The 288,358-nt window shown below is 37.8% G+C and overlaps 1 pseudogene across 1 annotated transcript; it reads right to left on the reverse strand.

The window, feature by feature from the left end:
- Positions 1-82,996: 82,996 nt before the first annotated feature.
- LOC308515386 (leucine zipper transcription factor-like protein 1) lies at positions 82,997-243,134 on the reverse strand (annotated as a pseudogene). Its single transcript has 3 exons — positions 242,814-243,134; positions 242,092-242,582; positions 82,997-83,131 (listed from the first exon to the last, which is right to left on the reverse strand). The product of its transcript is annotated as a leucine zipper transcription factor-like protein 1 (transcript).
- Between the last annotated feature and the right edge of the window lie 45,224 nt (positions 243,135-288,358).

Below are 288,358 nucleotides of genomic sequence, written 5' to 3' on the forward strand. Positions count from 1 at the left end.
TGCTCTTTAAAAATAAGTCTCTATTCCTAAGTTTAAGTTTTATTTTTTAATAAAGAGACGAGAGAGAGAGAGAGAGAGAGAGAGAGATCTATTTGTTATTCCACTTATTTATGCATTGATTGGTTGCTTCTTCTATGTGCTCTGACCAAGGATTGAACCCACAACATTAGTGTAGCTTGCAAATGCTCTAACCAACTGAACTACCTAATTAGGGCCTAACTTTAATGCTTTAAATTAGTCATATATTGATTAACTAGAAGATGCCTTGAACTAAGCACACTAACAAATCAGTTTCCTAAACTCATTCTTTGATTACGTGCTTTATGTATTAATTATGACTTTATTTCTTTCTAGTCAAGAATTCCTCTGCATATTGTGTGGATGACACAGTTTATCTTTTGTGTTCTTAAAAACAAAGAAGTTGCTTACTTTGGAGATTTACCTTGCCACATTCTTATCCTAATATCATTCATGTTGTCACTTTTAACCTCATAGACTTGAAAGTAGATTAATTTGTGACTCTTAGTTACTTTTAACTGTATTGTAATATTATAGAGCTTTCAGTATAATGGGATACGGTCTTGAGTTAAAACAAAATTATATTTAATTTTTTAAAAAATCAGTATTCTTTTCACTAATATGGGAATCACCACATGGTGCTAAAAGGAAATCACATTCAATTCCCAAATGAACACTTTCTCCCCTTTAAAAAAAAAAATCACTTACACAGCACTCAGTTAAGTGCTTCATTACTCTCATTTATTATTTATAATGTTCCCAGTTGTTAAGGGATTTGATATGCTTGGGTTTCACCTTAGGGAAATGGTCCCATAGAAAAATGAAACCAAAGGCCCAGAATAAATGCACTTAATAGACAAATTGGAATTACAATGTAGACCTTTTATCAGATTTTGGGTGCCTCCAACCTTTCTACCTCCTCTATTCTTGCAGATATTATTATATTAATTTAAAGATTATCTGAAATTTGATTTTATTAAAAAGTAGTAAATAACTACTTCTCACCCAACAAAAGGAAAACTAACTTTTATACCTAAGTTTGTGCAATGATAATTCTATTACATTTACTGGGAATTCAGGAATGGTTATTCAGGGTATATTCACAGACATGAAATAATTTTCAGTTTGGGGCTGAATTTAAAAGTCAGTTCAAATAATTTCTTAATAACCATATCCAACCAATTGGTGGTATCATCTTGTACAACCAATCATTGTACAAGATGATCATTCTGGTGCTATGCCTATAACTTATTTAAGATAAAACCAAAATTTCAAACACAATGTAATTTTTTTTCCCTAAGGTCTTAGCAACAAGTCATTTGAAATGAAAACTCCTGGTTTGAAATCATGAATGGAACCACATTATGGTCATAGAACCTCAGGTAAATGACATTATCTCACCATTTCTTTATCCACAAGAAGAATACCCTGCCCTGTATGAAAATCAAAAGAAAAAAACAAATGATAAAATTGTTTGGTAAAATGAGGTACTTTACAAATCTTAGTCATTATTACTTATCTCTCAAGTTATGTTTTAAATAGGTGTTGATAGATCTTAACTGATTGCTTTCAGCAGATGTTTCCCTCACTTCCCAGAGTTTTAGCCATGATGACACTAAGAAGCTGGATGGGACATAGTATTTGTGTATTTCCCATTTTATGAAATTTCTATTTGCACTTGTTTTCTAGTAGTGCAACTATAGGTTTGTGCTAGTTTTATGCTACATTATTTTGTCTTTCTATTTCAGCATCAATATTTCTTTCCTCTAATTTCATAGGAAAAAATAATTTACTAGCAAAAGTTTATACTGGCAATAATGATAACAAACAGAAAAATGTCCTTTCATTTTCCCGGCACGGGTTTGTTCAGTCTGAAAACTTTGATTTAAATTACTGTACACACGCATATATGTATGTGCATGTGTATAATATGAATATTTGTATATTTTTAAATTTGAGACTAGTACAAATGGAAAAAAAATTCTTTCTTATAGATGTTTTGTCAGTGGCTGTAATTTAGCCAGAGTGGAAGTCCTGCTTCAACAGCGGAACAGCTGGAAGGACAAAATCCTTCAGACTTTTTTTAGAATAGAAAATCCATCTCACAGTCAAGGTGGCTGGAAAGCAGAGCCTGTAGATTGCATTTTTCTTCTTCTCTCTCTGGATCTGGCTCCAAGGCCAAGATTATTCTTGGGATCTGTTTCATATTATAAATGTACAAAGTCCAGGATTAAAGACACCATTCCTTTGTGAAAAAGCTTCATGAGTCACATGTTGTTTTTTCAGGATTTATTCCTCTATTTTTTTTCATTGTTTCCTCATGAATAGGGATATCAACTACTATATTCAATCTCATTTTCTTAATTATACGTAGTGGATTTTTCTATGAGAAGATGAAGTGCGTAAATGAAGATTACTCTCCTGGCTTTTACATGGACTTTGTGTCCACTTTTCAAATTTGAAACATTGCAATTTTGGTAGAAATCAAAGCTTAAATATGAAAGTGAATTTTTGAATTCAGCAAATTGCATGCAAGTATAGTTTTTAATTTTCTAAAAAGTAAAAGTTATTGATTCAACCCATTGAAATGTAGATAAAAGTTAAAATTTTATTTTTCATATGAATTCGAAGGCATTACATGTGAATTATATTGATTTACTTGTAGTGAGATAAACTTTGAATTGAATAATCTGGAATATTGGGCATGTTCTACATATTTTCCTCCTGGAGAATAGAGCCAACTAACAGCTATATATGTATTATGTGTATGTATATGCATACATAGACATATCCTATATAATTAAAGCATAGTCTGCAAGATGTCCGGGAGTTCAACCAACGGGTGGGGCTGGCTGGGGGAAGGGTGGGAGGCCGGGAAGGGAGGGAGTGCCTGGCCAGCAGCTGGCAGCTGCTATGGACCCTACCAGTGCAGGAATTTTGTGCAATGGGCCTCTAGTCTATATATATATACTGAGTGGCCAGATTATTATGACCACCTGACGTTTGTAGGCAAATTAGCTATAATTTCGTGAAGTTGCTAGAGGGCCACACCATTATAAATAGGGAAGCAGGTTGTTTACCACGACAGTAGAAGTGATTTTTTCCTGAAGATATGGGTAAACAATGCGATTTAACAGCTTTTGAATGTGATATATATATATATATATATATATATATATATATATATATATATATAGTGGCCAGATTATTATGACCACACCATCAGTACTTTGTTGGACCACCTTTTGCCTTCAATACTGTGGTGATTCTTCTTGGCATTGACTCCACGAGATGTTGAAAGGTGATGCGAGGAATCTGACACCATGACTGATGAATAGCACTGTCCAGTTCTGTGAGATTTGATGGTTGTGGAACCAGCTGCCTGATGGCTCTTTTAACTTCATCCCACAAATGCTCAATTGGATTGAGATCTGGTGATTGTGGGGGCCACCTAAGCAAGGTAAAGTCTCCCTCATTTTCTTGAAAGCACTCCTGCACAATACGAGCACTGTGGCATGGTGCATTGTCTTGTTGGAAGAAGCCATCTCCATTGGGATATACCACCAACATGATAGGATGAACCTGATCAGCAACGATACTTAGGTATGTTGTGCTATTCAGATGTTGTTCCACATGAATTAAAGGGCCCAAATCATGCCAGGAAAACATGCCCCAAACCATAACACTGCCCCCACCAGCTTGAAGGGTTGTACTCATGCATGTGGGGTGCATGCTTTCATGCTGTTTCCACCAAATTCTCACTCTGCCATCTGCATGATGCAACTGGAAACGTGATTCATCGGACCACATGCCTTTTTTCTAATGCTCGACTGCCCAATCCTTGTGTTCCTGTGTGAATTGGAGATGTTTTATCTTGGTAACTGCAGACAGCAAAGGAGGTTGAACAGGCCTTCGGCTTCCGTATCCCATACGATGCAGTGTACGGCTAATTTGCCTACACACGTCAGGTGGTCATAACAATCTGGCCACTCAGTATATATATCCTATTTATAAGTTCGGTGTTCTAAAGAACAGATAATAGGGAGGAAGAAAATGGCGGAGGTTTAGACAGACGTGTCGGTGCCTTGTCCCGGAGCAGATAAGGGCGGGCAGCTGAAACGGGTAGCATACAGCCCGAATAAGCAGAGGAGATTCAGCTGAGACAGTCTGCAGCCAGGAAAGACAGAGAAATCCTAGATAAAGGGAACGGTTAGAGGCTGAGGCTGAAACCTCTCCGGGTGCGCCGGCACAGCCGCGGAGACCGTGCCATCTTGGGTGACTGTCACCGGCATCCAGAGACCAGCTACTAAACCGGCAACGACGGCTCTCAAGCAGCGCGACTACGTGAACTCAGAGGAACTCTGCTTCTCCCCACAGAAAGCAGATCAAAGCAACAGCGGCCTCCTGATCTCCACATGCTCTGTCTGAGGAACAGCTGCTGTGGGTGAAGCCTCCCTCCACCAGCCAGAAGAGCCACAACAGCTGTGAACAGCACCCATCAGAAGACCCGCTAACAACAGAGGAGCAGCTGCTACCACAACCGCCCAAGGAGCAACCACAGCCAGAGGAGCCACTGGCACCTAGGGAGCAGCCACTGAACGACTCAATATCTATATACGTCAGTGAGATCAAACATGGGTAGACAAAGAAATCCCCAAAGGAAAGAAAAGGAGGACTCACCAGAAAAGCAGCTAAGTGATACAGAGGCATGCAACATGACAGAAAAAGAATTCAGGATAAGGGTCCTAGAGTGCATACACCGGATGGAGGAAAAAATCGACAACTTATCCAAGAAGCAAGAAGAAACAGATGAAAAAATCGACAACTTAAGTAAGACCCAAGAAGAAATGAAGTGCGATATAGCTGCAATAAAGAACACCATTGAAAGTATCAACAGTAGACTAGGAGAAGCGGAAGACCGAATTAGTGAATTAGAAGACAGGGAAGCAAAACACACCCAAACTGTACTTCAGTTGGAGAAAAAAATTAAAAGACAGGAGGAGAGCCTAAGGGAGCTTTGGGACAACATGAAACGAAACAACATACGAATAATAGGGGTGCCAGAACAACAGAAAGAGGAACAAGGATTAGAAAACCTATTGGAAGAAATAATATCAGAAAACTTCCCTGAGGTGGGGAAGAAAAAAGTCACACAAGCCCAGAGAGTCCCAAGCAAGGTGAACCCGAAAAGACCCACACCAAGACACATCATAATTACCATGGCAAATATTCAGGACAAAGAGAGAATCTTACAGGCTGTAAGAGAGAGACGGAAAGTTACATACAAGGGATCTCCCATTAGATTATCAAATGATTTCTCAACAGAAACACATCAGGCCAGAAAAGAATGGATGGAAATTTACAAAGTGATGCAAAGCAAAGGACTGAATCCAAGAATACTCTATCCAGCAAGGCTATCATTCAAAATTGAAGGGGAAATAAGAAGCTTCACAGACAAAAAAAGGCTAAGGGAGTTTATCACCACCAAGCCAGCAATGCAAGAAATGTTAAAGGGACTGGTGTAAAAAGAAGAAATAAAAATCCCAGAAAGAAAACAGCCACACAAAAAAAAGAAATGGCTACAAACAAGTACCTTTCAATAATAACTTTGAATGTAAATGGGCTAAATGCTCCAACCAAAAGATATCGAGTGGCTGAATGGATAAAAAATCATGACCCATACATTTGCTGTCTACAAGAGACTCACCTCATTAGATAGGACTCACACAGACTGAAAGTGAAGGGATGGAAAAATATCTTTCAGGCTAATGGAAAAGAAAAGAAAGCTGGGGTAGCAATACTTATATTGGACAAAATAGACCTCAAAGTGAAGGCCATAACAAGAGATACGGAAGGCCACTTCATAATACTAAAAGGATCAATACAACAAGAAGATATAACCCTGATAAACATATATGCACCCAATGCAGGAGCACCCAAATACATAAAAAATCTTCTGGAAGATATCAAAGGAGAGATCGACAACAATACAATCATAGTAGGGGACTTTAATACACCACTGTCATCACTGGACAAGTCCTCTAGACAAACAATCAGCAAAGATACAGCAATACTAAATGACTCACTAGATCAGATGGACTTAATAGACATCTTCAGAACACTTCACCCCAGTGCCACGGAATATACATTCTACTCAAGTGCTCATGACACATATTCAAAAATAGACCATATATTGGGTCACAAGCAAAGTATCCCCAAATTCAAGAAGATTGAAATCATAAAAAGTGTCTTCGCAGACCACGATGGCATAATATTAGAAATAAACTACAATAAAAACAACCCAAAATACTCAAACACCTGGAAGCTGAATAGCATGCTATTAAATATTGATTGGGTTACCAATGAAATCAAAGAAGAAATTCAAAACATCCTGGAAACTAATGACAATGAAAACACAACAATCCAAAACCTATGGGACACAATGAAAGCAGTCCTGAGAGGGAAGTTTATACCTCTACAAGCCTATCTCAAAAAACAAGAAAAAATGGTAGTAAATCAGCTAACTCTACAACTCAAAGAATTAGAAAGAGAGCAACAAGAAAACCCCAGAGTGAGCAGAAGGAAGGAGATAATAAAGATTAGAGCAGAAATAAATAACATAGAGACCAAAAAAATAATGCAGAAAATCAATGAAACCAAGAGCTGGTTCTTCGAAAGGATAAACAAGATTGACAAACCTCTAGCCAGACTCACCAAGAAGCAAAGAGAGAGGACCCAAATAAACAAAATCAGAAATGATAGAGGCGAAATAACAACAGACCCCACAGAAATACAAATGATTGTTAAAAAATACTATGGACAGCTCTACTCCAGCAAACTAGACAACCTGGAGGAAATGGACAAATTCCTAGAAAAATACAACATTCCAAAACTCAATCAGGAAGAATCTAAAAATCTCAACAGGCCAATAACTATGGAAGAAATTGAAGCAGTCATCAAAAAGCTTCCAGCAAACAAAAGCCCAGGACCAGACGGCTTCACAGGGGAGTTTTACCAAACATTCAAGGAAGAACTAAAACCTATCCTCCTCAGACTACTACAAAAAATTCAAGAGGAAGGAACACTTCCAAGCTCATTCTATGAAGCCAGCATCACCCTAATACCAAAACCAGGTAAAGACAACACAAGGAAAGAGAATTACAGGCCAATATCCCTAATGAACATAGATGCCAAAATCCTCAACAAAATCTTAGCAAATCGGATTCAGCAGTACATCAGAAAGATCATACACCATGACCAAGTAGGATTTATCCCAGGGATACAAGGATGGTACAATATCCGCAAATCAATAAACATGATACATCACATAAACAAATTGAAAGAAAAAAACCACATGGTCATATCAATTGATGCAGAAAAAGCATTTGACAAAATTCAACACCCATTTTTGATAAAAACTCTCAGCAAGGTGGGAGTAGAAGGATCATACCTCAACATAATAAAAGCCATATATGACAGGCCCACAGCCAACATCATACTCAATGGACAAAAACTTACACCATTTCCCCTAAGAACAGGAACAAGACAGGGATGCCCCCTCTCACCACTCCTGTTCAACATAGTACTGGAAGTGTTAGACATTGCAATTCGGCAAGAAGAAGAAATAAAAGGCATCCAAATTGGAAAAGAGGAAGTAAAACTGTCCTTATTTGCAGACGACATGATATTATACATACAAAACCCAAGAGACTCCATCAAAAAGCTACTAGACTTAATACATGAATTTGGCAATGTAGCAGGATACAAAATTAACCCCAGGAAATCTGAGGCATTTCTATACACCAATAGTGAACTTTCAGAAAGAGAGATTATAAAAACAATCCCGTTTACCATCGCACCAAAAAAACTAAGCTACCTAGGAATAATCTTAACTAAAGAGGTAAAAGACCTCTACTCAGAAAACTACAGGACGTTGAAAAAAGATATAGAGGAAGACATAAACAGATGGAAGAACATACCGTGTTCATGGATTGGTAGAGTCAACATCATTAAAATGTCCATACTACCCAAAGCAATCTATAAATTCAACGCACTTCCCATTAAAATACCAACGGCATACTTCAGCGATCTAGAACGAACTCTCCAAAAATTCATCTGGAATAAAAAAAGACCCCGAATAGCTGCAGCAATCCTGAAAAAGAACAAAGTAGGTGGGATCTCAATACCAGATATCAAGTTGTATTACAAAGCCACTGTTCTCAAAACTGCCTGGTACTGGCACAAGAATAGGCATATAGATCAATGGAATAGAATAGAGAGCCCAGAAATCGGCCCGAACCAATATGCTCAATTAATATTTGACAAAGGAGGCAAGAACATACAATGGAGCCAAGATAGTCTCTTCAATAAATGGTGTTGGGAAAATTGGACAGATATATGCAAGAAAATGAAACTACACCACCAACTTACACCATACACAAAAATAAACTCAAAATGGATAAAGGACTTAAATGTACGACAGGAAACCATAAAAATTCTAGAAGAATCCAAAGGCAACAAAATCTCAGACATAAGCCAAAGCAATTTCTTCACTGATACAGCTCCTAGGGCACTTGAAACTAAAGAGAAAATGAACAAATGGGACTACATCAAAATAAAAAGCTTCTGCACAGCAAAAGAAACCATCAACAAAACAATGAGAAAACCCACTGTGTGGGAAAACATATTTGCCAATGTCATATCTGATAAGGGCCTAATCTCCAAAATCTATAGGGAACTCATACAACTTAACAAAAGGAAGATAAACAATCCAATCAAAAAATGGGCAAAGGACCTAAATAGACACCTTTCAAAAGAGGACATTCAGAAAGCCAAGAGACATATGAAAACATGCTCAAAGTCACTAATCATCCGAGAGATGCAAATCAAAACAACAATGAGGTACCATCTCACACCTGTCAGACTGGCTATCATCAACAAATCAACAAACGACAAGTGCTGGAGAGGATGTGGAGAAAAAGGAACACTTGTGCACTGCTGGTGGGAATGCAGACTGGTGCAGCCACTATGGAAGACAGTATGGAGTTTCCTTAAAAAACTGAAAATGGAACTCCCATTTGACCCTGTGATCCCACTTCTAGGAATATATCCCAAGAAACCAGAAACACCAATCAGAAAAGATATATGCACCCCTATGTTCATAGCAGCACAATTCACCATAGCTAAGATCTGCAAACAGCCTAAGTGTCCATCAGTAGATGAATGGATTAGAAAACTGTGGTACATCTACACGATGGAATACTATGCTGCTCTAAAAAGGAAGGAACTCTTACCATTTGCGACATCATGGATGGAACTGAAGAGCATTATGCTAAGTGAAATAAGCCAGTCAATGAAGGAAACATACCACATGATCTCACTCATTCATGGATAATAGAGACCATTATAAACTTTTGAACAATAATAGATACAGAGGCAGAGCTGCCTCAAACAGATTGTCAAACTGCAGCGGGAAGGCCGGGGAGGGTTGGGGGGCAGGAGGTAGGGGGTAAGAGATCAACTAAAGGACTTGTATGCATGCATATAAGCATAACCAATGGACATAAGACACTGGGGGATAGGGGAGGCTGGGGGACTGTCTAGGGCGGGGGGATAAAATGGACACATATGTAATACCCTTTGTAATAATTTAAGCAATAAAAAAATATATATATATTTGTCTTGCCCTAGCTGGTTTGGCTCAGTGGATAGAGCAGACATCTGTGGCTGAAAGGTTCTGGGTTCGATTCCAGTCAAGGGCACATGCCCCAGTTGCTGGCGCAATCCCCAGGAGGGGCATGCAGCAGGCAGCCGATCAATGATTCTCTCTCATCATTGGTATTTCTCTCTCTCTCCCTCTCCCTTTTTTCTCTGAAATCAATAAAAATATTTGTCTTGCCTTAAAAAAAAAATAAAGAACAGATAATAGATTTTATAGTTAATCCAATTAAAATATAATAAAATAAAGGCTTTTAAACTTGATCCCATGAACAGGGATTTAAAAAAAAACACACACCTAAAATTATATATGTATATGTAGTCTTCATAATACCAAGCATTTCAATGTATCTAAAAAATAAATAAATAAAATGTAGCTGTGGCAGGTGTTTTTCAGTGGTTTGAGTATTGGCCCACACACCAAAGGATCATGGCTTCAATTCCCAGTCAAAGGCACACATCTGGGTTGCAGGTTCAATCCCAGGCCAATTGCTATGTCTCTCTCACATACATGTTTCTCTCTATTTCCCCCCCGTCTACCCCTCCCTTCACTCTCTCTTCTTCTCTCTCTGCCTTCTATTTTCTTTAAAAATCACTGAAGAAAACATCCTCAGGTGAGGATTAAAAAATAATAAAATAAATAAAATTGCAATAACACCCAACTTGCCTTTTAAGGCCATTGGCATTGTTTTCTTTTATGTTTGCTTGAATTTTAAATTTCCATAAATAATGTGCTAGATTTTTTTCTATAATTCAAATAAATTTTTTTTTGGTCTGGAAAATGCAAGACTGTTTAAGTGAAAGGCAAGAACCCATTGCTGCATATACCATTCTGTATCCAAAAAGAGTAATTCTTTTAGAAATAAGTACTTAGTTTGATAAGGACAAGCACCATGATCCAAAACATATATGTGGAATAGTAAATGAATTGATTTTTATTTTCTATCCGATATTCAGCATACCAAAGCCTCATCATTAGCCAAGATCGAATCATGAAAGAGAATCCTTCTTTTATCTCCAAATGATAAATGTGGTTACACAAGAATGTTAATGTGGACTTTTTCTTCTCAGGTGATGATAATTGGGGAAGAAAAAAGAAATATAAGTCTATTTAGTCAGGAACTACATTCCAAGGCAAAGTAATTGCACATAATTATCCCTTTCTTTGCAGTTTCCAATTTTGATTTTATGTAAATCAGATGATTGTCAAACAGACTCTCATGATAAAAATTAAAGTTTCTTTAATGTTCCTTCTTGGATAACATACTAGAGATATATAGGCTTTAACTTTGAAGTCTAAACTCCTCTTTGTGGTTTACTACTGTGAGTTGAGCAACTTTTATTTTAATAGTTTTATCTTAATTGACCCTTGTAAGAGAAAGAGATAATTAGAATTTTCAGATAGACATTTAATAAGAGGCAATTTAGTATTGGTTTGAAGTGTTATTTCCTATTACAAGCTTCCAGCATAAGACTAGCTTTCAGAAATCTCTCAGTGTCTACGTCAAACCTTGACTTCTCAGCTTCTCAGAAGAAAGCTGCTCTCAAGCAATCTGATTGTAAGTCTGATTATAAGTAAGGGTGTATCAGTTGCATCAGATATTAGGTCAGAAAATATGGTTACCCCATACACATCAGGTATTGGGTCAGAAAATATAATCACTACCTCCACATGGGTAGAGATGGGGATTATGGAATGCAGGCTGACCTGTTCTGTAACTAAGGCCAACATCACTTTTCTCTCTGGATCAGTCTCTTGGCCCTACTAGGTAGCGATTTCAAAGCTTATTCTTCTTCACATTTTATGCAAAATATTGCCTTATTTATGTTGAAATTATATATATCTTTATTAAAGTATATTTCATATGCCATCTTGTTCTTTTTTTTAGTTACCAAAACATATCTTTATTTAAACAATAATATGTTACTCAAATGTCTGCTTAACTGTAAAATTCTATCTAATCAGAAAATGAGCTATACAAAAAATCGGGGTCATTTATTTATTTTTCACTTTTCCAACAAGTATTTAGTATTAGGTAAGCCATGATTCATGCAATCTTATTCTTTTAAAGCAGAGGTCCTCAAACTTTTTAAACAGGGGGCCAGTTCACTGTCCCTCAGACAGTTGGAGGGCCGGACTATAGTTTAAAAAAAAAAACACAAAAAAAACTATGAACCAATTCCTATGCACACTGCACATATCTTATTTTGAAGTAAAAAAAAAACAAAATGGGAACAAATACAATATTTGTATTTGCATGTGGCCCATGGGCCATAGTTTGAGGACACCTGTTAAAGTGTACAGTGAAGTGATATGTAGATTTGCAAGGTTGTGAAAATCATCACTATCTAATTTTAGAACATTTGATTACCCCATAAGAAGCCCTATACTCATTAGCAGTCACTCTCCATTCTTACTTCCATCTAGGCCTGGCAACCACTAATCTACTTTCTCTCTAAGTATATACCTATTCTAAACATTTCATATAATTGACACATACAATATGTGGTCTTCTGTATCTGCCTTCTCTCACTTAGCATAATGTATTTAACATCCATCTATATTGTAGCATATATCAGCATTTTTTTCCTTTAAATGGATGAATAATATTCTATTTATGGATAGACTGAATTTTGTTTATCAATTCATTAGTCTCTGGACATTTGGGTTGTTTTCACTTTTTAGCTATTAAGAATAATGCTTCTATGAACATTCATGTACATGCTTTTGCATGAACATGTTTTCAGTTCTGCTGGGTATTTACCTAAGAGTGGAATCACTAGGTCATATGCTAATTTTATTTTTAAAATTTTGAAGAATTTTCTAATTGTTTTCCATAGCTGCTGCAACATTTTATATTCTCACTAGGAATATAGGAGGAGTTGATATATTTAATAATATACTTAAACATTCTGTTAAAATATTAAGAGGAAAACACCCATGTCAATAAACATTTTGATATTTTTATCTGAATTATATTTATAATTATTAGTTTATATTAGGTTTCTTAAGAAGCATTGCAAAATTGTTTTTTCAATAACCAAACTTATACCCCACATGCTCAGATTATAACAAGGACTTGAGCATATACATTTACATTTAATGAGGTGAAATTTCCAGAGTATAAATCTCTGCAGAACCAAATTGATGGAAATAATCTTATTCAATAGGTATTTATTGACAAGAGACCTTTTGGGAACTTTTCTCAGAATAAATGATTCCAGGAAAAAGTCTATAGAAAATATTCTTTTGAAATCATTAGATAATAAGTTTATATATGAATATACTTGCAAAAGTTCACTGTAATTTATGTTTAAGGATATTCATTGTTGCTTTGTGTGCAATATCACCACCACCAACAACAATAAAAACAAATTTTCTTCCAATAGGATACAGATTGAAGAAGTTGTATACCCCCACAATTTCACACAAAACAGTCCTTGAAAAAAATGAGTTACATCATTATATAAGTACTAATAGGTGGAACACTCTAAAACAGATTTTAGTAAAAGTAGATAAGACAATGTTTAATATAAGATCTTTATATGAAAATTGTAACTGAATGTGTACATGTATTTAGCTATAGTGATTCTCTGTAGCCAGAATCATAATTGCCCTTGAGGAGAGTGTGAGAAGAGATTTTCATTTTGTATTCTTTGGTACTTTCTTACCTTTATATATGTTATTAAATTTATTTGTTTCCCTTAAAAAGTATCAAGAGAAGTATCTGGTTAGTTAGATTTATTTTCTCCATACTCACAAGTGTACTGAAAGGACAGAACTGTGAGAAAAAAGGAGAAGAAAGCATGGGATAAAGGATAAAGGCTAATGTGAAGCTGACATTAGCAAGGCGAGTTACCCATGAAAAGACCACATAACAATGCCCTGCTGGAGATGCCTCCCATCGTGCTATCCTATTAAAACAACACAACTGAAGGATCTGGCTGTGCTCAAGTTCAAGGGTTGCTGGGAGTTGAAGTTCCTTTTTTTGAAATTAACTTGAATACTCAGAACCTAGCCTGCATCCTGCCTGACTCGTGTTTCAATAGCCTGTGGCTGATATCCAGGTTGGGGGTGATTTAGAAATTGTGCATCCTAATTGCAGTCAGACAAAGCCGGGCGCCTGCTAAAACAAGGTTTTTAATGTTCTCTGAGGGTTTTCAAATAGAAGACGTGAGAGAAGAAAATGGCACTCTAATGGAAAATTCTGTGCCAGAAAGTCCTGCTACCCTGTTGCCCATAGTTAATCAGACTCTAAAACATTTGTCATTCAGTATTCATGTTGGCCTATTTAATTCTATGGCCAACACTCAATCCTGAGCTGAGCCAACCCAAGGTCTTGACTAAGTCTGATTTCTCCAGGGGCTCTGACTAAAACTCCAGCTAGATCCAAAGTCCTAGGATATCCTAGAGGAGGTACACAGAACTTAGCTAAGATGGTTTTATGAGGATAAATGAAGAGGAATTAGGACCAAACTTCTGTGCAGCATTGCACCTTCTCCAGGAAACACTTAGTTCCTACTCTTGGCTATTTTCTAATCTCACTAATGTTATTGCATTAGAACAATGGTGCTCAATGGGGGAGATTTCACCCTTCCCCCCATTTCCCCTCATGATTGGCAATGTCTGGAGACAGTTTGATTGTAACTACCAGGGGGTGCCACTGGCATCTAGTAGGTGGAGGGCCTGGATTCTTCTAAAATCCTACAGCAGAGAGCTTCACCACAACAAAGAACTCTCCTGTATGAAATGTCAATACCGCCCAGCTGAGAAGCTCTAAATTAGAAGAGCATATTCAAAGACTCTTCTGAAGATCTTGCTTTAATTAGAGGTAGGAAATCTCAGCTGAATTTATATCCACCTTTTTGCTGTTGGCTTTTTTATTTTGTTTTGTTTTTGATGGAGGGTACTCTGAAAAGTGTGTTCTCACCAGCCATACCATTGGTAGCTCAGAGAAAGCCTTTGTTTCACTCTAGCTAGAGTGACTATAAGCTTAGAAGGGATATTCTGGGCTCTGAGTAGTTAAGACTTAAGAAGGAACTGACTATGGATTCTAATTCATCATGCAGTGTAGAACGTGAGCGGTCAGTTCTTCCTTACAGTTCAGAATCGGCTCTGCCTGCAGATGTTCTTCTCTCTGTATATTCCAATCTCCCTTTACATCTCCTCTTTTTTACGGGTATTTAAAACTGTTTTTATTTATGGAGGACTCTTTTCCTCTATCTTTGTCTTTCCCATCATTCTGATTTTTCCTTCTTTTTTTGCCTCTTTTGTCTTTTCCATCCTCATAACCTATGTCTCTCTGATTTCCTCATATATTATTTCTCCCTTTTTAAAGATGTTCCTTTGTCTTCAGTGTTTCTGTTTCCATGTGTACCTTTACTCAGCTTTTATTCTTTCTGCTTCCCTTTCTCATTCTCTCTCTCTCTCTCTCTCTCTCTCTCTCTCTCTCTCTCTCTCTGTCCGTCCCTTTTATTTACTTTTTCTTTTATATATTAGTAGAGCTGAGGCATAAACCAAGAAGTTGTTGTGCTTATTGAATACAGATTTAAGCTTTTATTTTTTTACTAAAAGAAAAACACATTACCTTGCAGTCTTTTAAGTTGAAAGATCCTTAAAATCTATCATAAGTGTCACTAATACCTCGTTGCCTCCAACATGAAACATGGTACCTTGTATGGAATGCACATGTAGTCATCATCACATATAAGAGCTATTGAATTTAATTACATGTAGTTCTTGGTGTACTGATTTCTAGTCCATTTCTAATTTAGACACATACACACACTCCACATGCACACACCCTGAGATGCTAAAGGGGTATAATAATTATGGAGTTGTTAGGTCCTATTCAGGGGACCCTTTTACTGTCTCAATTTGTAACAGAAAGGATTGCTGACCATTTCTCTTATGTGTTGGCCACCATTGGCTGCAGATTTCTTAAGCTTGCTTCAGCTCAGATCTGAAATCCTAAGTGAACTTAGATAGAAACTTAAGCCTCCCAACCCTTATTGTCTGAAACAGATTCTGAGTGGTTACAAGTCCCCAAATCCACCGAATTTATTTGAAGCTTTGAAGTATATTTCACCTTCTCCGTAAGACGACAGGCAAGCAATGACTCGAAGGGTGACTTTCTGGCAGTATGCATGTCCCTGGCTGCGGTGACTCTGTAATGGGCAAATTGTCTTAGCTTGTACCGTGCAGTGCTCCGGGGCTATACATACTCCGGGGCTATATACGCTCAGGTCTCGGGAGCTATTGTTGACTCCTTATTGGTTGAATGCATTATGCCTTACTAGGTTATGCCTTGGCCATCAGTTAAAATCCAAATCACGCGGTGCTCTAATTTTCATAATGCCATGCAAACCTCAGTGCCTGGAAAGCAGGAGCTTTTTGAAATAGCTGCTGAAGCTGTAGAGGTGTCATGGGGAAAATACCCATGCAGGTATGTGCTTAGTCCAGCCTGGTTTCAGCAGCAGTAAAGAATGTTGCTGCTCTCAGACTGTGAGGTGGTTAAATGTACTGGGGTTAGAACATCTAGAAATAAATGGGGGGAAATGCCACGTAGGGATGGCCTTTGGAAAGAAACATTCTATGTCTGAGACCTAAAGTAACTGACAGAGCACATGAGCCATAGGGGTCTGACAAGAGAGCATTAAAAGGCAACCCCTGCTGGATGAGGAGTGGATTTCATTTTTTCCCCATTGCTAATTGATGACTTTCACTATTGTTTTAAAAGAAGTCTTCCTATGGCCAGAGAATTTGAGGGGCTGCTATTCATGTACAGACAGAATCCGACAGCGGATGTATTCAGAACGCAGGCCACATCGGGAATGTGACAAGAACAGCTTTCCTTGAACTCTATAGCTCACCCAGGAAATTTATGTTATGAAAATATGCAATCTACTTTTGACTGCAATTCTCTTCAAACTTTACTTCAGACATTTTCCAGCCTGAACTACATGCTCCACATAATAAAGCCTGTCTTCTCTCTCGCCTCCCACCCTAGTCCCCCTTTGGAACGCTAATGGCAGTTTTTGTTCCACTTTAGATAATGAGCAGGTTGAGCTGCAGGCTTCCAGAGGATCTGTGCTATCAGCTAACAAAAACATTGAAAGGGAGCCTGGACTCAGCCACGTTTCCTATGAACCGTTTCCTGGGAAAGGAGCCTTGCATCCATTACCGTGCCTGCTCAGTATATTTTGGGCATATCAAATAATAACATTTTCAAAGGAAGTGATTTGTTTCTCTTTACAGGGATTTACAGAAAGCAGACTGAGTATTAGTTTGCTTTACCCGTTCAGAATATTGGAAGCTATTAGCAACAGGCACTAATACTGCTCCTCTTGGAGCAGGCCAGACAGAAAGGCCCAGCCGTCCTTGTTCCCGGTGCGAGTTTTCTGTCCATCACCATTGAGAAATGAGCAAAGGTGTCACTCAAAGCTGTCTAACTGCAACCTCACTCGGGGTTGAATAAGAATGGAGCAAATGCACTTACCGGGCCCTTCATTGGACGCAGGCCGGTATCCCACAGTCCTCCTCAGGCCTTATTTTCCTACCAGCCTGCCAGTTAGCCTTTTTCTTTATCACATTTAACATTACTCAGCATTTTGCACCGTTAATTGTTTCATTTTAATCATTTAAAAATAAGTAAACAAACAGAAAAATACAAAGAATAAAATAACCATCATTCACAGTCCCACCACCTAGTAACGATTTGCCATTTTGAAAGTAATATTGGGATATTGCTTTTTGTAAAAATTACTTATGTTCAACTTAGAGAATTTAAGCAGTACCAAAAATACGAAATAACATTCAGCGGGGAAAATTTTCCCTCTATTTACAAATAATCTCATTACTCTAGGTGAACATTATTCCAGACTTAATCTAAATAAATAACAGGAAAATAATTTTAAAATGTTGAATTATGCTAAGGATGTCTCCAAAAATAAAAGAACACTAATTTTACTTTTACTTGAAATCAAAGGAGAAAACGAGATTGTAATTAAAGAAAATACTGAACCGCAAATAAATATCTTTAACAACAATTTTTCTTAAAAATGTTTTTTAAGAAAAAATATCATAAAAATAAGACTTTGAAGTCATTTAAAAAAATGTTTACAATCTTAAACAGTTGAATCCTAGCTGTGAAGAGAAGAATTTAGCCGTTTGAACACATCCTTTCAGCTTTTCTACCCTTATATTCTGGTTCTTGTTGATTATGAAATTGATTTTGAATTTTCTCAAATTGTAAAACTCATGTTTAGCTTTATAACCATACTAGAGGCCTGATGCACGAAATTCATGCAAGAGTAGGCCTTCACAGCCACGGCTGCCTCCACCCTTGTTGCCCCAGCTGCCTTGGGCCTCACAGCCCCGGCTTTATCCGGAAGATTGTCCGGAAGGTTGTCCAGATGGTCATTCTGCTGTTCGGCCTTTCAGTCGATTTGCATATCACACTTTTATTATTATAGGTTTCTCTTTAAAAAAATCATTTCATGTATAAATGGCTCAGCTTCATGCACTCAAAGATATTATTTGGTCTTTCCCACCATTCTCTCTCCATCACAGTGAGTAGTGCCTAGAAGATGTTAGGCACTTAATAGTTATCCAATTGAATTTTATTTATCTCTATAGTAATTACTGAGTTGAATGGATATATGGCTATATTTTTAGAGAATGATTTCAGTGTTCATATCTATGTCTTTTAATATTGGGTCTCTATTTCTTAGGTGTGTATGTTAATTCAAATCTAAATTGTCTGAATTTTGTTATTTTTCCCATCAATAACAACTATGGCTAACATATTCCTGAAAAAAATTTCAGGTTTAATAATAACTTTGGAATTTAAAATGAAATGGTATCTTGTGTGGTAGAATGTGGGTATGATGGGTCACATTTGATTTGACAGACATCAGTCTATTTTGCTCTGGTTTTGAATGTTGATATAAAACTTGAGGCCAACCTGATTTCTTTTCACTTTTGTAGGCAATCTTTTGATTTTCTGCCTTGACATGTATTTAAAAACTCTTCATCTTGCATGTTGTCTATTTTTGTCTATTAGGACCTTTAACATGTGAATCATAGGTATTTAAAATTATCTGATAGTTTCACTATTGGTGTCATATCTGAACCTGGATATATTCATTCTTTTGACTCTTTGGAATGTGTTGTCCAGCCTTTTCCTGTGCCTAGTAATCATTGTTGATGGTAGCCATCTTGTGGGGGACATCAGGGGCTTCACTAAATAGTTTTTATCCTGCGAAATTGATACAGCTTTTTGTTTCTCAAGGGCTTAAGAGTGGCATTTGACTTAACCTGGACTGGAGTTGGGATGGACTGGAGGTTTGTTTTTGCCTTGGTTATTTTCAATGTACGATAGGCATCAGGTGCCTCTCGCGAAGCCCTGTGGTTAGGAAGAGGGCTGATGTGCTAGGCAGTTTCTCAGTGCGTGCTCCACTCTCAGCTTCGGGTGGTTCATTTGTGCTGTACCCCAGGACTGCTAGTAATGGTGGTGGAACATTGTCTTCTTTATTATTCTGATTAAGTCTCCATTGTAAACAGCACCATGTCCCTGGGAATCAGCGTCCTGGCCATGTTAACCCTCATACTCCCACCCCACCTGTAGTTCTTGTTATAGCATGCATTTCTGCTCTCTCCCTGAGGTAAAGACTTTTTTATTTCTCTTCCCTCCCCTTAGCCACAATGAATTTCTACCAGTGCACAAAAAGTGACTGGTTTTGTTGCCCTTCCCCTACCAATTAAATCACTTGTTCCATCAGGATCATGGGTAGAAGGATCCCAGTGGAGAGTTGTACCCCACCATTGTGGCTTCTGTTATTCTCTCTGACCACACCCACCCACACACTTCATGAAGGACATCTTCGCAGGTTTCTCAAGAAGTGGTGCCCATGGAGTGGATGTCAGCCAGAGAATCCAAACTCTCTTTATATCTGTATCCTTATGAGCTCCTATACTCTCTTAGCAGCCCACATCTCCTTCCACAATTTGTTAACTATTCTAGCTGAATTTTTACTGGTGTGGACCAGTGTCTCAGACAAGAAATGTTCATATAGATCTATTCCTGCAAGCCCCTGTCTCTTTGCAAGTGTGCACCATTTTTTTTTACCCTTCCCAGTGGAAACCAAAGCCTGTCTTTTTTTTTTTCTGTTTTGTAAACTCTCACCCAAGGATATTTCTCCATTGATTTTCAGAGAGCATGGAAGGGAGGGGGAGAGACAGAGAGAGAGAAACATCAGTGTGAGAGAGGCACATTGATTGGTTGCTTTCATCACCAGGGTCACGATCCAGCCTGAGGTATGTACCCTTGACGGAAATCGAACCTGGGACCCTTCAGTTCATGGGCTGATGCTCCATCCACTAAGCCAAACTGGCTAGGGCAAAGCCTATCTTGATATCTAAAAACAAACATGGTATTTTTTAGTTTTTGAAGTTCGACTGCTTAATTCAAGATGTTGATATGACCATTTTATGTCAAATTTTCCTATATGCTCTTTAAATCTTGTCTTTCCTTTTTTTTTTCCTCAAGGAAATTTTCTTGAACTACATCATTGAATAAAGGCTTTTATTAGTTATCAATTTTTATGAATGAGTTTCTTACTACAAAGACAACAATTATCATCATAAAGAACATCTGTGTCTTTTTAAAAATCATTCACTTCTCTCTAGTTTCTTGAAACTCATTTTATTTTAGTTTAATGATAATGGTATTTCCTGAGTTCTTCAAATTCTAAGATTCTATTTTTCTACTTTCTTTGTTGTAGTCTCACTTTTTTATCAGTTGTATAAAGACCAGAGGCTCAGTGCATGGATTTGTGCACTGGTGGGGTCCCTAGACTTGGCCAGCGATCAGGGCCAATCAGGGCTGGGTCGATCAGGGCCTGCCAGCTTGGGGGAGGGACAGGGCGTGGGAGGTTGGCCACCGGTCCTGAGAAGGGAGCCAGCCCTCGCCTCCCCCCCACCCCGCCCCCAAGAAAGGGACCACGTCCGCCACCATCGAGCCCTGGTTCCCCATCCAGCCAGGGGCCAAAGGCCCCGGGCGGGGTTGGGAGAGAAGGCAATGGTTTCCAGGCTAGGCACGATGGAATGGACACCAGACACTGGCGCCACAGGCTGGCCGTGGGAGGTTGGCTGTGGGAGTGCATTGACCACCAGGGGGCAGCTCCTGCATTGAGTGGGTGTGATCCTGATGGTCAGCGGGTGTCATAGTGACTGGTTGACTGGTCATTCCGGTCATTCAGTCTTAATGGTCACTTAGGCTTTTATATATATATATATATATGGTTTTAGTCTTCAATTTTTTTCTTGCATCTTAAGTCACTGCTTTCTATCTTATTTTATTATTCATCTTTGAGTTTTTGTTGTACTGATTCAATGGGTTTATTAAAATTTTTATATAAATGAGAGCAATTATGAAGAATTCCCCAGTTTTCCCTAAGGTTTATTTTGTTCTAGTTTATGTTTTTCATCTTTCGTTTGGTATATTTCTCTCTCTCTCTATCTTAATGTAATGTACTTTTTCAATATGTTGTCATGCTCTGTTCAGAATCCAGAAACCACATATACCTGCCTTGTATATTCTATTGGGCATAAAAACTTTTTCTGGCCCTAACCGGTTTGGCTCAGTGGATAGAGTGTTGGCCTGTGGACTGAAAGGTCCCAGGTTCGATTCCGTTCAAGGGCATGTACCTGGGTTGCAGGCATATCCCCAGTGGAAGATGTGCAGGAGGCAGCTTATTGATGTTTCTCTCTCATAGATGTTTCTAACTCTCTATCCCTCTCCCTTCCTCTCTGTAAAAAATCAATAAAATATATATTAAAATAAACTTTTTCTGAATTAAACTTATTAATTAAACTTATTATCTCCACCCATTCCAAATGATCAATATTATATTCTTTCTGTATAGCATATATTGATTAAGAGCACTATCATTTCTCTACTTTCTCAAAGCAGAAACCTCAGAATCATTCATGATTGTTCCCTTTTCTTCATCTCCAAGAGGCTTTTGCTGTTATTTAGGGAAGAGATGGTGGGGTCTGATCTTAGGCAGTGACAGTCTGGATGTACAAAAATCAGAGTTCCAACATTAAACTTTTCTTTCGTACAATGCCAACAGTTAGACTGAGGGAGCAGTAGGCTAGAGGGCAGATGAGCGCCAATTCAGCATTAGGTCAATATGCCTGTAAATTGGATAAACAGGGCTTTTTTCTTTGTCACAAAGCAAGGGTGGATTCTATCACCTGTACTTTTAAACTTTTTCTTGTTGAAATATATGACTTTTAATTTTCATTTCAACTTCTGCTTCTCTGCTATCCAATGAAGAATGTTTGCTCAAAACTCATCCTTTTCACCTTCATCTATATTGATAAAAAAGACAAGGCTTGTGGTCATCGATTTTATTTGCCCCACCTGGATTAGTGGCCAGAACATCAGCTGCACAGTGATTTCATGCCCAGGAAGCCTCAAGAATCATAGATCCAATTGCAGACAGACTGTGAAACATGCAATGTTTATGATGAACTGTGTTGTACAATCATATGAGATAGATTGCATATATAACGCTCATCAATGTGGAGTCATCTGGGGAAGCATCTGCTAAATTTTGTTTGCCAGCTTGAGGAAAAGATATTGCCAAAAGGTTGGCAAAGTCATTCATGTTCTTATTGTATGAAGCAAATTTATACTCTTTTGCTGTGACTCCTGGAGTGAGAGGGAAGCAGAACCTCCCTATAGAAGTAGCCACAGGCCACACCCACCAGTCTACACTAAACTGCAGATGTGCCATATGCCACAAAATCCTCAAGGGGTTTGAAGCAGAGAGCTTCATACTAATGGAGTCATTTTCTTTAATGCAAAAACACAGCAGGAAAATATTCTTCTTAAGCAATAAGAGCATCAAAGTGTGCATATTGCATACACACCTAAGGACATGAGTCTACAGATGTGGTACTTGAAGTGACTTTTAGGGGACCACACAAATCTATCAATAAAAGGAGAAAGAGCTTATGAGATAAAGACTACACTAGTTTTTTTCCTACTCATCTTTCACATAAATTACATATATACAAAATAAATTATTCATTATAAAAGTGTATCTCTGAAATGTATATTTAAAGAGCCTTGTACAAGCATAAACTCTCAAGATCAGATGGCAACATAGCTCATTATAAATTGCTAAATTACGGTTTCTATTTTATCCATATGATCTGAAGAAAATTTCACAACTCCTTATGGTTTCAGCACCACATAGAAAATAAACATTTTTTTTTTCTGTCAGCTGTCTTTACCTTGAAAGTCTCTCACACAGTTTGCTCAACTTGGAACAAGGCGGCTTTTAAGATTAGGAATCTCATTTTTTGCTTGTGTGGCAACACTTTTCGTATTGGGAAGCACCATGTAGTGGCAAAATACTCTTTAAACCAAGTTCTAACTCAGAATGAATAGTGACCAAGGTATTTTCCATGGGGACAATTACTTTTGTTCATTTATTTCCAAAAGTGAATTCCAATAATATATTAAAAGCCATTGACCTATTTCTAGCCTCACAATAATTGTTCTCATCAGATCAATTCCAATTGATCTTCTATATGCATATTTAATAACTATTTCTGGGTTCTTTCCCAGGCTAGGGAATATAATTCTAATTTTCTCAAGGCTTTCAATAATACCTCATTCTTCTTCTTCTTTTTAAAATAGACTTTATTTTTTACAGCACTTGTATGTTCACAATAATATTGAGCAGAAAGTACAAAGATTTCCCATAACCTCCCTTCTCCTACATAGGAATAGATTCCACCATCCCTTAACATCCTCTACTGGAAAGGTACATTTGTTACAATTGGTGAACCTACATTGACACATTATGATCACTCAAAGTTCATCCTATATAATAAAAGCCCAGTGACCGATATGGCAGAATGACCAGAATGACCAGAGACCAGAATAACCATGGCCTCTTGTACTGGCTGGCCCTACACCCCTGTGAGTGGTTAGGGGTTATTGGGCAGGCAGAGGGGTTAGGGACGATCAGGTAGGCATGCAGAGTGGTTACTGGCATTCAAGCAGGCAGGCAAGTGGTTAGGGGAGATCAGGCAGGCAGGTGAGTATTTAGGGGTGATCAGGTAGGCAGGCAGAGGCAGTTAGGGGTGATCAGGCAGGCACCAGAGTAGTTAGAGGTGATCAGGCAGACAGGCAGAGTGGTTAGGAGCAATCAGGCAGGCAGGTGAACAATTAGGAACCAGTGGTCCTGGATTTCAAGAGAGATGTCCGACTGCCAGTTTAGGTACAATCCACTTGGGATGGGGCCTAAACCAGCAGTCAGACATCCCCTGAAAAGTTCCGGGTTGTGAGAGAGTGCAGGTCACGCCCTCCCCCCCCATGCATAAATTTCGTGCACCAGGGCTCTAGTAGTTTATGTTAGGGTTCATACATACCATGGGTAATAATGTATAATAACATGTATTCATCATTGTAGTAACATACAGAATATTGTCACTGTCTTAAAAATCCTCTGTACTCCATCTATTCATTCCTCCCTTCTCCAAACCTGTGGCAACCACAAATATTTTTATTGTCTCATAGTTTTGACTTTTCCAGTCTGTCACAAAGTTGGAATTATATAGCCTTTTCAATTGGTCTCCATTAACTTAACAATATGCATTTAAGGTTTCTCCATGTCTTTTCATAGTTTCATAGTTCATTTCTATTTAGTGCTGAATAATATTCCATTGTCTGGATATACCACAGTTTATTAACCCATTCACCTACTAAAGAACATCTTGGTTGCTTACAAATTTTGACAATTATGAATAAGGCTGCTATAAACATCTTTGTGCAGGTTTTTATGTGGACATAAGTTTTCCACTTTTTTAGGTAAATACCATGTTGTCTGAGTCCTGGATCATATGGTAAGAGTATATTTAGTTTTGTGAGAAATCACCAAACTATCTTCCAAAGTGGCTGTAACATTTTACATTCTTACCAACAATGAGTGAATGTTCCTGTTGCTCCATATCCTCTACAGCATTTGCTATTGTCAGCATTCTGGATTTTGGCCATTCTAATCTGTGTGTAGTGGTATCTCATTTAACCAAAGTACTTGCCTATATGCATAATCTATGGACACATAATATAGTGAAAGCCTGGGGTGCGGGTCGGGGGGCAGGAGTGGGCTAGAAGGGGTCAATGGGGGAATAAAAGGAGACATACATAATACTTTCAACAATAAAGATTTTAAAAATAAAGAGTTCTTAGAACTCAACAATAAGAAAATAACCCAATTAACAAATGGGTCAAAGACCTTAACAGACACCTCACCAGAGAAAATAAACAGATGGCAAATTAGTGTATAAAATCATGATCCACATCATAAGTCATCAGCAAAATGTGCATTAAAACAATAGATATTCTTTTTTATATCAAAATTTAGAGAAAACTTGTTTTTCATTTGGCCCTTCTTTTTTTTAAGAACACCTTTATTTTAATTTTTTAAATATGTTTTAGAGTGAGAGGAAAGAAGAGGGAGCAAGAGAGATGGAAACATGGATCTGAGAGACACATTGATCGGCTACATCCTGCACACTCCCTACTGGGGACTGAGCCCAGGTTATGGCATATGCCCTGATTGGGAATCAAACTGGAGAACGTTGGGTGCATGGGATGATGCTCAACCCACTGAGTGACACTGGCTGGGCTGGTTCAGTCCTTACTTCTTAACAGAGAAAATACAGTTTCCCATTCTTTTTCCTGTAGCCTGTGATGCCTTAATGACATTTTTTATCATCCAATCCACAATCAAATTTTTTTAAAAATATATTTTATTGATTTTTTACAGAGAGGAAGGGAGAGAGATAGAGAGTTAGAAACATCAATGAGAGAGAAACATCGATCAGCCGCCTCCTGCACATCTCCTACTGGGGATGTGCCCGCAACCAAGGTACATGCCCTTGACCAGAATCGAAACTGGGACCTTTCAGTCCACAGGCCGATGCTCTATCCACTGAGCAAAACAGGTTTTGGCCACAATCAAAATTTTTATTTTTCCTAATAGTATTACTCAATTTGGAGACTTATTGATCATAGGTGAATTAGGGAAATGTTTCTTCCTGGCTTATCATTGTGTTATAAATTTCTTTTCTTGAGTCAATTGCTCATGGCATAGTCTTAATCTGAATTGCTCTACCAGAGGTGTGATTGTATTCATCTTTCTTATTACTGTATCAAAACACAATGCAAGGTCATGTCTTATCATAATTAGTTTCATCTGTCTTGTAAAAGTTTAGACTTTATAGAACTGGACTTCATTTCTGAGAGTTTTATAGAAAGATATATTTGTCATAATACCACATTATGAAGTTCTCTTCTTATATCCATACTAGAGGCACTAATTTGTGCACAGGTGAGGTCCCTTGGCCTAGTTGGCAATCGGGACTGATCGGGGCCGGCTGGGAGGAAAGACTGCAGGAAGTTGGCTGGCCAGGGTGAGGGTCTATGGGAGGTTGGCCAGCCACCTTGATCATTGCCATTGGGGCTGGCCTGCTGGTGGGAGGGAATGTGGGAGCTTAACTGGATGCGGAAGGTTGGCTGTGGGAGCATGCTGACCACCAGGGGACAGCTCCTGTGTTGAGTATCTGGCCTCTGGTGGTCAGTGCACATCATACGACCGGTTGACCAGTCGTTCGGTGGTTCGATCACTTAGGCTTTCATATATATAGATATAATTGCATTTTAATAAATTAATATTTATTATATTGAGCAGTTAGGAATATTAAAGTTGGTTCATACATATATAAAAGATTAGCATGGCCATGGTGCCACAGTGGTTTAGCGTAGACTTGTGAACTAGGAAGTCATGGTTCGATTCCCAGTTGGGGCACATGCCAAGGATGCGGGCTTGATCCTCAGTGTGGGTCATGTAGGAGGCAGCCAATAAATGATTTTTTTTCCCATCATTGATTTTTTTTCTCTCTCTCCCTTCCTCTAGAAATCAATAAAAATATATTTTAAAAAAGATTAGCATGTGGATTATATTGAGTGAAAGATTTAGAGACACATTTTGAGTAAGAGGCTAATCAAAATACTAGAAGTTACCAAATATTCACCTCTATCAAAACATAAATGCTTTTTGGCAACTTAGAAAACCAAAGAATTTATTGTCAGTGTGACAAGATCAGCAAATGCCCAACAAATAATTTAATATTTTAAAGAGTTGCAACTTTCTGGTCAATTTTTAGAGCAATGTTAAATTTTAGGTCATTTGGTAGCAAGTAGTAAATTATATCTTAAAGCTTATTTAATGATAACTGAGTAATTAGTGTAAAAGCAGAAAATTGCCACTAATATAAAGGTTTTACCTTTTTTCTCCCTGTTCCTAGATCATTATTTGATCTAGTATACAAATGTACTTATTTGCTTATATACTTGGAAGTGCTATGAATTAGGTGCTTAAAAAATAGTCCCTGAATTTCTATCTATATATGTGCCAGAAACTTTTAGTTTTAGTTGGTTTTCTTTTAGACATCCAAAATTAATACCCACTGGGAAACAAAGCTATCTAGTTTATAGCGTGTTCATTCAGATTGGTTTGCTCTAGGAAGTCATTAAAAAAAATGAAGCTTTCTTTTCATTTCCACTACATTAAATTCTAGTTCAGATGGATTACAATTTTTCCTCCTTGTTGTTTTATGTAGCTATGATTTCACCCAGAATGATTTATCAGCAATTGTAGAAGAACTTGAGACTTTGAAGATTATAGGATTTAACCTTTAATAGGTATAGAAAGTCATGATGACCTTCCATTATAAAGAATACCATTTAAAATGTATGCCTTATGGTTATATTGAGAATGAATATACCAATTAAATATAAAAAGAAATCAGATGACGTCATCAGGCAGAATCTGTAATTAGGGTTGGGGATGAATCTGAAATCTGTGAAGAAGTGATGTATCTGATATTCCCAATATGTTCTTTATTAATTGACTTTTTCTTCTCTAAACACTCTTCATATCACTCTTCCCTTCAAGCCAAAATCAGTGTTTAAAAGATTATTGTTTTCCTCATTCTCTAAACAAAACTGAACAGTTAAGATATTATTTTCATAGACGTTCCAGGTCTAAAATTGAATTTTTTCATAGTGCCCACTTACATAACACTGAACCATCTGAAGAAAAGTCAAGGAATCAATATAGTAACACATACTCTGGAAAATTCTTATTAAGTATCCATTCTTTCTGTGTAAGTCATTGTATAATGAACTGTGATATGCAAAACTAGCTAAATAAATGACTTCCTTCTTTTAAGCAGCTTATAATCTATTAATTTTGCACAGTAAGCCTATTTGTATGAGCAACTTTCATTTGTATAGTAATCGATAGGTATCAAATCACAATATGGTAAGGTCTACAGGACTAATTCTATAAAAATATTCTACAGGAATTTTTAAGAGCAATGGGTTCAAGCGATGACAGGAGACAGCATGGAGGTGTAATTGGTGATTGGACCAATAAAATGCCATTTGCTGGTTTTCTTAGGACAAACTAGTCCATCTGATACATTTGTTCCACTTCCCAATTTTGTGGTTTATTTGAACAAAATCATACTCATTCATTTATGTTTTTCTATGGTTGCTTTCATACTACAATGGCGGAGTTGAATATGTACTTGGATCAGAACCCCTCTAGCCTGCAAAGCCTATAATATTTACTATCTTTCCCTTTTCAAAAATAATTATCCCTTTCCTAGGGGACTAAAGTATTAAAATAGACAGTCTGATTAGTCAGGGGGAGTAAGTTTAGGTTCAAGATAGGTTCATTTCTAGACATCATGACTTCAAATTATGGGATGTCCAAGTGGAAGCATAAAAAGTAATTGATGGAGCTCTAGAATTTATAAGAATGTTCCAGGGTAAGCCTACTGTTTTGATCACATTTTTGTAGTGGTTCTATAGTTGACATTTTGTGATATAAGGTAGATATTCTGATGGATATTTTTAATGATACAAAAAAAATCCAAGGACTTTTGTAGTGTTCTTTAAAGTATTTTAGAACACTGAAAATAGCTTAGATTATAGGAGGTTAGGGAATGAGAGTTGAGAAAATAAAAGCATGTTCAGGAAGTTAGTTTGTAAATGGATAGAAAGAAATACGAGTGTAACTTGAAAGGCAGGAGAGTCACATGAAGATTTATTTCAAGATAAGAAGAAATCCAGACATGAAAGTATTTCAAAGCAGATTGAAGAAGTCACTATAGGAAAAGTGCTGAAATATTTTGTTGAGGGGAAAGAATCACTGAATGTGTGTATATGTGTATATGGGAGATCCCAGAGGAATTTGTAGTGGATAGCATTGAATAACACAGATGGAGAGGTGTATTAGAACTCTTTTGGTTATAAGCTACTGAAACCCAATTTGAACTAGCCAGGACCAAAAAAAGAGGAACTTTGACTCGTGTAACTCAACTGTTCTCTCTCTTTCTCTCAACTTATATATTTACTTCCATCTATGTGTCAGTTTTAGTCTTTGAAACTAATTCTATAAATAATGTGACAAACCAGGAGCTGCCAGATGCTGATGGGCCCAGATCCTTGCAAAGTCACATCCTAGGAGGAAAGACTCTGTTTGGGAAAATTATAACAAAATTCAGTATGACTCAACTAGATTCACATGTGCGTATGAAAAATAAATACATAGACCTTATCTCCTAACTAGTGGGGTGATGGTACCTTTTTTGTCCCAGCTTCAATCATGTGTTCACCCGTCCAACTGATCACTGTTGGTAGAATAATAAATGATTGGCTCAACTTGGATCAGGGCTCCTCCTTTAGAGCAATCATTGTGTTCAAGAAAATGGCCACTCTCCAATTCAAAATCCTTTTTAAAACAAGGGAGAAGACGAGGTGTAGATAATATAGTCTGGTCTGTTGAGGGAACTATTATGAACTGGCAGCCACTATGATTTGTGACTCTTATATTCTAGACTGCTAGTCACTAGTATGTACCTGTCTGATTAGACTAATTCATGTGGTGATGTTCAAACTAATTAGTTATGGCAGCTGTCATAATTGGTTGAAACTGTGTGTTAAATGCTTTACATATTAGCTCTCTTTGTGAGAGGAAAGTCTTAGAAATAAATTATGTCATCTTACACCCTAAGATAAGACGGGAAGAGAAAAGAATAACAATTGAGACAGAGCTTTAAAGTCATAGAGAAAATAGAATAAGAAGCCTCACTAAATTGGAAAAAAGAGTAAATGTACTGGCAAGTCAATTTTATTTTAAAGATTAATTGTGACCCTGTAAATGAATATAAGACTAATAGTTGGCAGTCACTGCTTTAAGCACTTTGCATGTTGTATTTCACTTAAAACCCACCAGAACCTTTGTGGTAGGTATTAGTATTATTCTATAGACAGAGGGACTGAGGTTTGGAATACTCTTGGGTTAGGTCATTGTGACATGGTGGTGCCAGTATAAACCTGAGCATCTACTGCTGTGTTCTCCTAAGAATAAAAGAAAATGAGCTGATTATACTTTATTTCCTCTCTTCCTCTAAGTCTTTCCTTTTCACTTTAAAAATAAGCTTTTTATTTGACAATACCTTCAGATAAGCTTTTTATTTGACAATACCTTTAGATTTACAAAAATAGCACAAAGTTCTTATGTTCTTTTTGTTCGGTTTTCCCTAAGTTAATAACTTCCCGAATTATGGATTTGGTTTTGTGAAAACCAAAAAATTAGCATTGTTGCATTATTATTAATTTAAAAATTACAGAATTTACTTGTACTTTACCATTTTCCTACTAATATCCTTTTTCTCTTCCCAAATCCAACACAGTGTACCACATTGCACTTTGTGCCTCTTCGTTTTTGATCTCTCTCTATCTCTCCATCTCTATATCACTTCTTTATTTTCCTCCAACTTTCCTATGTCTAATCACCATATCTTCTTTTTCCTTTTCCAGTTTTTCTTTCCTTTCCCCTCTCCATTGTTGTATTTTATCTGATTATTTCTTGCCAAATTGATACCATTAAAAAAGGAAATATTTTGAAGAGTATGGAACTAGCTTGGGAAGTTTTGTAGTGGCCTGACAAAGAATTGTTTAACGTGGAGTTGTTATTATTGCTGACGTTTTTTTATTGTGGAAAATTTGTTATCAGATCTGTGTCAGTTCAAACCCCTTTAGAATCATGACCTGAAATATTTATTGAAATTCAGTTCACCATAACATAAAATGTTTTAAAAAAGTGAATTCAGAGACCAACTTTTTAATTTTACAGGATTTTAAATTGGATATTGTCATTGTACTCCACACCCTTGAAGATATCAGTGCCTCTGGTTACATAGATTGGTTGTTGGACTAGAGTATGTATCTTTTGGTAGTTTGTTCTAAGGATGAATTGCAATACTGCAGTGTCTCAGTGTCCAATTATGTCTCAGTCAGACACAAAAGACATTGCATGTACTCAGCCTGAAGACAAAAGACAATTTTACTGGCAAGTTTTTGAATTTTTAAAAGTAGAGAAAGGTGTCTTAAAGTGAAAGTGATTGTGGAGAAATAGTGTGGAGTAGAAAAAATTCTGAGGATGATAACTACTAGAACGAAATCTCAGTTAAAGATAAAAAAAAAAAAATGAAGCCCTAGCCAGTTTGGCTCAGTGGACAGAGCGTTGGCCTGCTGACTGAAGGGTCCTGGGTTCCATTTGGGTAAAGAGTTCATCCTTGGTTGCAGTTTGGGGCACTGATTGGGGGCATGAGGGAGGCAATCAATCAGTGTGTCTCTCTCACATTGGTGCTTCTCTCTGTCTCTCCCTCTCCCTTTCACTCTCTCTAAAAATCAATGGGAAAACATATTCTTGGGTGAGGATTTTTTAAAAAAGATAAAAATGAATACTAAGAAGTAAGGACAAGGGGTGGAGAAAATAAAAATCATATTAGACATTACAGAGACTTAAGTTCCTTAATTTTATTTTGTTATAATTTGTGTGAAAGCAGAAGGAAGAAAAGAGATCCTGTAAAAAGCAACTATCACTCAATGAGAAAGAATTTTAAGTCAATGTTATTTTCCCTTAAAGACAGTGGAAAAATCACAGTAAGCTTGTTTAAGGTGACATACATAAGTGATGATGCAGCTCCCAATGCGTCTGGAGGGACATGCCGTACTGTAATTAGATTGGCACCCTTCTCAAAGTCGCTTTCTCACTTGCTCGCACTCTGAATCTTTTAATTCGGTTTGCTTAGATGTGGGTCTAAAAAAACACACCCACACACATTAAAAACTTCCTCATCCCATGAGTCCTTCAATTTAATATGCATGAAAATTATTTCTATCTTTTGCTTGTTTTGCTTTCTAAGACACGGATTTTCCTTTGTTTAAATGGATGGAGCTCATGAACTGCTCTGCCACTGATTCTGCCACGTGTATTAATTTTATTAATGGGTTCTGAGGCAGTGTGGAGGCTGTTAGTCCTAGAAGGTAGTGCTCATGTGCACACTTCACTGGGTGTGAGATGTATTTCAAGCAATATTAGTGCACAGCAGATAGAGAACTTTTTTATTTTTTTTAAATTTGTATTCATTTTTATTTTTACCAATATAGTACATTTTTCAGGAATCAAATAAAATTCAGCCTGGCTGGCGTGGCTCAGTGGTTGAGCATCAATCTATGAACCAGGAGGTCGGGGTTCGATTCAAGGTCAGGGCACATGCCTGAGTTGCAGTCTCAATCCCCAGTGTGGGGCATGCAGGAGGCAGCCGATGAATGATTCTCTCTCATCATTGATGTTTCTATCTTTCTCTCCCTCTTTCTTCCTCTCTGAAATAAATAAAAATATTTTTAAAAATTCCCAGCAGACCCTGCCCCAGCCCTACACTCTCAATTTCTACTCCCCAGAGAAAACTTCTTTCTTATCTCTTAACTATCCATAGAGAATTTTTAATATAGAAGGTGAGAGGTGGTAGGTAACAACAGATGCCCAAGAGAAAAGAAACAAGCTCTTAGGTAGACTGAATAGTGACCACAGAGAATTAAAGGCAAGCAAAATTCTGAAGAAAAAGAAAAGAAAAGAATTCATTTGGCTTCCTCTAATTGCTCTCTTTATATGCAAGAGGAGGATATATAACAGCACAAGACTTCTGGGAAGTGAGAAAAGGTTTCCCATCTGATCTCGATGTTGCTTAATGGAAATTGTCAGGAGTATCACTTGGGAATGGGAATGTGTGGTATCTGCTGGCAGCATCAAAGGGAAGGCAGCTTTCATTATGTGAAAAACAGCTGCAATGGCCAGTCAGGCTTGAGGTTTTATTTTCTTTAACCCTGTTCATTGCATTGGCAATCTTTAACATCATTGAACCACTCTCTAGGGGAAATTAAGGTAGGGAAAAAGACATAGGTAGAAGGAAATGATTCTAGGAACTGACTTGAACTGCCTTAGAACTTTACATTAGAACTTATAGAAACATCAGCAGCTACATACTAGTGGCCAGCTGTGGTATAAGAAATATGTTTGCTTTTTGTCTCTGCTTCCTGGAACCAAGCTTCGAAAATTCTTAGAAATCCCTGAGCTATGGAATTGTCTTTTGTTATTCATAAAGATTCCCTTTTGATTGCAATTGAGTTTATGCTAATGAGGTGACTTAGAATGGAGCCCCTATATATCCTTAGGATGGGCTGGTTACCAGAAAGATAAGTGATTATGGGTCTGGAACAGCCGTGGGCAAACTACTGCCCAGCAGGCAGGATCCGGCCCATTTGAAATGAATAAAACTAAAAAAAAAAAAAAAAAAAAAAAAAAAAAGACTGTACCCTTTTATGTAATGATGTTTACTTTGAATTTATATTAGTTCACACAAACACTCCATCCATGCTTTTGTTCTGGCCCTCAGGTCCAGTTTAAGAACCCATTGTGGCCCTCGAGTCAAAAAGTTTGCCCACCCCTGGTCTGGAACTTTCAGGCACCGGCCTCTGGGAACAGGAGGGGACAGCTAGAGAGTGAACCTTATAAAAGATCTTGAACAGTGCCATCTGATGAGCTCCTAGTTGGTGAACACATCCAGGCACTGGAGGGCGGAGCTTCAAGATGGACAGGGTTTGGAAGCTCCACACACCACTACCCCCACCCCATACATTTCCCTATGAATCTCTTCCATTGGCTGCTCCTGAGTTGTATTCTTTACAGGCAACTGATAGTCCTAAGTGCCTTCCTGATTTCAGTGAGCCATAGCAAAAAATCCAACCTTAGGAGCGAGGTAATGGCAACCCCTAATTTACAGCTGGTTGATCAGTGGTCCAGGTGACAACCTGGGACTTGTAGCTGGTGGTCTGTAGTGGGGCCAGTCTTGTGGGACTGAGCCCTTCACCTAGGACAGTAGACGGCAAACTCATTAGTCAACAGAGCCAAATATCAACAGTACAATGATTGAAATTTCTTTTGAGCCAAATTTTTTAAACTTAAACTATATAGGTAGGTACATTGTTATTAACTTAATTAGGGTACTCCTAAGCTGGCCTTTGCTAAAAACGTCCTCAATCTGATTGAGGTACGTTCACTGAGGTCGACCCCTTCCAACTCTCCCATCCACACTCATCTTATATACTTGTTTCGTCTATTCTTAAATTGATGACAAAAATACCTGTAGGATTTGCAGCTGGTTGGAAAAATACAGGTAACTTTATGCTTCGAGTAGGTACTTTTGTCACCCGCACACGATTTGCGGACACGACTAGCACTAACCACTGCACGACGAGACTGCTGACTGACTGGCTCACTCAACTCGTGCATGAATTGCACGCACCTCCCCTGCGCTGCGTCTCCTGAGGCCCTACCGACTGACACCCCCAACTTCTTCAAAATAGACTTGCCCAGGCAGAAAACCGACTTCTGCGCATGGGCCACGAAGTTTCAATGGCACTGTACGTGCACGCCCGCACATGGTATTTTTGTGGAAGAGCCACACTCAAGGGGACAAAAAGCGGCATGTGGCTCGAAAGCCGTGGTTTGCTGACCACTGACCTATGGGGTCAGTGCCAACTCCTGTGGTTAGTGTCAGAACTGAATTGTAGGACACCAGGTGGTATCCAGAGAATCAGAGAATTGGCTGTTGCTATTGGAAAACACTCCAGACCAGTTTTTCCCAAATATTTTCCACATGGACTATTAGGACCTTGCTACTCAGACCAGCAGAGTCAGTCTCCTCTGGGCACTGGATGGAAATGCAAAATCTTAGGCACCAGCCCAGACTTGCTACCTCAAATTCAGTCTTTTACCAAGATCCTCAAGTGATGCATTTGCACATTAAAATTTGAGAATCACTGTGGGAGAAACTTTACAAAATTCATCTTAAGATTTATTACCCAATTTAAAAGCACACATTTATCTCTAGCATGATGGCTAAGCAGGTATGTCTCCTGGAGATTCCAAAGTAAAATTGAATTTACTTGTGAGACCTGCAGATTTTTGGACTGTGTCCTCATTATGCAGAAAAGTATGAGCTCTTACTAGTAAATTTGAGGCTGCTCACTCAGTATTCGAATCCAGTACTTAGCATAGTATTCACAGGCAGGGTGTAAACTGGGTAGTGCAGGCTGCTCAATCCTCTTGCTTTAATATTTTTATACAGCAAAAATTATGGGAAAACAGTGAGCTATGGAAGGAATCACAGGAGAGATGGAAAGGAAGGCTGTGAGAATGAGAGGGGAAAGGAGAAGACACACAATTTTGTTTTGGAGACAGTAGTGAGTTCAAGAGCAGAGTATATACATCTGAGCCTGCACATATATTTCAATATTGGTTGGCAGAGCGATTGCCTCCTCAGTGACAGCCGTGAGTCACTGCCACACCCATAGCAACTAGTGAGTGTGAAGGTGTGGGTGGAAGGCAAGGAGGTGCTCTGCCAGAGTAAAGAATCTGAGTGACTATGTTTAAGCTCTGTCTTCTCTGTGGACCAGAAGGGAAAGTGTATCTATTTGCCATCCATGTTGAACATCTTTACTTTTGCAAGGAACAGATTTCTTACAGCACTTCGTAGTTTTAAAGTAACAATTCTCTGCTGCCTCCTCGAAGATCTTCATTTTTATAGATATAATGTCCCCCCACCCCAAATCTCTTGTGTCATTTCTTCCCCAATGATAAGAGACCATTTACATCTATATGCAGAAGGCAGTAGCAAAACCTCCCTCATCTTCACGTACAAGCATGGGGGAGGTGGAGGGAGAACATTTTATGGGAGGAAGACAAGATGAAATTAGAAATGAAATGAGGTGAAGAGACAAGTAATGAAAAGGGGCAGGCATATTTACCTCTAATTAGCTGAGAAAAGAAAACCCTACAGAAATTTATATATGTTCCTTGCCAATATTAGTACTTCATATCTGAATGCATAAAGATTTGCAGGCCTATTTTGCTTCTACTCTTGAGAATCGATAGCACACAGACTAACTTGTAGCAGAGATAAAAGAATATTCTAGTTTTGCTCTACTTCTCCTTCCTCACCATATTCTTCTGAGAAAATTAAGTGGAAATTATTACAAAAGTATTTCTTGGAGGGTTTTTATTTTTTTTTGACTGGGCTCAGTCCTGTTATTTGGACTGGTTTTGTTCTGCCATTAAAGAATGCATGAAAATAGGGCCAAAATCCGGAGAGAATTGGACTAGTCAGCAATCCATGGTCAGCTCAGTTCTTCACATTTATGAAATGAAATCATTTTTTTGCATCCCATCTGCCATGATAGACTCTCATAAATTTGGATTATATGTCAATTATCCAAATTTACCTCTCTGTACTTTTTCCTTTGAATATGAATGAGAATCTTAATGTAAAGCTTTCGTATGCACAAAACTTCCCATCATAACCATGTGTTAAGCACTATCCCAGCAATTTCCTATTGCCAAACATCGCTTTCCAAGGTCATCAGTTTCACCACATCCCTGGAAATGAAGTGGGGCGTATGGTCCTGTTTAATCAAATTTCACGCTCTACTGCTTCCATCTTATGGCCTCTCTGCTAATTGATCAAGTTTTCAATTAAGTCTTCCATCTTTGTTTTAATTCTTTAAGGTTTTTATTCCATTAGATGATTTCATGAGTTCTGAGCTGCCCTAACCCCTGAGAGCCACCCCCTTATCTGCCCAACGTGGAGTTGTTTGCACTGTTCTCTTTTTCTCTCTGACTTCATCCCTTTTCTCACAGTTAAATTTCTCTTGAGGATGGCTTTGGCGCCATTCAGCATCTTTAAAATTTTGATTTATTCATTCAAGAGGGAATTAGTTTACTTCATATGTTATCAAAGATTTTTTTAAAAAAAATCCTCTTTGCACACTTTTCAGCTGTCTCGTTCTGCAACAATTAAGCAAATTAGAAGTATAGTCTCCTAAGTAGCAGCTAAAAAAAGGGACTGTAGTTAATAGATGCCAGGCATGTGACATTCCTGTTTACCTAGGGTGCTTCTCAGTGAGGTCTCTCTAATGAGCTGTAACACTACTTGATTACCAAACCCATTCATTGTTTCTGTAGACCAGTTAAGGTGCTAACAAAACAAATATATGTTGCACTGAATCTCTTGGGTCACACTGACTACTCGTTTTATACTGGATCAGGGATGTTTCATCCCCGAAGCTGCAGTAAATCAAATCTGCCTTGAAATTCCTGAATGGGTGGTATATTAAAATATAATAGTAATTAAAATCAATATGTACTTAAAAACTTGGAAAATATGCTGACAGGATCAATGTAAATACACTTTATCGAGGAGGGCTTTTCTCTTTGCAAAATATTTCTTAATTTTGAAATGAGGAATTTTAACTTTAAGTCTGACACTTTTAACACTGCAGGAGAAATTCAGACAACACTGTTTCATCAAAGCCTTTGCAATGCATAACAGGCTGTATTAAAGTTTACTGCTTAGAGGTGTTACAATATGAAATTCTCACTTTATGGTAATCGTCAAATAAAGTTTAAAAGCCCATAAAATATATTCCTTTTGCCTACTTAAGATGCAAAGAGCAGGCACACTGCCTCACCTTGGTGACCCGCATCCTCCTGGAACCCAGGCACAGATTGGGCCCGTGGCTTTTGGCACTGGCTCTGAGGCTGCTGCTCACCCTTGCAAGCAGCGGTTTGTGGAGCACATACTATTTTGCCTCTACAAGATTCAGAACCTAGTGACAATTTTAACAAGATCTGTTTAGACTTTTACAACTTCTTTTACTTCCATTCACTGCTTGATAATAATTTAGTGTGTTGCATGGAACAAAATGCCAAAGGGCAGTTTTCACACATTGGCGGACTAGGGTGCATGGCATAGCAATGTCCTTCGAAAACTGGAAAACTGAGAAGTCCACTTGTGAAATAATTTTTAGCCACATTTGAGATTGCAGTATCAACAAGGCTCCAACCCTAAGCTGATTGCATTTAAGGATATTTCTGGAAAGAGGCATAGAAATGTAATTAAGAGGAAGTTGTACAACCTACTGTAAAACTTTCCTATATTTTAGGTAGATGTGCCCTTATAAATTTAAGAAAAACTTAACTGAGCATTTTGCCAAGAGTATAACTGCCTGTTTTCCATGAATATCTAGAGTTTCCAGATATAAAACTCCTCAATTGTCCCAGTGGTTGCTTGTGTTAATAAAAATCATTTTGTTTTTAAAAATTTATGATGTATTGTGTGTGATCAAATTGAACTATACCATATGATAAATTCAAAATCAATTTTGTCAAAGAATGCACACTATCAGTTAAAAAGGCATTTCCTCTACATTCTGTTGTTTTTTAGGCAGGGACTTTCCACCTTTTGGGTGTAGAAGAAGCACTTGGGGAGACCACACCCCTGCAGGTTCAGATTTAGATCCAGTTGATCTGCAGTAGATTCAGGAGTGTCAATTAGGTACACTCCTTTCCCCCACTCCAATATCATTCTGATGCAGCTAATTCTTACGTGGAGCACTCTGTGAGGTTTTAACAGGTCAACATGCCAGCTTCTCATATAGACCTTGAACTTGATTTGTTTGCTGGAAAGTGTCAGAACCTCAGATATTTTAGTTGACTTTATGGATTACATGACTATTGAACATTGTCTCTCTTTTTCATGGTAGTTCAACTTAGTATTTGCTAATAACCATCTAGAAAGGCAACCTGACATGCATATTTTTCTTTGAAACATTTCTTAAGATGACCGTCTTACATTTTTACTTAACTAAACCTGGTTTGAGGAGCTAAATGATCTGTTTTCTGGGTTTAGGTGACTTCTTGGAGTAATCCTTATCCGATAAGAAATGTTAGGCATTGCAGTGAACATACTGTTTCATTATTTAATCTCTTAAAGCCGTGGTCGGCAAACTGTGGCTCGCGAGCCATGTGCGGCTCTTTGGCCCCTTGAGTGTGGCTCTTCCAAAGCCTTAGGAATACCCTAACTAAGTTAATAACAATGTACCTACTGTATAGTTTAAGTTTAAAAAATTTGGCTCTCAAAAGAAATTTCAGTCATTGTACTGTTGATATTTGGCTCTGTTGACTAATGAGTTTGCTGACCACTGTTTTAAAGGAACAAATAACCCCATAAGACTTGTGTTAGTTTAATTTTTGTTTCTACTCCTCTAAGGCAGGATCTTTTCTTACATGTTTCAATTTGAAATAAAGTGAGAGAGTTGGAGATCAGTTGTGTTGAATCTGTATTTGTGACATGATCCTCATACTTGCTATTTTCATTCTCAGTCAGTGAGGTAGCACTTATGTCCTTCAATGTCTGTAGGTCACTGATCATTGGAAGCCCAAGTTAATTAACTGGAGGGTAGAAATGAGAGCTGTGGTTGATAGATGATCCTGACTGGTATCCACAGACATTGGTGAGTTGCATTTAGTAATAGAGAGCTGGCAATTCCACATTCTTATTCCTGATAAAATTCCTGACTCTGAACATGTGATATATTCACATTATTATCCGATGTTTCTCTACTGCTATATACAGATCAACCTCACTGAAGAATATAATAGAATTGGTCTATTGTAGGCAGTTAGACAGACATGAGCAGGACAAGGAAATGGGCCAGATACAGAAGGTCACCAGGGAAGAACACCCTGCACACCTAGTAATGACAAAGAACTGATAGAGCAAATTTTGAGGATATTCATTTCAAGACCTTTGCCCTAGGACCTCTCTCCACCTTAGAATGCCTCCGGTCATGCAGGTGGGAGTCTCCTGACCTTTTCTCCTCTGGCATGTGGTTAGTCATGTGGTAGACTCCCACAGAGGAGAACAAGGTGGGGTTGGGGGGGAGCTGGAGGAAAGCCCCATGAAACTTCTATGTAAGGACAGTAGATGACAGTACAGGCCCTGATAGGTCAGTTTGAAGGACAGGTCATGATAGGTCAGTTTGAAAAAGAAAGCCGTTAATTCCTCTCCAAGGCCTTAAAAGGGATCCTAGCCCACTCCCCAAGGAAGCTCTTTGAGCCCCTGGCTCAAAATTTCTCTTTGAGTGTACTTTCATGTTGCTTGCTCAAATAAATTTTCTTTAGCGAGTTTGGGTCTTGGCTCTGGATTGTTTTCTTAGCCAGAACTCAAATACTGTAGTTGCTAAATCCAGGTTTGGTCTGATCCCGCCAGTCAGACACCTGGTGCCGCTCCCACCGCCTACAGCAGGTCCACGTTGTTCTGTGCATTCAAGTACATGACCGTTTACAGCTCTGATCTGTTAGCTGAAGACTGCACAGAAGAGCTTCCTTATAAAACTTTTTTTGGTGGAACTATCCTTTGAAGAACAGTTCCTTCAAAGTAGTCTTGCTGGTTAATTACGTTCTTTGAAGGATATTTTAGATTTGAGATAACAGGACAGTTCAAGGGAGAGGCTGGGGATGTTTCACATTATATATCACTTTTCTCCCAATCCTAGGACAGCCAGCCTGGCTTCTCTAATTCTAGATCCAGGCATAGCAACACAAGTGTTCAAATCCTAGACCGGAGTTTATCTTCACAGTGAAAACTAGGTGAGGCATGAATATGAAAAGAAAAATAAAGATTATTTTCTTAAGTGTATCCCAGAGAAGATATGCTCAAACCTTTAGTTCCTTCTTAGCTGTCCCAACTCTTTGAACTTCTGTGAAAAAGGAAACTTCACATATTGTTTGGGGAGAGTGAGACTAAGGGACAAGGGACTGAAAATATCCGAGATCAGCAGATCATGAGGATGGGGCCTTCTGTCTTTTGAAGGGTGGTGACTTATTTCTTCCTTTCGTTTCCTGCTTGGAGTGATTTAGGAAAAAAAGTTATCTGTAAATAATAAGGTGTCAGAAGGGGTTTTTCATTCAGCAGTTTGGAAAAGAACAAAGAGATAAAGCTATGTTACCCTACATTCACATAAGCAAGATCAAATCATTCTAAAATGCAGTGGAATTAGCAGTGGACTTGGACTAAGAAGTGAGACCAAGGCTGGCCATGTGGGAGCAGAGTGTCCTAAGGCAGGGCAACTTATTTCTGCAAGCCTCCCTTTCTTATCTATAGGAATGTACTAGCATAAGCTTTCAGTATTCTTAGCCTTAAAATTCTACACTTTTTAGGGACTGATTATGTTGCTCTTCTTCTAGAATTGCAAAATGTTTCTCCAGAATAGATGCCTGCATGTTTTCTCTGAGCACTGAGGGAACAGTTCTAAAGCAAGCTACACGTGTTAGCTTCAGGTGGTTTGTGGAGCCAAAAGATCGTGTGAAAATTTAGTTGATGGGTACTTATACGTACTTTTTTGGGGGGAGAGGGGTCTCACAGAATTCTTTGTTTTAAGTCAGATTCTCAAAGGAGATTGTGACCCCAAACAATTGCCATAAAGAAGGTAACTATTGAAGGAACTGTACTTGTACAGGTCCCGAGAGAAGCTTGCACATAAGGATGGAAGGAGCTATAGGAGGTACATGCTTCCTACCTCCTTTCTAGGAAATGCCAGTATTTATAGGGACTTACATGAGATATTACCATTGTGCCACAAAGCGAAAATAAATAAATAAATAAATAAATAAATAAATAAAATAAAATAAAAATAAACAAACTACACAATGATGGGGTATATCAAAGGGACACAAAACAACTGAAAGCTCCCAATCACCAAAACTAGAACCATTTGAGCAACAAAATAAAGTAGTATTGCGTTATAACTCAAAGATAAAATAAATATCCTCAAGTCCTACTTCAGTAGGGCCTTGGTGCTCACTGTGTCTGTCCCTTGAGTGTGTAGCTTGTGGATGTATAGAGTTGTAATCTGGTATGGTCTGAAGCTATCCACTGGTGCACTGGCTCTGGGGCCTTCTTGGTGGTGTCTACTCAGAAAAATTATCATTTAGAATTGAAGGTCAGATAAAGAGCTTCACATATAAGAAAAAGCTAAAGGAGTTCATCATCACCAAACCAGTATTACATGAAATGTTGAAGGGTATCCTTTAAGAAGAGGAGGAAGAGAAAGAGGAGGAAGAGAAGCAAGTGGAGGAGGAGGAGGAAAAGGATGGAGGAGGAGGAAGAGGAGGAACAAGAAGAAGAAATAAAAAATATGAACAATAAAATGGCAATTAATACATATCTATCAACAATTATATCTAAAAATAAAAATAAACAAACAAAATAAATTGATGAATAAAATAGAACCAGAGGTATAGAAACATGGAACAGACTGACAAAGTGGGGGGTGGGCAGGGACAAGAAGAGAATAACCAAAGATCTTATATGCATACTAGAGGCCTGGTGCATGAAATTCTGCTCTGGAAAGGGGGGTAGTCCCTCAGCCCGGCCTGCACCCACTTGCAGTCTGGGAACCCTCTCTCCTTACTGCCTGCCTGCTCACTGCTCCTTACCCCTTGGCTTGCTGCTCTTTAGTGCTGCCACAGAGACAAGAGAGGCTCCCACCACCACCACTGTGCTTGCCAACCTTGAGCCCTGTGGGAGCACACTGACCACCAGAGGGCAGCTCCTGAGTTGAGTGTCTGCCTCCTGATGGTCAGTGCACACCATAGCAACCGGTTGTTCTGGTCATTCCACCATAATGGTCACTTAGGCTTTTATAATATAGATATGCACTATCTATGGACACAGACAATAGAGTGAAGGCCTGGGGTGGGGTGGGAACCAGGTGGAGGGGAGTAATGGGGGAAAAACAGGGGACATCTGTAATGCTATCAACAGTAAAGTTTTTAAAAAATAATTAAAAATCTATAAGTTTTATATTGGCTAAATAAATGATTGAATGAATAAATAAATTTGGGAGAATAGAAAAATGCAGAAGAATTTAAAATAATTTATGTAGATACTTCACTCTTAAAGAGTTAAAGAATATCTGGCCACTCCTTAAGAATGCACTATGCATAATGACTTTCTCCCAGTGAATTTGAAAAGTTTGAGAAAAGGTGACTTTATGGTGGAGAAACCTGATAATACTACCTCAAGTCAGATAATCAAGTTAATATCAACAGTAATAAGTCATATTGATAGTATGCACCCTGATATGATGTGATAAGAATGTCAACTTACCATTATGATCTTTCTCCCAAAACACATTATCCCTGTCTAATCATGAGGAAAACAGCAGACGTTCTACAAAATTCCTGAGGAGTAATATTCAAAGCTACCAAGATCATTAAAAACATGGAAAAGCTGAGAAACTGTCATAGCCAAGAGAAACCCAAGGAGACATGATCACTAAACGTAATGTGGTATCTTGGAAGAGGAAAATGTCACTAGGGAAAATCTCAGATAATCTGAATAAAGTATGGACTTCAGTTTGTTTTTAAAAAAATATGTTTTATTGATTTTTTACAGAGAGGAAGGGAGAAGGATAGAGAGTTAGAAACATCGATGAGAGAGAAACATCGATCAGTTGCCTCCTTCACACCCCCCACTGGGGATGTGCCCACAACCAAGGTAAATGACCTTAACCATAATCAAACCTGGGACCATTCAGTCCACAAGCTGACGCTCTACCCACTGAGCCAAACCAGTTAGGGCTGGACTTTAGTTTTTAAAAATTGTGGTATATGAACACATCCTTGCAAATATAATGAGATTTATTAGAAATATTGTACAATCATTAAGAGCAGACTCTAGTGCTTACTTTAAGGGTTCAAATCTAGGTTCTGACAATAATTACAGGCTGTGTAGCTTTCAGTAATTATTTAACATATCTTATCCTCATTTTCCTTAACTCTAAAATTAATACATGTAAGGTTTCTAAGATGATATCTGGCCCACAGAAGCATAATTATTATTAACTAGAGGCCCGGTGCACAAAAATTTGTGCACTCACGGGAGTCCCTCAGCCTGGCCTATACCCTCTTGCAGTCTGGAACCCCTTGGAGGATGTCCACCTGCTGGCTTAGGCCCGCTCCCTGGGGGATCAGGCCCAAGCTGGCAGTCAGACATCCCTCTGGCAGCCTGACAGCCCTCGGGGGATGTCCACTTACCAGCAGGGAGCAGACCTAAGCTGCAGTCGGACATCCTTAGTGCTGCTGAGGAGGTGGGAGCTGTGCTGGCAGCCATCAGCCTGGCTTGTGGCTGAGCAAAGCTCCCCCTGTGGGAGTGTACTGACCACCATGGGGAAGCTCCTGCATTGAGTGTCTGCCCCCTGGTGGTCAGTGTGTGTCATAGTGACCAGTCATTCCCAGTCTTTCTGCTATTAGGGTCGGTTTGCATATTACCCTTTTTATTATATAGGATAGTGGCCTGGTGCATGGGTGGGGGCTGGCTGGTTTGCCCTGAAGGGTGTCCTGGATCAGGGTGGGGGTCCTGCTGGGGTGCCAGCCCAGCCTGGGTGAGGGGCTGATGGGTGTTTGCAGGCTGGTCACACCCCCTTCAGGGTAGGGGTCCCCTCTGGGGTGCCTGGCCAGTCTGGGTGAGGGGCTGATGGCTGTTTTCAGTATGGCCACACCCTTTTTAGGGTGGAGGGTCCCCACTGGGTTGCCTGGCCAGTCTGGGTGAGGGGCTGAGGGCCATTTTCACGCTGGCCAAGCCCTCCCGGTGACAGAAGCTCCTAGCCTCTCCTTTTTTTCTTTTATTCTGGGATTTATTTACCTTCTATAATTGAAACTTTGTAGCCTTGAGAGGAGCTCAGAACCACCGGGAGAGAAGCTTGGCTTCCTCCATCGCCAGGGGCAACCCACTTTTGCTCGCTTCAGCTCCGTGCCCACAGCCATCTGAAAGCAGGTATCTGGGGTTTATTTACCTTCTATAATTGAAACTTTATTGCTTTGAGTGGAGCTCAGAGCTGGCCACGGCAGCTGGGAAGCTTGGCTTCCACCATCATTGGGGCAATCAAGCCTCCTGCTTGCTCCAGCTCCATGACTGCTGGCCGCCATCTTGGTTGGATTAATTTGCATATAGTCGCTCTGATTGGCTGGTGGGCGTGGCTTAAGGCATAGCGAAGGTATGGTCAGTTTGCATGTTTGTTTTATATCCTATCTAATAAAAGATAAACATGGTAATTAGCCGTAACTTTGCTACCCTTCCCATTGGCTAATCAGGGAGATATGCAAATTAACCGCCAACCAAGATGGCGGCCGGCAGCCAGGCAGCTGACGCGAACATGGAGGCTTGCTTGCTCCAGTGACGGAGGAGGCCAGGTTCCACGCCTGCCTGCTGGGCTCTGAGCTGCTCTCTAAGAAACATTGTTACAATATAGAAGCTAAACAAAACCCCAGAAACCTGTTTTCAGTCAGCCGGGATCTCAGAGCTGGAGTCGCAACAAAGTTTCAAATACAGAAGGTAAATAAAGTCCAGAAACCTGCTTTCAGCAGCCGAGGTCTCAGAGCTGGAGCCGAGCCTCATAGCTAAAGACGGCTCTCAGCTCCAGTGACAGCCATAGAAGGTAAATAAAATCCCAGAATAAAAAAGAAAAAAGAAATAAAAGAGAGGTTGGGAGCTTTAGTCACCTGCCAGCCTGAAAACAGCCCTCAGCCCCTCACCCAGACTGGCCAGGCACCCCAGTGGGAACCCCCACCCTGAAGGGGTTGACCAGCTGCAAACAGCCATCATCCCCTCATCCAGGCTGGCCAGGCACCCAAGCAGGACCCCCATGCTGATCCAGGACACCCCTCAGAGCAAACCAGCCAGCCCCACCCATGCACCAGGCCTCTATCCTATATAGTAAAATGGTAATATGCAGAGCCGCAAGGCCTCCCGGCACCGGGATCAGCGGAGCAGCGAGGCCTCACTGCCCTGGTGCCAAGCGGAGCCCTAAGGCCTCCCAGCACCGGGATCAGCGGAGCAGTGAGGCCTTCTGGCCCCTGGAGCAGCGTGACAGGGTGCCGGCTGGTTTGCCCTGGAGGGTGTCCTGGATCAGGGTGGGGGTCCCCACTGGGGTGCCTGGCCAGCCTCGATGAGGGGATGATGCCTGTTTGCAGCTAGTCACACACCCTTCAGGGTGGGGTGCCTGGCCAGTTTGGGTGAGGGGCTGAGGGCTGTTTTCAGGCTGGTGGGTGACTGAAGCTCCCAACCGCTCCTGTTTTTCTTTTTCTTTTTTTTTTTATTCTGGGCCAGCATTAGCTCTGAGGCTTGGCTCCAGCTCTTAGGCCTCGGTTGCTGAAAGCAGGTATCTGGTTTGTTTGGGTTCTATAATCGAAACACTATTTCAACTCCAGCTCTCAGATCCCGGCTCGCTGAAAGCAGGTTTCTGGGGTTGTGTTTAGCTTCTATATTTGTAACAATGTTTCAAACTGCAAGCTCAGAGGCCGGCAGTGGCAGGAGGGGAACGTTGGAGTCCTCTGTCACTGAAGCAAGCAAGCCTCATGTTCACTTCAAGCTGCCTGGCTGCCGGCTGCCATCTTGGCTGGCAGTTAATTTGCATATCGCCCTGACAACTGATACTTGTATAGTGTTTTGTTTTTTTATTTTTTTATTGTGATGAAAAGCATATACAATTTCCCATCTTTTTTTTCAATTATAGTCCACATTCAATATTATTCTGTATTAGTTTCAGATGTACAACATAGTAGTTAGACAATCATATACTTTACAGAGTGGTCCCCATGATATTTCAAGTACCCCCGCTCTGGCCTCTACAGAGCTATTACCATATAATTATAATTATTTAATTCTTTATTGATTAAAGTATTACATATGTCTTCTTTTTCTGTCATTGATCTCTCCCCGGCCACTCCCACACCCTGCACATACCCTCCCCTCACCCATTTAGTGTCTGTGTCCATTGGTAGTGCTTATATGCATGCATACAAGTCCTTTGGTTGATCTGTTACCACCACTTATTATATTTTGCAGATAAAAATGTGAGAAAACTGTGGTACATCTACACAATGGAATACTATGCTGCTGTAAAAAAGAAGGAACTCTTACCATTTGCAATGGCATGGATGGAACTGGAGAGCATTATGCTAAGTGAAATAAGCCAGTCAATGAAGGAAAAATACCACATGATCTCACTCATTCATGGATAATAAAGACCATTATAAACTTATGAACAATAATAGATACAGAGGCAGAGCTGCCTCAAACTGATTGTCAAACTGCACCGGGAAGGCCAGGGAGGGTTGGGGGGCAGGAGTGAAGGGGGTAAGAGATCAACCGAAGGACTTGTATGCATGCATATAAGCATAACCAATGGACATAAGACACTGGGGGGTAGGGGAGGCCAGGGGATTGTCAAGGGCGGGGAAAAAAAAGGACATATATGTAATACCCTTTGTAATTAATAATTTAAGCAATAAAACAATTTTTTTAAAAAAAGATACCACTACCTCAGCTGCTGTGTACCACAGCATATTAATGCCATTAAACTGTAACAACTTATATTAATGTGTGAATACTATCAGAATAAATCATTTTTTTTTTTTTAAATATGAGTCTCTAAGATTTTCCTTCTTTTCACATTAGGTATTTGTTAAAATCTGGGTTAAAATTTACCTTAAAGCACTTACTTTTATTATGGTCCAATATGCAATGATTTGTGGTAAATGTTTATGGCAACACAGTAATGAGTATATTAAGATTGTTGCCCTCAAGGGTTTGGCTATGTATTGTCTATGCCTTCGTTTTGATCTAAACCAAAGCTATGCAATATATCCCTCATATAAGTATTTTATGCTTAAAAGTTAATATATCATACAATGACCATATTTTTTTACCACCAAATATTAGAAAAAACATAACCATGAAGTTTTTGTTTTACAAAAGACAGACAAAGCCAATTTATACAGTAAAAAAATTAGCTTTATTTAAATTTAAGTTGCATAAATTTGGATATTCCAGAATTATATACATGCATAAATTTAATAAAAATGCACATGTGTATAAAACATGTATGCATGGCATTTTCAGATCATGTATGAGGGTGCTGTGTTAAAACAGAACCCTGCAGGCAAGTGAATATGGATATTTGGTAAGAAAGAGAGTGGAGAAAATAAGTCAGAGTTTACTTTTTTATTACTGTGTAACAAATTACCCCAAATCTTAATGTCTTAAATCAGTAAACATTTTAGTTCCCGTGGATAAGGAATCTAGGTGCCTCTGGCTCAAGCTTTTCAGGAGGTGTCTGTAAAGGTGTCAGCTGGGGCTGTGATCTCATCTGAAGGCCTAACTATTGGTGGATCAACTTCCACACTCATTCACATGATTGTTGACAAAATTCGGTTCCTCGCCAGTTGTTAGATGAGACTCTAAATTCTTCATTGACAGTTGGCCAGAGGCCTCCCTTAGTTCCTTGACACATTGTCTCTCCATCAGGCAGCTCACAGCACAGCCATTGCTTTCCCTCAAAGCATGAGAGCAAATTAATAGCCAAAGAGATCAGTCTTTTTATAACTTATTCCTGGAAGTGACATACCATCACTTCTCTCCCCCCCCTCCCCCCCCCCCCTCTCTCTCTCTCTCTCTTTTTGCAGAATATAGTCATTAGAAGCATACACTCAAGGGAAAGGAATTACATAGGGCAGTGATGGTGAACCTTTTGAGCTCGGCGTGTCAGCATTTTGAAAAACCCTAACCTAACTCTGGTGCCGTGTCACATAGAGAAATTTTTTGTTATTTGCAACCATAGTATAAAAAAGATTTATATTTTGGTATTTATTTTATATATTTAAATGCCATTTAACAAAGAAAAATCAACCAAAAAAATGAGTTCACGTGTCACCTCTGTCATGCATGTCATAGGTTCACCATCACTGACATAGGGTGTGCATAGCAGGTAAGGATTTTGGGGAGTTATTTTAGGGTCTATTACATAAGCACAGTTTTTATGAGAAAATATTAAGAAACACTAAAGGAAGGTTGTCTTATTTTGGCACAGTGACAGATGAGGTCAGGAGCAGACATGGCTGATGGGCATCTCAGATATCTGAGCAGGGTAAGGGGAGTATTGCCTCTTGTTTGAAGTTGCAGTATACAGAATGGACAGGAATGACAGACAGGAAACTCTTTCCTCAACTCATTTTCTCTTCCTGGCCACATGGCTAGATCAAGTGTGCAAGCATTTTTTACAGGTGGATGTGGACATGAAACTGAGTTCTAGACAAAGTAATGTGAATAGAAGTTATATGAACCACGTTCAGGTGGAAACAAAAAATTCCTATGCACAATCCTTCACGTTCATTTCACTTGGACTAGATAGGGTGGAGACAAACTCAAGATTGGTTGGGAAGGCCCATGTTGAATACGACAGATCTCAAGAGGGGAGGAACATTGTTACCTGAATACATGACTGGAACCACTCACTGATTAAAAACAGAAATTTTAAACATTATGTGAGGAAACACACTTCTGCTGAATTAAGCCACCAAAGATACAGTTCATTGGTTATAAAAGCTGGTATTACTGTAAATACTACAAGAGCCAGCTATTGAAGTAGTAGTCCTGAACCAAACAATTGAGCTCTAATCATGCAAAGACAAATCAGAAATGTAAGATCACAGCTTAGTTATTCCTTTGTCCAAACGACCAGCACAGTTTTGGCCCAAGGCGCATTCTTTGTCATTTTGGTTAAATTGATAGGTGCTGATCCCAGTTAGCTAATAAGGGGAGTTGATGTATGTAAGGTTTAAGAGTTAGCAGAAGGAATTTGAGCCTACAGCAGCATCCTATATAGTAAAGAGGTAATTTGCAAATTAACCCTCATGCCCTCACAAGATGGCTGCCTACGACCAGGCCAGCAGGGTTAGTGAGGGATGACCAAACAACTGAACAGCAGGCTGCGTGGGGTGACCAGGCCAGTGGGGGGGGGCCTTGAGGGGTGACCAGGCTGGCAGGGGAGGGCAGTTGGGGGTGACCAAGCTGGCAAGGAGGGGGAAGTTGGGGGCAATCAGGTCGGCACACAGAGGCACTGAGGGGCGATCAGGCCAGAAGGGGGGGCAGTTAGGGGTGACCAGGCAGGTAGGCGAGCAATTAGGAGCCAGTGGTCCAGGATTGTGAGAGGGTGCAGGCTGAGCTGAGGGAACCACCCCACCCCCCTGCATGAATTTCGTGCACCAGGCCTCTAGTCCTAAATAAAACTTCCCATGATAGTAATTTTTGACGGTTTCTTTTGCTGTTGTTAATGAATTGCCTTCAACCCCTAGTGTGAAATTCTAATTAAATGGGAAAGAAAACGAAAGGCCCGAGTTAGGAGATTTATAGTCAAATGTTAGACTTAAGAGCAAGTAGTTTAGAGACAGTGAGGACAACAATAAATTTAGTTTACTAAATATTTACCCTTTCAGCCAACTTTCATCATTGACTGCTTCCTTTTTCCCAAAAGCATATTAAATACTTTTTGATTGTTTTATAGATTACATCACATTTTGCAAATTGGTTCTGTACAGTGTGTATATTCTCTCCTATTTTTATATAACAGACATGTATTAAGCACTTACTATGGGCCAGGCATTCTGCCACTTGTCAAAAATATTGATATGGAAAAGATCTGAGCTGTTCAGTCTAGGAAATTTAAGAAAAACAAAGGCTGCCTTTGTAACATGCTTTAATGGCCAATAGCTAAAGTGCTAGCTAGCATTAATAGCATAATACTTGAAAATAAAATGTAAGTAGAATACCACAAATTGATGTTAATAGCCACCTCAATTTCCTCTTTATTATTGTATCCCTTATTCTCAAACTCTGTACATTTACCAGATACTTTTTTTTTGCATTAATATTTTCCTGTCTATTTTCTGTGCCAACATTGTTTCATTGGTTTGTAGCAAAAAATAAAGAAAATAATACATGCCACATGCAGCAACAATTTCTATATTGTTTGGAAAAAAATGTTACAACTCTGCAATCAGCAGGATTTTGCTTCCCTTTTGCGGTAAATACTAAATCTCAAGGGGCAAACATCTGGCTGGCAGCTTGGGGCAGAGCAGACCTAGGATGGCTGTAGCCCTGGCAATGGGGGAGAGGAATGTGAGGCACTTAGGAAAGGAAGGCCTTTCTCTGAACCTAAACATGTCCTAAAGGTTTGCAGACTAGACAGAATCCTGCCGCGTTCCAAGGCTTAATGTAGCGACGCAGGCAGGCCCAGTTTGAGGATTGCTTTTCTATGTGTATACCACTTTTTCATTTATTTTTTCTTGATGCTGTGGTATTCTTTGATACTCTCTTACTTTTCCTTAGTGAATATCAAGTGCCCTGAGCACTACGGCGTGCCTGGCCCTGGTCTAGCATTATCTCATGTAATAATCATGACAATCTCATGGGAAAGTGGCTTCATGTTGTTAAAGGAGAAAGTAACAAGTATAGGTCTAACTTTTGCACATCTAATAACTTGATAACTTTATTTTCTGAATATAATTCCATCCTTTTCCTAATTTTTTTTTTTTACCATCTCTTCATTAAAATTGAGGATTGGAATTGCTCCAAATATCAATACTTACTAAATCACCTCCTTATTTTGAAAACTTATTTTTTTTTTCCTCCTCAAAAGTAACTGTAATTAACTTAGAAAGCAAGAGAAGAAAACAAAAATCACCCACAACCCCTCCATATATCAAACACACATGAACACACATAGCTATAACCACTGGACCTTCTTTATACGGTAAGACTTACAGACAATAAAATGTTGTGAGCCTTCCCAGTTTCAAGTCACAGATACACACTCAGGCTAATTAAATTGATGGTGCTTTCTTGAATGAGTAGTATAGGACACTCCTAGTGGCTAGAGTTACCATGCTAGATTACCTTCAGGAAGGGTAAATTTATCTTCCAGTTGCCCAAATAGTCTTGTTTCAAGCCTGTTAATCCAGTATAATTATTAGTAGCATCCTTTTATATCAAAATGTTCTTCGTTTGGATGATAAATCATATAGTTATATATTGTATTTATAGGTGACTGGCTAGCCAGAAGAAGACTGCCAAGTTAAGTTAGTCAATAATAGCAAGAAATATATAAGTAAAACTGTCATATTAACATTCTCCTAATTAGATTGACAACAAGGAGACACATAATTACTTACAAATTTTGATCTGAACAGCATGATTCTAGAATAGCTTAAGCCGTTGTTTGGAGAGGAGGTAGGAGCAGGTTATGGAAATGTACTTCCTTTCCAAGTGTCCTAGGATCTTTTCAAAAGGATCACAGGCTGGAATGAAAATGTACCTAACCAATTTTTAAAAGCTGATATTCTACTGATTACATTTTAGGCTATAAGACATTAAAAATAGAAATAAATACCGAGAATGGAATTAAAATGAGCCAAAGGCAAAAAAACACACACAAAAAAAACAAGAAACCAACAGACTTAAAAAAAATCAGTGTTATTTAAAAGTTCCTAAGTTAGGGAAGGAATCCAGTATGTAATAACAAGAAAATGCAATGAAAATATAAATACAATATATTAAAAAATATGGAATTCTGCCAAAATAGCACTTAGGAAAAAATTTATCATTCAAAAATACCTCTGTTTTATGGAAGAAAAGGGGAAAACAATGAACTAAGCCACTACCTAAAGTATTTCAGAAAAGAATAAAGCAACATGTTAAGAAAATGGGAAAAAGGAAATGATAAAAAGTAGACCTATGTGGGAACAATAATAAAAAAGGGATCCAATTCACAATAAAGCAAACATAAAATACTTAGGAATTAGTATAAGAGCTGAAAATGATTCATAAAATTGCAAAGGTTTATGGGGAGAATACTGAAATAAACGAAGATGAAAACTGTATTTCTGAATATGAAGACAATTATAAACATGTCAGATGTTCTCAACTTTCTATATAAACTTTCTATATAGAGCCTCCTTGTAGGCTCTATATAAGTGTGAACCTTCTTCAAAAATCAACATGATTTTGTTCTAAAATAAATAAAAATTTTCAAGAATGACAAAAAAATTCAAAGAATGCATCTGAGAGCATAAATAAGTCAAAATAAAAAAAAGGGAGTTGAAAATCTTAACTCCTATGTATTAAGAGTAAATGATAAAAAAAATTGCCCTGACCAGAGTGACTCAGTTAGTTGGGTGGAGTCCTGTGCACTGAAAGGTTGCTGGTTCGATTCCCAGTCCAGGCAAGCCTGGGTTATGGGCTTGATCCCTGGTGAGAGCTGATCCATCTCTCTCTCTCTCTCTCTCTCTCTCTCTCTCTCTCTCTCTCTCTCTCTCTCTCTCTCTCCTTTCCTCTGTCTCTAAAAATCAATGAAAAAAGATTAGAAAAAGAGTAAATAATAAAAAAAAAATAAAAGGGAAGTTTCTTTTTTGTGGAAATAAAATAAACATGCTATAATAAAAATTTAAATATAAAATTTTATGTTTAAAAGAAGAGAAAAAAAGCGACTATGTAGTGGAACTGTGGAATGGTCACTTTGTAAGCAGAGAAGTTATTGAAAATATCAAAATGGAAAAGAACTGCAGATCATACTACAATTTCAAGCTTCTGTATAAAGAAAAAATTGTAACTAAATTAAAACGAATGCAGAAGCATTTTAAGATAAAATAAAAATATTAATCAGTACTATATAAAGTGTTCATTTAGTAAGAAAATTATAGCAAATAACCATATTATAAAATAGTTACTTTGTTCAACAGATACTTATTGAACACCTAGGTTCTCAGGATGCTTATAAAAACATTATCACTGCCCTCAAGGAGCTTGCAGCTGCTAACCACATAAACATATGGCAAAGAAATGCAAATTAGAAGACTATTAAGCCATTTAATACCTTCTTAACTGGTATAATTAAACTAAATATAAATCCTTAGTATAGATGAGTTTTTTAAAACTAATTCATTCACAGTACAGATAATAATTCTCAAAATCCATTTATATTTTTGTACTTTTATAATTTCACCATTATCCATGTTAACTGTTGAAATATTTAGAAATTTATATTAGCAAAAGAGAAGATCACTTATAACATCCAGAAATAACTATAGTTAAGATTTTAAGGAATGTTGTTCTCATCTTTTTTTCTTTGCATATTTAACATTTACCAAAATAAGATCATACCATAATACTGTTTGTAATCTAGCATAAGTATTTTCCATATTAGTACTGTACTTCCAAATTATAATTTTCATTTATTTTATCAAATTTCATTGCAAAGGTATACGATAATGTATTTGACTAATCTCTTCTGTTGGCTTTCTGGTTCCAGTTGTTCACTAGTATCTAATTCATTCAGTAACTACTTACTACATTAATTGATGTCTTTTGTTCTTTGGACAGAATGATGAACATAGCAGATATAATGTCTTTTCCCATGGGGCTTATATTTTGGATTGGTGTGTTGATCATGCTGTCTTCTTTGAGCTTCAACTTGAGGAGGTGATATGTGGAATGAATGGCAAGCTGGACTCTCTCATTGTGGGTTCTTGTCTCATGAAATATGAAGAATAAATTTTCGGACTAAACTATTTCTTAAGTAACCATGTAGAAGTTTATTGCAAGCGGATACAACTCCCCTTGGAGAGGGGTCCCCAAAGGGGAAAAGACCTTGCTCTCTCTCTAAAATGGGAAAAAACACATCGAAAAAACTAGTCCTTGAGTCTCTTTGTCTGCTGGTTTATATATGCTGGTAGCTTCTTTGTCTGAACATGATACTTTCTAATTGGACCCTTCCTTAATTTATGCCCTCCATGCTTTTATAATTGGTCACTCTCCCCTTATTCCTTACAGGGTATCAGTTTCAAAGTTTCAAGGCGCACCCAGTGCCCTCCTCTTCTTTTTCTCCTTATCTTGTCACATTCCTCTGTCCTCCGTGTATGCCCATCACCTATGCATTCCTCTCCTATGGACCCCCCTTCCCTAAAACTGACCTCTGTCTCTAAACTCCTTTCAAAGGCATGCCAACGCAGGGACCGAAGCCTGTTGTGACAGTATTCTACCTTCTGAAGGAGATGAAACAACCATCTCCCATATTATACTCTTAGACCACAAAGCTCATGCTCCCTACCTGGGCCCTGCTGCACTCCTCCTCACAGACTAAGAGGAAAGGAATATCTGACCCCACATTAGAGCCACTGGTCCTTTAGTCCACCCTAGGGCTGAGTCCTATAAGTTTAGGATCTTCTTTAGGAGACAATTAAGGACAAATTCCTCATTCTGAACTTCTTTTTATCCTTGGTCACTATCCAACATGTGAATTCTTGGAGGCATCAAACTGATTGCTACATGTACTCCTCGAATGCTCAATGATGCCTTTCTCTTAACTTTCTAACTCTCTTCCCAAACTTTTTCACAGCATCCTGAGAAATTCCCCATGTTACAAACATGTTTACCTATATCCACAAACATTGTCCTTATTAAGTCTTCAATTTCTCCGAGGAAATCACTACTAGGCTCTTATAGGCTGATTTTTTTCCCTAATACCCAAATATCTTAAGATTGAATGAGAAATTGGTGTTTGCAGGGCTATTATTATATACTAGAGGTCCGGTGCACAAAAATTTGTGCACTCGGGGGTACAGGGTCCCTCAGCCCGGCCTGTGTCCTTTCACAATCTGGGACCCCTGGGGGGTGACCACTTGCTGGCTTAGGCCTGCTCCCTGGGAGATTGGGCCTAAGATGGCAATCAGACATCCCTCTGGCAGCCAGGCAGCCCTCAGGGGATGTCCACTTGCCAGCGGGGAGTAGACCTAAGCTGCAGTTGGACATCCTTAGCACTGCTAAGGAGGCAGGAGAGGCTCCCACCACCACTGCTGTACTGGCAACCATCAGCCTGGCTAGTGGCTGAGCAGAGCTCCCCGCTGTGAGAGCACACTGACCACCAGAGGGCAGCTCCTGCATTGAGCATCTGCCCCCTGGTAGTCAGTGTGTGTCACAGTGACCAGTCATTCCCAGTCTTTCTGCTGTTAGGGTCAGTTTGCATATTACCCTTTTACTATATAGGATAGAGGCCTGGTGCACGGGTGGGGGCCAGCTGGTTTGCCCTGAAGGGTGTCCCGGATCAGGGTGGGGGTCCTGCTTGGGTGCCTGGCCAGCCTGGGTGAAGGACTGATGGCTGTTTGCAGCTGGTCACACCCCCTTCAGGATGGGGGTCCCCACTGGGGTGCCTGGCCAGTCTGGGTGAGGGGCTGAGGGCCATTTTCAGGCTGGCGGGTGACTGAAGCTCCCAGCCTCTTTTTTTTTTTTTTTTTCTTTTTTTATTCTGGGATTTATTTACCTTCTGTAGCTGTCACTGGAGCTGAGATCCGGCTCCAGCTCTGAGGCCGTGGCTGGCTGAAAGCAGGTATCTGGGTTTGTTTAGCTTCTATAATTGAAACTCTGTTGCCATCACTGGCGCTCTAAGCTCTGAGCCCTCTGCCGGCTGAAAGCAGGTATCTGGGGTTTGTTTAGCTTCTATAATTGCAACATCGTTGCATCCGAAGCTCAGAGCTGGGCCGCGGCAGGTGGGGAACCTTGGCTTCCTCCATCACTGGAGCAAGCAAGCCTCACATTCTCTTCACCTGCATGGCTGCAGGCCACCATCTTTGTTGGCAGTTAATTTGCATATATGGCTGATTAGCCAATGGGAAGCATAGCGGAGGTATGGTTAATTGCCATGTTTGTCTATTATTAGATAGGACTAGGGGCCCAGTGCACAAATTTGTGCACCTTGAAAGGAACTGTGGGCTGTGAGGCTGCAGTAGACACAAGGGCGAGTCTTAGCCCATCCTCTGTGCCCCCACTTGGTCCCTCCCCGCTGCAACCCCGGTCCTTGGTCTGTCGGCAGACATGTCCCCATTGCCACTGTTCCCATGCTCTGACAAGGCTGGCCCCGCTTGCACCCACTGATGGTGCAGCGCGATTGGGACCAGTGCCAGCAGTGGATGCAAGTGGCAGCTGCTGTCTTGATCACCCCTCAGGAACAAGGGGAGATGGAGAAGCCCTCTGGTGTAATCAGGGCCAGCAGCTGCCACTCACACCCGCTGATGTCATCGAGCAATCAGGACAGGTGCTGGGCATTGGCAGTGGGTGCGAGCACCGGGTGGGACCGTGGCGCACAGGAGCAAAATTTTTCAGTAACCACCAGAGGCTCACCCCCATGACAGCAACTGGTGCCCTGCCTTGGTCTGGCGCCCCGCTTACTTGCTGCACTATCCTGCCATGGCCAACGCCTGCCATATTCTGCACATGCTCCCTGATGGTCAACGCATGTCATAACAACTGGTTGTTCGGTTGTTTGGTTGTTCAGCTGTTCAGTCTATTTGCATGTTAGCCTTTTATTATATAGGATTATTTTACATTTTATTTCATCTTTCCTTCCCTAAGCTGTTGTTCTAATTTGTAAATTTGTCAGTATTCTTCCAAAAATATGCTTTCTGTATTCATCCATTTTTAATCTATAGTAATAAAAGCATAATATGCTAATTAAGCTGATGTCCTTCAGGACGATCTTCTGGACCAAGCCAGGGCTGGGAGGGAAGCCTGGATCCCGGGTGCCAGAGGGAAGCCGGTGGCAGAAGCTGGGGGAAGGAAGGCCTACTCTTGCACAAATTTCATGCATCAGGCCTCTAGTATATTATAAGATATTGAAAAGTAACCTCAATATTATGGTAGAATAAGAAGTCCCAGCCATTGTCCCTTCACATAAACACACATGAAACTGATATGTGAGCCAAAATACCTTTCTAAGAATTCCAGAGACCAGTTAAGAAGTTGCAACACCCAAGATGAGACAAGAGAAAAAACACTTTGAAACAGGTAAGAAGAGTAGTGTTTCACTTTACCCATGGCAGCCCCTCCTCCCCCAAGTCAGCACAGTTCAGTGCCAAGAGAGATCCAGTTGACCAGAGATGTCTACCTTGGGAGAAAGAGTGAGTGAAGCATGCATTTGATTTCCCTTGACTTTTGGGATGCTGCCCCAGAAATCTACTTTTGTATAACCTCACGCAGACTTTTGAGTTGACCAGCCTAGTTAGAAAGCCTGGGGGGAGCTAAGAACAAAGAAAAGGGGGGGGGGTGGCTCTCAGCAGGCAGCACATTGCTGCAGGATTAAGAGAAGATGCAGGATCCTGAGACTTCTTCAGCAAAAGAGAAAAGAAGTGGAGCTCGCTCCCAGCTTCCTGGCATTTCAGTGCACTCCCCAGGGAAAGGGGGTGATGACTTTCAGCAAGCAGTTGATTTTGTGGGGTTGAGAGAAGATGAACAATCAGAGATGTCTCTTTCATCTTGACATTTCCGTGCTCTGGGAAAAGGCCCATAGCTCTGCAAAAAGGGGAACAAGCACACCACCCAGAATCTTCTCCATAAAAAGGAAAGATGTGGAGCTTACACCCAACAATTCCTGGCTTTGTAGGAATGAGATAAAATATTTGCAGACCATGATCCTGATAAGGAGTTAATAGATAAAATACATAAAGACCTCATACAATTCAATAGCACCCCTCCCCAAGCAATTCAATTAATAAATAGGCAGAAACTGAATACTGTAGACATTTTTTCCAAAGAAAATATATAAATTAACAATAGGTACATAACAATATGGTTACCACCATTAATCATTAGGAAAATGTAAGTCAAAACTACAGAGGCATCACCTCACACCTATTAGAATGGCGATGACTAAAAAGTCCAGAGATGGTAAGCGTTGGCGAGGATGTGGAGAAAAGGGAACCCTCGTACACTGGTGGTGGGCATGTAAATTGGTGCAGCCACTATGAAAAAACAGTGTGAAGCTTCTTCAGAAAAATTAAAAACAAATTACCATATGACTCAGCAATGCCACTTCTGAGTGTATATTGAAAAAAAAAACAAAATCACTATCTCTTAAAAGACCTGTACCACCATGTTTTTTGAAGCATTGTTTCCAATAGCCAAAACATGAAAACAGACTAAGTATCCATCAAAGAATGAATGAGTAAAGAAAATGCAGTACATACATATATGTTAAATTATCAGTCATAAAAATAAGGAAATTCTTCCATTTTTGACATTGATGATCTTGAGGGCATTATGTAAGTGAAATTAGGCAGGGAAAGACAAACACTGTGTGATCTCAGTTATATGTGGAATCTAAACAAATGGACTCATAGATCAGTGATTGACAAAGGTAGGGGTGGGGAGTGGGCAAAATATGGGAAGGTGGCCAAAAGGCACAAAATTCTAGCTATAAGATAAATAAACTCTGAGGATGTAAGTACCACACGGTGACTACAGTTAACAGTATTATAGCGCGTGTTTGGAAGAAAGTGTTTGGATGGCAGGCTGTCCTTGCAGACTGCTTCTGAGAGAGGACTACAGGCTACACCACCTTATTCACAACTATTTAGACTTTTGTAAAAATGCTTTAGCAAAATATTTGAACTACTCTCTCTTGAGAAACTTCCCTGCAGCAGTGCTTCAGGCCAATTTCTAGTAGAATTGGCACTCCTGCTTGCCAGGAAGCCCTTTTTTTTGTTCACCTTGAGGCTGGAGAGGAAGCTGAATACTGGCTAATTTGATCCTCCTCCTATTGCTCAGCTTTTGCAAAAACACTTATCATCTCTGGACTTTTTAGTCATCGCCATTCTAATAGGTGTGAGGTGATGCCTCTGTAGTTTTGACTTACATTTTCCTAAGATTAATGGTGAAAATATAAAACACTTTAATAATAAGTGTGGATGAATGATCTGATCATAATTTCCTAACTGGGCAGCTCCTGGTGGATAGTCATGCCCCAGGCAAATAACTTTTTAGTAAAGGGTTTTCTTTGATTTAATCAATCCCTGTCCATTGTTCCTTGTGTATCTAAGTAACATGCTTTAGAGATGCCAGAATTAATAGTCCTAGAATGCATAACTACCCTTAAGAAAGCACATAATTTTGTTAACTATTTTGTAATCTGGTCCCAGCCTTACTTTCTCACACCTTCAAGAAATGGTCCTTACTTCTCTTTCTTAACCTCAAATGTATAAAAGAAGCAGCAAAATTTTTATTCTCTGGAGTATTTGAGATCTTGCTCCCTGGCATATGTCATCAGTTTGGCTCAAATAAACACTTATAAAAATTCTGTACAGGTTTGGATGTTTCTTACTTTGAAATAAGAAATGTAGATTATGTGAACTTGAATATGACTTCCTATTCTCTGTATATATATATATATATATATATATATATATATATATATATATATACAGAAATCTCAGAGGTTGGGGTAAGAAAGTGTGCCTGCATCTACGCACACCAAATACTAGACAGTCTTTAAATGTCTATGAACCCCGCCCTTTTCTCCTCAGTCAGCAAAGATCTATAGCAGAAGTCAACAGATCTTCTGTAAAGAGCCAGATAGTAAAATTTTAGGCTTTATATCCTGTAGGGCCTCTGTCCAACTACTCAGTTATACTATTATAGCATGGAAGTAGTTGGACAATATGTAAATCAGTGGGTGTGGCTAAGTTGCTATAAAACTGTTATGTACCCTGAAATGTAAGTTTCATAGAACTTTCACATATTAGGAAATTTTATTCTTTTGATTTTTCACGTAACCTTTAAAAGTGTAAAAGCCTCTCTAATGGTGGGCTACACTAAAACAAGCAGAAGGCTGTGTTTGGCTGGTGGTCTTGATTTGTCAGTCCCTGTTTAAAATATAAACTTGGGAGGCACAGACCCAAGAGTGGGCCCTTGTTCATTCATTAACTCTAGCTTAACCTGACTTTTAAAAAACAAAACATAACCACCCCTCCCCAACAAAAGAGACAAAAAGCAATTAACAAAATGGCAATGGTAAGTCCTTTCCTATCAATAACTGCTTTAAACATAAATCAATTAAACTCCCCAGTCAAAAAGACATAGAGTGGCTGAATAAATAATAAATGGTATGTAGAGGAGATTCATTTTAGTAGGACACAGGCTGAAAGTAAAGGGACAGAAAAAGAGCAGAGGTGTTATATCAGATAAGATAAAGTTTAGTTGAAAAAACCTGTTATAATGAAGAAAGAAGGGCATATAGTCATAAAAGGATCAATTCATCAGGAAGATAAAACATTTATATATACACCCACATCAGAGCACTTAAATATATATAGCAAATACTAATCAATTTTTATGAATAGACAGCAATACAATAGCAGAAGGAGACTTTAGTACCAAACTATCAACAACAGCTAAAACATCCAGAGAGAAAATTGATATGAAAACAGAGTACTTGGACAACACTACAGAGCAAATGGACCTAACAAACATACACAGAGAATTTCACTCACCAGCACCAGAATACACATTCTTCTCAAGTGTACATAAAATAGTCTCTAGGATAGATCACAACTTAGGCCACAAAACTATTTTTAACAAATTTATGAAGATGGAAATCATAACACATATTTTTTCCCACCCCAATGGTATAAAACTGGAAATCAATACCAAAAGAAAACTGGAAATATAAAAATATTGGAAATTAGAAAAATATATTCTTAACCAACTGGACATAAATTAAATCAAAAGGAAAATCAGGGAATATCTTGAGACAAATGAAAATGAAACAACATACAAAAACATACAGAGTGAAGCAAAATCAGTACTAAAGGTAAGTTTATAAGTGATAAATGCCTATGTTAAAAAAGATCTCAAATAAACAACCTAACTTTATACCTCAAGAAACTAAAAAAAAAAATTTAAACCCAACATCAGCAGGAGGAAATAATAAAAATTAGAGTATAAACAAACAAAAAATCAGAAAAAATAGAAAATGTTAATAAAAACCAAGCTTTTTTTTTGAAAGGGCAAACAAAATTGACAAACCTTTAACTACACCAAGAAATAGAGAATATTCTAACAAAATCAGAAATAAAAGAAGAGACATTATAATAGATGCCACAGAAATAAAAAGGATCATGAGTCTATTACAAACAATTATACACCAACAAATTAGATAACTTAGAGAAAAGGTATAAATTCCTATACACATATAACTACCAGGATTGAATCATAAAGTAATCTAAAATTTGAACAACCCAATAATGAGTAAGGAAAACAAAACAAAACAAAACAAAAAGGCATACAACCAGATGGCTTCATTAAGGATTCTTCTAAAAATTTAAAGAAAAATTTACACCAATGTTTTTCAAATTCATCCCAAAACTAAAGAGGAGGAAGACTTCTGAAGAAAAATATAAAAAATGAAATTCATAGGCTTATATCCCTGATGAATACAGGTGCAAAAATCCTTAACAAAATACCAGTAAACTGAACTCAACAGCACATGAAAAGGATCATACATCACGACAAGTGGGATTTGTTTCTGGGATACAAGGATAGTTTAAGATATGAAAATCAATAAATGTACGAGATCACATTAATAGAATGAAGTAAACAAGAAATCACATGATTATCCCAATAGAAATAGAGGCAGAAAAGCATTTCACAAAATTCAACCCCATTCAAATAAAAACTCACAACAAACTAGGTGTAGAAGAAATATTCCTCAAAATAATAAAGATCATATATAAGAAGCCCACAGCTTAGCATCATGCTCAACAGTAAAAAGTTAAAAGCATTTTTTTCCCTCTAAATCAGAAACACGATAAGGATGTTCACTCTCACCACTTTAATTCAACATAGAACTGGCTGTCCTTGCTGAGCAACTAAGCAAGAAAAAGAAATAAAATTCCTTCACATTGAACAGGAAGAAGTAATGTTATCTCTGTTTACAGATTATATGACCTTATGAAGAATACCCTAACGACTCCACACACACACACACACACACACACACACACACACACACAATTGTAAGAACAAATGAATTTAGTAAAGTTTCAGGTTGCAAAATGAATCCAAAAAAAATCAGTTGAGTTTCTATATACTACCACTGAAGCATCTAAAAAGAAATTAAGTAATCTCATTTAGAATAGCATCAAAAAATAAAATACTGTAGAATAAGTTCAACAAAAAAAGTTGAAATATTTCACTGAGAACTGTAAAACATCTCCAAAATAAGGAAATATGAAAATGAAAAGGTATCTCATGTTTATGAATTGGAATAATTAATATTGTTAAATGGCTTATGCTACACAAAGTAATCTATAGATTTAATGCTATCACTTGAAAATCCCTTATGGCAATTTATATAGTATAGAAAAAACAATTCTAAAAATCATTGGGAACCACAAAAGACCCAGAATAAGCCAAAAGTTCATGAGGGAAAAGAACAAAGCTAGAGGCATAACACTTTCTGATTTTAAATATGTTATAAAGTTATAAGCAAAACAGCATGATACTTGGATAAAGATACACCTACAGACCAATTGACCGGAATAGAGAGTCTAGAAATAAACCCCTGCATATACTGTCAACCATTCTTTGACAGGAGTGCCAATAGGACACAATGGAAAAAAGATAGTTTCTTCAACAAATGGTACTGGGAAAACTGTATTCACATTCAAAATAGGGAATTGAACCTCTCCCTTACACCACATACAAAAATCATCTCAAAATGAATTAAGGACTTAAACATAGACTTGTAATTGTAAAACTCTTAGAATTAAACATAGGGTAAAAACTTCGTGATATTGGTTTTGGCAATGATTTTTAAAGATGTAACAGCAAAAGTACAGCAACAAAAGCAAAAGTAGCCAAGTTGGACTACATCATACTGTTAACTTTCTGAACAGAAGAGGAAACAATCAACAAAATGAAAGGCAACATTATGGAATGGGAAAAAAATCTTTGCTAAACTGTCTACTTGATAAGATTAATTTCCAAAATAAATAAGGAACTCATATAACTCAATAGCAAAAAAAAGAAAAACAAATAACCCAATTAACAGATGAGCAAAGGACCCAAAAAGGTGTTTTTTCCAAAGAAGATATACAAATGACCAACAGGTACATTAAAAGATGCTTGATATCATTAATTATGAGGGAAATGCAAATACACATTACAATGAAATATCACCTCACCTGTTAAGACGGCTATTATTAGAAAAAGAAGGGAAGTGTTAGGATGTGGAGAAATTGGAACCCTAGTACATGGGAATGTAAAATGGTGCAGCAGCTATGAAAAACAATAAATATGGAGGCTTCTCATTTTTCAGGGACTCTGTATTTGCAAATTCTCCTACTTGATACATTTTTTTTATTATTGTAACACCCAAATGATTGTCACGGCTGTTTCACAGTCATTTGTGGGCATGTGAATGTGCAGGTGGTAAAAATTGAATTGCCCAGTGCTTATTTTTTTTTTTTTTTTTAGCTAAGATTGAATAAGAGGATAGCCCTGCTTTCTTGTTAAAAGTTTCATACTATAAACAACTATCTGTTCTGTGGTTTATTTAGTGCCATATTTTTAGCTTTTTTGACCTACATTTTATTATTTAAAATGGCCCCTCGCTGTAGTGCACAAGTTCTACGTAGTGTTCCCTGGCACAGGAGGGCTGAGCTATAACTTATGAAGGAAGCATGTGCATTAGGTAGGCTTCTTTCAGGCATGAGTTACTGTGCTGTGTCTGAGAGTTCAGTACTAATGAATTACCAATATATATTTAATAAGGTGTCTTTAAACAGAAACACACATAAAACAAGGTGATATATTGATGGGTTGATGAAAATTTTGTGACTAGAGGCTTTCAGGAACCTAACACTGTATTTTGCCGAGGACAATGATTCAGTATTCACTTATGCAGTGTTCAGAGTGAGTTTATAGAGCATAACTACCATAAATAATGAGATTCCACTGTGATATGCAGGGTGGTGCAAAAGTAGGTTTATAGTTATTCATATTGAAATATGAAGTAATTAATAAATAATAACACAGGAATAAACTGTTTTGCATACTCACAACTGTCAATCTACTTTTGTACCACCTTATATTTACGTGTATACATACATATCTATGAAAAGTAGAAAAAATTTTATTTATGAGAGAAGCAAATACAAACAATCCCTTTTTATTTCCAGTAGAAATAACAATTTCTACCAATGTTAATTATATAGTTTGCACATAGTTGTATAACAATGAAGAAGAGAATGAATAGATATACATAAAGATATTAATATTAGTTGCCTCTGAGCAATGAAAATAGGACAGGTGAGGGAAGCTTATTAGCTTTTAAAAACGTGTGCTTTTTAAATTACATGTTGCTTTTATTTTAAGATAAATAAATAAAAAAATAATTGCACAAGGTCAGAAAATTAATAACTAAAAACAATATGATTATTTTCTTCCAGTCATTAATTTGATTCCTAATCCAGGAATATTTTCACTACATTATGTTGTCCTTAACATTAAGACATATATGAATTGTATTAATAGCTAAATAAAATGAACAAAAATAATGTTACATTCTAATGTTTTATAGATGATTTGTAGATATGCCTATAAAAAGGAATTTTGTGAATTTAAGTAGAGTTACATGGTTATTCATTTATTTTTCCCCCTTAAATTTAACTATGAAATAATAGTAGCAGTATTCTGAGGTGAATCTGAGGAAGGTAATGTAACATTATTAAATGGATTAAAAAAAAATATCCTGACCCTTTGTATAATACCCTAGACTAAGCAGTATAATGTATAATAACTAACTCTTATTGAGTACTTATTAAGTCAGCTACTTTACATATATAATTCCCTAATACTTCAAATGCTAATTTAAGCTTCATTTTCCCCTGAATTTTCTTCTTTATCTTTAATGAAGGATACATGTTCCTGCTTAATGCCTCAGGAAAGACATGAAGAAGGACAGAATGTAGAAATAGTCTGCACACTTTTCCCATTTTTATATTCCAGAAGCCAACGCCTAGAGAAAGATTTAGATACTTTCCTACCTGTCCAAGTCAGGCGGTTTGTGGTGGTGGGCCGTGTCAGATACTGTTAATTCTCCCCAATATATTTTTCTTTCTGCCACAACAATAGTTCCACTTTTAATTCTAGGTATTTCTGCCCAGAGAAATACCAACTTTACTTCCTAGCCTTCATTACAAATGAGATGTGAACATGGTAATAAATTTTGTTAATTTAAGAAGAGTGTCACATGCTAGATTTGGGCACTTTCCTTCAAAGTAGGTCCGTACGCACCCTTTGCCTCTATTTTCGTTGCCTCTTCTGTTTTCCTGACACTCAGAATGTAGCCATAATGGCTGAGGCCAGTGCAACCATCTCCAACCATGACTCGATCTTGGTCACGTTGGTCACGTATGGCAGCATGACAGGATAGATAGATTTGATGTAGCACATACGCCCTTATCACCCCTGGACAGCCAACTTCTGGCTTTCCATGAGAGAGGTTGTACTTATATTTTATTTAACCAGTGTCATTTTGGGTTTCTGTTACTCACGGCTTAGCCCATTCCTAATTAATATATTGGAATATGTGGAAGGAGAGACACTGAGAATCAAGCAGAGAGAGCAGAGACTTCTCACACAGAACACAGAGATATTCTCTTCAACTAAAAGTCAAGAAGGAACAGAAGAAACCTGCCCTCTCCAAGCCAGAAAGAAATGAGGCATGGTATCCCTATGAGGATGGAACCTGGGCAGCCTCACATTAGTGTTTGTACTTGACAAGGAACAAAGAAACCATTAAATTCTGTATGCCTTATATATGAAATAATTCTGGGAATACTTGACTAAATATAAATTTTGAAAAATGATTTTATTAATTTTTAGAGAGAGAGGAAGAGAGGACTATAGAGATAGAAACATTAATGAGAGAGAAACATTGATCAGCAGCCTCCTATACGCCCTCCATTGGGCATCGAGTTCGCAACCCTGGCATGTGCCCTGACTAGGAATCAAATCAGTGACCTCTTGGTTCATGGGTTGATGCTTAACCATTGAGCAACACTGGACAGGCTAGTCAAATATTTTTTAAAAATTTAAATCATTGTGAGTGTTGGGTAATTACTTCCTTTCTCTTTTAATACAATAACATCCACCTAGTACAACCAATAAGGTAAGTGTTTTGCATGTTATTTCATATATTAATTACAAGACCCTTGTGGAATAGGGATTATTATGATTATTATTGAAAAATACTAAAATTGATAAAGAAACCTGTGGGTTACAGAGTGTACATAGATTGCATGAATAGAAAAGTCATAAGCAAGCTAGCTTTCCAACACAGGTTTATTTCTTTCCAATGTGAAAACATGAACATTAAACAAAATTACTTCCAACATGTTAGAAATCACCAAAGGAAAATACTAACACAATTCTAAATAATTGAATCTTGAATACTTGATTGTAATGTGACATGCCATTTCATATGTATACTAGAGGCCCAATGCATGAAATTTGTGCATGGGAGGGGGAGATCCCTCAGCTCAGCCTGCACCCTCTCCAATCCAGGATCCCTCTTGCAATCTGGAACCACTGGCTCCTAACTGATCACCTGCCTGCCTGCTTGATGCCCCTAACTGCTTAACTGCCAGCCTGATGGCCCTAACTGCTTTCCCCTGCTGGCCTGATCCTCCTAATTGCCTATCTGCTCTCCCCTCCTGGCCTGATCCCCCTAACTGCCTATCTGCTCTCCCTTCTTCTCTGGGCCATTCAGACCCCAGGTGCAGGGGTGCTGAGAGCTCTCTGCCATGGCCCCACCCCCGTCCTGATTATTCGTTACATGACAGCATCCCAGACAATTTACATATTCCTTTATTATTATTGTAGATATGCTATATATAAATATAAATAGATTCCATACTTAAAAAATTCTAAAGAAGTAAAAGTATTTTAATATTTTACAGGCATTTTAGCAATTTGAAACAAGACGTCTTTATTAGATTTAGATGTCTAATACCATTAGTACTAGAGGCAATGACACTAGATATAGTATTTAGATAACTGGTAGGAATACGTTCCATAACATGACAATATGTAGAAAGAATTAAAAAAATCTGATGCCTTGCCTGGGTAGCTCAGTTGGTTACAGCATCATCCTGATATGCCAAGGTTGTGGGTTCAATTCCCAGTCAGGGCACCTACAAGAAGCAACCAATAAATGCATATGTAAGTGGAACAACAAATTTATGTCTCTCTCTCTTCTCTCTGTCTCTCTGTCTCTCTCTCTCCCTCTCTCTCCCTCCCTCCTTTCTTCTCTATATAATCAACAAATAAAAAATAATCTGACTATATCCCCCAAGTTTTCAGCATTACCAGGAAATAAAATCTCAGTCATGTTTGTTGGTTACTGTTCTTTGTCCAGGATGATTCAAGGGTTCTGAGAAATTTACCTGGTCCAGAAAATTTGGTAAAATTCTCGTTTTCTATATGTCTTACTTGTCATTGCCCATATTGGTATGGCACATTATAGGAAAGCAGTGGTCAAGCTCAGACACAGTAATTTTCTATCCCCAGCATCTCTTTATATCAATCTATGACCTGGGAGCCCTAGCAGGTTTTGCTCAGTGGCTAGCGTCGGCCTATGGACCAAAGGGTCCCACGTTTGATTCCAGTCAAGAGTATGTAGTTTGGTTGTGGGCTCCTCCCTGGCCCAGGCCCCGGTCAGGGCTCATGCAGGAGGCAACCAATTGATGTGTCTCTCTCACATCAATATTTCTCTCTGTCTTCCCCTCTCTCTTCCACTCTCCCTAAAAATCAATGGAAAAATATTTTCTGGCGAGGACTAACCAATATACATATATATATAACCTGGGATAAAATCATAAGACTTTTCTACACTGATATACACCAGTGTATGCTAGAATGCAGGACAATGGGTATTTCTGTGAAAAGAAAAAAAGCCAAAATAAACCTGACCATTGTTCATGTTTTTTTTTTTTTAACTATACAAACAAAATGATAATACTATAATACTTTATATATTTGATGAAAAGTTTATTATAATAAGTTTTTCTCACTGAGTGAAGCAATCCAGTTGGGAAAGTTAATTTATCTAAGTGGATCTGTTAGCATCATTTAATAGCCAAACAACAGAATGCAACTATAAATTACTCAGCATGTGCTATCATTAATACCCTCTCCACATAGCCACACTCTAATGTAGGAAAGTAACTTTTTTATAGGAGAATTAGCTGACCTGGATGTGAGTTACTTCACATGGATTTAGAAAATAAGAGGACCCAATAATAAAATGGCTCAGCATCCTTAATGCTGACCGGATGGCTGTAGAGCTGTCAGGCATCCTGAAGACCAAATTGCTTTCAGCCTCCTTAAGGTGGAGATGATTCTGATGTTGTTATTATCATATGATTTAGCTTAGATCAGGTACTGAGTGCATGAATTTGTCAGACAAAAATGCCACCTGAGAGTAAGGAATATTATATTTTAGGAATAATATGTTGTGCCTTTGTGAATATCACAGCATCTGATGACTACCTAGTCTTTGTAAAATTTTATAAAGATATAAATAAAGCATTTGTGACTTAAAATTGCAACCATTTTGAGAAACCTGAAGGCTGTTTCAGAAAGGAAATGGCAATTTTATTAAGAGTTAGTATAAAAGAAAGCACTTGTCTGTTGAATATGTTTCACAGAACTGTATAGTTAGTAGTCTCTCAGATATAAAATAATAACCTGATGTTTTATTTTGATGGCTGGCTTATCTATGGAGCTAATAGAAAATCAAATAAAGCTTTGTAAAACTGAAAGGTTTTTAAATGTTTTTTTACTGGATAACAGAGAATGAATAAGTAATAAAATAAAATAAATAAATCATTGTGATTTGAGAATTCGGGATAGTAGTTAACTATTTTCTTTTTTTGCTGCAGGGTTTATTTTATTTTATTCTTTAAAAAATATATTTTTATTGATTTCAAAGAGGAAGGGAGAGAAAGATAAAACATCAATGATGAGGGAGAATCATTGATTGGCTGCCTCCTCCACGCCCCCTACTGGGGATCTAGCTGGCAACCCATCAAACCTGGGGCCCTTCAGTCCACAGGCCAACACACTGTCCATTGAGCCAAACCAGGAAGGGCAATGCTACAGGGTTTAAAACACAACCTGTGAGTCTTACATTTTTATAGATTTCATTGCATTATACAAAAGTGATCTACTATTATTGGGCCAGCAAGTAAATTGTCACATGTATCAGATGTGGGACAATATTTTGCTTTTTCTCTCATACCTATCTTGAATAAAATCAGGCAACAAATTAGATATTGGCCCCAAAGTATCTGTATTATTTCAGGCTACATCAATAAAATGGTATCTTCCTAGGTTTGTACCATGAATCTTTATTCAGATTATTATCTGTAGCTTGATGACTTGCTCAGCTGAAACTGGGAAGGCTGTTCAATGAAGATGACTGGTCTTCTCCATGAACTGGGGAATGTGGCCTCTGTGGCCTGCGAGGAAAGGATACTTTTCTCTGACTCCACATTGTAATATTTTTTCTCTGGAGATTCTGCCAGATCAAAAAGTTTAAACTGATTTGTTACCAGGGCTAGTGTTCAAGTTTGTGTAATACCCTATTTTATTTTCTCCTGTGAGAAGAAAAAGAGAGTGGTAAGAAGACCATAAGCAAATCGGTCATCGTAAAAAATGTTACCGTCCTTGTGATGTGGGAGTAGGACATATCAGTACTGATCATCTTTTCTTGCCATGGGTTGTTGGAGAAAGAATAGAACAATTTATCATGAGGTTACCTTACGTATGACTCTTGTGGTACATCAATATTAAAATCAAAGCGAAATGGAGGGTCTTAGTGGGATTAACCCCCAAAACAAGAAGTTGAAACAGTAAAGAGCCAAAGTTAATTAAGGGAAAGCTGGCCTTTTTTTGTCTTTAGTAAACTTATTTTACTCTCTCACCTTTGCCCTTACTCACTCCTACTCCACACTTTGCTGAAGTAAAGCCATCCATCACTTCTTGCATGTCTGCCTCCCAAATCTATCCATAGTTGACCAAGAATGGCAACTGTTAGAGCAGATGGGCCTCTCAGTTTGAACAAAATGTCAAGCCAACTGTGGAGCTTGACCTCCTCACCTCTGAGAATGACTAGTCTTAGACACAGCTGCTACAATTATTCATCTGAAGCCAGACCAGAATTTTTCCTGGATCTCAATTTTTGCAGTCAAATTTAAAGCTAAGAAAGGTAATGCCAGAAAATTTATTTTGACTTAAAATCCACTTGGCATGAAGCTCTAAATTGATTCTCTATCTGCTTTACAGACACCTATGAATACCTTCCCAGCAAGGTTCTTACATCTCCTTAAATTCTATGTCCAGACAACCATCATTTTTCACCACTAATTAACCCTTCTTTCCAACTTCTACATTTGTGCCAACTACACTATTATTCTCCCCATTAACTAAATGAACTCTTTTGGTGTTATTCCTACTTTCACTTGTTATATGCATATTTTCCAAAAGCTTGGAATAACATCCTTTACAAGAATTATTAGATTTTTGCCTTCCTCTCCATTCTCGCTATTATTACTAAGCTTTAGAGCTCCCAGCTCATTGGTATCAAAATCTCCTATCTGGTCTTTATGTCTGATGCCTTTTTTGTTTTATTACATTTATTTTTAGAACAGATGCAATGTCTTATATTTGATGAAGTCAAAATCCTGGACATCCAGAGGTATCCTGGTTATATGAGAGATTGTCCTATATAATAAAGAAGTAGTATGCAAATTGACCTTCATGCCCTCACACAAGATGGCCATCCCCATGTGGTCACAAGATGGCCTCCACAAGCTGGCCGGGAGGGGAGGGCATTTGGGGATAAACAGGCCAGCAGGGGAGGGCAGTTGGGGGTGATTGGGCTGGCAGGGTAGTGCAGTTGGGGGCATTAGGCAGGTGAGTGGTTAGGAGCCAGTGATCCTGGATTGTGAGAGGGATTGGGCCTAAACTGGCAGTCGGACATCCCCCGAGGGGTCCCAGATTGGAGAGGGTGCAGGCTGGGCTGAGGGACACCCCCCCAGTGTCAGAATTTTGTACAACAGGCTTCTAGTATGGTAATAATGGGCAAGTTAGGTAACCTTGTGTGTTCCAGTTTTTTTATTTTTATTTTTTATTTTTCTGTTTATCTTTTACCTTAGGTTAATGATGCACATCTTATTCTTACTATAAATATTTTAAGGAAACTTACTTAAGATATCTTTCACATGAGAAGCACTACATGTGTTTGCTATTTGTGTGTGTGTTATCTGAAAAATATTCTACTTTTTTATTTACTGATTAAAAGCCTAGTAGTTTTCTGTGAACTAATGGATGCAATCTCCTTACTCTGGATGCACAGACATTCATTCTATTGTATCATCCTTCCTTGCCTAAGTATTCTTAACCTTCCCCCTCATCTACATGTAGACTCTCAGCTACAGTCTCTACTCTCCCTTATAAACCCCCAATCCAGTCCCAGCTATGTGATTATTATCCTGTGTTTAGAAATTCAACTTCCTTATTCCATAGCTGGGTGTTGCCTCAACTACTTCATACAATCTTCTCAGATGAATTCCCCCCAGAGTGATTTTTATATCTTTCCACAACTTTTTTTTTTCAGTTAGGCACACACTTTTGCTCTAATGCCTTCTGATTTAGATATCTGTGATAGCATTGCTCTCTAGGTTTTGCATTTATGCAGATCTTCTCACATAGGTTATGAGTTCCCTGGGGATGGGATCCATGCCTTCTGCCTTCTTTTATAATTCCACGGTGCCTGGAATACTAAAGTAGACAGGAAGTGATTAATAAACGCTTGTCTAATTTAGTTGATTAGTGGTTTTGAAGTTTTCTATTTAGATTCCTTTGTATATACATTCTTGGAAAAAGTCCAAGAAACAGGGAAAATAAAATTTCAGTTCACTTTGGCTTTTTAAAGCTCAAAATAAAATTATTAAAAGTAAAATTCCCTACTTTAAGAAACTGGCCAACTAAAGTGCATAGTTTTTGTCAAGGTAAGAGGTTTTAAAAGATTTGTTTTAATCTTAGGGGAGGACTGTTTTTCCATTTTTCCTCTATCGTCCTTAACATCTTGCCTGAACCACTCTTTCCCCCCGCCCCATTCTCTCCTTTAACCAAACCCTACAAATTTTACACAATGGGGTTCCTTTGCAACTTTCAAGCTCATGCCACCCATTCTCCCTCTTGCTGCAGCCCCTACACAACCCCCTCCTTTTGTCCCTTGAACACACCATGCTCTTTGCAGCTACTTCAGGACTATTGTATTCGCAGTTCTGTTTGCTGAAATGCTCTTCCTCTGACTCTGGTAACTACTGCTTCCCCACATCCTTCAGCTAAACTTAAGGGTACTTACCTCCTCAGGGATCACTTCTGTGACTACCCTAGTCAAAGGAAGATCTTATCCTTCTCACATCACCCTCTGCCACAGGACCCTGTTTATTTCCTTTATAGCACTGAACACAGCCCAAACTCATTGTGCCTACTTTTTGCCTTCTTGTTTGTTTCTGTCTTCCTTCACTGGAGTGCATGCTCCACAATGGCTGGGACCTCACTCTTCACGTTTGTTGTCGCATGTCTAGTACTTAGGAGAGCACCTGACATACAGTGACCACGCATGTAATAATTGAATGAATAATAGCTTATGATATTAAGCTTAAACTACAAAATATATGTTGTATCTATTGAAGTATAAAACAAATATTCTGTTTTTTATCTTCACCTGATGATGTGTTTATTGATTTTAGACAGAGGAAGGGAGAGAGAAGGGGAGAGGGAGAGAGACATTGATGAGAGAGAGAAACCAAGCTTGAGTACCTGGCTGAACCTTGACTGGGAATCAAACCCCCTGACCTTTTCTGTGCACAGGACAACCCTCCAACCAACCACACCACACCGGCCAGGATAACAAATATTCTTAAAGGAGTATAGTGAGGTGGGAAATTCTGATCCCTTACATATTCTTCACAGAAAACAACAGGGGATCTTGGAGTGAAGTTAGTCTCATATAATAACCCAATTACTTTGAAAAAACAAGGTTTCATTTCTCCGCAGCTGGTATATGTGTTTTTCTTTATGCGTTTCCTGTCTATTGTATAACTGGTGAAAGGAAGAGAATTATTTTAATAGCTGCTAACGTTTCAAGCAAAAGTAAAACATGTCTTGCCCTCAGAGTTTGCCGGAGTTTCTGACTTACTCTGCCAGTTAGTGTGGAGAGGAAATAAAATTTACCTCTGCAATTTCTTCAGCCTCTTATAGATGTGGAAACCAAACAATGTCTCAGTGTATAGTGTAAGAACTTAAAGGCTTTAGCATGTACATTGTGTACTCTCACTAATCTAGAGACCATGTGTACCTCCTTGCTTGCCCACTGCATATCATTATTCTTCTCTTTACTTTTAATGGTCACTATGCATGTTTATCTCCTGATGTCAGCTCTCCAGTTCTCCCAGTACTCAGTTCTCCATCTCCAGCACCAGTCTCATACTCATTCTTTTTTCCCATGTCCTGGCTGATGTTTCTTCCCGGGCCTAGATGACCAATTATTTCCAGGTCTCGTCGAAGTCCTACATCTTCTATGAATTGTTCTCTTTTAGTCTTATTTATTGTATTTTTCACTTGCATCCTTAATGATTTAATGTCTAAAAGTTGTCTGCTTTTTAAAAGAAATCTTTATGTGTTCTTTGTCTAATAAGAATGTAAAGGTTCTCTAGGGATGAAACTATTCCATATATTTCTTTTCAACCCCATAACTCCTAGCACTCCTGAGCCCATCATGTGTGGTGCTCAATAAATATTTGCTGACTTGAATTGGATTGTAAGAGGCCATAAAGAGAAAGAAAATAGAAATCTACAGTGTATAGTAAAGCTCAATTAAACTTGTGTTTCTAATCTTCTTACCTGCTAAATCTTTGAAGAAAGCTTCAGTGAAGTTATAAAACAAACTTTTCTTATAAAATAAAAAATGTCTATAAGAATGACCAAAGGACAAAAGAGTGTGATAGGAAAAGAGAAAATTTTAAATAACAAATCAGTAAAGTTATTATCATTCATTTGAATCTCTGATTGTGCTAATTTTGCTTTCCATGGAGAAATATATTCACACAGTCCAGGAAATACAGCAGAAACTAAAGAGATATTTGGCAACAAAGCATCTTAAAGAAATATGGTCACATGGATTAAAACAAAGAACCAGAGAAGCCTCTGTCTTAGTCAGTAGTCTGTATTTGAGAAACCCACCCTTCTGTGATTCTCTCTTCTGGATTCTCAAAAAAACCTGAGTTGATTCAGAGAATGGATTAGTTAACTACTGGTTCCTTTCAGCTCTCCTGTACAGGAAAACTTAGTCTCCATAAAAATCAGATAAACTTTCTAAAATTTGAGGATAAGAGCTATGATTTTCCTTTCTTTCTCTTCAACAGGAAGTTTCATACCATCATAGGACTTTTCCTGAACTTAAGTTTTCTGGCATAATATTTTTATTTGCCTACTTCTCATTTACCCAATTCAGTTGTTTTCTGGTGAATTTTTAAAAATAACATTTTAAATTTTATTATTTCTATAATTTTCAATTTTACAAACTCTTTTTGGAAGTAGGTGAGGACAAACAGTATTATTTTCTAAGATCTCAGCCTACCATTACACACCAGTATCCTTTTCTAGATAATAAAAAATACAATGGTATGTTTTTGCCACCAGCGTACTTTCCCCGCTTGCCTGCTCTAAACCATGCACTGAGCATCGCTGTCCTCTGAGACCATGTGCTTGCAGTGGAGTCTCATAGTTATCATGGCCTTGAGAAGGAGAAGCAGGAAGTAATCTCTGTTTTTCTGCAGTACCATGAAGGCAAATCTCACCAGTTAGTGATGCAACTGAAGGGGAGAAACAGCATGTTAATGCAATGCCAATAAGGGAACTAGAGTTTTGTTTCAGAGATGAGCTGAAGGATTTGTGTTTGTATAAGCCGTCTGAAGGGAAGGCTTATGAGGCAGGAGAGCAGGGGACCTATTTCAGGTCTCCGGACATGCAACCCCTGAGGAGAGGGGTTAGAATTAAGATAGGGAAAATCTGATGAAACTCTCACAACTCATGAGCAACTCCCATTCTGCTGTGTTGGGTCAACTGAAGAGAAACATAAACTTTATCTCTGTTAGCAGAGCATTACACTATCTTCATCGGACATTTTGTTTGCACCATTCAGAAGCCCTTCTGCTTTATCTAAATCCAGGCAAATATGAATGAATCTATTTTAGAGGAAGAAATAGCACACTGAGTCCCTTTAGAGTTAGAAAGATCTATATTGGAATAAAAATTCTGATAAGTCTTATTATGTTGATATAGCAGTGATTTATACATATAATGGAATATAAATGATTTCAGGACAATAAATTTTCTTGATAACCTAAATTATCCTTATTCATTGCAGCTTTATATTTTAATAATTTGGGGTGGAAGTCATTTAAAAGTGCATTATATGCTGATTTACCTTTCTAAACAGAGCATAATGATCACTATATACTCATTTTATTAATGACAGGAGTCCCCAGAATGAAGAATAATTATTTGGTGTTAAAATATAGAAGTGTTATTTACGATCCAAAGTGAACAGAACCTTCTCATTAGTGTAGTACAACAGGGAAATTAGTATTGTCATGGTATGATGTGAGAGAATTCCATTCAATAAGCAAAAAGTTGAAAGGTTAAATAATTAAAGCCTGAAGTTAATATTGAGGCACAAACAACATATACATACATATACCTCCTGAGACCAAAAATCAATATTACTCTGTTGTTTCAAAATGCCTCTGAGGTAGCTTCGCATTTTCCCTTAAAATTAAAGTGAATGGTTTGAAATAATGAACAACACCCCCAAAATTTCCATCGGATTATGTCGAAATGCAGCATTCACTGAAAATATTCTGCCTTTCACAGCGTTGCAGTCATATTTCCATTATTCCTGAAAGACCCTTGTATCACCATCAGGATTACTAAAGTTGTTTTGGTTAAATGTTATTTGGGGGAATACTTTCTAGTGCTATTTAGCTCTGGGTAGTCTGGGTGAGAAAAAGGTAGTAACATAGGCCTCCTTCTCAGGAAAGGACATTGGTCTACTGTCTGTGTCCCTTACCTTGATTGTGGATTAATTCCCCTTCTCCCAACAGAACCGAACATTTTAAATAGTGGTATGCAGTAAATCTTGTTATTAGACTGTCTCATTTGCTGCAGTATTCAAATTATTTCTTTAGGGTAAATTTTAATTTTTCAGAAAGTTTTTCTGAAAGTGAGTTTAGTTGTTAATGTGGCATTCACAATCTCACCACATTCATTCATAACGGAGGGAGCATTTTATCCTCCCAGATGCATACTCTGTTCTTCTCATGCCTCTGATCTGATGTACAAAGTCAAGACGTTTTTGGAGAACAAAATTACTCTTTGTGCTTAATGGGAGACAATCTTACGGAAACAAACAGTAGAAACAATTTGATCAGAGAGAACTGTAACCTGACAAATGATAGTTCTTAGCTTTTCATTGCATTCCAACTTGGTCTTTGCTAAATGTCTGGAATTCTGCACATTTCTCATGTCCCAAAAAAGCTTACTTACCTTTCTAACAGCTTTGAGAAGTGGCCTGGTGGAGAAATTTTCTGTGGCGCTAACTAGTAATAGCTTTTTCTCTGAATCCCAAGCCCTCTTAAATGACAGACAGATACAACCCTATCATCTACTTCATTTTCTCTGTATCATTTCCTCCTTGCCTCTAGGGAAAAAAAAAAGAAAATAGTTGGCAGAACATTAAGGGCACAGAGTAAAATGTAGGTTCCTGTAATGTTTAAGGGAGATGAAAATCATCTACTTTTGGGAACTGCCTAACGGAAGTTAGCTGGTGCATTAGTTATCCAAATTACTTCTTGCTTTTATCGCACAGACAATATACAGCTGAATCGTTAAATAATGCGCACTTTTTTTTTTCCAAGAGCAAGATTGAACACTTAATCACGTCAATAATTATTCACGCATTAGCACAGTCTTCTTCTTAAAGTGTAACGGTGACTCACTGGGTATATAGTCATTATTACTGATTAGCAGGAAATTATTTTTGCGCATCAGTGGTTCATGTGAAAACAGCTAAATTTATTATGCTGAGTTATTTAACAGTTGGGCCATGTGAGAACTCTGGCGTTACTATTAGAGTAGGCAGTTAGACAGGCATGAGCAGAGTAGGATCGATAGGTCAGGTAGAGAAGGTCATCTGGCAGAAAAGCACCGGGTGCCTATCAATGGGCAAAACTGGGAGAACAAGTATTGTAGTGGGGAATGTTGCCCCAAGGTAACTTTTTCACCCCTAGTATACTATTGTTCCTGGGGTCTAATATTGCTGGTCATGCCGTTCGGATGTTCCCCTGACATTTCCTCCCCTGCCATGTCACTAGTCATCTTGTAGATCCTCTTAGAGGAGAAACAAGGGGCCGGAGAAGAGCCTCATATGGCTCCTATACATGCCCTTGCAAAAGCACTCTCTTAAACAGTAAGAACTCATGATAATGAGGTTCTGACTACATGAATAATCTTAAGAACAAAGCCTTGTGTCTGTTGACCGAGAGAGAGAGAGTTTTGGTCTAACTACAGATAACACCTACGCCTCAGTTGTGTTTCTACTCCAAGTCTAGAAAAGCAGCAAAACCAGACAAAGGTGATGACATGAATGATGTCAGGACCAGCTACAATGACTAATGCCCCCTCCCCTCTGTACTGACCAATCAGTAGAGACCATGACCCTGAAAAGGCACACCTGGAAAGCTGATGAATATTCTATTGAGATCCTCCCCCTGAGACACCCCCACCCCATAAAATCCCTGCCTTTAGAGAAGCAGATAAAGACCCTCAAGACAAAGGACCCATTTCTCTCTCCCTCCCTCTGTCTTTCTTCTGCAAACCATGCTTTTTCTTCTCCTTTCTTCCCTCAAAGCCTGTACCTTTGCTTTCTTTCTCCCAAGCTCCAAGGGCCCTTCTTTTGCCTTTGTTAACTTGTTTCCTGAGTTCACACAGCCCAGCTGGCTCACTTCTTCTACAGCTCACTTCTACCTCTGTGACCTTCTCAATAAACTTTCACTTGTATTTGAGTATTGGTTCTGAATTCTTTCCTAGCCAAACTCAAGGACTGAGGTCTAACTTCACTGGTAATATCTCATGCTGTTTGCCATTAACATTTCTGTTGTGATTAAATCTTTTTACATATACCAGTAGTTAACTATGGAAAAACTGTTCTACAGAGCTACTGTTGCAGTTAAATTTTACTACTTAAAAGTCCAACCTTCTGAAGTTTGATACTCACCTTGGGCATTCATAATGCACTACAATAAAGTTCCTTTATAAGTAAATTTATTTTATAGACAAATGTGGAGCAAAAAATAAATAACATTAAAATATTAGAAGATAAATATAAACAATAATGATAAGTGTTACAAAAAGAGAGATAAAAGGTGAAAAGGAAAGACAGGAATTATGGAATGAGAGCAATGCAATTTCACTTAGAATGAATTGTTATTTGGATGCTTTTGATGAAATACCTAAAATTTTCTCTGGTTTACACAATTGATTTTTTATATTGTAAATGAAAGACAAATTCTGTTTCATTTCAATAATTTCTACATAGAAAATATTCCATGAGAAAATTTGTCAATCATTAGTGGTATTAGTCCCTTTGTGGCAGCAGATAAATGTTTCTTACAGATGATATATTAATTTCCTCTTGATATTGTTTGTGATCTTGCTTCATCTGTACTTCCTCCTATTTCACTAACTCAAAATAGGTTATTTTGATAAAATCAAGATCGATCTATCTATATCTATATCTATATCTATATCTATATCTATATCTATATCATCTATATCTATCTATATCTATATCTGCCTAAGCAACCTGCTGACTAGCTGACCAGCCAACCAGCCGACCAACTGACCATCATGTAGCTATGACACTTACTGACATCAGGGAGCAGACACCAATGTGGGAGCAGAAACCACAGGCATGGACACATGGAACATACTGATGAATCTCAGAGGGAAGTCGGGGAGGGAGAGTGGGAAGAGATTACCAAAGATCTTATACGCATACTAGAGACCCAGTGCATAGATTCATGCACAGGTGGTGTCCCTCAGCCTGGCCTGCTCTCTCTCCCAGTCCAAGACTTCTCGGGGGATGTTGGAGAGCCAGATTTGGCCTGATACCCACAGACCAGGCCGAGGGACCCCACTGGTGCATGAATCTGTGCACTGGGCCTCTAGTATTATAAAATTTTATACTTAAATATATCAGCATATATTACTAAAAGGTAAGAATTCTTTTTGAGGACCCTGAGGAGAACCAAGATGGCGGCATAGGTTAACGCCGGAGTTTGCTGCTTTGAACAACTACTTCAAAAGTGAAACCAAAAAACGGAAGGGACATCACCCAGAACCACAGGAACGCTGGCTGAGTGGAAGTCCTACAACTAGGAGGAAAGAGAAACGCATACGGACACTCAGAGGAGGCGCAGTGCTGAAGTCAAATTCTGAGGTGCGGAGTGCGCGGTTGGCGTTTTCAATCGGGAGGGAGTTGCAGACTCTGAGCTCCAGATCCAGGTGAGTCTTTAGGGACCCAGACTCAAACGGGAGAAGCGAGACTGTCTGGCTTCGGTCAGAGAGAGTTCAGCTTTCTCTCCAAGGTTTGCAGCCATTGCTGGGACTCAGAGAGGCAGAGCCCCTGGGGACAGGACTGAGAGCCACCATAACTGCTCTCTCCGGCCCGCCCTGTTGATCCTGTGCGACCTGCCCCACCCAAGCCCTGCACAGAGGCATTTGCCGGATAGCCTCAGGCAAAGGCTAGATTAGCACCTTCCTAGAGGAGAGAAGTTCTCTCACTGCAGACACAGCTGATTCTCATAGCCACTTGGCCTGGAGGTCAAACCCTCCCTGGAATTAGCTACAACAATCAAGATTTAACTATAAGACTGCGAACAAAGACCACTATGGGGTGCACCAAGGAAGCATAACAGGACAAAATTGTCAATGGAAGATATAGAGTTCAGAACCACACTTTTTTTTTTTTTTTTAAATATTTTATTAATTTTCCACAGAGAGGAAGGAAGAGAGATAGAGAGTTAGAAACATCAATGAGAGAGAAACATCGATCAGCTGCCTCCTGCACATCCCCCACTGGGGATGTGCCCGCAACCCAGGTACATGCCCTTGACCGGAATCGAACCCGGGACCCTTCAGTCCGCAGGCTGACGCTCTATCCACTGAGCCAAACCGGTTTCGGCCAGAACCACACTTTTAAGGTCTCTCAAGAACTGTTTAGAAGCCGCCGATAAACTTAATGAGATCTACAAGAAAACTAATGAGACCCTCGATCTTATATTGGGGAACCAACTAGAAATTAAGCATACACGGACTGAAATAACGAATATTATACAGACTCCCGACAGCAGACCAGAGGAGCGCAAAAATCAAGTCAATGATTTAAAATGCGAGGAAGCAAAAAACACCCAACCGGAAAAGCAAAATGAAACAAAGAATCCAAAAATGCGAGGATAGTGTAAGGAGCCTCTGGGACAGCTTCAAGCGTACCAACATCAGAATTATAGGGGTGCCAGAAGATGAGAGAGAGCAAGATATTGAAAACCTATTTGAAGAAATAATGACAGAAAACTTCCCTCACCTGGTGAAAGAAGTGGACTTACAGGTCCAAGAAGCGCGGAGAACCCCAAACAAAAGGAATCCAAAGAGGACCACACCAAGACACATCATCATTAAAATGCCAAGAGCAAAAGATAAAGAGAGAATCTTAAAAACAGCAAGAGAAAGAAACTCAGTTACCTACAAGGGAATACCCATACGACTGTCAGCTGATTTCTCAACAGAAACTTTGCAGGCCAGAAGGGAGTGGCAAGAAATATTCAAAGTGATGAATGCCAAGAACCTACAACCAAGATTACTTTATCCAGCAAAGCTATCATTCAGAATTGAAGGTCAGATAAAGAGCTTCACAGATAAGGAAAAGCTAAAGGAGTTCATCACCACCAAACCAGGATTATATGAAATGCTGAAAGGTATCCTTTAAGAAGAGGAAGAGGAAGAAAAAGGTAAAGATACAAATTATGAACAACAAATATGCATCTATCAACAAGTGAATCTATGAATCAAGTGTATAAATAATCTGATGAACAGAATGAACTGGTGATTATAATAGAATCAGGGACATAGAAAGGGAATGGACTGACTATTCTTGGGGGGGAAAGGGGTGTGGGAAATGCGGGAAGAGACTGGACAAAAATCGTGCACCTATGCATGAGGACAGTGGGTGGGGAGTGAGGGTGGAGGGTGGGGCGGGAACTGGGAGGAGGAGGGTTATGGGGGGGGGGGGGAGAGGAACAAATGTAATAATCTGAACAATAAAGATTTAATTTAAAAAAAAAAAGAATTCTTTTTGAAACATAGCCATAATATTATCATATAAAAGAGAGAATTAAAAATAACCTATTAGTATTATCAAATATGAAATCCATGTTTGAATTTTTCTAATTTTATATGTTTGTTTACATTTAATTTATTTAAAACAGTGTTCACATAAGGTCACAAATTGTACTTATTTTGATATATCTTCTTAGTAGTTTCTAATCTACAGTTTATCCCACCAACTAGTTTTTGTCCTTGCAATTTATTTTTTAAAAACCTAATTATTTGTATGTCTTGATCTGACTTAGGTTTATTTTCGGCAAAAAATACTTTATATATGGTGCTGTATCTTCCATCGGGAGGCACATAATATCTGATTGTCTTTCTCTTTTGAGATTAGCAGTCATGTATTTTGTTAGCATAAGTATTTGTGAGACATGTTAAATGCTTGACTGTTTCCCTCTATTTACCACTTTTTTTTTTTTACCACTTTCTAATGAATTTGTTATCTACCATCATTGAAAGTGAATAATCTCTTACAATTATGATTTTGATGTTGTGTATTTGGGCAAATTTGATTGTCATCAATTTATTGTAGTTTTAATTTTTATTGCTACACAAATTGTCCATCTTTGGCTTTTCAAGTTGACTCTCCTCTGTCCTTTGTATATGATCCTAGTAGTCTTTGATAGATTCCTTGCTGTCAGGTATGACTTGATGTCCAGGATCATCTTCTACATTTCCTTTTTCAAACCTGGAATTAAACATTGCCTCAATAATGTCTGGGTCTTCTTGGTGGAAAATGGTAGGCTGAGATAAGGAAATGAAAGCTAGGTTTTTTCTGTATGTTAGTTGGTTTTAACCAATGATTACTTATTGTTTCTAGGCCTTTTTTTAGTGGACAAGCTTATGAATATAATTTTTAAAAGAAAGTAAACCATTAATTTAATGTGCTATTTCCAGTTTTAATTTATAATTATGAGGTTTCAATTAAATCCATTGATTTCATAATTACATATTGGCTTTTGTTTTTTTGGTGTGTGTATTTAACATTCATAACAGTTGCTTTAATTAATTATATATAGCTTTTTTTTTTGGTCCTTATTATAAACTAAAGACCCGGTGCAAGAAATTAGTGCATGGGGGTGAGGGGCGTCCTTCAGCCTGGCCTGTACCCTGTCCAATCCAAGACCCCCTGTGGGATGTTGGGCCTAAACCGGTAGTCAGACATCCCTCTCACAATCTGGAACTACTGGCTCTTAACTGCTCACCTGCCTGCCTGCTTGATTGCCCCTAAACACTCTGCCTGCCAGCCTGATCGCCCCTAACTGCTTCCCCCTGCCAGTTTGATCATCCCTCACCACCCTCCCCTGCCAGTTTGATTGCCCCTAACTGCCCTCCCCTGCCAGCCTGATCACCCCTAACCACCTCTACCTGCCAGGCTGATCACCCCTAACTGCCCTCCCCTGCTGGCCTGATCTCCCCTAACTGCCCTCCCCTGAGGGCATGATTGCCCCTAACTACCTCTACCTCGGCCCCTGCCACCATGGCTTTGTCCAAAAGGAGGATCAGATGACTGGAAGATGTCCGGTTGACCCAGTCTAATTAGCATATTACCCTTTTATTAGTATAGATTTTATTCAGCAAGGGCTAGCAAATCACTGTGTTTTTAGTCACTTAAATTTTTTTTTATAGTTAGGTGAGCAACTAAATATATAATATATTTGGTTTTGCTTCTAAATTTTGGGGATTGTAATTATTTCATATGACATAATTTTATCTCATTATTATAATATACTAATAGCACAGTGCACAAAAATTTGTGCACTTTGGGGTGGGGGTCCCTCAGTTATTAAACATTTATCAGCACAACACTGACCACATTGGTGGTGGTGGTGGTCTTGTCAGAATGTGTTATATTATGCAGATGAAACTCTATTTAAACAGATTTGATGTAGATATTTCAAAGATGGAAGAATTGTCCCTGTCAACTATTTTAGTTGATTCATATCTTCACTAATTGTCATCATTGCAAAGTTTTCAGTCCCCATATGGATTGCTGGATATAATAGGTCATATGCTGTCCCTGTCCTTTGTAGCCTTTGTGACCTAAAGGAGGACTCTAGTTTTCCATTTATATGTTTAAGTACCAACCTTATCTGCTTAAAAAATGTAAGCTTTTGACACTGCTCTCTCTGTTCCATATCCTTCCGATGAAAAGTGGAATTGGGTTGCAGCACAGGAGAGAAATTCAGAAGGGGAATATTGAAATAATGACTGCAGTAGGAGAAGAGGGAACCTATTTCCCTGGCCACAGGCCCTGGCACCCTAGACCACAGGACTGGCAGCTTCTCCGTGTGGCTGCAGCCTGGGACCTCGGGCGGGTGGCTTGTCCATCTCCTGGGCTGCAGCCAACCGCAGGCACTGGCGCCTGGACCAAAGGTGGTGGCTTCTTCTTCTTCTTCTTCTTCTTCTGTGCTTCCAGGGAGGGCAGTCAGTTATGTGTATATGTGTGTGCATGCAAACATAGGCATGTACACGTGTGTATGTGGAAATCTGCTAGGCAAGTCAAAACCACAGAAGAGTTGCCCCTATCTCTTGAATCTTCCAGAGATATCCCCCACTTTTTTATTCTATCACTACTGGAGAGTCAGTATTTGCAGCCAGCCAGCCAGTGACTCTCTCAGTGTCTATTTCTGACTTCTTTCCCTGTCTGTCTTCCAACCCCTAATCATATTTCCACCTGGATGCATCATTTTTACTCCCAATATGCTGTATAGAGAAGGAGTCTGGATGCTGTCTTCCCATGAATAGTACTCAGTAAGAAACCAATTGCATTTTAGTTGTGCAATGCCCCTACCCACCGTTCAAATCCCTTCCACCATGGAGCTCCTGTGTTGAGCATCTGCCCCCTGGTCGTCAGTGAGTGTCATAGCGACCAGTTGTTCTGCCAATGGGACAAAACTGACTCTTCAACATCCCCGAGGGGTCCCAGATTGCGAGAGGGTGCAGGCCAGGCTGAGGGACCCCACCAATGCATGATCAGGGCTGGGGAGGGATGTGGGATATTGGCCAGCCGGGGAGGGACCTTGGCAGGGCTCCAGTGTGTGTCTGGCCCATCTTGCTCAGTCCTGATCAGCCAGACCCAGCAGCAAGCTAACCTACCAGTCAGAGCGTCTGCCCCCTGGTGGTCAGTGCACATCAAAGTGACTGGCCGACCAGTCGACTGTCTGCCCCCTGGTGGTTAGTACACAACATAGCAAGCAGTTGAGCGGCCTTAGCATATCATTAGCATATTACTCTTTGATTGGTTGAATGGTCAATTGGATGACTGGACACTTAGCATATTAGGCTTTTATTATATGGGATTTATGTGGCTCAAAGCACATCTACAAAGAAATTATATTCAGAGTGTACCCTCTATTATTGGTCCTTCAACCATGTTCCTCTCTCCTTTCCATATAAAATAATATATATTTTATCATCTTATTCTCTTTTGAAACTAAAAAAGTAAATATTTATAAGACTTGTTAAATAAACATTACCCTCCCTGTCTTTCTTCACTTAATATTAAATCCTGGAGATTATGCCACAACTGTCTCTGGAGCTATCTCTTCTTCTTTTTAACAGTTGCATTGTATTTCATTGCATGGATTTACAATAGTTATTCCACCAGTTTCCTACTGAAGAACTTGTGTTTGTTTATGATCATTGTGTTTTAATTAATAGCTTTGTGCATAATTTCAGCCATATGTTTGCCAATGTGTTTTTGGGATAAGATTCTTAGAAGTGTGATTTCTGCATTAATGGATAAATACATATGCAAATTTGTTATATATTGGCAAATTCTTTTTCACTATTTTCCATTCTTACCTACAATGCTTGAAAGTGTTTGTTCCCCCCTAAGCTTCACTAACAGAGTATATTATCAACCTTTTGGATTTTTACTATACTGATAAAAACTGGTATCTCAATATAGTTTAATTTGCATTAATCTCATTAAGATGTAAATTTTTCATGTTTAGAGGGTTTTGTCATTTTTCACTAAGCTGAATTGATCATAACTTAAGGCTATTTTATATATATCAGTTAGATTTTTTGTTTTCTATTTTTTAAAAAAACTTCTAAAAATAAATTAGTGCAGCCCTAACCGGTTTTGCTCAGGGAATAGAGCATCAGCCTGTGGACTGAAAGATCCCAGGTTCAATTCTAGTCAAGGGCATGTACCTTGGTTGCGGGCACATCCCCAGTAGGAGGTGTGCAGGAGGCAGCTGATCGATGTTTCTAACTCTCTTTCCCTCTCCCTTCCTCTCTGTAATGAAAATACAAAATTTATAAATAAATAAATTAGGGCATACAGCCGGTTGTAAAAATAACCACATTCCTTCACTGCTTCCTGTATCCATTCCTTTTGAAATGTTTTTTCTCAGCTCCTCTTATCAAGATTTATAGTCCTAGATTTGTAATCTTGTGATTGGCCCAAAGAGCCAAGTACTCAGTCCAATATTCCAACTTCAAAATGATAAAGTACATAAATTATTTTTGTTTTTAGCTTTTATATTTTGAAGTGTAGTTTTTTGTTGTTGTTTTGTTTGTTGTTTTGTGCAGCAAAAACTCATACAAGGGTGATATTAAGTGTTACAAATATTTCCCCAGTTTGGGTATTGTCTTTTAAATAGCCAAACAGTCTGAATATTTTTCTTTGCATTTATTTCAATTTCATTTTAACTTTGTTTTTTATGTATGTATTTACTTATTCTTTATGTTTTTCCACATGCAAATATGGTTTTAAAGAGTAGCAATCACATTGAACCTTTGATTTTATGTACTTCCATTATAATCTAACTATATATCATAAACATTTTCCTATGTTTCTATATTGTGCTTATAATTATAAATTTTAATTAAAAATTCTTTTATGTCCTTAAGTTTGCCATAATTTAAAGTTTCTTTGTTTTCTTGTTGGACATTTATTTTATGTTTGTTGCTATTATAGATAATGCTATAATAAATAGCACTTTCCTTTATTGAATTATTTCCTTATGATAAATTGCCATGAATAAAATTAAAGTAAAAAATATACAAAAATCTTTATAGTTTTTGCTATCTATTTTGACATAGTCTTGCAAATAAAGTGGTTTATAATGCAGTATATATTGAACTCTTCTTAGTTACATATTTTTATTTTTATTTTATTTTTTATCCTCTCCTAAAGGCGTGCTTATTTGTTTAAGGGAGAGAGAGAAAGGGAGAGAGAAAGAGAGAGAGAGATAGATAGAGAGAGAGAGAGAGAGAGAGAGAGAGAGAGAGAGAGAGAGACATTGATGTGAGAGAGAAACGTCGATCTGTTGCCTTCCATAGGAGCTCTGACAAGGGATCTAACCCACAACCTAGGTATGGGTCCTTACTGGTAATCAAACCTACAAACTTTTGTTGTATCAAATGTTGCTCCAACCAACTGAGCAACCAGACCAGGGCCAAACTTTATTTTATGTTTTTACAAAGTAAGTGTGCCTTTTTTACAAAGAAATTCTTGGAAATGGGTTAAAAATGTAAAGGTAATGATATAGGCATAAATCTGTTGACTCCTGTCTACTCCTTCTCACAATAATTATCCACTCTCCCAATGAATGCCACTTTCAATTCTTTCAGCCATTTTCTTTAGTGTTTAACTAGTTTCCAAAATAACTTATTTTGAATATCTTCCTAAATTCCAGATATTGTGTATTGACTTCCTATTATGGAAACTGAAGATTAGCTCTCTTAAACTCTGCTTGCACTCTGATGTTCCTCTCACAGATAGGTGATGTCAAAGTTCTTGGGGAAATTCTTGGCCAGCTGATTGAAGGTGAGATTTTTGCACCCTGCCTGAAGGATGTGGTTCCCAGCATGAGTGCTCAGGGGGAGCTCACCTGCCTTCAATTTTGGAACCTGCTGGACAGGAACATTATTCCTTATATTAGTATTTGTCTTCCTGGCTAGGAAGCTTTATTTTCTGCATCATCAGGGAAAGGGGAAGAGGTAGCTGAATAGTGTGACTCATGAACAACCTCTGCTGCACAACTTGGCTGAAGGTAGAGTTGGCTGTCTGGCTAGAAAGCTGTACAGTTTGACCAATCACCCTCAGTAGATATCCTGGCACTTGAGCTCCTTGCCTGGTTGGATCTTTCATGTGAAGGATGTGGACTCACATGATGGAGACACCCCCCACCTACCCTCATTGCTGCTCAAGAGATGTTAAGCTGCCACATCTCTTTGGTGACAGTGCTGTGCCCCATGGTTTGTTTTTCTAGCCCTTCCAATAATTCTATAAGTTCTCACATTTTCTAGATAAATTCTTCATCTATCAGGGGTGGGGAACCTTTTTTCTGCCAAGGGCCATTTGGGTATTTAAACATCATTCATGGGAGATACAAAATTATCAACTTAAAAATCATCCTGCTATATTTGCCCAAACATTTAATTAACTCACTCCTAATGCCTTGGCAGGGCCAAACCCAATGATTTTGTGGGTCTTATATGGCCCTGAAGCTGAACGTTCTCCACCCCTAAAGGCAGTAATCCAGAGTCTTCTTTTATTGTTTATAACTAGTAAGTCTGATATAGAACTGGAAGAGACATTTACCTTCCTTTCTTATTTACTCCCTTGTTTTACTGAAGAACATTCTGCAGCAGCTTTGGGTAATTATTTGGAGACAGAAATTTTTTGAGAGCATGTATATTAAAAAATGTTTTTCTGCTCTCAGAGTTGATAGTTTGCACTTAAAATTTTAGGTAACAAAAAATGCCATAATTTTAAAGGCATTTTTACATTTGTTTTTTGCTTGCTTCAGTGTTGCTCTCAAGAAGGCTGATGGTACTTTTATACACAATTCTTTGCACATTAATCTTGTCTCTCTCTTTAAAAATTTTCAGGATTATAGTTTACCCCTCAGGTGATGAAATTTTGCAGTTACAGATTTTGGTGTGAGTTGTTTTTTGTTTAATTTATTTTATTTTTTCATTCATTTATGTTGAGTACTTGTTCTGTGGCTTCACCATCTACCCCTTTTTGTGTTTGGACCAGCAAATAAATTCTTCTTCAGACACTTTTGCTTGTCTAGTTCAAGAATCAAAACTGTAAGATTTTTTCTTTTTGTTTTAGAAAGGGAAGGAGAGAGATACCTTGATCACTTGCCACCTGAACATGCCTAACCAGGCTGACAGGGCTAAATCCAAAACCTAGGTATAGGCCCTTGACCTGGAATCCAATGCAAGATCTTCTGGTGCATGGGACAACACTCCAACCCACTGAGCGACACCAGTCAGAGCAAAACTGTAGATTCTTCAAGATAGTAGGTTTATAAATCAATTAGGCCTGGGAAATAGATATTTTCACTTTCTTTCCATATAATGCCCTAGGTTTTCTACTTTGATCCTAATATCCTATTAAAAAAAAAATAAAGTGCAGTATTGTTCTCCATTTTAATTTGTCAAATACTTTCTATGTTTACTCTTTACTCTCATTAAATTATATCACCGCTCTTCTTCCTTTCCAGCTGTCTGCTCCACCATGAGCAAAGGCTCTCTTTCAGCTCACTGTTACATCACGAGCATCTATCTAACACTCTGTCTTCCACATAGGAGACACTTTGTAATTAATTCATCACAAAGCACACGGATCTCGCCCTTCCATGATGGACATTTAGTATCTGCTCTTCATTTTCCATATTCTCTAATATTGATTTAATATTTTAATTGCTGAAGTTGAAGATGAAGAATGATTGCTGAGTTGCCTTTCAACCAGAGTAGTATATGTTCAATGAATAAGAATAATAGCAATGCCTTACTTCACATATTTTAAAACTACTAAGCCTCCCACACACATATTTGAACATCTCTGATATTAGAAAATGTCTACAATGACAGCATGCCATGATTTAATTGAAAACATTTCTTTTTCTTTTTTTTAAAACATATTTTATTGATTTTTCACAGAGAGGAAGGGAGAGAGATAGAGAGTTAGAAACATCGATGAGAGAGAAACATCGATCAGCTGCCTCCTGCACATCTCCCACTGGGGATGTGCCCACAACCCAGGTACATGCCCTTGATCTGAATCGAACCCGGGACCTTTCAGTCCGCAGGCCGATGCTCTATCCACTGAGCCAAACCGGTTTTGGCGAAAAAAAAAATTATTTTTCTTTTTCCTTCCTTCCCTCTTTTGTTCCTGACTTCCATCCCTCCTTCCTCCTCCTCCTCCTCCTCCTCCTCCTCCTCCTCCTCCTCCTCCTCCTCCTCCTTCTTCTTCTTTTTCTTCTTCTTCTTCTCTCTCTCTTCCTCTCTCTCTCTTGCTTGTTGGGTCATAACATAGTGAAGGTATATCTTAAAATCAATGCAGACCTATATTTGATTAAATAGCACAACTACAATTAGTTGAATTTTTACTGCACATTAATACGCAAATGGTATTTCCCCCTATTTTACAGATGAGGAAATTGAAGCCCCAGTAAACAACTTACTCAGAGCTCTATACCGGTGATGGCGAACCTTTTGAGCTCGGCATGTTAGCATTTTGAAAAACCCTAACTTAACTCTGGTGCCGTGTCACATATAGAAATTTTTTGATATTTGCAACCATAGTAAAACAAAGACTTGTATTTTTTATATTTATTTTATATATTAAAATGCCATTTAACAAAGAAAAATCAACCAAAAAAATGAGTTCGCGTGTCACCTCTGACACGTGTATCATAGGTTCGCCATCACTGTTCTATACCTACTAAGTGGTGTCATTTAAACTGATACTTTTCCAGTCCAAAGATTGCGCTCTTCCCATAAATTATGTATACATCTGTTTACTGTATGTGAGGTATGCCTGAACAGAGCTCTGAGGTTGTAGAAATAGAATCATATATTTCAGAGTTGGAAAAACGTTAGAGGGCATCTATTCTAATTTCTCGTATTTTGTAGACAAGAAAGGAACTCCACATAGATTAAATGATTTGCTCTAGGTAATAAATTTAGACATCTTCAGACATAGAACTAAGACAAAAAATCATGCATATTTGTAGTACACACTCAAAGACTACAGAAATGTATAAAGGAAAAGCAAAATCTCACTCTCCCCAGTCCTGGACAGATTCCACCTTTCACAGATAGAGCATATATCCTCCAGTTTTCAAATAGGACTCAACAATGGGTAAATGATTGAGTTTTAAGCACCTGTAAAACTCATCCTTAAAATTATTTTAAAAGTCAATAGGAAATATTGCTTTACATATAACTTCTCTAATATGTCTCCTGATACTTTTATTAAGAGAAGAATTAATATATAGAAAGACTTTTAAAATGTCTGTTCTGTACTAGGAACTCATCATGCCTTAACTAATTTATCCTCATCACAAAGTTTTGAGGTAAGAACGTACTTCCTTTGTTGCCATTTTGTGAATGAGTTTAGAGAGGTCAAACAACTTACTAAAAGTATAAAGTTGGGACAATTGAGGACTCAGACTCTTTGGCAATGAAGATTAAAGTCCTGGGACCAGTTACAGAAATCCTATATAATAAAGAACTAATATGCAAATGGTCATCACACCCTCACGTGTAATGACCGATCAGCAGGAGGCTGTGTGCACAGCAATGTGAGGCTGTGAAGGGCTGAGGTGTGGCTGTGAAGGGCCCAGGCTCAGGCCAGCAGTGGCAGTAGCAGCAGCAGCAGCAGCAACAGCAGCAGCGGGGTATTGGGGGTGGTGCCTTCCCCTGATCTGTCAGGTCACCTCCAGCAGAGGGAGGCCAGACTGTGGCTTAGGCCGGCGGCCAAGGCAGAGATGGTTAGGGGAGATCAGGCTGGCAGAGCAGCAAGTTAGGGTCGATCAGGCCAGCAGTGGGGCAAGGTAGGGGCGATCAGGCTGGTAGGGGGAGCAAAGTAGGGGGAATCAGGCTGGCAATCAGGGGTCGGGGTGATCAGGCAGGCAGGTGAGCAGTTAGGAGCCAGTGGTCCTGGATTGCAAGTGGAATGTGGGATCGGGCCTAAACCAGCAGTCTGACATCCCCTGAGGGGTCCCAGATTGGACAGGGTGCAGGTCAGGCTGAGGAACCCCCCTCCCATGCACAAATTTTGTGTACCGGGTCCCTAGTAAGGACTATAAAAGCTTTGTTTAATTTTATTTGACTATTATAATGTGTGTGTTTATTTGAATGCTACTAGTTTCTTCATCTCTTGCCTTCTTCTTTTCATGTTATACATATGCCATTAGTAGTTAAATTTACAATTTAGTCTTTAGGTAACAAAATATTCAGTGGGACTCTTCCTGCATGTAAGGAGCATGCCATATAACCAGTGATGGATACAATGACTTCTCCAACTGTTTTTCACTTGGGAGAAAAAAATACAAACCTATTTTTTTTTAGAAGAATAACTATACATTATTATGAACCGATATAAAGTTGTTTTGCTGTTGTATGGGAGTTAAAAGCAAAGGAGTGAGCTGTGCTCCTTATCTATTTGTTAGCTATCAGCTCCGTATTTACCCATTGGCCTGCTCTGGGAAAGTGGATTGGGGTTCTTTGCCACCTGGCACAATGTAGGCTTTGCCAGTGCAGCGGGATGGGGAGATACTGCAGGAGGAAAGCACTTTGCTTTCTGGTTTCGGAGTGCTGGGCAGCAGGCTCCCGTCGCATGGACAGCTTCCTCACTGCTCAGCCTCTCAGCTCCTGCGGAGTGCAGTTGCCTCATTAGGCCCAGCTTCCGTGGTGTGGGCAGCCAGCAGCTTCCACTTGGGCGGTTTTACAGTGAGGGGCACTTCTCTGTGAATAGCTTTCACAGGCCTGTTAGAGCTCACATTTCCAGCAAGTTCTGCCAGCGAGGCATAACAGCAAATGCTCTGCCATTCAGCAGGCCTCACCCCTGAGAGGGGGGAGGGCATTCTCTATGGTGTTCCCTCTCAGTTTTAAGGGTAGTGACTGCTCATTATACCTATGATTTCTATATTTTTAAGTTCCTTTTACTTTTTAATAGCCAATAGCTTCTTATTCCAATCCTTTGTTATAGTTAATTATTCATCGTATTAAATGTTCGCTTTTCAAATTACTCTGTGGTTTTCTTTCCTGATTAAATTCAAGGCTGTCTGACCTCACTTTCCAGGCTTTTAGACCACTACCCTGTACTTCCACTGCTCCTTACCATTGATAGGGATAGTTTAAAGCTGAAACTAATGTGGCTTTGAATATTGCTTAAAGATAAATAATTAATACTTAGAGTAGTGGAATCATATAATTCTAGAGTGGGAAAGAACATTAGAAATCATTCAGTCCATTATTCCTTTATTCAGACATGGAAACTGAGACCAAAACAACTTCAAGAATGCTGCAATTTATATTTTTCCATTTTTGTGTCACCGTTGCCTACCATAGGGTTGATATTTAGTAAAAGTAAATTGAATTGAAATGGATGAATTTACTAAGAAAACCTTCATTGAGCACTGTGCTTGTAGCTGTAGATGGAGTGATGATTTAGATAGACATGGTTCTTCCCCTCAGAAGTTTCCTGGTAAGTAGCAAATTTTAAATCAGAAACTTTAGTTAAATCTAAGCCAAAATTGTTTTGGCTATTATTCCCCAACTGAACTGTGGGTTGAAATCTGAAGGTGTTTCTCTTTATGAGGTTTTTGTACTTGCATCTAAAGCTTCATAGGGCAAGAAGCCACGTGGACGTGTTTAAATGTTAGTTAATTTAACTATGATTATAGCTACTAGAACCTGCTATCTTCCATAAAAAGCTTTGTATAGTTACCTTTAAAAGCTCAATGCTGAGTAAAATAAGTCAGACAGAGAAAGATATGTGGAATCTAATGAACAAAATAAAGTAACAAGGAAAATAGAAACAGACTCATAGAGGGCAGGTGACAGCTGTTAGAGGGGATGGTAGGTAACGGGGTGGGTTAAAAAGGTGAAAGAAGAAAAAACACCTCATAGACACAAACACAGCATGGTGATTAGCAGAGGGGAAGGGGTTTGGGGGAGGTAGCAGAGGGTAAAGGGAGGATAAATGGTGATGGATGGAGACTGGTATGGTGAACACACAGTACAATATGCAGGTGATGTGTTATAGAATTGTACACCTGAAATGTTTATAATTTTATTAACCAATGTCACCCCAATAAATTCAGTACAAAAAAAGAAGAGAAAAATGCTGAATTTTGAAAGCATACATTTATGGTTTTACTTTTTCACTTATGGGAATATTATTTTTATGCAAGAATACTTCTCCTCCACTTCTTAGAATGATGGCTGACAGAAAATAAGGCCATAATCTAAATCATGAAATAATTTAGATATTTATCTTATAGGATTTTAATAATAAACCTTGGCTGAATTGGCTTATGAATCTAGATAACCATTAGAAATTTAATGTCTATTTTTTTAGCACATCTTCATGGATATATTTCTTTGACAATGTAGTTGGTGATAACCTAGACCATTTATTTTGTTAATGTTAATTTACCCCTGTTCCCTTTGGAAGAGAGGATGTCTTTTAATTCACTGTTATATTTTAGAAAAAAAAATTTGTTGAAATTTAATCAAACATAATATTTTTAAATTCTGGACCTGGAGTGAGGGGGGTATTACAATTTTGACATCTTCACAAGTGGTTGTGCTATTCCACATTTCATATAAATATCTTACCTCTAATTGTTGTGGAGACATGTGTATCAGTACATTTCACAAAACTTGAAATAAATCCTACCTTTAAAGATAGAATTTCTGATAATATATTTTAGACAGAGATTTGTCTGAAAAAAAGTTTTTTTTCTCATGTAGTATTTATTAGAAGATAGGCAAACTAAAAGAGATCAGTAACTAAGCAACCCTTTAATTCCATTTCATAATTTTAAAATAAATTGAAATGCTAAGAAAAGTGAAATCTACAGGGCTCTGAGAACAAAGAAAGAAAGAAACAACACTTTGTCAAAAAGTGGTTTTAACATTCTCTTGTTTCAAATAATAGCTTCTTGAATAATCATAATTTTATCCATTTACTTTGTGTCTAGTATATTTATTTGCATTTACATTAATACTTAAAATGGTGACATATATTTAATATCTTGGACATCATGCATTTTTTTAAAGTACCTCCTTTTCTGCTTTCCCTTCCTGCTCTGCCTTATATTTCTGTCTATTTCCATGATTTCTCAGCTGTTAAATTCCTTTCCGCTGACACATCTTACTCATTGCCTGTTCAGAACTTCTGCTGACCTCTCTCTACAAGGTCATGGCAGATTCCAATTCTACATGAAAATAGGAGAGTAAGGATTTGATCCTTTGCTTCCATTGGTCCTTCCAGAGATCATTCCTTTTATAATGATACTTTAAAAATGCTTATTGTGTTTAAAAATAATAATGTAAAAATTACTATGAGTAAAGTGTTGGAAAAGAAAAAAAAAACCGCTGTAATCTATAAACAAAGGTTATCATATGTGCCATCTTTATGTATCTTCATCTATGTACTTTAGAGAAGTAATTAGCATTATACTTTATAGAAATTAGTAGCATGTGGTTTTTCTTTTATATTTTGGGAATTTTCCCGTCAGTAAGTCATCTTCAAAGATGTGATTTTTAGTAGTGCCATTGCATTTTATCATATAGAACTTTTTGTTGCTATTATAAGTGGATTTCCAAGGAATTGCACAGTTTATGAAGGAGATGGGCTGTCCATAGTGAATCATGGGAATATTTGGCCATGTTACATGTTTTCTGGTGAAAACAGCAGACAGAGTCCCTGCCTATTACTTTCTTTCCCAACTTGAACACACTCCTCTCATCTGATTGGCCTGAAGGGATCACAAAGGGATCACAAAGGATCACAAATCTGCCTCATGATATTGTTTCATTCAGTGAAGAATGCAAAAAATGGCTGAAACTTGCCTTCCTTGCATGCTAATTGCTAACTATGGAATCCATAAGAAGAACAATGCAAATCTAAGGTGATTATATAAATAATTTATGGGGTATCCATCATTCATCTATAAAAATAAATCAATACTATATTTTGATTGTACTGCACTCAGAATTATGTAATCTTCATTTAAATGCTTTTTCAATTAACTCACCTCTCCCAGTTTTTACAATGGGTGATGGCCAGGAAAGTGACCTTCAGGTTACCATTGTGTTTGCCTTACTGTAAATAGCCATGATAATAATGATGTGTAACTTCCTTCATAATGTTTAGCTTTCTGTACAATCTAAACTTTTTCTTAGAGTAAAAATGCTCACAATTCTAAAGCTAATGCTAAGTAGAGAGGGAGTTTTCTAAGATGGCACTTTTTTTTTTTTTTTCCTAATCATAATGGTAGGCTGAATGCTCTCACCAGGCTTATTGCTTCCAGTACATAATGATGTTGGCCAATTGGCCATTACATGCTACAAATCCATGGAGGTTGACGAATATTTTGAAGTCATCTATTTTGGATATTTTAATATCATGTAATAAAAGGTCTGTGACTAACATTTAGTTTTCAAAGCCTTTTTATATGAGAAACATTAGTGATAATTTCTGGCATAAGAATTCACAAATAGATATCTTGAAAGTAAAAATTAAACACAATGTTCATCTATGTGTTCAAATAATATAATTGAATAGTTTCAATAAATATCATTTGAAATAAATTGTTTTGAAACAATCCTCTATATTTACATACGAGAGGCCCAGTGTATGAAATTCTTGCATGGGTAGAGTCCCTAGGCCGGCCAGTGATGAGGGCTGATCTGTGGGGAGACCAGAAGGATGATCGGGGGGCTCCCACTGGCACCCACCTTGGCCAGCCTGATGCCAGCTACTCACTGGACCAGCCCCCCTGCTGCTGCAGCCATTTGCCTCCCTCTGTGGGACAACCAGTGGGGCAATGGGGGGACACCCACTGGCACCCACCTTAGCTGGCATGGGGCCTGTGGACTGGGTGCATCTCCTGCATTGAGTGTCTGCCCCCTGGTGGTCAGTGTGTGTGATAGCAACTGGTCATTCCACTGTTGTTCTGCTGTTCAGTCAATTTGCATATGAGGCTTTTTTTATATACTAGAGGCCTGATGCATGAAATTTGTGCAAGAGTATGCCTTCATAGCTGTGGCTGCCTCGATCCCTCCCTCACAGCCGCACTGGCTGCCTTGATCGCATGGCTGCAGCCCCGGCTTCATCCCAGAAGGATGTCTGGAAGGACATCTGGTCTAATTAGCATATTATACTTTTATTATTATAGAGGACTAGAGGCCCAGTGCACTTGTGCACTGGGGAGGGGGTCCCTCAGCCTGGCCTGTGCCCTCTCGCAGTCCAGGAGCCCTCGGGGTGATGTCCGACTGCTGCAGAGGCATTCGCCAGCCATGAGCCTGGCTTATTGGCTTCTGGCTGAGCAGCTGTCCCCCTGTGCGAGTGCTCTGACCACCAGGGGACAGCTCCTGTGTTAAGCATTTGCCCCCTGGTGGTCAGTGCATGTTATAGTGACCCGTTGTTCTGCTGTTCAGTCGATTTGTATATTACCCTTTTATTATATAGGATTGGTAATGTTACATTCTGAATAAGCACTTAAGCTATTTGACTCCTTCCAAGCATCTTTTATTGAAGTTTACCTAGTTATTTAAATTTAACAATTGGAGTTGCTTTTTATTTTCTGAGGTTGTAATCAGACCTTGCCTATAATTTTGGTTTAAATCTTATTGCTTAACTAGAGGCCCCAGTGCACAAATTTGTGCACAAGTGGGATCTGGCCAGCCCCCACCATGGGGGCCGATCAGGCTGGGCCAGCAAGGGGGAGGGGGATTATGAGGACTGATTGGGGGTGTGGCTGGCTGGGGGGAGGGGCTTCAGGCAGTTGGCCAGCAGACCCCGCCCCCAATTGTGGTGGGGGAATTGATTGGGGGCAGTGCTGGCTGGGGGCAGAGGCCGCGGGAAGTTGGCTGGCCAGTCCCAACCCCTATCTGGCCAGGGCCACCCAGGGGGAGGGTCTGCCCCCTGATTGGGCCAGTTAGCTGGCTGCAGTACACATCATAGTAACCAGTCATTCTGGTAGTTCCTATCATTCCAGTTGTTCTGGCCTTCCAGTCCCTTGGCTTTTTTATATGTAGATCATTTTGAAGGTGATGTAATTGAGGAAAACAAATAACACGTGTTTGGGAGAAAGACAAAGTGAGAGAAAGGAAAAAGAAGGCAATATTTTGAAATAGAGTTTGATAGTTTACTAAGAAAAATTGTTTCCCATAAATGTTTCGGAACAACAATAATTCATGCAGAGTTTAAAAATATTATTGTACATTTATTCTCTATCATCCTTACAGTGTGCTATAATTTTAAAAGAATGTACACATTTGTTGCTTGCTTTTTGCTATAAGATTCACTTTGGGACTAATCATTTCACTGCAGAAGTGAATATCAGTTTCTAAGGTATGGGGTCAGAGTAATACATTTTTTAAAATTTGCTTTTTATCTGAAACAAACTACAATCTTCTGTTGAAAGAGAAAAACAAAAAGCAAGAGAAATAAATTTTTGCTAGTTGGACTGCTATGTGAACTACAAACTTTGAAGCTTGAATGAAGTTTCAGTTCCTTTAGTTCAATGTTCTTTCTTTTACAGATGAGGATAGTTATGGTAAGAGAGGTGGTCTGACTCTCATAGAAGCTCCGTGGAGGCTTGCTTGGGAATGAGAATCAAGGCTTTGCAGCGTGGGCAGTTACTTGGCTAATACTCCATGAAGATAAATTTGTTCTCATTATTTTGTTTATTTTAAGCGCTGATTATATTTATAGGTCTCATACAAGCAAGTAGTTTATCACAATAATCTCATTTATTATTTTCTTATAATAATATGCATGACCCATATTTATAAATATTTTCATTTTCTGTGTTAGGTAAAATTCTCTTTAAAATCATTACTTAAAAATTCTTAAATGACTTTGGGTACGTCCCTTAAGCTGTTAGCACTTTTATTTTTTCATTGCAAAAAAAGGTGATAATAATTATCCTCTGTCTGTTAACCTTTAACCATTATGTTGTGCACACATTGGTTCTTCTTTTATTGAAATACTGGAGGCTCAGTGCATGAAATGTGATCGGGGCCTTCCTTCCCTGGTAGCCTGCTGCTGGCTGGGGCCTTCCTTCATTCTGCACCACATCCTGGTGGTCAGCACACGTCATAGCAAGCATTCGAACTCCCTGTCTCTTGGTCGAATTCCCGAGGGGACACTTTGCATATCAGCCTTTTATATATATAGATTAAGTTCCTTGATGTGTCTGTGTTTATGACTGGGCTGAATATATTTTAATATCCTCCCATGAGGGCTGTATAAAGAAAACTGAAAATAGATGAAAATTAATTCTCAGATTGAAGTTGGTTATTGCTGTGAACTTTTCCTAAAAAAAATTTCATCAAATGTAACTGGCAAGAAAATGGAAGAAGTTAACCCTAGGATGGAATTTTGTGGTCCCTTGACCTGAATCACCCATCACCTAGAAGACTTGTTAGAAAGCAAATTCTTGGATATCCTAGATGCACTCTATCAGAAACTCGAATTAAGGTCAAGCTCTCTGTGTTTTAATAAATTCTACATATAATTTTGATGTATACTAACATTTCAGAATCATTGGTCTAAAGTAAAACAAAAAATAATTGAGATAGACTCATAGAAATCAATCATTTCAGTCTTGGTAACAGAATTCATGCTGAGTTGGATATACATGATGTTCACTCCGGGGCGGGGAAAGAGACTTTGTGTCAAGCCCACATAGATTGTTTACCCTAACTTTATTGTATCACGAAAAATGTCAAAGAAACTCAGGAAAGTCTTGAAGTTTTGATAGGCAAATATTAAGGTACTTAATAAAGCCGGAAAAAGTCATTAAGGAAAATATGGCTGCTGCTGAGATGTTGGTACAGTATCAGAAATCTAATAATATGTTCCGTGCACAAATGAAAGTTAAGAAAGGGCACAGAACAGTCTAAAATATTTATCACATGTTAAAAGGTTATGATCACCTTAGAGTGCTACTCATGTTCAGCATTTGCTTTTATAAATAAAAATTTGATTTGGTACTAAAATAATGACAGTTGTGATGTTTAATTTAGTTATTTGTGATTAAGGAAATCAAAGAAGCTATAAAGATTTGCTTCATTAGAAATATGTTAAAGTTTTATATAATTTTTACTGGAAGAAATTTTTTGAGGTGAAAATAACTTTTCTTAGGGAAGAGAATTATAAAATAAAACAAATTTAGTGCTGGACAAAAGTATTTTTATAGTTGTGATAGTTTGAACAATGTTGCTGATAGCAGCATGAAAGAATGATATAGACAGATGTGTCCAAGGCTTTGTTTGAACATTGCTAGCAGTGTACAAGCGATTCTCAAAGTAGTATTTTTCTAAAGAGGTCAGAGGCAAAAGGGTGAATTTGTCAGAATGACCTGAATGTCTTCTATTAAACTATTCATGTTTTTCCAACATCTTGCATTTCCTCAACATCCATTTTGCATTGAATCCATAATTAATTGCCTTAGATTGTTAAAACTAAGATGAATTGGTTTGAAGAATAACTCTCAATTATTTGCATTGTTAACTCATCTGTAATATTCATGTATTCATCCAAAGTAGAGAGTAGTATTATATATATCAGCTTAAACTTTGATATCATGAGTTTCTATAAAAATGGAGGAAGCAGAGGAACCCAATAGTTTCATACTGATTTTTAAAAAATCTCTTTTGTATGCAATTAGGAATTTTCTATTGATAATGGATTTCTTTCTTCTTCAAATACTTCTATATTAACAACATTTTTTCTATATCAAACCATAAAGGATATTAAAAATGAGACTTCGAGTGTTGGACAGGTTGGAAGGCCTGCCTTGGCCAATTAATAGATCTTTGGAAGAAAGGTGCTTCTAAATATGAAGTCACCTATTGATTATTCTGAACTTGACCATTCCCCTTAATACTTTTTATTCATTATCGTTAATGGAATGATGTAAGTTGGTTAATATCCAGTTTTCAAGGATGCTACTTTTGTGAGGACTTTAGCTTTCTGAATTTGAAAAGCTGCTTATATGAGAGGTGGACAGCCTTCTGAATGTGATCTTCAGTCAGCGGCTGTGGGTGACTTCAGTCTTGACTTACCTCTCCCTGGCTGTCTGCTGTATACCCTGAACTTAAGGAACACAATACACTTTCAGAAATAAGATATATGCCACTCAGTGGCAGAACACAAGAACCCTCAGAAGAAATCCAGTCAGCTGTTACATGGTGCTCTCTTAGCATCCATCTTAACATGTGTCAGCTTCTCATTACACATTGCTGTGATTACTTAATGTCTCAAAAATATGTTCTATAAGAGCATAGTCTGTGGTTGTTTTGTTTGCTACATGTGGACTCTGATCTTAATGCCTAAGACTTAAGTGCTTAAGAAATATATGCTGGAGGAATTCTGAAGTAGGTAACATCACCAAGAAGTGGGGGAGCAGGGAAAACTTCATCCTGTGGCATAAGGTGAATTGAAGTAGAGCTTAGACTGTATGGAACTAAGGGTAGTATATAGATAGAGAGGCAGCTGCCAGATAAGCCCAGTGAGGGAAGCAGCATGGACACAGGGAACAAGGTCAACATGTAAGGATGTTCTGAACTAGCTCAAGCAGACAGTTCCTGTGTGGAGTGGTGGAAGATGAGTCTAAACATGTAGAGCAGATATTGATGGAGGATGTGGCTCAGTGGTGTGCTGGAGCTGGTTTGAATTGGTTCGTGAGAGCCTATTATGCACATCTCTTCCCACTTATGGGAATACAGCCACAATAAGAGCATTTACACTATAGAAAAGTACAGTTAGAGCTCCTCCCAATAAATGCACAAGGAACTAAATGTTAAACATTTATAAGTAGATCTCTGCATGTTAGGCTGCAAAGGTGGTATTTGTTTCGAGGTTCAAGTAAGAGATAGCAGGATGAAACTGAAATATTTGTAAGATTAAAAGCCACTACTTAAGCATTATCATAATGTAGAACTATTGCAATGAATCAAAGCTAAAAATAAAGAAGCTAGTAATTTCAGTTAGAACATAACATGGCAAAATTGATGGTTTGGGAAAATTTGCTTATTCCACCACTCTTCCGCACTAATTTATTGCCTTGTTTTTTTCCCCTCAAGTTTCTTCAGGTCAGTAAAACTTCCATTTTCAGCAAATAATCTTGTTTTAGGGTAACCTCAATTCTGTAAAAAACTGTGGCAAAATTTTTAAATTTTATTTGCTTCTTTATTTTATATTTCTCCTTATAATAAAAGGAAATGAAATAGTCTCTTGTATAAAATAGCACATTATAAAATATTGGGTGATGTATAAAGGTATAAAAAAGAAAGCATATATAATATATAGATGGAGATCCATTGAAAACATTTTTTATTCATCTTCTAGGGTTAATTCATTAATTCTAATTTCCTTTCCTATTTCATTTTTTCTTTGTAGTACTCACAACCTTCTGATAAAATAATTTGTTTTGTTTACTCTTTCTTCTCTACTAGAATGTATCAAGACAGTATAAATGCACCTATTATTTTCTTCTACTTTCAAGATTTTATTGTTTACCTTGATTTTTAACATTATGGAGTAAATAAAATTATAAATTATGAGATTGGCTTCAATATTTCTTTTTAAAATTCTTCCGCAGTTGCCCAAACCACCATCCAACGACTATTGCCTTGAAATGCTACTGTTATATTCTGAATTTCCCTATATACTAGGGTCTGTTTCTTGTTTTATATTATTTTTATTTAATCGTTCAATCAATCACTCATTTGGCAAATATTTACTATGTACCAGGCACTGTTCTAGTTGAATGGTTTGGGGACAACAGCTCCATGCTCAATTAACTCATTTTTGTTTTGTTTTTTAAATGATATCTAGTTTAATTTAGCTTTACCTCAACAATCTCAGTCTAGCTTATTCTAGTGAATCATATTATTTTTAAATTCTTACCAGTGAGTCTAAGGTTTAAGTGGTGTAGTAGAAGTGGTAATGTGACAATGAAAACCAAGGGGGAAGAGCAAAGGAAACATGGAGAGGACCTAAGAAGGGAAAAGTGAAAATTTTGATATGGGGTAAAGGCAAAATTTTTTACAAAACAGTTTGCTTCAGACTTTAAAGACTTCAATAGTCCTGCAAAGAAGAATTTATATATAAATTTGTGTTAGACATAGAATAACTTTAAGTGACATGCATTTTTGTAAATTTACTGTTTCAAACATTATTTTCATTTATGTATTTTGGGGGAAAATGAGGGTACATATAGAACACATTTTAAAAATTAATAAAAATAACTTCTTTTATTTATGAAGCTTGCCATCTAGTACAAGCATGTCACACTCAAAGGCTAACACAGGCCAAATAAACAAGGTTTAAGTGGGCCACAAAAAAACAAAAGCTTCAATTTTCATAGAAACATAGGTTTATTTCGATAGGGGCATGCTGAATACAAAGGGCTGAAATAAATGAGTAATAATTAACATTGCATAATAGAACATATTAAAAAAATAATATTTTTCTTGAACATTAACTTACCAGACACTGAATAACTGCACAAATTAATAAGCATAATGCAAATAAACCTATTTTTCTTGTTCTCCAAAAGTGAAATATTTCCTGTTGCACACACCAAACAAGTCAGTACAAGATTAATGACATGGTAATTGGCTGCTAAAATATTCACTGCTAGTATTAGTGGAAAGAAATGGTGCTCCTGTGTGTAAGGCGCATATGGGAAATGAATGCAATACGATTATAGTAATCAGTCATTAACGAATATTGTAGTTTGTCATTAATAATTACATATAACAGGATATGGTAAAAATTAAGTTATGAAATTTTTATTAAAACATTTCTTGCCGAAACCGGTTTGGCTCAGTGGATGGAGCGTTGGCCTGTGGACTGAGGGGTCCTGGGTTCGATTCCGGTCAAGGGCATGTACCTGGGTTGCGGGTACATCCCCAGTGGGAGATGTGCAGGAGGCGGCTGAGCTATGTTTCTCTCCCATCAATGTTTCTAGCTCTCTATCTCTCTCCCTTCCTCTCTGTAGAAAATCAATAAAATATATTAAAAACAAAACAAAACAAAAAACAAAACAAAACAAAACAAAAAACATTTCTTACATACCATCATATTTTGGCTGGGCCGCAAAAATATTCATTGTGGGCTGCATGTGGCATGTGGGCCACCATTTTGACATGCTTGATCTAGTGGTTAAGTCAGAATGATAGACATAAGACTATAGGTACAGTAAGCATGTAAATGAAAGTTACAGTAAAGCTCACAGAAGGAATGGGCAGGCTGTCCAGAAGAGGTGAAACTTGAACTGGGTCTTCAAGTTTCAATATGAGTTCTTCAAAAGGGGAGTGGAGTGTAGAGACATTGAAAGTAAATTTCTAGAAAGAAAAGAACTTGAACAAAAATTCAGTAATAGAAAAATAAAACCACGTGTGCTTGATATATCTAAATAGTTTTGTTGTGTAAGTTGGGGCTAAAAAAATATCAACTTGGGCCAATTCTTACAAGATTATGTATGGAAGACTCTGTTGCCTACATATACAATATATATATATTGCTACCTGTGTTGCTTACGAATGAAACCCCAATTTTTTACATCAATGATATGCCCAATTTCCAAGACTTCTGAAGTAGTCAGATTACATAATTTTTATGTGTGTTATTTATTTGAAGAACTATATGTTAGTATCTGTTCCAAGCCAGGCCCTATTCTAGGCACTGGAGACAAAATAATAGAAAAAACAAAACAGACACAATCTATTAAGATAGACTTAATTCTAATGGAGAAAAGGGGGGACATTTAACACAACAGCAAGCATGTAAAATATATACATGTTACATAAGTAACATGGAGGCAAAACAAGTAGGAACAGTGTTTTATTTCAAATAGGTTTGTCATGGAGAGCCTCATTATTGGAGCAAAAACGTACAGGTGAGGAAGCACTCTATTAATTTCTGGGGAGAGAGAATTCAGACAGAAGTAATAAGAAGTGTTAATATCCTGAGTCATAATTGTGCCTAGTGTGTTTAAGGAAAATCAAGCATAGTAGGAAAAATGGTCAGAAAGAAATTCAGAGAGTACTTGAATCCTGTAGGCACTTTATTCTGTATCAGATTAGAAGCCACTGGAAATTTTGAGCCGAGAAATGACAAGCTCTGACATGACTTTTAACAGGATCTTTCTGACTGTTGTGTTGATAGCAGCCTGTAAGGAATCAAGATTGATGGCTTAGCAGCAAGTTATGAGGTTATTAGAGTCATCCAGGTGAAACATGTTAGAGGCTCCTACCAGGGTGGTAGCAAGGAAGTTGGGAGATCACAGTGGTCAGAGTCTGGGTATTTGTATTTTAAAGATAGAGAAATTGTTAAGTGAGAGATGGCAAATGGGGTGTGAGAATAACATAGGAGTTGAGGAAAACTACAAGAGTTCGTCCTACCCTAATGATAGGATGTTATGATAATTAATTGAGAAACACAAAAGGGAAAGATTTGGGAGAAATGTGGTTTTAGTTGTTTTTGTTATTTATTTATTTTGCTAAGGTGCAGAAATCAGAAATTTGGTTGGAACTTGTAATATTTGAAAAGCTTACTAACATTCATATAGAGTTGTTAAAGTGACAGTTGAATGTAGGTGGCAAGAAATATTGACTGCAGATATTTATTTGGATGCTCTCAACGTAAACACAGTTTCAAAGCATTGATACTGACCAAGATTGTTAAAGGACTAGAGATAGATAGGAGTTGAGAAAAAATACACAGCTAAGTTTTGGGGCATTCACATGTTAAGCATTCAAGTTGGGAAAGGGGGTTAGCAAAGGAGACTAAGGAGAAGCCAGCAAGGTGAAAAGAAAACCATGAGAGTAGAGTGTTCAAGATACCAAGTGAAGGAAGTTTCAAAGAGGATAGATTAGCTATTTCAAATATATACTATAGTAAAAATTAAAAGAGAACTGAAAATGACAATTGGGTTTGGAGATATGGAGATCATTGGTGAACTTGGCAAGAGAATTTTAGTGGAATAGTGGAAATTACAATTTGGTTTAATTGAGGTCAAGAGAAAATGGGAAGAGACATATTGAAAATTATTATACCCTAGAGACCTGGTGCATGAAATTCATGCACAGGAAGGGGGTCCCTCAACCCGGCCTGCACCCTCTCCAATCCAGGACCCCTCAGGGGAATGTCCGACTGCCAGTTTAGGCCCCATCCCACAGTCAGACATCCCTCTCGCAATCCGGGACCACTGGCTCCTAACCACTCGCCTGCCAATCTGATCACCCATAATCACTCTACCTGCCTGCCTGATTACCCCTAACTGCCCCCTGCTGGCCTGGTCACCCCTAACTGTCTGGAAGGAAGTCAGACATCTGAAAGATGTCCCGTTGACCTGGTCTAATCAGCATATTACCCTTTTATTAGTATAGACTAGAGGCCCAGTGCACAAAATCTGTGCATGGGGGGAGGTCCCTCCGCCTGGCCTGCACCCTCTCCAATCCAGAACCCCTCAGGGGATGTCCGACTGAAGGTTTAGGCCTCTCACAATCTTGGACCTCTGGCTCCTAACTGCTTGCCTGTCTGCCTGCCTGACCACACCTAATCCCTCTGCTTGCCTGCCTGTTCTCCCCTAACCACCTCTGCCTGCTGGCCTGATCGCCACTAACTGCCTTTGCCTGCTGGCCTGAATGCTCCTAACTGCTCCCCTGCCAGCCTGATCACCCCTAACCACCTCTGCTTCAGCCTCTGCCACCACGGCTTTGTCCAGAAGGACATCCAGAATGATGTCTGGAAGGTTGTTCAGTCTAATTAGCATAGTACGCTTTTATTAGTATAGATAAGTCATTCCTTTGAGGAGTTAGGCTATGGAAGCAAAGGATTGATTTAAAAAAAACTAAGAGAGAAATGACAGCATGTTTATTTGATGACTGGAAATAACAGGAGCAATATTATTTGCTGGATGAAATAGAAGGACATATTGCTCTAGACCAGCAGTTCTCAACCTGTGGGTCGCGACCCCTTTGGCAGTCGAACCACCCTTTCACAGAGGTTGCCTAAGACCATTCTACATATCAGATATTTACATTATGATTCATAACAGTAGCAACATTACAGTTATGAAAAAGCAACAAAAATAATTTTATGGTTTGGTCACAACATAAGGAACTGTATTTAAAGGGCCAGAAGGTTGAGAACCACTGTAATCTAGACAATGTTTTGTAGAAATATCCAGTCTTGAAGCTTATAGGGAAAAAATGTGATGATGAAACCTTATAGAAATTTTCTATTGCTTGCTTCATGTTTCTCAGGGTAATATGAAGCAAGGTCATGAGCTGGAAGTGAAGATGTGCTGTGGCTGAATGAAGACTTAAGTAGAGGAGAATGTAGGAACTAGTCCTTGATGGGTAATGCGGGCATGGCTGGACAGGAAAGATGCTGGGCAGCATGAAGGCTACCTTGCCCTCTTTCCTGCATGGATTGTGGGTGCAGTGCTGAAGATAGAATAGCAATCTTGCAATCAGCACAAGAATTATGAGGACAAAAGTTTATGTGAGTAAATGGAAACAACCTTTAATCTGTTCTGCCATTTTGGGACCATTCCAGTTGTCCTTCACTTACTTCTGAACTTCACAGTATATGAGAAAAATTAAATGTCTATTTAGTTAATCCTTGGTAGTCAGATCTTTGTACACATGCTCCTGAACTCTAGCTTAATGTATACCATAGGCTTGAACTTATTTTTTAGATAAAGGAAGTCACTGAAGTTTTTGAAGAAGAATGTGATTTGTACTAAGATTTAGAAGATCACTCTGGTATGGCAGATGGATTTTCCCAAATTATACATTATCTCTATTTCTGGATAAGACCAGCTTGGCTTAGTGTCAAAAGCTATTTGCTACCTCTATAAAATTTACTGATGCTTTCTGGCCCGAAGGATAGTTTTTCAATCAAAGCTCTTTGAAATATGATGTTAATAGTTTTTTTCACTGTTGTGAGATTATTAGGTGAATATAATGACATCAAAGATTGCCTGAAAATAAATTGCTGTAAGTCTTCAAATTTATAAAAGTGGACATTAGGTTCCCACTGTGAATCCTGGACACCTCATAATGTTCTCATGTAGACAGATAACTGTCAGAGTGAAGATTGGCCTTCCAAATATAATGAGAAAAATGGGGCGGGGGGAAGAGAAAAAAATCATGGACACTGACAACAGTGTGGTGATTGCCAGGGGCAGGGTGGGTATTGGGAAGATGAGAAGGGCATAGGGAAAATCAGTGGTGATGGAAGGAGACCTGACTTGGGGTGTTGAACACACAATATAGTGTACATATGATGTGTTGTAGAAATATGCACCTGAAACTTGTATAATTTTGTTAACTAGAGTTACCCTAATAAAGTCAATAAAAAGGGGGAAATAAATGAAATAAAATAACTGAAATGGGAAAATACAATAAAAGTTCTATTTTATTATTCAAGGCCCTATAGTCATATTGAATTGATCAATACATAAGTTATTTTAATAATCATTTCTTTAAAATTCTGTCAGATATTTTTCTATTCAGGGGCACCTGTGAACAAATATATGTGATGGTATTCTGGGGATGCCTGAAAACTTCATGCAAATTCTGAAAATTTTCCCAGAAGATCAGTTTCATGGTAATAAATTAAACATGCTATTCTGTTTAAAATCTCTACAATTTATTAAGTGGAAAAATATAAACTTTCATAATTTTGAAGATACAAGAAAAAGACTAAAGAAAGGAGCTTTCTAAAGCTAAATCCCGAGATGACATCTTATTTCATTGACTCTTTTACTCATATATACCAGTAGATCTCTTACTTTGTGTCTGGTATTGGGCTAAGTAAAGAGAACAAAATAACAGATAAGAAAAAAAAAGGCAATGTGAAAAGAAATCAAACCGATTTTATTAAAGAAAGGAGGAGAACTAAATTTATTGAACACATTCTATGTGCCAATCACTATGGACCAGACCTTTGTTATATATTTTACACACTAATTACTTTGTGTGTTTAAAGCAGGGCTGTCAGTTGGAGTCTCATCAATAACTGAGTATCTCTATGGTTGAAAACAGTTGAAGAGATTTAGAAATAAATATGAAAGAGGAAACACTTGTGGAAAAGTCAACAATGAACTCTATTTGAAGTCTATTCATGCAGCCTAACTGGTGCAGCCCCTGGAAATTTCAGTGGGATGGAACTTCATTCTAGGTGTTTCCATTAGCCATTACACAATGAACATTTTAGAAAGTATTGGCATTAAACTAAAACTGGAGCTCAGCCAGCATGGCTCAGTGCTTGAGCATCGACCTATGAACCAGGAGGTCACAATTCAATTCCTGGTCAGGGCATATGCCTGGGTTGCGGGCTTGATTCCCAGTGTGGGGTGTGCAGGAGGCAGCTGACTGATTACCTCTCATCATTGGTATTTCTACCTCTTTCTCCCTCTCTCTTCCTTTCTGAGATCAATAAAAATATATTTTTTAAAAATGGATATAAGATATAAATGGCATGGAGTTCTTTAAACTTAAATAAGTCATAATAATTACTACAGGATAAATTATGGTGTGTGTGTGTGTGTGTGTGTGTGTGTGTGTGTGTGTGTTGTTTTTCTTAATGAAGTTTATTACTTAGTTTGTAGACTATCCTAACTTCCCTAATGTCATTTCCTTTAACTTTCCTTTGCTTGGCTTCTAAAGTTTCTCTATTTTCTACCACTTTTTTTGCTTCAAAACTATAATGAAGAAGACAGTTGAAGTTAGGGACTAAAATAAGTATTTTGTTGATATCATGTTCCAAGTGCCTAAATAACATATATATGGAAACTTGCTATAGTTAAATAGATTTTTTTAATTGTTTTTCTCAATCTCCTAACTTTTACATTGTTTCTATTTTTAGAAGGTATATTGTGTCATATGCATATTATGAGAGAAATCCACTTAAAAGGTAATACAAACCTTTTCAGTAATACTTTGCTTTTCAGTAATTTCAATGTTTTTAACCAAGCAGAGATATTAATTTTATTAACAAAAATATACGCATGATTTTTTAAAACAAGTCTTGGGAACAAATGATTAATATATACCTTTTTAATCTTCTGCTAAACCCACCTGGGTGATAAGCATAAATTTCAAGCAATGTTAGATTTTTTTTTAAATTTTTTTTTTATTGCTTAAAGTATTACAAAGGGTATTACATATGTGTCCTTTTTTCTCCCCCCCGCCCTTGACAGTCCCCTAGCCTCCCCTATCCCCCAGTGTCTTATGTCCATTGGTTATGCTTATATGCATGCATACAAGTCCTTCGGTTGATCTCTTATCCCCCTCCTTCCTGCCCCCCAACCCTCCTCGGCCTTCCCGCTGCAGTTTGACAGTCTGTTCGATGCTGCTCTGCCTCTGTATCTATTATTGTTCAGAAGTTTATAATGGTCTCTATTATCCATGAATGAGTGAGATCATGTGGTATTTTTCCTTCATTGACTGGCTTATTTCACTTAGCATAATGCTCTCCAGTTCCATCCATGCCGTTGCAAATGGTAAGAGTTCCTTCCTTTTTACAGCAGCAAAAAAAAAAAAACAATACTAAAATATCAGTTTAGTTATTATGCCACTGAATTAACCTCCGTTTTGATGTTCACTATTGTCAACCTTTATGGACTCACACCTAAGTGACCCCGAAAGTGGATTTTCTTTTATGGAAGAACTTTAAAGTTCATTACCTTAACTGAAAAGGAAAGGGAATTTCCTAAAGATGCTTGCCAATAAAATATTTTCTAACCAATTATTAGGTGGAGTGACATGGAAGGAAAAAATAACAAAACGCTATCGAAGAGTAGATGATAGATAATACACTTGCATATGAATAGATCAAATTTAATCAAGCTTAGAGACCCGAGTGTTTTCCATGACACAAGAAGTTCCAAAACAGGGTCTTTATTTTCATTAAACAACTCATAGCTGATATTTTTCCACTGAGGACAACTGCTGCACTGAAAAATTTTGATTTTTTGTTTTTATTTCTGTAAAATAAGAAAAATATAATATTGAAGTTTTATGTATTTACTGTTTAAAAGAAAACATGTACTAGTATCAATAAATGAAGCAGTTAAAGTTCTACTGTGCCCTTTAGCAAGGTACTTTTATTGTGGATCAATTACTGTCATGAATTAGTAATTTATATCAGAATTTGTAATGAGTTTACTGGTATTACTGATGTTTCATGAGTATCTGTACTTAACAGATTTTGAATATACTAGTAATATTATCTAGCTACATATATATATATATATATATATATATATATATATATATCCTATCTAATAATAGACAAACATGGTAATTAACCATACCTCCGACATGCTTCCCATTGGCTAATCAGGGCGATATGCAAATTAACTGCCAACCAAGATGGCGGCCGGCAGCCAGGCAGCTGAAGCGAACAGGAGGCTTGCTTGCTCCAATGAAGGAGGAAGCCAAGGTTTCCCGCCTGCCGCTGATGGGCTCTGAGCTTGCACTCTAAGAAACAATGTTGCAATTATAGAAGCTAAACAAACCCCATGCTTTCAGCCAGGCGGCCGAGCTGGTGTTGCAACAGTGTTTCAATTATAGAAGCCAAACAAACCAGATACCTGCTTTCAGCAGCCGAGGTCTCAGAGCTGGAGCTGAGTCTCAGAGCTAAAGCCAGCTCTCAGCTCCAGTGACAGCCATAGAAGGTAAATAAATCCCAAGAATAAAAAAAAAAGAAAAAAAGGAGAGGTTGGGAGCTTCAGTCACCCACCAGCCTGAAAACGGCCCTCTGCCCCTCACCCAGACTGGCCAGGCACCCCAGTGGGGACCCCCACCCTGAAGGATGTGTGACCAGCTGCAAACAGCCATCATCCCCTCATCCAGCCTGACCAGGCACCCAAGCGAGACCCCCACCCTGATCCAGGACACCCTTCAGGGCAAACCAGCCGGCCCCCACCCATGCACCAGGCCTCTATCCTATATAGTAAAAGGGTACTATGCCTCCCAGCACCAGGATCAGTGGAGCAGGAAGGACTCCCAGCACCGGGATCAGCGGAGCAGCAAGGCCTCACTGCCCCTATGTCAAGCGGAGCCGCAAGGCCTCCCAGCTGGGATCAGAGGAGCCGTGAGGCCTTCTGGCCCCTGGAGCAGCATGACAGGGGGCAGCACCCAAACCCCCTGATCACCCTGCAGCTCTGTGTGTGACAGGGGGCAGGGCCACAACCTCCTTATCCGCCCTGCTCTGTGTTTGACAGGGGAAGGCTAACCAACCCCCCAATGAGCCCTGCTCTGTGTGTGACGGGGTGGAACCACAACCTCCCCATCGGCCCTGTTCTGTGTGTGACAGGTGGGAGCTCCCCAATCCCCTGATCAGCCCTGCTCTGTGTGTGACAGGGTATGGAGCCCCAACCCCCTGATGGGCCCTGCTCTGTGCATGACAGGGGGCAGTGCCCCAAACCCTTGATCGGCCCTGCTCTGTGCATGACAGGGGGTGGCTCCGCAACCTCCTGATTGGCCCTGCTCTGAGCCTGACCAGGGGCTGCACCTTGGGATTGGGCCTGCCCTCTGCCACCCGGGAGCGGGCCTAAGCCAGCAGGTTGTTATCTCCTGAGGGGTCCCAGACTGTGAGAGGGCATAAGTGGGGCTGAGGGACAACCCCCGCCCCCCCCCGCCAGTGCACAAATTTTTGTGCACCAGGCCTGTAGTATATATATATTTGTAGTAACCCCATTTTAAAGAGAAAGTGGGTCTTGAGAAATTATTTTAAGGCAAGATTTGTTTTGTGAGAAACATAGAAGAGATTTAATCTATAATGAAATGGCAATTTGAAGTAGATGATTTTTTTTTTAAATTAACAAGTGGTATACATTCCTGTATACATTGATTTCTTGGTTTGTAAAATGGGGCTTGACAAAGAGGAGAGCTGGAGGTTGAACTAAATAGCATTACTTGAGCTTATTGTCTGTTTTTACAGAATTATAAATTTCTTAGCAACAGTTTAAACTGAGCATAAATTTGTGCTTTTTCATAGATCTCTAGGTTTATAAATTGGTTATTAGACAGCTTATTGCTCTCATGAAATACCTATTTTCCTTCCTAAATGGATAAACAGAGTTTTTTTTATAGCTATAATTAAGATTGTTATTGCTGGAAAACCAATTTTAAATCATGTTTCATTTAATTTTTTAACAATTGGTAAATTTATAAATAAGTAAAATTTAGACAAGCAAGTTAATTAATAACCATGATCTTCTCCCCAACCCCCCCACCCCCCAACCTATTTCTGCCATTTTTGCAATGTCATTAGAGAGATAAAATGCTCTAAAAAAGTTTTGAGTCTTCTTTTTTTAAGTTTTTTTTTATCTCCATTATCTTTTTGGTAAAATAATTTGATAAAATGTCCTGAATTATTTTGCCAGGTGGGTATTTATTGCTCAAAAGAAAATAATATATGCAGCAATTAATATTTTTCAAGTGTTGTCAAAAAAGAAAAGAAAGAAGCCAAAACTGCTAGACACAGTTAGCAACTTAAAACTTTAATAACTGGATCACATAATCGAAAGACTGCTTGGTTGCTTTTTTTCTAATAGTGTTGACCAATCTAGACATATATTCCCAAAATTCAGGGCAGACATTATCTTTTTGAGACAGTATTATTTATTTTGCATGTAACTGTGCTTGAATAAAATGAATAGAAGATGTGATAGAGAAAGAAGAATCTAAAAAGTAGGGAAAATACTGCTCACGAGTAAAGAAAAAAAAAGATAAAGTTGGGATATTATGGAAGAAGCAATAAAGTGAGTACATATGGGCATCATTTAACATTTATAATTTAGTAAAATATTAGTTTGGATATATTTAACATTCAGAAAGTATTTATTTACCTAAATTTATAATAATTTCCAAAATGCATTGTATTAAATATTTACCAATGCAGGAAAATGTATTTTATAAAAGGAATTATATAAAAACTGATGTAGCCATTTGAGAGGTCATAATTTGGGACTAAAACATGATTAAAAAGATACTGCAAGTAATGAATAATAATAAGCTAAATACAGAGTAAGGATGGAGAAATCAGGTATGAAAATTAAGTACTAAACATATTTAGTACAAAATCTGTGCAAAATTATACAGCATGTTGGTTAAGAATGTAGACTTTAGAGTCAGACTGCTTACATTTCAAATACAGGCCTCATCACTTAGAGGCTGTGTAATATTGCACAACTCTCTGTACCTCACTTCTTCACTTGAAAAAATAAGGATGACAAATTAAAGACCCAAACTCAAATGTGTATTTTGTGTGTGATTGCATATGTGTGCAGTTATAAATGAATATATCCTTGTATGATAGTGTTATTGTGTATCTATGTAATTGTGCATGTGACTATGTATGTGATTATGTATAAGTGCTTTCATATGTGTATGTGACTGTGTACTGTATATAATTGTGTATATGCTTGCATATGTCTTTGAAACTGTGCATGTGGTTATGTGTACATGTTTATATATATACATATGTGATTGAATATATGCATGTGATTGTATACATATATACACCACATTTTAACTGTAGAACAAGTTGAGTGAAATTAGTACCATTTGTTTGTGTTCAGAAGGATGAGGACAAGCTAGGAAGATTAATGGTGAAGGATTAATTTAGTAGTTACTAAAAAGAAAATAAAGGGCACAAGGTAATACTTCAGAAGGTGCTGAATTTTAGTCTCATATTATAAGCAATTCATAAATCCATAAATAAGAAAATTATTTAGATTTCTAAAATATTTGCTTGATTTGATTCTAGATCTTTCATTCTGACTTTCTAATGTGATTTTTAAAGGATAGAGCTTTTCTGCAGTGTGCTAATACATTTCTATGGGTCCATATGTTCATATTCCAAAAGAATTTCAGTTATATGGACCTACTGCAAAGTTTATGAAAATTGTCAGCAGTGTTTTAGAATTTTATTTATTTATTGATTGTTTGTTTTTCTTCTGATAGCCCATTAAAATTTAGCATATTTTAGAAGCAAGATTATGTGAGTTTATTTTGCTAGCTTGTGAGCTTTAGAATTCACCCTGGACAGTATTTATTAAATGTTTACACTAAAATAATTTTTGTCACTAGAAGAAGGGCAAATATGTGAAGGGTGGCACATGATTGGTAAATAACTTTATTTTTTCTGTTTGTTGCTAACTCTGTATATTAAATATTATCTAGATTCTAGATGCAGAAGCATGGTCTGTCATATAAAAAAGCACCCAATTATGCTTTTCTCATACAATTTTCTCTTACCTATGCTAATGCAGATCACCAGATAAACACTCTGCTCCATAGAAAACCTATAAAGACCTTCAAATAAATTCAATAGGTATAATCACTGAAAAGAGTTATAATAATAACAAATTTATATTTACTAAATTTAATTTTCTAAAATATATTAAATTCTTTGACTGATTAACTAACATATTAGTATCTGATAGGTAGTATTCTCTTAATCTGTTAGTTGAAGACAAAGATTTGTGGTTAATCAAACACTAGAGGCCCAGTGAATGAAATTCGTGCACTGGGGGGGGGGGTGTCCTTCAGCCCAGCCTGCACCCTTTCTAATCTGGGACCCCTCAGGGGATGTCTGACTGCCAGTTTAGGCCCGATCCCAGGGACATCCTTCTCACAATCCGGGACTGCTGGCTCCCAACCGCTCGCCTGCCAGACTGCCTGATTTGATTGCCCCTAACTGCTTCTGCCTGCCAGCCTTATCACTCCCTAACCACTCCCCTGCCAGCCTGATCAATGCCTAACTGTTCCCCTGCTAGCCTGGTTGCCCCCAACTGCCCTCCCCTGCCAGCCATCTTGTGGTGGCCATCTTGTGACCACATGGGGGCTGTCATCTTGTGCGAGGGCATGATGGTCAATTTGTATATTACCTCTTTATTATATAGGATCTTATTTTTTTATTTTTTATTAATTTTTTATTATTTTTATTTTTATAATAAATATTTTATTGATTTTTTACAGAGAAGAAGGGAGAGGAATAGAGAGTTAGAAACATCAATGAGAGAGAAACATCAATCAGCTGCCTCCTGCATACCCCCTACTGGGGATGTGCCTGCAACCAAGGTACAGGCCCTTGACCAGAATCGAACCTGGGATCCTTCAGTCTGCAGGCCAACGCTCTATCCACTGAGCCAAACCAGTTAGGGCAGATCTTATTTTTTTTTAAAGAACACAAAATATTTCTGAAAGTTACCTCAAGTCTATATTATTTTCATGAAATTTGGCAATTGCGAAGCATTAATATTTTCATGTTACAGCTATTAACATGAATGACTTGCTCAAGGTAAGATAGTGAATCAGTGGGAGAATTGGTGATTTGGACTGGCAAATTAAATGACATTCTGAATTAAAAATATATTTTCCTGAGAAGACTAGTAAGTTAAAGTAATTTATTCAGATATACTTATTATAACTTGTACCAAACATAACTTTTATATTCCTTTATAATTTTATCCACATGTGGAAAAGTATTTCCTAGAGATTTCAGAACCATCAAGTTATTTTTAATTGAATTTTTTCCATTTTAATCTCTTTACTCTCAGAAAAAACATATTCCTTATAGCATTTGCCAGAGACACCAGAATGAAAGTCAAATTCTAATTCATTAATTTCAAAGGCACCAGTGTCCTCTGAAATATTTAGGAAGATATATTTCCTCTTCTATTTTAGACAGTCAACTTCTAACCATCATTACAATTGAGGCTTACCTAAAGAAGTGTTCTTTTATATTGCTTTACTTAATCTACCTAACAGGTTGAAAGTTCAGGCTGATATGCATAAAATGAATCAAGGGTATTTCAGTACACAAATCACTTATTATCATTGTCTGACATGGTAATTCCCTTAGAATCTTATCATTAATGCCAGGGAGTATTAAAGGAGCATTGAATGTCAAAATCCAGAGGTATAAAGAACATGAGAGGCAGGGCTTCCCCTAAGTGGGCTTATGATTCATTTAGAGAATGAGAAGACATATTTGAAAATATAGCTCACATAATGAGCTAGGATATGCTAAGTACTAAATAAGTGTTAGAGACAATGAAGGTCATTGGAATTTAGTAGTGAGAGGCTAAGATAAATGGAAGTAATTGGGAAAAGTTTCATTTAAAAAGTAGAAATAATTTGGTCCTCAAAGGAAAAGTATGACCTACAGCAGAATTGACAACTAGATTTCAATTTGTTTGAGAATTACAATTAATAGATAATGGCTTCCCAATCAAAATTAAAGACTGTGAGACTATCTCACTCACTATACAAAAATATCACTTTTAGTGATAAAAAATTAGATTGCAGAATATATATCTTCTTTGAAGCCAAAATATGATTTTCTATGACTTTTCCCTTAAACATTAAGCCTCAGGTCTTGCATATGGAGAGACTGAGTTAACAAAATAGATCCTTTTCTAGCCAGTTGCTTGGAGAACTAAGGATAGTTTACAACCCATTGAGGTAGAATAGAGAAATCAGAGAGACCAACAGTAGAAAAAACATGTACTTTCAACTGGGCAGAGAGAGCAAGAATGGGAAAGGACTGTACCCCATTTACAGGCAGTGCCCTTTATCTCAGTCTCACTAAATTATTCCTCTATTATGGCAAAGTGTAGACAAGGGTATTGGAGAAAAATTACCAATTCCCACCATTATTTTCAAGATATAAATATAAATATGGAATATTTCTAGCAGTTCTCATGCTATTTTATCATCTTAGGTAAGAATGCAGAGAGAAGAGTGAGTTCATCATGTCTGCCATGGGTGTAAGGTGAAGGATCAGGGATATGTCTGCTGCATTATTTCCCATCTATAAAGATGACCATGCGGACATTCTAATCAGAGATAATGGTGAGAGAGAAAGGCACGAAGGCAGAGGTAGATGATTTAAATAGTTACCAGATAAAATGATAACTATTTTGCTTTGATTGTGAGGTGAGTACTAGGGGATACTGCAGGATATGTAGAAATCAGTTTTTATAAATTCCTTTCCCCTCACAAAGGACTCACAACTCTTCTCATTCTTTTTTTAAATATTTTTTATATTGATTTTAGAGACACAGGAAGGGAGAAAGAGATAGATAGAAATACCCATGAGAAAGAAACAGCAACACCAATTGGTTGCCTCTTGCACGCCCCCTGCTGGGGATGGCACCTGCAACCAGCATGTATCCTGACTGGGAATCAAATCAGTGACCTCCTGATGCATGTGTCAAAGCTCAACCACACTGGCTGGGCACCTTTCTCATTCTTTGTTCTCATCTCTTCCTTTTACATCTGAGAGGCCACCAGCAACTGGACATTTCTAGTTTTGTCAGGTAGAACAACCTGTTTGCCTCACTTTTTTTTCCCCTTTGACTGGTCAAACTTGTCCCAATTCTCCCAGACAATTCTTTGTGCATAGCAGTTTCTGTGTGTGAGGTGGTCAAGTATCCAGATATTTTCAAATGTAGAAATATAAATTTGGAAAGAGGGGTGAATAAGTCATGAGAGCTCACACCAAATTGTCTGAATGATTCTCTTGGTCTTTTTTATGTTCCATGTGTGCTTTCTTGGTATTATAATTGTTTTTAGATCACAAGATTTGTGAGGGTACCTGGTAGAATTTCTGGCTCATGATAGACTCTTAGTTATATATTGAGATATTTTTTTTAGGGGGGGCAGGAAATCTAGGTCAGTTTATGTATGATTGTACCTAAGAGGGTGTATTATGCAATCCTGGACAGTCTTGGAATGATGGACAGTGGGAGGGTAATGACTGTTATCCTCTTACGATTTTTTGCAAGGTTATGCTATTACATTATTATGACCTGGGTACAAATTCCAACTACAACACTGACTATCTGGAGACCTTAAACAAATCATATCATCAAACCTCTTTAAGCTCCAATCTACTCACCTAAGCATTAAAGATAACACATTCTGCTTTGTCTACCTTACAGTTTTATTAGGCTAAAATGTAACAGTGAAAAATTAGAAAGTGCTTTACAAATTTACATAACTTTTATAACATCTCTGAGATAAGTGGGCCATAAGATCATTCATTACTTAATCCCTAATTAAGAAATGCCCTTTCCTGTAGGAACTTTATTAAACTCCATTCTGTATTTACTGGAAACCCATTTACACAGCCAGTGAGCTCACTAGCAACACTGGTTGATGATACAATTTGAATACCATTCAAATACCATTGTTTGTGATCTTGGCAAACTTACAATATTAAAGAAAAATACAGGCTTATGGGGGCCAGTTGTCTTTCACTGAATATTAATATATGCAGAAGTATTATTATAAATTGGAGTCTGTTTTGGTAGCTTAAATTTTCTTATTTTAACTATAGAAAATGTTTGAGTTTTAGGAGCATTAATCTGAGTGAGAAGCCTTTACTCATTATGTATTAACTAGAGGCCTGGTGCATGGAATTCTGCATGGGGGGTGGGGGGGTCCCTCAGCCCAGCCTGCACCCTCTCCTAATCTGGGTCCCTTGGGGGATGTCTGACTGCTGGTTTAGACCCTATCTCTGTGGATTGGGCCTAAATTGCCAGTCAGACATCTCTCTTGCAATCCGGGACCACTGGCACCTAACCATTGGCCTGCCTGCCTGCCTGATTGCCCCTAACCACTTGCTTGTATTCCTAATTTTCCCCTAACCACTTTCCAGCCTGTCTGATCACCCCTAACTGCTCACCTACCTGCCAGATTACCCCTAACCACCTCTGCCTCGGCCTCTGCTGCTGTGACTTCGTCCAGAAGGACGTCCGGAATGATGTCTGGAAGGTCGTTCAGCTGTCTGGTCTAATTAGCACATTACACTTTTATTATAGACTAGAGGCCCAGTGCATGAAAATTCATGCACTGGAGGGGGTACCTTAGCCTGGCCTGCCCCCTCTCACAGTCCACGAGCCCTCAGCGGTGGGAGGTGACCTGGCAATCAGGGGAAGGTGATGCACATCACACCACTGCTGCTGCCACTGCCGGCAGCACAGCCTCAGCTGGCCCTGGTTTCTTGAGCCTCAGGAGGCTCTGGACAGCTGGGCAGCCACCATCCAAGGCTTGTCTGCTCCTCGGGTGTCAGCTGGGCAGCCTCCATCTGATGCTTGCCTGTGTCTCTGGCTGGCCCTGGGCGCTGGGGAGCTGAGGAGACTGGGGTACTCCAGAGGCAGGCGTGTGGAGCCACCAGACCCACCTGGGAGCAGGTCCATCTGTGCTGTGCACCTGCCGCCCCGGGCGGGGCTGAGGGGACTGGGCGCTGCCATTTTGTGGCTGTGGGCACCGCCATCTTTGAAGGCATGGCAGTCAGTTACCATATTCCCTCATTATTGGCTGTGGGGGCTGCCATCTTTGTGGGGGCTTGATGGTCAATTAGCATATTCCCTCTTTATTAGATAGGATGTTTGATAGTCTTAGAAGGCAAATTTATGTAAGAAGTTAGATGTTAATATAGAAATGGAAAATATACCTCATTAGTATATATCATAGCATACTTACCACTGTCTGTATTGATGATATTGTGTCAGTGTATGAACTCTGAATTGTTTTCAACCATAAGCTCAGTATTCTTTTAACAGCTAGCCTTTATTCACACCTCTATTTTTAGTAGATGTTTAATACTGAAGTGTAAAAAAGCATAACACAGTCATCATTCTTAAGTACAGCTTAAAAGAACACACACATTCCTATGAAAATACTCATGTTCCTTCATTGTTTACTTTGGACGCTGAAACATGGACTTGGGAACAGATTGATCATTGGCATTGTGTTGCCCTCACAAAGAATTATTTTGTAACTGAATAAGATAATGTGGATTGTGTTGTATAAGCACAGCACACTCCTAAAGTTTTGGTTTTATTTTGTACTAAAATATTTGTCAGTAACTTGACTAATAAATATATTTTTAAAGTGTTAATATTAATCAGTATAATAATCTGTTAAGCATATTCATTTTAAACGCTTGAGCACGCATGTGCGTGCATGTGCACACACGTGTGCATGCACAAACACACACACACACACACACACACACACACGGCGTTTGTCACTGTACTAGTAAAATGCTACAGTGTAAAAGTTTTAGAGAAAGAAAATATGGCCCTGACTGTCAGGGTTGAACAGCAGACCCGTGCACTGAAAGGTTGCTGGCTCAATTCCCAGTCAGGCCACATACCCAGGTTGCAGCTCGATCCCTGGTGGGGGCGTGCAGGAGGCAGCTGATTGATGTTGATGCTTCTCTCTCATTGATGTTTCTATATCTCTCTCCCTCTCCCTTCCTCTCTCTCTAAAAATCAATGGGAAATCTTTTTTAAAAAAGAAAATTACTAAGACACAAATACTCTATCATTTGCCTCATTAAAATTACACTTTTGGTACTTGAGAAATGAACCTGGTTCTCAGACCTTCTTTTGAATCTTTTATCAGAAAAATTAAAAAACAAACAAGCACAACAACACAAAACACCACCCAAGGATCGATTTCCCCCTAAACTCTGTTAATTCTAACTCTTTACTTTCCAGGTCCATTTGTGACCCAGTCAGAATTACAAATGGCAGCAGTGGATCCTTGGCTTCTCTTACTCTCCAAAGAGCAGGGCATGGATGACCTACACACCTCTCCTTGCGTGCTAGAAGTTCAAGAGGCAAATGTGCCACACCAATGAATGCGGGGCAGGGGACTCTATTTAGTAGAGTCTGGTTGCTTTGCAGAAGCCATACAACTGGTGAGAGGGACGAGGATCATCATTACAGAGACCCAGCTCTTTACTATGCCCTGAAGACTAAATGCTGAGACTTAAAAGATGCAGCCATGGTAGAAAGAGCAAGATGCTGAGGAATATCTTTGCATTCTTCAAAAGTCACCATCATCCTAGATCTAACTCTGCTTTACACATTACTATATTCTTAAAAGTAATACATGTTCTCAAGTTGAAGTAACTGGTTATTAGGATTGTTACTAGGATTTTGGGCAAATGTATACAGAGCAAAAGTGAACCCATATATTTGATGAGAGAGATAGAAGTCAAAGATGAGGGCCTAGCTTTTGTAGCTAGGTCGCAGACAGGAAGAACCAATAAAATAATTTTCTAAGAGTATGTTTTTCTAAGCAGAATTTTAGCATCCTGAGAATGCATTTACAAGAGAAACTGGTAAAGAAAAATAGTGAATATCTAAATAATCAAAATGTTAGCATTGCAAATATTAGATTTATTAGTAATACTCTCTCTTTATTTAGATATTGTTGCATATTAGCATCAGTCTTTACATGGCTGGGTTTGTTCTTCAGAAACTATAATTTATATTTATTTGACTAACTAGAGGCCCGGTACATGAGATTCATGTATTGGGATGGGGGAGAGGAGAGGAGTCCCTCAGCCTGGCTTGCACCCTTTAGCAGTCCAGGAGCCCTCAGGGGATATCCCACTGATGGCTTAGGCGTGGGGAGGGGGGATATCCCACTGATGGCTTAGGCATGGGGAGGGGGCCTAAGCTACAGTCGGACATCCTTAGCGCTGCCTTGGAGGCGGGAGAGACTCTCGCCACTGCCGCTGCGCTCACCAGCCATCAGCTTGGCTTGTGGCTTAGGGGCACTCTTCCTGTGGAAGTGCACTTGCCACCAGGGGGCAGCTCCTACATTGAGCATCTGCCCCCTGGTGGTCAGTGAGCATCATAGCACTGGTCATTCTGCTGTTCGTTCGATTTGCATATTACCCTTTTATTATATAGGATGGTTGTTTTCCCTTTGGAAATATTTTCTTATAATTAAATTTTGTTATTTAATGATGATATTTAATCTTTGTATAAAATCACAAAACATTTGTAGTTTAATATTGTCATTGTTAATATTATGACCAGGGCTTATAAGATCTATCTGAAATCTACATGAAAACTTACATATTAAATCTACTAGGGAAAAAAAGGATTATTTAATGTTTGTGTCTATTCACTTGATAAATTAATTTTAGAGATATATCACATTTTAATTCTGGGTGACAAGTTTCTAAGGATGCCAAGGAAAGGTTGTCTTTAAAAGCTACATAATTAAGTCCAGCCACATAGATTCTCATGAATCCATAGTTTACTGAAAGGTCATTGTTCTCTTAAGAATACAAATTAAGGTATAACATCACCAGCACAGGAATATCTGAGCCTGGTTAGCCTCAAACAAATTGAGAATGTTATTCACTCATTGTGATATTAAAAGACTATGATGTCATTGCAGGCCTATGTAGATAAAGGCAAGACAGGGGAAAAGGCTGATTCATGCTGAAAAACGAAAATATCGAAATAATAAGGCAATGGTTCCAAAGCTGTGACCAGGAAATTACTTTCTGAGTAAGATGCTCCAGGGCAAAAGTCTTCCTTTAACAAATATTGTTTAAGGCAGTGAAATCTGTTTGCCATCATTTTTTGGCTCCTAGGTGATTAAATGCAGAAGAAAAACAGTCATTTGATAGCCACAGAAGCTATTTACTGAAAGTATATTCAATCACCATAAACATTATTTTTACAGCAAGACTAGCAAAAGATACTATGGGGGATCCCATAAAACATTTTTTAAAAGAGAAAAAAATGCTAGTACCATGTATTTTTATGAGGGTTTCCGAGTGATCTGTATGCAGCTGTTTCCTCCAAGTACTGCCTGACATTGCAAGCTCTGCTTTTGGAGCCAGATGGCACCAAATTCAGTTCCCAAATGGGAAAGATTTCAGAGGCTAAAGGAGATGTTCAGGGCTTGTGTTGTTTTGTGACTAAGGAGATTCCTGACATTTCTCTCTATATATGACATCTATAAAAAGAGATGATCTATTGTGACATAAAAACTAAATAATTATAAAGCATTTCATTGCATTTTAAGGAGAAAAACAAACAGAAAAATCTCCATGATATGTTGTTCCCCAAATTGAATTTTTTTCTCTCTTCCTTTTGAAAATTTGATATAAGTAATTCTATAGAAAAAGACTATCACATTCAGTTCTCTATGGTTTACATGTAGAAGTTTCAAGGTGTAGTTTGAAAGAGAAAGAACAGACCCAAGCTGTCAAGGTTAGACTGGCCTTATCCAGGAGAACTACGGGGCTCTACAAAAGGTGAGCTGCCAATGGATGTGATGGGACCACACAGCTGTTGTAAGCCCTGGTGTGGGTGATTAAGGCATTCACTCACTTGGAATTGGAATCCTTTATCTTGACTGACTTGAATGACTGCACAGTCCTTATGCAGGGCCAATACTCCATATATCTATATCTATATTTGGCTGTGGCATATATGCCTTGTCCTCTTTTGTCTTAAATCTCTCTTCCTGGTACTTCATTTTTGTTTAATTTTCTTTATCGATTAAGTTACTACATATGTGTCCTTAACACCCATTGCCCCCCCAATCCAATCATGCCCTCACCTGCCCCAGGTGTCTGTGTCCATTGGTAATGCTTATATGCATGCATACAAGTCCTTTGGTTGATCTCTCTCCCTTACCCCCACACTCCCCTGCCTTCCCTCTGAGGTTTGATGGTCTGTTCTATGTTTCACTATCTCTGGATATGTTTTTGACCATCAGTTTATGTTGTTCAATATATTCCACAAATGAGTGAGACCATGTGATATTTATCTTTCTCCAACTGACTTATTTAATTTAGCAAAATGCTCTCCAGGTCCATCCATGCTGTTGCAAATGGTAGGAGTTCCTTCCTTTTTAAAGCAGTGTAGTATTCCATTGTGTAGATGTACCACAGTTTTTTAATCTACTCATCTGCTGATGGGCATTTAGGGTATTTCTAAATTTTAGCTATTGAGCATACAATGGAGTCAAGACAGTCTCTTCAATAAATGGTGTTGGGAAAATTGGACAGATACATGCAAAAAAAAAAAAAATGAAACTAGACCACAAACTTATACCATACACAAAAATAAACTCAAAATGGATAATGGACTTAAACATAAGATGGGAAACCATAAAAATCTTAGAGGAATCCACAGGCAGCAAAATCTCAGACATATGCTGAAGCAATGTCTTCAATAATACAGCTCCTAGGGCAATGGAAACTAAAGAGAAAATAAACAAATAGGACTACATCAAAATAAAAAGCTTCTGCACAGCAAAAGAAACCATCAACAAAACAACAAGAAAGCCCACTGCATGGGAGAACATATTTGCCAATGTTATCACCAAGGTAAGGGTTTAATCTCCAACATTTACAGGAAACTCCTACAACTTAACAAAAGGAAGATAAACAATACAATCAAAGAATGGGCAGAGGACCTAAATAGATACTTTTTTCAAGAAGACTTAAGAAAGGCCAAGAGATATATAAAAACATGCTCAAAGTCACTAATTATCTGAGAGATGCAAATCAAAATGACAATGAGGTACCACCTCACACCTGCCAGAATGGCTATCATCAACAAATCAACAAATAACAAGTGCTGGTAAGGATGCGGAGAAAAAGGAACCCTCTTGCACTGCTGGTGGGAATGCAGACTGGTGCAGCCACTTTGAAGAACAGTATGGAGTTTCCTCAAAAAATAAAAATGGAACTCCCATTTGACTCAGTGATCCCATTTCTAGGAATATATCCCAGGAAACCAGAAACACCAATCAGAAAGGATATATGTACCCCTATGTTCATAGCAACACAATTTCCTGGTGTTTCTTCATCTCTCCTGTACTTTCTCAATCTAGGGCAGGGGCTATGTCTTGAAATCTTCAAAATTCCTTTAAGAATGTGCATACTGGGAGAGTACAAAGATAGAGACTCAAGATTATTTTTTTTTAATATATTTTATTGATTTTTTACAGAGAGGAAGGGAGAAAGACAGAGAGTCAGAAACATCGATGAGCGAGAAACATCGATCAGCTGCCTCCTGCACATCCCCCACTGGGGATATGCCCACAACCCAGGCACATGCCCTTGACTGGAATCGAACCCGGGACCTCTCAGTCTGCAGGCCGACGCTCCATCCACTGAGCCAAACCGGTTTCGGCAAGATTATTTTTTTTTTAAATTTCCATACTATCATATCACTTCCTTGAGGCAATAAATATAAAAATGTCTAAATCAGTACTTCCCCAACATTGTCTGCACCAAAAAATCATCTGTGGGAGCTTGTGAAAAACAAAAACAAGAATAAAAACAAGAACAAAAACAGTGTGTGAGCCCACCCCCAGAGTTATATTGCAGACAATAGAATATTTTAAGTACAGTCTAGTATAGTCAGGTTTGAGAACATTTGGTTAGGTATTTGAATGGGGGAAAGACAAAAATGAGAAAAGAAATAAAGAAGAAATGTTAAGGACTATTAATTAATATTTAAAAATTATTTTGTTTATAGTAGTTTTTAAATTATACACTATGTTTACATAGTTGTTTTAAAGATCAAACACACCTTAAAAAGAAAAACTGTCACTATTCAAAGTATTTAAAAAGCTATGTGACAGGCTTGGGAGATTTTTAAGAGTATTTTCAGCATCAGCAGCATGGCTAGAATGTATGTGAATCTACAAATATCACTATAATTAAAAGGAACTAGTAGCTAGAATCCACAATTCTGGCATGTAGAAGGAACAACACAATAATATTAGAAATTTCAGTTCTTCTATAGTTCATAGACATTGTTCAAAAACCCAAAGTAGCACTTGTGTGTAAAAATCTAAAATAAAATCTATAATAAATCTTTATTTTTTTTAAAAGTGGGAAATAATTTTGCTTTTCCTCCCTCATAGACTCATTACACTGTGATTTATCATGAATGCCTGGTCCCTGGAAATTTATATGATATACCCCAAACTTCACACATTTTATGACATGAAGATTTGCCTAACTCAGGTAGCATTTCCAAGCTGTCTAAATTGGTCAAAGGTTTTTCTTCTATAATGTCTTCCATTAGAGTTTTTCTTCCCTTTCCACAGTTTCAATTTCCCTGTTACTTAGATGACATTCATATCTGTCACAACCTCTTATTCTCTTAAAAGGTTTTTTTTTTTTTTTTTTTTAAACCACCTGATTGTTGAGTCATTTCAAAGGAAATGATTCATGATGCCATATGAGGGCTGTCATCACTGATTCTGGATGGCTCTCATCACTGATTTCATATGAGAAACTTAAGAAAGTTAAGTAATAACAGCCATGCATTTAAAAAGAGAACGAACCATTTATTTTAATAAATATAACAAATATCCCATATAATTTTAATAATATTAATTTCTCAATAATGTGTTTAAGCTACTGGAAAATAACTCATAATGGACATGTACTTTATTTTCTGAATATAATATATAGAAAATTTAATTTAAGAACAGTGAATGTAATCATTAGGGTACTGATTTGAGGGAATTTTTTCCCAAAATATTTTAATTATTTTTTATGTAGAATATCACTCCCCCCTTTCTCTATCCCCAAAGTCTAACTATTGCTATATGGGGAAAAATATTTAGATTAGTTTCCAGGATTTTATTTATATCTAAATGCATGTAATTAAACCAATTTCATATGGACTATAACATTATACTGAAGTATGTGTATCTTTGTTAATTACATTCCTAGTTGCTAATCAATTAAATAGCTTTTAAATAATAATCTCTATATATAAAAGGCTAAGTGACCGACTGTATGTCCGTCCGGCCGCCCAAACAACCGCCTGGACTGGCATGCACTGGCAAGTTAAAAATAAACATTGACTCACACGTGTGTGATGCATATAAAGCACACACTGGCGCCAATCTATACAGAGGAGGAATATTCCTACCTGAACCCATTTTTGGACATGATCAGTTATATTTTGCTTTCTCTCAAGTTTGAAGAGCATATGATGTTGAAGTTATAGTTGTAAATACTTCATCACAAGGGAAATTAGTCAAGCACTCTGAAAGTGTCTTTACTCTGAATGTGGTATACAGGGTGATATTAGAATAAGTTTAATCAATTTATCAGTCATTGTTTTTTATAATGTTGTTTTTATATCAGGTTTTTGTTGTTTTTATATCATGTCTTTGTTGTTATATCATGTTGTTACTGTTTATTTATTAATCAATTTATATATTATTTTCATGTACATTTTACTAATTTTCTTTCATCTCTGACACTTCCATTATAGAGGAAGGGTGAATAGTGATACTAAAATATTTCTTCTAATTAATTCCCTTTCAATGTGCATGAATCCTTGCACTGGGCCAATAGTATTAATAATAAAGATAAAACTAACTTTCAGTAACTTAATACCTTGATATTGCAAAGTTCTTAAATGTAAGCTATGTTTTTTGAAGTGTAAGCCATTGTACAAAAGTATGCTTATATAAATTAAAAGTTAAGATGGGTTTATTTTCATAAATAAAAGGACTTTTATGTTTTCTTTGTATTGAAAGCACCACAACTTATTTCCACCCTTATTATGACTGGAGGCTATTTTGAAGTTATGCTGTGCACATAGCCAGAGTGCAAGGCTAGGCTGGCATGTCTGCTATTTTGCTTTGTGTATAAAGATTTTAATGTAGATAATTGAACTATTTTTTTTATTTGATAAGCACTGACTGGAACAATGAGGGTGTATCTTTCACTACCCACCCTGGAATGTATTTTTAAAGAGCTAGGGAAACAAGATAACTAATTTTGAAAGTTTCTTTGAGTGTTTGGTTTTGTTTTCATCAAAGAAGTGTACATTCTGAAGAACTGGCAAGAAATCTGAAATGACTTCAACAACTTGGGCCAATTTTCTTTTTCTGTTTGCTCAAATGGGTGTGTTCTTCTGGGTTGGCCATGAGCATTCTCTTTACCTTTGACTTTGCTGAAATATTTCTCTGATCATGTGGTCGGAATCTTCAGTTTATGTCTCAGTTCTACTACAAGTAGGAACTCATGTGATATCTGTAGGCATTTGAAGAGCTAAATGGAAATGTCCCAAAGACTATTTAGCCAGAGGAAGTACATTTTCACTTCCTCAAAGAAATCATAACAATTATAAGATAGAGACATTGTTTGGAGCCAGAGACTGATTATATTAATCCTGTAGATTGACCATAGATGGCCCAGTGGAGAGCCTTGTCCAGCGGTAGGTGCAGGTGTGTGCTTCCGTTAGCTGTAGCTGGGCCCCTGTGAATGGGTGAGCATCCTCTCTGAAAGAATTAAAGAGAGCCCCAGATGGAGCCTGAGGCAAACCTCTGAAAGGCATACTCAGAGAACTAGAATAAGAAACACATAAATTAAGAAAAAGCTTGGCATATGTGTCAAAGGCGTACAAATTATATATGAGAACAAAGGTTATGGTTAGGTGATTAGGAATGATTTCAGCATCAAGAAAACCTCAGTCCTGTTCAATTTGTGAAAGAAAAGGCACTTCTACTGAAAATGTATGTTTTTTAAGTAAATCCCATGATCATTTTGGGAGGTGATCTAATATAAGGCTTTATACTCAAATGAGGAACTATAAAACCATAGTGGTTAGGTAATTTTTTAAAGTCTAGGGGAGTCATTGTTTAAGCTTTCTGTTGCTATAATCTGGCTTAGGCCATTTTCAGAAAGACATTCCCCTAACATGCCAAATCTTTTCTGTGTAGACTTAAAAAGAATTATATTCTCCATTTTATTTTTAAATATTATATTAACAAATGCGAAGGGTTTGATAACTGAATATCCATTAAATCATCTAATTTACATTGAATTTTCATTTTTTTCTGAGGGAATACTTACACAAGAACTTTTTTGTTCCCTTTTCTTTAACTTTTATAAAAGATTTCTTCAAGCCCTAGCTGTTTTGGCTCAGTGGATAGAGCATTGACCTTTGGACTAAAGGGTTCTGGGTTCCATTCAGGTCAAGGGCACATGCCTGGGATGTGGGCTCAATTCCCAGTAGGGGGTGTGCAAGAGGCAGCCGATCAATGATTCTCTCTCATCATTGATGTTTCTATCTCTCTCTCTCCCTCCCCCTTCCTCTCGGAAATCAATAAAAATATTTTTTTTAAAAGATTTCTTCAAGAATGAACATTTCAGAAGTGCTCTCTGTATGACAGACTTCTGAAAACAATGTATGCTATGATCATTGTCCTGCTGACATGCAGTAAAATAAAGTGTTCAAAAGGTTTTAATCCTTGCTTTTTTTTTCTTATAATTGGAATTCAGTTCTTCTAAAAATGATGTCTGTAATAGTTTCCCAGGGTTGCTATAACAAAATAGCACAAACTGGGTGACTTAACAGAAATCTATTCTTGAAGTTCTGGAGGCTAGAAAACTGAAATCAAGATGTAGGCAGAGCTAATTCCCTCTGAGAGCCTATTGAGGGAGAATTTGCTTTGTGTCTTTCTCCTAACTTCTGGTGGCCTCAGGGTTCCTTGGCTTCTGGATGAAATTCTCTCTGTGTCTTCACATCATCTTCCCTCTTTGTGTGTCTGCCTCTGAGCCCAACATTTTCTTTTTTATTAGGACATAGTCATATTAAATTAGGGCCCACGCTAGTAACCTAATCTTTACCATCTATAAATACCTTATTTCCAAGAAAGTTCACATTTAGAAGTAGTGAAGTTTAAGACTTCAGTAAAGTTTTGGGTGGAGGACACAATTCAATACATAACAATGTCCTAAATAGGATTAATAAAACTTAGCAATATCTTATATTTTGATGTTTGTAGAACATTTAATTGATCATTTCCATCAGCATTTATCACACTCGAGACCAGATCCATAACAAAAACATCTTCCACCATTTTAGTACACAGCCTCAAGTTAACTTTCCTATTTTTAACCTCTTGTAGTTGAATCTCTTAAAAGAACTACTTTTGTTTGTGATCTTTGTTTCCAAACTCCACGTATACCCTACTATAATATATTTTCACATTATACCACAGTGATGAAATAAACCTTAGTTAGGTTATCCATGATCTCCATTTTGTTAAGTCCATTTGCAAAATTGTTGTCCTCAATTTGTTTGTCATTTTGGAATCATTTTAGAAGATGCCGTCTGCAATGGGCCCTGAGCATCCCTGTATGTTCTTTCTGACTCTGCCAAGAATGCAGGTTCCTGACTATTCTTTACTTGGGCCATTTCTCAAGATTGTGTTTTTAGCAAGCAATCCTGAGAAATAATTTTATTTTTCCATATAAAGAACATACTTGCATTCACCTTACTATAAAAATTATTAATCTTTCAAGTTAATCATTGTAATGCAACTCCCTGCATGTGCAGGCATCTATCATGGGCACTCCACAGAGCTCCATTGGACTTGGAGGGCATGGAGAACCAACAAGAGCATAATTTTTGCTGTGAGTAACAAAGCCCTTTGTCTCTCACCCAGGAGTCTCATGTCTTCTTCCAGCATCCATAAAACAGTAACAGACTAGCTTATTAGCTTGCACATAGAGAAAACTCCCAGACTCTTCCCAGTTCTTGATAATCATTTGACATTATTTGACATCTTCAACTGTTCCTCTCTGGCCATGTCTTTTTTAAGCAGTTCTTTTTCTAATGAGTCATCGGTTTCTGGAGTTTCTTAAAGCTCAGAAATGGGCCTTTTTCTGATAGTCTCTTGCTAGGAAATTTCAACTCATGCACAGTCTGGTTACCATGATGATGCCCAAATTTGTTTCTCTAGCTCAGAGCCCTTTAATAGTGTATCAGTATTTTCAACTACTAGTTTGACATAGATATTTTGAAGGTATCACAAATTCATGATGTATGTGACCAGATTTATGGTGTTTCTCTTCAAACCTGGTCCTCTTTCACTATTCCATCTCACAGTAAATGGCATCACCATTTATCCACTTGCTCAGGCCATTCTCTTCTGTATCTGTCTTTCTATCTAATCCATCACCAAGACCATTGTCTTTGTTATTTCAATATCCATGCAATCTATTTTTCTCTTCAATGTTACCTTCACTCTGTTCTTAGCTACCATTATCTCTTAAGTGGACATCCTCTCACATCCCTCTACATTCATCCTATTCTCCATCAAATCTATTTTTCAACTGTAGTTAGAGTGAATAATCGCTTTAAAACTCACATTAAATCAAGCAATCTCTGTGTTTAAAGCCTGCTTAAGAAACTTTCATTGCACTTAAGGTAAAATGTTATCTATCAGTTTACTCCAACTCATTATTTTGATCACAGCTCATGTAAAGTGTTCAGTGACTACCCAGTCCAATTTGGATCCTTTGTTACATAATCAGATGTAACTTTGCTTTCTTTCTTCAGAGCACTTTTGCAGATGGCCATGATATAACCTTAGTGTGGTTATTCAATTAATTTCTATGTCCATTCTCAGACAGTAAGCTCCATGAGAGTAAGGATCCATGTTTGAGTTGATTCACCTTGAATCTCCAGCAAGTAGTACAGTGCTTGTACCACGTTGGGACTCAAATATTTGAGAATAAGCAAAAGCAAATGACCACTTAGGAGAAGCAGCCATGTGTTTTTCCTTATCTTAAAATATTTATTGTGATTTAGCTAATAATTCATACAGAAGCCAATGGGATGATTGAAAATTATAAATTTGCTCATGTTTTCGCATACATAAAACCCCCTATGACTTCCTATAACAATTAAACTGAATTCAAATTCTTCATCTTGGCTAACCTACACCTTTCCTGTAGCACTCTTTCTCTCACCCACTACAATGAAGCCACACTGGGTATCACTCCCCTATTCCAACCCAGACCCCATGCACCAACTTTTCCTCTTAATCTTTGCTTTATTTACACCTTTTGTCTCTTAGATCTTAGTTTACATATCAATGAAGTTTCCCTGTCCATAAAATCTTAACCAGTCCCTCCTCAGTACTTTTTACAATTTGGTATTTTTCCTATCTGATTGTCTATTTATTTACAGTGCATGTTCTGTCACTCCTACACACAAAAAACTCATCCCACTGGAAAATCCTTTACATGTACACTTTATTGCTCACTGCTTCATCCTGAGGACTTATAAGAGTGCCAGGTACATTGTAGTCACTCAATAAATAATTTTTTAATAAATTAAAATATTCTTAAACTTATAGGTCAGATAATTTCCAGCAATGCTTTTGGCTTAATAAATTAAAATGGCCTCATATTATCAAATGTGAGAGTGATTATAATTTCTAAAATGGCTCAAAACAGTACTTTATTATTTATAGTTTGGGTTCCCTAACTATCTTCTAATCTTGAAACATACCTTCCTTCTGTACTCTTCCAGTGCTGGAGTCCAACCCCAGCAGGTCCAGGGGTCCCCAGAGGTGTGGAAGGAGTCGGTGAAGAAGGAATGACACAGAGGCAGCATTCAGGTGATCATCATAGCCGGTTTCTCTTGTCAGGGTCTTCAGGCAAGTTCTGTTCAGGATCTCCAGCGAAGTTCTGGTTCGGATCTCCAGCCAGGTTCTGTGTCCATGTTCTCTTGCTAGGTTCTCCAGGTTCTCCAGCCAGGTTCTGTAGCCATGTTCCCTCGCTAGGTTCTCCAGCCAGGTTCTGTCCAGGTTCTCCAGCCAGGTTCAGTCACCAGGTTCTAGAAAGGTTCTCTTGCCAATTTCTGTAGTCAGGTTCAGCCCAGGATCTTTTGCCATGTTCTCTCGCTAGGTTCTGTCTCTAGGTTCTGAGGCCAGTTTCTGTCCAGGATCTTTTGCCATGTTCTCTCCAGCGAAGTTCTTCTGTCTCTAGAGAACGTTCTGTGTAGGTTCTGTGCCTAGGTTCTGTCTCTCTTGGTTCTGTCTTCTAAGTTCTGTCTTGTTACATCTGTATTTATACCAGTTGATTCCAATCCTATCAATCTCTATTCCAAAGGTTAGGGCGTTTCTTATCTCCATTCCAGGGAATAAAGATTATGTAGCTTAAGCATGATTGTTCGTAGTTAAAGTGATTAATTACCCGCCTGGCACTTAGTTAAGAGGTTTTATTCCCTCCCTAACTTCAGGGGAAAATCCCTACCTGGGGAAACAACCTTTCTCAGAGACCTTGGTTAAAACACAGTGCCAAGAAAGTGAGCAAACATATTAAGAACAGTATGCCATATATGCCAGGTCCCTTGAAACAGCAAGCATGGACCGGCTCCTGGCATTCCAGTATTTGAATTTGAAAGCAACAGTTTGTACAACAACAAATATATAATACTAGAGGCCCGGTGCACAAAATACATGCACAGGTAGGGTCCTTAGGCCTGGCCAGCAATCAGGACTGATCAGAGCCTTCTGGCTGCCAGCCAGGTCTTCCCTTCCCCAGCTGTTGACTGCCAGTTAGGGCCTTCCTTTGTTCTGCACCACCCCCTGGTGATCAGTGCATGACATAGTGAGTGATTGAACTCCTAGTCCTTGCTCGAACTCCTGAGGGAGTGATTTGCATATTAAGCTTATATATATATATATATATATATATATATATATATATATATGTGTGTGTGTGTGTGTGTGTCAGGGGCCCAGTGCACAAAATTCATGCACAGGGGTGGGGGGGGGTCCCTCAGCCCGGCCTGGACCGTCTCCAATCTGGGACCCCTCAGGGGATGTCTCACCGTTGGTTTAGGCCCAATACCTCTCATAATCCAGGACCACTGGCTCCTAACCGCTCACCTTCCTGCCTGATCACCCCTAACCTCTCTGCCTGCCTGCCTGATAGCCCCTAACCACCTCTGCCTGCCAGCCTGGTTGCCCTAACTGCCCTCCTCTGCCCCTGATTGCCCCTAACTGCCCTTCCCTCCCGGCCTGGTCTCTCATAACCACCTCTGCCTTGGCCCCCACCACCTTGGCTTTGTCTGGAAGGACATCCGGATGGATGTCTGGAAGATGTCTGGTCTAATTAGCATATTACCCTTTTATTAGTATAGATAATTGTCAAAAGTAGAACTTAATTATTTCAACCTCCTTACCTTTAAGATGTGGACTAATAGTTTCTTTTTTCATATTTTCTAGTTTTGTAAAGGTACTAAAAACAAAAGCAAAATAGCTCATCTGCCTCTTCTTTGAATTGTGCTGGTATCATGTCTATGAATGAAAGCTTGAAATCCATAAGACTTCTAAATAGGAAGTAGAAACGTATTTAGAAATAAGTTGGGAAAAATATTAGTCCTTATTTGACATACTAGCAAGAACTAGGGAAGAAAATATCCCTCAAATGAAGATCAGCATGCCTCTTTTCACTTACTTCTATTAGGAAAAATAAGGTATACATTTTCCTACACTATTGACAACCTTTCTGAGATATGTTTTGGTCTTTCAGGATTAGCCTGAGGCAAAGTTTTAAAATATTTAGAATTATTCTTGTGGATGTTGTATTAGTGCTTCCCTTTATTTTGACATTGCTAATCCCTGTACCCAAAGGTACAACATTTTAAGCTCTTCATTCTTATCTTTCCTTGGCTGTGTGCCATATGCTGTAACTTTTCCTTCAATTTCCCTTTTTTCCCCCATCAGTGGCTCTGTTTAATCTGATGAGCAAATCTGAACTAGTCAGAAAAAGCTAGTTGGTGACTGTCAGCCTTTCAGGAAATGTATTTCTCTTTGAACCAGGTACTGTCCCTTCCCTCAAAATTTGACTTATATCTTCCTGTTTAAGTTGTTATAGGTTATTATTACCATTCTTTACTAATGAAGTAAAAACAAGAAAGTTCAGTTTGAATTAACAAAGTATATTGGGATAAGTCCAACAATCACACAGTCTTGTGGAAAAGAAGGTTATGATTTGGTAAATATAAATATATTAAATATAAGCTCTAACAAGTTCTGAAATAGGCGGTGTCCAAAGGCATGAGACATGTAATGATGACACATAATCAAGTTTGTCACTACAGACACGTGAAGTGTAATCAAAGATCTGGTGGTCAAGTGGTAAAGAAAATAAAACTCAAGTCCCATTTTGAAATCAGTGAGCCAAAAAGAAAAACAAATAAAGGCAGTACCAATTGCAAGAATTACAGGATGTACATGAAGGCTAGTTGTGAACAGTTCATGGGTAGTTGGTTGTCAAAGCAGAGTTTCCTATTCCATAATTAGAAGCCTTTTCAGGAACTAGAATCCACAATGTGCTTATTCTAATGTAGCTGTAATCTTGTATTCTGGAAAAGGAGAGCGCTTTGGAGAAGGGTCATCAAAGGGTAGAAGCACAAGTCCCTTGCTTAAAACTCCAGATCCAAGATTATTTAATGAAAGGTAAAATGTTTAAAATGTTTATGATTTCCTACCCCTTCTATTTTCTATTACAACTAAAGCATAAATGACAATGAAATGCTTATACAGCCAAATATCCATTAGTCAATATGCAACCTGGATACATTAAGCAAGTAACTATTTATTCAGTGTGGAGCATTCTGTTTGTCAATAGTACATGCTTTATAAATGGCAGCAGTTATCTAAACATAGTATTTTTATGGCAGCTGCAGGCTGGGCAGTGAGTTACTGTTTTGGTTTTTAGAGATAGTCAGCAACCATACTTTTATTAAATAAAGAAAGGTCTTCTGTACTCTGAGTATTCATCACATTCCCTCTACACACTAGAAAACATGGATTTTTATTTTTTATTTTTGTAATTTATCTTTATTGTTGAAAATATAACAGATGTCTCTCTTTTTCCCCCATTGCAGTCCTCCACCCTACCCGCCTCCCCTCAGGCCTTTACCACACTGTGATGTGTGTCCATGGTTATGCATACCTGCATGTAAATTGTTTGGTTATTTCGCTGAGATTCCTCAGTCTGTCCCATTGTTTATTTAAAAGAAAAAGAAAAAGAAAAAAGAATAGTTTTTGCTTTAGCACTGCACTCAATCTGAAAGGTCCTTTTTTTTTTTTTTTTTTTTTAAAAAAAAAAAAAACTAAAGCCATCCATGTAATTCAGGAAGACTGAACTTATAGTAAGTAATGGCAGAACTTTGGATTGAAGAAGAGCATGGAGGATAGATGTGAGTGGTCTAGTTTGAAACAATATGGATTAGAAGTAAATAGGCAGTGTTTAACATATATTGGCTACATAAGTACTAAACGTTTAGTATACACATATAGATGTAGATATAATTGTATATCTATGAATCCACTTAATGGATATATTTCTATCTCTATCTCTGTATGTCTTCCTGTTACCTTTGTAATGCCTCTACATAATGATTATTTTCCTCATTTTATAGGTATGGGGCTTAAGCAAATTAATGAGTCTTAAAATTGTATATAGCTGTATATTATTTTAAAGTTTTTCTGACTCCAAAGCTTGAGTCATGGGTTATATATATTAAGAAATAATAGTGGAAGATAAACTAAGGGTGGATGCAAAGACATGGTGTCACAGCTTTGGTACAGACATTCCTAGGTTTATTAATAGCTACATTAATGCTACCTGGGATATCTTGTTAAAATAATTAATTATTGTGAGCTTGGGTTACCTTATTTTTTATATGGGGCTAATGATCCCAAACCACAGAGCCAAGGAGCTTAGAGAACAACAACAAGAAGAAATTAAAAAAAAAGAACAAATATAAACCTACACCTAGACATACCATATTTAAACTACATAAATCAAGATAAAAAGTAATAGGCATTCAATGATTGAAAGACCTCAAAAATAGTATTTAGCTTTAATACACATAGTGAGTTAACTGTGGCTTAGCAAATTGCCTGTAGATAATGTCATAATGGATCTAAGTATAAGAAACTTGATTATTTTTTCATATTTATAATGCTATAAGGAAAAAAAAGGCTTCTTAATTAATAAGGATAGATACGGAAACTGATGGACTCTCTAGACCTTTCTAGTCACCTTTGTGTTGCCCAGAATTTTTATAAATTACTAGAGGCCCAGTGCATGACATTTGTGAACTGTGGGGAGTCCCTCAGCCCAGCCTGCACCCTCTCACAGTCCGGGAACCCTCAGGGGGATGTCCAACTGATGGCTTAGACCCACTCCCCATGCCTAAGCCAGCAATTGGACATCTTTAGTGCTGCTGTGGAAGTGAGAGAAGCTCCTGCCACTGCTGCTGCACTCACCAGTCATGAGCCTGGCTTCTGGCTGAGCAGAACTCTCCCTGTGGGAGTGCACTGACCACCAGGGGACAGCTCCTGCATTGAGCATCTGCCCCCTGGTGGTCAGTGTGTGTCATAATGGCAGGTCGTTCCACCATAAAGTCGATTTGCATATTAGCCATTTATTATATAGGATGGTATTACTGGTCTTATCCTAGGTTATCTTGCCAGATAATATAGACCCAATGAAAACATTAGTGGCAGCATATAGATTACTCTTCTCAGGGGTCTAAGGGAAAAATCATTCAAATTGAATTAAAAAATAGACATCCCAGTGGTTTAAAATCAAATTATATACAAAATGTGGGAGACTATATTTTATATAATGAGACATTGACAAATAGCACATACTATTTCAAATAACTCTGTCACTTCAACTGCTACCCCTTTGGGTCCATTTTTTCTGCTCTGTATTGTAAAATACTTTAGGCCAGGGGTGGGCAAACTTTTTGACTCAAGGGCCACAATGGGTTCTCAAACTGGACCGGAGGGCCGGAACAAAAGCATGGATGGAGTGTTTGTGTGAACTAATATAAATTCAAAGTAAACATCATTACATAAAAGGATACGGTCTTTTTTTTTTTTTTTTTTAGTTTTATTCATTTCAAACGGGCCGGATCCGGCCCGGGGGCCGTAGTTTGCCCACGGCTGCTTTAAGCTCTTCTAGGACATGAAGCAACAGTCTCAGTTTATGGTCTTCTTACTTCCCATCACATGACCTCTCTTCTTTCATCAGAAAATGCAGCACAAAGAATCTAAAAATGTTCTCATTCTCCCAGGCACCTGCTGGTTCCATGTCTTTCTTCAACTATGTAGTAGGGGTGTCCAGAGGTGGTAGAACTTTACCCACAGAACATAAAAATGTGGAAACCTGCCTAGGTACTGCTTCTAAAAAGATGCATGATTGAAGTCTTGACAAAAAGAGAAAGAAGGAGAATTTCACAGATGAAATTAAACTCTTCGAGTTAGAACATATGATGGTTCCACAACTAATGTTCTTATTCTTATACATTAACCCTTGAATTTCAGCAAACCTTTGGATTTTTATCCATTTTCTCAGACTGCATATTTTATTAAGGGATGTAAAATATCAAGCTTAATTTTTCCAAGTCAATGGTTTTAGTTGTGTAAAAGCCCTATAGAATGATTTTATAAGTCTGTGTTATAAATTTACTAAAATTATGATTTTATATTAAAATTTTTTATTAATAACAATAAACCTCTTACTTTTATATTATTCCTATTTTTTCAACCTGTAGATTCTGAAAAAATATTTATTTTATCTAAGATAATAACAAAGGAAAATGTCACAATATAGCAAAATAGAAGAGAAATTTTGTACTCAAATTTTGAGGAACATGCTAATATTTGATAGATAATACTACCACTGCATTGATGTCATTATGAGTAATTGGAGGTGTCAAGGCCTACTTGACTTTATTTTTGTCTTCTTTCAAGGTCATCATCAGAAATTAGAATCTTCAAATTCAATCTTCCTCCAATGTTTTGGGACCAGATAAAGACTTTAGGTTCTGTATTTCCTCTGCTGAGAAGGAATATTTAGGAAAGTAATACAAAATTTGGATTTTGGAGTCTTTCTATTTTAGTAGACCACATTTTATAAACAGATGATTAGTCCTGGGTTTAGGAAAAAAGAGATGCCAGATGGTGAGACTAAAAGGCAACATTCAAACTGAAATTACTATAAAATAGAGAGAGAAGTAAAGAAAAAGCTCTCATAGTAAAATATTTTTGGATTATCTATTTCAAATGTTCTCCAGAGTAAACATTCTCCTTTAAGGAAATATATTTTAACTTGAGACGCTTAAGAGGCCATCACAAACAAAAAAATTAGTAAAATACTGTACTATATACCTTGATAAGATGCTTTATGAATTGGTTTACAGTTTCTAATTTCTGTTTTTTTATGAAGAGGTTTGTGTTGTAAGTTTACTAAAAATTGCTGATTGGTCTTGATTGAAGGCTTCACTCATTAATAGTTGGGTAGGCAAATGTGTAAGTTTCTATGAGAGGTAAAGTAGGTTAGCATAGTAGTCAAGACTTTATTCCAAAAGTATTTATAAGCATATTTTTATGATCAAATCACTCTTCAGTGATTTACTTTCAGGAGCAAGGACAGTGAATTCTGGGGGGAAGGTTGTGTTGGCAGTAAGAGAACAAATTTATTGAAATGCCTTAGACATAGATTTGTAAAAGGTAAAAACCTTTTAGTCTCAAAAAAGACCATGTATAAATCCAAAGATGTGTACTTTTATATATTTAGACAAAATTCTTGATTCTTGAAACTTAATATTTGAAAATGATTGGTGATACAACCTATGTATATCCATCTCATGTCACCAAGTATGTACATCAGAAGCTAATGATAAACTCAAAACATCTGGATAGCATTAGTCTGTGCTTTCTCTTAAAGCGTGAAGTAAACAAGAAATGGCGGCAAAGTACTAGTTGGTTCCATAAATCTGGAATATTACTTTGCGTGTGTGTGTGTGTGTTATACTTTTGTGTTAGCCTTGAACTATCCAGACACATTTTAATCAGTTCTGCAGTAGATTACTTAATATTTCTCTAATAATTCTCTTTTCCCCTCTACGCATGCCCCTTTGCAATGTGACCTAACCATTTCTCCAATCAAAAACTGAAGTGTCTTTTAATCTCCACTTCTGTGATCTTGGCTAATCTGCTACTTGTTTTGATTAATTTAGTGTGTCAGACGTGACATTATGTAATGTCTGAGCCTATGTCTCAATAGATCTTGCGGTTTTTACCCTTGCTCTCTTGGAATGCTGCTATCATCGTACGATGTCTAGCCTAATGTAAGCTTAACGGTCACGTGGCGCAGGAGACAAGTCATTGCAGTTGAGGCATTCTAGACCCACCAGTGTACAACCAGGAGCCACCATTAAAAATGTAACTGAGGCCACCTGATGTTATCTAGCCCTAGGAGAGCAGCCAGATGACTTTATATGATGGGTCTAGAAGATACTAGCAGAGCTGTCCAGTTGAGCACCTAGATCTGCTGTTGGGAGAATTGGACAGATAACATGCAAATAAATAAATAAGAAAGAAAGAAAGAAAGAAAGAAAGAAAGAAAGAAAGAAAGAAAGAAAGAAAGAAACTGGACCACCTTCTTATACCACACACAAGAATAGACTCAAAATGGATTAAAACCTTAAATGTTAGATTCAGAACCATAAAAAATCAAAAGGAAAACATAGGAAGTAAAATCTCAGACATTTCTCCTAGCAACATTTTTTTTCTCATCTATATCCTTGAGCATGGAAAACAAAAGAAAACGTAAATGATGGGGCTATTTCAAACTAAAAATTTTTGCACAACAAAGGAAACCATCAACAAAATGAAAAGACAACCCATTAAATGGGAGAACATATTCACCAATAATACATCTGAAAGGGCGTTAATATCCAAAGTTTATAAAGAACTCAACACCAAAATAACAAACAATCCAGTTAAAAAGAAGATGTGGACTTCAAAGCATGTCTCTGACCACCCATGGGAAACTTTTATAGCAGCTGCAATGCAGAAATACCCAAATTCTGTAAACCCAAGTGTGGTTTAAGATGACGTATTTGACAGACATATAGACCCTTCTGGAAAGTTGCAAAGCCATAGACTTTCCAGGAGACACTTCCTTCCATTGTGAAATATCATTGGTGCAGCAAGAACCAAAACATGTTTTAGTTTGCTACATGTCCCCTTGTTTATTTTTTCTTTGTTTCCCTTTTCTGAGGAGACATATTAGAAAAAATATTGTTAAGAAAAATGTCAGATTTTACTGCCTATGTTTTCTTCTAGGATTTTTATAGTTTTAAGTCTTACATTTAAGTTTTTAATTCATTTTGAGTTTATTCTTGTCTATGATACAAGAAGGTGGTCTAGCTTCACTTTTTTGCATATATCTGTCCTATTTTCTCAATACCAATTATTGAATAGACTATCTTTACCTAACCCGCTCCCCCCCTCAAAGAAGATGTATAAATGGCCAATAGACATATGAAAAGATGCCCAACAAAACTAAACTAAATATATAAAAGTCTAAGTGACCTTTACGACCAAACGACCGAAATGACCGAAACGACTGATCGCTATGACATGCACTGACCACCAGGGGGCAGATGCTCAATGTAGGAGCTGGTGGAAACTGTGCTTCCACAGCTGGAGTGCCACTCAGCTGACCAACCCATCCTGCTGTCCACCTCCCTGTGGCAGCCACTCACTCCCTCAGTAGTCCTGCAGGTCCAATCTCTGGAGAACAGGCCAAGCACCAACAGACCAGCACTGCTGGCACCATCCTGACAGTACTGCCAGCCTCCTGGAAGTTGGCCTCGAGCATCGCAGCTGCTTCCCCTCCCTAGACGCTCCGCAAGGAAGAAAGGATATAAAAGTGGCCTCCAGGTGGCTCCCGACAACCAGTATGAATGTCAGCGGGAAGAATCCAGATCCCAGCTGGCAAGGGTGTCCCACCGCCCACCTGGAGGGCTGATGGCATCCTGACCCGCCACCCCCTGGGGACCCCACCTATGAATGAATTTGTGCACTGGGCCTCTAGTTATCAGATAAATGCAATTTAAAACCACAATGATATATCACCTCACACCTGACAGAATGGCTATGATCAACAAATCAACAAACAACCAGTGTTGGTAAGGATGTGAAGAAAAGGGAACCTTGTGCATTATTGATGGGAATGCAGACTGGTATAGCCACTGTGGAAAGTAGTATGGAGTTACCTCAAAAAATTAAAAATGATACTTCCATATGACCGAGAAATTTCACTTCAGGGAATATACCCAAAGAAACCCGAAACACCAATTTGAAAGAATATATGCACCCTATGTTCAATGCTGCATTATGCACAATAGCCAAGATTTGGAAGCTATGAGTGAATAAAAAAGCTGTGGTACATTTACACAATAGAATACTACTTGTCCATAAAAAAGAAGGAAATCTTACCCTTGTGACAGCATGGATGGACCTGGAGCGTATTATACTAAGTGAAGTAAGCCAGTCAGAGAAAGACAAGTACCATATGATTTCACTTATATGTGGGGTCTAATGAACAAAATAAACAGGCTCATAAAGACAGAGGAAAGACTGACATCTGTCAGAGTGGAGGGTTTGAGGGGCTGGGTGAAAAAGGTAAAGGGATTAAGAAAAAACAAAACAAAAAGAAACACCAAACCAAACTCACAGACATGGACAACTGTGTGGTGATTACCAGAGGGAAAGTGGTGTAAGGGGAAGGTAGAAGACAGTAAAGGGGGAATAAATGGTGATGGAAGGAGACTTGAGTGAGGGTGGTGAGCACATCATACAATATACAGATGATGTATTATAGAATTGTACAAATGAAACTTATACACTTTTATTAACCTGTGTCACTCAATAATTTTTTAAAATATTATAGAAATGAAAAAAACACTTTAAAGACAGAATTTTCATTAAAAATCAAATCTTTCCTTTCAATATACAAAATAAAATTTTCCTTTATTTAACCCTCCCCCCCAAAAAAATAAAATTACTATCGTGCTAACACATTAAGTAGCAATGTGTATTGAGTACTTCATGCAATGTGTGATTTTGAACCTCTCACTTTCTTAGACTTTACAAAAAGAAATGTTTTTGTTCTTATATATTAATATAGTATACAATGCTATAGGTTAGGAACACTTTTATAATAATCTATATAATAATTTATGTTTTACTCTACACTTATAGATCGATGTACTTGCTAGAAACTTAACATTAGGAAGGTATGAAGACAAGCAAGACCATTAGAGGGGGAATTCTGGAGTGTTGACATGTGCCTAGAGAAGGAAAGTTTGGTGCACTAATACAATTCTGAGTGAAAAACAATGCAAGGAAAATAAGAACTCGTGCTCAGGAAAGCTAACAAACCTCAATATTATTTTAAGTTTCTGTTATTAAGCTTCCAGCACTGTTATGCCTTACTTAAATTTCATTGTGTCCAGTGATTTTTTTTAAACCATTGTTTCTATAGTGAGGTGTTGCCAAAATTCCAAACAAATGTTCTTTGGTAATAGGGATTGCTTTTAATTTGGAAATTGTTTTTATTTTTTAAAATATATCTATCTCAATGTTTATAATTATTGAAGAAATAATTGTGTATTTGAAATAGTTTTAATTTTTTTCTTTTTATTTCCAGATTCCTTCTCGCCCACCTTCCTTCCTTCCTTTTCTCTTGCCATTTCAATTTATTTGCTCTTTGGTCTGAAAGATACTTAAAGAGTGAAAGCATATTGCAATTAATCTTATTGTAAATAAATCAATGTCTCTTTAGAAAGTCACTGAGACAGTTTGTTGAGTTAATTAAGTCAGTCAGGAAATGAGGGCCAGACACACCAATTATCAACTGGTATCAAAACCTAAAAAACATTCAAAGTAGTTATTCATAGGTTATAGGGCTCAATTAAAGAGAGATTATTTACAAAGGGAAAATATAAATGGAGCCATACTTATCCACTGAGTACTCCTCCAAAGCCAGCTCTTATCCCCCTGTTTCCCCTCCTGATTCAGGAAGAAGTTGTGAATATTTAAATCAGAGAATTAATTCTAAAGTGGAAAATAAGTGCTGCTCTTAATTATATAAGAAATAAATATCTTGTATTGCAAATAATTGCTATTTTTCTAAATGACTCTTATTGGGACACTTCAATTGATACTTTGGCTCCTCTCTAGAATTAATATGTTGCTTAGCCTTGTTGCTAAGCAACACAACACAGTGGGACAAAAGTTGAATTCTGAGATTTTAGTGAGAGATTAAAAATATATATTTGATCTTTAAATATTAAATGGTATGTATGCCTATGTGATATCTTTTGAATTATACAAAGAATACCTTATTTCAGACAATCTAGAAAGTTTCCTGATCATGATGTGCTATCTTTCAAGTTACAAAAGACTTTAAAATGCATAACATATGTCATCTTTTAAAAATTTAATAAGTGATTACATTGCAGCAAATCTAATGTTTTATAGTTGTGCAACCATTAGCAATATCCAGTTGGCATTTTCATGGAGAGGCACAACCTTGCCAAACATTTATGAAATGAAGGTGTTGGGAGGCAGTTCTCTATAAATCTCTTGTGTTTCTGCATGGCTTACAAGCACAGGCACTGACAGTATTTTATCCAAGTTATCTTTTCAAGGATGCTTGTATAACAAACAATTTTGGCAGGTAGCGATTGTTTCCCTACAGAGCAAGAGGCAGATTTGCTTACACCTTGAAAGGATAGAAGCAGTACTTCCTCCTGGAGTGAAAGGCAAGCATGATTACTACCCATTATACAAGGTTCAAGTTCTCTAAGCTCAGGGTTCCACTCAGGTAATAAAATGCACTGTACAAGCATCATTTAGTTCTTTTCGTATCACTTTGTGGGAACTGGGCCTTGGGAATCAGTATACAAAAGGGTTCATACTCTGGATATTAATTTTTGTGGTGAGTAATAAGTCCTTAGTCTCTGATCTAGAAGTCATGTGACTTCTGACAGCATCTATGAAATTGTGACAGGCTCACATGTGTTGACTGTACACGAAAATGTCGGCTAGGGATTCCTTCAGTAAAAACAACTTACTTGGGAAAAAAGAAAGGATTGCAGTCTAGTTTGTGCAACCGTGGTGAGCGCCGAGGAAAACAAAGGAGAGGAAGTTTGTGTATATGTAGCGGGGAAGAGGAAGTGGAGGAGGCTGGTATACCATAGAGTTCTATAGGTCTTCTGCAACTGACATAGAGAGCCCCTCCTACAGGCCCTCCTGATTCCTGTTTTAGTTAAAGTCTTTATCATTAACTTTAACAACTCCTCCTTTTGAACAAGATCTTTCTCTGACAGCATCACTGATGAAGAGTCAGGCCGTCTGATTTCAGTGGCCTTTTGTTCCTCAACGTTGGGAAGGAACTCTTATGGGTGACCAGTCTTATGTCTGGGGGAAAGTTCATGGCCCCAAAACCACTTCCTTCCAGGAGGCTTGATAAACAACAGGTGCAGGACTTACCAACAAGAAATCAGAGCAAAATTAAAGCAACATTCGTGATTATCTTAAACCAGAAGCTCAGACCTGAAAGCAGTAAAGTATAAGGGCCATTAGTATATTGGACACCGGAGCTCTTGACGGCAGGCTCAACATCTAGAGATGTTTTTTTCTTTCACAACATTGGAAAATAAGATGATTTCACTTCCAAGAAAGAGTACAAGAAATACAGTAAGAAGCAACAGTAAGAAAAGGTGGTGTGGGCTTAGTTCAGTTATTTTGGGAAAGCTATCTTCTCCAGATGCTGCCTGCTTCAGTTTTGTGGTTGTTGGGTTGCTGTTGGTTTGGTGTTTTTTTTTTTGACAACTTTAATTTCGGGTCCTCAGAGTGTGTACAGGACTAGTCAGGGTTTGATGCCTTCTTTAGGTGCAACACATGAATCCAAGTGTCTATTTCTTAGAGTTTAGCAGCACAGGGTTAGTCAACAAAACCAGAGGGGCTCTTGCCGCTAGGCTCCAGGGGTCTTTTTGGAGGTGTGCTTTCCAGTAAAAATATTTCTGGGTTGCAGATATGTGTGGTGTTTGGGGTTTTCATCTCTTCGGATCACACTGAATAATTTGCTTTACCAGAGCATGGTTCTTTTTAATAGAAGCAATTAGGCTCTCACAATATTGAAGTATGTCTCCCTTTCTGAACTGATGATTGAAAGGAGCCAAACGCATGGGGTGCCTTGAATTTATCTCAAAAGATGAGAGTTTATGAGCTCCAAATGGGGTGGGTCTGAGATTTAAAAGGACAAATGGCATGGCGTTTGACCAAGGTATTTGGATGATCTCTACAAATTTTTCAGTTGAATCTTAATAATACCATTAGTGTCTTTGACTAAACCTGAGGATTGAGAATGAATGGTAAGTGCAGTGAAAATGCGGTAGGACAAGTCAAACAGCACGGACTTGTTCAAACACCTGACCAGAAAAATGGGTTCCCTGATCACTATGGGAATCAAGAGGAGTTTCCTAGGTAGTGATAATCTTTTCTAACCAGAGAAGAGGTCGTAGCTTGTCTGCAAGGGAAAACACCAGTCCAGTGCGAAAACATGCTGATCATGACTAAAACATATTTATTTCCACAAGATGAGGAAAGCTATATGAAATTCATTCCCAAACCTCAAATAGTTCATTAGGCAAATTAAAGTGTCCAGGAACAGTGTGAACAGACTTCCCTGGATTATACTTTGGACAAGTGACGTAGTTGCTTCTCATGGTCTTATTAATATTTTTCCACAAATATTGTTTCATAGGTGTGATTTTTTTTATCACCGGACCAATGATTTAATGCATTCTCAGTAATTAGGAGTGGAAATTTTAGAGTCTCTGATAATGACTGGGTTGTTATTTGGTCCAAACCACAGCTGTTTATTTTTACTAAAGCAATAATTTTTAGGTTTACAATCTTATCTTATTTTTTTCCTTTCTGATGCCAATTGTTGGACTCCTCTGGCCAATTTTTCTAAGTTATCAGCTGGGGAAGTAACTAGTTGGGCAATGATGGAAATGTGACTGTTTCTACCTCTTTTCAGGGCAGCATTTCTTGCAGAAATCTCAACAAGGTGATTTCCTTTGGCTTCTTGAAAGTCAATTTTAGAATGTCCTGGACTCTTAATATTAGCTAAAGCAGGAGGTAAACTACAGCATCCAAAGATTCTTGGTCATTTTAATTTTATCTCCACCAGAAATAAGGAATCCACACTGCTTTCATCACATTACTACTCTGAAACCATATCTACTGTCGGTATAAATGTTGGCAGTTTTGGCCTTGGCTCAAATAGAAGCCCAAGTGGAAGAATATAATTCAGCCTGTTGGGCTGATGTAGCCAAAGGCAAAGATGTTGCCTCCATGACTTTGAAAGTAGTTACAATAGCATGTGGAGTGTGGCTACAGCGTTTGGACAGGTTCAAGCCTTGGAGTGACTTGTGGCAAACCCACATTTAAGTCCCAGCTTGGAGGGCAAAGTCCTCCCAGCACAATTATAGGAAAAAGGCTATGGTTGTAAGCTTGACTTTATAGTCAGACCCTGCAGTCCTAGGCAGCTAAGGGATGTGGGCTGCTGGGGGTGCAGCAAGTGCTGCCAAAATAAGGCTTGAGAGAGTTCAGAGAATGGCAACAACAGGAAAGAAGCAGATTTGAGATTCGCAAGAATATTATAAACATCTTGCCCCTGTTTTGCTTTGTGTGATCTGACTATAAAATAAAGCTTCAGCTTATAGACTGTGTCACTGCTTCCTCATCCAGGCACAGGGATCCTACCTGGCCCCAACTGTATTTTCTTATCTGTCTTCTTTAATCCTTCACTGCCCCTCCTCAGGTTCACCCCTGGCCTTGCTGGATGTGGTTCAATACCATACCCAGCAAAATACTTAACCATTTTCACATTTTAAATACAAGCCATCTGTAAAGCATGAGAAGTCAGACTTGCCCAGAGAAATGTCCTGAAAATCATCATGAAGGGTCAGGTCAGGAGGTGACCTGTCAGCAACAAGCAGCCATGAGGAGCTTCATAGGTGTTGGAGGGGAGATGAGTACCAGGGTTAATGTTATTATACATGAAAAGTTATGTGAAAAGCAGTTAACAAAAGGACTTCCTAGGAAGTTAGGTGACTGACTAAAACAAATGTTGGGTATAATGAGTATTCAGGAGGGCTACTACTGCATGGGGTACAAGGATGATTAAAAGGGATCCCACAGGAGTTTCCTCTGTGACATTAACCAAAAGGGAAATGGCAGTAATGGCTCTAAGGCAAGGGGATATCCCAGAGCCACAGGGACCAATTGCTGATTGTGGGTTTATGATGATCCTCATTATTTTGGGTAAGTACCCCAATGACATTTCCTGTATTTTTATATACAAAGGGATAAAAGGGACTATGGTAAGTGGGATGTTCGAGGGCGCATGGGTTCATTAAACTCTTCTTTAGGGCTTTAAAGGCTATGCCATCCCATTCTTCCAATAAAATTGGGTTGTGTTGTTATTTTTTATTGTTGGGATTGTTTTTAATCCTCACCTAAGGATATTTTTCCATTGATTTTTAAGAAGAGTGTGAGAGAGGGAAAAACTGAGAGAAACATTGATGTGAGAGAAACACATAGATTAGTTGCCTCCTGCATGAACCCCGATGAGGGCCAGGGCTCAAGGAGCCTGCAACCAAGTTACAAGCCCTTGACGGGAATTGAACCCAGGACCCTTTGGTCCAAAGGCCAACACTCTATCCACTGAGCCAAACTGTCTAAGACTATTTGTTAGTACATACAGAGGTTTGGTCATAAGAGAGAGAGAGAGACTGGAATCCATTTTGACAGTAGCCAACGAATCCAAGAAAACCTCACCTTTGATGCTTAGTTTGGGATCTTGGGAAACTTAGGATACCATGAAGCCTATCTGGATCCAAGTATAATTTTTGTTCCAATATCAGATGCTCCAAATATCAAACCTGTGATTTAGGAAAACTGCAATTTTTTCTTAGATGAGAAAGAGCAAAGGAGCAAGTAGAACCTCTAAGGAAAGTTATGTCATCCAAATCAGTTGCAAGATTTGAGGAAAATAAGAACTGTCAGTGAAATTATTTTCTTTACCAAGTGAAGGCAGGAAAGCATTGGCTAGCTTCACCAAGTGGAATACTAAAAAATGCGCAGCATGAATCAAGTACAGTAATAAATTTACTTCCAGTTGGGATGGATGCTAGTAACATATGGGGATTAAGAACAACAAGTTTTCAAGATATAACAGTGATGTTTATTGCTCAGGGGTCTTAGGCAAAACTCCACCCTTGTTCCTTTTTCTTTGCTTTTTTTTTTTTAAGTGAAACAGAAGTGTTGCAGAGACTAGTGCAAAGATCAACACCCTGAGTTTTACAACCTCTTAACAAACTTTATGCCTTGAAATGCTTCTTTACACAGGGTACTCATTAGTTCTGGAAAGAGGTTTTGAAGAATCTATTTGAGTCTTAGTAGGAGGTGCACTGTGGATTCTGCCAATATCAGCTGAAGATTTTGCTCATAAAAGGGATGGCAATTGACCCAATAGGGGCAAATGATCACTGTTCCCAGATTCAATGGTTATTATTCTCAGGCAGGGGCCGCTTCATAGCAGTGGTGTTGAGCATCAAGAATATAGCTCTGGTGTTAATAAGGATGGAAACATTTATTCCCAATCTGGAGAAAAGTGTCTCCAACTTGACTAAGGGGGCGGATTGGGAAAGGCCAGAGCCCTGGCACTGGGAATTAGGGGGACCTTGGGAAAGCTGGTTAGAAGGCTGAGAGTACCTGAAGCTCTTCAATTTGTGACCATTTCTCTTCTAATGCTCTAGATCTTTGCAATAAAAACAGAAGGCATGAGGTTTGTTGTTTTTTTGTTTGTTTGTTTGTTTCATAGAGGGGCCTTCATTTGCTGGAGTTGAAAATTAAAAGTCTTAATGATCTTACTTCCAGGTGATTTGTTTGGGTTGCATGCAAGTTTACTTGCCAAATTAAGCAAATCTATAGTGGACATGGTTTCCCATTTCATCCTGGTCCTTTGAACTAAAAGGGAAAGGTCTCAGTTCAGCCCATTTATAAACATAAGTTAAAGGCTACCAAATGAAATCAACATTTGAAGGAAGTCCAGAATTTTCTTTAAAATAATCTGAAGTTAATTATAATAGTCATCAAGTTTATGATAGTCACCAGGTTTTTGTGAACAGGCCTAAATTTTGTTTTAATCAACAGGCTTTGCAAGGTTGCTGAATTGTTTGAGCTCTAGTTTTTGTTTTTATTTAGCATCCTGTCAATAATCAGAGGTTTGTTTTTCTAAATTTCTTTCAGGATGTTCCCACTGGGCAGGCCTCATCTAATATTGAGCCAGAACTTCACTGAGTAGATTATGAACTTGCTGATACAAATCAGAAATCCAGGCTAGTGATTTGAATAAATATATTAAACTGTTCACAAATCTGCGAGGATCCTGTTACCTTAAGAGATTTGTTAACTATAAATCACAATTCATTTTTAGTCCTGGGAACATAGGACACTTGGGGTTCACCAGGGTCTTCAGAGGGTTTAATGTTAAAGGACAGGGCCAGAGGAGGATGGAGTGAGAGAAGGTTCAAAGGAGGATGGCTCTGGAGGAGAGCCACTGCAAGGCAGCTGGGAGTGGAGGGCAAGATGGCATTGGAGGTGGAGCCCGAAGTTAAGAAGTATGGGGGAAGGGCACGACGGCGCCAGAGGAGAGGAGCATGAAACTTCTAAAGATATTTTTCTTTAAATATTTGTTAGCCTCACTTAATTTTAAAACTTCATTTGCAAAGAGGCAACTTCAGATTCCTGGTAATGATTAGAAGTCTCAATATCCCCCTCAAAATAGGCATTCCATTCAATTTTGCCAATTTCAAAGCTGACTGTTTAATTTAGTTTTAAAAAAAGTAAGTTGAGGATTTTAAGTTTTCCATAATGGCCATTGAGGTTCTAAATGGCTTTTGCTCAGACCCATCCCTTTAAATAAAAATGTGAATGAGGCGTTACTTTGGTTTTCAAACATAAGTTTGGGTAGTGTCTTTGTAGTAGGGACATGCTGAAAATATTTAGATAACCAAGATCCCACTTTTCAGGGATTTTTCTCAAGTAGAAAGCTCAAAACAGCTTAACGTCTAAAACAACTTAAATAGTCTAAACAGCTTAAAGGACCTAAGTAACCTTTAAACAGTGCAAGTAGCCTGCAGACTTAATATCCGCCAGTTCCACTTTAGAAGAGTGTAATCGTGAAAGGGTTAGGTCAATGGCTAAAGGATCACAGAGTCAGAGAAGCAACGCGATCCTGAGGGAGTCAGGCCATAAGCTGAAACAGCTTCTTTGTAGTAGAACAGTTTTCTTCTGACAGAGCCTGGCCAAAGGGTGCATGACACGGCTTCAATGGGACAATCTGGTTCCAGGGGTCCAGACAGAATCAGAGTGAAGGCCAGCACAAACAGTCCAATTCCAAAAGAATCAAGTCGATGGTAAACAGGGTCCCAAGAAATAGTCTGATCCCTAGGGAGTGAGGCCAAAGAGTTAAACTAGAGCTCACAGACAAACAGAACTTTTAACAGAAAAATAAAGAAAAGGGAGAGGGGAAAAATGTAACCTCTAAACAGGTCCCAAATAAAGCCCAGAGAGCTTCAAAATTCAAAGACAGTGGAAGCTGGGATTCAAAAGAAAACTTACCCTCAAGCTGAGTCAGGGAGAAAACCAATGAGCTCAAAAGGCCGTGTGGGCACCACAGCTGTTTGCTCACCAGCTCCAGAGCTATTGGGGTGGAGGGTCCTCTCCGGAGTTTCTAAATGTGTTGACTATAAAAAAATCACCCAGGATTCTTCAACAAAAAAGGATTTATTCCTGGTACCTGTAACCATGCCAAGGGACATGTATGTCCCCAGGGAAACAAAGAAGATACAGTTTTTGTATAGAATAGAGGGGAAGAAGAGGGGAGAGGACTCTTATAACTCTAGAGTTCTTCCTGTAGGGATTTCAAAGGACTGACATAAGGCGTGACAACTTCTGTTACCTATAGGCCCTCCCATTCCTATCTTGGTTAAAGTTTTTTGTTATTACTTTTAACACTTGTTAGCTTAAAAGAGAGAAAAGTCTCAGACCATTTATGGTTCTTGACAGAAAGCATACTTTAAGGGACAGTTAATCCTCTATCTAATAATAGGATAATATGCAAATTAGTCAGGACACCATCACATAATGACTGATCAGCAAGATGTGTCCCTGCCCCCTGCGCCAGCCCTGAGACATGAGGCTCACATTCCCGATCCTGGCAACAGTCCAGGGATGTGAGGCTCACGTTCCTGTCCTCTGCGCCAGCCCGGAGACATGAGGCTCACATCACCGGCCCTGGCAATGGGCCCTGGGACATGAGGTTCAGTCCCTGCCCCCAGCAATGGGCCCAGGACATGAGGCTTGCATTCCCAACCCTGGCAATGGGCCTGGGGATGTGAGGCTCGCATTCCCGTCCCTGACAATGGGCCCAGAATGTGAGGCTCGTGTCCCCGCCCCCGGCAACACAATATTAAAATATTTCCTCTAATTAATTCCCTTTTAATGTGCACAAATTTTGTGCACTGGGCCACTAGTATATAATAAAACCCTAACATGCAAATAGACCGAAAGGCAGAATGACTGGTTGCTATGACACACATTGATCACTGGGGGCAAACGCTCAACACAGGAGCTGCACCCTGGTGGTCAGTGCATTCCCACAGGGGGAGCGCTGCTCAGCCAGAATCCAGGCTCACAGATGGTGGTGGGAGCCCCTCCCGCCTCTGCAGCTGCACTAAGGACCCCTTGGGGGATGTCCAACTACCAGCTTAGGCCTGCTCCCTGCTGTTAGTCAGACATCCCCCGAGGGGTCCTGGACTGCAAGAATGAGCAGGCCAGGTTGAGGGACTCCCCACTCCAGTGCATGAATGTCGTACACTGAGCCTCTAGTGTTATAATAAGTGTATTAAACTAAATGAAGCTTTCGGAGACTTTGACTCAAATAGAAAGAAACAAACAAAAAGTACATAAAAATATTAATTGTAAGTAATAGCATGAAATCTGAATTCTAGGCAATGTAATTAAGAATTTACAATTTGTACCTCATTGTTAATTTATGAACTAATTTGTACTCTGTTAACAAAGTTTAACCTTGAGGCAAGATGTCAAGGAGAAATTTTTTTGGGTAGGCAGGCACACCTTGTCAATATTTTAAATTCCATTCCCTTTAGGCATTTTTCTGCTTTGCCCAAATATATATATTTTTGACCATGTGTCATTTAATAAAAATCAAATTACTAACATGTGACCTTAATATTATATATCTGTGATACTATGATTTATAATAAAAAATATATATTTGGTCTTAGTCCCCATTTCTGGCATGGAGCTCTTAAAACCCTCAGCATTTCCCAATTGATGAAAGCAATAAAGGAGCATATTTTGTTATGTTAATGAGATGACTTTTAGAATGCCCCTGGGGTCACTTAAGGATGGGGGTTGGTTGCCTGCAGGAGAAATCAACTTTGTAATAGGAGGTTTGAAACTTTCATTCCCATCTTCTGATTTCCAGGGGGGAAGAGGGGCAGGAGATCAAATCAATCAAAAGTCCCATGATTTAATCAACCATGCTTATGTGTGAAACCTCCACAAAAACCCAAAAGGACAGAGTTGGAAAAGGTGTTGGTTGTGAACGGGTGGCGATCTGGGGTGAGTGTTAACTGGAAGAGGGCATGGAAGCTCTGAACCCTTTCCCCGTGCTGTCATTGGTGGAAGTGCAGTTCTAGGAGTGCCGAAAGGAAAAGAATTTCCTGAGGCTCCCATGGGAGGATGGGGTTTCCTGGAAAGCTTTATTGAAGATGCAAAATTAAGGGGTTTTCCTCCAATGTCCCATCTGTCCCACCATGGAATAAGTCCAATCTTGTCGTCAGCAGGGCTGGAATTAAGGCCACTGCCCAGAATTTCTGCTTCATATTAAAGTACTGTCCATTACAGCATCTGGCTGGCTTACCTTGTGTTTCCAGCTGCAGTCCATTGTGTGTGGGTTCCACATGGCCATGGGTTGTGCAAGGGCTAAAGGCCGAACGGTGATGAAGAGAGAACAGGAGTGTGGATTACAGAGCAGAGGGAATTCTTTGGGGATTTTCACCTTCCAAGATTTCATATGAAGGAGTCTACCCCCTAACCAATCCATTGTTCTCCAGGCTAGACTGACAGGCAAGACCCTTCCCTATGTCACCCCAACTTGTGCCCATCTCTCCTTTTATTCAAACCCTTCCCCCAGTGATCTGCAGGGAATGGACCAGTGGTTCCCTGGGGAGCTTGAAACTGTAGCTTCCTGGTGAAGCTGCCCAAATGACCATGCTTATGTCTGGCCTCCACTTTGTTCTCTTTCTATTATTAATGTTAATAAACGAGTTAATTATAATAATAACAATACCTTGACCCATGTATCTCTTAAGCTATTTGTATCCTTTATAAAAAATAGTAATTTAGTGAATAAAAGGGTTTCCAGACTTCTTTAAGACGCTCTAGCGAATTAATTAAAGCCAAGGAGGCAGCTGTGGGAACCTCTGATTTATAGTCAGTCAGACAGAAGTACAGGTAACCACCTTGCCTTGAGATTGGCATCTGAAAAGGAGGTCAGTCTGATGGGACTGAGCTTTTAACCTGTGGAATCTGATGCTATGTCCAGGTAAATAGTGTGAGAATTGAGTTTGAAGTGTAGGACACTCAGCTGGATTTAGACAATTGCTTGGTGAAATTGGGTGCAGAATCCTTTTTAATACTACTGGTTCTCATTTTAAAATAGGCATCAAAATTACCTGGAGGATGTTAGAACACAGATTATGGGTTTCACTTACAGAATCTCTGCTCCTATAGGTCCTGAGAATTTGCATTTTTAACAAGTTTCCAGGTAATGCTGGTGCTTTTGATCTGGGGAGCAAATTTTGAGAATCATTGATATAGAGTGATGTTTGAAAGTGGTCCAACATATGTAGAGGGTCCATTATTTAGAACAAACAGACATAGGTTAGAATCCCAACTATGCCATTAACTAATGGTATGACCTTGGAAAACATAATATGTTCTGAGACTCAGTTTCTTTATCTGTAGGATGGGACTAATAATAATGATATCTATCTCAAAGAGTGGTTTTTGGGTATTGAATCCATTTAAAGTACATGGTATAGTGTATGGTTTTTAGTGGTTATTCAACAAATGATACCATTGAAAGGACTTTAGAGACAGGAGAGGCAGATTTAGGGAGGGGTCCATGGGAGAGGAACGCATACATGAAGGGCAGAGACAGCTCCAAGCCACCAGATTGTTTACAAGAATGTTACAAGATAAGAGGAAGCAGGAGAGGGGTGGGGGGTGGGGCACTGGCTGAACTTTAAAACTTTGAAAGTGATACCATGCAGGAATAAGGGGAAAAGTGACCAATTAGGAAAATACAGGGAACATAAGATAAAGAAGAGTCCAATTAGAAAGTAGGATGAACAGACAAGAGCTTCTAGCATTTATAAACCCTTAGATACAGAGACTCCAAGGACTAGGTTCCCATTTAGAGAGAGAGCAAGATTTCTTCCATTTGGGGATCCCTCCCCAGAGGACTTCTCTTTTGGGGACCCCTCCCCAAAGGGGAGTTTGTGTGTGCTTACAATAAACTTCCCCATTTTTGCTTAAAATCTTTTAGTCTGTGAATTTTATTCTTCAAACTTTGTAGGACAAGAATCCACAATGAGGAGAGTCCAACTTGCCCCGTTCTGGTATCACTATCACTATGTGACAATATTCTAAAGTAATTTTTTTACAGTACTCATAAAAGAATGCTTTGCATTTGAAATCCTCTCCCAGTTCATTTAAAATACACTTAAAATGGTGGTATCTAATATGTATATATGCCTTATAAAAAGCTATGTCTGTATTAGATATCATAGAACTGGCTAACAGTATTTTCATTAAATCAGCACGTGATGTCTGAGGCATGTCATTCACTTGGACAGGTTCACCCTGGCTTTATTAAAATGTCTCTTTCCAGGTGTACCAAAACTTCTTTGGTTATTGAGGTCTGCTTACATTCCAGTGACTGGTATCTCATGCACACCCTTTCTGCTGTTGTAGTTGTTTTCACTTAAAATTGGACATTATCTCATGATATCTATGGTAGCAGATGACTTTGATTTTCTAAAAATTGCCATAAAATCTGAGAAAAGTCCATTAGAAGTTACAAGAGAAATCAGCAATTTCTAATGTGAGGATGTTTTGTGTGGATGTTTTTTCTTCTCTAGCAAGAAAATATTTTTGTTTCTTTAAGTAGCAGGAAAAGGAAATCTGTAAGAAGCACCATGTTCCTTATTATAAAGGCTTATTTTTAAGATGTTTATTTCAGTATTGGTATATAGGAGTGTATATGTGTGTCTATACATATTCATAATTCTCAATGACAATTAATATGGCATAGATGTTTATTAAAGCCTAATTATCCTTGCAAATCAAAGTGTGGGCCATAGATAGGCAGCATTAGCATCATTTGGAAAATTATTAGAAATGTAGAATCTTAGTCCCCACCACAGACTGACTAAATCAAAATCTGAATTTTAACAAGATCCCTAGGTGAGTCTTTTGCTCTTTAAAATTTGAAAAGCACTGATTTAATAACATCTCTGATATTGGGAATTATGTAATTTTCTTTTATTCAGTTGATGCACATTTCTTTATATTAAAAGTAATGTATGGTTTATCATACAAGAACAGGAAGAAATACAGAGAAAGCATGTTTTCACTCAAGGAATTAATGTTGCCTATCTATATTAAAACTAGATGCTCTTTGCAGGAAGATTCCTGCAAGAATAGGGCTTCCTGAGAACGGAGCGAAGCAGAGAAGGGAGTGAAGCCCACCTAGGCAGGCTTTGCTCCCTTCTCCACTGCCTCACTCCCTCCCTTCCCCGCTAAGCCCTCGGATCCCTCCCTTCTCTGCCACCTGGGCTCTCTCCCTTCTCCACCGCTTTGCTCCCTGGCCGGGTCACAGATCCGAAGCCCGGATCCCGCGGGCAGCCTCAGGCGCTGCCAGCCCCACCTCACCAGGTCACGGATCTGTGGCTTGGGTCCCTCGGGCAGTCTCGTGCGCTGCTGGCCCCATCTTGCCAGGTCATGGATCTGCGCCCCGGGTCCCACAGGCAGCCTCAAGTGCTGCCGGCCCCGCCTCACCAGGTCAGGGATCTGGGGCCCGGGGCCCGTGGGCAGCGTCGTGCCTTGCCGGCCCTGCCTTCAGTATGCAAATTAGACGCCATCTTTGTTGGTGGTTAATTTGCATATCACGCTGAGTAGCCAATGGGAGGCATAGTGAAGGTATGGTCAATTACCATGTTTGTCTATTATTAGATAGGATTAGATGACATTTGGTGAATATCACCAATTATTCTCAAGCTCACAGATAAGTTGAGATGAATGGTTAAAAAGCACTTATTTAGCTTCTTACATTGCAAGGTAGGTGAAGAAGAAGAGAGCTGAATCCTGGTCACAATAACTCCAGATAACCATTTTCCTACCCAAGGGGAGAACTTGTTTTTCTTCTCAACAAAAAAGTGATGAGTTTAGGACCACCCCTCCCCTTCCTGAACTGCTCCAGTCTGGTGAGAGCACAAAGGCAGTGGCCTCCATTGCAAGGACAGAACAGGGCTTCAGCCTACACCCATAGAGAGGTCATCCTCAAGGTCATATATAACAGGTGGCAGATATTTATCAGGAAGCCTTTAAGGATAGCAAACATTATGTCACTGACAAGAATAAGGATCTAACTAGCAATGAAGAACTTTCTGTGACTAGTAATGAGAGTCTTGCTACAAGCTTGAGATAATTTCAGAAAGATTTATATACAATACTAGAGGCCCGGTGCACAAAAATTTGTGCACTCGGTGGGGGAGGGGGATCCCTCAGCCCGGCCTGTGCCCTCTCGCAGTCTGGGACCCCTCAGGGGATGACCACCTGCTGGCTTAGGCCTGCTCCCCAGGGGATTGGGCCTAAGATGGCAATCAGACATCCCTCTGGCAGCTCGGCAGCCCTTGGGGGATGTCCACTTGCCAGCAGGGAGCAGACCTAAGCTGCAGTCGGACGTCCTTAGCGCTGCTGAGGAGGCAGGAGAGGCTCCCACCACCACCACTGTGCTGGCAGCCATCAGCCTGGCTTGTGGCTGAGCAGAGCTCCCCTATGTGGGAGTACACTGACCACCAGAGGGCAGCTCCTGCATTGAGCGTCTGCCCCCTGGTGGTCAGTTGTGTCATAGTGACCAGTCATTCCCAGTCTTTCTGCTGTTAGGGTCAGTTTGCATATTACCCTTTTACTATATAGGATAGAGGCCTGGTGCATGGGTGGGGGCCAGCTGGTTTGCCCTGAAGGGTGTCCCAGATCAGGGTAGGGGTCCTGCTTGGGTGCCTGGCCAGCCTGGGTGAGGGGCTGAGGGCCGTTTTCAGGCTGACCGGTGACTGAAGCTCCCAGCCTCTCCTTTTTCCTTTTTTCTTTTATTCTGGGATTTATTTACCTTCTATAATTGAAACTTTGTTGCCATCCTGCTTGCTCCAGCTCTGAGGCCGCGGCTGGCTGAAAGCAGGTATCTGGGGTTTGTTTAGCTTTTATAATTGAAACTTTGTTGCTTTTGGAGCTGTTGCTTTTGAAGCTCAGAGCCGGGCTGCAGCAGGCGGGGAATCTTGGCTTCCTCCATCACTGGAGCAAGCAAGCCTCCTGCTCATTTCAGCTGCCTGGCTGCCATCCGCCATCTTTGTTGGCAGTTAATTTGTATATCTCACTGATTAGTCAATGGGAAGCATAGCGGAGGTATGGGTAATTGCCCTTTTTGTCTTTTATTAGATAGGACAAGAGCATTGTCAGGCCATCAGTGATTAAGGGGAGAAGTCAGGCTGGACTAGACATGGGGAGGTCTCCAAATCTTCTAGCCAGTTTTTATGAATTCTCGGCCACAAAAAATTGGAAGTTAATAGTTATAATAACCCAAAACTCTATGACTTAGAATTTGGTTATAATTACGAAAACTGCATTCATGTGATGGTCAGTAACAAAACCTGGAAGGAGAAAGAAAAGTAAATCTATAGATACATTTTCTCTCCCAGTATTGCCAGCAACAGCCCTCAGACTTTGTGGATCACATTGACAATTGTATCACCTAGAATGTCAACATCAGTAAATAGTAAAACACTATTGAATTTCTGGAACAAATCCTCTTTGGCCATCACATAACAAATTGCAATACCATGTTTACAAAACTCACTTATGGAAATGGGAGGTCCATGTTGTGGGGTGAATTTAGAAACAGATTTGGTATGAAGTGATTCCATTTAAATTCCTGCCAGTTGATTTATCAGCTTCAAACAATTTTCTTACATTCTCAGTTAAGAATTAGAAATGTCAGCAAGCTTAATCTATTTTTTATTTTTCTTTCTCCTTCCAGGTTTTGTTAGTTATACTATTTCTATATATTTAAAAAAACATATACACAATGTATATCATATTTTGATGCCCTTATTCATTGTTTAGTTGAAGTTCTACAGTGAAATGTAATTAGGGTTTGTCCCCAGACCTTATGCTGAAGTTTCTCCTTTGATTCCCACCCAGGAATGTTATATACCTGTATGGTTATGAAGGATTCCCTTGCCACAAATTTGCACATTTTCAAGCAGATCAATATGGTTTTATAAATATTAACTCTTGTAACTCAAATATTATTCTTCAGTCTTTTAAATGTAATATGTTTATTTATGACATTTTAAAAATGGAAATAGCTGGTACATTTTTTTCAGTTATTTTTTTCATGTGCTTCCACACTGATGTCTCTAATTCTTCTAGTTTTTAAAGTTAATTTTCCTGTTTCTTTTCCCCCCATGTATATTTTCTTTTTGTCCACAAATAAACCTACATGCTATTTACACATCCTGTTTTATTTTACATTTTTAACTGTATGGGCTAGAACTTACGGGTGGAGGTATTATGGACTCTCACCCTATTTTTTTTTTTTTATCTTCACAAAAATTTGGGAGAAAATTATTTTATTTTTATTTTTAAATATATTTTTATTGATTTCAAAGAGGAAGGGAGAGGGAGAGAGAGAGAGAGAGAGAAAAAAAAAAATCAATGATGAGAGAAAATCATCGATTAACTGCCTCCTGCATGCCCCCGATCCACAATCCAGATATGTGCCCTTGACCGGAATCAAACCCGGGACCCTTCAGTCCACAGGTTTACCCTCTATCCACTTAGCCAAACTGGCCAGGGCAAGAAAACTATTTTAGGGAGTTTTATTTTATTACATTTTTACCTATTACATTTAATGGGAATGTGTGATGAATTTATTAGATAAATTTGGGACATATAAATTATTTGGGTACTTTGACCTAAATATGTGATTAATTAACTTAATAGTTTAATAAATAATAAAACACTATTGAATTTCTGGAATAAATCCTCTTTGGCCATCACATTTCAAAATATTGAGTATTTCAATAAGTTTGGCTTATTCTTGCTCATAGATACAAGGTGTTCAATATGCCATCCTGACTGATCAACTCTATCTGGTCCCTGAGCTCCAATATTTGGTACTGAATTAGAACCTGAGGTTGGCTGCTAATCCTGAACTGTTTGGTATTCTGCAAATGTGACAGCCGGGTCATCTTTATGGAGGGTGAGTCTCTGTTTTAAGTTTATGCTTTCCTGCCATTGGAACTACTTTCATCACTAGTTTACCGGGAAAGTACTGGTGTGGATAAGGAAAGAGTTGATGTATTCACCTTACTGAATTTCTAAGGTTATTGCATTATATTGAAAGATTGCAGCACATTGTTTTTTATTCTAGGTGAATTTGTTGAGACTTGGTTGTTTCACAAAACTGTGAAAGTTCATTATGGATAAATACATTTAAATGTTTTACCCATTGTCTATAGTATTACTTATTTTTATTCCCTTTGTTTCATTGAACTCTGAATTTTCAAAGATGTGTATTGAAACTTCACCTTGTGTATCAATTTTTAATTTGTTTTATCAGTCTTGCATGTATTTTTGCAAGTTACATTGTTTGATAAATATTGTAATGATAACTAAAAAATATTTTGTTTCACCTTCTATCCTTTTTAAGATTTTCTAAATAAATTTCACTTAATCTGGTATTAGCAGTGTTGCACTCAATTTCAATTGCCTGGAAGTACTCTGTTAAATTTTTTTGTACTTTCTCTTTATTTTAAACTTTTCTGTCATTTCTCCTCCCCATGCTATAAAGAGTATACAGATGCATTTTTTAATAAGTAGAACAAAACACTTTAATCTGAGAGTTTCTCAATATAAAACTATATTTTATTCATATTTTTATCATTATAAATATATTAGATACATTTTAATAATTGTCTATTTAATATTTTTATTATTTCTTCTTTAATCTCTCTTTTTGAATGAACAAGATTTTTGTTCCATTTTTCTCATTGTGTTTTAAAAAATTCAAATTTTTCTGGATGGTTGCCCTTAAGATTTTATATTTATTAGTAAAGAACAACTATTTTTTAAAAAGAATCTCAATTAGATTTTTTTTCAATTAGATTTAAATATTTATTGTGCATGTATCATGAACCAGTCATTGTTTTCAGTGCTTTTACATAGTTCTTTGTTTCCAAAGTAAAAAATGATGCAATTTTAGGGGCTATTCAAATATTTACTATTGTAATAATTTAAATTTAAATGTTTATTAGAAATATATCTAGAACATAAAAATATCTTTCTGTATAGTTTTGCTTAAATAAAACTAAGAAGAGAAAACAGTCAATCTAAAACTGATTAGAAATATGGCAGTAATTATGAAAGGATTTATGATATCAAATTTTAAAAAATTAAAATATCCCTGGCCAGTAAGTCTCAGTGGTTAATGTTGGCCTACACACTGAAGAGTTGCAAGTTCCATTCCCAATCCAGGGCATGTACTTGGATTGCAGGTTTGATCCCCGCTCCTGTCTGGGAGCCTGCAGGAGGCAACCAATTGATGTGTCTCTCTTTTCTCTCTTACACTGATGTTTCTCTCTCTCTCTCTCTCTCTCTCTCTCTCTCTCTCTCTCTCTCTCTCCCGTCAGTCCTTTCCTCCCTCCTTCCCTCTGCTCTCTAAAAATCAATGGAAAATAATCCTCTGGTAAGGCTTAACACAAACATTTTTTGAAGATAAATTCAGATATATTCATTATATATTCAGGCTAATATATGTTTTATTTTGGAGATGAGAAAACTGGTGCTGAATGACTACTATGTACCAGGCTCTGACCAAGGCTTTTGGGAAATATCCACAAACAAAAGAGAAGAAAATCTTTTTCCCCGTGGAGCCTGCCTTCTAGTGGGAGAAGACAGACTACAGGCTGCAGACTACAGGCAATAGAGACATCACAGGTAAGTAAATTGTTTAGCAATATAGTTTACTAGAAAGTGATAAATGCTGTGGAGGAAAGAAATAGAGCAAGGTTAAAGGTTTGAGAATGACAGGCCGGCTGGTGATGCTGGTGATAGTGAAGGGGGCAGTTGTAAATTTTTCTCAACATTTTATTTTGAAGGGTTTTGAAACTTCAAAAATAGTTCTATGGAAAGTACAGTAGCTTTCCCTTATCTATGGTTTTAGTGATCTATGGTCAATCACATCCCCAAAATATTAAATAAAAAAATTCCAAAATAAACAATCTGTAAGTTTTAAATTGCTCTCTGCCATTCTGAGTAATATGATGAAATATCTTGCCATCGTGCTCTGTCCCAGCTGAGACATGAATTAGCCCTTTGTCCAGCATATACACACTGACGTGCTCTCTGCCCATTTGTCACTTAGTGTCTTGCTTATCAGATCGGTTATCAGAGAGTCAGAGTGATACCAAATTTACTTATTTTATATTACAGTATGATGTTATAATTGTTCTAGTTTGTTCTTATTGTTAATCTCTTATTCTGCCTAATTTATGAATTAAGTGTATCATATGTATGTATGTAGGTATGTATGTATGTATGTATGTATGTATAGGAAAAACATGGTATATATAGGGTCCCTTACTACTAGCGATTTCAGGCATCCAAGAGGGTCTTGGAGCATACATTGTAATTATATCCTTTATCTAGACCTAGAGTCATCAATCCTTAAATCGTCTGTCTAGTTCTCTCTCTCTCTCTCCCTCCACACACACAATTTTAAATCATTTTAGAGTGAGTTCAGACATTGTGACACTTACATCCCTCAGTGTTGAGCAAGTTTAATTACTAATAACCAAAAGCTGGCCCAGGGCATATTCTCAGGCTGGCTATTTTAGCATTACCCAGGTATGCAAGCTAAAAGTATAAATAGTGAGGACTTGCATAAGTGATTCTGAAGTAAATTGGGGCCCAACGACCTGCACTTATTAAATCTCCTTCGAGTGACTCAGATGCACAAGTATGTTCAGGAACCAGCGGCTCACTTTAGGGTCAAAGAGGTTATAAGAAAATGAAAAAAAGCAGCAGCAGGTACAAGCCAGCTGAGACAACAGTTCCCTGAAACTGAGGCAAAGCTTGCCAAAGGGAGGAAATCCTTTTTATATTTCCTGCTCTAGTGAAAATTGAAACTGAAAAATATGGCCAGCAAGGTTCCAAGCTTTTTCAAAAACAATATAAGATTCTTTTGAAGACTGCTTTAATTTCTTTTGTAAAATCTTCAGGTATCTCTCACCTGGAAAACAGGATGTATTCAATTAGTATTTGCTAATTGAATGCTTAAATTATAGAGTTAATCTTTTATCCTTTTCTTTCTTGACCTAAGATATTGTATTAGAAATATTTTTTAAAACATTCTTCAATAAAATAAAGTACAAACATATTTAACGCTTTTTAAATTTTTGGTGTATTTATGTAATATCAAATACTAACACATTATTGTTTCTTTCTCACACCCTCAAATAAAAAAAAAAAAAAGGTCTATGTGATGACAAAGACTTTTCTTGACCTAACTCTAGTCAGGCTCCCATTAGTCTTCTCTCTGACAAGGCCCTACCTTAGGGTTCTGTCCTTAGCCCACTTCTAGTTTTAGTAAGAATCCTGCTGAGTCAGTTTAGTGAAAATCCACCACCCTCAATATGTTTACTCTGGCTGCCTTTCACAAGAATCCTATGAGGTCAGTTTAGCAAAAAAATTTCCTTATCTCTTAGTAATTTCCATCCACTACCCCTTTGCCCTGCACTTTGACCATAAATCCCTACTTCTCCTTGTTGTATTTGGAGTTGAGCTCCGTCTCCTTCCCTTACCGTGAAACCCCATGGTAGTAGTGCCACTGAATAAAGTCTGCCTTACCGGTCTTTAGCAAGTGTCATGAATAATTTTTCCTCTAACAATAGCCAAAGAAATATGGAAACTGTGGTGAGTTCTGTCTCCACTGCAGAAACTGATAATCAACGGTAACATTTTTAATTCCTTGAGGAATCCAGAAGTTAATATTTAATCTATAAGTTCCAAGATATATTTGATTATTAAGTCATTTTATAATGGAATAAATATGCTCAACTTAATTGTTTTCGGTGTGGAGAGAAAAAACAGCATAGGTCTGTGTTGGTAGTTAAAGTGCAGTCCTGGGACCATCAGGATCCACATCATCTGAGCATTTGTTTGTGATGCAGAGTTTGAGGCTCGACCTCAGGTCTACAGATTCAGAATCTGCATTTTAAAAAAGCACTGGTGACTTATTTATGTGCCATTGAATTTAAGAAACACTCATGTAAATAATGAAAAAGAGTAGATATTACAATATTTATTTTACTTATTCTGCAATGTATAAAAAAGGCTCTATTGTTTTAGTCAAATGAATCTATATTCCTTGATTAAATACTGGTAGATTAAAGGGAACATTTTTCCAAAATTGTTAGAGTGACATGAAAAAATCCCCTGGGTTTAAAAATTTCCCACAACACTGTTAATCAAAGTAGACATTTTTTTTCAAAAAATTAACTTCAATTGGGCACAACTATGTAAATGTTTTGCATGACATTACTGTTTTGTTTTCAAATATAATTTTTAATTTTATCAAGATCATATATGTCCACAGTTTAAATAAAATCTGATAGTACTATTAGTCCTATCCTATATAATAAAAGCCCAGCAACCAAACAGGGGAACAACCAGAATGACCAATTGACCAGTCGCTATGACGTGCACTGACCACCAGAGGGCAGACGCTCAGTGCGGGAATTGCCCCCTGGTGGTCAGTGTGCTCCCACAGTCGGACCAGGCTGAGCGGCTCCCCCACAGTGGGAGCAGCCACTCAGAGGGCGGGTCCACAGCCACTCAGCTGACCAGGATGAGCGGCACTCCCACAGCAGGCCAATCTCCACAGGCCTTGCCTCCCACCAGTGCACGAATCCCGTGCACTGGGCCTCTAGTAAAGAAATATAGCACTACTTTACCTTATCACTTCGCCAAATTCTACTTTTCAGAGTGTATCACTTTGAAATATTTTGCTTTTATATATACATATGTATGTATATGTTTGAAAAAGCAAGATATAATATATGCATATGTTCACACATTCAGTTTATATACATTTATATCTTGCTTTTCCCAACTTCGAAGAAGTCTTTTGACTTCTTTAAATCAACACTGAGCTTTACTTTTCTTATGTCATTCTCCTGACCACCTCCTGCTGTCCTCTTGCCCCATACTCCCAAGACAAATCATTCACAATTTTTGTTAAATCAACATTCAGGGTTTAAGTTACTAATGTATTCCAAATTCCTGGAATAAACTGATATGTTGTACTCAGTAGTCTCATATCTCAGGTAATCTATCAGTTCCATTTATCTTCTGTTAAAGAGACTTCTCCTGGAGACTTCTATCTCCCTACTTTGATCTAAACTGCCCGTTACCTTGACCAGATGCACAGATATTTTCTTAGGATGGACATTCACTATAATCCTATGAATTCTATTCACCTCCTTTTTCCTTTGGATTCTATGTTCACAAGATAACTTTGAGTGATTTTCCACTTTTTTTTGTGAACCATTCACAAAATGCAGCTTCCTGATGGATGAATCTAGTAGCTTCAAGCAGTGGGGTACATGTTCTGAAAACTTGCATGTGTGAAAATGCTGTCTTCTTCCCTCATACTGTATTATGGCAGTTTATTCCATATCCTGAATAGATTATTTGATTTTCTCAAGGACCACATTCTGAAACATGATAATATGAGTTGGGGCGGGTCTCTTTTCATTTATTGCTCTAATGGGCACTTTAAGTTTGGAAGATTTCTTTTTGGGAATTCTGGAAAATTTTCTCATACCATGTCTTTCATTACATCTTTGCTCCATTTTTTCTATGTGCTCTTTCTGAAAATATTATTTGCATGCTGAACCTGCTAGATCAATCCTTAAATTTAATTATTCTTCCTATTTGTCTTTTCTCCTCTTGAACTTTTTCAGTGTCATTAGGTTTATTTTATAATTTTCTATTCATTTTCTCTTTATTTCTGATATCATTATTTAAATTCTAACAAATTATAAGTAGAGATATGTGTATATAGGGTGTCCCAAAAGTGTATGCACACATGTTGAATAATTATAATGCAGTGCTTATTAAAATACATTTCATTTTCACCCCAGCCAGCTTGGTTCAGTGGATAGAGTGTCTGCCTGCGGACCTTAGGATCCTAGGTTTGATTCTGGTCAAGGGCATGTGCCTCAGTTAAAGGCTCCTCCACAGCCCGGGCCCTGCTTGGGGTGTGTGCAGGAGGCAACTAATCAAGGTGTTTCTCTCACATCAATCTTTCTTTCTGTCTTTTCTTTTCTTTTCTCTTTTTTTTCTTTTTTTAAATTTACTTATTTATTTATTTTTTTCAGTTGATCAGCAGCCTAGCCAGGATCTCTAGCCAAGTTCTGGTCAGGATCTCTAGCCAGGTTCTATGTCCATATTCTCTTGCTAGGTTCTCCAGCCAGGTTCTCCAGGTTCTCCAGCCAGGTTCTGTAGCCATGTTCCCTCGCTAGGTTCTCCAGCCAGGTTCTGTCCAGGTTCTCCAACCAGGTTCAGTCACCAGGTTCTAGTCAGGTTCTCTTGCCATGTTCTATCCAGGTTCTGTAGCCAGGTTCTGTCTCTAGGTTTCTGTGTGTAGGTTCTGTGGCCAGTTTCTGTCCAGGATCTTTTGCCATGTTCTCTCGCTAGGTTCTGTCTCTAGGTTCTGTCTCCCGTTTCTGTCCAGGATCTTTTGCCATGTTCTCTCCAGCGAAGTTCTTCTGTCTCTAGGTTCTGTGTAGGTTCTGTGTCTAGGTTCTGTGTGTTCTTTTCTATTACACTCTCTCTAAAAGATCAATAGGAAAATATCCCTGGGTGAGGATTAACAAAATTAAAATAAATAAAAAATACATTTCATTTTCAAAATGGAGCTATCAGCTGTTAAAGTGTGTATACATTTTTTTGGGACTCTGTAGAGATATTTTAACATAGCATCCCATACATGTTTCATGGATATCATATCCTCTATTATCTATTTGAATATACTTAAATTTTTTATCTGCTACATTTTATATTATACTAGAGGCCTGGTGCACGAATTCATGCATGGGGGGGGGTCCCTTGCAGAGATTGAGCCCCAGCTCACCCCCCCCAACCTTGCAGCCCCACAGCCTTTCCTGGCACTCTGCCTTGGCCTGGTGCAGCCCCCTCACCTGTTCCACCATCCCGCCTGCAGGACGATCAATAGGGGCTGGGCTCCCCACCCAGCTTCCTTAGCACCTGGGAGCCAGGTGGCAACCCTGCCACCAACCACTGCTGTTGTTTGCCATCTGTGGCACGATTGGTGGGGAAATTGGGCCCCTGCTTGCACTTGTCTTGGTCTGGCACTGCCCACTCTCCTGCTCCACCATCCTGCCATGGTCCCACTCTCATGGGGGCCCATTGGGGCCAGCAGCACCTCCACTGCTTCTGCCGTCAGCACCATGTCGCTAACGCCTGCCATGTTCTATGCCACCCTCTGTTGGTCAGTGCACATCATAGCGAGCAGTTGAACTCCCAGTTGAACGACCGCCTGAGGGAACAATTTGCATGTTAGGCTTTTATTATATAGGACTAGAGGCCCGGTGCATGAAATTCATGCACGGGGTGGAGGGGGTCCCTCAGCCCAGCCTGCAATGATGCTAGCATTCTGCACCCCGGTCTCTGGCCAGAGGCCCCTCCCTCCATGCGGCCGGGGCATGGGATGCTAGGCTCACGTCACTGGGATGCTGCTGCCAGCGTCCCCCCCCCTACCCCCCCCCACCACTGTGGGTGCCACTATCTTTGTCGTGGAGTGATGGTTAATTTGCATATTACTCTTTTGTTAGATAGGATTAGGTTGTGTGTGTGTGTGTTTCACCTGCTCCTTGTTTGGTTTTAATTTCCTCCTACTTTTAATATTTTTCTTTTGATATCATTTGTATTTTTATGTTTATATTTAATTTTATTTGCAAAGTAATCCTAAGAGGTAAATACTGCTTTAAACTTCACTGAACAGAGGAATCAAATATCTTGAAACAAATTGCCCCACATCACTTGGCAAGAAAGTGATCTATTCAAGGTACAAGCATGACTCTACACTTAGCTCTCTTAACTCCTGAGCTATATTAACCTTGCCTTTTCCACACTGATAATCTAAGACTGAATATTGTAGAAAAACTATTGCTAAAAGAATAACCCTTGTAAATAATTAGAGATAAAAGCAAACATGGTTCATTGATTATGTTTTAAAATTTTATAATGAATGCTATAATCTTTCAAAATTATCATAAGAATTTTAAAAGTTACATTTATTCTGATAATACACATTTAAATGATCATATCAGTTATCTATGGCCCAAAATATATCTCGCAAGTGGACAGTTTACATATCATAACACTTGGCTAAAAGGATATGTTTTTAGTATGTGGCTCTAAAGAAAAATAACAATGACTGCTAAAGTCCGCTATCTTGTGTTTCCTCCCTGAGATATGAAGTGTTCATGACAAGAAAAAAAATTATTCTGGTATAGTTTAGTGGCTGGAAATTCACATTTGCAAGCTTGATTTATTAGAAACTACCAAATACAGACACCCATCCTACCTGAGCAGTATAAAAATAAGCCTACATTATGGAGCATTTTCACTTTTTAAAAAAACCTGAATTTAAAAGCTGAAATAACTGTTGTGTTTGTGCATGTTTCTCAGATAGTGTCCAGGAAACAGCAGCTACATAGAGAGTTGATAGTGCTGTACTTAAAAAGGCCTATGGACAGATACTGTGCAGATCCTAAGTTAAACAAAGACCGCAGGACGCTGCAGAGCTTTGGATGTGCTGATGTGCATAGCAACTTCCCAAGAAACTAGATTAAGGATATTTTGTAAGTCATTTCACCATTCGTGGTGCCTGCAATTAATGGAGCACTAGATGTTCGACTTTTGAAGGTAAAGTAATTAAGATTTTGAGAATATCCAGTACATTGCTGGAGGGTGTTCTTTAATATCCAACATTATTTTATCTTAGAGGGAACCACACTATGTTAAGAATTTTTGATGTGGAGAATTTAGAAGTGGTCAGTGAAATAACAAATGAGATAGAAAGAATAGGTAAAAATGAATTAAGATAGCTCTATCTATGAGATAGAAAGAATAGGTAAAAATGAAGTAAGAGCCCTAACCGGTTTGGCTCGGTGGATAGAGCATCGGTCTGCGGACTGAAGGGTCCCAGGTTCGATTCTGGTCAAGGGCATGTACCTGGGTTGTGGGCACATCCCCAGTAGGGGGTGTGCAGAAGGCAGCTGATCGATGTTTCTCTCTCATCGATGTTTCTAACTCTCTATCTCTCTCCCTTGCTCTCTGTGAAAAATCAATAAAATATATTAAAAAAATGAATTCAGATAGCTCTATTTAGGGCTGGATACATAATTTTGGGGGCTCAATACAAAATGAAATTCAGAGCCCCTTATTCCAAAAACAGAAAGAAAAAGAGTTACAAATACCAAAATAAAAGCTTTTGTGTTTAAAAATATTTCATTGTTTATAAAACGTACTTTGTATTGTAGAGGTACATAGGAAACAATGTAACATTTTTATTGAGTTCATTGGGGTGACATTGGTTAATAAAATCATGCAGGTTTTAGGTACAGAAGTCCATAGTATGTCATCTGTATATTGCATGTGTGTTTACCAAGTCACCCTTTCCCCCTTTGCATTCTTCTACCTCCCCCCACATCCCCTTTTCCTCTGGACATCAACATATTGTTGTTTGTGTTCATGAGGCTTTGTTTTATTTCTCTTTTCTTAAACCCTTCACCCTTCTCACCTAATCCCCACCCCTTCCCTCTGTCAGCTGTCAGTCTGTTCTCTGTATCCATGTGTCTGTCTCCACTTTGCTAGTTTACTTTGTTCATTAGATTCCACATATAAGTGAAATCAAATGGTACTTGTCTTTCTCTGACTGACTTATTTCACTTAGCAGAACATTCTCCAGATCCATCCATGCAGGAGCAACATGATCTTAAAAACTGCAGGAAAGCCAAAACCGGTTTGGCTCAGTGGATAGAGCGTCGGTCTGCGGACTGAAGTGTCCCAGGTTCGATTCCGGTCAAGGGCATGTACCTTGGTTGCAGGCATTTCCCCAGTGGGGGATGTGCAGGAGGCAGCTGATCGATGTTTCTCTCTCGTCGATGTTTCTAACTCTCTATCTCTCTCCCTTCCTCTCTGTAAAAAATCAATAAAATATATTTTAAAAAAACTGCAGGAAAAATAATAGCATGATCTTATAATTTTTTTTATAATAATGACATAAAGAATGATATGCCTTATTAAACATTAATATAATAATAATACTCTGTTAGTGTGATATCTTGATTTTTCTTACCTTCTTTTCCAAAATTTTTTAGGTTACCAAATGTATACTCTTAGCAACTCCATTTTTACTCCATATAAATGAAAGTAATATCAGTTGCAAATAATTATTAAATATTTTTTGATAATTTTTATTTGCTGGTAACTATTACTGGAGCTAGAATAACTTTGTAATAATTATTTAAAAATAGAAATTTTAATATCTGATAATTCCCAAGGAATATTTTTGAAAAATAGTTAACTCTTCATAAGAAATCAATTTCTCATAAGCCTACATTTAAATGCAAATACGTGCAATGGCATTTTAATGTATTTTGACATTGCTGTAACTTGTGAAAATAACATCCAAAAAAATGATTGTTTTTATAATTCAAAATGCCTGTTTGTGTTTTATATCACTGTCTTTAATTACAAGATAAATTAATTTTTTTAAATAGTATTTTTTAATATATTTTATTGATTTTTTTACAGAGAGGAAGGAAAAGGGATAGAGAGTTAGAAACATCGATGAGATAGAAACATTGGTCAGCTGCCTCCTGCACACCTCCTACTGGGGATGTGCCCGCAACCAAGGTACATGCCCTTGACTGGAATCGAACCTGGGACCCTTGAGTCCGCAGGCCGACACTCTATCCACTGAGCCAAACCGGTTACGGCAAGATAAATTAATTTTAAATGCTTCTTTGTGAATAATTGTTTTATTTCAAGCTTTCTATGGAAATAATGTTCTTTTCCATTAAATGTGATAATTTTTAAATTCCAAATTTTACTTCTATGCCTGTGGATATTTGCTTTGCAAAGTTACAAACATTTTTAAAACCAGAGTCTAATCCCTTTGAAGAATCCTAATATCTTACTGACATGCTTTATGGCAATGTGTTCACTTTATTTTGTTATAATGACTGACAATGTGGACTGTGTGAGCACTAGCAGTTCTTGTCTCAACCTCTAGGCTGGAGAGTTAGTGTTTGTGGGGATTTGGCAGGGATGGGCTGTGGGAATGACAAGCAGGCTGGTGTCCATCACTGCTGCCACTGATGCTGCTGCAGTTGCTGTCGCTGCTATTGCTCCCACCAATCTGCCTCTAGGGCCAAGTGTTAGCTGCCCCTTTGGGCCCTGGGTGCCGCAGACTGGCCTAGACGTGCCCGTTACCTGCTTGGTGTACATGCTGCCTGCCGTGCTCTCAGGTCTGGGCCTGTGGATGCATCCAGTGTATCTCCTCTGCTCAAGTGCGTGCTCCACTGTCATCTTGGATTTCAAAACATCTTTATTGTTGAGAGTATTACAGATGTCCACCCTTTGTCCCCTCTCATTGACCCCCTCCACTGGGTTCCTGCCCCGAATTTACTTACAATACACAAGTTCAAAGTTGAAATTTATGAAGCATTTCAAGACAGCAATTGTAGAGCATTCAACCAATGCAGGTCTGTTGAATGGCTGACATAGTTTACATGCTCTGTTTTGGGCTCTTTTTCTAAGTATCCAATTGATGTTATCTCCATATTATCTTATGTCCCAGTGTACTGACATCTTTCAACTTTAAACTAAAGTCTTTGAGACGACATAGACCTCAGAGTTGAAGCTGAAAGATAAAACTATAGTATTCAACTTATCTGTATAAAGCACTATTTGTCACTGTCCTGCTAGGCATCATTTTACCCTTTTTTTTGTTGTTGTTATTGTTTATCCTCACCCGAGGATATTTTTTTTCATTGATTTCCAGAGAGAGTGGAAGGGAAGGAGGAGGAAGAGAGAGAGAAAGAGACATAAACATCAATGTGAGAGAGACACATCAATTGGTTGCCTCCCACATGTGCTCTGACTGGTCCAGGAATCAAACCTGCAACCCAGGTACACGACTTTGACAGGGAAGTCACCCAGAGACCCATAGGTCCATCTGCAGGCAGACATTCTAACCACCAGCCAGGGCTACCTCTCTTTTAATAGTTAACTTGGGTGTGAGTTGTAGGCAATGAATATACAAGCATCATTGATCATATAAAAAACATGTTTGTTGATTTACAAAGTGAAACTTTCAGGAACTTAGAGTAAGAGTCTGTGTGTGATAATCTTTCATTTCTGAGATTTTGGTGACAATCTTTGAAATTAATCTGAAAATTTCTGCTATATTATAAATTAATAAGTCATTTCTTCTAAACTTGACAGTGAATACAACATTTTATAGGAGTTAAGTTCTTCTAAATCAGAGAGACAAGCTTTTGACAGAGCCTACTTCCATCTTCTGACCCTATTCTTTAGACACAGATATATATGAATTTCTGAATTATAGGTATTGCATCTCATTATGACTAGATTTCAAATTGTAATTACATATATAATAAATGAATAAAATTCACTAGTGTGTTATTTATAACTTAATAGCAGATGGAAGTTTGTTGTGTTAGGTAAGAATATTTGGGGAGAGTTGGCCACAAACATTGTGACATAACATTTTTCAATTAAATTTATCAGAATTGATGAGGTACCGTTGTTCAAGTATATGTAAAGAAAGAGACATGATCCCTGTTTTAAAGGAACTTAAAACTCATGGAAAAAAGACAAACATGATTAAAAACAATCACACAGTTATCATAGAGAAATCAGTATTTGCTGAAACCCAGCAAAATTTCACAACCAAGAGCCTGTAATCTAATTTTTTTGACTTATTGTTATACTTGTTAATATACTCTTAGCTGACTACAGCATTTTGTAGGTGTTCCATGAATGCTAACTATGATGGTGTACAAGCACTTTTGCACAGGCTATCTTATTAAAAATATTTTAAAGTGATTTTTAGAGAGACGAAAGGAGAGAGACATTGATGTGAGAAAGAAACATCAATCAGTTGTCTCCTGCATGCACTCTGATTAGGGATTAAACCCACATTCGGCGTATGTGCCCTGACCAGGAATTGAATCTGCCATCTGTCGGTGTATGGAAAGATGCTCCAACCAACTGAGCTACATTAGCCAAGGAAGGTTAAGAATTAGGACAACGCAATGAGATGCACGTGGTTACCTTTTTTATTTTATAGATGTGGAAACTGTATCACTGAGAGATTTAAAAATCATCCTCAGGAAATTCAGCAAAATTGAGAAATGAATTCAAAACCAGTTACACTCCACAGCTCTATTCACTATGTTGGTTGGTTATTATGGAGTTTTCTTAGGCATACCACACTATGAAGCTTCGGTCTAGGCAGATTTCTCAGCTGTGCATGACAATATTTTTCTAGGGAAGCAATGTAGGTGGAAGAGGGTGAGAGCAACAAAGGGAGGAGGGCGGGAGGGGAGACTTGTGGTTAAATGTGTTTTGCTGAATGTTTTGAGAAGCCCCTGTATTCAGTGGGTAATACAATTTTTAAAAGAGCCATTCTTCTTTAGCAAGTAGCTCATGTATCTTTTTTTGAAGAATCATGCTGGGCTCCAGAAGGGGTAGTGGGGTTTGATGACCTATAGAAATTTTTGAGTGAGGCAGGTATTTTCAAAATAACCCTTGCCTAAAAGAACCACCAGTCTTTGTAGGAGAATCAGCAGCTTGTGTTTCATTACTGGGGAAAAAAATCCAAATGAAACTTCTGTTGAGAGAATGTAGCCACAACAGGGGTCCTGATGTGGGTCTCTTTATAACAGAAATGAAGGTAGGCTGCATTTTAGATCTTACTAATGTCCCAACATCTGTTTCTTATTCAGTTTCTTAAATTCAGGATTTTTTTTGGTAATGCTAAATGTATATTAACGTTGTAAAATAAGCATGAAATAAATATTCCTGTCTATATGTTATTTGGGGGTAAAACAGTATGGCAAACAGTGTAGAAAATTTAATTTAAACAACATATTTGTTTTTTTATTGTATGAGAAAAATTTCAATGATTAAATTTGAATTTAGATGCCTATATAAGTAAACATTCATAGAGTTATCTCTAAATAAATATCTTCTTTAATCTTGGATAATAAGTAAGTGTGCACTTGAATTACTTAGAATATTTCCTATTCCATCATCATAATCCACTGGAGGCACATACTTAGGTAAAAATAGTTAGATATGTTAGTATTGTAAGGACACTTACAACAATACTTCTCAACGTAAGGGCCAAGCATCTCAACAGCAGAATGGATCATTATGCAAGTTTGGAAGGATAGTGCACCCAGTGTACTTTGGTTTTCAGTACTTAAAATACAGATACCTGAATCCCTTCCAATATTTATTTAATCAGGTTCTAAAGTGAGGTGTTGCTCTTGGAACTGTATTTTACAAAAGATTTCAGCTAGTTTGATGTGATAAGCTTTGACTATTTCTGCCTTAATGTTGAAGCTGAAATAAATTTTTTGTACACTAACTTTGAAGGATTTTTTAAATGAAAGTGTATTTGTCTGTTCAGGTTTCCTGGTATTTTTATATGAAAAATACTAGAAACTGAGTGGCTTACACAGAAATTTATTTTCTCACAGTTCTGGAGATTGGAAAGTGCAAGGTCAATTTTCCAGCAGGGCTTGGTGGCTTCTAGTGAGGGCTCTCTCTCTGGCTTACAGATGGCAGCCTTCTCACTATATTCTCACATGGCCTTGTTTGTGTAGGGAGACAGAGAGTGATCTCTTTGATGTGTTCTCTTATAAGCACACTAATGAACTACTTTGACCTTAATTACTTCCATAGAAGCCTCATCTACAAATACAGCTGCACTCACAGTTAAGGCTTCAACACACAAATTTTGGGGCAACCCAAATATTCAGACCATAACAAAGTGCAATATATTTTTATATCTGTTTAGTTTCTTTCATAAAACTGCAAAAACATAACAGTAAAAAAGTATTTATTTTGTCCATAAAAATAGGAAAACTTGAAAGCAGCTCTAGTTTTGAAAGTCTTTCTTTTCTATAAGAGAAAATTTATAAATAGTTCTGCTAAAATTTTACATCTTAGAACAGAAATTGAATTTACAATCTTTCAAATTTATATTGTGTAATTGTTCTTAAAACAAAGGATAAGCAATGAAAAACATCTGAAATAGTTTTAGATTTTATCCAAACTAACAGGTTGTATACCAGCACTCAAAGATTAATGTTGGGCCTGGGTTCAACAGACAGTCTTGGAGGGTGTTGGTGGAGAGGAATAGCCATAAAGGACAACTGAATTTTGAGAAGCTGGAGAAAAGGTAATACAAAGGTTCTGACTGGGCTGCATTCTCATCTGGAAGCATGAGTGGGGTCAGATATGATTCCACACTCACTGAAGTTAGTAGCAGAATTAATTTCCTTGAGATCGTATGACTGAGGGCCCTGGCTTTTGCTGATTATTGGATGTGACTGTCCTCAGGCCTTGAAGTTTCTTTCCACACAAACTTCCTCAATGTGGCTGCTTACTTCATCAAGTAAGCAGGAAGATATGCTAGCTGTAGTCGGCTAAAACAGAATTTTATACAACATAACAATCATAGCAGTGACATTTAACATAATCTAATCAAGGGGTGACATTGAATCACTTTTGCTGTATTCTATTGGTAAGCAAAAAGTCCCAAATCACATTGTACTCAAGAGGAGGAGATTTACAAGAACATGACTCATGGGGTCATCTTTGGTGTGTCTACCACAAATGGTGATTGTTACCTAAACAGCTCTCTTGAGATTAAATGAGATTATATATACATATAGTTCATAGTTCATATTATGTACTACTTATATAGGAGACTGTTATGTATTCCACTGACATATCTAATGAAGAAAGCCCTTCTGAGGCAGTAAATAACCCTGCCTCATCTTGGAGACTCAACTCAGAGCACCTAGGGAGTTTAATGTGCACATCGTGATAGAGGTTGCCCTTTTTTTCTTACAACCGGCTTATGTTAAGAGCTCAGTCTCACTGACTCTCAGAAAAACATGATAAGGAGGGAAGAATAACCAAGTACTTCCCTTTTATGCCCTTGCTCATCCCCTCAACAAACACGTTGATGATAAATCTATGTATTTCTCGCCATCAGAATTATGTGATTCTCTGGATGCTCTGGGACCATTTTAGGCACTTCTCTAGTATCCACTCTCCTTAGAAGGAGTCTAGTACTATATAGATCAAACTAACACTATTGTTTTAGCACTACACCACCCCCTACTCCTGGGCTTTGCACTTATATAGCTATTGCAAAGCTTAAATGAATTCAACATATTTTTAAATATGTTACCTCTGCCAGAAGACACTAGTAGACAGGCTTCTCATGCAGCGGAAGGCAGGCAAGAAGAGATTGAGTGAGCTTGGAAGCATCTCCTCTCAGTTGGGCCTTCAGATGAGAATGTGGCCCAGCCAACACTGGATTGCCCTGTTGTCAGAGTCTGAGCAGAGATCCATCTAGGCCATGCCTGGACTTGTGAGCTATAGAAACTGTGTTCTTAGTGATACTGTTTTAGGTATTTTATCTGAACCGTGGGGCAGAATTTTCATCACAAGGTGACCTCACCACAACTCTTAAACAAAAGAAAACTCCTTTCATCCTATTTTTCATTGTTTCACGGAGAGCCTATATTTCAACATACCAAAACCAATTATATGACTTAAAGCAAACTACTCAGTGTCTAAATTGGCATTTCTTACAAATGCGCCCTGTTGGAAAGGAACTCAAAATAATCACTCTTAGAGAAGTGATCAATGTTTTATTACTCTCTACAGCTTACAAGGCACTTTTAAAAATGTCTTCTCCATCCTATCATCTATAAAAAATATTTGATCAGTAGTCCTTTAAGAGAGGTCTGTGCATTTCTCTTAAGATACTTAAGATGGCCAGACAGCAAGTATAAAGATACAAATAAAAATATGTTTGTTAAGTGTAATATGTATTTTCCAGAAAAAAAAATAGGTGAATTACATTTTAATCTAGAATTTAAATGTAAATAAAACATGGCTGTGAGAGTAAATGCTCCATGACTATTTAAGTGGTGTTGGTAACAGAAATTGATGCCGTGTGCTTTACTGAAGTGGTTCTTGTATTGGGAAGTTACAGAAAAGCTGAATTAGACTGAAGTTTCTGATAGCTTTAAATGAGAATATCCGGGGAATTGATATTTAGTTGGGCATTTCGTGTTTTATTTCAACACTTAGGGACTGTGCAGCCAAGTGTGTGGATTGAGAGGCTTTGGCGTGTTGAGACACCAGCTAGTAGCCTTGGTCACCTCCAGAAGGTAGCCTATCCAGCACAAAGCCTCTCTCATCAGGCTGGCTGTCTGAGCATGACATGTGTTCTTGGTACTGGAGGGGAAACTGCTTAGTTGAATCATTTTTCATTATTGGATCAGCCTCACTGAACTGAATGGATTAACTGTAAAAATGGAAGTATCAGTTTGATGAAATTAAAGCATTCTTCCACCTTTTGCATGCATTGGACTAAAGGGATGAAATGGGATGTAGTGAGCAGGATGAATGGTTGGACACTGAATGGTACTGTGTGGACAACTAAGGGTCTCACTTCTTACACTCTACCCCATCCCCATTTCGATGCCGGGGTGCTTAATGTGAATAGAATTTAACAATTCAGTTTAATCAAAGCAGAAAAATTGGTAATACATGAACTTCAAACCAAGACCCGGGGCTGTCCCATAGTTTGCAGGGCACAGTGTAAAAGGAAACTGTAGAAGCACTTTTCAAAAACTATTAAAAATTTCAAGATGACAGTAACAGAGCATTAAAGCAGTTACAGGGTTCTTTTGAGCAGGAGGCCCCGAGTGACTGCACAGGTTTCACACTGTGCAGCTGGCCCTTCAAAGATCATCCCCTTTACCCCCGCAGTGTCCCAAACATCAGTAGCAGAGCTGTCCTTGGGGTAGAATAAACATGTACGTTCACTGCACTTTAGAGAGAAGGCAGGAGCCTGGGAGGCGTGGAGGACGCGACATTAATGTTGCCTGCTAGCTGCTCCACACAGCACGCTGCTCCGTGCTTCCTTCTCATTTTCTTTTACCGTTTGACACTTGTTTTAGTATAAATACAATGGATTAAAATGCTGGCAGACAAGATGAGTTTTTTCTCTTTTCCTACACTGTATCCCATGTATGGCCCTGAACCATCAAAGAAAATTCTTTTTTTCATTTGTTTCTTGGGAGAGGCTGACATAATCGTGTCTTTATGTAAATGTTATAAAGTGTGGTCATAAAAGCACCAGCTTTGGAATCCGATTTTTATAGTTTTTATGACAGGTTCTATCATTTCCGAGTTGCTTGATTTTTGGCAAATCATGAGTCCCTGTATCCTAATGTAAGTGGTGATAAAAATAACTACTTCTTGGGGCTGTTTTGAGCATGGAATGAGATAATGTTTGTAAAGACCAGTGCTCAGTACATTATAAGTACTCAAACAATATGACTTATTCATCTCTGTATTATTATAATTTCTAATCATACTGAGTAGAAAATAACAATTAGTTTTATCTTAACATAAGGTGGAAAAAACTCAGAAGCATAGAACTGTAGAGAACTTCAAAGATCTTCTGGTTTAGGAGCTCTTAAGTTTGTTGGGATCATCGATCCTTTTGAATTATGATAAAAGGTGGTGGATCTGTTTTCTCCCCAAAATTTATATATACATTCAGCCTTCCATTTCAGGGGATTCTTTCACCACTTAAAGCTTATCATTGGAACGTGTGAACACAGGTCAAAGAGAGTGTATCAAATCTTATATTAGAGTTTCCTGTTCACAAAAGGGTGGTAGCATTGGCTTCTGAATATCCAGTTCTCATTATTGAAAATTAGCCTCTTTCATAGCCTGTTTTCTGAATATGGGTCTATTTCTTTACTTTGCCACAGAAATGCTGAGCACAGCCTAGAAATTAATGAGAACATCAGATAATGATGCAATGTTTTTTTCTTCAAAGGAAATCATCGCACTAACTTTCCTTTTAAATGTCTCTGACTTCTGAAAGACCACTCAGTGCTGTGAAGTTCTTCCTTTTAAATGACAACACCTAATATACTGATGCTCACAACACTAATGATTTTATACTTGGACCATGAAACAGAATAGCAGCTAAGGGTTTGGAAAGTAACAGAGCCATGTGGGCTTTTTAATATGACCTAGGGCTCGTCACTTTGATCCTTATTTTATTCCTCCTTTTCTAGCTAATTACATTCTACTTATCTTTATTTATGTACTAGTGGCCCGGTGCATGAAATTTGTGCACATTAAAAGGGGATTAATTAGAGGAAATATTTTAATATTGTTATTTGCCTTTTCTCTATAATAGAAGTGTCAGAGATGAAAGAAAATTAGTAAAATGTATATAAAAATCTTCCTCCTGTCAGAGTCTGGGGCACACTGCGCGACCCAGAGTCAAGTCCCCACCCACCCGTGGTGCCTCAAAATCGCGCCAGACCCAGACCAAGCTGGCCCACCCCCATTGGCTGAGATCCAGACCTGGCCAGCCCCATCCTTGTCAAGCCCCACAAAGTGGGGGACACAGCCTCAGGTCCCCCATCAAGCCTCACTGGGTGGGGGGCACAGCCTCAGGTCTCCCATCAAGCCTCATTGGGTGGGGGACACAGCCTCAGGTCTCCCATCAAGCCTCGCCAGGCAGGGGGTGCAGCCTCAGGTCCCCCAGCACACGCTGGGTGGGGAGCACAGTTTCAGGTCCCCCAGTGCACCTTCAAGTCCCCCAGCCTTGTGCTGGGGGCAGGGTGTGTGGCCTGAGGTCTCCCAGCCTGGGCTGGAGGGCGTGCCTTGAGGTCCCCTGGCCCAAGCCAGATGGCGTGGCCTGAGGTCCCCTGTCAAGCCCCACCAAGTGGGGGGGCACAGCCTCAGGTCCCCCAGCCTGAGGCAGAGGGCATGCCTTGAGTTCCTCGTCAAGCCCCATGGATGGTGTGCATGGCCTGAGGTCCCCGGTCACACCCCGTGGTTGGGGGGACAGCCTCAGGTCCCCCGTCAAGCCTTGCCAGGTGGGGGGTATAGCCTCAGGTCCCTACTGATTGCTCGTTAAGGCTTGTTATGGGAACATGGCCTCCACTGTGGGTGCAGCCATCCTGTGTTACAGAATCCCTGCCTCTGCTGTGGGTGCAGCCATCTTGACCATTATAGAGTGATGGTCAATTAGCATATCCCCTCATTATTAGATGAGATTTTTTTTTTTTTTTTTTCCTTTCGCTGCTCTCACATTGTGCTTTGGCCCTAGTCTTCAAATCGTTTTGAAAAGTAACCTGAGTATTGACTTTCTATTTGATCCCCAACATTTGTATTTGACTGTGCATCTATTCCAGATTCTTTCTTCCTCTTTGACTACTTCCACCTTCTCTTTCTGCAACAAACTTCTGGCAGCAGCTGATGCACTGACACTTTCAAAGAGACCATGAAAGTAAAACCAAAAGACAACAGAAAGGCAGTGTTCGTCCTGTCAACTAAGCTCCTAGTCTGGTTTTCATTGTGTTCTCTGTCTGGTTTCCATTTGACCCACACAGGTTCCTACTCACACATTCCAGGGTTTATGTTCATGGCTGAGAGATGCATGTAGAAAGTATGTAAAGGGTAACTTCCAAAAATTAACCCCAAAGAGGGCTGTCAGTTTTCTCTTTATGGATATTTTGGCTCAAAGTCATTGTTACATTTTTTCAGCTCTAGATCAAGCTGACATTGAAAGGTAGGATAACTTGATTGTTTCCACATTTTTTGCAATGATATTGCAAGGCAAATCTAGGGGGAATGGGCACATCAGCCGTCGTGTTAGCCAGGATGAAGTTATATGACATTTAAAGTGCAGGAGCAGGAGAAGTATCTGCCGACCTGGAAGTTTTCAATCCCCATTTTTGAACACTTACAGAGATGCCACACTGATCCCCCAGACCGGTGCCCTGTCTGCTGCTGACATGCCCTCTGCTCTTGTTCATACCGGATATGATCACATGTGAACATCAAAGACCTTTCTGAAGCTTAGCCTTATTTGAGTCACAGATCGTTAACTCTCACCCAGACTCATCACATTTGCCTTCTGCCCATACAAGCTTTATATAACAGGGAAGTAATTGACATGTGGCAGGTAAAAGACAACACACTGATAAAAGGAAACTCTACGTTAAGTGCACCTTTCTTCAACGTCACAGAACTTGGACAGTGTTGCCCAGCTTTCCACCACTTAGCATGATGGTATAACTTATCTGTATTCATTTCTAAAGGTTGTGTGTGAGCTTGCTTACACTTTAATTCTCTCCTGTTAGCAATAAAATAAGAGAAATGCTTCCCATGTGAGAAGTGTCATCAGTGGGAGAGATATCCATGGAAGCCTTGCCAGAGCGTCTGCCTCAAGAGAAACCATAACGGGATTCTACCCGTGCCTGAGTTGCTGATGGAGTTTCAAGTGGGAATCATCGTACTAAGATAAGTCCCAATAGCTTGTCTTTTCACTGTTACAGACTCACTCCTTTGTTGTGAAAAGTTTTTAGTTTCCAAATGTGTAGCTATTAAATTGCAAGTTATCTTACAAAATATTAGGTAATAGCTGCTAATCCCCCAGTTGAAAGCCCATGAAGCTCTCAATTCTGTGAGAATAGGTCATAGCATGGGTGTCAGGATGATGAGGGTGGTGGGCAATGTTATCATTGGGCTCCAGTCATAACTGTGGTATGTTAGTCAGAGAGGGTGATGAGTTGCACAGAACTGACCAACAGCAGTCATTGCCCTAAAACTATTGATCAATGTTTGAAGATTGTCTGACAGATGCTGCTATTATTGAGTCCTAAATAATTTCATTAGCAATGTACTCTCAGAGCTTTCTGCAGCATAGGTAACCTTTCATAATTTTATTTAATTTTTTTATTATAAACCTGTGTACATGTAGAATCCCTGTTACGTACATTATCCTCTACAAAGGAATTATTGATGTTGCACATAGCATGTATACTAGTACATGAGCATGCAGTGTTCTTCCAAGCAAGTACTTTGGAGAAGAAAACGTAAATTCAGGAACTGAGCTACAAATAGAGAAAGTGATTTATCCATGGTTACACCAGAAGTGTGCATGTGAAATGTGCATTTTTATCTTTATTAGTGTTTAGTTCATATTGCTTAAAATGTAGGAATCATTTATAGCAACTTCATCATTATGACTATTTGAGCATGCCACTTTTTATTTCTAATAATATTTGAAGTTATTTGCTAGGATGGCTTTTCTATTTAATATAATTAAGAAGGGAGGAAAAGACACAAAGACATTATTGTTCAAAGAGGGAAATAATACACATGGGATTTTTTTGGTAGAGTATGCTTCCTGATTCTTTCATGATGTTCCTTTTAAAAATGTATACCTGCACAGAGAATAATGTTAATCTTTCTTAAAACTAAGGGTTATAATGTGAATCTATTTTTTTTTTTTGTTGGAACATGAGGAAGAATGATATATTCATGATTTCAAAACTTCTGAATTAACAATGTTATTATATGATATGGCTTATACAGTTTTTTTAAAAAATTAGCACAAAATGCAAAAATAGAAACCTATATTACATTTAGTTTTATACTTAATGAAACTCACTTCCAGAAAGAATTACTTTATTTTGAAATTAGAGTTGGTTAAGAATATTTAAGACAATTGATTACTGATGATTGAAGTAAAGTTTGCAAATTGCGATAGAATAAAGGTAATTTAGAAAAAAAATGTGGACAATATAATATTATTCATTTCTATATTGTTTTCTTAAAATGTAAAAGCATTTTAACATGTAATCTTTTAGTATAGAATCTAAAACCGCACCAAATGTCAATGGAAGTTAATTATTTCTTACAGATTTGCATGGTTTCATAGTCAGTCTCCTAGTTGCACTGTTATTTATCCGATGATGTTTAATGAAGTAGAACTCATTCTTTATAGGATTTTGTCTATTCCAAACCAACAACCCTTGAATATTAAGAGCAAAACATTCTTCTCAGAAGTTTACTTTAAAATTCTATGTGAAAAACTAAATTGTTTTTCTGTGACCTTTGAAAAACATTGGAAGGATTCTGATATTTGTGAACAAGTGGTAAAAATAGCCTATATGTAAGCGCAGTAATAACCAATTAGTAAGTCTTAACTTTTCATGAACTTCACCTGCTTTTTAAAATAAATTAAAACTTAGAGAAGTAAAAGTAAAAAAAAAAAATGTTGTATACATATGTTAAGAGTGGTTGTCAGTGGAAATAGGGAAACTCCTCCTCCTATTTTTTTTATCCTCCTCCTTTTTTTCCCTATCCAAAGGCTTTCAGCATTCACTTTAGTTCTTAGAGGACAGTTACAATGTCAATGGTGTCAGCCTAGCAGTCGCACTGGGCGTCCTAGGAAGGACCATGTCTGGGAAATGTCTCAGGTAAAATGCAATGGCCTAACCCTAAGCTGGTTAGAGAGTGGTGGGGAAGGTTAGTTGACAAAGGGGCATCAGATTTAAGATTAATGAAACTATGGCACTTAGAATTTAAAAGACCAGGGTTGGAGGCTAGGCTTTGTATCTCACAAATACAGTTTATTAAATCACTCTGAGCATCTTTGTTATTTTTTCTAAAATTCATGTATGTGCTCTTTAGAGAAGCTCAAGCATGAGATATGCTGGAATTCAGGCACCGCAGGACTAGGAGTGCATTTCAGTTATTTAGTGCTGCATAATAAATTACCCTGAAATTCATTGCCTTGCAGCAATATAGTTTATTTCTCATGATTGTGTGGGTTGACTGCGTTTTCTGCTGGTTTGACTAGATCAACATTGCTGTTTTTAGCTCTGGGATTGATTAGGGGAAAGACTCGCCTGGATTGTTAGCTAGGTCCATCCAATTTTCTCCACAGGGCCTTTCCAAGGAGCTGACATGAGCTTCCCCACTGCCTTGTGGTCTCCAGCAGCATTCCAATAGGGAGGATTTCAGGAATGTGAAAGCAGGAGCTACAAAGCTCTTAGAGTCTAATGTTGGGAAATCCTATCATTTTCCTTCCACCACATTTTATTGGGCAAAGTAAGTCACAAAGCCAACTTGTAGTCAAGGGGAGATACAAATGAGACCCACCACTTGATGAGAGGAGTGGTAAAGTCTCATTGCAGAAGGCATGCATTATTATGACCATATTTGGAAATAATGTACCAAAGAAAGAGTGCTAAAGCTGAGACTTAGGCATAGGATGGAGGTGAGATACACATGCTGTTGATGGTATCCTCCCTTGCACAGGGAATCCAGCAGTTCAAGTTACAATATCCAAAGTTCATGCCCCCAAATTATGAAATGTATCTTGGTTAAGATCATGGACTCCAGAAGCAAAACAACTTTGGGGTTAAAATCCACCGATTTACTAAAAAAAAAAAAAAATGTAGCTGACCATTTCCTGACTATTTGATTAATTTTATCTGTGCCTCAATTTCCTTATATATACAATAATAGAGCTCAGAGAGTTGTTATTTTGAATATTAAGTACTTACTATGTGAAAATAGCTTAGATCGGTGTCTGGAAAATGGTAAAAACTTCAGGTGTTTATTATTATTATTTTTTATTATTATTGCAATATATCTACATGCACTTTGGGTGTGGGCTGGTGTGAACTTAGCAAGGAATTTCAGTCATAGCTACAACTTGTCATTTAGGAGGAATCTGATAGTCTGATAATTTAATGCATAGTCTTCGGGGTTCTAGTTGGGGAGTACATGAAGGAAACATACAGAGGAAATGAGCCTGATTCCTGGAAGGAGTTCTCACAGGAGGTAGGTGATCTGTCAATATCTGGGGTATAAGGCAGGACCCCATGAAGTAGAGAGCTGAGTAAATAGAAAGAAATAATAGAGGGGACCCAACCACATGCACACATTTAAGAACGGAGTCAACTGTTGGCTGCAGCTTTGTAGGGACAAGAATATGTTGGGCATTTATCGGACTAAAAACTCTATTTTTATAGTAATGAGTTTTGGAACTCAAGAAAACCCAGATACCTTCACTGAATTATTGAGCCTGTGATACATGACCTCCAACAAAATAAAATTTTACTTCCTACCACTGTTGATTGGCTTAGGGACTGAACTCAGCCTTGGTTTATAAATGAGGACCAAGACTGGATTCAGCTCTGGAGGTTAGGGAGAGAGAGATAAATGCAGGGCTGTGACACAAGGCTGATACCCTACCTCACTGAACAGTTTTGATGATCAAATTCAGGGATGTATGTAAGAGAGCCTTGTAAATAATTATCATCAAGCATATCTCCTGGAGTAAATAATTTTTCTTTTAAATTATTGGCCTGGCCGATGTGGTTCAGTAGGTTGGATGTTGTCCTGTGCACGGAAAGGTTGCCAGTTTGATTCCCAGTTAGGGCACATGCCTGGATTGTGGGCTTGATCTCTGGTAGAGGGGGTGTGCATGAAGCAACTGATCGATATTTCTTTTTCTCTCTCTCTTTCTCCCTCTCTCTTCTTCTCTCTCTCTCTAAAAATAAATAATAAAATAATAAATGCACTTGCAAAATTTTCAAACTAAGCATCTAAAGATAGAATCCATAATGTTATGAATGAAGTCTGCGAGCCAGCTTAAGCTGTAATAGTATCTAAGAATAGAGTTTAGGGCTTAAGCAATCATGAAGAAAAAGGTAGTGGATGCATTGGGACAAGAAAATCAGAACCCAAAGTATGTGGGTGGATAACTCACTCATGTGTGCAGGGGAAATATGACAGCAAACCCCATGATGAGGTTTAGAATCCCTCTGCCCTGTTTTAAGCAGCCTTTCTGATGTGGATGGATAAAGGCTCACAGGTGTGTGCTGAACTCCAGAATAAATTCTGCAGGTGCTGGTGATTGCAGTAAAGGTCTAAGCCCCTTTAGAGAGTCCTCACCATCTGAACAAATGAAATGATTTTGAATGCTTTTGCTTGCTACAGAGAAATTTATAAAAAGATGGCATGATTTCATGCTCATTTGGACAGCTTTTTAAAAGAGACTTGGACCAAGAAAATTATTCTCCAAAGCCTGCTAAATTTTCATAATGGGAAAAAAATATTCATAAACATAAGTAACATTAATTCTGTTTTAAATTTATATTGTGAAAGAGTTGAGGTTTTTAATCACCTTGTCTATGCTTTCGCATTGGGATCTTCGTGTAGCCAGTATCTGGCAAAGATGTCATCGCTGTATTATTTTAAAATAAGAATGTTTTTAAAATGACATTTTGTTCATTATATGTATTATTTTATATTACACTAGAGGCCAGGTGCACAAAATTTGTGCATGGGAGGGGGTGCCCCTCAGCCTGGTCTGTACCCTCTCCAATATGGGATCTCTCAGGGGATGTTTGACATCCCTCTCACAATCTGGAACGGCTGGCTCCTAATCACTCATCTGTCTGCCTGCCTGATTGCCCCCTAACTGCTCCTCTGCTGGCCTGATCGCCCCCAACTGTCCTCCCCTGCAGGCCTGGTCACTCCCAACTGCCCTCCCCTGCTGGCCTGGTTGCCCCCAACTGCCCTTCCCTGCTAGCCTGATATCACCCCCAACTGCCCTCCCCAGCCAGTAAGATCTTGCTCCGAACTGCCCTTCCCTGCTGGCCTGATCTCCCACAACTTCCCTTCCCTGCTTGCTATCTTGTGATGGTCATCTTCTGGCGACCATCTTGTGACAGACATCCTGTGGCAGCCATATTGTGGTGACATCACGCGAGGGCATTGCACGAAGGCGTTGCATGAGGGCGTGACACCACCTAGGCTTTTATTATATAGGATTGAGAATTAGCCAAGAAGGTATTGTCAAAATAATAACTTATCCCATAAGAAAACATGAGCTTACATAGTATATGAATTTCATGTATTGTTGAAACCACTAAACAGTATAGACTGCACCCCCCCAAAAAATAATTTCCCTCATTATTTGCTGATTTCTTCTTCCCCTTACCTTACTTCAAATACCAAGAGAATGGATCCTCTAACCTAATCATTCCTAGCTAAACTAAATAGTCTTCTAGATATCAGTTGAAGTGAAAAGTTAGCCAGTTACATGATACTTTTCCCAAAAGGTGCCATTAATTTTGATAAAATCATTTCCAATTTTGGAATTAAGCCATGTGTTCAGACTCATCTTTGTAATTGCAGCATTTAAAATAAAGTAATTATAAAAGTATACTTTTTCATTATTTTCCAATTTCATGCAATATCTCTAAGGGAGTCAGAAGTTTAACGCCTCATGGCATTGGGAGACAGCAAAGCAAAATGAAAAAACAAGCAAAGAAACAAAACACAGACTGGTGGGCAAGAAGCAGAAGTTGGTTAATGAGGTGGCAAGAGTGAAAAGAGTAGAACCTTAGAGGTATTTTGAAGAAGACATTGATCTTTAAGATGATGAAAAGGCAACTTGACAAAAAACATATATTTCATGAACCATTCTTCTGGATTATACAATAGAGTAAGCCTGTGAGAAAAATCTATGGTGCTTTTCCACTGAATCAAAAATTATATTTTTTCCCATTAGAATTTTATGGGCCTAAAACAATGGTATTTTTCCCATGGCCTAATTTTATATTAGTCTAAGTTTAAATTGTAAAAAATAAGTTTTCAAACTTGATAACCTTGTATGAAAAATAACAAACTACTTAACAAGATTTGTATCTCTTGTAAACCACATCACAATCAATAGAAAAATGAAATTAATAAAGTTTAAGCCATGTAACTTTCTTCTTTAGAAAAACATGATTCAAGTAGTACTTTATCAACTTTTCACAAAATATATTTTTTTAAAAAAACCTTTCTGCCTTGATAGTATACAATCAAGACAAAATGTAGTCTATTGTTCATGTCTATACCAGGTCAGAATAATATCAGGTTGAAATGAATGGTTTCTGTCTTAAGGCTTTATTTATCTTATAATAGTAGGCACACTGTCCTCACTATGTGTCAGGTGCTAAGATAACTCATTATATTAGTGTTAAAATAAAATATCTCATTAAATTTTCATAACATCCCTATGTAATAGGTACCATTCTTATCTCCGTTTTACAGATTAAGAAACTGAGGCATAGAAAGGTTAAGTAATTGTTTTAGTTCGTGCAGCCCCAAAATAGCAGAGCAAGAATAGGAATCCTGGCAGTTTGGTTTCAGAGTCTATGCTTTTAACTATAATATGATATAGTACAGCGGTTCTCAACCTGTGGGTCACAACCCCTTTGGGGGTCGAACGACCTGTTCACAGGGGTCGCCTAAGACCATCAGAAAACCCATATATAATTACATATTGTTTTTGTGATTAATCACTATGCTTTAATTATGTTCAATTTGTAACAATGAAAATATATCCTGCATATCAGATATTTACATTATGATTCATAACAGTAGCAAAATTACAGTTATGAAGTAGCAATGAAAATAATTTTATGGTTGGGGTGACCACAACATGAGGAACTGTATTAAAGGGTCTCGGCATTAGGAAGGTTGAGAACCACTCATATAGTAGCTCATAGAAAATACACTGTAATCTACACAATAAAGAGCCAGGGTTGTAAGGACCAAAGGCTCAACCAGACCAGAAGTCAGTGCTGGGTTGCTATGGTGACCCAGTACTGACTGCCTAGAGGGCTGCAGATCAGGCTCATAGAGAGGCCTGCGGAGAGAGAGGCAGGGTCTCATCTGTAGCCTCTGTGGCAGCCGTTGATCAGAACTTGCCTCTCTTTCTCTCCTGGCCTGGCCAACAGCCATGCCTCCATTTCTCTCCAGGCCTCCACCAGGGCTGCTGATCAGGCCCTGTTGATAGGCCCAGAGATGCTGACTGGCATAGAAACTGACCAATCAGAACCAAATCTGGGTGAATGTAAGGAGCCAATGGCTGCCTAGGAGGCAGAGCTTTTGATGCTGACTGGCATAAAACCTGACCAATCAGAACCAAATTGGCTGGCAGTGGAGGGCAGTTGGGGCCCAGATAAGACCAGCAGGGGAGGGCAGTTTAGGGCAATCAAGCAGGCACAGGCAATTAGGGGCGATCAGGCCAACAGGGGAGGTCAGTTGGGGTCAACCAGGCTAGCAGGGGAGGGCCATTGGGGTGAGATCAGGATGGCAAGGGAGAGCATTTGGGGACTCGATCAGGCCAGCAGGGGAGGGCAGTTAGGGGTGATCAGGCAGGCAGAGGTAGTTAGGGGCAATCAGGCAGGCAGGCAGAGAGGTTAGGGGTGATCAGGCAGGCAGGCAGAGGGGTTAAGTACAATCAGCCAGGCAGGCAGGTGAGGGATTAGGAGCCAGCAGTCCCAGATTGTGAGAGGAGTGTCAACTGCCGGTTTAGGCATGATCCCACAGGATCGGGCCTAAACCGGCGGTTGGACATCCCCCAAGGGGCCCCTGATTGGAGTGGGTGCAGGCTGGGCTGGTGGAACTTCCCCCTCTGTGCACGAATTTTGTGCACCGGGCCTCTAGTAGAGAATATAACCAAGGAATGTTGTTAATTAGTACATCCCTAATTATGGAGGAATCCCAACTACTCTCTGCCTATTTTTATTTCTACCTGTATTTTCTGTGGTCATTTAAACTCAGAATTTCTAAACTTGAACTAATTATCTTCCCACCTAAATGCTTTCGTTCTGTATATCCCATTGGATATACAGATAATTGGATAATGACTCACCAGTCATTCAGTTTCTTAGGTAAAATCTAGGAGCCATTCCAAATGCTACCTGTGCTCATTGTCTATGCCTAATTAGTCATAAAATCTTGCATTTTCTAAAATATTCCCAAAACTAACCTCTCTATGCCATTGCCACTTTTATTGACACTTTCTGGGCTTTGTAATTAAATTGTTACAGAAATGGTCTCTGAAAATTTTCTCCATTCTAGCCATTCTTCACTCTATTGCTACTATGATCTTTTAAAAAGACGTTTGATCATATTTCTCTACCAATTAAAGCACTTCATTCTCTCCATATTACCTTGGTATAACAAATAAGGAACTTTGGGATCTGATTCCTTTGTTATTTCCAACTATTCCCCTAATTATACTTTATGAAGTATCAGATGCTAAGCATTACGCAGGTTTTAGCCTCCTGTCTTTGCGCATGCTATTTCATCTTCTTGGAAACTCCTACTCACCACTTGTTCTGGCAGACTCAAGTAAATGTCCAATAACTGTTCACTGGATGTTTCCAGCAATCCTGCTGGAACCTGGAAGAATTAGTTATGCATGATGCCACATTTGTATCTTGCACAGCCTTTTGTATTTACCACAACTTATTGTAATTTACTTTTTTACATCTGTGTTCAACTCTGAGCTCCTTAAGGGGTCAGCAATGAATAGGAGGTCAATACATGAATTTTTAATGAATGCCTATTCTAGCTAATTGCACTGTGAAAGATTTTATGTTGTCAGAGATGGAGAAATTTGAGAAACAAGATATCCTACCAGTCATGGTTAAAGAGAAAAGGTGGCAAGATAAAACAAATTGGAAAATAATGTTTCATTTAAAGTAGAGGAGGAATTAGTTGTTATTTAAACTGAATCCATTTTCTTTCCTAAATTAGCAAGATGTTACTGTCAATAAATTACTATCTAATCCACTACTGTTTTCCCTGGGATCATCTTGACTTGACATTCTACTATGGAATGTTATTTGGTAAATGCTCACACTCTGGTGTGACCTCAGTGGTTATGCCCAGCAGTGCCACCAGTAAGTCAGCAGGGTCTATTTCATCTCAGAAATTTCAGTGCTGGAATCAATATTCCTCAAGTTTTATCTGTGTTCCTCTGCATTTGTTCTGAAGTCAATTGTGTTTGACATTAATATAGCCACTCCTTTTTTTAAAAAAAAAATGATTGAACAATATGTTTTTCAATATTTTACTTTTTTAATTTTACTTTTTACCTACTTATATTAGCATATTTAAAGTGAATTTCTTATAGGCAAAATTTAGTTTTTATTTTTTAACCCAATATTATGCTCTCCAACATTTACTTTGGTTCATCACAATCAATGTAATAATACACATGGTTAGATTTAAATCTACTATCTTGCTATTTGCTGTCTATTTGTCTCACATACATTGCAAAAATTTTACAATATTGCCAATTTCTTTCTTACGTCTTTTGTGTTATTATACATTTTACTTATACACGTTATATGTACCAAGATATGTTTTACTAATTATTCATTAGACTGTAAATTATTAAAATGATTAAAGATAAGAAAACATTCCCTTTTAAACTTACTTTTAGTTTATACTATATTCAGTACTCAAACCATATTCTGTTTCTGTTTTGTGTCATACTACTTCTGTCTGAAGAACTTTCTTTAACATTTTTCCACATCATAAGTCTGCTTAAAAAGAATTATCTCAAGTTTTGTTGGTTTAAAAAGGTCTTTACTTTCATTTTGCAACACATTTTCATTGGGTATGTGATTCTGGGATGAGAACTATTTTATTTTTCAGTACTTTGGAGATATCACTCAAGTATCTTCTGACTTGAATAAGTCCTAGCAAGGAGTTTGCTGCTGTATAAATCTTTGGTCTTCTGTAGATAATATGCGGTTTTCCCCTCTTTAAGTTTTTTTGCATGGAGAGAGAGAGAGAGTATGCCACATGCCATTTATGTCTTTCATTATTTTGGAAAACTCTCTACCATTATTATTTTAAATATTATCTCTGTTTCACCCTTTTCCTGCTCCTGGGGGAACTCAAAGCACACATTTGTTAAACTATATGAAATTTTCCACAGTTCATGGGTAATCTCTTTGCATTCCCCCACCCCCTTTTATTCCTTTTGAATTTCAGTGAGTATAATTTATATTGACCTATCTTTAAATTTACTATTTTTATTAACTGTTTTGAATTTTCTAATAAACTTGCCAAATGAATTCCTCTGTGTACCTTTTAAGAATATTTTCAGCATTTGCACTTAGTTTTCACTCTCTGTTGAAATTCTCCATCTGTGAATGCACACTTTCTCTTTTGTTTTTCTCACTAGACTGACAAAACACACACACACATTTCAGTCATATTTATTTTAAAAGCTTTGTCTGGGAGTTACAACATATGGTCATTTCTTATTCTGGTTCAGCTTATTATATTACTTTTTCCCCCTTTGGTCTTTTTCTTTCTTCCATTTTTTAAAAATGTCTTTTAATTGATTAACTGCAAGACATCATGTTAGAATGGTAAAAGCAGAGGTCAATCATTTCTATGCCTGGAAATGTCATGCTCTTCTTCTGTCAAGTTGTTAGTGAGGTGCGGTGTGGGGTTCTGTGAATCTAGTCAGGAGTAGAACTGGATGTGGGTTTTATTGTTTTTCTGGTTATTTTTAGTGCACACCTTGTATGAGTTTTCTTAATTTGTGCTGCTCTTATCTTGTTCTGAAGGTTTAGGTTGTGTTGCTGGATGACTTTTCTCTTCATAATTACTTCATCCTCAGCTTTCAGCTCTTCTTGCCTACCTATGCCAGAACCGTGGTCTCTCTGTGCCCCAGACCCATCCTCCACAGCACATTACTGTTGCTTGTTGCTATGTACTAGGATTCTTTTTTGAGTCAGGGATTTCTTTTCTTTTTGATGCTAATCCAGTCTCATGGTTATGAAGGCCATGTGTGTCTTGGCTTTGGGAACATGGTTTTCTCAGCATTCTAAGCCCTCATTTCATGATAGTCAAACGCTGTCTTATAGTTTTTATAGTCTTACATTTGTGGTTCATTGTGATGGAAATTTTCTTGCTCTCAGGTAGCAATGAGAGATTACTATTTGATATCAATGTAAGATTCTAGGTCCAAGACAGCATCCTGCCATCTTGGTTTTCTGTTGTCTTCTAGAGTAAAAAGATTTTTCTTCTATTCTTCCCTAAGCCACTCAGTCTTTTCCTATGCTCTGGGTATAGCAGACTTTGCCGCCCTTATATCAGCAGGCTGAAAACTTTTGCTTCATAGGAGAAAAAGGTCAAGAAAATATGCAGTGTTTAATTACTGTTCCCTCCCAGCTCCAAGCACCTCTTCATATTTATCTACTTGCTTTCTGCATCACTTACTCTCAGCTCTTATTCTCCCAAGCTTCCTTGTCTCACCTGGTAGAGACCTATGAGAAAGTTTTGCAAATGAGTGAAGACTTTTCTTATGTCCTGATCTCAGCTATTTCAAGACAACAAACTTGTCTACACATGAACTTTGAAGTTAAATACAATTTTGGCTATTTTTTTCTTGCCTGCTTACATGGTGGGTGGTATCTCTTTATCCTCTGCTCAGCCACAGATAAGACAGTTTTAGTGCCTTGTTTTATTTTGGAAAAGCTTAACTCTCTTTGGAATTTACCTGGTTAATAGGCGCCTTATAACTTTTGCTCTATAGTAGGTTTGAAAAGTTGTGATTTTGTGTGTTTTTCAGCTTTTTTAAATTGTTGAGGTGAGGACAACATTCTTTGCAGTTTTTTACATCAAAGCAGGAGAGATAATTTTACATCTCTTATTTTCTTGAGCTGTTATTGGGTGCAAACTTCTTGGCCAGAAGCTTACTACCTAGGAGGATAATGAAATTAAATAAGTTATTTACTTAACCATTTTCTAACATGATACAATAAACAATTATTTAAGGGGAATCTATTATAAACAGATATAAGAACACATTGATAATCATGATCACACTATAATTAGATAACTGTTATAAGCTCTGCATTGCAGATAATTGCTTTTACAGGGAGGTTAAATTATTTCCCTATAACTGATCAATGTTGAATCTTATTTTTGAATAAAACGACAGAGTTGAATTTTCTACGTATTTTTATAGTTTAGGGATTGTATGTTGTTGCTTCCTATGATGAGACCAACAGATTTCCAGAAAATGAAACAAAGTTTATAGGATATAAATATGTAGTCATTTTTATTGAAGAACAAGGATAAAAAGGCATATAAGCCAATAAAAAACAATAAAAATTATGAGTACTCTAATGAAGATACAAAAAAAGTGCTATGGAAATGCAACTTAAAGTGCCGTTACTAATTCTACCTGAAAAAGACATGGATGCATTTATAGTGTGAGTAATATTTAACTTGTGTTTTAAAAGGCTAACAAGATTTTTCAGGAACAAAACGTGCTGACATGCTTTTGTTTATGCCAAAACATAAACTGGTACATGTATAAAGTAAGTGTTGTATCTGAGAGGATGTAGAAATTTCAGTGTGGCAGGATGCCCAGGTGTCATAATGGAGACAAGAATAGGACCAGATTATGAAGATCTGTAACTGAGTAAAAACTTTATCTCCTTAATTCAACCTTTTTCTCCTTTTATTCCTTTTGATTCAAATTAACCTCATCCAGCTCCCTGACTCACCTGCCTCCTTCTCCCTTGTATTGTACACCCCCTTAATCATTAAGCCCTCAAGACGACGAGGCTTCTCTGATCTACATCAAATAACCTTAGAGAAGAAAGCCTCTGGTCTGTTGACCATAGACAGAGTTTCAGTCAAAGTAGAGAGAGAATTTAGACCTCAGTTGTTTTCAGCTCCAGGCCCAGAAAAGTGGTGAAACCAGATGAATGAAGGCCATGGCTGACATCATTCCAGATGCCCTGATCAACTACCCTCTATCTACCCCAGCACCAACCAATCAGTAGAGACCACAACCCTAGCTCCCTCTGTCACCATGATTAATGATTTTCCCCTCATATAGCCGGTCTCATGGAAGCTGTGGGGGAGTCAGGTCTTTGAGCATTAGCCAGCCGTGGGCAAACTACGTTCCGCGGGCCGGATCCGGCTCGTTTGAAATGAATAAAACTAAAAAAAAAAAGACAGTACCCTTTTATGTAATGATGTTTACTTTGAATTTATATTAGTTCACACAAAAACTCCATCCATGCTTTTGTTCCGGCCCTCCGGTCCAGTTTAAGAACCCATTGTGGCCCTCGAGTCAAAAAGTTTGCCCACCCCTGAACCTGTCTCTGGGTGTGTTCTACTTCCTAAAAATAATCCCTTACTTTCTTTGCTGCAAGTTCCATTTTGTGAATCATTGGGCTTTAATGCACACAGGCAAAAGAGCCCCTTTAGTCCAGTAACAGATTAATGCCAAACTAAAGTTAAAATAGGGAAACACTGGAAAGTTTCAAACAATTGGGTAACAAAATCAATTTTATGTTCAGCAGAATTTTGATGGGATTAGTGGAATGATGAATAGTTATGTTAATTGGAAGTTTGGGGAATCACTAGCAGTCTTAAGGATATTTCAGGTGAGTCCTAAACTAAGGGAAATAGAGAGGAATTGATGAGAGAGGTCAAGTAACACAGGTTTTTGTCAGGTAAAAGTTTAGACAAATTTTTAGATAAATAGCTGAGATAGTAAGAAATAGGGAGTTATTAAAATTTGGAGTCATTTATAACTCAGGAGATTAATGACAACCTTAACTAAGAGAATGCATTTAATATTCAGTGGTTCCAAAATGAAGATAACTAGTATGTTTTATGATGGGGTTAATAAAAGACAGTAGGGACTATCTTATTCTGAACATGTTCATAGAATAGGATCAGCATATATTTATCAGTTGCCTATTGAGTGCAGAGAAACAGTTCAAGGTCATTGGAAAGACACAAATCTTTCCCCTTCCACAGTTGTACCCTCCAAGCACACAATTGACTTGGAGAAATGAGACAGTGATGTATGATTACAAGCTAAACTGGGAAACAATAGAAAATATTTTCCAAGACACTGAATGATTAGTTGCTTAATGATTTAGAAGATTTAAAAGGAAAGAGGTTAATTAGCAGTGGCCAGGAAGGAAGGTAATAGAACTTAGAAGTATGCAATATGCCAGCTTTTCTCAGGGGATAAACAGAGTCACTGACTATTGGGTTGCTTGGGATATTTTTGTGTGAGTGTACAAGGAAGATTTAATTGTAAAATGCTAAGACAAAAACTGCCACTTTGGGCTTGCTGGAAGTTCCAGTGATAGGGGTTACAATTGGACATTGTGTTTGTTTGTATTCTCTAGGGAGCGTATTACTCTGGTTTGCTCTTTCACTCATGCAGACGCAAAGCAATGTCTACCCTATCCTTATAGTGTAGCCCTGAAGAAGAGAAGAAATCAAAATGCAGCTGTTTTCAACCAAGATGTGTTCTGTTTAATGATAGAAGTTAGGTTTATCTTATGCAAAACTGTTTCCCTGCTGAGATAGAGAAATGAATTTTTTTATTGAATCTTGATGTATGCCATCCCATGACTAAAAACTATTATTTGTCCTTGGGATACACTGTTTTTTACATTCAAAAATTTACTTGCATTTATTGGAAGAACAGATCACCCCAGGAAGGATAGTTAAGTCAGAGAGTGTCTCCACCCCATAGTAGAAGAAAACTGCTAGCCAGATTGAGGCAGTCACAGTCTAACATGCGCTACATTATTAGTATGCAACATACAATGCTATTTAGTATTTTAAGAAGCAGATATTAGAAATAATGTTGAGTAGTATGATTAGCTTAATTTTCATGTTCTATTTTGCAGTTGGAGATGGGAACTTGCTTTTAAAATCATTAAAAACTCCCTCTTTTGAGAAGGGATACATTCTGGGGTGAAAAATGGCAAAGTCTTGGATAGGAGCAGAATTTCTTTTTGTGCCATTTCCCAGTATCAGTTTGCTGAAAGTGAGGCTGGAACAGAAGCTATTCTCTAGCTTGCTTATCTTATTCCTTTGGTGGAAATATTTCTAAAATATTATGGCTCAATCTAAGGCGTGAAGAAAGCAGCCCATTAACAGTGGTTTCTCTGTATGTGACAGGAGATTCAGGAAGACACTTCCCAGAAGCAAGAGGTAGCCTGCAGGTTTGGAAGCATCAGTGGTCCAACATGAAGCCAGCGGTGGTGAGCAGGGGGGATTAGAGGAAAACTGCATGTTTTAGAGATTCTCAGAAAGTGTTTGTAGTGGAGTACTAACTGGAAGAATGGACTTCCTGAAGACTGCAAAGTGGCCTCTACCATTGAACACTGAAGGAGAACTGAAAGTCAACAACATCTAGGATATGGTTACAGCTTTACTATAATTGGCCAAAATTCAGAAAATTCTTTTTTTCACTAAAGGGGCATTCACATATAAAACCATATTGCAGTCAGTTTTTTATTACTCATAAGCATCTCTTAAAATGGAGTGGGTTTTATAAACCATATGAGATTTTTGTAATTATTAAGGCTCATGCAACTGAGCAATTAATCTCAACTCATTCCCATTTTTAAAAAGCAGTGCACAAAAAAAGATTATGGAAATGAAACAAAATACTTGAATAAATTGAAATGTCAGCAGCTAATATTTTCAAAACCTGAAGTATGTATTCTTCAGATACTCAGGGGATTTTGTAGATGAACTTGATATTAATATCGATCTCAATGAGACTACTTCAAGTGTTTGTTTTAGCACTTCCTGAAACTACATCTGTACAGAACAGATTTAATTAATATTCTACATCAGAGTAAATAGCATTGAAAATGAAAGATTAGTGGTAGGTGTGGTGAATCACAGAATCACTCTAACCCTCTAAATGGCACAAGTGTATGATATGATTATTAATGGTGCTTGAAAAATATTCATCTCAGCCTTACTTATATAGTGACACTTGAGGCCACAATGTTTGGATATGTATTATTCAAACTTGTTTTTATTCATCCCAACTTACTGCATGTTATCTGCTAGTGTCTAGCCTAGAGATATTGTTAGCTAAGCAACCTCTTTGTAACTCAGTTTTTCTTGACTCAAAATGGTGTAAACACTGCTTTATCAAGGTGCAAAGAAATAATGAAATAAGATGCCCTTTCTATGCATGGACTTCCTTAAATTTTCAGTATAAAGCTACCCATAGTCCATTCTCTTAGGTCAATTAATCAAACTATATGAAAATAAACATAAAACCAAAATAATTTTAACTAGTATTTTTATTATTAACTAACATTAGCAGATGTGTAAAAATGTGTTGTGTCTAAATTAAGTGAATTGTTATTAAAATAATTGATAGCAATACCCAATATGAATGAATGAATGAATGAATGAACTAAGTAATCTTGAGTCTACTATTTTGCAAACTTTGTGTTGAGCCTGGGGGATCTAAAAGTAAACAAATGGTGATTGATCTTATAATTTAATGGGAAATACAAACATTGAACTAGAAATTAGACATGCAATGTGTTTTAAAAAGTTGAAATATAGGGTAATGTGGAAACAAAACAATAAAGTAAACCTACTATGAAACCTCATTTAATGCCTCCTCTGGCAAAAGTGTAGAATATTTGAATGAATAAAACCTTTAAGATGATAGGTGGAAAGGAGTAATTTCAAGAAACTGAAATAAAAACAGAATTGTTTTTGTATTTATATAAACAGTAGCTAAGCAACCTCTTTGTAACTCAGTTTTTCTTGACTCAAAATGGTGTAAACACTGCTTTATCAAGGTGCAAAGAAATAATGAAATAAGATGCCCTTTCTATGCATGGAGTCATATATAAACAGTAGCATTTATTATATATCACTCTAAATTTACTCCAGCATTTTAAAATCTCTCAATAATATTTAATGCTTTTCATAAAGTTCTTATTTTTCTGCTATCTTTGTTCTTATGTAATTTGTAGGTTTGCCCTTTTTGTTTTGTAACTGTAAATGGTGTTTGTTATTTTATTTTTTAAAGGTAGAAACCTCCATCTGCGTGTTTATTTATTTAAAAATTAATTATTTTCCAATTACAGTTGACATACAATATTACATTAGTTTTAGGCACAACATAGTCATTAGACATTTATATGCCTTATGAAGTGATCTCCCCAATAAATCTAGTACCCCTCTGACACCATACATAGTTAATACTACATTATTGACTATATTCCTTATGCTGTGCCTTATGCCTCCATGACTATTTTTATAACTGCCAATTTCTCATACACTAAAAAGCTGACAAAAAACCTAAGAAAAATTAAGCACATTTTGTTAAAATGGAACAAAATATTAGAGATGAAAACAAAGATTCTAATGATCAAATAAATATTTTAAAAAGACATTTTCACAAATGATTGCATTTTATTATTTTAATAACAATTAGTAATTTAATCTTATTTACATCATACTTTGTATGAGGGTCTCTTAGAACAGTCTGATGGCAATATCTATAAATGGTCAGATTTCTTTTGTTTCCCTTTCCTTAAGTGCCCCAGTATAATTCTGTCTATTTAGTTATTATATCATCTACCGTCTTTGCTTCAAAGCACTTTGTGGACAGAACACATTCAATCAAGTGTAGGCTAGGAAATGCAGCTCTGTCGACTAAGCTGATTCTTGAATTTCTCTCTAGGGCACAGCCTTAAAACACAACCTGAAACAACATTTTGCTATTTAATTCATCAGCAGAAAAGTAGTTATGCTGAGATGAAATAAAGTTAGGGCAGCCTGGGTTAACATGGCCATTTTGTATTAATAGTGATCAGAATTTAGGTTACTCAAATGCTCTTTCAAAGAAACAGATACAGGATCAATGTTGCCAAATTCACGAGTTATAATTGTGAACATGCATTCTGACACTATGGATGGAACCTCTGCTTTGGCTACAGAGTAGGGAAAAGGGGAAAATCAACATTGGTACATTAAGGTTTGACATCTTTTTGAGAAACAAAGTTAGAAACTCAAGTCAGGGTATTCAGTATTTGAATCAGGATACATTATTTGTTGGAGGCCCAGTAGGTGTTCTGAATGCTTTTTTGAATTGCATTATTCCGTCTGGTGATTTAATCATGAGCCCATTGGCCTGCCTTCATCATTTTCACAGTATTTACGTAGCTTTGGAAGTATTTACAAAGCTTTGCTTTTTTTTTTTTTTTCACTTTAAGAGTGCTGAGCAAATTTGTTATTAGTTTCTTATGTCTCATAATGTTCAGCACTGAATTTAGTTCTGCAGGGGGTGAGGTGGATGGGCTTGGTTTTAATATTTGGTGCTAACTGCCATCAGCACTGTTCTATAATCTCTTTCTGCTTATTTGCTTCTTTTCTCCCATGCTATTAACAAACTTCATACCTTGCAATCAAATTATTAATTTAGTCACCACCTTAGCAGCGTGTAATGAAAACAGAGACAGCCAGTGATATACATTTTAAGAAACAGATCTGTCATCATTTAAGGTGTTGGTTATACTATCAATAGCTTGAAATAGAAAAAGTTATACTGCTCAACTAATTTCTTGCTTTTATCCCCTGCATTTGTATTTGTTATAGATAAGTAGTTCTACTTTATATAATTCTCCATCCTAGACCATCTAAGCCTGCCAAAAGTAGAAGCCCACAAATATACAGTGTAATGGAAACTTCAAGAAGATAATTATGTCTTGTTCTCACTGTAACACAATTTTCAAAGAAGTATATATATATGCATTTAAAAAATATTTTATTATAACAGACCATCAAACCTTAGAGGGAAGGCAGGGAAGGGTGGGAAGGTGGGTAAGAGATCAACCAAAGGACTGGTATACATGCATATAAGCATAACCAATGGATACAGACAGTAAAGGGGTGAGGGCATGTGCTGGGGGGTGGGAGTGGCTGGGGAGAGGTCAATGGGAGAAAAAAGGAGACATATGTGATACTTTCAACAATGAATTTAAATTTAAAAAAATATTTTATTATATTTTAAAGAATATGAATAAAGTATATATGTATTTATAATAATATAATATATATGTATGGAAATATATATACACTAGAAGCCCGGTGCACAAAATTTGTGCACAAGGGGGTGTCCCTCAGCCCAGGCTGCCCCCTCTCACAATCCGGGAGCCCTCAGGGGCGGGAGGCGACCCAGTGATCAGGGAAAGGCGACGCTCCCATCACACCTCTGTTGCTACCATTGCCAGCAGCACAAGCATCGGCTGGCCCTCGTTACCTGAGCCTCCAGTGGCCCTGGGAGGCTGGGCAGCCACCATCTGAAGCTTGCCTACGCCTTGGGCCTGCCCTGAGTGGCTGGGGGGCTGAGGGGACTGGGGGACTCTGGGGGCAGGCGTGTGGAATGGGTGGGCCTGGCCTTGCCCCATGCCTGCCACCCCAGTGGGGTTGAGGGAACTGGGCTCCACCGTCATTGAGGGCATGGCAGTCAATTAGCATATTCCCTCCTTATTGGCCATGGGCGACGCCACTTTGAGGGCGTGGCAGTCAATTAGCATATTCCCTGCTTATTGGCTGTGGGTGCCGCCATATTTGAGGGTGTGGCAGTCAATTAGCATATTCCCGCCTTATTGGCTGTGGGTGCCGCCATCTTTGCGATGTTGTCAGGGTCAATTAGCATATTCCCTCTTTATTAGATAGGAATACCAAGACAGAGAGAGAGAACATGCATGCAGCTAAGATGGCATGATTTTGCATTGCTTTCTGAGGTTCTACGGAGTATAACAGGAACCATTTAAATTCTAATGCATGCCCATTGATTTTTTTTAAAAGTATGAAACTGTGTGTTTATTATAATAGTCACTGGCTCTGCCTCCTCCTTTCAGGTTTTTATTATAGTTTTTCAGCTCAAGTGCCAGGTTAAATTAGGAAGTACCAAGCAGACCCTCTTAACTCTTAAAAGGTTTAAGAGAAAAATTTGGATATGAGCTAAAAGCACTTATGATGTACAATTTTTATGTCTACCCTACCATCTGTTGCTCAACCATTTAAATATCTAATTTTTATCTATATCATACAATTTTGAAAATTAATAATTAAAAAATCTAGATATACATTTTTTTTTTAAGATTCAAGAGAATAAAAACCCCTTTATGAGACTTTCTTTTGCCTGACTACTGACGTATAAGAACAGTGAGTCATGGGTGCTGATTCCCTTTGGAAGAAATCAATTGTCTCATCCACTTTCTCCCTGTGGGAATAAAATGAATGGCAATATAATTCCAGTTGCCACAAAACTTAGCAAAGTGTTTCCCTTTTCTGGCTAATATTTAAAAACACTTCACATGAAAGAGGGCACCCACTTTGCTGTTTACATGATTTCTTTTTCTCTTTTCCCCTTTCTTTCACTGGTTCACAGAAGAAATACACATTACACTGGATTTAATATGATTCAGTTATTGTATTCTTCAATGATCAATTTACCCTCATAATAATTTTTAAATTAGAAATATTTAAATTATAAATCCTTCTAGATGATTTAAAATCCAATAAGATAATCCTGAAGTAAACTTAAAATTTTTAATTTATGTGAAATAGTTGAATTTCTGGGGTTGGTGAAGAAAGATTGGTGAGGAAGACAAATTAATGCCACTTATTCTTTAATTATTGTATAAGCCAACAATCTATCTTTTTCAAACTTGGCCATAGAATGAAGCTATAATTTTCTTGAATATGAAAATCATAAATAATCTAGGGACCATGTCTTTTGGCACAAGAAATCCTACAATGATAGTGGGGAGAGGAATTAAAGATTCCATTACCTTGCATGACCATTTGGTTTAGGTCCAATTCAAGCAAGCTATTACCTACTTATCCCTGGACAAAAATATGTGCTTATTCTGAAGAAATTATGCTCCTCTAAGGCCACGAAGCTTTCCAGTAAACTTCGTGTGGTATTTTAAACCAATCCAAGTTGCAGTATAAAACTAAAAGAACTTTTTATGTTAGATGAGTAAGTAAAAGAATCTGTAAAGCAAAAAGAAGTATACTGAAGATTAAGTAGCTGGAGACTAACTTGCTGAGTAAAGTCATGCAGATTCAAATGAAAAGAATGAACTAATTGGGGCCACCAGAATTTGCAACTCTGTAGCCTGCAGCCTCTGGAGAATGCATTGTGATTTTAAAATGCATCCTGAGAAGCATTTATCTTAGAAGATTCAGTAGGATAAAAAAAAAAATTCCATGTTCACATGGAGAAACTGTGCATAATGTCTCTCCTTTCTCAGATTTATAATGTACATCAAGTCATTGAAGCAGTGGTCTTTAAATGGGGTGTGACTATATCACAGGGTGCACAAGACAATTCAGTAGAAGGTAGGAAGGGAATTTGAAAATGTTTTTAAAATGTATTTTTATAATATTTTGATTTCTTTTATTTTTATGTATATTATAATGTATATAACTACACAATAGTGCAATTATTCAATTTATATATGAGCATGTACACATACATTGTGAATAAATTATTATTGTTGAAAAATATATGAAGGAAAATATTGCAGACTTTTTTATTAGAGCATCGTAGAATTTTTGCAGTAAAGCAACATCACTTTGAACTTATATCACCATAAGCAACTTTGTGTGTATGTGTGGTATGTACCACACATCACTTATGATCCAATAAAGCACACTTTATGAATCACTGTTTTAGAAGCCAGATGTTTTTTCCCCTCAAACAGTGTGTTTTCATTTACTGTATCTGCTAAGAGGGGAATGATAATGGCCTGAATTTTAGAGTATTTTGCAAATTCAATTACCTCTGGAAAGTCTTGATCAGAGAGTACTTAACTAAAGCAAAATTATCACAGAGTAGAATTTTTACTTATTTGCAAGCTAAGAAGTTAGCCTGCCAAACTTTAATGGATGCTGTTAAAGGACATGAGATTCTTGAGACAGAGATGAATGACAGAGTAGCCAGTAGACAGAGTATCAGCATTTTATATTTATTTATTTATTTATTTATTTATTTATTTATTTATTTGCCAGTTCTCTAAGCTCCAGTTCCTATAGGGAGACACGAAAGAGAGCTAGATGGTAGCTGTGCACATGAGTTTCTTACAGGAGAGGAGGTTTGAGCTTAGGGAGCCTGGATTTTTCATAATGGTCAAGAGCATGCTGAAGGCATTAAATGCCTCTGCTTGCAAGACATGCAGAAACATGAGAACCTCATGGAGAAATGCTTCCCAATTAAGATGTGCTCCTGGGTTTGATTTTACAAAGAGTAAGCCAACATACCCTGCACCTAGCAGAATGACCTCTTTCAAATCCTTCCGCACAAGATCATCTTCATGGGCACACAATCAGTCAGTGCAAACACACAAAGCCCTATGCTCAGAACCCCTATCCTAGACTGTGGTTTAATGGTCTGTGATTACCTGTGATTCCTGTCTTAAAACACTTAATCATGTCATCTTAGACTTTATGTTTTGCAAATGAAATTGTGTGAGATAATAGAGTAATTGGAATCTTGGCTTATGGATAATCCTGCTTCCTGTCCACCTCCCTGCCTCCCGGGAATGGGTTTTAGACCATCTACTGTCCCTGACACCCCATACCATGCCCAATCTCCCCATGCCAGGAAAGCTGTTTCTCTCTCTCTGGGGCACGTACTGTGTTGTATTCATTTGGGGAATTCCTTGTCTTTTGTTGCCCTTCTCCCCACACAACGGCCCAGGGTGGGACATGGTGGCAACCATGCAGCCTTAGACTGGCAGTTACACATGCAGTCAGAGGGTAGCCAGGCCAGGCTGAGACTATGTATAGACGAGAGAAAGCCCCTAACTCACCTCTGATCCAGTGTATTCTGAGGACCAAGGATGCCTTTTGGCATGTGTGGGGTTTAAAGACCCTGAAATTGCCTGTTCACCAGGGTTGGGGTGGCAGGCCTATGGGAAGGGGTATCTGGCTGGACTTTCCTGGAGTGGACCACAGTCTGAGTGAGTGCAGCATGCTAGTCTAGCAGCTGGCAGGAAGGGTTGCTCAGCTTCCTCTGAGTTACAGATAGGGCCCCCAGACACAGGTAACAGTTTGCACTGATGCCAGGAGTATCCCAGTTTCCAAGGGAGCACTCCCTCCCAACACACACCTCCTCTGACTCCATGCCTGAGGGACCATGTCTGCTGCCTTCCAACCTTGCTGAGTCTAGTTTACATTGTCTAGTTCAGCCAGCTTGAGGCATCCTCCGTGGATTAGCTGTGGAATATAAACTGTATAGTTTTGGAATTCTGTAAATGAGTTATATTTCCAATTAAAACTGGCATTGTATAATATAAAAATAAATGGTTAAGTTCATAATAATAATTCCATATTTTAATTTGTCTTTACTTAGAGTGATGTTAAATAGCATAAAACACATAATGGCAAGTCAAGAAAGAAAGAGCAAAATAAAAGAGAAAGTTATATTTTGTATTTTTTGTACCTCCCTCCCCCTTCCTTTTCAATAAGGGTCCTCACATTTTTGTTTTGCACTTGGACTCTCCAGTGTACGCAGCTAACCCCGCTCACATAATATATCTCTGCTCACTTCACTCAGGGCCCTTCACATCAGAAGTAACTGATTTTGAGAACTATTAGAGGAGATACCTGTATTCTACATCTGTATCATACTCTTTTTTTCCACTTCTGCAATGGCAAGAGAGCCCCTACTTCTCTCCTGGGCTAACTTATCCCCTTGTATCCTGAACCCTTTACTCTTGTTTTTATCAAGGAACCTCATACTGGTATTGATCCTCTCTCTCACCCCAATCATGAAATCACAGTTTTCACCTCTCCTGTATGATCCCCAAGAATATACAACATGCTTTACTATTATGCTCTGTTAACTTCAACATACACAAACTACAGTCATATACAAAACAAAACAAAAAATCTCTTGACCTCACAACCATAGTATAGCTGCTGGCTTTCCATTTCTCTTCTCTCACAGCAAAAATTCTCAAGTTTGTATACTCACTACTCCCTATCTTCACTTCACATTCATTCATTGTTCCACTATAATCCACATACAGTCCACATACCTCCACTGAAATTGCTCATTAAATTATCATATGATCCCTTACTGCCAAACCTGGCACTCACTTATCTAGACCCCAGCATTCAGCATAGTTATTGACTCCTGGAATTCTGGTGTCTATGACTTCATTCTCCTTGCTATTTATTAACCTTGTTGGCTGTTTATCAGTCTTTCTCTGCTGCTTCCTTCTCTACCAAGACTTTAAATGATAGACTGCATCTAAAACTTAATACTCCTTTCTCTAATCTTCTTTATACATTATCTATTTTTCTCCCTACAGTTCTTATCTCCAGATTATATATCCAACTGCTTCATCTTAGATGTTTAATAGGCATTTCAGAATTAAAATGACCAAATGCAACCCTTAATTTTGCCCAGGTATGCTGGGATCTGTCTTTTTAAACTCAGTAAATGATATTGTGTTGTAATGATATATAGAAATGTTTAAAAATGTCTAAAAATGCTTTAAAATATCTAAAAATGTTAAAAAGTTTTTAAAATCTTTGAGTTAACTTTCCTGAAACCTAAAGTGTGATATTAAGGACACTGCGTGTGTACCCCATAGGTAAGGATTTGAACTTCAGTTACTGACTCAGAGTAGCTTGCTGAGATAACCATTTGTGTGAGTGATGTACTCTCCCTAGATAACCACATGTAGCCCCCTCGCCCTGTTTGAGATTAAAATGTGTGCACTGACGTAATTCATTGATAGCCACCTGAACTGCTGTGGGTATGAAACACGCTTTAAAAATGGGTCCTGGCCAGCCAACAGTGCTCGCCTGTTGAGACAGCTACAAAGGCACGTCCTCTTGTCAGTCTGGCAAGCAACGCTGCTCCATGCTCCTCTTCCTGCCAGACGACAGAAGAGAAGAATGGTTAGTACTTCCTGATCGAGATGAGACCGAGCTCTCGGGTGAGGAACTCCAGCCCCCTGCATCCCATCCCAACTGAACCAGCTCAGCTGCCGGACCCCAGAGGACAGCACCACCAGGATCCCATCAAGCCTGTATCCACAGCATCAGGAACGTTTGTGAGTAATAAAGTGCTGTGTGATTTGTAACTGCATATGTTTCATGTGGTGTAATTCCTCCAGTAGTTAGTTGAATCACTTTGCAAACGCTTAAAATTGAAATTAAAGCCTCTGGTCTTTTCAGTCCTAGGACTGCCCTTGGTCCTGCTTGCCTAGAGCAGCCTCTTTGCTAGCAACTACTTGAATGTCCAACACCTGCACGGTTAAAGTTTACCTCAAGGGACGCCTTATAAACACCCCAGATCTTTTCCCAAGATCTACTTGGGATATATTGTCTAATCACTTCTCAACCCCTTGGCTTATGTTCCTTTATCTTTTGCATGCTGCCAAACAGCTAGTACTGTTTTCAAACCTATCAACCTAGTTGGAATCTGTTCTCCTTTCCATCTACTCAGATACCACTGTAGTGTAAACTGGCAAGACTCTTGATTAGTCTCCTAATTTCCGTACTCTGAAAACCTGACAATGATCTGAGTGATGTTTTAAAAACACAAATTAGATTATGTTAGTGTTCAGCTCTTAGGATGAGTACCATGGCTTATAAAATCATGAATTATTTGGGACTGGCCTACATTTCCAAGCTCAACCCATATTACTTCTCCAGCATATTTCAGGCCCACTGGTCTCCTCATTCCTTTCACAGGCTGAAGGGCTCAATTTCTTGGGGGCAGGCACATTAAGGGACTGGCAGATATCTAAAACAGAACTTGGAATATAGTAGTCAATAGATGTTAAATAAATATGTACATTACTTATTTGTCCATCTATCTTTCTAAATGTGGGTTCATTAAATGACTATTATGTTATTATTTGAAGATAAATTTAATATTTTCATATATGCAAAATACTGCAAAAATCTCTGTGAAACAAATACTTTCACATATAATGGTTTCTGTTTTTAAAGTTGCTCATTTCATTCCCTCAAACAGAAACACTTGTTATTTTAATGTTGTGTTTTGGTTGTTTCTGTTACACTATTAGTGTAATTGATTGGTAGAATCATGATTGTGAGAAACCATATAGCTTAATGGAATTCTTGAGGACCAGGAATTAAAATCCATCTAACTTTATGCCTCTATTATTCTTGACCCTGTGCACATCTTTACCTAAAAAATGGTATAAGTACAATATTTCCAGCATGGATGAGCAACTTTATTAAGCAGGGCATCATGTAGCTCTATCCTACTTATGGTAAAATAAGAATAAATAATAAATATGAACAGGCTGATGCACCAAAACATTCCCATTTTTATCTGCTCTTTTATAGTTTGGATATTTCAATGTGTTAAAATACTTCCTCTACTTAAATCTGGATGCTCTGTAGAGGACCATTCAATTACATCAATATGATAACCAAATTGTCTATTGATTGTCTATTGATTAGGAGCATCAAAAGAATAGGTAGAGGGCAGTAGATTTTTGGAGCCTGGGATAACTTCAGAAGTTGACTGAGCCAGGTAATGTGTGACAGTGAGGCACAGGGGACAGGGCTCTTTCTGCCAATCATACAAGACTAAATCCACTCATCCTCAAGTCAATTTCCTCTGGGAAGCCTCACATTTCTCAAGTCCCAAATTCCCTTATCACAGGGCTTATTGTGCTGCACCAGCTTTTTACTCCTCTACATCCTCCATTAAGTTATAATTTTGTGAGGATGAGAACTATAAATGCCTAGGGCCATTTCCCTATTGAATTGAATAATGAATGAATGGATGGGTGGAATTGAATGAATGAATGGAGTGTTAATGTAATAGTTCATTATCATCTGGAAGAATAGCTTGGAGCTATTTAAAATGCTATGGGAGGGATTATGTCATGTTTGACCTCTTATTTGGATAAAAGAAATTTTTAAAACCCAGGAAAGAAATCTGTTGTATTATTTGCTATCTGAATGATGTAGTTTGATGAGATAAGACAATAAGAAAAAAGAGAAGAAAAAGGAAAAAGAAACCTCAGGATGAAATCTTGACTCTGTTTCTTATTGTAAGTTTATGATTTATATAAAAAAGAAAATAATACCTGACTTGAAACGTAAGTATGAAGTTATTAAAGTTAGCAAAATAATAACCACTCAATTAATAATAGATGTTATCATTATTTTGTATTACTTTTTGGATGGTGATTTGCAAAGTTTTATAACAATATTAAATTTTGAGACTTTTTCACCCTTTTTCCAGGACTTAATCCATGCTTAAGGTAAACTAATAATCTTTAGAGTAATATATAGAATAAAGCAATGATCTTTATAATAGTTCTAATATATTATTAATTACCAATCATTTGCATATAAAAATACCTTTTATATAAGAGAGTTTTTTTTTTTTGTATCAGACTTCTAAGGTTAAGTTCCAAGGACTCAAAGTTATAATTTTTAGTTTCAAAGGTAGTCCACATTTCAACTTTGAAAGTAGAATTAAGATGGGATTGCTCCTTTCAAAAATCACAGAAGTGTTCAAGTAATTAACTATACTAAATAATGGCTCATTTTAACACCTGCCTACCCTCTTGACTATATTCTTGTAAACATTATCTGCCATACTCATTACATGTCTTTTTCAAATCTCATTCCATTTCTGCTGTCTCCTCAATTTGCAGATGGAAATTATGCTACATGAGGTAATCTGTTTTGAACAAAACAAAAAGCGATTGCTCTCAACCCATACGTGTATCATTTACCCTACCCAGGAATTAGGTCTTTCATACTTGCTTGAAATAATCATTACAATATATATTATTGTAAACAGCAGATTATAACGAGATTAGGCTCTTGTTTGGTGAAGGTTAAATGGTTAATGTGAATTTATTTTTAAAATTGCTTTTCAGAGGTGAATCACTGATTAAGCATAAATAAGTCAGAAACGAATAGAAGTTATTAACCTCTGAAAGTGTAGTGGTGATATTGGTCCAGTTTCTAGTTTCCCCATGGACGGTACCCAGTCTTGAAAGTTACACGTCATTTAGCACTGCTGATGAGAGTCTCACCTGAGAGGGAAGGTGTACATGGTCCGGGGGGTCTGCTTCCAGAGAGCTATCCTAACTCACAGATGAAATACAGCTGAAAACTTCTTGTGACCTTTTGGCAATTTCATAAAGCATAACCTTCTCAATTGGTATTTCTGTACCAATAACTGGCAAAGTTGTAGAGATTAATGTCAACAAGTACCACTCAGAGGGCATTGACATGCAGACTTACCCGCCATTAGCCTAATTTCTCTCCACACAAGGTCGGTGGAGTTGCAGTCACATTTATTCAGGGATAATCAACCCTTATTTGGATACTGGTGTGTTAATGATGGTTTTTTAAAAATCTGCCAGGGTCAAGTATATTTTTTGTAAACCATACTGATTAGTATTTATCAAATTTGAAGAAAGATATCTGGGAATAACACAAGCATAATACTGAGGAAATTAGAAATCGAACACAATTTAAAGAGTTAACATCTTCATTTAAGAGTGAGCATCATCTATAATAATAAAAGCACAATATGCTAATTAGACCAGATGTCTTTCTGGACAAAGCAGGGCGGCAAGGGCCAAGGCAGAGGCAGCCACTGCGGTAGGTGCTTTTCTAGTAGGTGAATCTTCTTGTGTTTCAATTTGCATTTCTCTTATCCTTAATGACTTTTATTTCCTTGATATTGAGTAACCTTTTATACCTTTTAAAAATCACTTTCTAATATCTTCTCTTAAGATGTTTAAATATTTTATAAATATTTGTAAATATTTTTACTTGTTTATATTTTTTATTGGCTTATAAGTATATATATATATATATATATATATATATATATATATATATATATTCTGGTATAAGTCCCTTTTCCATATGTATATATATATATTAAACATATATTTTTCCAGTTCCTGGATTACTTATCATTTTTTAATGATATTCTTTTTTATGAAATCCAATTTATTATTATCTTCTTTTTGTGTTTTGTCTGAGAAATCTTTATTTACCATGTCTTTTGCTTGAATCAGACACATAATATATTATATTGTGTCCTTTTGTGACCTACCTTTTGCTTTTGGGTTTAAGTGTATGATATCTGTTGAGTTAATTTTTGTATGTGGTAAAAGATAGAGGCTCAAGTTAATTTTATTTGAAAGTTCATATAGTTATTAAATAATGTCTTACTAAAGAAAGTTTTCGTTTTCCAACAAAATAATTTGATGTCTGTGTAAATCTATTTTTATAATCTTTATTTGTTCCCATTGATCTGCTTGTCTGTCTTATATGTCAATTGCATGCTGTCTGATTACTCATAGATTTATAGGAAGACTTTACATAGAGTGGTATGAGTTCACTAATTTCTTTACAATAAGCTTATTGTTTTTACGGGGGGAAAAAAGCACAGTGAAATCTTAATTGGGATTGTAAATTTTAGAGGATGATTCACAGTTTAATAATACTAAGTATTTTAATTATAACATGATACATTTTATAATAATTAGTTCTTATTTAAATTAGATTTATTGGTTTTCACTTTGCTACAAAATTGTTACACATCATTTTAAATTTTATTTCTTAGTATTTTAGATTTTTATTGTAAATGATAATGTTTTAAATTTAATTTTACCTTCCAATATTTTGCTGTGTTTATATAGAAATACAAAGGAATTTTCTATATTGATTTTAGATTGGTCAACCTTGCTATATACACTTATTAGTTCTACTAGTGTTTTTGTAGATTTCTTAAAATTTTCTATAAGAACAATGAGATTGCCTGCTATTAAAGGCAGTTTTACTTCTCCCTATTAAACAATTCTGAAAATAAGTGAAATTAATATTTTGTCTTGTTCCCTATTTTAGGAAAGTGTATTGAATATGTCAGGATTAAATATGATATTAGCTATAAGTGTTACATGGATATCATTTGTCAGGTCAAATAAGTTCACTTCTATTTCTAGTTAACTGAGAATCTTCTTAAAATAATGAATGGATATTTAATTTGTCAAATACATTTTTTGCATTGATTGTGATTATCATATTGTTTCTCTCCTTTATTTTGTTATAATGAGGTGAGTTGAATAGTGTCCACCCTTTCTCTCCAAATTTATGCCCAGTTAGAAGTTCAGGATGTGACCTTATTTGGAAATAGGATCTTTATAGATGCAATCGAGTTAAGATGAGGTTATACTGGATTGAGATGGGCCTTAATTCAAAAAGAGATAAATTTAGACACAGAAACATAGAGTAGAGAATGCCATATGAAGATGGAGCCAAGGGATTTCAAGAATTGCCCACAAACATTAGAAGCTAGGTGAGAAGCATGGAACAGATTCTCTTTTAGAACCTCCAGTAGTAACAGACTATGCTGATATCTTTTATTTTATTTTTTTAGAGTCTTTTTCATTTATTTATTTTTTTCAAGAAAAAATTTTAAATATAATAATGTTACATGCAATAAGCTCCAATTATTCAAGAAAAATAATCTTAAATATAATAATATTACATACAATAAACATTAATATTTTAAGAAATAAAAAGAATTTTAAGTATAATAATATTATCAAAACTAATATCTTGATTTTAGATTTATAAACCCCCAAAACTCTAAGAGCTTAAATTTTTGTTGTTTTAAGTCACTCAGTTTGCGGTAAATTGTTGAAAATCTAGGAAACTAGTACTGATTTTAGCAATATCATTGCCACAGATGAGTTTCCCTGGAATGCAGACTCTGAGATGGATATTTGTATGCAGGATGTGTATATATATATATATATATATATATATATATACACACACACACACACACACACACACACTAGAGGCCCGGTGTACAAAAATTTGTGCACTCGGAGGGGAGAGGGGGCCCTCAGCTTGGCCTGTGCCCTCTAGCAGTCTGGGACCACTCAGGGGATGACCACCTGCTGGCTTAGGCCCGCTCCCCAGGGGATTGGGCCTAAGATGGCAATCAGACATCCCTCTGGCAGCCCGGTAGCCCTCAGGGGGTGTCCACTTGCCAGCGGGGAGCAGACCTAAGGTGCAGTTGGACGTTCTTAGTGCTGCTGAGGAGGCAGGAGAGGCTCCCATAACAACCGCTGTACTCGCAGCCATCAGCCTGGCTTGTGGCTGAGTAGAGCTCCCACATGTGGGAGCGCCCTGACCACCAGAGGGCAGCTCCTGCATTGAGCATCTGCCCCCTGGTGGTCAGTGTGTGTCATAGTGACCAGTCATTCCCAGTCCTTCTGCTGTTAGGGTCAGTTTGCATATTACCCTTTTACTATATAGGATAGAGGCCTGGTGCATGGGTGGGGGCCGGCTGGTTTGCCCTGAAGGGTGTCCCGGATCTGGGTGGGGGTCCCGCTTTGGTGCCTGGCCAGACTGGGTGAGAGGATGATGGCTGTTTGCAGCTGGTCCCACCCCCTTCAGGGTGGGGATCCCCACTGGAGTGCCTGGCCAGTCTGGGTGAGAGGCTGAGGGCCGTTTTCAGGCTGGTGGGTGACTGAAGCTCCCAACCTCTCCTTTTTTTCTTTTTTTTTTTATTCTGGGATATATTTACCTTCTATGGCTGTCACTGGAACTGAGAGCCAGCTTTAGCTCTGAGGCTCGGCTCCAGCTCTGAGACCTCAGCTGCTGAAAGCAGGTATCTGGGTTTGTTTGGTTTCTATAATTGAAACACTGTTGTAGCTCCAGCTCTGAGGCCCGGCTGGCTGAAAGCAGGTTTCTGGGGTTTGTTTAGCTTCTATAATTGCAACATTGTTTCTTAGAGTGCAGCTCAGAGGCCGGCAGCGGCAGGCGGGGAACCTTGGCTTCCTCCATCACTGGAGCAAGCAAGCCTCCTGCTTGCTTCAGCTGCCTGGCTGCCGGCCGCCATCTTTGTTGGCAGTTAATTTGCATATCTCCCTGATTAGCCAATGGGAAGCATGTTGGCGGTACAGTTAATTACCATGTTTGTCTATTATTAGATAGAATATATATATATATAGTTTTGTTTTGTTTTTCTTGAATCAATCCTTTGAGAGAATAAATGAAGTAGGAATGATCAGAATAAGTTGAACTTGGATGCAATCACAACAAAGGCCTAACCTGATCCCACAAATAGTTCTGGAATGGGATACTTTTATAATTGTATCAAATTAGGGGAAAGAGACTGAGCTTTTATATTCTTGCATCAATTTAGAGGAATGAGTGTTTCAATCCAGAGGAGGTTAGGAAATCTGAGATACCACAATATTCACTATGGTCTACCCCTTACTCTTGGGCTCACCCATTTGTATTATTTCTGGGAGCAGCTTTTTAGGATTCTAGTGGGCCTCTTTTCATGGGAGAAATTTATTTGAGCACTATTAGTGGCAAAAATTCAAACCTCTAAACCTGCAGTATATGACTAAAATTAATATCATGAGTCATGACTTCTCTACTCTGTGGCTTTGATTTTCCTCATTCATCATTAGCACATTCAGGTCATACTCCATGAGGGATCTTAGACCCTGGTCACTGTTTTCTTGTCAGATTATAGATATTATATATGTCCATATACCACATAAGTGGAGCAAAGAAATTTAAAACAAAATAACACCCAGTTGGATCACCCAGATTTCAAATATAATCTTTCCATCATTGATAGTATAACAGCCCCTCCACTCCTAATGGACAGGGTCAGTTACATTTGCCATGTAGTGACTTCTATTCATGCACACTGGTTTCTCAGCGCAGAGCCTAAATGATTCACGTGATAACCACAACTTGAAACTTGATGAGACTATTACTGTCTCATCAAGTAATGATTCTCACAGAATCATTCTCCTTCTGGATAGCAAGACCTTTAAACTCACAAAACCTAGAGTTGTAGAGTGGGAAATACAAATTTCCCAAGTGACTCTCTGAGAATGATGGTAAATGGGGTCATTTCTGCTTCCACACATTGCTCTCCAGCCTATACCTATTGGGGACACCAAGCCATAAAGAAAACATTGTTTTAGAGCACATTTTGCATCCTGTAGGATGGTGCTCATCCTTGCAACATACCTTTGAGCTAGTACCTCAGTTGTGCCTTCAAGTTTCATTCCCTAGGTTAATAGGTCAACAGCTTTGAGTGGTACCGTATGTGACAGAATGAACGGACATCATGGTTATATGCAACTTCCAAACCTCCTTTTCTATAGGGTGTCCCAAAACTCATGCAAGGTTTGAATTTTGCGTGAGCATTAACAACAACAACAACAACAAAATAAAAGCCTAATTTTACTTGGTTTATTGAATCAGATTCTAATATCTGTTCCCCTTTGATTTCAGTCCCTCCAATTTGATAAGCATTACCAAGTACAAATTATGGCCCAGGAGCAGGGACAATGAAGACCAATGAAGACCACGGCTTTGCATATGTGCCAGCAAAGCCGTGGAGGCCATTTACCCTATGTGCTATTCCATACATAACCCTATACTGTATACTTTATGAATCAATAAAAAATTTAAAATTTTTAATTATAAACCTGTGTTTTCTATCAAAATTACTTCTTGCGTGAATTTTGAGACACCCTATATAAAGTGTGTCTCTATTATTGATATAATGTTATGTTATGTGGGATTCCATGTAGTTGTATATAATACTCTGAAAGCTCTTATACAGTAGTTCTGTAGGCAGGGTAGGAAAATTCATATGCAGAATATCTATTCATTCTAGTCAACATAAATATCTGACCTTTCCAGAATTTTAGGTGTCCAAGAAAATCAACTTATCATTAACTGGCTGGTTGGTTGCCTTGAGAGATAGTAGTGTATCAATAACTCAACAACAGTCTCTGTTGGCGGCAAGGTGAACACTAGGCAGCAATAGTACCTACTTGAGGTGAGTGTGAATCTATAAGGTTGTGCCCATATACAGCTTCTATACCTGCCACCATGTATTCATTGTACTAGCATTAGCCAAAGACAAAGGCTAAGTGATGTTAACTGGATATGTAAAACCATTGAGTCATTTCTGATTTTCTATGTAGGATGTTCTCTGGTGGATATTAAAATGACATTCAAAGATCTTCACATTTTGTGCCCATTCCCATGGTTTATTTATTTATTTTTAGCATTTTCCCATTTTTCAATTACAGTCGCCGTACAATTTAATATTAGTTTTAGGTGTATAACATAGTGAATAGACATTTATATAATTTATGAATTCATCACCTCAATAAGTCTATTAACATGGATTTGAAATGAATTATGATAAGAGGATTATCTCTTTTATGGTAAACTAGAGGCCAGATGCACGAAATTCGTGCAAGGGGCTCAGCCCTCACAGCCCCCATTGTCTCATGGCCCTGGCTGCCTCCCAACCCCAGCTGCCCTGCAGCCCCATGGCCCCCACCCACTGGTTGTTCTGGAAGGTCATTCTGGAAGGTTGTTCTGCCGTCTGGCCTAATTAGCATATCAGCTCTTTATTATATAGGATAGCTTACACCCTAAAATCTCTTTTGTTCTAGTAATACATATTTTTTATTTAAATAGCATATAGTTGAAATAAAAATCTATGAATTGAATATTCAGGTATATATGGGGAATATTGGAGAGGGCTATGGTACCAATATTACTAGTGAGATAATCCACCCCCTCATCTTCTATTTTATCTTTGGAGTCAGAAGACTTTGTGTTTAAGATTGATGCACTCTGTGTCTGGGATTCAAACAGGAAAAACCTAGTATATAGTGTTATTTTGTTACCTACCTCCTATATTAGCAGAAATAATGACTAGATATGGAGGGGAATAAAATGCTATGGAGATTTCAACTTTCATTGTATGCTTTTTACCTTTAAGCTTAGTGTCAGAGTGATCTTTCCATCCAACTAAGTAACATTAGCGAGTAGGAAAAGTAGGACCGGGGGGCAATTAACACTAAATGTCGCTAATATAAATATTATAAATTCAACCCAAAAAATACTTCTAGTGAGAGGAATAGTGAATGTCCTTGTTATGTCTCCATGTGTGTGTCTTCAGAGAACTAAGAGCTGAAAATTTCATTAGTAACAAATTGGAAGGAATATTAACTCTAACTTTGAATTTATGTAACACCTTGCTGCGGAATTCATACCATGAGTATCAAGAGATTAAGGGACTGAACAATGTTCAGAAACTAGGCAAAAGAGACTCATTTGCATAAGTACTATTTCATCAGACCTAAATTTCTCTTTATTGGAGTGCCAAGTGATTGCTTCAATAACAAACTCAGGTCTGCAGGACACATGGTTGGATTCTTGTGTGACCAAACTGCAAGTGGCTTTTCCGAGCTGAGCCGCAGGTATGACACACTGTACTACATCCAGACACCCTTTGCAGTGTTATTATCTCCCCTACCGGTTTAATTTATGTATTTAATTTTAGTTTCCAGGGTGCAATATGGCTAATTACTTGAGAACTGCAGAACCTTACAAGTGAAATTTTTGCTTCTATAATTTGTGACACATTATGTATAATAATGTACATTTAATTTCCTCAAAAAAAGATAATTATGCTAATAGAATGATTTGAATAAAAATTTATACTTTGTGGTGAATTATATTCTCTACCTACTTATTTATACTAATACAAGTCAATAAAGGATTTTTAATAAGCCACTTTCACCCTGGGTGGGCAAGTCTGGGAAATCATACAGGCACCACCCCTGCCCTTAACATCCTCAGGAAAAAGATGTGTTGCAGACTATTGAAGGCCAGGATTTGTATTAGACAACAGTTCATAGTGATACTGCTGTAACAATCTGGTTATTATTTAACAGGAAGGGAGTCGAGGAAAGACTAGATAATGTAGGCATGCCATTTATATAGCTTTGCTAGAACGTTGTAACTTAACACTCTCTATGTCTGTTCCCCAACCCATAGGGTAAAGGACTGGACAAAGGCAGGCTTTGTAAGGTCTAAGTGAGGTGAGAAGGTGCCTGCTTGTCTATCACACCTGGGAATAAATTACTGGACACCGCAAGTGCACAAAACCTGAATATTGAAACTTCTGAACAAGAAAGGCACTCTATTGGTTTTTACTCCCTCTCTTGCCTGCTTGCCTGTGCTCCTGTGACTCCTGTTGCAGTGGGTGCACTCCCATGTGCCCACCCACTCATGGACTGATGGACTTTAATTAGCCTGAATGCTGAGTTGGACCCAGCTGCCACATGGAACGGAAGCTCTGGACACTGGCCTTGCTTTTGGCTCTGTTGGACCGCCAGCAGCACCTCTTTCAGGACTGGGTTAGGGCTCATGGGACCTTACAACCCGAGGAATGTAACTCCATGCACATAAAGCCTTTCACCACATCTCATTCTCCCCTGGAAATCTCAGACAATTCATTTTCTAAAGATATCGTAAGAAACTCACTTGCACAAGCCATGGGGAAGTTTGATTCTCCAGTGACAATAGGAAATATCATATAGCTGTAATGTATAAAACAAAATTTGGATACATGTGCTTTGGTAGAAGAAATAAATTCATTTGTGGAAATCTGAACACAAAGCCGGCTTCTTTGATAACAATTTTGTATTGGTTATAAAAACCAATTCAGAGTTGTATGCCTGAGCATTTTGTGGAAAGAGGTCTTTTCTATATTTCAATTATTCAAGCTAAATAGTGGTTTGTAAAGTGAAATTCAGACTCATAGTAGGTTCTGTATAACTGTGGTAGAATATGCAGTTGAGGAAAGGTGAAAATTAACATTAAAAACCAAGTACTTGGGGTCTATTAATGCCATTATTTCACTTATTCTATATGCCCCCCCCTTTTAATAAAACCACCCATTTATGAAATCTCAGACTTCTGAGTCACCATTAGGTATGCAGTGTACAATAAATATACTTGAACAGAAGGTCAGTACTAGTCATTAGTCATTAGAGCACTCATCTTGCATAGGCAATATTTTGTATTACTAAATGCATTTGGTTTGTGCTTATAAACTCATACCTATTTTTCCACTTACATGAATACCATGACTAGAGAGTGAGTAAATTTTCTCATATTTTTTCTGTTGCTGCTAACACATTAAAATTCAATGATGTAGCAAATAGATCTATTATGTGCCCATTATGGGTTTGCTTTATGCCAAATGCTTATTACTTAAAATGGAAGCTATGACGGCAAAACCAGGTCTTCATGAAGTTATTAGACACGTAATATCACAAATTTAAATGGCTTAAAATTGGAACTGTTCGTTATTTTTTTCTGTCTACAAGGTTAATAAACTATTAGGGCAACTTCCAAACAACACAGACCTATAAAGAATGAAAACTTGCTATTAGTTCATGACCAAGAGCAGAAATTAGAAATGTAAATTACAAAAAAAGATTTAGATATTATTCCTGTATCAGTGCTGTGTTATTGGGCAAGTCATTTTCATTCTCTAAGTCTTATCTTAATCATCTTATAATAAAGACACTTGTAATAAAGCTGCTGTGGGAATGAAATAAAATTATATAGATAACAGGATTATAAATTCCTAGCACATAGTAAGCATTCAATAATTAGTAGCTATTAAAATACATATTATGAATCATCTTAGTAACTCACTAGCATGTGTAAAATATGGAGGCAGCCTTGCATTTTAAACAAATCATAGGAAAAATTTTAAAAAGAAAAACTGTATCATCAATTTGTGGGAAAAGCTCAAATCATTGGAAGAATTTTTTTAGAAAAATATTCTGTCATCATGGTTCACTTAACCTATAATGTAGGAGGTGCCACTATGGTTTGTCAAAAGCAGACAATGCGGCTGGTGAAAGTAAAAGCCTAATTTCTTTCAATAAGTAGAAATAAATTGTAGAATCAAAATGGTGGTCAAACCACCTTATTTTGGAGATGAGAAAACAGGCAAAGAGAATAAAAATGAAGGATACAAAGACATATTTTATTCCAATTTTCTTTTCATAATTTAAAATTTGGAAGAAAAAATATAATATTCTTCAGTACTCTTTAGACATTTTTTTTTTTAAATTTCATGCCATGTTCTTTAAATGTACAAAAGAGAAACCCACAAAGAGTTGAGGTAATCTATGCAAATACTGCATGGATATTAGTGACATTCTCATACTACTTTCTTATACTATTATAAGATGTTTGAAATTTGACCTCTTGTTCAGGGGTAAATTCCTCCTTTTTCCTCTTTGATGATACTTACATTTACTTTTTTACATAAGAATTCTGAAAGAAATCAATGGTAGCTCTAAGCTAAAATTTGAGACATTTTATGATAGTAAGATTCATGGTATCCTTTCTTAAAAAGTGTAGTCAAAATCATTGTTCTCTGATGAGGTTTTGGTACTTTAAAGTTATCAATGTTGGCCTTTCATCTTGCAGATTCAAATATTTTTTAACAGAAGAAAAATCAAATTTTAATACATATTCATGGGGAATTCAAATATGCATGAATAGTCCCTCAGTAATTTTTTCTAGAGTTTTGATCTGTGTATCTGAGCACTGTTTGCCTATAAAATACATTATAAAATGAATACTACATTAATACTAAAGAAAAGTGCTCTCATGCTTCTGGGCCTTAGTGCTACAGTGAAAACTAGTTATGTCCTCGTTTATGAGAAATTTTAGGCTTTTGGTATTTGCTTGTCTAATGAGCTCACAAGAAATATTACCTACACTTTGGAAAATCCTGGGTGCTTTATCAATTGTTCTTCTAAATTGGCCTATCTCAGGTTACTCTGTCCTTGGACAGCTAATTGTTCCTTTCTCTGTGTTCCCATAACGCTCTAGTCACACCATTATTATAGCACAAGAACAGATTTCCATATAATTATCTGTTTACATTTTATGTCTTCCCCACTAAACTTGGAACTACTTGAGAGCAGAAACCTGGTATTCTTCAAACTTACTAGACCCACACCTAACTCTGGCGAGGATCCAGACGATACTTGGCACATGGTGGTATCCTGCACTAATACAGATTCCTTGAAGTTTATTACCTTAGACAGTTCTCATGGATCTAGTTAAAATTTTTGTGGTAATAAGCTATTTTGGGATAGATGGTAAGTAGAAAATTATCATTTATTGCATGAATGTCTACTGTTTGCATTGGGTATTATATGTCATTCAATCATAATAACACTTGTAAAGTGGTAGCATCTACACCCTCATTTTTTAATGTTAGGATGTTTTCTCTCAATAAGATTTATAAATCTGCCCAGTTCACAAAGTCCCTAATGGAATCAGGATTTAAAATAATAACTTTATCCCCAAAGCCATTATGTTATCATACAATCTTATGACCAGCCATACATGATCAAGTCAAGGTTAAGGAAAGGGTGAGGGTGGCACTTAAAGGCAGAACCAGGACACTTTCTAAAAGGACAAGGCACATGATAATTACAAGGGAGTAAAGTGTTACTCATAAAATAAGGGAAATATTTTTTTTTTATTTCAGGTCTTTAGATACCATCTATTGGTTGATTGTTTATTCCATATTATGTGTCAAATATTATATCGGGATATGAAGATTAATAAGAAGTTGTCTCTAATTTCAAAAGGAGTTTACTACCATAGTGGAAGAAGATAAAATTTTAGTCAAACACATTTTCTATTATAGGGATTATAAGCATCTATGACATACATAATATAAAAGAATATTTAAAAACATGAACACTGGCATCAGACAGATTTGAATTCAAGTTCTGACCGTTATTTATATGACTTGGGCAAATTATATGCTCTTAGCAATAAACTCTTTAGTTGTAAAATTGGAAAAGTATAGTAATTCACTCTTATGACTGTTTTATAGGTTAACCTAGATGTATGTCTTTCATGTCGAAAGTAACTTATTATTACTAGTTATTATGTACAGGTACACAATATTAGGTACACCATGTTAACTAGGTGATTACTAGGTAGACAAAACAAAGGAAAACTTTCAAAAGCAGAATCTTATGAGAAAGAAAGCAGGTGGTTGGGTTTTATTTAGTTAAAAAAATGAATGAATGATTAGGGATTCTCTGATAATTAACATACATTGGAATTATATAAGTTCCCCAAAGGCCATATCCCCTGACTAAAGGAAATAAGAATGAATATGAAGACTTTTTCATATAACCAAACTTCTTACACATTTATCTAGTTTGCAGTTGACAAAACAGGGGAAAGATACTTTGAACTCACCCATTTCTAGTTAAAATATTTTTAAATCCAACAATCATATAGAATTTGAATAAAATTGCCAACAATTGTGTTGACAAATAGCTTTCAACAGAAAGTGCAGAGTAAACTAATCATTTCAAATGAGTAGATAGTGAGTACGGGGGAGTATATGATAAAATCCAATCATATTTTTGCATTGGTGAGATTAGTGAGCATGAATTTAAATGATATATGATAAACTAAAAAAAATTATTTCTATAGAGTCAGGCTTCACTAAACAATCCATTTTGTAGAATCCTCTAAATGTGCACCGAATACCCAATGCGTGGTCAAATATTACTCACATTCATTAAAGTTAAACTTGCATTGTAATCTACTGAACTTCACAATGCACCAGAGTCACTATATTTGATCAAGCATTTAGAATTTTTTTTTTTAAATCATAGAATATTTACTATTTGAAGCAAGATAATCTACCACTCCTACCACTGTGATAGCAACTTAGTCCTTGGGTCTGGCTGATGTCTTCTCTGACCTTTCATAGGATGTCTACAGGAAGATTAATTCATGAACTTACCTTGGAGTTAAGCCTATTATCCAATTGTTGAAAGTATTAAATACATTTTTAACCCAAATATAAATTCAAAGTACCTTTTCTTTAGCTCCAGGGGACTGATCTTTTCCCTACTGTATTAGGAGAATATGAATAACTCCCTTACTTCACTGATATTTGAAATTTGAAATTATAGACTGTGATAGAGTACCCATTAGTCATCCTTTATGTGGCCTCCTAGAGAGATGTGGTACCCGCTCAACATTTCTCTACTTTTTATCATTCAACCTTTTTGCCCGTTCTGCTACTTTTCCCCCTCCAGGCTTTTTTTGTCCCTTTCATTGACCTGCAGGGGTTTGGTCTGTATCACAATATCCCTTCGATTGTCACACTAGGAGTAGGTGACCCTTGCTATTCATCAGCTGCCCAGCCACTTTGTCATATGGTCTTTGTATTGTATCTCTCCCCGCTGTGTTTTTCTTCCTCTGTAGTGCTAGTGATACTCAAGAGATGGTTTAAGTGCCCACGGTCACATTCCAAAGCATTCAGAATTGTGTCTTTTCCTATGAGTGAAAATTCATTTGACCTGAGAATGAGAATACAGTTGATTTCTTGCTTCTAAACTTGTTCCTATAGTTTTAATGGGACAAAGTCTGGAGGGCCAGCATACTTTATAAACACTGTTTAAAGGGGAAGGCTTTTTGAAGAATTAGAAATTATTTTCTCAATTCTGTCTTTCTTAGATTACCTTCTGAATTTAATAAATATTTGTGGAAAATGTATGTATGTATTATATGTAAAGCATTGGATCAAGTGATGCAAGGATTAAAATATTAGTAGGAAATCTGATTTTTGAATTGTTTTTCCAGGAATGAAAATGTGTTTGGGCTTCTGAAAATGTGTTTGATCTGCTGGAGTCATATTTCTTCACCTGGTCAACTAAGTATCCAGTGCTACAGTAGTTTGAGAGGTGTTATAAATAAAGAATAGCCCAACCTAATTCTAATTAAGTCTAGAAGTCATCATTCACTACATAGATACAAATTATCTGAGTTGTCTAAATCTCTTGTTTGATTTATCTGCAAACCTGAAAATAATAATAATAACAATACTTAGGTTATTGTTGAAAGGGTTTAATGAGGTCAGTTATGCAAAACACCTAGTGAGGAAGCACTCAGTAGTGCTTGTTATACTTATTTTTTCTCTTTTATTTCTTATATATAAATTTTTCTACCCTTCTCAAGGATATTTGCTCTACATTGCCTACTTCAAATGTTCTTGCTCTTTGAGCTTAACTTCATAGCTCACCAAAATATCTTTTTTTCATGCAGCTACATCCTGAAATTGTACATTTACAGAATTCTTCGCTTACTATTCAAGTTTATGTTTGCCAACCATTATTTTTTCTAAACAAAATAAATAATAAAATATTATCATTCATCACTTTTTAAAATATGGACTTTAGTGATTTTTATTTGTTTACTATTGGTATACACATTTTAGTATTTTGCTCAATTATTCAGCTTATTTTAAGCACTACAATTGCAAAAAAAAGAGAGAATATTTGTATATAGTGTTATTTTAAAATAGGGTTATAGACCTTGATATTTTTATTTTATTTAAGGAAAACATTCTATTTTAAAATTTTTATTATATTTTTTTCTATGTATACCTCTATAGCAGAAAATGTGTTACATTTATGAAAAATATGATGGGAGTTTTTCCTCTCACTTATTTAACTATTTCTTTGTTCTTTATTTAAGACTTGTATTTGAAGGGAAACTGCATTTACATTGGAAAATAATATAGAACTTCTATTGCTTGTTGTAGTTTCCCATGTTTTTAGTCTTTTCTCAACATGTACATGGCAATATCTAATTTATATATTCATAAATATTTATAAGAATAAAAATATATAATTTTATTAGCCTAAGGCTCTCAAAATACAGCAATAACTAATGCAAAAACAAGAGAGTTTTTTGTCTAAAGGCTATCAGAAAGAAATCTAAGGATTCAATTGGTGTATACTCTAATCAAAACCAATGCATATTTAAAAATGTGAAGTAGAACAAGCTCAAAATTATGTAACAGTGAAAATTTAATTGACAGATTTATTTTACATTTGTACTTTAATTTTATGTGAATTAAAATACAGTATTTTCATACACTGTTTTGTATCATTCGCTGAGGAACCCTGGTTCAACTTGTGAACCAATATTTCTGACCAGTTCCCATAAGGCATCTACAGAGACATATGTTTACATGCTACCTGCTATTCTAATGAATAATGATCTTTTATGGAAGGTTTTATTTAAATATATATATTATTGGTATTGGAAGCTAGTATAACGTAGTTCTTCAGACTTTTCTATAAAAAATAAATATTACTGAATATTTGTTATATGTAAGATATTGGGATAGGAGAGAATGATTAGGCAGACTTGTCATGCACCTTGCCCCAGGATCAGTCTAGAAATACAAACAAGTTGGAGAGCATTCAGCTGGAATTACCAACGGAGGTCCAGCTGAGGCGGAGACATATTAAGGAAGGAACGAAAACACCTGGAGACCAGTAGAAAGGGTGAGGTTGTGAGGGGAGCTGGCCCCGCTTCCTGGGGCAGCAGGCCAAGAGTAGGGAGGGAGAGCTGAGCTATGGGAGAGTCTGTTCCCACAGAAGATAGAGGCCCAGAACCATTGCCAGGCTCCACAGCTCAGAGCACCAGAGCCAAACCCGTGGCCAAGGTAACATCCAGCTGTGAAAGGCAGCAGGGCTACTGGCCCTAGTGGAACCTGTAGCCCGTAGACCGGAGCAGGTTGGAGAGAAAGCCGCAGTTTTCTTGTGGTTTTTTTGTTTGTTTGTTTGTTTGTTTTTTTTAACATTTATTTTATTTTGTTTTATTCTAAGCCCAGAGCACAGGAGTTTTCATTTGCAGCTGCTCTCCTGAGGGTTTGGTGCAAGGAGGGAGGTGCGAACTTGAGGTGCCAAAAGAGAGGATGGGGTGGGAAGCATTTCAGGGAAACGTGGAAAAGCAGCAGCCATTTGGTAATTCATACACACCCAAACCGCATTTATCATGAGACGAGCTAGCCCAGTGATGGCAAACCTATGACATGCGTGTCAGAGATGACACGCGGACTCATTTTTTTGGTTGACTTTTCTTTGTTAAATGGCATTTAAATATATAAAATAAATATCAAAAATATGTCTTTGTTTTACTATGATTGCAAATATCAAAAAATTTCTATATGTGACACGGCACCAGAGTTAAGTTAGGGTTTTTCAAAATGCTGACACGCCGAGCTCAAAAGGCTCGCCGTCACTGACCTAGCCCCTCTCAGTAGCCACAGGGCAGGGAAAACAACAACAACAACAAAAAAGAACCCATCCTAGATGATATAGCCCGAGTCACCCTTTGGTGCCCTGCCTACTACACCCTGCACTTTGACCTTTTCAGAGGAAACAGAAGCAGAGGCCATGCCTCTGGGTTTGAACAGTTCAGGAATATCAGTGACTGGATTGGGGAAGGGGCCATTTGCCCTACTATCCTGGGAACCAGACTAGTACTTTTCCCACATAGGAGAGCTGCTAGAAACTCTAGGTTTCCAGCTGATCCCACTGTATTGCATACAAGAATCTTGCCCCAGCTAAGAGCAGAGTAATATTTTGGGCCACTTGCAGAGGAGCACCTCTGGGATAGGGAAGCACAGCCACCACATTCCCTGAAATCTAAACAGCACCCCCCCACACCTAAAGCCCTTTCAGAAACAGACTTTTGATTAACAGCTGGCTAGCAGGCAGCGGCAGAGTTTGGAGAACCAGGAGAAGTTTGCTGACCCAGCCCTGGGCCCTGTACTGCTAACAAATTTGTTTTAGAGGGCAGATTGGCTCCTCCTGCTTGCAGCTAAGTCCTGTGGAGACAGACACACACTTGGAGCTTCAAGCAGGTTGCTGAAAGCCGAAGGAGGGTTGACTTTTGACAGTGGTTACCACCAAAATATCTCATGGGAAGCTCAGAATGGGCAGCCAGAACGGTGAGCCACAATCAGAAGAGTGGGCTCCAAAGGGAGCTCCCATGGGACAATACATGCACCTGAAAGGAATGCCTCTTCCCTTTCTGTTTCTCTTCCTTTAAGATCTGTTCTCCTTCCTTTCTTTTTTCATTTTTTATTTATCTCTCTGCTTTATTTATTTTTATTATTCTAGTCTCTATTGTTTTATTCATATATCTAATTTTCCTTTTCCTACAGAATCTTTTTCTTTCTGTCGCTCTCTCTTTTCCTTTTCACCTGCTATGTCACCTTTTTTTTTCCTTTTGTTATTTTGGGTCTATCTGCTTTCTCTTCTATTTTCCTTTTCAAAAATTTTTTCTGCTTTATTTTCTTCCTCCTTTATTATAAACAATTTCCCTTCCCCTATTTCCCCAATTCTTTATTTTTTTCTTTATTTCAGCCCTGCACCTACATATTCCACTTTCTCCCCATCATAAATTTTTTGGTCTTTTTTGTTTTACTTTTTGTTTGTGTGGGTTTTGTTGTTGTTGTTACTGTTTGGTTGGTTGTTTTTGTATTTTTCTCCTCATATTTTTTTATTTCTTTCTTTTCTTCTATCATCCTTACTCTCTTCTGTGGTAGCTGCTTATAATTCTCTCTTCTATGGTGGTTGCTTTTGTTGTTGCTATAGGGGTCTTGTGTGTGTTTTAGTTTTGTTTCTTTTGTTTTGTATCTTGTTGTGTTATATTTTGTTCTGTTCAGTCAGCACCTCCACAACAGCTTGTACAACGTAGTCAGGAATGAGTCACATAGTTGGCTAGGCTGAGAGGAAAATCCATCCATGAATAAGACAATAACATTCAAGACCCAATTACAACAGGAGAACCCAAATAACTCAAGCAAGAGACTTTCCTAGAGCACACAGATCAGGAGATCTAAGAGAATGTACTCATTGAGTCTGAAAAAAAAAAGTCTGACCAAATACATAGAAATAAATACAAAGAACAGAAAAAATGGGGAGACAAAGAAACAACCCCCAAATGAAAGAAAATGTTTTTACCTAATTATATCAGGCCCTTCTAATTCTATATGTAATTGATCTTTGGAATTTTTTGTCATTAAGACTCCATTCCCTCTAGTTTTTCTATGAAGTAGTTAATGTACTGAAAACAACTACTTAAAAAATCTTTACTACAATATTAAATCATTTATAGTGCAAATTATACCTCTCTAATTTATGTTTTGTAAATTCAGATTTATCTACTGAAATATTTTACTTATTCAAGAAAATTTGACCTTTGAAAGTGTGGTAGAAGTTGTTTCTAAAAACTGTCACTCTTTGGAATGTAATTTCAAAGGTGAAAAATGGCACCATAGTGAGACCACATTTTTAACATTCCTCAGCAATAAAATTCCCCTCTTTCAGTGAGTTTACTAGTTTTTGTGACTAAGGACATTACTTTTTAGTAGACTGAATGTTTAGAGATTCTGAACTGCATTCAAAGGCATTTATACATGTCTTTAAAAATAGCTTTGGCATCTTTAATACCCTCTGAGAACATAGAGGTACGCAGAGGTTTCATCATCACTGCTTTGGGAATAACGTACACTGAGCTTCATTTCTCCAAATGAAATTATGTAAAAATTATTTATTTTGCCAAGTTATGTTGGAGGAAATATTTATTCTATCTACTAATCTTGGCTCAAGCTAAATATCAAAACTATTGATTCATCATGAAACATAAAGGTTTAACCAAACAAACAGTGAACACATGGTACAAAAGAGACTCTTCCAAAGGAAAAGTGCTATATATATATTAGAGACTATATATAAATTTAAAAATTATATTTTTCAGGATGTCTCTTAATCACAGTGGCAGAGAGAATATAAAAATTAATGTTTGCCAAATTGTAGGTCACCTATCTAGATAGACTCAAATATTAACTTCATTAGTTCCTGAACATGACTACTTCATCTTGAAGTTAGTTCTTAGACTGCCCACACAAACTTAATTGCTTCTTTTCTTCTCTTCCATGGAAGTTGTCTTTCATATGTATTGCACTCAGTTTCTTTTCTTTCTCTTACATATTCTCTTTCCCTATTAGATTATAAACACCAGATAGTAGAAACTTCCTGAATCCATGAACATTTAATTATACACTGAAAGTAAGCACAAAATAAATATTAATTGAAAATAGGTTAAATCTAGCCTGAAAAATATTTTTATATGCTGCCTTGACTTTTTAAAAATAGTAAGCTTACATAATCCAACAATCAGAAAGAATATAACCTAACTCTGGTGATGGGACATTTATAGTAATGAAACATTATAAAGAATGGAGAATGTTTTAAAAGTTAGAACCCAAAATATTTATGAGCATGATGCTAGAGAAGTAAGAGGCATACTTATTTTATGGTAGTTGTGATCATAAAATTTTAAAAGTGAAAAAAAAAGATTTTTTTTAAATCCCAATATAACTCTTTAAAATTTTGGTTATATGATGCATCTGGAAGTATGAAGAGGCATCAATAAAAACATAACTCTTCTTTTAACTCTTCATGAACAAGCTGAAATTGGAAGGATACAAATAGAATGATCTCTTTTCCTAATGCTTTCAATAATTTCTGCTGTATTTTTCTTTTCCATCCTTTAGCAAAATCTGTTGTAGATCTTAGTACTCTGTGATCAATTATAGGGCCAAAGTCATTTATATATAATGAAAAAATCTTGTCCTATTTAAGTTAAACCTTTCACTGCTTTAAGAAATTCCACTTGGTCTTTCTCTTGCTTCCCACTCAGAATGGTGAAAGCGATATTATCTTTTCTCCTTTTGTTCACTTTTGCTTGACTGCTTCTGAATACACCAGAAGTGGGAAAAATAAGGAGTATTAGCTAGAAAAGGCAATATCGGTGATACTGGAATCTTCTAGGATGCACCTTTGTTGGCAGGTGCCCACATATGTAGTGTGATGTATTTTTGTTGACTGTCCTGAGAGCCCCTTTATCAGGGACTCCAACAGTGCATCCTTCGAATGGGTGCTAGGCTTCTTGACTAAATTCTTATTATGCCCTCAGATGATATGTCCTAAAATACATTTTCTCCTGGAGTCCTCTTGTATCAATAGTCAGCCCCCTTAAGGAAGGTTATTGCAAGATTGCATATAACCTGGTAGAGTTTATAGTATCTGATTATGGCACAAATAAACTACATATTCTTGATGTAAAATTGATTAATATTTAAGATAAGTTATTATGTGAAAAATATGCCCACTATGATGTCTCATTCTAAGAAATGCATTGGATGTTTATATAAACTAGCAAATTCATATATTTAAATATGTAAAACAATCTTTAATTCTGAGATTAAAGTGGTTTTAATTTTATTTTTGTGGTTTTTCACATTTAACAAAATTTCTACAATAAACATTTTTTTTTGCTTTGGTAAATAGAACCAATCAATACTTTTTAAAAAATAGCGTTTTGGAGGATTTCAAAGTAAAGTCAAAGGCTATTTTAAAAGTTAATTATTACAACGGTATCTAATGAAGACAACATGAACACTAGAAGGAAAAAGAGCAGGTGATGCTAAATTACATTTTAGAGGCAATTTCTAAGGCAGGTGGAGTGATTTGAATACTCTCTCCCCAAAAATTCATGTCAACCCAGAAACTCAGAATGAGACCTTACTTGGAATAAAGATCTTTATACATGTAAATAAGATAATGATCAAGAGCATCCTGGATTCCAGTGGGCCCCCAAGTTAGTGACTGGGGGTCCTGATGAAATAAATGAGTAGTACAATTTAAAGTACAGAGACACCGAGAGATGTATTAAGATAGGGGCAGACATTAGAGGTATCCAGCCCCAAGCCAAGAAACACCAGAAACTAGGATACAAGCAGGAAACAGATTATCCCACAAAGCCACCAGAGGAAACCAATCACAATGACATCTTGATTTTGGACTTTGGGCTTCCACACTATGAGAAAAAAATTTCTGCTGCTTTAAACCTCTAAGTTTATGAAGATGTGTTACACCGGCCTTAGAAAACTAATACAGTCAGAGCCAGGGGCACCTCAAATGGATGATTAGTTTCTACTTTGGGTTTTCTTCACAACATTTAAGGTGATATTCAAAGATATGGCTATTAACTCTACAAAGCATGGTGTAGAAAAATTATGACTAAAAGAAAGTTATGAAAACAATTGCTTTATTTTCTTTGTTGTGGATATGCAGAGCTAAATAGGGGAGTTGTAATATGTGAAAGATGCTTCTATAACTAAATTTGTAGTCTCTTACTGTGCCCTTACATACTGTGTTGTAAATGTTATGGACAGAGTGGGTGGACTTTTTTTTTTCCCTCTCTCATTGAAATTGTAATTTTTCTTATTAAATCTAAAATGTCATATTATATTTTTCAGTTTTCTAAAGATGTGTATTTGACTCTATATGACATATTTAGATAGGGGAGATGCTTTTTCAAAAAGTCACTTGCCCCAACACTTTCAGTTGAGAAATAGGGTGATAATAAATGCCTGCTACATTAGCATTTTTGACGTGTTGGATAAAATAACAAAGGTCCCGAAGAGCCATGATAATAATTTCAAGGACATTGCTCACCCACATCTCATTTTGTTTATAAACAAACTTTGGTTTTCTGTTAATGTGCTTTGGGAAATGATTCTCAGGATCTATCCAACTCCAGGTGCAAACAAGTAATCAAGGAATCGGGGCCAGTTGTATGGCATAACCAGAATTTTGCAGCTTGAAATAAGGTTTGAATGAGGGGTGTCAGGAAATGAAATGTAGGTATTTAGGATGTAGTTTAATACCTTGGGTTTCTGTTTATTTCTTTGCCTAATCATTGTTCATTCTTAACCACAAGAGAGAATATTGTATAAGTTAGAATTTAATGTATTAATGTTTAATATTAATAAAACCTTAATAAAATATTGATATTATGTATTTTATTATATTAATTTTGAAATTCATTTTACTTATATTAAGGTTAATTGATAACATACATTGTTTTCTACTAAGAGTGTTTTAAGTAAATTTATAAAAAAAATTACTGGGAAGTTTCAAAGAAAAGGGTGGATCAGAAATCTATTGAAAGAAGAATTTTTAACCTAGTGTTCACAGTTAGGATTTTTGAAATCCCTATTTATGTTCAATTTTATGTATATGTGCTCATTAGTCTGGGGAGTGGTTAATGAGTTTGGTCAGGTTCTCAAATGATTAGCAGGCCTAGAAATATCAGGACCACTACCTGAGATAAAAAGAAAGGTCATTTTCCCACTAACCCAGAATGGTCAGTTATATTCATTGATTATGAACTCTTGCTCTCAAAATTTGGGTAGCCAAAGTAAAACACACACACACACACACACACACACACATACACACGCACACACGTATATATTTCCATATAATAAAGAGGTACAATTTAATTTGCAAAGCTAACATTTTTCTTTATACTAAGTTTCAAGAAAAACCAATCATATGTCTGGTTCTATGAAAAATAGCACAATTCAATATTCAAATATATTTGACAGCAGGATTGCAAAAGTTATGAATACCTTAAATTGATGTTTCTAGTGAAGTAAAATGAAAGAAAAATTGAAGGCATAGCTTTGCATTGTAACTGTGAAGGCATAACTGTTCTGGGCAGGGGGAAAGCAAAATAATACAGACCAGATGTAATAATATAGTAATATAGCTCTGGCCTGGAGAAATGGAAATGTAACATATCATTTAGATGAGATCTCTCAAATACTAGAGAGAGCATGTGGTGAATGTCAGTCATTGCATTGTTGAATTCTTTGGCACTGGCCTGAGAAATATGTTAAAGAGGGATCATTTATTTTAAGAACTTGATATTAAAATGACACCACTGTTTTATATATTGTGATGGAAAAGTCACCTAAAATATACACAGGTGTGGCTTGGGTGGCATGGGGAGGCTGAGCCACTGGGCCCTACAGGAACCCTACTACCAAGGTCACTCTACCAATTCCAGGAGACATAGCAGTTCTACTTGATGCATAGAAACAAACACAAACACAGGGAAGCAGCCAAAATATGGAGAAAGAAAACCCTGTTATAAATGAAAGAACAGAAGAAATCTCTAGAAAAAGAACTAAATGAAATGTGAGCAAGCACATTACTAGATATAGAATTCAAAACAATGGTTATAAGGATGCTCAAGGATCGGTATGAGAGAGTTTCAAGGATCTTAGTGAGAATTTGAAGGAATTAATGAGAACATCAAAGACATGAAAAAGGACCACTCAGCAATGAAGGATGCACTAACTGAAATGAAGAATCATTTTTTAGGAAATCAACAGTAGAGTAGAGGATTCCTGGAATCAAATTATCAATTTGGGGAGAGAAACCAAGATGGCGGCATAGATAAACACCTGAAATTGCTGCCTAGCACAACCACTTCAAAAATACAACTAAAAGACAAAACAGACATCATCCAGAACCACAGGAAGGCTGGCTGAGTGGAAATTCTACAACTATAAGGAAAGAGAAAAGCACACTGAGACTCAGAGGAGGTGCGGAAGTAAAGTGCAGAGGTACGGAAGTGCATGTGGAAAGGGCTGGCAACTGAGGACACGGTTGTCTTTTTCAATCGGGAGGGAGACACAAGCTCCTGACAGCTCTGAACTCCAGTTCTGGGAGAGTCTCTGGGGACCCAGATTCATACAGGAAGAAACTGGACTGCCTGGCATCGGTGGGAACTCGAGGGCAGCTTTTTCTCAGAGGTGCTTGCAGCGATTACCAGGGGACACTGAGACCCGGGGCCTCTTAGAGCAGGACTGAGGATCAGCCATAGCTGTTTGCTCCACCCTGTTGATTCCTTGAGACCCTGACCCACCCAAGCTGTGCACAGAGGCTTTTGCATATGAATGGCCTGGCCCTTTGCAATCTAAAATTACCTAACAAACTGCAGCTGGGTCAGAGAGTCCCAGAACATCCAAAAGAAGGCCCAAGGCCCCACAGCAGCTTGCATTGCTTCACAGCTGGGCCTCATCTGGGCACCTCCAAACCCCAAACAAGGAAAAGGAATCTGCAGATCTCTCTGTAGCTCCTGCTGGGTAACCTCAGGCAGAGGCTAAATTAGCACCTCCTTAGAGATCCAAGAGCCAGTGTACCCAGTGGTCAGAGTGGGACCATCCAGATTACAACTCCTCAGATCCATAAGGGACACACTCAGGGGCAGACTCAGTGAACACCAAAGCCCCACTGAAGCAAGTCTTGCCCCAGAAGGGTGTCTCCAGCACAGAACTTCTCCCACTGTAGACACAGTTGATTCTCACAGCCATTTGGCCTGGAGGTCAATTCCACCCAGTGAAATCAACAACAATCAAGGCTTAACTACAGTAAGACTGTGCATACAGCCCACCAAGGGGTGTACTAAGAGTGTCCACCTCAGGTAATTGGGGAGGCTGAACCACTGGGCCCTATAGAACACCTAGCACACAAAGCCAATCTATCAACACAGGGAAGCAGCCAAAATGTGGAGACAAAGAAACAGGTCATAAGTGACAGGAATGGAGGAAAGCAAACTACTGCATACAGATTTCAAAACCACGGTTATAAGGTTTTTCAAGACTTTTCTAGAAAATGCCGATACATTTAGTGGGGCCTTCGAGGATATGAAAAAGGACCAACTAGAAATTAAGCATACACTGACTGAAATTAAGAATAATATACAGAGATACAACAGCAGACCAGAGGATCGCAAGAATCAAGTCAAAGATTTGAAATACAAAGAAGCAAAAAACACCCAACCAGAAAAGCAAAAAGAAAAAAGAATCCAAAAATTGAAGATAGTGTTAGGAGACTCTGGGACAACTTCAAGCGTACCAACATCCGAATTATAGGGGTGCCAGAAGAAGAGAGAGAGGAAGATATTGAAAACCTATTTGAAGAAATAATGACAGAAAACTTCCCTGACCTGGTGAAAGAGATTTACAAGTCCAGGAAGCTCAGAGAACCCCAAACAAAAGGAATCTAAAGAGGACCACACCAAGACATATCATAATTAAAATGCCAAGAGCAAAAGACAAAGAGAGAATCCTAAAAACAGCAAGAGAAAAACAGTTAGTTATCTACAAGGGAGTACCCATAAGATTGTCAGCTGATTTCTCAACAGAAACTATGCAGGCCTGAAGGGAGTGGCAAGAAATATTCAAAGTGATGAATGCCAAGAACCTACAACCAAGATTACTTTACCCAGCAGAGCTATCATTCAGAATTGAAGGCCAGATAAAGAGCTTCACAGATAAGAAAAAGCTAAAGGAGTTCATCACCACCAAACCAGTATTATATGAAATGCTGAAAGGTATCCTTTAAGAAGAGGAACAAGAAGAAAAAGGTAAAGACACAAATTATGAACAACAAATACACATCTATCAACAAGTGAATCTAAAAATCAAGTGAATAAAAAATCTGATGAACAGAGTAAACTGGTGAATATAATAGAATTAGGGACATAGAAAGGGAGTGGACTGACAGTTCTCGGGGGGAAAGGGACCTGGGGGTTTCGGGAAGAGACTGGACAAAAATCATACACCTATGGATGAGGACAGTGGGGGCAGTAAGGGCAGAGGGTGGGGTGGGACCCGGGTGGAGGGGAGCTATAGGGGGAAAAAAGAGGAACAACTGTTATAATCTGAACAATAAAGATTTATTAAAAAAAATATTGATTTGGGAAATGAGAAAGCAAAAAACACCCAATCAGAAGAACAAAAATTAAAAATAATCCACAAATATGAAGTTAGTGTAAGGAGCCTCTGGGACAACTTCAAGCATACCAACATTCACATCATGGGGATGCCAGAAAGAGAAGAGAGTGAGCAAGATGTTGAAAACCTATTTGAAGAAATAATGACATAATGCTTCCCCTACTTGGTGAAAGAAATAGACTTACAAGTCCTGGGAGTGCAAAGAGTCCCAAACAAGAGGAACCCAAAGATGCCCACACCAAGACACATCATAATTAAAATGCCAAAGGTTAAAGACAAAAAGAGACTCTTAAAAGCAGTAAAATAAAAACAGTTAGTTACCTACAAGTGAGAACCCATATGACTGTCAGTTGATTTCTCAAAAGAAACTTTTCAGACCAGAAGGTAGTGGCAAGAAATATTCAAAGTGATGAATAGTAAGGACCTACAACCAAGATTACTCTACTCAGCAAAGTTTTTATTTAGAAATGAAAGTCAGATAAAGGGCTTCACAGACAAGAAAAAGCTATAGGAATTAATCACCACCAAATGAATATTACATGAAATGTTGAAGGCCATTCTTAAAGAAGAAAAAGAAAAAGAAGTAGAAAAAGAAGATGAAGAAGAAAAAGAGAAATAAAATATGAACAATAAAATGTCAATAAATATATAGCTATATTTGATATATATTTTTAGATTCAATAATTGAATCTAAAAATAAAAATAAACTGAATAAGGAATTTAATGAATAAAATAAACTGATGAATAAAATAGAACCAGAAGCATGGAAATATGAACCATACTGACAAATCTCAAAGGGAAGCAGGGGGCAGGAAGAGATTAACCAAAGAACATATGCATATATGCATTTCCTATGGATACAAATAATAGGGAGTTGAAGGCCTGGGGTGGGGCAGTAATGGGGTGGAGGGAGGCAATGGGGGAAAAAGGAAACATCTGTAATACTCTCAACAATAAAGATTTATAAAAACTATTATAAAGAAAACATAGGGGGAAAGCTCCTTGACATTTGTCTTGGCATGATTTTTGAGTATGACAATAAAATCACAGGCAATAAAATGATAAATATATGAAATAGCAAATTAAAAGGCATCTGCATAGCGAAGGAAACAGTCAAAAAAATGAAAAAGCAGCCTATGAATGGGAGAAAATATTTGCAAACTATATATCTGATATGGGGTTAATATCCCAAATATATAAGGAGCTCATACAACTGAGTTCAAAAACCAAACAATGTAATTAAAAATGGGCAAATGACTTGATTAGACATTTTCCCAATGAGGACTTGCAAATGGCCAACGGGTACATGAAAAATTGGTCAACATCACTAATCATCAGGGAAATGCATATCAAACCCACAATGCAATGTCACCTCACACCTGGCAGAATGACTAATATAAAAAAGGACAAGCGACAACAAGTTGAGGATGTGTTAAAAAAGGAATCCTTGTACTTTGTTTGTAGGAATGTAATTTGGTACATCACCATGGAAAATAGTATGAAAGTTTAAGTTTCTCAAGATATTAAAACCTCCATATGATCCAGCAATTTCACTTCTAGATATATATTTGAAGGAAATGAAGTCACTACTACAAAGAGATATCTTCACTCTATGTTAATTCACAAGCTGAGATAAAAAACCTAAAGTTTCATCAACAATTAAATAAAGGAAATCTAGTATATATATACATATATGTACATTAAAAATATTATTCAGCCATATAAAAAGATGAAATACTGCCATTTGTGACAACATGTATGAACATGAAGGACATTGTGCTAAAGATAGAAGCCAAATATAGAAAGGTATGAAAGGTATGATACCACTTATATGTGGAATATAAAAAAGTTGAACTTAAAACCAGTGAATAAAATAGTTGTTACTAGGGGCTGAGGAGTGAAGAAAATGAGAGGACATTGGTCAAGGAATAAAAGCTTTCAGTTACAAAATGACTGTCCTATAAATGTAGTTTACAGCATACTAACTCTAGTTCATAATACTATATTGTATATTTGAAATTTGCTGAGAGTTGATCATAAATGTTCTCACTAAAGATAAAAGCTAACTATTGTGAATTAGCTTGACTGTCAATATTAATATAATTTTGCCTTTATTTAATTTAATTTAATTACTTTTAGTCAATGCTTTATTCCCTTTTATGTCAATTTCAAAGACAACAGATTATCTATATATATAAAAGCTTGAGCGACCGAATGACCAAACGATCAAACAATTGGTTGACCAGTCGCTATGACAAGCACTGACCACCAGGAGACAGACCCTCAACGCACAGGATCAGGCTCCCTCCTGTCTGGATCAGGCCTGCGGGGATCGGGCTGAAACCAGCTATCCGACATTCCCCAAGGGGTCCTGGATTGGGAGAGGGCACAGGAGGTCAAGGGACCCTACTGGTGCACGAATCCGTGCACTGGGCCTCTAGTAATATTCATAAATTAGTTAAATAATCTAGAACTGAAGTGAGTAAAGATGTGAACCTTAAAATATGATATATAAAAACACAGAGAACAAATAGAAATATATTCATTCCATAGCATGCAAACTTAAATAAACATCATTACTTGAGAACGTCTAAATGTTGTACGGAGCACATGGAACAAAAATCAAAATAAGAACAAGGAGCCGAAACCGGTTTGGCTCAGTGGATAGAGCGTCGGCCTGCGGACTGAAAGGTCCCAGGTTCGATTCCGGTCAAGGGCATGTACCTGGGTTGCGGGCATATCCCCAGTAGGAGATGTGCAGGAGGCAGCTGATCGATGTTTCTCTCTCATCGATGTTTCTAACTATCTCTCTCCCTTCCTCTCTGTAAAAAATCAATAAACTATATTTAAAAAAAATAAGAACAAGAAATAACTTTGCAGTTATTCCTAAAACTGCAAACCTACAGGTCATTTCCATCTCCATCTAAAAGGCTACGTCCTGGTAACTCCTAATAGCTGTAGGTAGTATTTGGAAAATAGTATTTGCCTTCTCTGCTGGAAGCCAAGAAAATGTGCAGAAGTGCCTACTACTATTCTGTGTTCTTAGTGACTTTTTTGCCCATTGGTTACCATCCATTGGAACCTTGATTGCATATGTGTTTACTCTTACAGATCACCGTGGCGGGGTGAATAGATCATGCTTGGATCCTGGCAGGGTGGAGGTTAAATGCTAGCCAAGCAGCCATAGGCCCCCGCTATCCACTAACAGAGAGTGGTAGAGCAGAGATCCCCAGATAGAGTATGGTGAGCCTAATTGGCAACAGAAGCTGGGTTCCCTGGATGTAAAGGATAAAAGTAAGAGAAGGATATGAAGACTTGAAAGTATACTTCTTTCTAACAGCACTTTTGTGTTGGTGAAAACTCAATAAGTTGATATTAAGGGGATAGATTAACAGTCAGAAGGAGTTACCCTATCTTTTATATCTTTTGACCCTCTAATTCTTGTCACACAATGAGATATATGGATTAGATAACTTCCAAGATTCCTTCAGATTGGATGTTTAATGTGTTCATTCCTGATTTCATTGATTCTTCTTGAAATTGGTTTGAATCTTGAAATTTGAATCTTAAATAATGTTTTCAGTTTTTTGGGGTTTTTGTTTGTTTGTTTGTTTTGTTTTGTATTCTCAGTTTCTTTGTTATGAAATTGAGCAAATAATATCTAACTTACAGTGGAAAGACAATTTAGTGCTCAACACTCAGTAGAGCAAAATTGTTATGAGCCTATTTGCAAATGTAAGGAAAATTTTAAAATAAGTCAGAAAATATATTTACATGTTATACAAAAGATTCCTTACTGAGATGACTAAAGATTATAATAATTTAATTAATTATACCTCACCTCTTAGGATCTTTGATGACATATCCAGGCTTTTGTATCTATGTTTTAATTTTGTACTTTTAATTCACATTTAAATTCACATTTGACAATCTTAGGTCTTAAGACTGTCTGAAGTTTTTTTCACATTTGTCATAGCTGATGATTATAACCATTATCTCAATTATATTAAGTTTAAGAGACATACCTTTTATCACTAGCAAAACATTCTTTTTTGTTGTTTTATATTTACTTTAAAAATAACACAGCAAAGTGCAAAAGGAAATCCTGAAATATTTATTTGTCTGCTGGCACAAAATTCCTGAATTCAGAAGGCATAGGGGGATAAGTTATAACACAGGGAAGTTAAGATGGTATAAAAACCAAACTTGCAAATATCAAATGCCTATAAACATGACATATCCTTCACCATATTGCAAATCACTTATTTGATAAAATTATTTTCCAGTTTCATCTTTTGCAATTTTCAAGCAAATTTTAAGCATTTTACATTTCTTTGTTTAAAATGTCATAGGTAGTGAAAAATCTGAAGATCTTTACTATGTATCTATCTGTTCCCTGATTTCTAAAGTATATATCAAAATATTTAATCTAGTTTCTTTTAGGTTGTTTTAATATGTAGATTCCTATGTGAGTTATAAATATTTTTAATTGGTCATTTATGTTACACATCTTCAATTTAGAAACAAACAAAAGTAGACAAAAGAAATAGTAAGACAAGCAGAGGAGAAATACCCAATATTAACATTTTAGTTTATAGCTAGATTTTTTCTGTATAATCATGCAGTAATTTATTGAGAAAGTATGTAACTAAACAATATATTACATTATGAATTAGGTTGACACAATATATCCATTGACAACATAATATTTTTGAACACTTTCAAAGAAGATACTGGTATTAGAGATCACAGACTCAGACTGCAAACTCATCTTTTATCTCCTCTGATTCCACTAAATGATCTATATATTCTGTAGGGAAAAAATACCCAGCAAAAATGAATGATTTCTATATCTTCTTAATAAGGTTTCAAAAGTTTCCACATTAACCAGTTACTTTGTTGCAATTAATCAAAATATCAACTACCAAAATTTAGACCTTTTTTAAAAAATAAGGTTTATTCGTAATAACTATCTTCAATAACTCTGTATTTATATTTACCTGGGGAATGCACAAGTATAGATATTGCTAGCTTTAATATTTATTTAAAAGGTGTACTCTTTATACTATTGCAAAAGGATAAGGCTCTTCTCCCCACTCTAAAAATCTCTTCCGTATTGTACGGAATTCTCAATGATTTTGAACTAAGACTCTGGAGCGCTCGGCAAAGAGGAGTTTTGGACAACTGACCAGAGGCAGGTTTTCTCTCTTCTCAGTTAGACAACTGAAAACAGGAGTTCTAGTTTTAAATAGTCAGAGCAAAGTTTAAATATTAGAAAAATAAAGAGAGGAAATGCAACGAACTTCTTCAAAATACATGCCTGAGGTGAGCATAGCTTGTTATGGCAGCTTCCAGATGAAATCTTTAGTTTTGAATCTTCAGGCTCATATTTGCCAGTCTTTTCCTCAGGTCTCTGATTTGGTCATTCTTCTTGGTTAGAATTTTGTGTATGTTCCATAGGCTGCTGTTTGTTGGAATTTCTTCTCTAATTCATTTTCAGCCAATCTCAGCTGCTCCTGAATCCTGGGCAGGTCATGCTTGGCTGTCACTAGATTCTCCTTCAGACATTTCTGGTTTTCTGTCTTAAGTGTCTTCTGAAACCCATTCTTTAAAGCAGCAACTGTGTTTTCCACTCAAGTCTCGGGCCTCTATAAAGCCCTTTAGATTTCCTCAGTCAAGCTGTAAATCATGCAGTGCTCTTTCTAGCTTTGACTTTTCATCCAATGAGTTGTAGCCTGAATTTCCATGGTCTTCAACCTTGACTTCAATTTCTCATTCTGTTCTTGAAGTCTTAAAATGTCCTTATTTCCACTTTTTTTTTTTAAGTGGATCAGGTTTTGGTTTTATGATGTCTAGGATGGGTTTATTTATTTATTTATTTATTTATTTATTTATTTATTTATTTTAATGTGCCTCAGGCATGAAACAGCTCTGGCCACCAACATAGGCATCAAGCTAGGATGAACTAAGAACTGTACACCTGCTTTGCCCCTGATTGATATAAGAACAGCACCACCAATCAGAAGTCTCCTTGCCCATTGCCAGGGGGAATGATGGTCTTTTTTAGTGGAAGATGTCAGTTCTGCTTTTTCAAATTCTGCAACTTGTTCTAATTACTCTGGTTTCAAGTTTAGAGTTATCTGTTTGCAGCTTGAGGTGCCACTTCTCAGCTTGCAAGAACTTCTGCCCCAGAAGTAACAGGTTGGTGTAAGCTCCTTGTGGCCCATAGCCTGCAGCCCATTCAGAACTGCAGAGACTTTGACGTGAGTCTCAGACCTCCCCCAGCCTGCTCTCCTTGAGGTCTTGAAAGCAGGAATCTACAGTTTTGAGTCTCAAGCCTCTTTTTGAACGAACCAAATGCATATAATTGATAGCTTCAGTTTGGTGGTGCTCACTCAGGCCTTACTCTGCCAGGTGGCAATCAGCAGCCATGAGGGGCGGGAGGGGCCAGACACAGTCCCGCTAAACCGAGCACTGCCCCTGGATGGACCGCAGGGGATGGGGAGGGTGGGCGGATTGTTCAGAAGCCTCCGGTTGCTAATGGGAAGGAATGCCTAGATCTTTTTTAATCAATACAGGTAACATTAAATATCTTCTGTAGCTACCAGAGGGGAATAAAAAATGGCTTTATACAGCAAAATAAATAGTCACAACCATAAACAATAGAGACAGCAGATGATTTTTATGAACAATAAATGAGTCTTATAATTTAACGTTTAGATCAGCTGTTGTGACAAGAATTTTTAAACATGCAATACCTGATTATTTGGTCTGGGGGACTGCTCTCTTCTCTCTTAGACTGATGAATAATAATAATAATAAAAAAATGAAAACAGCCAACACAACAATCGCTGGCCAGTGGGAATGAATCAAAATTTTGCCTAGAAAATACATCTTTTGGAGTGACACAGAATTTTAGCAATTGCATTATGTGTGCCATGAGATGAAAAAGGTTGAAAATTGCTGCTTTAGATGAATTAACATTAAATGAATCAGAATCACAGATGGGGCTTTTCTTCCTTTGAAAGTATGTTTTAGTTGAAAACTTAAAAGTGAAAATATTTGGCAAGAAATTGGTGGTTATTTTATCAATCCAAACCATGCAATCAGTTTTGTGATGTTTGCTAAAGACATAATTCAATCATCTCTAATAAGATAGTATTTTTTTTTTAAGTGGAGCTTTCTAGGTTGAAAGGCTGCTATGCAACTCTTATGAACCTTTACTGTGAATTCATTATAATGAATTATTATGAAATTACTGGGATAAAAGCAGCAATCTCACCAGGACAAAAGCAGCAATTTGGCTTGCTGGGAAGTTCCAACCTCCTTTAATAATCCTATGGAATTGATACCACGGAGGAGAGCTAATGTCACATTCGAGTGTCAACTTCACTATTCCTGAGCGATGACATCTGGTGGCTTCTAATGTTGGCCACACCAATGTATTTATATTTGTAAAGGGTGACGTTAACCGTGGCATTAATTATTTACTTTTGCAATGTCCCCTTCTTTCCTCATTGTCTACATGGTGAATATAGTGTAGAAGTAAATCGAGTATAATATGGTAAAACGACAACACCTGTGGATGAGATTTTAGATGATACTTGGGATTGAATTGAGTATATGTCAGAACTAAAATATGATTATTTTAAATTATGCAACATCAACTGGATCATTATTCTTAGCTTCTTCACTGACTGTCTTCACAGCAGAATAACTTACTTAGGAAAAAACGAATCCTATATAATAAAAAGCTAATATGCAAATCAACCAAATGGTGGCACAACTGGTCGCTATGATGCACACTGACCACCAGGGGGCAGATTCTCAACACAGGAGCTGCTCCTTGGTGGTCAGTGTGCTCCCACAGGGGGAGCACCATTCAGCCAAAAGCCAGGTTCATGGCTGGCGAACGCAGTGGCAGTGGTGGGAGCCTCTCCCACCTCTAGAGAGCAGGCCTAAGCTGTCAGTTGGTCATCCCCTGAGGGCTTCCGGACTGTGAGAGGGCACAGGCCACGCTGAGGACACCCCCCCCCCCCCGAGTGCATACATTTTGTGCAGTGGGCCTCTAGTGTTACATATTTGTAAACCTAAGGACACACCAATGTTTTAAATACTTAAAAATTTCTCTATTTAAAATTCTTTTTCATTGAAAGATTAAAAGCAAAATCAATTAAAAAAGATTTTTCAGGCTTTTCTAGTTAAATTGACATATCTCTATTAAAATGTATTACAAAGTCCATAAATGCTTATGTTGTATAATCACTTTGAAACATTACTTTTGGAAAAGTGTAGTGGTCTAGAACAGGTACAAAACACCAATTCTTGATAATTCAGTTCAGTAGAGAAAAATAATATAGAATTATATATATATATATATATATATATATATATATGTATGTATATATATATATATATATATATATATATATATATACATATTCTGTTTTTTTAAATGCCATTGTCATATTTCTTTCTTTTTTAGGTTGTCTTTAGTATGATTCTAATTCTTATACTAGTGGCCTAATCTCTTAAGAAAATCACATTGTAGAGGAAATTCAAAGCAATAAAACAAGTATCTTCACTCTTTCTTTGCATATCTAGAAGAACTTTGCAAGATCTTTTTGTCCCTCTCCATGTCGGGGAGTCAGGGCCTTTAATCCACTATCCAGAAATCTGTCTCTGACCTCAGCCCCCCCAGCCTTAGTTGCTGCTCTCCTCCTGTTTCCTTTGCCCCCACTTCCCTTTCTACCCTGGAACCCGCTTCTACTCCCTCTGGTGCAATTCCCCAAATCAAATCAGTGTCTAGTGCTCCTTTCCCTCAGACCACGCTTCATTAGGAGGCTTGAGTGTGAATGCACACACACACACACATACACACACACACACAATGATAGAGGCCATTGCCTCTCAGGCAAAGTTAAATTTTCTTTATCAGATATTAAAGGGAATAAAGCTTTGAATACTTCTATCTGAATCGTTTTCTGTTTTAAAAGAATACTGGGTAGCCATTTTTCAAAGAAATATAGGGAGATATCTTATATTTTGATACGGTGTATTTTTTTCAGAACTGTTATTCTCCTTTTTTTAAAAAAAAGTCTAGATTGTTTAAGGTGGATTTAAAATCAAACTGTAAACTTCCAGTTTAATAAACACGAAGCCAAATAAAGTATATAACAGATGCCTCTACTTGACAATGATAGACATTCAAAAATATTTGTTGAATAAATGATAAAGTGAATGACCAGATATTCCTTCTCCACTTTTGAGATTAACTCCAACTCACAAACTATTTCCTAAAATCTTCCCACACCAGGCTTATTATTCTTTACACTTTTAGAAACTAAGCAAAGGTGATCATGAATGATTGTTTGCATACATTTTCAATGATTAAAACAGGTATATTCACATGTTCATGCTACTGCATCACATAGCTATATAAAGATGTCTAACTAATATGAGTGTCAGTGTTAACTTTGCATTTGGCCAATTCATGTCTAAACTTACCATTAAGTGAAAGCTACAGGCTAGATGAAGTCCTATACTTTAGTTTAATGACCTCCAGTCTTCACAATTACTTCCAGCTGCTAAGTTAAGATAACTTATTGATTACACAGATTCAATCCTATGAATGTGAATTCTGGATTCTCTTTTCTCTGACTTGGTGATTATATAAAACTTCTTCTGGCATTTTAGACATTAGATATTTTGAAGTAACATTTGAATTTACCCAATCATTTGAATGTAAGGTCTTCTGTTGTCTACACTTGAATCCCATTTCAATTCCAAATAATTTCAAGTTTAGTCCTGGCCTGGTTTTCAAGAGGCTGAGTTTATATAGATAGGAATAAAGGCGGGAGAAATAAGGAAGTAAACTATATACCCTAGACATAATAAAGGTTAGTTGGATGGGTAAAATCCACTCCAGATTACATTCAAGATGTAGTAACCAAGGGCACTGTGAATTGAGTGTACTTCGATTTTTATTGGCATAATTTCTAATAATGGTAATGTAATTTCCAGCATAGAAATAAATCCATAATGAGGGAAGCGGCAGTAATAATATAACTTTCCACCATCCATGCCAGTATAACAAACATAGTGAGGTTTAAGTGATCAACCAGAAAACAAATTAAGGACTGTTACACATAGGGGAGTTATTTAATAGTGTGTGACATAGAATCAATCATACTAATAATTTCTGTTCAATGAAAAAGACTAAGGAATGTTACCTGCCTGGAAGTGTCAGTTTTTCAACCAAAATTTCCAAGGTACTTTCAACACCCCCTATCACCACTCCTTATGACATGGCAGGCAACAATTTGCAGCCATTCTTAAGAAAATAGACAGGGATGGTGTATATTTTCTAATACTAAAATTAAGAACATATTTATCTAAGGTTCACATTTCTTGTATGTGTTGAGTGAAAAAGTATCAATGATAGCAGCCAGTTTAAAGGAATTCAGTTAATAAAAACTCTAAGTTTAAAATATAAGCATATAAAGCATAGATTCCTGAGAATTTATTGTGATTTCTTCAAGTGTTTGTCCTCACCAGCCTGTGGCTACACTTTTGGTCCACAAATATAAAAGCTTTTTTGCCATTTTCTCCATGATTGAAGGAATAGTATCTTTTTTTTTTTTTACAGAGTTCCTCCCCTCAGTAATCTAAGGTGTTTAAACTTCTTTTCAGATTGTTGCTCATTGCTGTAAAGCAGCGATTTTCAACTAGCGTGCCGTGGGACTTTTTAAAACATGCAATACCTGACTATTTTGTCAGTTTTACTGACCTCTTTTCACTTAGACTGTCAAATAAAAATGACAACAGCAACACAACAATAGCTGTCCAGAGTGAATGAATCAAAATTCTACCTTTATTAAAAATATATTTTATTGATTTTTTACAGAAAGGAAGGGAGAGGGATAGAGAGCCAGAAATATCGATGAGAGAGAAACATCGATGAGCTGCCTCCTGCACACCCCCTACTGGGGGTGTGCCTGTAACCAAGGTGCATGCCCTTGACTGGAATTGAACCTGGGACCTTTCAGTCTGCAGGCTGACGCTCTATCCACTGAGCCAAATCGGTTAGAGCGAAATTGTACCCTTTTTGTTGGTCAGATCGGCAAAAATCTATTTTTTGGTGTGCTGCAGACTTTTAGTAATTAGCTTATGTGTGCCACTAGATGAAGAAGGTTGACAATCACTGCTGTAGAGTGTTGATAGTCATGCCAGGACTCCCTCACACTTCCATAGTAGTGCTGGCACATCTAGAACATTGCTGCCATCAACAATGCCAATACTGCCACCTATGTCTTCACCAGATACATATGGGCATAACTTCAAACAAACCATGCCCAGTGCCAGTCGAACCAGAGCAGATAGCTGCATTTCAATCACATATTTGTACTGGTACTGCTGAGAAGTGGGAAAAAAATTGCCTTTTTCTCTTACTCTCCCATGAGGGCTTGCACAGATTTACTCGAACCTCAATGTGCCAGTGGTCAGTGATGGATTTTTTTCAGGTACCATCACAGTTAGTCAGGTGTGCACTTTGCTGTCTCAGTTTCACAGAAGTACAGCTCTAAGCCATAACATTCCTGTCTTTATGAGCCCAAACCCACATAGGAATGGAGTATAAATCTGTTGCATCCTCTGAGAGCTGGTGCTGGTAGAGCTTAAATCCAGCCACCTGTCACTGTCACTAGCTGTCACCTGGGGCCATGAAGGCCTGACTTGCTCATAATTGCTTTAATGCACCGAGGGGAAGGTTTCAACTCTAAAGCAAAGTTTCATAAGTGCACCAAGTGTCACAGATATAAGTGGGATGCAGCTCTTTCAAAAAATCTTTGCTGCAATTGTTACAACTAAGGAGTGCGACTATTTGCCCAAGGGAAGGTGTATTTTATGCTGGAGCAGGACTATCATTCATGGTTAATCTCGGTCAATGGCACTGAATCATGTTCTCAGGCCCTTTCACTGTATCCCTCAAAATGAATTCCCTTTCAGTATGTCCTACAATATTTCCTCTGTCAGGAAACATATTTCTATATTTCTGGACATCATTGTGGAAAGCCTTCAGTCCACATCTTTTTCTGCCTACCCTTTCACAGTTTCTCAGTCCTTACCTGGTATTTGAATAAGTCAGTTCATCCACTCTAGATATTTATTTATTATTCACTTTGTGCTAGGCAATGATGTAGTCATAGAGAATGCAAGAGTTAAAGAAATAGAGAGATGCGATTGTAAACTCATATAACTTTCTCTCTATATAATAATAGAATGAATACATTTTTAAAATAACATGACAGATGATGGTAAGTGCTAAAATAAAACAAGGAAGTAAGGCTATAGGTCATGCTAGGATTGAGGACGATTTTTAATTTTACATAGAGTGGTTAGGGACTGCTTGCATATGGGTAAATCTGAGCCAAGATATGAAGAAAATGAGGAAGTGAGCCAAAATATCTGGGAGGAGATTGTTCTAGTAACCGTGTGCAAAAAGTATACAGACACTGAGGAGTGAGCCTTCTAGGTGGTCAAAGAAGGAATGGACATAGGGCTGGGGTTGTAACTCCATAGAACAGCAAATTTTGTGTTCCTTCTCTAGCACAATAAAGACTCCCATTATAATGAAAGGAAAAAAGATAGTTGACATGATCAATCTACTGTAGATTAACAAGGGACACAGATGGGAATCAACAGACCATTAAAAACCAAGATTTTTTAAAAAGTTGAGATAGTAAGGTAAAATAATGCGCCTTGCCATCTATAACTAAGGATATAATTCCTTAGGGTGAAGTGATAAAAAGATAATGCAAGCCCTATCTGGTTTGGCTCAGTGGATAGAGCTTCAGCCTGCAGACTGAAGGGTCCCAGGTTCAATTCCGGTCAAGGTCACATGCCTGGGTTGCAGGCTCAATCCCCAGTAGGGGGCATGCAGGCGACAGCCAATCAATAATTCTCATCATTGATTTTTTTCTCTCTCTCCTCCCTTCCTCTATGAAATCAATAAAAAATATATAAAAATAAATATAATGCAAGACTAACATATACTAGCATTTGCATTTGAAAGCATTGGCCCAAGTTCACTGCTTAATAAGCAGGTTATATAGCAATTTTAGAAACAGTAAATATTCTCAATTGATTCAATGTTTTACTTACAAGTTTTATCAAAGATAGAAACTTTTAGCAATGGAAATCCAGTTACAAGTACATTCAAATCTTGCTGCTTTTAATAAATACTTGGAACAAAAGAAAAGTTGGCAACATACTCAGGTGCTGCTTTAGAGAGCTGCAATATTTTGATATGCCCAATTTAGCACATCTTTTTTTGATGTGGACCATATTCCTTCATTTAACAAATAATAATTAGCATTATTATTTGCAGGGATCTCTTTTAGATGCTAGGATGTAACAGTGAACAAACTTGCATTATGTCAGCAGCAAGGCAGATATATGTTATGGTAACTGAATACATATAAAGACTTTAAACAAAATTAGTCATTAAGGAAATGCAAATGCAAATTCAACTATCATGATATTGCATACACACTACTAGAATGGTTATAATAAGAAAAACTGACTATACCAAGTACTGCAATGCTGTAAAGAAACTAGACCCTTATACATTGCTGGTGGCATTAAAAATGGTACCATTACTTTGGAAAACACATTGGAAGTTTCTTTAAAAGTGAAATATATACTTTTGGTATGACCCAGTCATTTCATTGCTGGTTATGTACCAAAGAAAACTGAAAACACATGTTCACACAGAGACTTGGACATTTATGTTCATAGCATCATTATGCAAAAGAATGAAAATTCAAGAAAATTCAAATGTCCATAAAGTGGTGAGAGTAAACACAAAATGTAGTCTAGCTTTAAAATAACATACTTGTCAGCAATACAAAGAAATGGACTACTGTTTACATGCTACAACACAGATAGGCCTCAAAAAATAGTATGCTAAATGAAAGAACCAGCCATAGTATGTTTCCATTTATTGTATGGTTCTATTTATATTCAGTTACCAGTAAGGCAAGACTATAGATACAGAAGCAAATAAGTGGCTCCCTGAAACTGTAGGCAGGAGTAGGAGTTGACTGCAAATGGGCACTAGATAACTTTTTTGGAATGAAGAAAGTGTTCTAAGACTTGGCTGTGTTGACAGTTGACAATGGTATAAATGTACTAAAACATCAAAATGTACACTTTAGTGGTGCAGAGTGTGCTTTAATAATAGTAGGTAAAAAAAAAACAAAAAAAACAAAGCAAAACAAAACAAAGAAAGGTAAGATTAAAGAGGCTAGTGTGACTTTCATAGAGTAAAGAAGGAAGAGAGCCATTAAGGATGCAGTGAGAAGTGTAGCCAGGGGCCTCATCATGTCATCACTGAAGCCTGGATATTAGTTTGGACTTTATATGTTTGTAGGACTTAATAAGTTTGTAGTGAATGCATTGAGGATTAGAAAGACTGGAATTAATTTATGTTTTTTAAAGAATGCTCTATGTTGACTTTCAACATAGGTGATAAGCTTGAAGTAAGACAATCAATAAGATGCTTTTACAGTAGTTCAGGAAATAAATTATGGAAGCTAGATCAAGAATGGTGCAGTGGCCGAAACCAGTTTGGCTCAGTGGATAGAGTGGCGGCCTGTGGACTGAAAGGTCCCAGGTTCGATTCCGGTCAAGGGCATGTACCTGGGTTGCGGGCACATCCCCAGTAGGAGATGTGCAGGAGGCAGCTGATCGATGTTTCTCTCTCATCGATGTTTCTAGCTCTCTATCTCTCTCCCTTCCTCTCTGTAAAAAATCAATAAAATATATTTAAAAAAAAAAAAAGAATGGTGCAGTGGAGCCTGGCTAGTGTTGCTCAATGGTTGTGCACCTACCTATGAACCAGGAGGTCATAGTTCGATTCCCTGTCGGGGCATATCTGTGAGCTCCACCCCAGAAGGGCGTGTGCAGGAGGCAGCCAATCGATGATTCTCTCTCATCATTGATGCTTCTATCCTTTTCCCTTCTTCCATCTCTAAAAATCAATAAAACATATTTTTAAAAAAGAATGATGGAGTGGAGGGTAGTGAAAGTAGTTTGTTTCAGACTTTGTTTGAAAAGTAGCACTTCCTAATGGATGTGCTTGAGCCACTATACTTTCGTCCTATGATTACCAAACTGGAAGCCTGGCGTGCGAAATCATGCAGCCCCACCCACATGCACCGGTCTTTGGTCATTACAGCCTTAGGGCCACTGGGTTTTTGTAATATAGATAATGTGAGTAAATAACAGCTTCATCCCATTTCTGACCCTCAGTCCAATGCTGAACACAACCTAGATCAGTACTTAAGTCTCAAACTTAAGACTTAGGGAGGAGCCATTGACAGGATGCAGATCACAGAAGACTGATGCATAGATATTATAATTATTAAAAACAAAGAAAAGAACTCCTTTGTTTTTTTAATGTGGCTACCTTTCACAGTATCAATAAAGCTTCATTGAAATGGCTATGTCAAGTTTCATTATTTGCCCTTAAGAGGAGGCATTCTTATTTGGGAATGCAAAATATTACTACATACCTTCATGATAGCCATACAAAACAGCTGAGCAAAATTAGGCAACTGTACCTTAATTTTTATAATATATGATGTATAATTTGGTTAACAGCTTTGTACTCAAGTAAATGAACTTTAAACCATGGAAATCTCTGAGTGAAATTTCCCTTTTCAAATTTGAAGTATAATTTTCTTTTATAATAATACATTTTATTTTTGAAGGATAATTTCAGAGTAATTTTAGATATTGAAATATTGAATGATAATTTTGAAAATTGTATGAAGGAAATAGTTATAGCAATGTATCTTTGTTTTTTATAGGCTGAACTTACTAAACTAAATATATAACCTGTAAATTTTGAGGGATCAAATAATTTAAAAAGAAACAAATTGTAAAACTAGCTTCAAGTATTTTCATATTAAGGGTCTTACAATTTTCCTATTCTGGAAATTTCAAATTACTACCACTTATTGCATGGAGAAAAATAAAAATAAATGGTCATTTATGTTAAACACTACTAGTGAAAAGAAGTTTTTGCCAAGAAGCTTAAATTATAAACTCCACATGTAAAGAAATGTTCACCTATTGGCCTTTGTTTATATAATGAATGCTAAGTGACACTTTTAAGAGTATTCAGAGTTATTTCCCTGGAACACAAACTCTGTTGCCTGAAGCAAAATAATTGTCCCATGTAATGATTCTGATTATTTTAATGTTCTCATAATTGGTTTACTAATTTTGGAATCTACTTAGCAAGGACAATTTAATAGTTATAAAAATGTCTTTCTCGAGTAACAGATAACCAACCCCCCCAACACCTGAAGTGCAGAGATAAGCAAAAGTTTGTTTCTTACGTATTTAAATACCAAAATAGATGTTCATAATTGTCTGAGATGTGCTCTTCCAGTCTCTTTCCTTGTATCTATGCCGTTTTCAGCACATGGGTTTCTTCTTGTCCGTCTGTATTAAGCTAATGGATGGGAAAGGATCTTGCATGAGAGGCTTACCTGGATCAGGCTGGGAAGATGCACATATCTATGTTTTCTTTTCCAACACTGATCGGGACTCACTCACATGGTCACAGACAATAATTGGTTTCTTTGTCCAAAAATAAAAGGAAATCAGCTTGGTAAATAGCCAATAGTCTCTACCACAACTATAAAGTACTAGTACTTTCAGATATCTAGAGAAAGAATCCTTAATTAAAGATTACTCTGCTTAATACTTATATAATATCAGATCAGAATGGGATCCTTTCATCCTATCATTTCCTTCATTCCATGGTGTTTTTTTAAATACTAGTTTCATTGAGGTGTGATTTACATACCATAAAATTCATTATTTTATTATTTATTTATCTTGTGTTCAGTTGTCTTTTTTACGTTTATTTTTATCGTTCAAAGTGTTACGTATATCTCTTTTTTTTTCCCTTTGACCCCTCTCCCTGGGCACCTACCCTCCCTCCCAGGCCTACCACACTATTGTCTGTGGCCATGGGCTATGCATATATGCACATAAGTTCTTTCATTAATCTATTCCTGTCCCTCCCCTTCCTAACCCTCTGAGATTCCACAGTCTGTTCCATATTTCCATGTCTCTAGATCTATTTTGTTTATCAGTTTATTTTGTTCATTAGATTCCACATGTGAGTGAGAGCATGTGCTACTTGTCTTTCTCTGGCTTATCTCTCTTAGCTTAATATCCTCCAGGTCACTCCATGCTATCTAAAGGGTAAGAGGTCCTTCTTTTTTATATATCTGCATAGTATTCTATTGTTTAAATGTACCAGAATTGTGTTTTTTGTTGTTGCTGTTGTTTTTAATCCACTCATCTACTGATGGGCACTTGGGCTGTTTCCAGATCTTAGCTATTGTAAATAATGCTGCTATAATGGGCAGAGAGAGGACGCAAGTAGACACTTCTCCAAAGAGGACAAGAAACATGAAAAAAAAAAATACTCAATGTCACTAATCATGCGAGAGATGCAAATTAAAATGACAATGAGGTATCACCTCACACCTGTTAGAATGGCTATCATGAATAAATCAGCAAATAACAAGTGCTGACGAGGATGTGGAGAAAAAGAAACCCTAGTACACTGCTGGTGGGAATGCAGTCTGGTGCAGCCACTATAAAAAACAGCATGAAGTTTCCTCAAAATTTTTTTAAAAATGGAACTGCCATTTGACCCAGTGATCCCACTTCTAGGAATATATCCTAAGATTCCCAAAACACCAATCAGAAATTCATCCTTTTAAAGTACACGATTAAGTATTTTTTAGTATATTCAAAATGGTATGCATCCAACACTACTATCTAATTTCAGAAAAATGTCATAACCCCAAAAAGAGGCCCTGTACCCATTAACAGTCACTCTCACCCACTTCCCAGCTCCCAGCTGCTGGAACTCATCAATTTACTTTCTGTCTATATGAAATTGCCTATCCAAGAAATTTCATATAAATGAAAGCATGCTCTCTGTGGCCTTTTATGTAAAGGTTCTTTCATTTAACAAATTTTTTAAGTTTGATTCATGTAATAGCATGTATCACTACTTCATTTCTTCTTATGGTTCACTCATATTCTATTGTGTGAATATGCCACATTTTGTGTATTCATTAATCCATTTATGAATAGTTCTTTCCACTTTTGTCTATTGTAAATGCTTCTATGAACATGTGTGTACAAGTTTTTGGGTGGACATATGTTTTTTTCAATTTTCCTGAGTACATACTTAAGAGTGTATATATTATAGGTCACATGGCAACTCTATGTTTAACTTTTTCAGGAACTTCTTAACTGTTTTCTAAAACTGTTGAAACATTTGCATTCCCACCACCAACATAAAAGGGTTCCAATTTCTCTTTATCAACAATTATTATCATTTATCTTTATGGTTATAGTCACCTCAGAAGGTATAAAATAGTATCTCATTATGATGCTTGCACAATGACTAATGACATTGAGTATATTTTCATATGCTTATTAGCTATTAACATACATTTCTTTTTGAGGAAATGTTTAAATTTTTTCACATTTTAAAATCGTGTTATCAACCTACTGAATGAGAGACTATATTAGTAAATGACATAACTGATTAGGGCTTAGTATCCAAAACATATTAAAACTTATTCAACATAATAATAACAAAGAAAATAATTTGATAAAAAAAATGGCAAAGAAAACATGCAGATAGCAAACAGACACATGAAAAGATGCTCAACATCACCAGGGAAATGCAAATCAAAACTACGAGAAACCACGTTACATGTCAGGCAGGCCATTATCAAAAAAGTAAAGAAATAACATATGTTGGTGAAGATGTGGAGAAAAGGGAACCTTTGGACACTGTTGGTCGGACTGTAAATTGGTACAACCGCCTATGGAAAACAATATGGAGATGGCTGAAAAAATTAAAAATAGACCTACCTTCATATCTAGCAATTCCACTTCCGGGTATTTACTTGAAGAAAATTAAGACATTAATTTGAAAAGATATATGCATCTCTATGCTCATTACAGTTTTAGTTACAATAGCCAAGACACGGAGGCAACTTAGGTTTTCATAAATAGATGAATGTGTACAGAATATGTGATATACTAGAATAGAGGGTTGAGCAAAAGTAGACTTACAGTTGTAATACAAATAAATAATACAATAATTAATAAATAATACATAAATAAACTCTGTTTCACCTACTCACAACTGCAGGCCTACTTTTGGAGATTATATATATATATATATATATATATATATATTCTTTTTTTCTAAGAATGTTATTCTTTGTGATGCCATTGTAAGTATAATTGATTTATTTATTTTATTTTAAGGCTATTCCTTGTTAGAATATAGAAAAAAATTTAATACTTGTGTATTAATCCTATACTCTTCAACACTGCAGAAGTCATTAGTTGTAATTGTGTATACATGTGTGTGTGTGTGTTTTCCTTGGGAATTTTTATCCATAAGATTATGTCATTTGCTAGAAAAATTTGTTTTACTTCTACTTTTTCAATCTCAATGACTCTTTCCCCACACATACATTTTTGAACCACCAATGCAATGTTCAATAAAAATGGTCAGAGTGGGTATACATGTCTTGATTCCAATGTTAGGGGAAATTATTCAGCCATCCACCATTAAATATAATATTACCTGTGTGTTTTCCACAGATAACCTTTTTCAATTGAGGAAGTTTCCTTCTATTTACATTTTTTTCTATTCTTGTTCTTTTGTTTTATTTGTGTTGATTGAAAACATCACAAGAGTTTATGAAAGACATAATTGGCTGAATTCAGAAAACAGTTAAAATTTTGGTCCACTTTTTTTTTTTAATATATTTTATTGATTTTCCACAGAGAGGAAGGGAGAGAGATAGAGAGTTAGAAACATCGATGAGAGAGAAACATCGACCAGCTGCCTCCTACACATCCCCTACTGGGGACGTGCCCGCAACCCAGGTACATGCCCTTGACCGGAATCGAACCTGGGACCTTTCAGTCCGCAGGCCAATGCTCTATCCACTGAGCCAAACCGGTTTCGGCCACTTTTATTTTTTTATCCCTCACCCCAGGGTATGCTTAGAGGGAGGACAAGAGGGAGAGAGAGAGAAAGAGAAAGAGACATTTATCCTATGTGCCCGGACTAGAGATTTAACCCACAACTTTTAGGTGCACAGGATGACAACCTTTAGGTGCAACTGAGCCACTTGGCCAGGTTTGGTTCACTTAAAAAAAAAAAAAAATATATATATATATATATATATATATATATATATATATATATATATACACACACACACACACACACACACACACACACACACACACATACATACTTGAGGCTCTGTGCAGTCTGGGACCCCTTGGATGATGTCCACATGCTAGCTTAGGCCCGCTCCCTGGGGGATTGGGCCCAAGCTGACAGTTAGACATCCCTCTGGCAGCCCGGCAGCCCTCAGGAGATGTCCACTTACCAGCAGGGAGCAGACCTAAGCTGCAGTCGGACATCCTTAGTGCTGCTGAGGAGGTGGGAGCTGTGCTGGCAGCCATCAGCCTGGCTTGTGGCTGAGCAGAGCTCCCTCTGTGGGAGTGCACTGACCACCAGGGGACAGCTTCTGCATTGAGCATCTGCCCCCTGGTGGTCAATGTGTGTCATAGTGACCAGTCATTCCCAGTTGTTCTGCTGTTAGGGTCAATTTGCATATTATCCTTGTATTATATAAGATAGAGGCCTGACACACGGGTGGGGGCTGGCTGGTTTGCTCTGAAGGGTGTCCCGGATCAGGATGGGGGTCCCGCTGGGGTGCCTGGCCAGACTGGGTGAGGGGCTGATGGGTGTTTGCAGGCTGGTCACACCCCCTTCAGGATGGGAGTTCCCACTGGGGTGCCTGGCCAGCCTGGGTGAGGGGCTGATGGGTGTTTGCAGGCTGGTCACACCCCCTTCAGAGTGGGGGTCCCCACTGGGGTGCCTGGCCAGCCTGGGTGAGGGGCTGATGGGTGTTTGCAGGCTGGTCACACCCCCTTCAGGGTGGGAGTTCCCACTGGGGTGCCTGGCCAGCCTGGGTGAGGGGCTGATGGCTGTTTGCTGGCTTGTCAAGCCTCCTCCAATGGCAACCCTCACCCCATGGAGGTTTGGTCAGCCTGGGTGAAGGGCTGATGGCTGTTTTCAGGCTGTCCTCACCCAGTTTAGGATGGGGGGTACCCACTGGGGTTCTTGGCCAGTCTGGGTGAGGGGCTGAGGGCCGTTTTTAGGCTGGCCAAGACCCCTGGCAATGGAAGCTCCCAGCCTTTCCTAATTTTCTTGTTTTTCTTCTGGGATTTATTTACCTTCTATAATTGAAACTTTGTAGCCTTGAGTGGAGCTCAGAGCTGGCCAGGGAGGGCAGGAAGCTTGGCTTCCTCCATCGCCAAAGGCAAACCAAGCCTCCTGCTTGCTCCAGCTTCATGGCCACGGCCAGCTGAAAGCAGGTATCTGGGGTTTATTTATCATCTATAATTGAAACTTTGTTGCCTTGGGTGGAGCTCAGAGCCTGCGGTGGCAGGCGGGAAGCTTGGCTTCCTCCATCGCCAGGGCAACCAAGCTTCCTGCTTGCTCCAGCTTCGTGGCTGCTGGCTGCCATCTTGGTTGGGTTAATTTGCATATAGTCATTCTGATTGGCTGGTGGGTGTTGCTTAAGGAGTAGTGAAGGTACGGTCAATTTGGATGTTTGTCTTGTATTAGTGTAGATATATATTAGTTTTTTTTTAATATACAGAACTTTGTCTGCTGTGTGAATAAGTCAATATTACTATGGCAATGCTTATTTTTTCAGTTACTCTGCCAACTTGTGTGCTTAATTCAGTGTCACAACATGCTAAGTACTGTGCTTTTAAAAATATCTACCATGAACCTCAATAATTATTAGTTAATAGTTATCGAAGATATCTGGATGTAGTGGGAATTATTTAATTTAGTGTTAATTCTAGAAAAAAATCACACTTTACTTATTAGATAGTAGTAAAGTACAAGAGCACAATATTCAAATGGGACACTTAATTGACATCGCATACAATACTAGCTTAAAATGATTCCACTCGTCTTATGCTCCACACATCAATAGCAGATAGTTTAACATTATCTATTAAGACAAGGTAATTTAGAATTTCCCAAAGAATACTGTGCATACAGTTTTCTATGAGGAATGGCTTAAGAAAATTTATTAAAGTATGCTATATTATATTAATATATTATCTATATATATAAAACCCTAATATGCAAATACACAAAATGGCAGAACTACCGAACAACTGGTTGCTATGATGTGCGCTGACCACCAAGAGGTATGTGTTGAAGATGGTGAGCGTAGGCCAGGGTGGGATGGTGGAGCAGGTGAGTGGGGGCGCCAGACCATGGCAGGGAGCCAGTTGGTGTCATCGGGACGAGCCTCTGGTAGTTACTGAAAATTCTTTGCTCCCCCATGCAGTGATCTTCCCAGTGTTCACACCTGCTGTAAACGCCGGCCCCCCTCACACCTGCTGCCAGTGGAGGAGCTGCCACCTGCACCTGCTGCCGGAGCCTGGCACCGGCCTGATCATTTGGCGCTGTCAGTGGGTGTGAGTGGCAGCTGACAGTCCCAATTGCCCTTAAGGGATTCTCCAACTCCCCCTGCTCCTGAAGGGCGATTGGGGCCAGAAGCCACCTCTTTCACCCACTGCTGGCACTGGAGCCACTGCTTGCGCCCACTGCCGGTTCTGGCCCTGCTCACACCCACTGCCGGCACCAGGCACCAGTCCTGATTGCTCGGCGCTGTCAGCAGGTGCGGGCAGCAGCTGCTGGCCCTGATCTCCCCTGAGGGCTTCTCCACCTCCCCCGATCCTGAGGGGTGATCGGGGTAGCAGGCACCGCTCACACCTGCTGATGGCACTAGCCCCACTTGCACCCACTGCTGGTGCCAGCCACAATCGCTCCATGCCATCAGCAGGTGCAAGCAGGGCCAATGCTGTCAGCACATGGGAGCCACGGGGGCAGGAGCGGGGCTGCAAGCAGACAGAGGGCCCAGAGCTGTGGTGGGAGTGGCTGGGTAGGGGCATGGAGGATGGGCTGAGACCCACCCTGTGCCTACCACAGCCCACAATTCCTTTCAAGGTGCACAAATTTGTGCACTGGGCCCCTAAGTATTCTTATAAGTATTTAATACTTTAATAACATTGTATTGTTATACTTATGAATTTACAGTATTAAAATATCTCAACAAAACTATTACTACTACTCTTTCAAAAGCATGGATGCTGATCTATAATTGTCAGGAAGAATGAGGATATCAAAAGCTTTATCAGATTTGCCATTAGAAATATCTTGTATAGAACATCTATAAAATATTAGATAAATAAGTAGGTTAAAATTAGCATGTACAGTACCATTCCATTAAAATATGTTTATAAGGAAAATCTGTTTAAAAAGACACTTCCTGAAAATCTGTCTTGATTTCATCTCTGAGCTTCAGATAAAAATTTCCACATGTATTGATTAGTAACAAAATTCATTACTCAGAGTTCATTTTGTTGCAAGTGACAAAGCCTAAATATTTCTGTCTTCAGCAAATAAAGTAAAATGGTTGGTTTGCATATTTGGGAAGTTTGAGCCGTGATGTTGGTTTGACACAGCTGTCAGGGGTTCAAATAATAACAGAAATTTATTATTCAATCAATGAAGTGCTTTTTAACCTATCTTACGGCTTTATTTACCGCTTTGTTGATATCTTTCTTAGGCAGACCCTCACTAAACACTAGCAGTAGGGATATAGCCAAGGGGTTGGAGAAATATGATTAACCAGGCTTGAGACACATAATTGCCATAGCTTTTAGAAAATATGTTCAGCTACTCACCTAAAGAGGACAGAGAATAGTTCCTCAAAAGAAATGCTCTATGGTAGAAAAAAAAGAAAGAAAGAAACAGATAACCATTATTCTATGAAAGGGAACCAATCATTGCAATGATTTTGTTTGTTGTTAGTCTTCAGATTCTGAAAATGAAAACCCTGTAATTTATATTGACATTCTTACTGAGGTCACCTAGAAAATTGAACCTCAAATTCTGCTCAAGTTCTGCTTCCAGGAACTACAGACTAAATCCATTCCAATAGACTTTTTCTTTTTTTTCTGAAAGGAACACACACACACACACACACACACACACACACACACACACACCAATAAAAAAAAAAAAAACACAAAAAAAAACCTAATACCCAGACACAGTACAAAAATCAGTCCCCTAAAAGTAATGGGGAGTGAGAAGTAGTTGGGAGTTCACACTGGTTTGGAAGAATAGAGACAGGGAGCTTTGAAAGTAAGAAAGAAAATCTGCCCTGACTGGTTTGGCTCAGTGGATAGAGCGTCAGCCTGCGGACTGAAAGGTTCCAGGTTCGATTCCAGTCAAGGGCATATACCTTGGTTGCAGGCACATTCCCAGGAGGGGTTTGTGCAGGAGGCAGCTAATTGATTGTTTCTCTCTCATCGATGTTTCCAACTCTCTATCCCTCTCCCTTCCTCTCTGTAAAAAAATCAATGAAATATATTAAAAAAAAAAAAGAAAGAAAATCTGTTGCCAACAGTTCTGCACAATAAGAAATACTAAAGGAAGTTCTAAAAGATGATGAAAAATTAATTATTAGAAATTGAATAATATTAGGTAATATGTAAGTCAAGGTTAGATTCATAGGCATGAGTTGAATGCAATTACATAGGATCCTATGCTCAGAACAAGGCCCTATACTTGGAATATAATATTCTGGAATATAATTTAAAATTTTAAGTTTGAATTTCTCTTTTGTATGTGATGTCTAATGGGATAATGAAACATGTCTTGGGTACTTGGATCCTACACTCCCACATGGTCTCACCTCTAACACATCCCAGGAGAGGGTCTCAGTTCCCTGTTTCCCCACCCATTCCCAGGAACCACTACTACCCTCCACCCCAGGATGGGCCTGGATGCAGGTGAGCAGTGGGTTCAGGATCAGGTGCTTGTGCCCTGCACACCGAGTCAGGTGGAAGCCTGTGTCTGCTTTCACCTGTGAATATCCCCACACCAGTGTGAACATACCATTGAATAGGAAATAAAAACACAATGACAGTTTGGGAGAGAGAGATTGTTGTAGAAAAATGAAAGTTTCTTCCCACTTTTTGAACAATAGGGTTCTCTATTTTCATTTTTCCTTGGTTTAACAAAACCAAGGAAAGCTGGCCCTGATCTGAGTAAATGGAAAATTAATTTACATTGGCTTTTCCCCTCTTCATTTATTTCCAAAATACATGAGTATTGAAAAAGTCAAATTATAACACTGTCTTGTGCAGTTTATGATATGCAAAACCAAGCAAGTAATACAAAGAGGGAAATCTGAAATGAGACCAGAGCTGCTGCCCTGCATACGTGGGCACATGAACAAAGGCAAGCCAAACCTTATGAGCAGTGCACATTCACTTAGATGAATTGAGAAGGACCATCAAGTAAGTTCTTCCACTATAACTGTTAGACTGGGGATGGTTTCAGCCTCTGCAAAAGGCGCAAGAGTGGGGATGGGGGAGGGAGAGAAGGAGACGCTCCCTGAAAAAGATCTTGACTAATTTCTAGCCGGAGAATCAGAAAAGTGATGCCAGGAAACAGTGAATATTGAAAATATTATTTCAATTCCAGAAGAGAAAAAGCTAGTGAGAAGAATTCCCAAATCTTTCTATTCATATCTCTGACCCACAGATATGCATGTGCACAACAGATGCAAAGAAGCCCAGTAAAGGAAAAACTATCAGAACAAACCTCAGAACTGCTACTTATTAAAAAATGCATTTTAGTTCAAGCTTGGCTGAAAAAAATTATTTATTAAAAAACAAACAAAACTACTCAATGGAATAAAATAACAAAATCTGAATTGTTGCAATTTTATATTGATAATGTCCAGGTTAAAGTTCAAGATCATCTGACATAGGAATAACCAAGAAAAGTACGCACGTTTTCAAGTACAAAGGAAATCAGTTAATTCTGGCTTTGAGCTGTACTAAATGTATGAACTTGTGAAAGGTTATTATAACTATCATTAAACAAAAGATGTTTTCATTAGATGAAAATATAAGTAAGAAAGCAGAAAAACAAAAATAAACTAAATGGAAATTTTAGAATAAAAAATACAGTACGCAAAATAAAAATTGAGTGAATGGACATAACAATTGAATGGGCATTACAGATTTTAAAAATTTAAAAGGACTTAAATATAGAGTAAGTACAAAATTTTCAAAGTGGGTAACCGTTACAGGAAAAAAAAAAACAACACTAAAATAATGAGCAGGGCTACATTAATCTGTAGGTGATACCAAATGATTAAATGAAGGTATAATTCAAGTACCAGAGAGAAGAAGGGGAATGGAGCAGAAAAATATTTAAAGAAGTAATGGTTCTTGAAAGTGGACATACAGAAGGCCATAAGACATATGAAAACATGCTCAAAGTCACTAATCATCTACTATTTGTGATACTTTAAAAAATAAAGAATAAAAAAATAAAAAAAGAAGTAATGGTTGAAACTTTTCCAAGTTGGATGAAATTCAGATACTTGCAAATATAAGGTTCTAAACTAAATTAGCACTGAACAGAATGAACTCAAAAAACACCAGGCTGAGGTGCATCTTAAAAACCAATGATTAAAATACATTTCAGAAGCAGCAGCGGGGGTGGGGGGGGGAGATTCTGTGCAGAAAAACAATGATTCAATTTAGGGCTAACTTAGCATAAGACACCATGAGTCCCTCAACACCCCCCACCAGGAACCCCCGCTAAAAAACAAAAAAAAAACCACAAACATAATATCTTTGATGTGCTGAATGAAAAATATTTGTTAACCTAAAATTCTGAATCTGGCTAATATTTTTTCAAAAGTAATAAAAAACCAAAATTTGTTTATATATAAAAAATAAAGTAAAATTTAGTTGACAGCAGACTTATATTGTAAGACTTGCTAAAGAAAGTTTTCTCAAGGTCAGGGGAGATGAAAGCAAATGAACACTTGGATCTTTAGAGAGAATAAAGAAATGGTAAATAAATGATAATTTTCCATCTTTTCTCTTAACTTTGTTATAAAACATAACTGTTAAAAATAAAGTTATAATATCTTGTGGAAATCATAATTTATAGTTGTATTATATAAAAACTATAACAAAGGAGGGAGTAGGTACAGATATATACAATTTAAACATTTTTGTTTTTTTATAATTTTACAGGTAGCATTTATACTGATTAAAGATTACATGATTGAGAACCAAGATGGCGGCATAGGTTAATGCCGGAGTTTGCTGCCTTGAACAACTACTTCAAAAGTGAAACTAAAAGACGGAACGGACATCACCCAGAACCACAGGAACGCTGGCTGAGTGGAAGTCCTACAACTAGGAGGAAAGAGAAACGCATACGGACACTCAGAGGAGGCGCAGTGCTGAACTCAAATTCTGAGGTGCGGAGTGTGCGGAGCGGGCTGGCGGCGGAGGGTGTGGTTGGTGTTTTAAATCAGGAGGGAGTTGCAGACTCTGAGCTCCAGACACAGGCAAGTCTTTAGGGACCCAGACTCAAACGGGAGAAGCGGGACTGTCTGGCTTCGGTCAGAGTGAGTGCAGCTTTCTCTCCGAGGTTTGCAGCAGGTGCTGGGACTCAGAGAGGCAGAGCCCCTGGGGACAGGACTGAGAGCCGCCATAACTGCTCTCTCCTGCCCACCCTGTTGATCCTGTGCAACCCACCCTGCCCCACCCAAGCCCTGCACAGAGGCATTTGCCAGATAGCCTCAGGCAAAGGCTAGATTAGCACCTCCCTAGAGGACAGAAGTTCTCTCACTGCTGACACAGCTGATTCTCACAGCCACTTGGCCTGGAGGTCAAACCCTGCCTGGTATTAGCTACAACAATCAAGGCTTAACTACAAGACTGCGCACAAAGACCACTAGGGGGTGCACCAAGAAAGCATAACAAAATGTGGAGACAAAGAAACAGGACAAAATTGTCAACGGAAGATATAGAGTTCAGAACCACACTTTTAAGGTCTCTCAAGAACTGTTTAGAAGCCGCCGATAAACTTAATGAAATCTACAAGAAAACTAATGAGACCCTCGATGTTATGATGGGGAACCAACTAGAAATTAAGCATACACCGACTGAAATAAAAAATACTATACAGACTCCCGACAGCAGACCAGAGGAGTGCAAGAATCAAGTCAATGATTTGAAATGCGAGGAAGCAAAAAACACCCAACCGTAGGGGCGGAATGAAAAAAGAATCCAAAAATGCGAGGATAGTGTAAGGAGCCTCTGGGACAGCTTCAAGCGTACCAATATCAGAATTATAGGGATGCCAGAAGATGAGAGAGAGCAAGATATTGAAAACCTATTTGAAGAAATAATGACAGAAAACTTCCCCCACCTGGTGAAAGAAATGGACTTACAGGTCCAAGAAGCGTGGAGAACCCCAAACAAAAGGAATCCAAAGAGGACCACACCAAGACACATCATAATTAAAATGCCAAGAGCAAAAGACAAAGAGAGAATCTTAAAAGCAGCAAGAGAAAGAAACTCAGTTACCTACAAGGGAATACCCATACGACTGTCAGCTGATTTCTCAACAGAAACTTTGCAGGCCAGAAGGGAGTGGCAAGAAATATTCAAAGTGATGAATACCAAGAACCTACAACCAAGATTACTTTATCCAGCAAAGCTATCATTCAGAATTGAAGGTCAGATAAAGAGCTTCACAGATAAGGAAAAGCTAAAGGAGTTCATCACCACCAAACCAGGATTATATGAAATGCTGAAAGGTATCCTTTAAGAAGAGGAAGAGGAAGAAAAAGGTAAAGATACAAATTATGAACAATAAATATGCATCTATCAACAAGTGAATCTAAGAATCAAGTGAATAAATAATCTGATGAACAGAATGAACTGGTGATTATAATAGAATCAGGGACATAGAAAGGGAATGGACTGACTATTCTTGTGGGGAAAGGGGTGTGGGAGATGTGGGAAGAGACTGGACAAAAATCGTGCACCTATGGATGCGGACAGTGGGTGGGGAGTGAGGGCGGAGGATGGGGCGGGAACTGGGAAGAGGGGAGTTATGGGGGGAAAAAAGAGGAACAAATATAACAATCTGAACAATAAAGATTTAATTAAAAAAAGATTACATGATTATACTCTTGAATACAAATATGTACTTACTATATTGAACTGCTATAAAAATAATGCACAAAAGAATAGCCAAAAAGGAAGCAAGAAAAGTAAGAGAATTATGAAAATATTGAAGTAATCACATAAGAAAGGAGCAATAGAGGATAATGTTAGGTCTGATCAAATAATTGAATTGATACCCCACATTGGGAACTGACCTTTAGGCCACCTCACAAACGACATTCCACTTGCTTAGACCACATTCCACTTGCTCAGACCATTATCTCTCCCAGAATCCAGACCTGCACAGAGAATGCTCCACCAGATAAAGCCTGCCTAGAGTCCTTTAAACACCTCTGACTCCCCGTCTTTGGGGGCTGGTGCCATTTTGGGGCTCAGTCCATCTGGGTTTCCAGATGACCTAATAAATTCATAATTTTTTACCCCTTTTGACCTCGTGTGTTCCCCTTTCGGAAACCATAACAGATAAAAATGATGAGATAAGTAGAAAATAAAAATTAAAATATTATATTCAATATTAATTGATTAAGTTCTGCACTTAAAAGGCAGAGATTATCTAAATGAGAAAAAAGATCCTACTATATGCTGTCTCCATGAAACATATTTTAAATATAAAGACAAAGGAAGAAAGTACATGGACGAGAAAGATGTATCATGCAAATAGAAATTTTATGAAGGCTGGAGAGACTACATTAATATCTGAAAAGTAAACTTAAAAGTAAAATTTATTAGCATACATAAAAGGGATATTTTAAGTGAAAAAAGTGCAATATGACAAAAAGATTATAATTATATGTGTTTATATTTTCAAATACAAAGTTTCAAAACATATGCAGCAAATTTTGATAAGTAAAGAGGGAAAGGAACAACTGCACCTGGTTGCTCTTTTAACAATTAAAATAAGTTAAGACATCAGGAAATACCTAGAAGGTCTGAACAACATTGGTTTAATTGCTATGTATACGTTTAATATGTATCTACAACAGGACAAACATTCTCCTTAGGTGCACATAATTTGTTACCCAAGACACATGCATTCATCAACATAATGCAGTAAATTTTATAAGTTTGAAATCATACAGAAAATGTTCACTGACCACAATAGAGTTTAACTAGAAACTATAATAAGAAGATAACAATAGCTCTAGCCGGTTTTGCTCAATGGATAGAGCATCAGCTATGGGCTGAAGGGTCCCAGGTTTGATTTCAGTCAAAGGCACAAGCCTGGGTTGTGGCTCGATCCCCAGTAAGGGGTGTGGATTCTCTCTCATCATTGATGTTTCTACCTCTCTCTCCCTCTCCCTTCCTCTCTGAAATCAATAAAAATATATTTAAAACATTTTTATGAAGAAAATAACAATAAAAAACATCAAATATTTCAAAGCTAAAAACCATATATTCCTAAGTATAGGATTAACAAAAATATTTGAATTGAGACTTAGAAAAATGATAAGTTGAAAGAAAATTTTAGAATATTGTGAAATAAATAATGAAAATATAGTATTTCAAGATTCATGGGACACTACTTTTATTTAACATTGTTTTGAAGGTCATATCAAATGTTAAAGTAAGGGAGAGAAATAAAAGGCATATAAATTGGGGAAAAATCATATAATTTAATATGTTGAAGACTAAAGGATGTCAGAATAAAGCTGATACAACTATTAGGTGACTTTAGCAATGTTCCAAGATACAAGGTCACTATATAAAAATCAATTGTGTTTCTATGTTCTAGCACTGAATACTGAGAAAATAAAATAAAATAATCATTCATAATATAAAAATATTACTTAGGAATAAATAACTTTACTATAAAAACTGCAAAACACTGGACATGGAACTTTAAATAGATCATAGAAATATTATATGATCATCAATTGAAAACTCAATATTGTTAAAATGTGAGTTCTCTCCAAATTGAGTTACAGTCATGCAACCCCAATCAAAATTTTAATATGCTTTTTAAAGAAGTTGAAAAACTGATTACAAAGTATTTGAAATGGCAAAATGCCTTAGAATATATAAAATACTTTTGAAAAAATAACGTATTTGTGGGAAGACTTACTAATTTCAAGACTTACTTATTTCAGTCCACACTGATAAAGATAAGACATTTATATAGAGCAACTAAACACATAGTTAGTCCAGTAATATACATGACTTAAATGGTCATTGATTTTAGACCAAAGTGCCACATTAATTTAATGGAGAAAGAATAGTCTTTTCTATAAATGGTGCTAGAGATTTAATATCTGTATGCAAAATAATGAGCTTCAATTTTTATTTCATATAATACACTCATTTTAATTTGAACTGGATCATAGGCCTAAAGGTAAGAGCTAAAATAAACTTTTAGAAGAATACACAGAAAACAATTGTAATATTGAGTTAGGCAAAATATTTCCTTAACAGAAAACAAAAAAAAAGCACCAAGGAATACATACCAGAAAAGAAATAAAAAATGATACCTAAGAGGATGGAAAGGAAATGATAAAATGGTAGGTTTAAACTCAAATATATCAGTAATTATTATAAATAAGATTAAAATTATAAGTATTACATAAAAAATTCTCTGAGGTTTTAGACAATATGATTGTGACTGTGTCATTTAAATCTTCAATCTCCCTTCAATCTATTTTTCTATATGCATTTCTGTATGTATAGAAATTCCAAAGGAAGATATGGATAAATTATGAGAATTAATAGCACTTTTACAAGGCTGCTGGATACTGTCAATATACAAAAATACAATATAAGATATACATATAAATTTCTATGAGAAGCAGCAAACAGAAAATAAAATGTAAACATGTCATCTAACATCATAAAATAAGACACACCAAATATTATCCTAGACAAAGATATTCAAGATCTCTATATAGAAAAATTACTTATTTTATTATGTTACTATAACAATGTAGAAAAATATTAAATAGAAACCTACCAAAATGGAGAGGCATATCATATTTATAAAGGTGAGTCATCAGTTCTACAAAGAATTCAATTATTCCTAATTTGATATATAGTTTCAGAGCAATCCTAATTGCTTTGTCTGTGTGAATGTGCCTGCGCCTGTGTGTGTGTGTGTGTGTGTGTGTGTGTGTGTGTGTGTGTATGGCTGCAGAGCTGTGTAAGCTAATGTTAAAATTCACACAAAAATCCCCAAGATAAGGAAGCCATTTTTAAAGAAAAATAAGCAGGCGGGAGAACTTGCCCTGTATATATAGAGTAAGTTCTGGTGCACAAATATCCATGCACTGGAGGGAGGGTTCCCTCCGCCCAGCCTGCCCCCTCTCACAGTCCAGGAGCCCTCAGGGGATGTCTGGGAGCGGGCCTAAGCCACAGCCTGGCCTCCCTCTGTGGGAGGTGACCAGGCTGATCAGGGGAAGGTGCCGCCCCTATCACCCCGCTGCTGCTGCCACTGCCAGCCACCGCAGCCGCTAAGGTGTTTTCATCAACATGGACTTCAGTCCCTTCACCACGAAAAAATGACAACTTTCTTTAGGCATTTTCAAGATGTCTCTTTCATAGGACATGACATTTCTTTCTTTTTTTTTATCCTCACCTGAGGATATTTTTCCATGGATTATTATAAAGTGTGGAAGAGAGAGGGAGACAGAGAGAAACATCAATGTGAGAGGACATTTTGATTGGTTGCCTCCTGCATGAGCCCTGAACGGGGTACTGGCCAGAGAGGAGCCTGCAACCTAGATACATGCCCTTGACCAGAATCGAACCCGGACACTGTGATCCGCAGGCCGAGGCGCTATCCCCTGAGCCAAACTGGCTAGGGCAGGATATGACATTTCTTAGCCCCTCCAGCAGCGGACCTTCATTTTTTCCTCCAAGAGTGAGGTGGAAAAACCCTAACTTACCTTATTGGATTATTATTATTAACCAAGTTACCAAGAACACTTACTGTGAGTGGCATATTGGGAGCTTAGCCAATGAGCGGTCAGAAAAGGTGTTTCCTGTGCAGCTCACACACAGAGGTGGGACTGCAGTGCGCCCTCTTCTCTCTGGGCCTCCTCGCAGCCACAGTGGCTGGCAGACACACTTCTCTCTAGGCCTGCACCATCCGTGGCTTGGCTCACTGCGCACGCAGTCCGCCCCCCCGCCCCCCTTCTCCCCACCTGTGAGCTCACCCTCCTCCTGAGCGGCCATGACTTTCTGGAGTCCTGGACAATTTGCACATTACCTCTTTTTTTATATATAGACAGATAGATACATAAAAGCAGGAGGGAGAACTTGCTCTGCCAGATTTCAGGACTTGTTTTAAAGCTACAGTAATACAGACCAGTGTGGCACTGGTTCTAACCTAGATGAATGTAGGAACACAACACAATAGTGATTTCATATGCAGACCCATAAATATTAAATATTAAATATTAAAATATATATGCTAAAAAAGGAAAAAGGTAAATTTTCCACAAATGATCTATAAAAAAATGTAAAAATTATATTTTAAAAGTGAAATGTAATCTCTATACCATCTCATGCAAATGCCAACATCAGGAATCTTAAAGATTTAAATAACTTCAATAAGGTAGGTTATATCTCAGGGTAAGTTAGTAGTTCCTCAACCAGTGACAAAAGCACACAATACAGGGAATTATTGTCAAATTTAACTCTATTCAAACTTCTGCAGTGTGGGAGGTGATATTTGGAACATGCAAAACTAACAAAAGTTGTATATAATATATAAAAACTGCTACAAATTATATATGTAGACCACCCAATAAAGAAATGTGTGAGAGGCTTGAACAGGTACTTCACGCACACACATGAAAGAAAGAAGAAAGAAGAAAAGAAAGAAAGATGAAAGAAAGAAAGAAAGAAAGAAAGAAAGAAAGAAAGAAAGAAAGAAAGAAAGAAGGAAAGAAAGAAAAAGAAAGAAAGACTTCCAAATGGAATATATGAAAAAGTGTATTTAACACAATAACTACTCAGGAACATGGAAGCTAAAACGACAATAAAATATTACTGGACACACTCTGCAATGGCCAATATTAAGAGGACTGACAGTACCAAAAGTAGGAAACAATGTAAAATTAGGTTGTCTCTGAGATACTGCTGTAGAAGTGTAAATTTTAGAACCACATTGAAGAACAGTTTAGTATCATCTACTGAATGTGAAGATTATTTATACTTATAATCTAGCAATTTTGTTACTCAGTATAGTGGAACAGAAATATATACAGTGGATAGCAAGAGACATGTATGAGTATTTTCATTGCAAATTTTTTTTTCCTGTTAGCTGAAAGCAATCCAAATGTTCATTATCATTGTAATGATTATATATATTTTATTATATAATTAAAATTTTTGTGGCAATAAATGAACTAAAATTTATAGCATCATGACAATTATCAAAAATATAAAATTGAGCAAAGATGCCAGATATGCAAAAATATACACTTGTAAAATGTATAAAAAACATTTATAAAAACTCAAAAGATAGGTAAAATGAAAGTATAGGGTTGTGCACATAGTGGCTAAAGAAAATAATAAAATGTACAAGTGATTACCATTAAAATCATGACAGCTGTTTACTTTGGAGGAAAGGGGATGGTGTTTGGGAGGAGCCATGGCATAGGCTTAGGAAGTACTTACAGATGACATTCTATTTTTTGGCCAGGGTGACATTTGCTCAATTAAGATAATCCCAGTATAATTACATTTTGTGTACTTCTCTTATGTGCTATATTTCACAATAAAAGAAATTGATACATGTTATGTTATTATATATATTTCAATAGTTCAGAAGTCTGTATTTTATTATTAGAGTTAGAAAATATATATGGCAATTCCTTAAATCTGCAAAGGCATGTGGCAGTGTGCCAAGAGAGTATTTGAAGCCACGTGATAAATGTGAAACGCCAGTTTTATTTGAAGTGTAGAGGTGGAAAGGAGAAATTTTAATCACTAAAAAATAGCCCATGGTTTTATATTAAAATGATCACAGATGTATACAGAATACAGGATTGCATGACTTTTAAAGCTAACTTGGGGTCTTAAATATTTTTTTTTTATTTTTAAGAAATTTCTTATATTTCTTGTGCCACTTCAAGCTATATTTCTCTAAAACCCACTTAAAACATTCCAGCCAAGCTCCCTTACTAAACATACAAACACAATACACACACAGAGAGACACAAACATAGAAAAAAACAAAAACACTGAGATTAGTGTGATCCACTACCCGCTGGCTTGCCTGGACTTTTCTGGGGTTCACTGCCAAACATCACTGTTGAAAAGTCTTCCCATTCCTGACAAACTGGGTATGTGACCAGAGGTACTTCAGGAGCAAAGTTTAAAAAGCTATTTCTCATATAAGTTTTTTTCTTACACCATTGTTTTGTACTTTGAACATTAATAATTATAAGACAAAAAATATATAATTCCATAATGTAGAATTGTGCTAAAACTAAGAAATATTTTACTATAAATTATGTTATTTGATAAAGGAAACTTTCTGCTATTTGCCCTGAATAAAGTTTCTGCTCATGCTCAGTGATATTGGCTAACCTTACATTCCAGGTTTAATTTGCTAAAATGAGGGAAGACAAGGCTTAGCTAATTTTAGCCAGAAGCAATCCTGAAGCAAAGTTTTAAAATGACTAAGGTTTGAAAGATATATAACCATGAAATAAGACAGAAGAACAAGACATCTGAAAAAAGGATGATAGAATAATTTATTAGAAAAATATTATGTAATCTTTGGCCAAAAAATAAGGACTGGAATATATAGGAGGGAATAATTGTGGCCTTAAAACTTTTAATATATTACATTTTTATATAAGACAATATGAGAAAATTTAGTGTTAATGCATTACATTTTGAATCACTCACAGAGATTTTATTCTCATTTATTTTTAGATATCTTAAAATTAATTTTTATCATGCTCATACCTCTGCCTTATGATCTTTATACATTTTCTCATATGACGGCATGGCCACTAAGAAAGTCATTGTGATTTGGAAATCTTAACTCTATTTCCTGCTTTTCTAATTTGAACAGTCATAATTTAATGTCACTTTTTTTATTGTACTGAAGCACAAAGAAATTAATTCTACAGAAATTGAAATGACTGTGAAATTGGTAAGAAGCAGAATATAGGAAATATGGGGCTTAATTTATATTAAGTTGCTATACAGACATACCTTACAGATATTGTGGATTCACTTTCAGGCCACTGCAATAAAGTAAATGCAGTAAGTCGCATGGATTTATTGGCTTCCCAATGCATATAAAAGTTATGTTTAAATTATACCATAGTCTATTTAGTATGAAATAATATAATGTCTATAAAAATACTTTACATACTTGAATTAAAATATTTTTTAAAACCTTTATTGTTGAGAGTATTACATATGTTCCCTTTTTTTCTGTCATTGACCCTTCTAGCCACAGGCCTGCTCTCAGCCACAGGCCTTCACTACCTATTGTCTGTGTCCATGGGTTATACATATATGCATACAAGTTCTTTGGTTGATCTCTTCCCCCCCACCCACCCACCCATTCCCACCTTCCCTCTGAGATTTGACAGACTTCCATGCTTCTATGTCTCTGCATCAATTTGTCCAACAGTTTATTTTGTTCATTAGACTCCACATATGAGTGAGATTATATGATACTTGTCTTCCTCTGACTGTTTTATTTTCTTAGCATAATACTCTCCAGGTCCCTCCGTGCTGACTCAAAGAGTATGAGATCATGCTTTTTAACTTCTGTATAGTATCCCATGGTATAAATATACCACAGCTTTTTAATCCACTCATCTTCCAATGGGCACTTGGGCTGTTTCCAGATCTTAGCTATTGTAAATTGTGCTGCTATGAATATAGGGGTGAATACTGTCTTTCTGATTGGTGTTTTGGATTTCTTAGGATATATTCCTACACCTGGGATCACTGGGTCAAATGGCAGTTTCATATTTAATTTTTTAAGGGAACTCCATACTGTCATCCTAGTGGCTGCACCAGTTTGCTTTCCCAACAGCAGTGTAGTAGGGTTCCCTTTTCTCCACATCCTGGCCAGCACTTGTCATTTGTTGATTTGTTGATGGTAGACATTCTGATAGGTGTGAGGTGATACCTCATTGTCATTTTAATTTGCATCTCTCTAATGATCAGTGACTTTGAGCATTTTTCTTATGTCTCTTGGCCTTCTGTATGTCCACTTGAGAGAAGTGTCTATTTAAGTCCTTAGACCATTTTTTAAATTGGATTGTGTGTCTTCCTTTTGTTAAGTTGTTTGAGTTCCCTATATATTTTTGTTATTAATCCTTTATCAGATGTATCATTGGCAAATATGTTCTCCCATGGTGTGGGCTCTCTTTTCACTTTGTTGATGGTTTCTTTTGCTGTGCAGAAGCTTTTTATTTCGATGTAGTTCCTTTTGTTTACTAGTATTTTCTCCTTAGTTTCCTTTGCCCTAAGGAGTTGTATCCATAAAAACATTGCTACGAGACATGTCTGAGATAATGCTGCCTATTTTAATTTATTAATAAATTTTTAAATTTATTCTTGTGTATGGTGTAAATTGGTGGTATAGTTTCATTTTATTGCATGTACCTATCCAATTTTCTCAACACCATTTATTGAAGAGACTATCTTGACTCCATTGTATGCTCTTGCCTAATTTGTCAAATATTAATTGAATGTAATGGTTTGGGTCAATTGATCTGTTTATTTCATTGATCTATATGCCAGTTCTTGTTCCAGTACCAGGCTGTTTTGAGTACAATGGATTTGTAGTATATCTTGAGTATCATGCTAGCTCTAGGTTTGTCATATATGGCCTTTATTATATTGAGTTATGATCCCTCTATTCCCATTTTGATGAAAGTTTTTACAAAAATGGGTGTTGCATTTTATCTAATTCTTTTTTGGCATCTGTTTATATGATAATGTGATTTTGGTTTTTCAATTTTTTCTGTGATATATCACATTTATTGATTTGTAAACACTGTAATAGCCTTGCATTCCTGGAATAAATTGCAAAGGTCAAGGTGTATGATCTTTTTAATATATTGCTGGATCCTATTCACAAATATGTTGTTGAAGATCTTAGGATCTATGTTCATCAAATTGGCCTGCAGTTCTCTTTCTTTGTAGTGTCTTTATCTGGTTTTGGAATTAGGACAATGCGGGCCTCATTGAAAGAGCTGAAAAATATTACTCCTTTTTGGATTTTTTGGAATTGTTTGAGGAGTATAGGTGTTAGTTCTTCTTTGAGTTTTTGGTGAAACTCCCCTGTAAATCTGTCAAGACCAGGGCTTTTGTTTTCTGGGAGTTTTTTTGTTTTTGTTTTTTTAATATATATTTTTTATTGATTTTTTACAGAGAGGAAGGGAGAGAGATAGAAAGTTAGAAACATCGATGAGAGAGAAACATCAATCAGCTGCCTCCTGCACATCTCCTACTGGGGATGTTCCCGCAACCCAGGTACATGCCCTTGACCGGAATCGAACCTGGGACCTTTCAGTCCGCAAGCCGACGCTCTATCCACTGAGCCAAACCGGTTTCGGCTCTGGGAGTTTTTATTATTATTATTATTATTATTGCTTTGACTTTATCAATTATTATTGGCCTATTTAGGATTTCTGATTCTTCCTGATTGAGTTTTGGAACATTGTATTTTTCTAGGAATTTGTTTATTTCTTCCAGGTTGTCCAACTTGTTGGCTTATAGTTGTTCACAATACTTTCTTACAATCTTTTTTATTTCTGTGGGGTCAGTTGTTACTTCGTTTCTTTCATTTCTGATTTTGTTTATTTGGGTCCTCCCTCTTTGTTTCTTGATGAGTATGGACAAAGGTTCATTAATCTTGTTTATCTCTTCAAAGAACCAGCTCTTGGTTTAATTGATCTTTTGTATTGTTTATTTAGTCTTATATCATTTATTTCTGCTCTAATCTTTATTATTTCATTCCTTCTACTTACTCTGGACTTTTCTTGTTGTTTTCTTTCTAATTCTTTAGTTGTAGGGTTAAATAATTTATTATTAATTTTTCTTGTTTTTTGAGTTTCGCCTGCAGTGCTATGAACTTTCCTCTCAGGACTGCCTTTGCTGTGTCTCATAGAGTTTGAGTTTTTGTCTGTTCATTTTCATTTCTTTCCAGGAAGTTTTTTATTTTTTTCTTAATCTCATTGATAGCCCATTCATCTATATAAATAAAACCCTAATATGCAAATAGACCAAATGGCAGAACAACCGAACAACCGGTCGCTATGACATATGCTGACCAATAGGGGGCATACGTGAAACATGGCAAGTGTCAGCAGTAGGCGGCAGAGCATGGAGCATGGAGGGCATCAGCTGCGGCACAATGGTGGAGCAGGAGAGAGGGGACATCACATCAAGGTGGGGAACCAGTTGCTGTCATCAGGGTGAGCCTCTGGTGGTTATTGAGAATTCTTTGCTCCCACACATGGTGGTCATGCAGGGTGCTCACACCTGCTGCCAGCACCAGCCCCACTTGCACCCGCTGCCAGCGCCAAGCGATCAGGGAAGGCACTGGAGTCTGGAAGTGGGTGCGAATGGCGGCTACCGGCCCAGATCACCCCTGAGGGCTTCTCCATCTCCCCCTGCTCCTGAGGGGCGATTGGGGCAACAGCCATTGCTCACACCCACTGATGACACTGGCCCCACTCACACCCATTGCTGGCGCCAGCCCCAATCACTCTGCACTGTCAGTGGGTGTGAGTGGGGCCAGTGTCGTCAGTGTGTGGGAATGGCAGCAGAAGGAGCAGGGCAGGGGCAAGAAGGATGGCCTGAGACCGACCCCTGTTGCCTACCACAGACTCAGTGCTCATGGTTCCTTTCAAGGTGCACAACTTCATGCACTGGACCCTTGGTTGTTTAATAACATGCTATTAACCTCCATGTGTTTGAATGTTTATACTGTTTTTACTGTGGTTAATTTCTAATTTCATTCAATTGTGATCCGAAGAGATGTTTGAAATTATTTCAATCTTCTTGAACTTGTAGAGACTTGTTCTGTTTCCTAACATGTGGTCTATCTTTGAGAATGATCCATGTGCTCTTGAGAAGAATGTATATTCTGCAACTTTGGGTTGAAATGTTCTATAAATGTCAATTAAATACATCTCATCCAGTGTCATTTAAAGTCACTCTTTTCTTATTACTTTTTTGCCTGGAAGTTGTATCTAGTGAGATCAGTGGGGTGTTATAGCCCCCTAATATGAGTATATTGTTGTTGGTCTCTCCCATAAAGTCCTCCAGAAGTTTTTTTTAATATATTTAGGTGGTCCTATATTGGGTGCATATATGTTTACCTGAGTTATAGCCTCTTGTTGGATTGATCCCTTTAGTATTATGTAGTGACCTTTATTGTCTCTTGTATTGGCCTTCCATTTCAAGTCTATTTTGTCAGATATGACTATTGCTACTGCAGGGTGTGGTTTTTGTTTCTCTTTGCATGGAAATATTTTATCCATTCCATCACTCTCATCCTGTTTGAGTCTTTTGTTCAAGGAGGATCTCTTGTAGACAGAATATATTTGGTCATGTTTTTGTATCCATTCAGTTACCCTATGTCTTTTGATTGGAGCATTTAATGCATTTACTTTTAAGGTTATTATTGACTAGAGGCCCAGTGCACAAAATTCATGCATGAGAGGGGGGTGTCCCTCAGACTGGCCTGCACCTTCTCCAATCTGGGAACACTCAGGGGATATCCGACTTCTGGTTTAGGCCTGACCTTTGCAGGATTGAGCCTAAACTGACAGTGAGCCTAAACTCACAATCTGGAACTGTTGGCTCCTAACTGCTTGCCTGCCTGCCTGATTGTCCCTTAACCACTCCCCTGCCGGCCTGATTGACACCTAACTATTCTCCTGATGGCTCAGTTGCCCCCAACTGCCTTCCCCTGATGGCCCGATTGCCCCCACCTTCTCTTCCCTGCTGGCCTGATCTCACCCCCAACTGCCCTCCCCTGCAAGCCTGATCTCACCCCCAACTGCCCTCCCCTGCTGGTCAATTTGGTTCTGATTGGTCAGTTTCGATGCCAGTTAGCATCAAAAGCTCCATCTCCTAGGCAGCCATTGGCTCCTCACAGTTCACCCAGATTTAGTTCTGATTGGTCAGTTTCTATGCCAGTCAGTGTCTCTGGGCTTATCTTTGGGCCTGATCAGAGAGGCAGGGATGATCAACAGCCCCCTGCAGAGGCCCAGAGTAAGAGAAAGTGAGGTGTGGCTTCTGGGATAGCCCAGAGAGAAAGAGAGAGGCAGCAGCTGATCAACAGCTGCCATGGAGGCTGTGGATGAGACCCTGCCTCTCTCTCCCAGCCTGATCCACAGCTCCCTTGGAAGTCAGTGCTGGGTCGCTGTGCATGCACCAGCAGCAGTCAGTGCTGGGTCACCACGGAAACCCAGCACTGACTGCAGGGCTGACTTCCAGTGTTCGGTGGAGCCTTCGGTCGGTCATTATGGATGCTGGGTTTTTATATATTAGGATTACTATGTTTCATGTTGACGTACAGCTCCCTTAAGCTGTCCTCCTGTTTTTAAATTGTTTTTGTTTTTTTTTGTTTTTGTTTTTGTTTTTTATCTCTGATTGAGTTATATTTTTATACCCGTCTTCTAATTTAGTGATACAATTCTTGGCTTTCCTTAATCTGCTGGATATTCCTTCCACTGGGTTCTTTATTAGTGCTATGTAATTCTTCATTATTTCAATGTCTTTTCTCATGTTGTTGAGCATGCTTGCCATCATTATTGCGAACTCTATGTCTGATAAATTTCTTATCTCAATTTCATTTAGCTTTTATTCTGGAGAATTATCTTGTTCTTTCATTTGGGGCTTATTTTTTTGTTTTCCAATTTTGGCTACCTGTTTGGGTTTGTGTCTATAATTACATATTGCAGCTATGACCCCCAATCTCTAGTACTGGGCAGTATCAGACTCTGTTTGTGACTGGCCCTGAGTATCCTGTTTGTAGCTATTAGCAAGCCACAGCTTGTGGCTCCCTCTGCTTGGGCTGGATGCCTTTGGAAAGGACCAAGATGTGCACCAGGATCTGCTTTTCCTAGTCCCAAGCCCCAAATTTGATCAAACAAAGACTCAAAGCCTCCAGAGACCCATCTCTGCCTGTAGTCTGATATTATTGGATTGATTAGCCTCAGGCTATGGGTCACAGGGTGGAGCAAGAGGTTTTCTAACAGGGTAGGGAAATTGCTCACCCCCAGGCAAAAGATACCTGAATGGTAAAGGTCTGCAGGAGAACAATGTCCTCTGCTGTATGAGGGAATGACTCAGCACGGAAAATTGAGGTGTCTGCCTTCTGTGCTCTCACCCAAGATCCCCCAACCCTGGATTCTCCTCACACAGCTCCAGTCCACTCTGTCCTCCCTCTGCTGGAGCCCAAGGTGAGTGGCTGCACATGAAATTTTGTGATTTGGCCCTTTAAGAAGGTGTTTGCATTTCCAGCCATCTCTCCTTGGAAGGCTGCAACCTTGCTGCTTTTCACAGCCAGATGTTCTATGAGCACCTTTCTTAGTTCAAGTACTGTTGGCTGGGAGCCCATCTTGGTGTTTAGACTCCAGAGTTCTCAGTGTAAATCTTCTCCCCGACTCCCCACCCGCCACTCCATAGCTGAGATATCCCTCCAGAACTTCAGCTGCTGTCTGGGGAAGCCTGGCCAGCCTTTTCATGCCTCTACCCAACTAGTTGCTATGCAGGCTTCACATTTCATCCTTGGTTATCAGGTTTCTCTCCAGCTAGTCTTCAGTTGGTTATTCAGGATGTTTTTTCTGTATTTTAGTTATAATTCCCATTTGGTCCTGGGAGAGTGTCAGTGTAGTTGCCATTTTGAAATCTTCCAACAATTCCTTTATGGCAAGCAAATGCAGCTCAGCATCACTTGTTGCATGTAGCAGTCACATCTCTTTAGTATCGGTCAGTCTGGAATATCTAATTAAAATATTTTATTGATTAAAAATCCTATCTACCATCTGACCCTTCAGCAATTCATACTCTTTTTGTGGTGGAGGTTTTTTCTTGATGTTGATGAGTACTCACTAATCAGGTGGTGACTGCTGAAGGATGGGGTAGGTGTGCCAATAACTTAAAATAAGACTATGAAAGTTGATTTATCAACTACATTTATGTATTATTTTAAAATATTTTTGTCATATCAACAATCTTCACAGTATTTTCACGAGGATTATATTCCATCTCAAGAAACCTCTTTTGTTATTCATCTATCAGAAGCAACTCCTTATCCATTAAAGGTTTATTATGAAATGGAACCAATTCAATCACATCTTTAGGCTCCACATCTAATTTTAGTTCTCTTGCTCTTTCTAGCACACCTGAAATTACTTCCTCCACTGAAATCTTGAATCCTCAAAGTCATCCATGAGAGTTAGAATCAACCTCTTTTAAACTTCATTGAATATTAACATTTTTACTCTTCCCATGAATCACAAACATTCTTGATGGTATTTAGATGGTGAATCATTTCCAGAAGGTTTTTTTTTTTAAAAAAAATATATATATATTATATTGATTTTTTACAGAGAGGAAGGGAGAGGGATAGAGAGTTAGAAACATCAATGACAGAGAAACATCTATCAGCTGCCTCTTGCACACCCCCCACAGGGAATATGCCTGAAACCAAGGCACATGCCCTTGACTGGAATCGAACCTGGGACCCTTCAGTCCGCAGGCCGAGGATCTATCCACTGAGCAAAACTGGCTGGGGATCCGGAAGGTTTTAAATATACTTTGCCCAGATGCATCAGGGGACTCAATATTTGTGGCAGCCATAGACTTACAAAATGTATTTCTTAAATAATAAGAATTGAAAGTCAAAATTACTCCTAGACTATGGGTTGCAGAATTGATGGTGTATTAGTAGGCATAAAAACAACATTAATTTTGTTGTACATATCCAGAAGAGCTCTTGGGTTTTCAGGTGCATTTTCAATGAACAGTAATATTTTGAAAGAAATCTTTTATTCTGAGCGAAAGGTTTCACCAGTGGGCTTACATTATTTAGAAAACTATTGTGTAAACAGATGTGCTGTCATTCAGGTTGTGTTGTTCCATTTATAGAGCACAAATCAGAGCAGATTTAATATAATTCTTAAAGGTCCTAAGCTTTTCAGAATTATAAATGAGTATGGGCTTCAACTTAAAGTCACCAGCTACATCAACCCCTACCACAGAGTCAGCCTGTCCTTTGAAACTTTAAAGCCAGATATACTCCTTTCTAGCTATGAAAGCCTTAAATGGTATCTCCAGTATAATGCTGTTTCATCTACATTGACAATTTGTTGTTTAGTATAGCCACTTTCAATAAGTATCTTAACTAGATCTTCTGGATAACTTGCTGCAGCTTCTTCCTCAGTACTTGTCTACCTTGTACTTTTATGTTATAGGCATGGCTTTTTCCCTTAAACCTCATGAACCAACTTCTGCTAGCTTCAAACCTCTCTCTTTCTTTTGCAGCTTCCTCACCTCTCTCAGCCTCCAAAGAATTGAAGAGACTTAGGACCTTTCTCTGGATTATCCTTTGGCATAAGAAAATGTTATGGTGGGCTTGATCTCTCCAGATCACTAAAACTTTCTCCATATAAGCAATAAGGTTGTTTTGCTTTCTTATTTCTGTGTTCACTGGAGTAGCACTTTTCCTTTTCCTAAGGAGTGTGTCTTTGCTTTCAGAACTTGGATAACTGTTTGGCATAAGAGATCCAGCTTTCAGCCTATCTCAGCTTTCAACATTCCCTACACACGAAGCTTAATCATTTTTAACTGTTGATTTGAATTGAGAGACATGCAACTCCTCCTTTCAGTTGAACACTTAGAGGCCATTGTACAGTTACTAATTGGTCTAATTTCAATATTGTTGGGTTTCAGGGAATAAAGAGGCCTGAAGAGTGGAAGAGAGATTGGGGAACAGCAGGTTAGTAGAGCTGTCAGAATACATAAAGCATTTTCCCATTGCATTCACCCTCCTATAGAGTCATGGCTCATGGAAACTCAAAACAATTACTATAGTAACAATCAAAGATCACTTATAACAGATAACCATAACAAATAATAACGAAATAATAATAATAATGAAAAAAAAAACAAGTAATAATTTTAAAAAACAAGTACTATTTTAAAAATTTAAAATATTGAGAGAATTACTAGAATGTGACACGGAGAATGAAGTGAGAAAATACTGTTGGGAAAATGATGCTGATGGACTTGCTCAACAAGGGTTGTCTCAAACCTTTAATTTGTATTAAACACAGTGTCTACAAAGCACAATAAAGCAAAGCGCAATAAAATGAAGCATGCTTGTGTAAGAAACCTGAATTTTCTGTAGGCATCCATTAATTCTTGTGGACTGGATGCTCTTATAATTTATTCACATGTGCAAATCTCAATTTGCTTTTGGTGAAACAAAACCAAGCAAATGGAATTCTGTTTGAGTCATACTGGAATCAGTCATTAGGGCTGGTGAAAAGTTCATTTTTGAATCTGGCTGTGTGGGGGAGAGGTGGCCACAGCCCCTGTGGTATGCTTTTGGGTAAGCTTACAATTATGAATATCTGTGTAATAACCTAGGTTTTCCAAGAAACAATATTTTCATGAAATTTTGGCATTTCAAGCTATTATATCTTGTCTCTTTCTACTGTGTAGTTTCAATCCCATAGCTAAGAATGTCATTCTAGATAGTGAGAATTTTATGAGATTTCCTGTATCTTTTTGGACCAATTTTAGGAGCTGCCAAAGCAGACAATCCACCCTGTATTTAACCCCCAAAGGGCAGAAAGGTGGAAACATGTTTTATAACACTCTCAGCTCTTTTTAAGTTGGAGGCATGCTGACTTTCTGGCCTTGTTCCCACAGATAGAGACAAATGAGATGAAGCCTACTTTTATTCCTGTTCCCAATGCTCCCCCATCTAAGAATCACAAAAAAGTAAACTATCCTGTTGGAAAGAGGCCCTGCTTCTTTCACCAGGTCAGAAGTTTAAAGGGAAATAATTGGATGCAGTCCTTAAACTGAGCATTTGCTTAAGAACAATGTGGCTGGTATTTATAATAAGAAAATAAGGAATTTGTGGAGGGGTTTAAAACATTTAATTAAAAAAGAAACTTTTGAAAGTTTGTATTGTTTGTTTTTCTATATCATTAACACATTATAGTGCAAATAGTAAAATAGTTAAATGAAGTATAAAGCATTTTCACCTTTTATGTGTTTGAAGTATTTGGCATGGACCTCCCTGTTGGCCTCCAAAAGTTACTCTTCAGTTTCAGAAATTAAAGAAAATTAGGCACATGGCAAAGTTAATTCTGTGAAGTATGGATGGAATGGTATGCTCTAAAGCTAACATGTGTATAAATTTTTGTGAGAAGTTATTCTGTTTCAAGAGTAATAATTTTATATTTGTTATCATGATAAGAAACAAGTAAAGTCAGGTAGAAATGCTTAATTTATTGGTGCCTCTTCAATAGATTCTGTTTGCCTCTGGGGGTTAATGGAATCATGCACATTGGAGTCCAAATTAGAGTAGACATAGAGACTGCTCAAAAGTTGGATGAGGAAAACTCTTTCATTGGTTTATTTCCATTTAAAAGAATTCTGAGTAGATTGATTCTTTTTTTTTTAACCTCTAATAATATTGATATTTTATTTTTCAAAGCAGTGTAAGGTTTATAGCAAGCTAGAGGGAAAGAGAGAGATTTTTCATTTAGCTCCTGCCCCACACATACATAGGCTCCCTTATTATTAACATCCCCCACAAAAGTGCTACATTTATTACAATTGATAAATCTACATTGACACATCGTAATCACCCAATGTTCATAGCTTACATTAAAGTTTATGCTTGGTGTTTTACATTGTATGGGTTTGGACAAATATATAGTGACTTGTAGCCGTCATTATTGAGTCACTCAGCATATTTCCCCTTTCCTAAAAATCATCTGTGTGCCACCTATTTAAGTCTTCTCCAACTCCAACCCAAATTGGTTCCTTTTTAAGTATTAATTTTGATTCTGTTGGGAGAGATTTAAAAAAAATCTCTATTGGGACACTGACTCAGTATGCCAGGGATGGCAGTATAGATTCCCAAAAGCATAAAACAACCCCAATGCCATTTGACCCAGATGATAGTCTTTCTTCACACCCTGAAGTAGAAAGACTTTTCATTCATTCGGTCTCCACTATGCTTGTGCCTCCCAATTATCCATCTCTCAAATCATCTGGATTTTTTTCCAAGTGCAAATCAAGTACAGTATACCTAAATTTATTTCTTATGTTCCCCCACTTTTCATAATAACCCCTGTCTACAACCACATGCCACAAACAAGATAAGATAAAAATGTCAGGTAATATCTTCTTACATTTTTTTAATTTAAAAATTTTTAATTACAGTTTACATTTGATATTACTGTATTTTTATTAGTTTTAGGTGTACAGCATTATATATTTTACAACGTGTTCCCCTTGATATTCCCAGTACCCAACTGGCACCATACATAGTTATTACAATATTATTGACTACATTTCCTATGCTATACTTTACATCCCCATCACTAATTTGTAACTATCAATCTGTACTTCTCAATTCCTTCACCTTTGTCACCAAGTCCCCAAACCCCGTCCCCTCTGGCAGCCCTCAGTCTGTTGACAGTATACTTTTTTAAAATCTGATATTATGCTTTAATGTTTTATGAAGAGTCTGTCAGATATTACAAAAAGGCAGTGATGATATTAAGTAATTTTGGAGTTTTATAATAAAATTAAATCACTCAGGGGAGATGATGTCCCATTTTCAGAAACTTTGATCATGACACAATTTGAAATGTAATATGCTGAAATAATTTTTAATATCACCTTTCAATTATATTATTATGATTTTTATTACTTTGGTATTAACAAATGCAGCTTGTACTAGTACATCCAGAATATTTATAAAATAATGCTTATTAATAAACTCACCACAATGAATTTTTTACTATGTCAAAATAAAAGGAAATAGAAAAATAAAGAAATGTTTCCAATTTCAATGACTTTGTTGAGAGAAACTAAAAATAATTTATGAAATGAAAATTATTTTCATCTCTCTATACCAAGTCGGATACAGAGAGAAGTTTTGTCATTTTTGCTTTGTATATTTATACACTTGCTTAAATAACAATTCTGTATTTTAGACACAATTAGTTGGTCACTGGTTTTCTTATCATAGTGACTGCCCATTGAACTTCTGGAATAACTACTGACCCTGGATCCCAAAGCAAAATTTTGAGTGACTCCATAATTCTATATGTAACAGTAATGATTCATTTAGCCACATGTAATACTTCATATTGATGATAATAATAAGATATTACTACATGACAATTTTAAAATTTGAAATCACAAGGAAAAGAATGACACTCCTGGCTTCATCATTCCTACCTGTGAATGATTTGATAAGTCATTTAAACTTTTCATTTACAACATGGCTTTTTCAAAATATTCTTCTATTTTAATTATCTGTGTATAAATATAAAATATTAGTATGAAAATATCAAATAAATCAGCAACATTAATTTGTTCTTGAAATTTTGATAATTTAAATGAGTATCAATGATGATCTGCAATTCCTTCCTCTAATCAAAAAACAAACCAAACATGTCATGTTTTCTCTCAGCATATCAAGAAAGTGAAACAAATTTTTAAATACCTCCCAACCTGACCAAGAGTGTTTTTATATGAGAAATGTTATAATAAGTACTTCTTCACAGAATTTTTAAGATGATGACATTAGCCTTATATGTATCCAATTACAAAATACTTTCAAAACTTTTCCATTAAAAATATCAAAAAAATCTATTTTAATTTGCCAGTTATACAAAAGTCTTCCAAATTCCTTTTGTTAATTGTAAGATAAATGGAGCAATAAATACATGAGAGATGTTATTTTAAAATAACTTCTAAATTATGCAATTTAAATTTGAGAAGAATAGTATAATTAATATTCAAATGTACTTTTGTAAAGTATGAGAATATTATGAAATCTTTTTTTCTGATTGATATAAAAATTTTTAATTATAAAAGTCCCAATAACTTAATAAGACTCATAAAAAATTATATGCACACATAAAAAACACACAATTTTGGGTTTTTTTTTAGAGGTGATCTTTATCATGGACCAGATCTTAAATAAACATGCAAACTTATTCTTGGTATGTCTTCTTTGAAGTGAAATAACTATAGAGTTACTGAAGGTAAACACTAATCATGCCATAGTGTGTCAGTTTTGGTGCACTATGTGAGTCAGTATTGTGTGTACTCTGTGTGTGTGTGTACGTGAGGGGGGGGGGTGAGCAAATGAAAGGTTAACAAAATAAGGTTCTTTGGGATATTATTTTAGCAATATTGGTACATTATTATAAAGGTCATATTTTATTCAGATTTCCCTTGTTTTTACCTAGTGTCCTTTATCTGTTCCAGAAGCCCATCCTAAATACTGTGTTACATTTAGTCATCATGTCACATCTCCTCAGGCTTCTTTTGGCTGTGACATTTTCTCAGACTTTATTTTTGATTACCTTATTTTTAGGAGTCCTGGTCAGTTATTTTGCAAAATATCCCTCAATGGGAATTTGTCTTATTTTTTCCTCAAGATTGTACTGGGATTAAATGTTTTGGGAAGAAAAATAACAGAGATACATTCTCATCACATTGTATTAAGGGAATATACTACCAGTATGACATATCTATGGATTTTAATTTTGACTACCTGGATATAAAGTCCCCACCGCCCCCAACTTTTCTTACTGTACTTTTTTTGAAGAAAGTTACTGTGTGCAGATCATATTTAGGGAATGAGAACTTCTGTTCTATGCCTTTAGGGGCAAAGTATGTATATAGTATTTTTGGAATTTTTCTGCCCAAGAAATTTGTTTATTCTATCCCCAATTATTTATTTATATTTTTAACTAGAGACCCGGTGCACGAAATTTGTGCACTGGAGGATAGGGTTCCCTCAGCCAAGCCTTACCCTCAGTCCAGGAGCCCTCAGTGGATGTCCTACTGATGGCCACAGTCTGGCAGCAGAGGCTCTGAGCAGGCGTCCCGTGTGTGTGTGTGTGTGTGTGTGTGTGTGTGTCTCTTTTGGGGCCTGCCCCCAGCCGCACATAGGCTCAGAGCAGTTGCCCTGTGTGTGTGTCCCCACTAGTGGTCTGCTCCCAGCCACATTGGAGGCTCAGAGAAGGCACTGTGTGTGTGTGTGTTTGCTGAGGGCCTGCCCCCAGCCACACCCTGGAGGCTTGGAGCAGGTGCCCCTCTCGGTTGATCTCTCAGGCTCCTGGCCTCCACTGCATGTTGTACTCTCCCTTGAGATGTGGCCAGGGTGGGGCACCTTTTCCTGCTGTGGGATCGCCGGGGTGACTCAGGGACAGGCATACAGGGGGGCTGGCTGCAGGCCACCCTATCCTTCTGTGGGATCACATCAGTGATCCCATGGGCAGGCAGGTGCACACGGGGGCTGGCTGCAGGCCACCCTTTCCTGATCTGGGATTGCCAGGGTGAGCCCACTGGCAGGCGCACACAGGGGCTGGCTGCAGGCTGCCTTTTCCTGCTCTGGGATCGACGCAGCGATCCCACGGGCAGGCGCACATGGGGGCTGGCTAGAGGCTGCCCTTTCCTGCTGTGGGATCTCTGGTTGCTGATCCAGGGCAGGGGTGGCCAGGGAAGAGGCGAGGGGCCGCCTCTTCCCTTCCCCCTCCGGCTTCTCCGATCACCGGCAGGAGGGCCGGCAAAGGTGGCCCAGTTCTCTGATCCAGGGCCAGGGGCAGTGCCTCCCGGCTCTTGCCTGCCGCCTGTGTTTCCAATCACCGTCCTTCCCCTATGGCCTCCCATCATTGTGCCTATGTATGCAAATGTATGGTTAACCACCATCTTTCTTGGCAGTTAATTTGCATATCACCCTGATTAGCCCATGGGAAGCATAGCGGAGGTACAGTTAATTACCCTTTTTGTCTTTTATTAGATAGGATAATTTATGTTTATCAGTAGTGGTGACTCATGGAAATTTATTTTATACTTTAGATTATAGTCTAATATTACCTCATTTTGTTGCTCAAATGCTACAGGTTTAGTATTTGGAGTTTTTTCAGTAGGCTCATTTCGACATGCATTGCAGATTTTCTTTTCTGAGCACTTCCTTATTTTCTGGCACTATACAATGCTTTAGGATCACCTGTGTATTGCCTGCCCCAATTCTTAAATCAGTCATTTCTCTAGGGATCACTGTTTTATTTAATTGAAGAATGGTATTAGAAACTAAGATCTGATCTCTAGGTATACTCATTGTTCCTGGG

The sequence above is a fragment of the Myotis nattereri genome, assembly GCF_964212035.1.
Source record: "Myotis nattereri genome assembly, chromosome: 3".
In the NCBI taxonomy this organism is placed as follows: domain Eukaryota; kingdom Metazoa; phylum Chordata; class Mammalia; order Chiroptera; family Vespertilionidae; genus Myotis; species Myotis nattereri.